The 246,662-nt window shown below is 41.4% G+C and overlaps 2 protein-coding genes and 1 pseudogene across 6 annotated transcripts; 2 read left to right on the forward strand and 1 right to left on the reverse strand.

The window, feature by feature from the left end:
- The first annotated feature begins 5,328 nt into the window (after positions 1–5,328).
- On the forward strand, positions 5,329–63,862 carry GPR137B (G protein-coupled receptor 137B). The gene is given in 8 exon segments (XM_027530485.1): positions 5,329–5,473; positions 5,476–5,870; positions 30,970–31,019; positions 36,036–36,258; positions 39,393–39,542; positions 42,973–43,101; positions 58,535–58,659; positions 60,156–63,862. Coding segments are annotated over 8 exon segments (1,203 nt in total). The 5' UTR covers positions 5,329–5,457; the 3' UTR covers positions 60,271–63,862.
- Positions 63,863–69,172: 5,310 nt separating this feature from the next.
- On the reverse strand, positions 69,173–141,269 carry ERO1B (endoplasmic reticulum oxidoreductase 1 beta). 5 transcript variants are annotated; one of them, XM_027531147.1, is made up of 18 exons: positions 141,046–141,269; positions 125,532–125,651; positions 114,103–114,186; positions 108,740–108,781; positions 107,288–107,370; positions 95,772–95,845; positions 90,414–90,534; positions 90,230–90,276; positions 87,466–87,477; positions 85,764–85,790; positions 82,372–82,464; positions 82,017–82,263; positions 81,194–81,263; positions 78,447–78,533; positions 77,226–77,359; positions 72,112–72,168; positions 70,521–70,559; positions 69,173–69,511 (listed from the first exon to the last, which is right to left on the reverse strand). In XM_027531147.1, the coding sequence occupies exons 1-18, from the start codon at positions 141,145–141,147 to the stop codon at positions 69,496–69,498; spliced, it is 1,455 nt and encodes a 484-aa protein (XP_027386948.1). In that variant the 5' UTR covers positions 141,148–141,269; the 3' UTR covers positions 69,173–69,495. The 5 variants fall into 5 exon arrangements, with proteins under 5 accessions (XP_027386948.1, XP_027386949.1, XP_027386951.1 ...); XM_027531148.1 differs by lacking the exon at positions 70,521–70,559; XM_027531150.1 differs by lacking the exons at positions 77,226–77,359; positions 78,447–78,533.
- Positions 141,270–148,382: 7,113 nt separating this feature from the next.
- LOC113885607 lies at positions 148,383–149,590 on the forward strand (annotated as a pseudogene).
- The last annotated feature ends 97,072 nt before the right edge of the window (positions 149,591–246,662 follow it).

Here is a 246,662-nt window from a genome sequence, read left to right on the forward strand (position 1 = left end):
ACTTTTAACTATGTGCATATACTCATCCAGCGCTTCGTAGGTGGTGCAGTAGAAAGAACCTGCCTGCCAGTGCAGGAGACACAAGAGATGTGGGTTCAATCTCTGGGTCAGGAAGATCCCCTGGAGTAGGAAATGGCAACCCAATGCAGTATTCTGGCCTAGAAAATCCCATGGACAGAGGAGCCTGGCAGGGTACAGTCCACAGGGTCACAAAGAGTTGGACACAACTGAGTGACGAGCATGCACACATATATAATCAACTGGGGAAATCTATAGCTGTATAGGAAATTATTTGCCACCAGTTTGTACCCCCAGCATCTGAACTCCCTTGCTACACTGGGGAGTTTCCTACTCTCAGAAGTAGAAGCACCCACTGTGGAAGCAGAAGATGCTACATTCTCATGTTCCTAGCCACTATTGCTGCTGGGATGTGGGCACGTGGTCTAGGCTCAGTCAATCAAATGGATCTGCCCCAGACTTCGAATTGGAAGCTCTTGATTCAAAGCAGCATGAACTATATACTCTATTCTAGAGAGGGATTCACTCCCCCAACATCCTTTACCAACCTTTTTCTGAGCCTCATCCAGGCTGGGCATGCACTCCTAACTTCTTTTCTTCTCTCTCTGGATGGCTGTATGGCACACTTCTGGCTGGGGAGATATAGATGGAGCTTTGTCTTGAGATTTCTGGAAAACTTTTACCTTCTTGATACAGGAATCACCCTTTCTGTCTTCTCTCAATTTCTACCTTGACTGTATATGCAATATCTGGGCCTGCAGCAGCCATCTTGCAACCAGGAGGGAACAACTCTGAAGATTAAAGCTAATAAGCTAAGGGTAGTAAAGCAGACTGAAAGAACCAGTCTTCCTGGCCGATTTTTTAGAGTTGATTCCACGTTTGCAGCTGCTAACTTCTAGATAGATGAGAAAAATAAGCATTTATGTTTAACCCATTACTAGCCAGGTTTTCTGTCCTTTGCATTATCTTCATTCCTAGTTGATAGAGGCCATTTCCAATGGCCAGCACCGGGGGAGGTCTGTGGTGCAAGCTACCACGTAAGAGCCTGGCGTGGCAGCAAAAGTATTCCTACAGAACCAGTTCTGCAGCATTATCTTGGGTGTCATTCTTCTTTCTTAGCTTCCAAACTCCTCCAGAGCTCCTGAGGATTTTGTGAGCTACATAAAGTACCTTTTAATACATTCTTTTTCTGCTTAAATTTACCAAAGTTTAATAATCAAAGATGAGGTCAATAGAGTGGGTCCTAATCCAATATGACTGGAGTCAGTAGAAAAAGAGGAAATTTGGACACATGTAAAGAAGAAGGCAGAGACTGGGGTAAAAGAAATTAAACAAAATTTATTTCTCTTGCTTGTAATCAAGAATCCTGAGAAGTGCTGAAATTGACAGTGGGGTAAGTGACAGCCACATACCTTCAGGGGATGGGATTGAATTTGAGATTGATTGTCTGGTTGGATCTCAGGGCAGTTAAAATTCAAGTTGTATTAAGATAGGTACAATGTTACTTGTGGTTGCTTGTGTGAAGGTCACCCAACACAGTGGAGGTCCCATTGAAGTTAAGGCATTGAGAAACCAAGTGGTGGCTGCCAGAGAACAGCATGAAGGGCACGAAGGATTTGAAAGCTGTGGGGTGGAGTGGCTGATGCTAAGTCCAGAAGGCTTAAGAAGTGATTGTGGTTGTGTTAGTTACTCAGTCATGTCTGACTCTTTGCTCTTCTGTCCAAGGAATTCTCCAGGTAAGAATACTGGAGTAGGTAGCCATTCTCTTCACTAGGGGATCTTCCCCATCCAGGGATCAGACCCCGGTCTCCTGCTTTGCGGTCAGATTGTTTACCATCTGAGCCACCGGGGAAGCCCTTGGCAGGATCTTAAATTCTAGTTACAGGCAATCTGGAAACCAGAGACTTTCACTGACTATGCTAAAATCGTATCTTATCTTTTGCAACCACAACTAAACCAAAAGAGAGGTTATGTGGGTTCCTGACTTAAAATATCCAACTTTAATCACAAACTTCTCTTGTCTCTCATGGATGGTTAGGGGACCAATTGGAAAGAATAAGAATTGGGAGATTATGAGGGCCTGAGGACTCAATTCCTTGCTGTGTCATATGCATGCCATATTATATTTGTGTTAATAATATATTAAATAAATTTACCCAAGTTAATAATAACAACAATAATAATAAAAGATGAGATCATTCAGTTCAGTCAGTCACTCAGTCGTGTCTGACTCTTTGCGACCCCATGAATCGCAGCACGCCAGGCCTCCCTGTCCATCACCAACTCCCGGAGTTCACTGAAACTCATGTCCATTGAGTGGGTGATGCCATCCAGCTATCCCATCCTCTGTCGTCCCCTTCTCCTCCTGCCCCTAATCCCTCCTAGCATCAGAGTCTTTTCCAATGAGTCAACTCTTCGCATGAGGTGGCCAAAGTACTGAAGTTTCAGCTTTAGCATCATTCCTTCCAAAGAAATCTCAGGGCTCATCTCCTTCAGGATGGACTGGTTGGATCTCCTTGCAGTCCAAGGAACTGTCAAGAATCTTCTCCAACACCACAGTTCAAAAGCATCAATTCTTCGGCGCTCAGCTTTCTTCACAGTCCAACTCTCACATCCATACATGACCACAGGAAAAACCATAGCCTTGACTAGATGAACCTTTGTTGGCAAAGTAATGTCTCTGCTTTTGAATATGCTATCTAGGTTGGTCATAACTTTCCTTCCAAGGAGTAAGCGTCTTTTAATTTCATGGCTGCAGTCACCATCTGTAGTGATTTTGGAGCCCCCCAAAATAAAGTCTGACACTGTTTCCACTGTTTCCCCATCTATTTCCCATGAAGTGATGGGACCAGATGCCATGATCTTCATTTTCTGAATGTTGAGCTTTAAGCCAACTTTTTCACTCTTCTCTTTCACTTTCATGAAGAGGCTTTTGAGTTCCTCTTCACTTTCTGCCATAAGGGTGGTGTCATCTGCATATCTGAGGTTATTGATATTTCTCCCAGCAATCTTGATTCCAGCTTGTGCTTCTTCCAGCCCAGTGTTTCTCATGATGCATAGAAGTTAAATAAGCAGGGTGACAATATACAGCCTGGACATACTCCTTTTCCTATTTGGAACCAGGCTGTTGTTCCATGTCCAGTTGTAACTATTGCTTGATGAGATCATTAGAGTGGGTCCTAATCTAACATGACTGGTCAAAGTGAAAGTCGCTCATCTGTGTCCAACTGTTTGCAACCCCATGGACTATACAGTCCATGGAATTTTTCAAGCCAGAATACTAGAGTGGGTAGCCTTTCCCTTCTCCCGGGGATCTTCCCAACCTAGGGATCGAACCCAGGTCTCCCACATTGCAGGTGGATTCTTTACCAGTTGAGCCACAAGGGAAGCCCAAGAATACTGGAGTGGGTAGCCTATCCCTTCACCAGCGGATCTTCCCAACCCAGGAATCGAACCAGGGTCTACTGCATTGCAGGTGGATTGTTTACCAACTGAGCTATCAGGGAAGCCCTGGAGTTAGTATATAAAGAGGAAATTTGGATACAGAACACATATGAAGATGAAGGTATCTTTGCATAACTGTCACTCACTTCACTTGTTTCTTAATAGTGGTGGTTTACCCACTAAGTTGTGTCCAACTGTTGCGACCCAATGGACTATAACATGCCAGGCTCCTCTGTTCATGGGGATTCTCCAGGCAAGAATACTTAAGTGGGTTGCCATTTCCTTCTCCAGGGGACCTTCCCCACCCAGAGATAGAACCCAGGTCACCTGCCTTGCAGGTGGTCTCCTGCATTGTCGGCAGATTCTTTACCAACAGAGCCACCAGGAAAACCTTGTTTCTTCAACCCACCCTATACTGAGTCCATGGTGATGTGGTTAGAAAAGGCTCTCTGGAGGAAGTAACCAACCCCCTTACAGAAGAATAGGATTTGGCCAACTGTTGGAGTCAGGGGTGGAAAGCTTTCCTTGGCAACAGTAGTTAAGAGGTGTTAACATTCATTTAACACCTCTTAAGGGACAAGTCAATGAGGTGAGCTAGGGTAGGAGTTTGAACTTTATCCTCAGAACAATGACGGCAAGAGAGAAAGGGAAAGGAGCGAGTAACTAGAAAAGGAGCTTGACACCAAAGGCACCTGATGAAGCACCGGAAACTTAAGAGCAGGGTGCAAGAACTAAATAATTGGTTGGAAACGCACGGCTGGTCTATGTTCCACCGGTGCGGGGCCGGGAGGGGGAGGACGCTGTTTGAAAGAGAACACACGATTAGGAACAAAGTCGACTATTAACTTGAGATGAGAAAATAAATCACAAGATATTACTGGAGTCTTGGAGATACCGGTCTGTTTCTTCTGTTTACCGAAACCGCTTGCCTAGAACGGCTTCCAGAGGGCAGCTTGGCGAGCCCGCTCCTCCACGGCACTCTACAACTCCAGCACCCCTAAGGTGATGGTAGAGAGGCCCCCTGGGGATGTAGACTGAGTCATGACCTCCGAGGAGCGACTCCTCTGCCACGGCCAAACGAGAGGGCTTGTCTGTCTGATGCGCAGACCGCCCTGCTGCACGGGTGGCAGGGGTTGCATCGGAATCAGAGGCGGTCACCCCCACTCTGAAGTCGGGGGGCTCCCTCCGAGGCTGCCCTAGCTGCTTTCCCGGGAGGTGAGGGGTGAACATCCCCACCCCGCCGCGGGAGCACCGTGTGGGGCGCTCCCTGTGGCTCTCCGGGAGGAAAGAGCCGTGCTTACCACCGAGACCAGGCGGCAGTCATAGGGACCATTCTTTTCCTCACTCGGCGTATACAAACCTGACCTCAAAAACACAAACCCTGTCTTTGGCATTTCTGGATTTAGAAATAAACATCACTCCAGTATGAAAAAGGAAAAACGGCAGTGACTTCATTGCCACAGAGTCGTAAAGTTTTATTTTGAAAGTAAAAAAAAAATGTTTTTTGTAACGTTTGTCGCTGTTGAAATAACTTCTTGTTGCAAAACAACAAGTAACCATCAGCGGAGAGCGCGAAGCGCGGGCATCTGTCCGGTGGGCGACGCTGCAGCGGGTGGTTCTGCGGGGGCTACAGGCGGGCGGCGCGGGGGCGCGCGGGGCGGGGGGTGGGGCCGAGCAGGAGGGGTGCGGAGCGCGCGGGGCAGGGGGCGGGGCTCCGGGGGCCTGGAGGCCGGGCAGGGGGCGGGCCGGGGGGCGCGGCGCTGGGGGCGGTGTTCGGGGTGGGGGGCGCGCAGGGCAGAGCCGGGGCGCGCGGGGCTGGCGGGCGCGCGGGGGCGGCGGGCGCGGCGCTGCCAATCGCAGACAAAGGCCGCCCCAGTGAATCATGTGGTGCCGGGGGAGGAAGTGCGGCTTGTTTTCTTTCCTCCAGTCGCCCGGCTCCGGGTTGAGCGCGATGCGCGGAGACCCCCGCGGGGGTGGCGGCGGCCGCGAGCCCAGATGAAGCCGGAGCGTCCGGGCCGCGCCGCAGCGCCCCTGGCCCGATGGAGGCCCAGCCGTGGGACCCCCTCCGCAACGACTCGCTGCCGCCCACACTGACCCCGGCCGTGCCCCCCTACGTGAAGCTCGGCCTCACTATCGTCTACACCGTGTTCTACTCGCTGCTCTTCGTGTTCATCTACGTGCAGCTCTGGCTGGTGCTGCGCTATCGCCACAAGCGGCTCAGCTACCAGAGCGTCTTCCTCTTCCTCTGCCTCTTCTGGGCCTCCCTGCGGACCGTCCTCTTCTCCTTCTACTTCAAAGACTTCGTGGCGGCCAACGCGCTCAGCCCCTTCGTCTTCTGGCTGCTCTACTGCTTCCCCGTGTGCCTCCAGTTCTTCACCCTTACGCTGATGAACTTGTATTTCACGCAGGTGAGTCGCGGGAGGCCGCCCCCGCCGGCGGGAGACACCTGGAGGGTGCTCACCTGGCGGGGGCGATGGCAGCCGCGGGAGCAGGTCACAGAGCCCTGGGGCTAAGTGTGTGTGTGCGGGGTGTGTGGAAAGCATTGATTCTGGGGTGGTCCGAGCCCTGTCCTACTGCAGGCCTTTGTCCCAGGTAACGCCGTCTCATTCCCGAAGGAGGAGAAGGGGAAGGGAAAGGAGAGTGAGGGCTGGCGGCCGCCCGTCATCCTCTGCCCGCAAGTCGGCATCACTCAGCGCGCAGGGCGCGGCAGCATCTCCGTGCACACATCAGACTCGGTACTGATGGGAGATGTGCCCACCAAGGAGACTGGCACTCCAGTTTCCCCTCTGTCCCCTCGTCCCAAAGCATCTGACCACCAGCCTGGAAAACCCGCTGCCACCTTGGCCTCCAGATTGGGGCCAGACGCTGGCTTTTTTGAGGACAGAGTGGGACGGCCCTGGTTTGGATGAAATGTTTGGAGCCTCCAGTATGGGAGCCCTGCTGAAGGGCAGCCTGCTCACTCATTACACAGGATTGCTACACAGCCGTCGCGGTTGCACCTAGCTCCCGAGCTGATGCCTCGAGAGCTCAGGGTTTCCCTGAGCTCATCTGAGAGGCCCCGAGAAAAAGCCATAAGTTTCCTGGCGCCCTTTTACAGGCACTGCGGAGTCGATTTATGAGCAGATTGTTAATAAGCTAATGGGAGAACGTGCGAATTGACTTGGCTGCTGTGACGCTTGACTTAAGTACAGTAATTGGAAAGTGTCTTGCAAAGAGCGTGTAAAGTATTGTATAAACGTGTAATAGCACAATACTGTCATCAGCAGCAGCATCTCTGCTTCCCATTAGCTTTCCAAGCACTAAAATGTCCATTTTCACTAGGACCCTGTCCAGGGGGAAGGCCAACGATGATCTGGTAAGGGGAGTTTAAGAACTGTCGCTTGGCTAGACGCTTTGTGCCAGCAAGCATTACATTCCTTTTAATAGTGTCCTTATTTATTAAAAGAAAATGCTGTTGGGAGTTCACCTTCCAATGCAGGGGGTGCAAGTTCAATCCCTAGTTGGGGAGCTAAGATTCCACATGCCTTGCAGCCAAAAATCCAAAACATAAAACAGAAGCAGTATTGTAACAAATTCAGTAAAAACTTTAAAAGTGGCCCACATCCAAAAAAATCTTAAAAAGAAAAAAAATGCTGTTGTTGGAAAAAAAAAAAGGAAGAAAGGGTAGAATAAGAATTACTTTGGTGTAAAGGGAGCCTCTGATCAACAATTTGGAGGAAACACTTTTGGCTAAAAGCTAGCATAAGTAGCAATTGTAATTTTATCAAAAGGTATCTATAGATAAAGCAGTCTCCTCCGTCCAGTGTATTAGCATATTTTCCAGTCCATGAGTCGTGTATGTCATCTGTCCAAATACAGCTTTTAAATCCAAAAACCAGTTCAGGCAGTCAGCTACAGTGCAGACACTCTGACTGCTTTTTTTTTTTTTTTTATTGGATCCAAAGTGGGTGATTCCAGTAAGATTCAGAAGTCAGGTATGTTGATGTTCCTTCAAGAACTGTGACAATGGTCTGATGGCATGTTGTGGTCAGGTCCCTTTTTGAGAAGGAAAAAGGACAACTTAGAGCACGGCCATGGCTGTCTGGTAGTCACATGCAAAATTTGCCCTCAGAGCTGGATTAGGCGCAGAGCCACACATTTTCTGCACCATCTGCTGGTTGGCGAGTAAATGCTGAGTGAGGGAAAGAGTGACCAGGCCGACAGCCTCGCAAGCCGAGAGGCCACAAGCCACCACCCTGGTTTCTTGATGACTCCCAGGTCTTGTTTTCTTTATATCTCCAGGGTGGCTGGCAGGAGTAGGTGGTACTAACTGCTGGCATCACAGACACCCTGGCAGATGAGCTGTTCCCTGGCTTCCTGCAAATAGTCTGATACTTCCAGGGTGTTTTAAAGGGGTCGCCCTTTGACTCCCAGCTCCAACATCCCTCTCCCCCCACCCCTCTCATGTGCCTTCTGTTAGGCCAGGTTCTTCAACCACTGGAATGGCCGGGGGAGCATTAAGGATTACTGCGGCTTAAGCCCCCTCTTAGAGCATGTAAATCAGATTTTGGAGGCTGGTGGGTAGTGGCTTACAATGAAGAACCCTGTGCTGTATGCTAGGCACGGTTCTGAGAGGTCTTATTTATTCTTCCCAACTACCCTCTGAAGGAAGGATGGATGGTGTCCCCGTTTTTCAGAGGAAGGCCAGGGAGGTTATATATGACTCCCTCAGGGTCACACAGCCAGTGAGCCCTAGAGCCAGGAATCACACCCATGTCTGTAACATCAGAGTGCCAGGCTTGTCCTTCATGGTACAGTATTTGAAACCTCTTACAGTGGGAAAGCATACCCTCCTCTGAATGTCATATCGTGTCCTCTGGGAGCTTGGCATCCAATTGAGGAGATGCCAAGTATACATCTAACACAGGTGAGTAATAAGTCAAGGGATTTCAGGGAGAGTATATTTCAGTTTCGAAGACTGCAGGAGATTCCTCTCTCCAGCTCCTGGTGGGACTGGTTCAGTCGTTAGCAGGCTCTGTGTGTATATGTCTGGCTCCGAGTGTCTGGGCTCTCCTTGAAGCCCCAGGCATTGAGTTGTTTCCAGCTCCAGGCCCTGCTGGGTCCAGCAGACTCCTGCTCAGCTCCTGCTGCTCTAGGAGTTTGCAGGGCCGAGGTTGGAGTGGAGACATATACTCCAGAATCTGTTCTTCTAGCTCAGTGCTCATTTGCTTTTTAAAGGTGTCTTAGAGGAGGCAGGACCCTGAGACCTGAGGTGCACAGGGGTCTCTGTGCATGAGGTGTGGTAAGCCCTCCGCCCACCAGGCTGTATGGTAGAGGCACCAGGGCCAGGGCTGCCAGCTTCTGGGCCAGTGAAGTCCCCTGTGAGGCAGGTCTGTCTGCAGAACTGGGTCAGAGGGTCCTGGCAGCTCAGTCACACCTGGGTGGGTATGTCCCCCAGCTGTCCCCCCCTAGAATTTTGGGCCTGGACCTCAGACTCCTGGGGTTCCTGGGTGTGAATGAGTGTGGCGGGCTCAGCTTCCCCCTGGTGCAGCCTCGTCTTAAGCCCTGAGGCAGACTCCTACCATTACAGGCTGGTTTGAGGAAGGAAAAGAAGTGAACCCTCCCATGGGAAGGAGGTGGTTTGATTAACAGACAGTGACGTAGGAGCCAGCACCTACTATGCCTTAAGAGTGTGGGTGGGAGGATGCAGGGGCTTTCCTGTGGGCGCCTGAGGCTCTTGTTGGGGGCCAGGGAGTCATGGTGGGGGTTGGATCTCATGGTGGGGGTCTGGGGGTAACGGTGGGGGTTGGAATTCATAGTGGGGGTCTGGGGGTCATGTTGGATGTTGGAGCTCACGGTGGGGGATCTGGGGGTCAGGTTGGGTGTTGGAGCTAATGGTTAGGGTCTGGGGGTCATGGTGGATTTTGGAGCTAATGGTGGGGGTCTGGGGGTCATGATGGTGTTAGATCTCATGGTGGGAGTCTGGGGGTCAAGGTGGGGGTTGGAACTCATGGTGTAGGCCTAGTTGTCATGATGGGTGTTGCATCTCATGGTGGGATCCTAGGGGTCATGGTGGGGGTTAGAGTTCACAGTGAGAGCTTGGGACTCATGGTGGCCAGGGAGTCGTGGTGAGCTTGCAAAGACCTGTGACTCAGGGGACGGAGCCTAAGGAGCCAGCCCTCCTTGGGCTCTCTGGGCAGAGCTGGGTTACTGACCTGCTGTAGGACAAGGGTGCTCCTAGTACCCTCCCTCCGGGTTGGAGCAGGTTAAAGGAGGTGCCGTTGGCACTGCATCCCTCATCCCCTCCTCTCCCTCAGTTGAGATGCTCTGTCTGCATCTTTTAATAGCCAGAGCCCAGACTCTGGCCAAACCGCAGTCCTGAAGGTCAGGCCCCAGCACTGGCTCGGCCCTTCATTACCCACTGTGTCACTGAAATGACTTTTCCCTCCAACCTGCAACCTTCATGTTTGTCGAATGGCAGTGGCACCTGGCCTCGCCTTGGGAAGAGGTTGGAAGTCACTGGTTCCTCACGGCTGCGGCTCCTGACCCCAAGAGCTGATGGGCCTGGGTGGTCCAGAAGCTCCACCTTCATTCTGCACACAGCCAACCGAGGCCTCGAGGATCCTGGTGACTTGTCCAGGGTCCCTAGCTAGGCACGCAGAGCCAGGAAGAGTGCTAGCTGCACACAACAACCCCCCGCCTCCCCTGGCCCCTTGAAATGCATCCTGGTCCTTATCTCTGCTGACAGGAAACAAGGAGGCATCTGAAAATCTAATCCGGGGACCCTGTCTTCACCTGCATCGGGAAAAGGGAGGAGGAGGTGGTGACCTCAGGCGTGAGTGGATCTCGCTGTGGTTCTTGGCAGTCCATTTCATCACGAACGTTTACTGAATCTGTTGTGTGCCAGGCCCTCATCTAGGAGTTGTGAAGAGGGAAGCTTCTAGGCGTCTTGGTGATTATGAAGGAGTAAGAAGCTTAGGAACACACAGGGCAAGAGTTTGTTGGTCCCCAGGGATTTTATTTCAGAACTGGGGCCACGCAGTCACACAGGGGCGGGGAATCCTCACGTCTGCACCACGTGTGGCCTCCTGACCCGTGCACCGGCTCCTTGTGGTCGCTGAGTGGGCTCGCAGCTGCCAGAGCTGTGTGTGTGGTATGTGTGTGTACACACCTGTAGTGTGTCCATGCACACACGCACAGGTTCACAGGTTCCTTACTAGCGTTCAGTCTACCATTTACCACCAGCAGCCCCCAGGAAGTCAACTCCTAATTTTACTGCTAAAAATCCCCCACACCCTAAAAGCAGCTTTCTAATTTTACAGCCCAGTCTCCTCAGATCTTTCCTCAAAGCCCTCACTCTTTGTTTTCTCTTCCCTGACTCTTGGCTGCTTCTGTGTAGTAGGGCAGCAGCATCAGGGGAACGAAATTTCACGCCTTCGGCCCTTGTGGGAAAAGTTAGCCTCCTCTCAGCGTATCTGAGGGGCTTTCCCAGTGGCTCAGCGGGTAAAGAATCTGCCTGCAGTGCAGGAGACACAGGAGAGGCAGGTTCGATCCCTGGGTCAGGAAGATCCCTTGGAGAAGGAAATAGTAACCCTCTCCAGTATTCTTGCCTGAAAAATCTCAGGGACTGAGGAGCCTGGCGGGCTCTGATCCAAAGGGTCGCAGAGAGTCGGACACGCCTGAGAGACTAAACACGCACACAGAGGCGGACGGGACTGAGAGCCTGAGTTTGGGTCCCCACACTCTAAAGCCTGTAGGGTTTTGCTGCATCCTTCTGCTTTCCTGACTCTCCCGCAGACAAGCAGGAACTAGCAGGGAGGCAGAAAGAGAGCACTGTGCTAAGGCTCTTGGTTGCTCAGGTGGGTTGTGCTGGCATGTCCAGCGGCAGTGCCCTCCCCACCAGAGGGCTGTGCTGGGCCCCATTTTCCGGTCCCCAGAGCCATCAGCTCGGGGGCGCGGGGTGAAGCACCGAGGGGCGGGACGATCGGAGAGCAGCATCGATGAAATTGACAGCCCCTCATCCGAATGACATCCCTGTCTTAGGTTTTTGAGAACAACATCGTATGTGATCCAAAATCTGCTGTCGTCCCCCGATTTCTGATTGCCTTGCAGCTCCAGGGCGAGGAGAGAAGCCTCTTGGTTGTGGGTCTGACGGGTCGATTTTCTCCAGACGGATGGGGTCAGCACACAGTGCTGACCATCCCTGGCACGTATGCGCCCCTGGAGGTCTACGGAGGCTTGTAAATATTTTACTTTTGATTTATCCCATGGCTGAAGCTTAGAGTCTGTTAACCTCTGAGGACAGATGACCCCGTGGTTGTAGTGTCTCGTTTCCTTAAACTTGGGTGTGGAAAGCACAGGAAAGGAAGTCGTGATGGTATCCATGTCAATATTTTAGGCCTTGTAGCTACACATGATCTCTGTTGCGTAATTTTTTTTTTTTTAAGACATCTCTTTAAAAAGATTTTTTAAAAAAAGCTGTTCTAAGCTCGTAGGCCATAGGATAACAGATTGCAGGCTGGGCTCAGTTCATGGGACAAACTTTGGACAAGTCCAGTGTGTGTCACCTTGCTGTTTCGGGGGCAGGTCCTTCGGGCACTTTGGAAACAAGCCATGCCATGCCGTGGCTTCTTGTCTCCAGGTTACAGAGTGTAATTTACTCAGTGAACACATCAGTCACCTGTGCGCAGGTGTCCGGGGTCAGAGACAGCTGGATTTGTGCCCCCAGGGGCCACAGACTGTAGGGGAAGACAGAAACAAACAGAGCTGCATGCCACCCACGGGGTCCTCTCCCCGCCTGCAGAGCCTGGGGAAACACAGGTGAGGGGCCTTGGGCTGGACGTCTTATGATGTCCTCCGCTCCCCGCCTTTTAATGACACACCCACCAGCGAGGCTACATAGTGTGTAAAACACAGGGTAAATGTCTACATGGGCTGAAATCAGCTCCCTGGCCTGCACCCTGCCTCATATACCCTCCCCCGGCTACCCAGACCTAAGAGATGCCAGAGGTCGCACTGCCCGTCAGGAGATGTGACGGTCCGTGGGTGGTGTGTGACCAGGAGTGGAGGCACGTGGGCTGAACGGGAGCCTGGCTGGCCCCTGAACCCCGATCCTGAGTCACACAGTCTGCGGACATGAATTTGGAGATTCATTTCATTCACTCGACAAGTATGTTCTTAAAATTGGGGTGACATTCACATGCTGTAAAATTAACCATTTTAATATGTACGACTTAGTGTGGCCTTTAGTGCATTGACATTTTTATGCAATGGTCACTGCTGATCAGTTCCAGAACATTTTTGTCACTCCAGAAACACCCTCCACACTCATTCAGCAGTCAGTCCACTTTCCCCGCTCACCCCAGCCCCTGGCAAACACCCGTCTGCTCTGGATGTACATGCCTGCGTGCATGCTAAGTCGCTTCAGTTGTGTTCGACTCTTTGTGACCCTGTGGACTGTAGTCTACCAGGCTCCTTCGTCCATGGAAGTCTCTGGGGAAGAATACTGGAGTGCGTTGCCATGCCCTCCACCAGGGGATCTTCCTGAATCAGGGGTCAAACCCGAATCTCTTATGTCTCCTGCATTGGCAGGCAGGTTCTTTACCACTAGTGCTACCTGGGAGGCCCCCTGTTCTGGATACTTCATATCAGAGGGTCATACACTAAGTGGCCTTTTGTGTCTGGCTTCTCTCACTTAGCATGATGTCTCCAGGGTTCATCTGTGTCATAGCTCCTTCTTTTTTAAGGCTGGATGGTATGCCACCGTAAGCATCTTCCACAGTTCACTTATGTGCTGATCCTTGGAGGGACACTTGACACATTCTTCTGAGGCCTGTTATTCCCTGCAGGCTGTGCAGACTGGGTAATGGTCACATGTAGTTCCTGCCTTCAGGGAACTTGACCTTGAGTGGGGAGAACAGACCACGTAAGTTCTGTCTCTGTGGTGCCAGCGGCCCCTGTGACTTAGTGACAGTCCTTACGGTGGTGACACCATAAGTAAGATGTTTCCGATGGAAGGTTGGGGCCTTAATTCACTCCATCATCTCTGTAATTCTGCCTGCAGGACACACACTTGACAAAGAACAGGTGGCTTTGCTACTTGTTGTCATTGTTTAGTCGCTAAGTCGTGTCTGACTCTTCTGCAACCCCATGGACTGTAGCCTGCCAGGCTCCTCTCTCCATGGGGTTTCCCAGACAGGAATATTGGAGTGGGTTGCCATGTCCTTCTCCATGGGATCTTCCCAACCTGGGGATCAAACCTGCAGGATTTCCGGCACTGGCACTGGGGAAGCCCCTTGCTACTGTTAGTGTAAGTCACATCCTTTTACCCTCCTTTGTTCGCAGCTTCCTGGGATCCAGGCCACCACCAGGGATGCAGAGGCGGGAGGGCTGGCCCCAACCCTTGGGGCCCCTGTGAGTGGTGTCCCCCTCCCACGACACACTGCTCTTCACAGGGTTGGTGGCACTCGTTGCTTCCTCTTGAGTCGTCCCTACTTGGGTTGGGATGTTCTCAGTTCCCATCCTTGCTTCTTTTTTTAATTTTTATTTTCAAATTTTTTGGCCATGCCACACGGCATGTGGGATCTTAGTTCCCCAACCAGGGTTTGAACCCACACCGCCCTGCATTGGAAGCACAGAGTCTTAACCACTGGACCACCAGAGAAGTTCCCCTTCATTGCCTCTGATGGGATGTGAGTTTGTCCCCCTCTGCCCTGGTCGCTGTCGAATGTGTCTCTGTCTGGTATCCCGCAGTGAGTTGGGGGCAGCCTAGCTGCAGACCTGTGTCTGCTCCCATGAGCAATTTCTGTCACCACATTCCTTCTCTTGGAGGGGGTCCCACTGGCAGTTCTCTGGGCAGGATACTGGAGCGTCCTCTGACCCTGTCTAAGTCTGTTGGCTCCTACAACGGAACACTGCAGACTGGGGCAGCTTCAACACCAGATATTTCTTTTCTTTTTCTTTCTTTCTTTTTTTTTTTATAATCAATCCATTGCTTTCTTTTTTAATTTTTATTTCATATTTGAGGATAGCTGATTTACAATGTCATGTCAGTTTCAGGTCTACAGCAAAGTGTTTCAGTTATACATATATGTGTATCTATTCATTTTTCAAGTTCTTTTCCCATTTAAGTTATTACAGAATATTGAATAGCATTCCCTGTGCTATACAGTAGGCCCTAGTTAATTATCTGTTTTATATATAGTGGTATGTATATGTTAAGCCCAAACTCCTCTAATTTATCTCTCTCCTCCCAGCCTTTCCCCTTTGGTAACCATACGTTTGTTTTCTAAATCAGTGAGTCTGTTTTCATTTTGTAAATAAGTTCTTTTGTATCTCTTTTTTATTTAGATTCCACATACAAGTGATGTCAGATATTTGTCTCCCTGTCTGACTCAGTATGATAATCTCTAGATCCATCTATGTTGCTGTAAATGTCATTTTCCATTCTTTTTTATGATTGAGTAGTACTCCATTGTGTATACATACCACATCTTCTTTATCCATTCATTTGTCTGTGGACATTTAGGTTACTTCCATGTCTTGATGATGGGGTGCGTGTATCTTTTTGAATTCTTTTTTTTTTTCCAGATATATGCCCAGGAGTGGGATTGCCGGGTCATATGATAGCTCTGTTCTTAGTTTTTTAAGGAACCTCCATACTGTTTACCGTAGAGGCTGCACCAATTTACATTCCCACCAGCAGTGTAGGGGCATTCCCTTTTCTCCACCCTCTCTCCAGCATTTATTGTTTGTAGACTTTTTGATAGTCATCTAAGGACGGGGTGTAGCAGGGTCAGGTTCTAGCAAGGGCCTCTCCCTGCCTGCGGACGGCTGACCTCTCATCGTGTCCTCACGTGGTAGAGAGCCGAGAGAGGGCTCCTTGAGTTCCTTTGGTAAGAGCACAGCTCAGAGCCCTGATCTTCTAACACCATCACCCTGGGGGTTAGGATTTCAACTTGTGAATTTCCAGGGGATGCAAAGTTCAAAATAAATACCACCCTGCTCCCAGCAAGGACAAGAGAATTCTCAGAATTCTCCTTCCTTCCGAGGCAGAAAGTTATTTTCTGCAGGAAAAAAATAAACCTGAGGCTTCTTCGCTGTTAACCTATTTTGTAGTTATACATCATTTGCTTCGAGGATCAGGGTCCAGTGCTGAGACAGCATGATGCTGCTGTAGCCACACCAAAACCATCTTCCTAGAGCCTTGGGGTCTGGCTGGCTGGTAACCCATCTAGGCTTCCCGGGTGGAGAAATGTATCCCGCCATGCAATGTCATCTTATTTAAGCACATGTAGAACAATTACGGGCAGGGCCCTGGCTGGTAAACTGTGAACTGGGATGATGGCAGGAGCAATTCAGAAACACATAACCATGATGGTACCTTGCGTGGCCACAGCCCTTCCCATTCATGAGCCCCGGGAGGGAGATGTATACCAGGAAGGCTCATGGGCCTTGTTCCGTCTCCATCCGCACCAGTGAGGGGACCCGGGGAAGCCCTAGGGGTGGCTGGCCCCACATCCCTTCCCTCCTTTGCAACAGTGTGGGCCCATCCCCAATTGAAGCAAGACTGCCAGTCCCTGTGGGGCTGCCCTCTTGAGAATTTTGCGTCACAGTTTGAAAAGCAGAAGTCACTGTGAGGAACTCTAGTTCTGACCCTCTTATCTTACGAGAATCACTGAGGCCCAGGAGGGTAAAGAGAGTTTATCAGGGACGAGAAGAAAAGCAGGTTCAGGGAATTCCTGAAAGTCCAGCGGTTAGGACTCAGCGCTTTCACTGCCAAGAGTCCAGGTTCAGTCCTTGGGGAACTAAGATGCAGTAAGCCGAGTGCAGCCAACAACAAAAATGGCAAGTTCACGGCAGTCTGGCCAGCCCCACACCTGGACGCAGGTGTTTGTGTGGCGAGAGAGGCCACTGGAAAAAGCAGGGCAACTGAAGGCAGGTTTGGTGCTGTGTTAGGTGACTCTGAGCGTGTTTGGACGAGTGTACCCTCCAAGGCCTTAATATGGTCACCAGCCCTCATGGGTGGTGCCTGAGGGCCCGACTTGGCCACTGTGGAGCCAAGAGCTTGCAGGGCAGCCTGGAGGGTGTTGCACGGGTAGATGGAGCCGCAGTTCAGTTGATGGGGACAGGGAGGCTCTGGTGAGCCGCTGGGGCAGGGCTGGAGGAGAGGGGAGCTTGGCTGAACCACTGGGAACTAGAGGAGGAGAGGCGCTTTCAGGAAGGAAGGGGGCAGGTGGAGACACCCTTCTCCACTGAGACCTCGTCCCTTCATTTATGAGGGGGCCCTGAGAGGGGTCGGGGGTAGGTATGAGGCTGGGCTCCTGCCTGCTTGGGGCTCCCAGGCTGACTGTGGGGGTGGGATGCAAATATGCATGAACCTAAGGAGGGCTGTCAGCTGCTGGCTCAGCAGCGCAGGACAGGACTGGCGGGAAAGCTCTCAGGAGGGCGGGTGAAGGCTGAGGATGCTTCCAGGGAGTTCTGGGCTTTACTGAAGCTCAGAGAAGAGGCAGCGCCATTGTTGATCCCGAGATCACATGTGAAACATCATTCTCAGTCATGTCCGACTGTCTGTGACCCCATGGACTGTAGCCCTCCAGGCTCCTCTGTCCACAGGATTCTTCAGGAAGAATACTGGAGTGGGTTGCCATTTCCTCCTCCAGGAGATCTTCCTAACCCAGAGATCAAACCCCTGTCTCCTGCATTGGCAGGTGAGTTTTTACCACTGAGTCACCTGAGAAGCCCCTCGCTTATGAAAGCAGATCACCTAAGGGGGGTTCTGTGTCCCAAGGGTCAGTGTGAGACTGGGCAGTGAGCAGGACTCACTCCTTGAACCCTGCACTTGCCAAGTTCAAAGGCAGGAGGTGACAGGGTGAAGACCTGACCTTGGGAGCCAGTCACCTCCCTAGGGGCCTGTCACACCCAGCCAGGTGGGGACACAGAGCATGCCTTGGCTCCTGTGCCCAGAATGACATGATGTGGACAGCCATACTCCTTTTTCTGTCATGGGGTTCCATGGTTTTAAAATTAAAAAAAAAATTTTTATTGATTTACAATGTTGTTTTAGCTATTGGTAGGAATGCAAACTGGGACAGCCACTATGAAGAACAGAGTGGAGATTTCTTAAAAAACTGGGACTAGAACGGCCATGTGACCCAGCAATCCCAACGCTGGGCATACACCCCGAGGAAATTAGAATTGAAAGAGACACATGTACCCCAATGTTCATTGTAACACTATTTACAATAGCTAAGACATGGAAGCAACCTAGATATCCATTGGCAGATGAATGGATAAGGAAGTTGTGGTACATATATGCAATGGAATATTACTTAGCTATAAAAAGGAATGCATTTGAGTCAGTTCTAATGAGGTGGATGAACCTGATGCCATTATACAGAGTGAAGTAAGTCAGAAAAAGAAAGACAAATACTGTATATTAACATACATATATAGAATTTAGAAAGACGGTACCGATGATCCAACATGAAGAGCAGCAAAGGAGACACGGACATAAAGAACAGACTTTTGGACTCAGTGCGAGAAGGCGAGGGTGGGATGATTTGAGAGAATAGCATTGAAACATGTACATTACTATATGTAAAATAGATGACCAGTGCAAGTTCAATGCATGAAGCGCTCAAAACCTGTGCTCTGGAAAAACCCAGAGGGATAGGGTAGGGAGGAAGGTGGGAGTGGATTCAGAAATGGGGAGGGGGCACATGTGTACCTGTGGCTGGTTCATGTTGATGTATGGCAAAAACCGTCACATTATTGCAAAGTAATTCTTCTCCAATTAAAATTAATTAATTAAAAAAATGTGTTTCAAGTGTAGAGCAAACTGATTCCATTTTATGTAGATCTATTCTTTTTCAAATTCTTTTCCCATTTAGGTTATTACAGAGTACTGAGTAGAGTTCCCCGTGCTATGTCATAGGTGTTTGGTGGTTGTCTGTTTCATATATCCTGTGGCTTTAAACACATGGCCAGTGTCCGCTGACGTAGAGACGTCACCCCTGCCCTTGAGGTCTCAGAGAGGAGACCTGAAATGCTGGACCCGTCTTGCTCTTCTTAAGGGATTGCTACAGAAAGGGAGACATCTGCATTTGGATTTAGCAGACTCCAGAAATGAACAAAATGCAGGTCGAGCCACCCTGCTCTGGTGAATGAGGATGCTCAGCATGTGGAAACACAGACTAATGACTGTCAGCCAGGGAGCCTGGGGCCTCAGGCTTTGCATAATTTCCCCAATATATCAGGAAGTGGGCAGCGCAGAGGGATCACGAGCACACATGGTGAATGTGTCAGTGGTTCCTAGCCTTTTTGAGTATGAAAGTGCCTTTTATGGTCAAGAGAGCATTTATGATCACAGTTTGGTAGTTGTGCGCTTAGAGTCGTGGTTTGAGAGCAAATGCCGGGACTAATAATAATCAGATCAGCAGAGGCCACACACGTAAACACTGAGAAGGTGTCTGATAGGTGAGCGCTCTGTGTGAATTCACCTCGTCCTCAGAGAAACCTATGAGATGGGCACGATTATTAGTTTCATTTTACAGATGAGGTTCTTGAAGCACAGAGAGGTTAGGTAACTTTTCTAAAGTCACACAGCTGATCACTGGTAGAGTTAGGATTCAAGCCCAGGGAAACCAGCTCCAGAGTCCACACTTCTTTAAAGTTTTTTTTTTTTTTTTGGTGTGTGTGTGTGTGTGCTTAGTCACTCAGTCATATCTGACTCTTTGTCATGGTGACCCTGTGGACTATAGTCTGTCAAGCCGTTCTGTCCATGGAATTTTCCAGGCAAGGATATTGGAGTGGGCTGCCATTTCCTTCTCCAGGGTATCTTCCTGACCCCAGGCTCGAACCTGGGTCTCCCACTTCGAAGGTGGATTCTTTACCATCTGAATCCTGAGGGAAGCCACTTTTAAGTTTTATGTATATCTAAATATATCCTGCATGGGTTGCAGGATCTTAGTTCCCTGACCAGGGATCAAACCTGGGCCCTGTCTCTGAGCTGAGTCCTAACCACTGGAGTTACCAGGGAATTCCCACACTCTTAACAATCCTTAAATGTCTCTCTGCTGGAATGGACACACATCTGTGACCTACAGACAGTGGGATACTGCCCTTAGTGAGAACACGTGAACGAGAGCCACGTGTTTCAGCATCGATACATTGCAAACTCCTCATGACAGGTGAACAGACAAGTTGCAGAAGGGGATGGAAAGCATTGATTCAAACTGAGATGCCATACAAGACCGGACTACGTATTATTTATCCTCTTAAAAGTAGAAGCCTTCTGGCTCTCAGAATACCAGAGTGAGGTGGACATTCTCTCTGTTCTGAGGGATCAGAACCAAGGAGAAAGATGCTGGGGGCTTCAATGGTGTTTTTTCAATTAGAGATAAAATTCAGGACTTCTCTGGAAAACCAGTGGTTAAGACTTCACCTTCCAATGTAGGGGGTGTGGGTTCAATCCCTGGTTGGGGAGCCAAGATCCCACATGCCTGTGGCCAAAAATCCCAAAAAACATAAAACAGAAGCCATATTGTAACAAAATCAATAAAGACTTAAAAAATGGTCTACTTCAAAATAAAATCTTAAAAAAAAAAGAGAAAAGGCCCTGGAGCAAGCAGAGCAGTGTCAAAAGAACTGAACTTCATGGTGGGTTCAAGAGTTTTGGTTAGATTATTTCTTTGTGTAGGTGACATGGTTTATGGCAAAGTTTAAACCTACCATAAATGTGTACCATTTTCAAATGAATTTTCATACATACACTTAAAAATAGTATGGGGGTGGCAGAGATTGGTTTAGACATGGGTCTGTTTGGTGCACACAGAGTTGCAGACCCTCTCAGTTGCTCTGAGAGTCTCCAGGGGCCTTCGCCCCCCGCCCCCCGGCAGGATCACAGATGCAGGACCAAGTGTCCAGCCTGGGCCTGCGGTCTGGAGCCTGTTCAGGGTGGGAAGGTTGCAAAGTGTCCACCTACCTGTTTGCTTCAGGAAGTGGTGGTACCGCAATGGAAACTCTGTTGACATGGGTCATGCCTTGGGGAGGGGAGCGGGGGCTGGAATTTGTAAAGCAAAATGGCCACCTAGAGAAATTGTGAATCAAGTACAGGTCTGGAGGCATAGTGTTTCATTGAGCCGTCACGGCTGCTGCCTCTGGGGACAGAAGAGGTTACTTTTGTTTAGTTTCGCATAATGCACAAGGGACGCTGTCATCCCCACAGGAAAGAGCCGCAGACCTTCCTGCCAGAAAACAGCCGGTATGACCGGAGGAGAAATCACTGTGGAGCAGCAAAGGCCAGCTGGGGTTGGTAGGAGGAAAAGGCAGGCAGGCAGGACTTCAAAGGCTGGGAATAGAATCAGTGAGGCGGACAGGGGCTGTAATTTATGAGGGGAGGGAGGCCCAGGGCAGCGGCTGCTTCTGGAACCTTTGTGCTTCTGTCAAGAGAGTACGTCATAGGCTGCAGCTCTCTGGGCTGTCCTGCGTCATCTGAGAGGTGATGGGAAGGGCCTAAGGTTGCCAGGAGGGCACAGAGCCTGCATCTGGGTGAGGGGCTGGTGGGGGAGTGAGGAGAGTGGGGGTGGGCTGGGAACAGAGGTGAGCTCTCCCCCACCTCCCCAGCCTCCTTCAGGCCAACTTGGGGGTGATATTTCTGCTTCCCCAAACCTGAATTAAATCTTCAGAATGTCACTTGACTTTCCTGTCATGGACATCTGTTCTAGTAGGACTTTTAAAGGCCATGGAGATGATACTGAGACCAACAGGCATCTGTGAGAGGAAGATGCATTATTCCCACGACAGGATGGGAGTTTCCATGGAAACTGCTGCTCAGCTCCTCTCTGTCTTCTGCATCCCAGCCTCCCGCCTCTCCCTCCCTCTGCTCTGTAATCCCGGGGCCCATGCTGCTGATCTTAAACCTGGTCCTAGTGCCCTTGAATAATCTCTCTTTCATTTCACAAAGACATTTTTAAAGAGTGGCTGGCGCTCTAGAATAGACTCCCCACTCCCACTTCCTCCTGCCTCCTTCCGTCCAGCGTTCCCCACTTCCTCCTCCAGGCGCATTCCCATCTGCCAGAGCCAGGCCCAGCTCTCTGTAGTTATCCGGTCCCTCTTCTGGGCTGCACCCAGCACCCTGATGGTCCTGCACCCGGGTTTCCTTCTCCCCATTTGCCCACCCACGTGCTGTTCCCCCGCCCCTCCCCCGCCTGCTCCTTTCCTGCCTTTCTGCTACTTTATGTTGATTGAGACAAATTCACTATACAGTTCCCCATTTAAAGTTCAATGTTCACAGATTTGTACAGCCATCACCACCATCGGTTTCAGAACATTTTTAAAAAGTTGAAGTATTGTTGATTTACAAAGTTGTGTTGATTTCTGCTGTACAACAAAGTGACTCAGTTATACATACACACACACTCATTTACATACACACACACACTCTTTTGCATTCATTTCCATTATGGTTTATTCTGGGATGTTGAATGTAGCTCCCCGTCTGTGCAGTAGAACCTCGTTTATCCATTCTAAATGTAATAGTCTGTACCTGCTAACCCCAAACTCCCAGTCCATCCCTCCCACCCCCTCCCCCTTGGCAACCACAAGTCTATTCTCTATGTCTTTGAGTCTGTTTTGTTTCATAAAAGTTCGGAACATTTTTTGTCACCCTCAGAAGAAATCCTGGAACCCTTAGCAGTCACCCCATATCTCCCCAAGCCCCCAGACCCAGGCATCCCCTAGACTACATTTTGTCTTCGATTTCCACATAAACACCCACCTCTGTTTTCACAAACTTCTCTCTGAACCGCTAGCCAGCCCTTTGACTCTGGTCCCCTCGCACCCCCACCCCTGACCTTGAAGCACAGCTCCGATTTGTGATGGTGTCAATTCTACTGAAAAGCTTCTGTGATCTCTTACCAGGGATATGCACCTGCCTTAACTGACTTCAGGTTGCTGCCTCCTTCCTCACCTGGACTTGCATCCCAGCCTAGCCTGCTGCCCCCCTGACCTTTCCCAGGGAGTCCAGGTTCCCCTCAGATAGCCTCATCTCCCCATAATCTCACTTCCTCATATTTCACACCTCCTCACATCTCCTCATGTCTCCTCACACCACCTCATATCACCTCACACCTCCACACATGTCCTCATGTCTCCTCACACCACCTCACACTTCCACACATCTCCTCATTATACCTCTTCATGTCTCCTCACACCACCTCACATCTCCTCATACTTTCTCACATCTCCTCATACCTCTTCATGTCTCCTCACACTACCTCACATCATCTCACACCCCACATTTCCACACATCTCCTCACACCTCCTCATGTCTCCTCACACCACCTCACATCTCCTCATACCACCTCACATAATCTCACATCCCACATTTCCACACATCTCCTCATACCTCCTCCTGTCTCCTTACACCTCCTCATGTCTCCTCATACCACCTCACATCATCTCACACCCCACACCTCCATATATCTCCATATACCTCTTCACGTCTCCTCACACCGCTTCATGTCTCCTCACACCACGTCACACCCCACACCTCCACACATCTCCTCACACCTCTTAATGTCTCTCACACCACCTCACATCATCTCACACCCCACAACTCCATATATCTCCATCTACCTCTTCACATCTCCTCACACCTCCTCATGTTTCCTCACACTACCTCATACCACGTCATACCCCACACCTCCACACACCTCTTCATGTCTCTCACACCACCTCACATCATCTCACACCCCACACCTCCACGTATCTCTTCATATCTCCTCACACCTCCTCATGTCTCCTCACACCACCTCACATCACCTCACACCCCACGCCTCCATATATCTCCATATACCTCTTCACGTCTCCTCACATCTCTTCACATCTCCTCACACCTCCTCATGTCTCCTCACACCACCTCATACCCCACTCCTCCACACATCTCCTCACACCTCTTCATGTCTCCTCACAGCACCTTGCACCACCTCACACCTTTCACCTCCACACATCTCCTCCTACCGCTTCCCATGTCCTCACACCTCACCACCTCACACCTTTCACCTCCACACATCTCCTCCTACCGCTTCCCATGTCCTCACACCTCCTTATACCTCTTCAGGTCTCCTTACACCTCTTCATGTCTCCTCTCACTCCTTAAATCTCCTTACAGCTTCTCATGTCTCCTCTCACCTCCTCACATTTCCTCAGGTTTCCTCACATCACCTCACACTTCCTCACATCTTCTCACATCTCCTCATACCTCCTCACACCATGTCTATCTCTGGTTGTGAGTTTGTTGAGGTCAGGGACCAGTCTTTCCATCTTTTCTTAATTGTTAATCTCAGATTTGGTGCTCAGTGTCAGTTGATCTACCACAAATACCATCAATCTGAGTGTGGGGAGAATTGGAATTTTTATCTGGTCTCCCTTGTCCCCAGCCCTTCTGATGGTCCCTGTCATCCTACCCTCCCATTTGGTGGGTCTGGTTTTACAGGGAGGAGCCTGAGCTCACCTTGTCAGTAGCAGTAGCTATAAAATATGGAGGAATAGTTCATCCTTGTCTGCCCCCTCCCTCAGGAACCCTGTCCCCTTCCTAGCCAGCTCTTGCTGAGGTCAGCAGGAGCCAGCACAGACTCTAAGAGATGGACAGCCTGATAAGAGAGCTGGAGTCAGCCCAGGAGGGTTAGCTCTACTTCTGGGCACTAATCAATCTTTAATGAAGTTCTCTGGAGCATAGACAGGAAAGGGGGAGGGATAAGTAGGAGAGTTTGGATTTAAAAAAAAAAAAAAAAAAAACTTGGTCCAGACATTTATGTACTTTATTTAGTGAGGGCAAAAGTTAAATATATACTATGTGAGTTTGAAATGCCAGGAATTTAAATACAGCTTTAAGGGAACTTAGGTTAAGGGTTAACTTGAAGGACAGGACAGAGTTTTTAAATTTTTAAGTACAGCTTGAAAAGGCCCAGTTGAATTCAAGACATAAACATTTTTTAATTAAAGTTTTTAATAATTAATTTTTTGGCTGTGCTGCACAGCCTGAGAGATCTTAGTTCCCTGATCAGGGATCAAACCCATGCCCCTTGCAATGGAAATGCACAGTCTTAATCACAGGACCACCAGGCAAGTCCCAAGACATAAACATTTGCTTCTTAAACAGCACGGGTCCACTTCAATGTGGATTTTTGTCTGCAGTAGGTACTACAGAACTACACCATTGAATCCATAGATATATAGAAGCTGTCTTTACACTGAGGGCCCATGATGAATTCTACTCAGATTTTCACCTGTGTGGATGGTGAAGTGAAGTGAAGTCGCTCAGTCGTGTCTGACTCTTTGCGACCCCATGGATTGTAGCTTACCAGGATCCTCCCTCCATGGGATTCTCCAGGCAAGAGTACTGGAGTGGGTTGCCATTTCCTTCTCCAGGGGATCTTCCTGATCCAGGGATTGAACCCGAGTCTCCCTCATTCCAGGCAGACGCTTTAACCTCTGAGCCACCAGTGTGGACGGTGGGTGTTCCTAATTCCTTTGTTGTTCCGGGGTCGACAGTAATTGCCACAAATTACAAAGAGTGGACGGAGCTTTTACAAATCATGGTGGAGGCTTTTCTTTTGAGGTCATTATCTGTCACCCTTGCTTTTAGCTTCAAGAGGGTCAAACAGTTTATTAATATTGTGTATCAGATTGTGTCCTTACCTGGTAATGACTTTCCTCCTTCAGCCAGGGATGTGGATTTTAAGAGGGTATGCGTTTTGTGGGGTTCCCCCATCTTTTTACAAGGTGGGGCTCTGGGTCCCTTGTGGGGTAGAATGCTTGGCCTGGGGGGCCCCTTGGGCTCGGTGCCTTGATTGATTGGTGCCTGTGTTCATGCAGTTGAAGGCTGAGTGTGATTTAAAGTTACCATTGTTTCCTGTTTGTTGTGGCGATAGTGATGATGATGATGAAGGCTGCGGTGAACATTCCACCCATGTTTAGTGCCTTAAAGGCAGTGTTTCCCAAACTCTGTTTCCTGGAACACTCATTAGGAACACCTTCAGTGGCCAGATACCTTTGGAAAACTGCTGCATACTGTGCATTTCCCTTGAAGATTTACAATGTAGAGCAAAGCCTTTTAAAGGCTCTGGGGATTCCTGCAGGGAAAAGCTGGGTGGCCTAGCAGGTTCTAAATTTGTTTCCTAATATGACCTGTTTGCTTAGTCACCCTTGTGATTTCCCAGTTCTGTGGGTGCACCTTGAGAAGCCCAGCCTCAGAGTCATTTCTTAAAAGGAAAACTGTGGGGGCAAAGCATGTGGTGGTTTATAAAGTTCAAGTCCTGGCCCAGATATCTGATGGTCATGGCTGGGAACCCTGACCTTTACCGTGTTCCAGGAAGGAGCCTCTGGGGGTCCAGGCTGTCCTCCCATGCCTGACTCTCTTTTAGTTCATGCCCCATCCAGCTGTGGGAAGTAGACAAATGGCTTTTGTTTTGTTTATAGAGGAGGATGGTGTGCAGGTGGGCTATGCTTTCAGTTGGGAGGACTTAGCTGCTTTTGCCCCCAAGACCCAGTTCTGGCCAAGTGGTGGCAGTGAGCTGGGCACCCGATGAGCCGTGAGTTGACTGATCCACACATGTGCTCTTGTGCCATCCTGGTGGCACCAGGAGCCGTCTCTGTGAGATGAGCAGAATGAGCCGATACGCCCAGCCCAAGGCTGAGCCTCTGACCTGCAGATCAGCCTCCTGTGCTCTGACCACCCGAGACCACAGCCTTTCTGTGGACATCTCCTCTTGTCCTTCGCCCTGTCCAGGTCTTACCTTGCCAGTAGGACCATAACCCTGTTGAAGGCGGAAGGGGTCAAATTTTTCTTTGATCCACGACTGCACTTTGCACAGAGCTGAGTCCATAGCATAGACCTGTGGGTGGTTTTCAGGAGCCCAGCGATGGCCCTGGTATGAGAGTCAACTGAGTTACCTGCCACCGAGTAAGCCCCCCAAAGTGTTAAAATATTATTTGTGTGTTTCCTTGGTAAGTTCAAACACTAAAAAAATACTGTACTTTCAATATCATATGACATCACTTATGTGTGGAATCTAAAAAAAAAAAAAAATGACGCAATTTCACTTATTTACAAAACAGAATAGACTCACAGGCATAGAAAGCAAATGTATGGTTACTGAGGAGATGGGGATAAATTAGGCATTAACAGGGATTAACAGATACAACTGCTATGTATAAAATAGGTAAACAATAAGGACCTACTGTATAGCACAGGGAACTGTGTTCACAATCTTGTGATACCTGTAATGGAAAAGAATCTGAAAAAGAATATATATATATGTGTGTGTGTGTGTGTGTATGGTGACTGCAGCCATGAAATTAAAAGATGCTTGCTCCTTGGAAGAAAAGCTATGACAAACCTCAACAGTGACATGTGTGTGTGTATAACTGAATCACTTTGCCGTACACCTGAAACTAACAGGAAATTTGTAAATTAGATATACTTCAATTTTTAAAGTGGTTTAAAAATGCTGTAGTTTCACATCCTCACTCTGATATCTGTGAAGAATTATCTTGTATTTAAAAGCAAGATCCTCAAGTACTATGTACTATGAACAAGTACTAGTAGCATTTTTCTGAGAACACTGTTATGGGTTGCACGGGTCAGGATTTTATTTTGTAACAGAACTTTGGAGTCACTGACTAATCTATGCCTTATTCCTAAGAGAGGTTGTTTTTATAACATTTCTCTTTATGGACTGAAGAGAAATACCAGAGGTGATGTGACTTGCCTAAAATCCCATGGGAGCAGAGAAAGCTGAGCTAGGGGCCTGTTTGACGTAAGGGCGGTGTACTCACGTCATCTTTTTGTGTTATCACCAGGCACTTTATTTACGATGTGAACTCCTACTTCCTACCTCCTTCCAAAAAGGATCTAGGACAGAGACAGAACTCATGTCAGAAACAAAATGATTCTTCTGTAAGTCTGGAATGCTCTCCTGTGACAATCTGAAATGTGTTTCAAAAAGTGAGGTGTGGATTTGCTTATTGGAAGGTCTATAGGAATATCCGCAGTCCCTTCTCCCCCAGATGTGGATTCTGCGGATTAGAGTTCTTGATTGGTGGCGCATTAGTGTAAGTTTAAGACTTGGGGAGGGGGTCCTGCCCATGGACTCGGAGCGTCTCCCGATCTCTGTGCTTGGCACCCCTACCTGGACTCTTGCTGTCACCTAATTACTGTGATCACCTATTTCAGTGTGTTTGAAATGAATGATCGCAAAGCTGTTTAAGAATATTGGGTCAAGGACTTACCTGGTGGGCCAGTGGTTAAGACTCTGTGCTTCCACTGCAGGGGGCTCGGGTTCAATCTCTGGTTGGGGAGCTAAGATCCCACATATCGTGCAGCAAAAAAATAAAGATGCATAGGATTTCTGCTGGCCAGATGGGGAGAGGGCATTCTAAGCAATAAACCATAGGTGGTTCACCAATTAAAAAACACAAAAAACCTTTTTGATGTTTGGCTACCTTTAAAAGTAAGAAAAGAATATTAGGTCAGGCAATTTAATCTCTTTAATAGTTCCTAAGAGGTAGTCCTTGGGCACTGTGGTAAAGAATCTACCTGCCAGTGCAGGCAGGAGACTCGGTTTCCATCCCTGGGTTGGGAAGATCTCCTGGAGAAGGAAATGGCAACCCACTCCAGTATTCTTACCTGGAAAATTCCGTGGTCAGAGGACCCTGGTAGGCTATAGTCCATGGGGTCGAAAAGAGTAGGACACGACTGAGCGAATGAACGCACACACACAGTCCTTGGGCTAGGCAAATCTGAATTCCTCGAGGTGGGCACTGGGCCCCAGTCCAGGCCCACTGGCTTGGCATCTCTGAAGGTGGGGCACCAGGATGTGCATCTTTAGCAAGTTTCCTGGGCAGTTCCTATAAGTTGGAGAATTACTACTGATGGTCCTCAGAAGAGTATCTCTAAAAAGATTCCAAGGGGATTGGCTGCTTCTTTGGCACATGGGTTGTGGGAGTTGGCCCCTAGAGTCACCTGGAGGCTCGCTGCCCCTTGTGGCATCTGTCTGCACCCCCAGACACACTACCAGGCATTTGGATCCACTGAAGGCTTCCCCTAGATTACGTTCACATACCCCTCTAGCAAACTGATTCTCACTGCTTGCTCCTCAGACAGGATGACCGTATCAAAGCCCTGTGACCGCCCCCCCCCCGCCCCCACCACCCCACCACTGCACCCTAGAGCTGCCTGTCCCCTCCTCCCCTGTTGCCAGGACCATGCCCTCACTCCCCATCCTTGTCCTTCGCTCCTTACCACTCAGGCATAATTTCTCCCCTTTAGACAGGTGTTTAGAAGTGGAGGCACTTAGCAACTCTCTAGGGAAGTACCGGGGCCCCACGGACTGAGGATCGGGGACTGAGGATCCAGAAGGCACATAGTTCCAGCAGATTAGTGAGGCGGGGCGGGGCCAGAGGGCGGGGCCAGTGAGTTCCCAGAGGGTCACGGCAGCCCTCAGGGCCAGCATGAGGCAAGGTGGGGACCAGGGCCTGTGTTAGGAGCTCCGTGGAGAGGGAGTGCCTGGAAGCAGGCCATCTGGTCCCCTCCGTCCACAGCACGAGCATCTCTGAATGAATACCCTCACTTTCCCATGCCCTTCCTTTCCTTCTCTCTGTTCTGCTCCCATCCCCGCAAACACCAGGGGTCAGGAAAGCAAATATATGAGCAGGTGTACTGCTGCCCCTCCTCACCCCCAGCCGGACCCCGACTGGTGACCCCCTCAGGCTCCCTCGCACACACCGTGGGAAGAGCCTTGTGTCTGGTGGGGCTGGAGCCTGGGCTGACACCTGCATTCTGTCTTCCCTTTACTCTCTCGCCTGGCACGGGCTTTACCAGGCCAGCTTCTGCCCCCTGGGTGGAGCACATTAACAATTGTGCAGTGAAAATCTGGAGAAATTCCCACAATGTTTCATCCATAGACAACGATTGAGTTTGACACTCCTATAGTCCAGTGGGCTGCCAAGTTTAAGGCCTGAGTTGATGGACACATATATTCAAACCACATTCTTTTGGTACCAATGAAAATCCTGATAAAATGTGAGAGTGAGTTATTTATCTCTGGGGGAAGTATGAGCTCAAATGCAAATCTTAAAATAAGAGATGGTTCTAGGCAGTGGTAGACCAGTAATACTTTTTTTAAAAAGCCATTTAACCATTTTTAAATATTTTTGCTTTTAAAATTTAAATTAAAATTTAGGCACAGCTTAAGGACTTCCCTGGGGAATCTTAGTCCCTTTGCCACATCCTCAGGTTGGGAAATCTGTTGTGGGGCCTAGAACTTTCTTAACAGTACAAGATTAAAAAAACTAAGACCTTGGCATTCAGTCCCATCACTTCATGGCAAATAGATGGGGAAACAATGGAAACAGTGACAGACTTTATTTTGCGGGGCTCCAAAATCACTGCAGATGGTGATGGCAGTCATGAAATTTAAAAAATGCTTGCTCCTTGGAAGAAAAGCTATGACCAACCTAGACAGCATATTAAAAAGCAGAGACATTACTTTGCTGACAAAGGTCTGTCTAGTCAAAGCTGTGGTTTTTCCAGTAGTAATGTATGGATGTGAGAGTTGGATTATAAAGAAAGCTGAGCACCAAAGAATTGATGCTTTTGAACTGTGGTGCTGGAGAAGACTCTTGAGAGTCCCTTGGACAGCAAGGAGGTCAAACCAGTCAATCCTAAAGGAAGTCAGCCCTGAATATTCATTGGAGGGACAGATGCTGAAGCTGAAACTCCAATACTTGGGCCACCTGATGCGAAGAACTGACTCATTGGAAAAGACCCTGATGCTGGGAAAGATTGAAGGCAGGAGGAGAAGGGGACAACAGAGGATGAGATGGTTGGATGGCATCACCGACTTGATGGACATGAGTTTGAGCAAGCTCCAGGAATTGGTGATGGACAGGGAAGCCTAATGTGCTGCAGTCCATGGGGTCACAAAGAGTTGGACATGACTGAGTGACTGAACTGACTGACTGAGGACTTCTCCGGTGGTCCAGTGGTTAAGACTCCATGCTTCCACTGCAGAGGGTACAGATTCCCCTGGTAGGGGAACTAGGATCCCACATGCATCACAATGTGAGCGACAAAATGCTGTATGACTCAGGGAACTCAAATCTGGGCTCTGTAACAACCTAGAGGGGTGGGATGGGGAGGGCAGGGGGAGGGAGGTTCAAGCTGCGGGGACATAAGTATACCTATGGGCGATTGTTGGTGATGTTTGGCAGAGACCAACACAGTATTGTAGAGCAATTGTCCTTCAATAAAAATAAATTACAATTTTAAAAACAATTTAGGCACAACCTAGAAAATGTTTAGCTTCACGAACTTTATTACAAAGTAGACATTTCAGTTTTAGAGACAGTGACCTGGCATGAAGGGAAAGAGAAGTTCTAAGCAATGATATTAGTTTGTCAGTACAAGTATATTGTGGCCCCAACTTGCCTTATTTTTTTGTTTTTGTTTTTTTGTCATTTCAGGTGATTTTTAAAGCCAAGTCAAAATATTCTCCAGAATTACTCAAATACCGGTAAGTACCCGCTGAGGCAGTTCTCTCTGTGGCTGGAGGTAACGGCTTTTCCAGCCAGGATTTTCACACATCACTCCTCTGTGACCTGCCTGCTTGTCAGGGGTCAAGTTCACTGCTCACTGGGTCACCACTTACCAGGCCTTGCAGCATACTGGCCTTGATTAGAAACAAAGTCTAGTAGGGACTTCCCCGGTGGTCCAGTGATTAAGGCTCGGTGCTTCCTGTGCAAGGGACTCGGGTTCAATCCCTGTTGGGGGACTAAGATCCAACATGCCATGTGGAACTGCCAAAAATGAAAAAAGAAATGAGAGTCTGGTGTGTTTCCTACAAGAGAACAGAAAGGGAAGTTAGCTGTGCACATGGCATTTAAACATTTTGGAGGCACTTGGGATGGGACGGGCCTCAGCAGAAGGAAGAGGGGCTCCCTGAAGATGCCTGTGTGGCCAGGCGGCCCCCTCCCTCCCCCCGCCCGCGTGCAGGTGCAGCTGAGATCTGGGTGGGGCTGAGTAAAAGAGGCTCATAATCTGGACCAGAGGAGGCCTGAAATCATAGGCTGAATTTATTGCAGGAGGTGGACTTGCATATTTTTCCTGTGGGCAGAATCTGTTACTTGCCCCAGGTTTTTAAAGAGGCCTGCTAACTCCCCTGTGGCTTGAATGATCAGCCTCGGCCAGAATGGGAAGGGAGACAAGGTGTCAAGAAGCCATGAGATAGTCGCCACACGAGTCAAGGTGTCTCAAGTCCTTGCCCGGGAGAGCTCGACTATCCAGGCACACATTTCTGGGAAGGAGACTTTGGCCTCTTACCTTCTTGAGTCAAAGTGAAATTTTAATTATTTTATTACTTTACAAATATATAAAACTATATTCCTATTATATTTAAACACATTGAAAGGGAAAGTGTTAGTCGCTCAGTCGTGTCCGACTCTTTGCAACCCCATAGACTGTAGCCCACCAGGCTCCTCGGTCCATGGAATTCTCCAGGCAAGAATACTGGAGTGGGTTGCCATTCCCTTCTCTAGGGGATCTTCCCAACCCAGGAATCGAACCCAGGTCTCCTGCATTACAGGCAGATTCTTTACTGCCTGAGCCGCCATTTAAACAGGTATCATCTTAAATTCACAAAGACTGTTTATATAAAGTTCTGAAAGTGTATACTCTGATCCCCCTTTGTATCCCAGGAGGCTGGAGTTCAGGAAGTTGGGTGACAGCGTACTCAGGCCGAGATACAAGTGATGAGACGTGTGTGCTGTTTTTGTTTTTCATCTGATCCTGCTGTCTCCCTTTACTACTTAAAAAAAAAATTGTCGAAGTGTAGTGGATTTTTAATGTTGTGTTAATTTCTGCTGTACAGCAGAATGACTTCTTTTTCATGTCCTTTTCTGTGCTTTATCACAAGATATTGAATAGAATTCCCTGTGCTGTACAGGAGGACCTTGGTGTTTCTCCATCCTGTATATACTAGGTTGGGTCTGCTAATCCCAGACTCCCAATGCTTCCCTTCCTCTTAGCAACCACAGATCTGTCCTCTTTGTCTGTCCCTTCACTGCTTTCTGAGAAGTTCAGTTCATGTTTCTGCCAGACTTGATTCTAAGAAGGTCAGTTTAAAGTAACAGTGCTTTACAGTCAGCCCTCCGTTGTGGGATCCAAGGATTCCACACCTGTGGCTCCAGAGGATCATATCGGGAGGCACGATATGCCTCAGATGACATGTACTGCAGCACTCTCAGTCCGGGACTTGAGTATCTTTGGGTTTCGGTGTTGGCTGTGGGGGCCTGAAAGGTGTCCCTTGCAGATACTGAGCTATGATTGTGTTAGGAAAACCTGGGAGGGGTAGGAGGGGGAACATTAAGAATTGAGCTTGGATGTGGGCCTCAAAGGAGGCTGTTTGGAGTGTGAGTTGATTTGGGCAGAGGCAGTGGTTCGAGACAAGAGCTTCGGAACTTGGTTGAACAAGAGCTGTAACAGAGGCTGGAGGAGGGAATGTTATTTCCCGAGGAAGAGGATGCAGGGCAGAGAGACACGGACACTGTCACTCTAGGGGATGAACAGGAGGAAGACAGACCAGGGGCCTCCAGAGACAGGCTCAGATGGGAGAAGGATGGAGCTGGGGTCACACCTTTGAGGTCAGGGAGAAGATGGTAGGAGGAGGCGGGGCCATCAGGGGGTACCTGCAGAGGAGGTGATGAGGCAGGAGGGGACACCTTTTTCTAGAAGTTGCTCTTGAGGGTGAGGATGAGGCCTCACTCTCCCCTGGGTGACATCGGAGGAGAAGCACAGGGTCCCTTGAGTTCTCACGGCAGCTCTTGGAGGCTGGAGAGGAGGAGTGAGCTCTGTGTTACAAATGTGAGGGCACAGCAGCCCTGAGTGGCTGAGGACTTGCCTGGTGTCGCATCTGTGACCTTGCTCTCTGGGTCACACCCAGCAGATGCAAGCAGAGCAGCTGAGGCGAGGAAGGGGAGCAGAAACTGAGTGGGTGGCCAGGGCCACACTCCAGCAGTGTGGGAGCTGCACCGTCTGGGTGTGAGCGGGGCCTGCTTGTCTTCTGCTTTCTCCGTTCCCAGTGCCCTCTCACTGTCCCATAGAATTTTCACAGTGAAGAAAGAGGAGTAAGAATTTATATCCACCATAGTGGTTAAGACTTTACCTTCCGATTCAGGCGGTGCGGGTTCGATCCCGGGTCAGGGAGCTGAGATCCACAAGCCTTGTGATCAAAAAACCAAACATAATGCGGAAGCAATATTGTAACAAATTCAATAAAGGCTTTTGGGCTTCCCGGTGGCGCTAGTGGTAAAGAACCCACCTGCCAGTGCGGGAGACGTCTCATAAGAGACACGGGTTCAGTTCCTGGGTCCAGAAGATCCCCTGCAGGAGGGCATGGCAACCCACTCCAGTATTCTTGCCTGGCGAATCCCATGGTCAGAGGAGCCTGGCAAGCTACAGTCCATGGGGTCACAAAGAGTTGGACAGGACTGAGCATAGTATTTAAAACAATGCCCAAGACGAGTCCTTTGGAAAAGCTGAATGTCCATATTATGCTTTTTTCCGGAGCTTCATTGCCATCACATGGATAGAATGTATGCATAACACCAGCAAGGGGTCAAAAACAGTAGGGCTGATTCCAGAGGTTCTAGATGTTTCCAAATTGTGTTCTTCACAAAAGCACAGCAGATAATAATAGAACAATAAGAAACAGGGCTTTTGAGGAAGCAGATTGAAGATTTTTAGTGACTCCCAGTTGGCCCTGCCTCTGTCTCTCTCTAAGCCCCTGATTCCCTCCATCACTATGGGAACGTGTAGAGAGCTAATGAAAACCTTCATAATTTAAGGTTTTTGACTAATTTACCATGAGTTGCATGTTGTGCTAATGCCCTATGTCCATTCTCTCCCCTTGTCTCAGCAGCCCTTTGGGCAGATGCAGACATGTTCGACTTAAATGGTCTGTTTTGTTAAGTTTAAAAAAATAGTGTCGGATATGACTTAAAAAAATTTTTTTTTAATTTTTAAATGATGATTGCTTTACAGTGTTGTGTTGGTTTCTGCCATACAACATGTGAATCAGCCACAAGTATACATATGTCCCTTCCGTCTTGAACCTCCTTCCCATCTCCCCATCCCATCCCACACCCCTAGGTTATCACAGAGCACTGGGTTGAGCTCCCTGTGCTACGTAGCAACTTCCCACTAGCTATCTGTTTTACATATGTTAATATATACATTTTAATGCTATTCTCTCAATTCCTCCCACCCTCTCCCATCCCTTGCTGTGTCCACAAATCTGTGCTTTATGTCTGCATCTCTATTCCTGCCCTGCAAATAGCTTCATCAGTACCTGAATGGTCTATTCTTGAGCCAAGAATAGACTCGAGTGATTCTTACCTGAAGTAAACACAATATGGACAGTCCTAGAGAGAAACTTGAACTGATTTCCATATTGGTAAATGTGAGAAGTGTCTCTCTAGACCTTGCACAGGTCACGTAGGCAGCATGCAGCTCTGAGAAACTGCAAGTTAAAAATGGCCGCCACCACTACCCCGAGGCTAGTGCAGGGGTTCCCAGCCTCCAGGATCTAATAGTGCCTGATGATATGAGGTGGAACTGATGTATTAATAATAGAAATAAAGTGCATCATAAATAAAATGCGCTTGAATCATCCCGAAACCATCTCCCACCCTGGTCCATGGAAAAATTGTCTTCCACAAAATTGGTCCCTGGTACCCAAAAGCCTGGGGATAGCTGTGCTGCTAGTGAGTGTTCCATGCGAAGGGGCTGCTGCCCAGACTTGATGACTTCTGAGGGGTAAAACCCTTTTAAAACATTATCTCACTAATCCTCAGGAAGAGGCTGCAAGGTCGGTGTTATTGAGGCTGTTTTCTGGTGACACTAGGGCTCACCCAGGGCCACCTTGCCCAGGCTCTCAGTGTGCAGAGTGGCTGGTGCTTTCCCCGAATCCCAGCCCAGCCTCGGAGCCCGGCTCTGCTCTACCATCCTCGTGAGCAGCGCGTGCATCAGCCCACATCCACACAGCCCCTCTGACCCTCGTAGCCTCCCGGGGACGGGGACGCGCGGCTCAGGTAAAGGACCCCCCCGAGGGTACTCTTTGTGGTTGATTTGTCATTTAAATCTGGCGGCCCTCCAAAGTCCGAACCTTTTTCATTGCAGTATACATGTTGATTTACAGTGTGTGCCAGTCTCCAGTCTCCAGCCGAGTGGCTCAGTTATACACATGTATACTTTCTTTTTTTCTATTCTTTTCCATTATGATTTTTCATATGATATTCGGTAGAGTCCCCTGTGCTATGCAGTAGGACCTTGTTTATCCATTCTCAATATAATAGTTTGCATCTACCAACCCCAGACTCCGAGCTCTTAAGTGTTAACTTTGGCATGTTCTGCTTCTAGTATTTAACCAACAAACAAAAATCCCTCAAAAATCCACAGTTTCCTCGGGGATTGATCAGAATGTACAGGAAGCCTGTGGGGAAGGCTGCCTTCAGCCTCTCTCTCTCCTTCCCAGGTTGCCCCTCTACCTGGCCTCGCTCTTCATCAGCCTTGTTTTCCTGTTGGTGAATTTAACTTGTGCGGTGCTGGTGAAGACGGGCACCTGGGAGAGGAAAGCGATCGTGTCCGTGCGCGTGGCCATCAACGACACGCTCTTCGTGCTCTGTGCCGTCTCCCTGTCCATCTGCCTCTACAAAATCTCCAAGATGTCCTTGGCCAACATTTACTTGGAGTCTAAGGTAAGGCGGACACATGGTCGAGATCCTGCCATTAGCCTTATTCTCGAAAGAGTTTTCTGGGATTTCCCTGGGAGTCCATTGGTTATGATTCGGCACTCCTGATGCAGGGGCCACAGGTTTTTATCCCGTGTTGGGGAACTAAGATCCCACATACTGTGCAGTGAGGCTCACCTCCACCAAAAAAAGTTCCCTGGTTTGCAACAGAAAACAGAAATCAACCAATGCCTCTCCCACCTGACCTCTTGCAAATGATTAGCTGTGGTGGTGTTGCCAAGACACAGAGCCGTGTAGTTCATTGAACTTTGTGAGAAGAATTGACTCCGGGTGGCTCGAGGTTTACTGGGGTGTGCAGAGTTCCTGACAGAGAGGTAAATCTCTGGTTTCTGGATACAGAGGTTTAAGTGAGAGTTTAGAGGACCCGTGGCATTAACTGTGCCACTAATATTGTTAGAAACACACAGCTGGTATTCCCTTTGTTCCTAGCCCTTTTATAAGCACTCTGCATGTAGGTAGGACTGTAACCGTCAAAATTCAGGGGGAATAGGTGTCACCTACCTAGGGAAATGGAGGCACGGGATGTCAGAGGCTCAGCCCGGGTCACACAAGCCAGGAGACGCAGAGCCGCGGTGTGGCCGCAGCAGCCTGGCTCCGGGCTCGGGGGTCCGTCCTCTTTACCACCGGGTCGTGGCGCAGAGACACTCAGATCCCGGCGCACCGCTGCCTTGACTGTGCCCCTGTGAGGGACCCTTAACAGGGGAGCTGCTCCTGGGGTTTGGGACAGCAGGCCTCTCACGGTGACAGTTTGGAGATGGAGTCAGACCATGTGTTGGGCCGCACCCCGTAGGCCTACAAGGCCAGGGCATGCCCAGGTTCAGTACTGAAGAAAGCCTGGAGTCAGCGATGGCTTAAGGGATCGGGGATCTTACACGTCTGAATCACGGTCATGGAGCAGCATTCCACATGTGCAGCGGACGGCAGCAGGATGGTAGCGGGCTTCGCTCCAGTGTCGGGGGTCAGGAAGGAAGACGACCAGTTGCAGAGGGAATTGATATCAGGTGTGATCAGTGGCTCAACGGTAAAGAATCTGTCTGCAATGCAGGAGATGCTTGGGACGCTGGTTTGATCCCTGGATTGGGAAGATCCCCTGGAGGTGGGCATGGCAACCCACTCCAGTATTCTTGTCTGGAGTATCCTATGGACAGAGGAGCCTGGTGGGCTACAGTTCACGGGGTCACGAAGAGTCAGACATGACTGACGCGACTGAGCACGCATGGGCTCGTTAGTTACCAGGGAAACCAGCAGAGGGGCATGACACGTACCACCGCTTTGATAAGAAGAGTCACCAGCTGGGCCTGGGGGCAAGTCCATAGGAAGGTCAGTTGTGTGAATGGGTGTAGGAGAAGCAGGCACTGGTCGGGCAGGGCACGTGCAGAGACCAATGCCCCCAGCCCTGGAGTCCCTGTTTTCTCCTTTCCTTCCCCCAGAGTTACAGAGAGGGGCAGAAGTGCTGCCTGGTATGGTGGTTCTGCAGTGTCCCTTACCAGCCTGGTCCCCAGTTCCCCCTCATTAAGGAGCCTGGTGATGTGCGGAGGTCAGAGTGGATGCTCTGGGCTCCCACTGGCCATGGGACCCTGGCCCCACCAGCATGTTGCCCACTGAGACTTGGTTTTCTCACATGTAAGGTAGGGTGATTCACAGCTCCTCTGCTTTTGAATTTCTGTGGCACCCTAACCCTTGCCAGGGAACCCATGTGGTTGTAATGTCACTGGTCTGAAGACCTGAGCACTCTGCTTCTTAAGATACTTGGTCTTCAGCAGCCATCAGTAGATTAAAATCTGTACCTCCAACTTCAAAATTACAAAGCCTTCTTCATCAAGGTATCCTGTGATACCTTTGCCTGAGCTCTTGCAAAATCTGAAAAGTTAGTGTAGCAGGGTCCTTTTTTCATTGATAAATGTTGACAAATTTTATACTTGACTTTGCCTTAGCTTTATTATTTACACTGTCTCCCGTATAAGGTCTATTCAAGGCTTTTTGAAAACAGAATTATGGGGACTTCCCTGGTGGTCCAGTGGTTAAGACTCCACGCTTCCAGTGCAGAGGGCTCGAGTTCAATTCCTGGTCAGGGAGCTAAGATGCCACAGACCTTGTAGTGCGGCCAAAACAAAACAGAATTGTGGTTTTAATAGGAGGGGTCACACTTTGTCAGATTGTCAGATTTAGGTCACCTCTGTGCCAACAATCTGATGGACTACCATTGGCAAAATAAAATAATAGCTTAGATTTAGTTAGTGACTTCCAAACTCAAAAATGAATTTCAGTTTTTTGGTTAACTGTTTTTAACACCAGGGCTTCCCTGGTGGCTCAGTGGTAAAGAATCCACCTGCCGGTGTGGGAGACACAGGTTTGATCCCTGGGTCAGGAAGATCCTCTGGAGAAGGAAACAGCAACCCACTCCAGTATTTGTGCCTGAGAAATCCCATGGACAAAGGAGCCTGGTGGACTACAATCCACGGGGTTGCAAAAGAGTGGGACACGACTTAGCGACTAAATGACAACGGCAGCTGTTTTCAGTTAGCGGTCCTTTAGCTAACTTTGGACACTGATAGCTTCATTAGTGGGGGCACAGATGACCAATTTTCACACAATCCCAAGCTCTGAATCACATTGGGACTCCAGCCTTCCCAGCCTAGGACAGTTGGGTCTTGAAGACATGCTCCCCACCCAGAGCCACTGTCCCCAGCTCCACTGTCCCCAAGCTGCCATCCCTCTGAGGTGGTTTTGTTGTCTCCAAGCCAGGGGGCAGGCCCTGGGCTCATAAGCTCAGAGCATCCTTGGAGCTGAGCAGCGGCACTTAGAGATTTAACCAAATAAGTCATCTGACTGTCTTGCTCTTCCAAGCCTAGGTCTTAGGCAAATAGTTCATGTTTTCAGGTTTTGAAGCATCTCTCTGAAGAGAATTGGAAGTTTTAGGGTGGGTGTGGAGTGAGGGGAGGCTTGCAGTTGGGTTGAAGGTCTGAGAGTGGAAGAGAAGCTGGGAGGGTTTAGGAGTTCTGAACAGAGGCCATGCTTGGGAGGGGACTGTGGTCTTGGGCCTGGATTGGGGACCCCGCTCACGGTTCCTGCTTTTCCAGGGCTCCTCCGTGTGTCAGGTGACCGCCATCGGCGTGACCGTCATCCTGCTGTACACCTCTCGGGCCTGCTACAACCTGTTCATCTTGTCGTTCTCTCAGAGCAAGAATGTCCATTCCTTTGATTACGACTGGTACAATGTGTCAGACCAGGTCAGTGGGCGCTGGAGCCTTGCTTTGACAGCATGCCGTGTGGCAGAGAGGTGTCAGCTCCTTGCTTTTGCTGCTGAAGAGCTGGGTGACCTTGGGAGTCACTTAACTGGGTGGTGTCTACATCCTCATGTCAAATGCAATCACTGTACCTGCCTTGTTCCAGCTCACACGTCTTGTGAGAAAATTAGAAAACAGACACACTTCTCCTTGCTACTTTCTGGGGCTTTTGTCAAGCAGTACTTAAAACTTTTAAGTGTTTTTATATAAATGTAATACGATTTTATTAAAGGGTGAAATTTGCAAAGATAAAAATGAATTGTATTCAATTCATTTAGGTTAGAAAACACATAAAATGATGAAGTGGTTTTTGTTTTTTTTTAATGGAGCAGTAAGCGAAAGAAATGTAGACAAAAGTGACCAAGGATATTAAGGGGTTAGAAAGAGCCCATTTTACATCTCAGTATGAAACTCTTTCTTTTTTATAATGTTTCTAGAAATTCGTAAACAAATGAACAAAGGTAATGAAATATAATATGGCATCCATGTTCACAAAAGCTCAAAATATAAACGACTGAGAGGGGAATTCCCGGGCTGTCCGGTGGTTAAGACTCTGTGCTTGCACTGCAGGGGACATGGGTTCAGTCCCTGGTTGGGGAATTAAGATTCCACATGCTGCATGGTATGGCCAAACAAAGAGAAGGAAAAAAAAAATGAGAATTAATCAGCATTCCCTAATTTGAAAAGTATCATTTCTTTGTCTCCAGCCCTGAACAAAGTGCCAGAAACACAAAAATGAACAGACCCATCCTTCCATGTAGAAGTTTATGTCCACTGAAGAAAAGAGCCACACAGAGAAGCCATTACAGCAAAGAAATAGAAGCTTCTAAAGTAGGAGTTTACTGGGTTGAATTGCAAATTCTCTTGAGATTTTCCTGGGTAAACACTGAATATCCAACTATAGACAAATCCACCTCTAAAATCCCAACAGTGCTCAAACCTTGAATTAACACTCTGGAGGAAAGAAGAAAACAACCGTGCTAAGTTAAAACCGATGGGGGGTACTTCCTGGTGGTTCAGTGGTTAAGCCTTCACCCTCCCAGTGCAGGGGACTCGGGTTCCATCCCTGATCGGGGAACTAAAATCCCACAGGGTGCAGCTCAAATAGATAGATTCTACCAAAAACAACAACAACTGAGGGCAAGATGAAATCCATAAGAGGCTCGTGCCAGGCATTAGACTGGATTTAAACCACAACAATCATAATCACCAATCAAACCAACAGCACAAATGGGGGGTGGGAGGAAGGTGGGCAGGGCGCTGGTGAAGAATTTCCTGTTGTGAGAAATCAAATACATACAAATCTAAACGTGCAACAGTGATAAATTAGAGACTTATTCATGATACCCAGAGGACTTTTATCGTGGTAACATGTAGGTACAACTGACTAATCATTTCTAAGTGCACAGTACATTCACAGTGTCATGCAACCATCACCACCATCCATCTCCAGAACGTCTTCATCTTCCCAAACTGAGACTCTCTCCTCATTAAGCCACAAGCATTTGGTTTTAACAAAATACTTATTTCAATGCTTCTTTCAAGTAAGAGCTTATAAATACAATGAATTCAAAATATCACAAATTTTTATCACAAACAACACAATTCTGTTGTTTTGGGTGGCTGTTTGTTTATAGATGTCAGGATCTATGTGTCGCAGCCAAAATAATCTAGGAGCCAGCAGATGGCCCCAAGATGCAGGTCATGTGTGTAGAATGGTGGAGCACACAGCACACTTCTGAGACATGTGGGTGGAGTTTCAGTGCAGCGTTTGAGTCATCTTTCTGAAGAGGCGCGAGATTGGTTTTGGGTACTGTACTTTAAGGCTTCCCCGGCAGTGCTAGCGGTAAAGAACCCTCCTGCCAATGCCGGAGACCTGGGTTCCATCTCTGGGTCAGGAAGATCCCCCGGAAAAGGGCACGGCGAACCCACTCCAGTATTCTTGCCTGGAGAATCCCATGGACAGAGGAGCCTGGCAGGGTACAAGTCCATGAGGCCACAAAGAGTCGGACCCGACTGAAACGGCTTAGCGTGCACGCGTATACTTTGAACACAATGTGGTGGAGAAGGTGAGAGGGTTCCGTGTAGGGACCGGCCCTTTATGGTTTGATGGCGTTTCTGTCTTCCTTTGAAATGCCGGGCTTTCTGACAGACTTGCCCAGAAATAGCCTCACACACCCTGCCTCTGGCCTTCAGAAAGGAGCGCGCTGCTACACCCCATCTGCTCAGCTGTCTCACTGGTCCAGGAGGCCAGCATCCTGGACTGGGAGGCTTTTTTTTTCTAGACAGTCTAGCCTGCTGTAGGCTTTAAAATGTAAATATAGGATGTGGTTAATGTGAAGAGAAATAAAAAAAACTGACACATTTATTCCAAGGATTAGACTAAGGCTACGATTGTGATATGCTGCTCTTGAGAACTGGGAAGTGGGGGACTTCCCTCATGGTCCGGTGGCTAAGACTGCATTCCCAATGCAGGGTACCTGGGTTCGATCCCTGGTGAGGGAACTAGATAGATCTCACATGCTGCAACTAAGAACTGGTGCAGCCAAATAAATATTAAAAAAAAAAGAATTGGGAGAGGGACTTCCCTGGTGGTCTAGTAGTTAGAATTCCATGTTTCTAATGCAGGCGGCACGGGTTTGATTCCTGGCTGGGGAACTAGGATCCTGCATGACACACAGTGTAGCCAAAAAATGATTTTAAAAAAGAATTGGGAGAAGGCAGCAGAACAATATCATTATTCGGTTGTCGAAGAAAAGTTAGCTTAGAGACTTCATTTGGATGTAAGGAAGATTCCTGGAGGGTGAAGGAATGAAGCATCAGAGACTGGCAGTTACTGTCTTTGAATATTTCGAAGACGATAATTGTCTCTCCTGGGACTTCCCTGGTGGTCCAGTGGTTAAGAATCTGCCTGCTAACGCAGGGGACATGGATTCAATCCCTGGTCCCAGAAGACCCACCATGCCAAGGGGCAGCTAAGTGGGTGTGCCACAACTACTGAGCCCACAAGCCCCCGAGCCTACGCTCTACAAGAGAAGCCACTGCAATGAGAAACCCGAGCACCACAGCTAGAGAGTAGCCCCCACTCACCGTGACTAGAGAAAAGCCCATGCATTAATGAAGACCCAGCACAGTCAAAAACTAACTAAATAAAATGTTTTTAAAATTATCTATCCTATATGGTTTAAATAACTACCCCCCCAACCACCAAGGTCTGGCACAGTAGCATTAATAGTATCTGATTTCAACGTGCATGTTTTAGGGGGAAGAAATTACACTGTATTAGATTTAGTCTCTGTCATATTAGAACTGAATCAAACTTGTTCTGTCCTCAGTCTGGTGACTCTCCATTTTCTCCCTCTCTCCTCCCCAGGCGGATTTGAAGAATCAGCTGGGAGATGCCGGATACATAGTGTTTGGAGTGGTCCTCTTTGTGTGGGAACTCTTACCTACCACCTTAGTGGTCTACTTCTTCCGAGTCAGAAATTCTACGAAAGACCTTGTAAGTAATCCACTTTGTATTTGCAGAAAGTGAGTGTGAAAGTCGCTCAGTCGTGTCCGACTCTTTGCGACCCTATGGACTGCACAGTCCATGGAATTTTCTAGGCCAGAATACTGGAGTGGGTAGCCTTTCCCTTCTCCCAGGGATCTTCCCAACCCAGGGACCAAACGCAGGTCTCCTGCATTGCAGGAGGATTCTTCACTTGCTGAGCCACAAGGGAAGCTCAAGAATATTGGAGTGGGTAGCCTATCCCTGCACCAGCAGATCTTCCCGATCCAGGAATCGAACTGGGATCTCCTGCATTGCAGGTGGATTCTTTTGCAGAAAACATCTCCTAATTCTAATCACAAAGCCTACAGTTGGAATTTTTTCTTAGATTTTTGATAGATTCTTCCATCTTATTCTAATATGAAAAGTTCCTTTGTTTCATTGAGACTTTCTTTTCCATTCATTATCTTTTGAGGGAAACTTGTTTTTCAGTTTAATTTTACCAAAAAAAGAAAAAAACACCCAAAAACATTGCATCTCGAATCCTGGAGATAGTGATTAACTTTTTTCCTAATGAAACAGCTGCCTCACTAGTCTTTGAGCCTTGACTTGCTATGAACCAAATATAGAAGCTTTTATTTTAGCCAAGGAAAATGGAGAATGGTAACTCAGCTCTTCACCCCTGTGTTGTGCTGGATGGTGATTAGGGGAGGGGGTGGTAGGGAAGACAACTTTATTGTGAAGAATGCTTAAATCACTCCCCCAACTCAGTCGCATTTCTGGTCAACCAGCTTCATATAAATGTCCTTATGGGAGGGGGCAGAAAATGCAAAACCTGGTACTGTGAGGGAGCTCATGGAAGCTTTGTTCCACGAATTATTCCACCCAGAGGAACTAGTGGTAGAATCACTGATCTGTGAAGCCCACAGAAAAGTACATGTGTGTGTGACTTTCTCGGTCATGTCTGACTCTTTGTGACCCCAAGGACTGTAGCCCTCTGTCCATCCAATTCTCTAGGCAAGAATACTTGACTGGGTTGTCATTCCCTTCTCCAGGGGATCTTCCCGACCCAGGGATAGAACCCAGGTCTCATGCATTGCAGGAAGATTCTTTACTGTCTGAGCCACCAGAGAAGCCCACAGAAAAGTAGAGTAATGGTTTTTGGTCAACATAAGCACAGCGTGGGTGGCAAGGAAAGCACTGGTTTTCATGACCAACTTGTGTTTTATCTTGTCTCTTTCTTAGTCATCTCTGGATAGTCACTGGTGAGCCAGGAATAGGAAAAAATAAAAAAATAAAAGTAAGACTGGAAGGGGGTGGTTGGTGGAGAACTGCAGCCTGACCCATAAGCCCCTGAAGATAGAGTGGCAGTGGGCACCATTTTCCGGATCTGAGGGTCAGTTTCCTCTCCTTTTGCCATTTTTACCTTCAGAACAGCAATTCGATGCCCCCGTTGACTATTCCTGGCATTGGAAACTCCTGGAGGCTTCTATAAAGTCAGACTCAAATTCTTCGGTGTTGGTAGCAGAGAAACATGAGGAGAGTGGGCACTGGACTCTAGGCTAGAGTCCAGTGCCTTATTTTTCTTCCTTTTCTGAAGAAGTTGAAGTTTTCTGGAAAGAGCCTCTTAACAAAAATCCCTCTGCTCTCTATGCTTTTCCTTGGCTTTCCACAGCCTTCTTACCACTTCTTAGTATGTCAGAGGCTTAGCTATACTCCCAAAATCCAAGGCAGTCTGAAGGAGAGACTGGACATCTGGGTCCTAAGGAGTGAAAGTCTGTCATTCAAAGTACTATTTTATTAACAAATTATTGACCAGAGGTGCATTAATATGTCTTTTGTTACCCAAACATTATGGACCAGAGACAACATGTTTTTAGAGAGTGATACAGTTGACATCACTGTGCCAAGTTGTTAGAGCTTAAAATTAATCAAAGGTTCCTTCTATAGCTTATGATTGTCATTATCATTCACGTTTTGCTTCATTAGATTTTTGTTCCAACCCTGTGTATATTATAAGGCTTCCCTGGTGGCTCAGACAGTAAAGTGTCTGCCTGCAGTGCTGGAGACCTGGGTTCGATCCCTGGGTTGGGAAGATCCCCCAGAGAAGGAAATGGCAACCCACTCCAGTACTCTTGCCTGGAAAATTCCATGGACTGAGAGGCTCCTCAGAGCCTGGTAGGCTGCAGTCCATGGGGGTGCAAAGAGTCGGACATGACTGAGCAACTTCACTTTATGTATATTATAAATACAAATTTATTACTGTAAAATTTTCAAAATGATGCATCTCGAAATTTTGAATGAATTTTTTGGTGAATTTTATGCAGATCCTTTCTCTGATTATCTGAGTGACCTGTATACTAGTGTCTTAAAAGATGATAGTTCTGCAAAATACAGTTCTGATTCAGACATTGTGAATATTAGCCCAAAAGAAGACAGAAAGCCTAAGTGATTGGTTCTGATAAGGAAAGAGAAAATGAAGCTCACGGTGCTGGAGGAGACTTTACAGGTGTGACAGGTGTAATTACTGAATATAACAACCCACAAAGTGCTAGTAAAATAGCAGAATTAATTTTTGGCTGGCCAAAATAAAAGTCACCAGCCACAGGCATTAGTTTCTACAAAATTCCTTAGTGAATAATGAGTTAAATAAAGACAGAATAAAATGGATAGTTCATCTGTCCTCTCAGGTCGCATTATCCAGGGAAACATGCAGCCTTAACACACCCTCTGTGTATATGGAGTTACTTGGCTCTTGTGTTTGAATATATCTACTGTTTAGGGTATTATCTAGAGCAGTGGTTCCCAAACTTTTTGGCCTCAGGATACTTTACACTGATACATTATTAGTTATTATTTGTTTATTGAGGTATAATTGATATAAATTAGTTTTAGGTATACAGTATAATGATTTGGTATTTATATATATCGCAAGATGATCACCACAATAGGTCCAACTAATGTGTCACTGCACATAGTCTACAAAATTTTTGTGTATGTGATAGGAACTTCGAAGATCTACTCTTTCAGCTACTTTCAAATATGCAGTACAGTATTAACTATAGTCACCATGCTGTATGTGAATCCTCATGACTCATTCATTTTTATAACTGGAAGTTTGTATCTTTTGACCCCTTCCACCTATTTCACCCACCTCCTTCCTATCTCAGGCAGCCACCAATCTGTTCTCTATATCTGTGAGCTTGGTGTTTGTCTGTTTTTAGATTCCCTATATAAGTGAAATGATATGCTATTTATCTCTTTTTACCTTTTTCTAGTTGACTTATTTCACTTAACATAGTGCTCTCAAGATTCAACCATATTTTTGCAAATAGCGAGATTTCATTCTTTAAAAAAAAAGTATTGTAGTATAGTTGATTTACAATGTTGTATTAATTTCTGCTGTACAGCAAAGTGACTCAGTTATGCATATATGTATTCTTTGTCATATTCTTTCCCATTGTGGTTTATCAGGAGGTTTCATTCTTTTTATGACTGAATAGTTTGTGTGTGTGCATATCATTTTCTTTATCCATTCATGCATCGGTGGACATTTGGGTTGTCTCCATATCTTGGCTATTGTAAATAATGCTTCAGTGAACACGGGGATGTGTATATCCTTTTGAATTAATATTTTCATTTTCTTCAGATAAGTATGCAAAAGAGGAACTGATGGATTATGAGGTAGTTCTGTTTTTAATTTTTTGAGGAACCTCTATAGTGATTGCATTAATTTATATTCTCACCAACAACACACAGTGATTCCCTTTTCTCTGCATCCTCGCTAACACTTTTCTTTTTGATAGTAGCTATTCTGACAGGTGTGCAGTGGTTCCATTTGTTTTTGCTATTGAGTTGTATGAGTTCTTTACGTATTTTGTATATTAACTCATTATCTTGTCTAGGAATTGCAGATATTTTCTCCCATTTGGTAGGCTGCCTTTTCATGTTGTTGATGGTTTTCCTTTGCTGTGCAGAACCTGTTTAGTTTGATGTAGTCCCACTTGTTTATTTTTTATTTTGTTTCCTTTGCTTTTGGAGTTAGACCCCAAAATCATCATCAAGATGAATATCAAGGAACTTACTGCCAATCCTTTTTTCTAGTTTTATGGCTTCAGGTCTTACCTGCAAGTCTTCCATCCATTTGGAGTTAATTTTTGTGTATGATGTAAGATTATAGTCCAGTTTTCCCAGCACCATTCATTGAAGAGGCTGTCCTTTCCTTCGTGCGTGTTCTTGACTGCTTTGTGATAATTTAGTTGACCATATATTCATAGGTTTCTTTCTGGGCTCTCTGTACCGTTCTGTTGATCTATGTGTCTGCTTCTATGCCAATACCATACTGTTTTGATTACTATAGCTTTGTAAAATAGTTTGAAATCAGGGGGCATGATGCCTACTCCAGCTTTGTTCTTTTTGTTCAAGATTGCTTTGGCTATTTGGGGTTACATTGATAAGTTATTGAGCACACCAACAAGCTAGTTTGGAGGTATGTATATGTGTAATTTTAAAAAATATTTGTTAATTAATTATAAATAAACCCATAATGTGTTACCATAATTTTTTTTATGAAGAAGAACTATATTCTCCAAAACAAATTAGTGAGAAGAGTTCAGTTCAGTTGCTCAGTTGTGTCTGACTCTGTGACCCCATGGACCACAGCATGCCAGGCCTCCCTGTCCATCACCAACTCCTAGTTTACTCAAACTCATGTCCATTGAGTCAGTGATGCCATCCAACCATTTCATCCTCTGTCATCCCCTTCACCTCCTGCCCTCAATCTTTCCCAGCATCAGGGTCTTTTCAAATGAGTCAGCTCTTCGCATCAGGTGGCCAAAGTATTGGAGTTTCAGCTTCAACATCAGTCCTTCCAATGAACACTCAGGACTGATCTCCTTTAGGATGGACTGGTTGGATCTCCTTGCAGTCCAAGGGACTCTCAAGAGTCTTCTCCAACACCACAGTTCAAGTATCAATTCTTCAGTGCTCAGCTTTCTTTATAGTCCAACTCTCACATCCATACATGACTACTGGAAAAACCACAGCCTTGACCAGACAGACCTTTGTCAGCAAAGTAATGTCTCTGCTTTTTAATATGCTGTCTAGGTTGGTCATAACTTTCCTTCCAAGGAGTAAGCGTCTTTTAATTTCATGGTTGCAGTCACCATCTACAGTGATTTTGAAGCCCAGAAAAATAAAGTCAGCCACTGTTTCTACTGTTTCCCCATCTATTTGCCATGAAGTGATGGGACCGGATGCCATGATCTTCGTTTTCTGAATGTTGAGCTTTAAGCCAACTTTTTCACTCTCCTCTTTCACTTTCATCAAGAGGTTCTTTAGTTCTTCATTGTTTAAATTTTGTGACTTTTTAATGTCTGGCTTAATGGAAGACAGCTACATTCTCCTATCTGCTTCTGTTGTGATATGTTGTTTTGAAGTACATGAAGAAAATCAAGCCTCACATTTTAATATAAATGTATTTTTTAATATACACCCAAACTCAATGAGATATGATTTCTTAAGATTTCTTAGCTGCAATTTGGAATCTAAAACTGTATCAGTGAACTTTTCATGTTGTTTTCTATGTTAACATCTGTTGGTTTACCTTGCACTTTGATATTTGCTCAGCGTTCAAATGATCTTTCGATGAATTTGTCAGGGAGAAAGTGCTCTCCCTGTCCTATTCCTCTGCAATCTTCTCTCCTCCCCATCTACCTTGCACTTTGAATGGATCTTTATATCCATGCATGGTTTTGTCGTGTCATGTATTGGTCATTTGGAAAATTTTGGTTTATTGAGTTATGCATATCTTTCAAAAGTTGTATTTCCATTATACAATACAAGAAAAATATCTCATTCATTAATCTCACCACTGATCATCAGAAAAAATCAAATATTCGGAACCTGTCAACCTCATGGTGGAGAATACAAGGTTTCCAAAGCTTTCATGTTTGCTTAAAAGGTGAAATTTGATCAGTGAAAACAGTCACATGTTTTCCTTGGATTTACAGCTCAGTTCATTCATTTTTGAGAGAGTGTCTGCCAAATGTCCACAGCTGAAAAGCCATGGTTGTCATGAAGCTGTTGCAGGAAGGAGGACCCCTTCCAGGGCCCGAAACTGGGCTCTTATCTAACACTGGGCTCTGGTCTAACACTCGGAAATGAATTGTCCGAGGAGACACATGTGCTGACAAAGCAAGAGATTTTATTGGGAAGGGCACCCGGGTGGAGAGCAGTAAGGTAAGGGAATCCAGGAGAACTGCTCTGCCACGTGGCTCGCAATGTCGGGTTTTATGGTGATAGTTTCCGGGTGGTCTTTGACCAATCATTCTAATTCAGAGTCTTTCCTGGTGGCGCACGCATTGCTCAGCCAAGATGGATGCTAGCGAGAGGGATTCTGGGAAGTGGACGGACACACGGTGTCTCCTTTTAACCTTTCCCGAACTCTTCCTGTTGGTGGTGGCTTATTAGTTCCGTATTCCTTATCAGGATCTCCTGTCATAAAACAACTCATGCAAAGGGTTACTATGGTGCCTGGCCAGGGTGGGTGGTTTCAATCAGAGTGCTTCCCCTAACAAAGCTGTCATGTTGCATGAAAAAAGTAACTATAACTCGGAGTTGTACAGGTTCTTTTTCTTGTAATAAAATTTCAGTAGTCAGTTTTTCCTGCTTTGTTAAGTGAATCTTTTTTGAACTGTGACTGTGTAGTGGTGAAGAGCACAGTAACTGCTAGTACAGTTGGTGTCATTGCTTTGAAATGTGCTCAGGCAGCACCAGTTTTGCTAACTACAGCTTTTGCATCACTGGTGCCAGTGTCAACACAATAGAAAAGGTAAATAGCTTCTTTATATGATAATTATGCAAATAGGTATGACCTTGCTGATCCTTGAAAGCATCCCGGGAATCTCCAGCAGTTATTGGGCCACACTGATAACTGCTCATCTACAGTAGTGTGTTAATGAGTGAAAATGATTCTTTACTCCCTAAAGGACATTATCTCCTGATTCATCCTGAGACAGTGAATTCAGCATGAACAATGTAAAATCATAAATAGGAAGCCCTTCCTATTTTTTATATTGTAGTCATGAAGTAATTCTCATTAGCAGGTAAATCTGAGTGTCAGGTTTGGCTTGGTGAAGCACCAGTGTTCATAAAATACCCCTGGGCAAGACTGCCAGGGTTAAAAGCATTATTACATACAGTATTTGGTAAAAATAGCTAACAACTGTATAGCACTTATATGTGCTAGGCCTTGTTCTAAGCATTTTAAATATACTTTAATTCTCACAATAACTCTGTAAAGTAGATGAATATAATACTCATTTTGAGATGAGGAAACTGAGGCTCAGAATCATGGCTGGTAGGGGACAGAGCTCCTATTCAAACTGAGGCATCCTGGCTCCCAGATCCATGATTTTAAAAAAAAAAAAAAATGTATTTTATTGAAGTATAGTTGATTTACAGTGTTTCAGGTGCCCAGCAAGGTGATGCGGTTATACAAGTACACATGTATTGTTTTTGAAATTATTTTCCATCATAGATTATTACAAGATATTAACTGTAGTTCCCTATGCTATACATTAAACCTTTGCTGCTTATCTATTTTTTAGTTAGAAATCTAGCATTCTATTTATACTAGGTCCAACAAGTGGAATCAAAATGTCATAATTTTTTTAGTTAGGCAAAAATTCATAAGTTTTCTAAAATAGATATATTATGCATATTTATATCTATGTATACAAAAGCTTTTCTACTATACCTGATAAAGGCTTGAGAAAGAACATCAAAAAAAGAAGAGATGGAGAAACTGGAGAACATAAACTAAATGAAATGGGAGCACTGAATATGAAATAGAAAAAGTGAAACTAACTAGATAAAAGTAAAAGATCATCATGTAGTCCAGATGTTTTTAAGCATGACTGCTCATTAGAAACATATCTGGAGCTCTGGAGAAAAAAAGCAATAACTGAGCATTTGTATTTTTCAAAAACATTCAAGATAATTCTTATATGCATCTGGATTTTAAAAAGTAATTATAGGTTTTTCTGTTAGATCCTAGTTTTGGTGACAGAGAGTTCTGTTATTTTTCTGTTGACCAATCATGATACAGTGGTATTAAGTGAGTAATAGTTACATAATCACAATAGTAAAAGATGTTTATCAGTTTTCACAATCAATAGCCAGACAAAAAATAAAAGATAATTATAATTGTAAGCCATAATGGGAACATGACTAACGTAAAAATGTAAAATAATTATGTACAATTTGGGAGCATCAAGCAGAGTGATGTGGTAAGTGCATACATACACGTTTTCATCCACCCAGCCAGTCTATGTCTTTTCGTTGGTGCGTTTAATCCATTTATATTTAAGGTAATTATCTATATGTATGATCCTGTTACCATTTTCTTAATTGTTTTGGGTTTATTTTCTGTAGGTCTTTTCCTTCTCTTGTGTTTCCTGCCTAGAGAAGTTCCTTTAGCATTTGTCGCAAAACTGGTTTGGTGGTGCTGAAGTCTCTTAACTTTTGCTTGTCTGGAAAGCTTTTGATTTCTCCATCAAATCTGAAGGAGAGTCTTGCTGGGTAGAGTATTCTTGGTTGTAGGTTCTTCCCCTTCATCACTTTAAATATGTCATGTCATTTCCTTCTGGCTTGTAGAGTTTCTGTTGAGAAATCAGCTGATAGCCTGATGGGAGATCCCTTGTATGTTATTTGTTGTTTTCCCCTTGTTGCTTTTAATATTTTATCTCTGACTTTAATTTTTGTCAGTTTGATTACTATGTGTCTTGGTGTGTCCCTCCTTGGGTTTATCCTGCCTGGACTTGGTTGACTATTTCTTTTCCCATGTTAGGAATTTTTCAGCTATCATTTCTTCCAATATTTTCTCATGTCCTTTCTCTCTTCTCCTTCTGGGACCCCTATAATGTCAATGTTGGTGTGTTTAATGTTGTCCCAGAGGTCTCTTAGACTGTCTTTTCATTCTTTTTTCTATATTCTGTTCTGTGGCAGTGATTTCCACCCTTCTGTTATGGATCCAGGTCATTTATCAGTTCTTCTGCCTCAATTATTCTGCTATTGATTCCTGCTGCTGTATCGCTTTAGTCGTGTCCAACTCTGTGCGACCCCGTAGACAGCAGCCCACCAGGCTTCCCATCCCTGGGATTCTCCAGGCAAGAACACTGGAGTGGGTTGCCATTTCCTTCTCCAGTGCATGAAAGTGAAAAGTGAAAGTGAAGTCGCTCAGTCGTGCCCGACTCTAGTGACCCCACATGGGATTTTCTAGGCAAAAGTACTGGAGTGGGGTGATTGATTCCTTCTAGTGTATTATTCCAGAGAAGGCAATGGCACCTCACTCCAGTACTCTTGCCTGGAAAATCTCATGGACAGAGGAGCCTCGTAGGCTGCAGACCATGGGGTCGCTAAGAGTCGGAGATGACTGAGCGACTTCACTTTCAAAACTTTTCACTTTCATGCATTGGAGAAGGAAATGGCAACCCACTCTAGTGTTCTTGCCTGGAGAATCCCAGGGACTGGGGGAGCCTGGTGGGCTGCCATCTATGGGGTCGCACAGAGTCGGACACGACTGAAGCGACTTAGCAGCAGCAGCAGCAGCAGTGTATTATTCATCTCTGTTTGTTAGTTCTTTAGTTCTTGTAGGTCTTAGGTAAACATTTCTTACATCTTCTCAATCTTTGCTTCTATTCTTTCCAGAGATCCTGGATCATCTTCACTATCATTATTCTGAATTTTTTTTTTTTTCTGGAAGGTTGCCTATCTGCACTTTATTTAGTTGTTTTTCTGGGGTTTTATCTTGTCCTTTCATCTGGGACATAACTTTCTGCTTTTTCATCATGATTAACTTTCTGTACTATGGTTTTTGTTTTAGCTTCTGTGGGACTGTTTCTTCTTGCTTCTGTGTGCCCTCTGATGGATGAGGCTAAGAGGCTTGTGTAAGCTTCTTGATGGGAGGAACTGGGGAAAACTAGGTCTTGCTCTGGTGGTCAGGGCCTTCCTCAGATCAGATCAGTCGCTCAGTTGTGTCCGACTCTTTGCGACCCCATGAATCGCAGCACGCCAGGCCTCCCTGTCCATCACCAACTTCCGGAGTTCACCCAGACTCACGTCCATCGAGTCAGTGATGCCATCCAGCCATCTCATCCTCTGTTGTCCCCTTCTCCTCCTGCCCCCAATCCCTCCCAGCATCAGAGTCTTTTCCAATGAGTCAACTCTTCACATGAGGTGGCCAAAGTACTAGAGTTTCAGCTTTAGCATCATTCCTTCCAAAGAAATCCCAGGGCTGATCTCCTTTAGAATGGACTGGTTGGATCTCCTTGCAGTCCAAGGGACTCTCAAGAGTCTTCTCTAACACCACAGTTCAAAAGCATCAATTCTTCGGCGCTCAGCCTTCTTCACAGTCCAACCCTCATATCCATACATGACCACAGGAAAAACCATAGCCTTGACTAGCCAGACCTTTGTTGGCAAAGTAATGTTTCTGCTTTTGAATATGCTATCTAGGTTGGTCATAACTTTCCTTCCAAGGAGTAAGCGTCTTTTAATTTCATGGCTGCAGTCACCATCTGTAGTGATTTTGGAGCCCCCCAAAATAAAGTCTGACACTGTTTCCACTGTTTCCCCATCTATTTCCCATGAAGTAGTGGGACCGGATGCCATAATCTTCGTTTTCTGAATGTTGAGCTTTAAGCCAACTTTTTCACTCTCCACTTTCACTTTCATCAAGAGGCTTTTGAGTTCCTCTTCACTTTCTGCCATAAGAGTGGTATCATCTGCATATCTGAGGTTATTGATATTTCTCCCGGCAGTCTTAATTCCAGCTTGTGTTTCTTCCAGTCCAGTGTTTCTCATGATGTACTCTGCATAGAAGTTAAATAAACAGGGTGACAATATACAGCCTTGACGAACTCCTTTTCCTATTTGGAACCAGTCTGTTGTTCCATGTCCAGTTCTAACTGTTGCTTCCTGACCTGCATACAGATTTCTTAAGAGGCAGATCAGGTGGTCTGGTATTCCCATCTCTTTCAGAATTTTCCACAGTTTGTTGTGATCCACACAAAGGCTTTGGCATAGTCAATAAAGCAGAAATAGATGTTTTTCTGGAACTCTTGCTTTTTCCATGATCCAGCGGATGTTGGCAATTTGATCTCTGGTTCCTCTGCCTTTTCTAAAACCAGCTTGAACATCAGGAAGTTCACGGTTCACATATTGCTGAAGCCTGGCTTGGAGAATTTTGAGCATTACTTTACTAGCGTGTGAGATGAGTGCAATTGTGCGGTAGTTTGAGCATTCTTTGGCATTACCTTTGGGATTGGAATGAAAACTGACCTTTTCTAGTCCTGTGGCCGCTGCTGAGTTTTCCAAATTTGCTGGCATATTGAGTGCAGCACTTTCACAGCATCATCTTTCAGGATTTGGAATAGCTCAACTGGAATTCCATCACCTCCACTAGCTTTGTTTATAGTGATGCTTCCTAAGGCCCACTTGACTTCACATCCAAGATGTCTGGCTCTAGGTCAGTGATCACACCATCGTGATTATCTGGGTCGTGAGGATCTTTTTTGTACAGTTCTTCTGTGTATTCTTGCCATCTCTTCTTAATATCTTCTGCTTCTGTTAGGTCCAAGCTTTAATCCAATTGTCTGATGATGGGTGGGGTTGCACTCCCTCCCTGGTAGTTGTTTGGCCTGAGGCGACCCAGACCTGGGGTCTAAGGGCTCTATGGTAAGGTTAATGGCAAACTCCAAGAGGGTTTATGCCAAGGGGGACCTTCCAGTGACCCCCGTCCCTATGGTATGCCCCTGCCAGCCCACGCCTTCACAGGAGGCCCTCTAATACTAGCAGGCAGTTTTGGTTCGGTCTCCTGTGGGGTCACTGCTCCTCTCCTCTGGGTCTTGGTGCATGTACAGTTTTGTTTGTGCCCTCCAAAACTGGAGTCTATTTTCCCCAGTCCTCTAGAAGTCCTATAATCAAATCCTGCTGACCCTCAAGGCCAGGTTCCCTGGGGATTCCCAGTCCCTATGTTGGATCCCCAGACTGGGAAGCCTGATGTGGGGTTTAGAATCTTCACAACAGTGGGAGAACTTCTTTGGTATTATTCTTCTCCAGTCTGTGGGTCACCCACCTGGAGGGTATGGGATTTGATTTCATTGTGATTGCACCCCCTCCTACCATCTTGCTGTGGCTTCGTTGTCTTTGGATGTGGGGTATCTTTTATTGGTGAATTCTGGCATCCTCCTATTGGTGGTTCTTTAACAGCTAGTTGCAACTTTGGTGCTTTCACAGGAGGAGATGAGCACACGTCCTTCTACGCCACCATCTTGAAATGGAAGTCAGGTCCATGATTTTAATTCTGTCCTACACTGTGGCTTTGCTCGGCATAATAAGGTTTGGAGAAGAAATTAAATTCCTAATGACTCAGTAATAGTCCTATTACTATCTGTAACTTTGACCCTGATGCTGGGAAAGATCGAGGGCAGGAGGAGAAGGAGGCGATAGAGGATAAGATGGTTGGATGGCATCACTCACTCAATGGACATGAGTTTGAGCAAACTCCAGGAGGTAGTGAAGGACAGGGAAGCCTGGAGTGCTGCAGTCCATGGGGTCACAACGAGTTGGATGTGACTTAGCAACTGAATAACAATCTGTAACTTCTGTAATTTGACAAAAAAGTCAGATATTCTTTTGGGGAGAAACTTGTAATTTAATTAATACTCACTGACTTTTAAAAGAGCACATCCTGCAGGTGGGGTGTTTTTAAAAAATGTTCTCTACCATTTGTATCCAGAACACAGTGGTATAAACAAGCCTCTATACTTGACATCACTGGAGCCAGTGTAACAGTGTACTAGAGGTGTGGCTCTTTGGATCCACATCAGAAACCCAAGGGGTGCTTGCTTGGTCTAAGTATTGATGCTTAGGCCATGTCCTGGACTCAGCTGAGAATCTCTCAGGGTAGGTTCTGGGAATCAACATTTTAAATAATTTAATAAGCACCCCAAGTGATTTGAATGCACTGTAAAGTTTGAGAATCTCCATTGTATATGTGTGTGTGTGTGTGTGTGTGTGTATATATATACACACATATATTAAAATACACATATATTTTAAACAGCTTTATTGAGATATAATTTCCATTTAACAAACTGTTTACCCATTTCATGTAATTAAATGGCTTTTGATATATTCAGGTATGTGCAATTATCACCACCACAGAACATTTTTTATCACCTCAGAAAGAAACGTCATACCCTTTATCTACCATGCCCCATACCCCTGTCCCTAAGCAACTACTGATCTACTTTCTGTGTCTACAGATTGCCCTATTCTGGACTTTGATAAGAATGAGATCATATAGCATGCCACTTTTTGTCACTGGCTCTTCCACCTGGCAGAATGTTTTCAAGGTTCATCCACATTGTAGTATGTATTAGTACCTCATTCCTTTTTATGGCCAGTATTTCACTGTGTAGATATGCCACAGCTTGTTTATCCATCCATCGATGGACATTTGGGTTGTTTCCGTCTCTAGACTGTTATGAATAATGCTGCTATATTCATTACAGGTTTCTGTTTGAACATAGGTCTTTGTGTGTCTTCAGTATGTATCTAGCAGTACAATTGCTTGGGTCATTTGGTGATTCTAGGTTAAACTTTTTTGAAAAAGTGCCAGAGAGTTTTTATTCCCAATAGTGAAGTTTCCTCCACATCCTCCCCAGTGCTTGGTTATCTGGCTTTTTGATTCTGGACACCATGATAGATATCTCATTTTGGCTTTTAATTTGCATTTCACTGATGACTACAGATGTCAAGCATTTTTTAAATGTATTTATTTGGCCATGTGTATATCTTCCTTGGAAAAATGGCTATTCAGATCCTTTGCCCACTTAAACATTTTTTTCAATTGGAGGATAATTGCTTTACAATATTGGGTTGGTTCCTACTATTCATCAGCATGAATCAGCCATAGGTATACATATGTCCCCTCCCTCTTGAACCTCCCTCCCATCTCCCACCCTTCTAGATTGTCACAGAGCACCTGATTTGAGCTTCTTGCATTGAGTTGACTTTTTACTATTGAGTTGTAAGAGTTCTTGTATATTTTAGATAAGTCTCTTGTAAGAGACATGCTTTGCAACTATTTTCTCTCTGTGTGGCTGTCTTTTCACATTTTTGATGGTATCTTATGAAGCAAAAATACTTAATTTTGATGAAATCCAGGTTATGTTTTTTGGTTTGTTGCTTATTTTTGGTGACATATCTAAAAATTCTTTGCCAGGTCATGAAGATTTGCCCCTATATTTTCTTCTTAGAGTTGTATAGTTTTTAACTCCTATGTTTAGGTCTTTGATCCATTTTGAGTTACTTTTTGTATGTGTGTGTGCGGTAAGCCGTTTCATTCTATGTATAGATATTCTTGAATTGCTACAAATAGTAAAGTTGAAGGTGTTCCACCTCGTATAAGTTCTGCTTTGCTTCCTATGTTTGGCTAGATTAGTCTTACAAAAGCAGAAATTCACATATAAATACCCATCCTATAATAACCTTTTTTCAAACTCTCTTGGTTAACTTTTAAATGGACCACCATTGATATGGACAAAGATGCCAAACAAAAGCCAAGTTGAATCCACAGATGTGGAACCCACGTAGACTGAGGGCTGACTGTACTATGTCATTTTATATAAGGGATCTGAGCATCCTTGGATTTGGGTATCCGTGTGGGGTCCTACAAGCAGTGCCCTGTGGGTAACTGTGATTTTCTTAAACGGTAAACTCAGCTTGGGGACAGAAACAGGAGAGGCAGATTGTATAAACTGGCTAAGAAACTCTTAAAATTTCATCATTTCATTATTTTAATTCATTGCTGTGAATGCCCACATGATTATACACGTTTAGATCTTATTTGGGACTGTCTAGTTTGGCTGACTGGGGTATTGTCTGGTTTTTCTGTGAGAGATTAAAATAGTGATAATTCATTGCTGTGGGGTTTCCCTGGTGGCTTAGGCTGTAAAGAATCTGCCTGTGATACAGGAGACCCAGGTTCAACCCTGGTTCTGGGTTGGGAATATCCCACAGAGAAGGAAATGGCAACCCACTCTAATATTCTTGCCTGGGAAATCCCATGGACAGAGTTGCCTGGTGGGCTACAGTCTATGGGGTCACAAAGAGTCAGACAGGACCGAGTGACTTAACACAACACAAATTAACTGCTTCGAGCAGAACTCTGCAAGATTTTGTCCATACTGATAAGAGAAAAAGTTAATACTCTTAAATATAAAAGCAACTGAAATGAACACTCCAGCTGAACAGGTGCCTGCACTCAGCTGAATACAGCATCTTTAGTCTCCTGCAAGAAAGGGATGTTATTTTTCTTTGCCTGTGCGAGGCACAGTGACTGAAAGTACACTGAACAATTAAACTGTCCCTCCAGACAAACCCTGGAATGGTCCCCAGCCATGGATTCGGTCCCAGATCTTACTTCTTTGACAACCCTCGAAGATATGACAGTGATGATGACCTTGCCTGGAACATTGCCCCTCAGGGACTTCAGGGAAGGTAAGACCCTACCTAGTTCCTGTTAAGGGGCATGGCTAGGGGGCTGAAGGCCAAGCCAATGAGATAGATTCAAACTAAATGGGGGCGGGGGGAGGGTGGTGCAGAATGTCTACTTAAAACCCTGGAGCTGGGAGGTGAGGCAGACAGAAAAAGGAGGGGGAAACACCTGTGTAGTGAGATTAATTGCAGCCAGAGTCTCCCTCCAGGGACCAAGCGCTTTACCATGACAGCCCAGGGACGTTTCAGCCACACTCCACTGCCCAGTGCTCCTGTCCCCTCTTTCACTCTGGGGCTAAAGCGCTGACCTCATGCTTGCCAAGCTCCTCTCTTCTCTCTGCTGGTCCTTCCAGAACCACTCCGCTGTTCCTATGAAAGGACAGCTTCAGGCCAAGTGGGGTTTTTTGCAGTGAAAGCCAGTCTTATGTAATCCTTTGTAAATTTAAAGACCTACCATTAACATTTTAAGGTAAATTCTTTTCTTCCTGGGGTAAAATGATAAAGAGAGGATATGCTTGGTTTTCTGCTCTTTATTACCAATAGTAAAATCCTTAGAAAACCTCCTAAGTCTGAAAGGAGCCATTATTATAGGCACAGGAGAATTCAGGAAAAGCTGGGAGAATACCTTGCTCTCTCAGTGGATCAGGGAGTGGAAACATCCGGTCAGATAGAGGAAAAGACGGTGATAGGGAAAAAGAGAGTAGAGCCATCCATCCAGTCAGAAGGTCTAAAGAACAGATAAGGAAGGGAGAACTAGAAGGTGTCAAAGTCCTAAGGTCAGGACTTTTTTCCTGAGGTCAAAGGTGTCCTAATTCTCTTCCCTAAAACTGTCCTCTTATCCAGTCACCCCCCTGCAGTGCCGGCTCCCTATTTATGTCCCCCTGTATCTGCTGGAGCAGCCCTAACCCCTCACCTGCCAGTCTTTCCATTATATAGAGGAAAATAGTAACAGAAACACCAATAATTCTATGTGCATGATTGAGTGGTGACTGTATATTAAGATACTGTATGTTCTAAAAGTTTTACAGGTATTAACTCACAAAAGCCCAACAAGTTAGTTCCTAATATTACTCCCATCCTAACAGATATTAACACTGAGGCACAGAAGTTATTTGTCCAAAAACACACTGGTAGTGAATCGCAAAGAGTCGGACACGACTGAGCGACTGAACTGACTGAACTGAGTGTATCAGACTCTCCATTAGGATTCAGATACAATTTGTGGCTAAAGCATTGTGATATACATAGTGATTGGTATTACTGTGTATCAGTAATACTACTCTTCCAGGCTCTGAAGAGTTGAGGTGACTTTTGTGGGAGGTCTTCTAGCCACTGTGCATAGCTAGCACGGTTGTGTGGGAAAACTAGCTTCAAGAAAAGCTTTGAAAAGCTTTAGGATTATCTATATAGAAGCCCACTTCTGTCAACCTAAAATAGGCATGTCATCAGCAGTCAGCATAATGTTTCAAGTCACTGAAATCTCTCTTTTCCTTTTCAAGTTTTGCTCCAGACTACTACGACTGGGGACAACAAACAGCGAACAGCTTCCTGGCACAAGTAGGAACTTTACAACCAGACTCAATTCTGGATCCTGACAAACCAAGCCATGGGTAGCGTCAGTTAACAGTTTTACGGAAGATATGCCTCAGTTGAAACATTTCAGAAAGACTAACTTAATGACAGCTGAATTTTTAGGGCATGTTTCCTTAAGAAATAGGACTTGAATTTGTTACAGGTTTCTGATAGCTCCATAGGACTAAGCAATAATTTAGATCGATAAAATCTTATTTTAGTACTAAAAAGTGAGCCTGGCTGCCTATTCCATGAGTATAATTTAAACTTTAAAAAATTCTGTACTTTTATAAAGATGTATTTTATATAACTTAATGCTAAAATATACTAGGATTTTTTGAGAATATTATTGCAATATACGTCATAGTTTGCACAGACTTTTATGCATAATTCACTTTAAAAGTATACAGTATATAGTCTGATGGTTTTTTTTTTTTTAAAAAGGCTTTTGGACTAAAGTATTCCTCAGACCCTTACCTCGTCAGGTCACTAAGATTCTGTTAGATTCTAAGTATAGTTGACGTCTAGGAAGCTAATTGCAACTCACGTGTTGAAATTTATAATGCAGCAGAATGTCAGGAGACTACACAGTAGGTAGTTGGTTCCTTACAGTGTTGAGAAGCACAGATGGTTGGTTCCTCAAAGAATCTCTTAAATTTTGCCAAAATGTAATCCTCCTTTCAACAGGGTGCTGATGTACACACTTCAATACGTTGATAACATTAAAAACATGGATAGAATTGACTTACACTATTAAACCTTCCCTTCTGTATTCAGAGATTTTTGCATAGTTTGTCAGCCCAGTGAATCTAATAGCCATTACCTCGAAACTTCAGTAAGACTGCACCTTTTCCAGCTTACTGAACATTTGTGACTGAACAAAGAAGTTCTTAAGAGGGGATGAATAACAGGTATCCCTGCATCTTTGAGCCAGAACATCTATGCGGAATTCTAACAGTTTTATTTTAGTTTCCAACCATATTAAAATTATACCCTTTGTTTTTAAATAGCTCTGAAAGCAGCCTACTGGAAGCTGCTTGTTTAAAAAGGTATTAATAGTAGCATTGCAATATCCTATAGCATGATGCCTGCCTTTTAAGTCATGGGAAAGGGCATGTTCCAGACAGCTCCTTGTAAGTTGTCTTTCATCTAAGTGAAGCACAGGTCATAAAAATAGTTCCCCAACCATAAGTGCCATTCTAAAGATCTCCAAGACTCTCTCTATATATGTGGCCTGCAGGTATAAAACTGCCTGTAATTAGACGCTGTACATGGTTGTGTCAGGGAGGTTAAGTACTGAGGAAGTATTATTACCAAAGAGAAAGCACCATATTTTGGGACAGAGGGAGGGGCAGGTGAAAAGGAACTTAGTAAGTTCTGTCCTCATGGAGAAACCCATTTCTGATATCTTACTTCCCAGTTTGGCCTTCAGAAATAACTCATCTCTGGGCATTGACTTCATAGGGATCAAGTCTGCTTTTCTTACCCTGATGGTATTTAAAATCAGAATTTCAAGTTTTCAGGGGGTCACAATAGGGTTTTTCTTGTGTATGGGATACCTTCACCCTGCATAATCACACAACAACTTCTTTGCTTTCCAATATGTGGAAGAATTTGGGTTACATATTTAAAATAGTTACTGCCAGAGAAAACTCTACAGTGAAGCAAAATTTGCACTGATAATTCAGGTTGCCTTAAAATATTATAAGCTGTTATTCTAAATAGCTTTAAGAACACCCTACTTCTCATACTATTTTCGTTACTGATACTTAGAATTTAAAGGCAGACTCAGAAAATGCTTAAAAATCCTCTAAGTCATGCTTTCAGGAAGTACTGCAGTTTTTCACTATGAGGTCATTGAAGGGTAGATATATATTTTAAAACATTACTAAAATCATACAAGTCCTATACTCATCCTATGACATACAAATATTTTATTATTCTGTTGTTATTGCCAGGAAGATTGAAATACTCAGCATTAACTGATAGTCTGTTTTTATGATTAAGCTGCTAGTATTATTTGAACTATTATTTTTATTGGAAAAGATAAAAATGTCCTAAGTGCCTGTTTTTCTCTTCCCTTTTAAAAGTAATGCTAAAGTACAATTGTAAACACATCTAGAATATAAAAAACTGTGATTGTAACAAACTCTCTCTCATAGTAAATGATCACTTTTACTCTGAAATGTTGCACGTATGGTATGGAAAGGAAAATTAAGTTTCCCTTAAATTTCTATTTACTTGTGCTGCCAAGTACACTAACAGCCCTACTCCTAGGTGAAATACTAAAGGTCACGAGAAGACAAGAAATGGAGATTATTGGTTCCAAAATACCCAAACATCCTCTTGTTTTAAGGCAACATGATGAAATTACCCCCTCCCCACCCATAATGTGAAAGTTTAAGAATGGGGTAGAGGCCATATCACCAAAAATTTTGTACCATCATTTAGCTAAGTCTGATTGAACACTAAAAGGCTGCATATTTCTTGTGCATCCACTGGAAATATACACAATAGGATTAATTATGGTGTTAACTGTCTAAAGAATGCCAACTGGTTTGTGTACAGGCAGACCTTGGAGATTGCAGGTATGGTTCCAAACCACTGCAGTAAAGCAAAATACTGCACAAATGTGAATCACAAATTTGGTTTCCCAGTGCATAAAACGGATTTTCCTTGTAGGTCCAGTGGCTAGGGCTTTGCCACTGCAGTGGGTGAGGGTTCATTCCCTAGTCGGGGAGCTAAGACTCCACATGCCGAGCAGCCAAAAAACCAAAACATAAAAAACTGAAGTGATATTGTAACAAATTCAATAAATAACAATGGTCTACACTTTTAAAAAAATTACGTTTATACTTTTAAGTGTACAGTAGCATTATATAAAAAACAATGCACATACCTTAATTAAAAAATATTTTACTGCTAAAAAATGTTAACCATGATCTGAATCTTCAGCAAGTCATAGTAGTAACAAAGATCACTGATCACATGTTATCATGACAATAATAATGAAAAACATTTGAAATATTGTGAGAATTACCAAAATGTGACACAGAGACACCAATGCGGTTGGGAAAATGGCATCGGAAGACTTGAGCCACATAGGCTTGCCTCAGACCTTCAGTTTATAGAAAATGCGGTATCTGCAGTGCAGTTAATGTGAAGCACAGTAAAATGAGGTCTGCCTGTAGATATCTTTCATTGGCTTTTTTCCCTTTCTACAGTGAACCCATTTGAGCTGATGATGAAAACATCCAGTGTGTTCACACACAACCGTGGACTCTAAGAAGTTTTGATTCTGACAATAAACACACATCAATCACATTTAGCTATGCCAGTTCTTTCTTGAATATGTCAGGCAGTGTTAATGACTATGCTGGCTATTGTGTTTAGCTGCTTACATCAGGCACACTTGCTAATGTATCCCCAAATTTTCTCTTTATCAAAATCCAAAAGAACTGCTCTTTGTTGGCCTTGAACAATTAACCCTATTTAAGAGGAAAGGAGGAAGAATTAGTAAATCCTAGAGTGTGAGAAGTACTCTGAGAAGAAGGTTCTCATTTGCATTTACATAGTTATTACAAGAATATTGCTTTTACTTTGACAATAAAGATGAACTTGTATTAGAACTAAATGGGTCTAAATATTTGAAGCTGTCAAGATTTCCAAGAAACTTTAAAAAAAACAAAAAACTTGCTTTGCTTTAGATTACTGCATGATAAAATATAGATTAGCATAAGGCTGATCAAAGACACATCTAATATGTATTTCTAATTTTTATCCCATATAGGTGAGAATTTTGTTAATTAAAAGCATTGTTAACTGTGCGTAATATTAAGACTTTTCATAGTGCAGATGGAGGAGCTTTTGGAAATGATCAAGCTAAATAGTGGAATTCTCAGACTACAAACTGATTAAAGTGAGGACACATTTAACATTTTTTTAAGGGACAGTGAGGGTAAGGAAGTGGAATTAAGTGTTTATTCAACACTTCAGTTCAGTTCAGTCACTCAGTCGTGTCTGACTCTTTGTGACCCCATGAATTGCAGCACGCCTGGCCTCCCTGTCCATCACTTACTATGTGCTAAACCCTGGGCTTGGTATTTGTGGGTCCAGTCAGCACAGTCCTTACATTAACCCTGCTCTTGGGCCTAAGCAGGCATGTATGAAGAGCCCTTGCATGAAAGGGTCAAAATACCTGAACATCAGCTAATGTCATCCATGTGCTCCCAACCTAGGTAACTGTGTACATTCCCCATTCCTGTCACCCAGGTCCTCTGGGCCTGGGCACTGATGTGTGCTCATTCTGAGTTGGGGTTCTGAGACTAAAACCCCTACTTGATGACCTGGCAGCCAGAGTCCTTAGGTGCAAGCCCATTGACTCAAGAGCTCCTAATGGTATCTGCCTAGTTTCTCCAAAGCTGGGTTCCTTCCCTCTGTCCCTTGACCTGGGGCTGGATCTCCTCTGTTTTCCTTGCCATTATTCCTTCTTTAGCCTCCAATTCTGATCTGTTCTTTTGACAGGTCAGAGGCTGCCCTGCCATGTAGAATATTAGACTCTTCCATCTGTAGAACAGATTCTCCCTCTGAACTTTAAAAGCCCACTCCAAACTTGAGATGAGTGGGCTGATCTCTTCAGCTAGATCTGTGACCTGTTTCTTTTTAGCCTGTATGACCTCCAAAATCTGTCTCTTTCTCCACTGATTCCTGTCACTCTGATCCTTCTTGACTCTGACCCTCTATTTCCCATGAACCTTGTTAAGCTACAACAGTCCGTCCTGTCTCTTTGCAGTCATAAGTACCCTTAAAGGATTAACTGAAGTATAAACGGGGTACATTTAGTATAAACAGATGCTGCTTTACCAGCACCTTTCAGTTGATGCCACTGTATATCCCTTGGTGCATTCACTAGCCCAGAGTCTGGGCTTCAGGCCTGCAGACTGAAAACCTGTCAAAAAGAACAAAAAGAACACTTACCCATTTGGAGATACGGTCTGTGAAGGAAATCAGCATGGGTAACTTAAATAATAGAATGATGTGTGGTGAATGCTGACTCTGCCCTGACCAAGGGGTGGTAGGTAGATTGTTTTAATTGATTTTAATCGATCTGTGACAAATTGATGGCACTTTCAAGCAGACGCTAAGATTCATTCACAGTTGTTCAGTCGCTCAGTCATGTCTGACTCTTTGTGACCCCATGGACTGCAGCACACCAGGCTTCCCTGTCCTTCACTATCTCCCGGAGTTTGCTCAGATTCATGTCCATTGAGTTGGTAATGCCATCCAACCATCTCATCCTCTGGTGCCCCCTTCTCCACCTGCCCTCAATCTTTCCCAGCATCAGGGTCTTTTCTCATGAGTCGGCTCTTCGCATCAGGTGGCCAAAGTATTGGAACTTCAGCTTCAGCATCAGTCCTTCCAGTGGTTTGATCTCCTTGCTGTCCAAGGGGTTCTCCAGAGTCTTCTCTAGCACAATTAGAAAGCATCGATTCTTCAGTACTCAGCCATATTTATGGTCCAACTCTCACATCCATATATGACTACTGGAAGAACCACAGCTTTGTCTATACAAACCTTTGTCAGCAAAGTGATGTCTCTGCTTTTTAATATGCTAAGTTTGTCATAGCTTTTCTTCCAAGGAGCCAGTGTCTTTTAATTTCATGGCTGCAGTCACTGTCTGCAGTGATTTTGGCATGGAGGGTACCTTCTCCACTAGACAAGTTTCTATGTTACCTATTCCTCTTCTATTAAAATACAGTTGATTACTGAACATTATGAAGGTTAGTGGGGGCTGAGGCCCAGGGAGTCAAATCCATGTATAACTTTATAATCAGCTCTCTCTAGCTGTAGTTCCAAATCTGTAGATTCAGCCAACCGCACATTAGGTAGTGCTGTAGCCCCTATGTATATAATGAAGAAAACCCACGTGTTTCCAAGTGGACTCATGCAGTTCCAACCCATGTTGTTCAGAGGTCAACTGTATTCTTTCTCTGGGTGTATTCTTATGATAAACTAGATATAACCCAGTGAGGTTACGGAATTCTTAAGTTACCTGAAGGCAGGGGTATTTGTTTTGTTCACTGCTATATGTCCAGCTCCTACAAGAGCGAGCAAATACTCAGATCCTGTTATTCTGACAAGTTATTGGGGTTTTTTAAGGTGACTTTTTACACTTGCATTTTTATCCACTGCATATAGATTTTATAAGTTTAATACTCATTTAAGGGCCCCTCCCTGTTTTTTCATGAATCTTTGACAGATATCTAACTTTTGTACAAAGAATCCATAATGGAATAAAAAAGAAAGTAAGGATTGTATAGCAAGATCATTCTGAAATCATTCTTAGAAGCTGAGTCTCAACTGCATGTTCTGTCTCTTTGTCCTGACCTGTTTGGGCACTGGCAAATAGAATACTGATGTGATTAACACAGCAGGTAGTAAAAAGTATATTTTTTATCAAGTGAAGTATAAAAAGGACAGTGACATATTGTGGTTAAAAGTGCAACCCTCCAAACACTTGAGGTGGTCAGAGTTTTAGCATCATTCATATGTTAAAGGATTTTTTTTTTCTTTGAAGCGTTAATGGAACAAATAAGAACAGCTTTAAAAAGTTATTTTAAAGGGGTGTGGGGAAAGACTGAGGGGACCACTGTAATAGCTATTAAAACCGAGGCCCTGAGTAATTAAAACAATGTGAAACAGGTACAGGAGTAACAGACCAATGGAATAGAGAACCTAGAATTTTAGATATGATTACACATAGCATCTCAAACTAGTGAGGAAAAGATGCATGGTGCTGGAATAACTGGGTAATCACTTGGGGGAAAAATAGGTTGGATACTTAATTTGCACTTTATACCAGGATACACTACAAGGAATCAAAATTTAGATCTAAAAAAATAAAACCATGAATGTTCTAGAAGAACATACAGATGAACTATTGCTGTGAACAAGGCATTCTTAACTATCAAAGTCCAGAAGTCACTAAAAAAATCAATAAATTAGACTGCATAAAATTTTTTTTAAAAATCCATGACAAAACCACCATAAGCAAAGTCAGAAGACAGACAACAAATTGGGGGGAAAAAGTGTACAGCTTCTTATAGACAGAGGATTAACAGGGGTGTGCATGCTCAGTAGTGTTCAACTCTCTGCGACCCCATGGACTGTAGTCCACCAGACTCCTCTGTCTATGAGATCTCCCAGGAAAGAAATGGGTTGCCATTTCCCTCCGGGGGATCTTCCTAACCCAGGGATTAAACTCACATCTCCTTGCATTGGCAAGTGGATTCTTTACCACTGAGCCACTTGGGAAGCCCCCAGAGGATTTATATCCCTGACAAATAAAACACTTTTAGAAATTGATAAGATCAATAGTGCAGTAGAAAAATGGGAAAAAGATACAAACACAAAAGGAAATTATACAGATAAACAATAAACCTTAAACAAATGAAAGGTAGTAAGCCTTACCTGTGATAAGGAAAAAACTAAAACACACTGATATATAATTTTGCAGCTTATCAGGATAGCAAAAATCCAACATTTTAATAATACTCATGTTGGTCAGGTTGTGGGCAAGCAGGCATTGTTTTAAATTGCACACAAGTGTCATCTGGTAACCATCTCCTGTGGAGGGCATATACTAATATTTTTCACAATTACAAATGCACATGGTCTTTGACCTAAAAATTCCATCTGCAAGAATTTAGACTATAAGTACATATTTACATATGTGTAAAATGACATATAGAATGTCTGGAAACAATCCAAATGCCCATTAATAGAAGACTGGCTAACTAAACAATTGTACATTCAAATGTTAAGTGTGAAGTGTGAATGTCGCTCAGTCGTGTCCAACTCCTTGCGACCCTATGGACCATATAGTCCATGGAGTTCTCCAGGCCAGAATGCTGGAGTGGGTAGCCTTTTCCTTCTCCAGGGGATCTTCCCAACCCAGGGATCAAACCCAGGTCTCCCGCATTGCAGACGGATTCTTTACCAGCTGAGCCACAAGGGAAGCCCAAGAATATTGGAGTGGGTAGCCCATCCCTTCTCCAGCAGATCTTCCTGACCCAGGAATCAAACCAGGGTCTCCTGCATTGCAGGCGGATTCTTTACCAACTGAACTATGAGGGAAGCCCTGTACATTCATATAATGGAATAATAAGCAGTTACCTTAAAAAAAGAAGAGTGATTAAGTTATCCATTGACATGGGAAGACGGCCAAGAAAAACTAAGTGAAAAAAAGCAAACAGTATGTATATACCACCGCTCTTTGGGTAAAAGTGAGGGATAAAATGAGACTTTCCATTTGTATTTGTTTGTATATGCCTTAAAAATGTATAGATGGAAATATAAGAAACCAAGAACAGAGGTTATTTGTGGTAAGGACGGGGGAAGGATGTGCAGTATGGAAAGTCAGGCCAAAGTCAGAAAGAAGACATTCCACTGTATAGCTTTTTATATTTTTTGGTTTTTGAACTATGTGAATGTATTAGTTATTTAAAAAATTAAATAAAATATATTTAAAAACCTTTATGAGATTCAGTACAAGTCAAAAGATACTAAAAGCTCCCCAAGTTTTAGTTGATTGGTAATAAGCCAGTTTCTAAAATAACACAAATATACCACATTCTGAGCAGTTTCAAGTTCTAGTCCCACAACCTAGAATATGAATGTGGACAAATTACTTAGCCTCTCTTCTCCTCAGTTTTCTGATTTAAAAATAGAAAAGTTAATTGTACCTACCTGCTAGGGCTCCTGAGAAGATAAATAACCCAATCAAAGCCCTTCAACAGTGGCTGCCAATGCTTGCAATTATGATTTTAAAAAGGAAACAACCACAGACTACTTATTTTCTCTCTTCTCTACCAATTATAACCAAATTTTCATCTCATAAAAGGAAACATTTAAAAGGGGTTTAAAAAAAAACAGGATAGGAAGATTGCAGAAACATTTACTTTAATTCACATTTTCTGTAATCTTGTGGGTACAACAGCAAATCATTTGGAATTCTGTTCAAAATCAAAGCTGCACCTGTAGATGTTACTTCAAATAGAATACACATAAACCTGGTATGTGTCTGTGTTGTTTTTGTTTTCCCAAATAATTTCCATGATACCATGCACCCAGTCTGTGTATTTTGGTGAATAGCTATGGTTTCTGCAGGTACTTCAGTTTGCAAAACTGCTGGGAGGCTTACTGTGAACTGTTCCCAAATTTCCAGGTGAAGGCAATGCTGATGGAGATCAAAATAGCTGTCCTTGTTTATATACAGTGGCACCTAGGTAAAGTTGGAGAATATGGCACAGTGTTTCACAGACATACAGAGATTACAAGTGTTGAACAACTCACAACGTTAAAGTGTCAAAATAAAACACTTGACTTATCAAATTTCAAAACTGTAAAAAACCATTCTAATAGTCTGTCTCATCCTCCTTGTAATCTAAGAATCAACACAAGAGAAACATTTAAGTTTATCAGTTTTAATACAGAGAATTTCTAATTTACACAGATGTCACTTAAGGGGGGGAAAAAAAAACTCACGCTACTAAAGGAAGGAATATGTTCCTTCTCTTCATTTTCATTACTTTGTCAGCTGGTACAATCATTTCTGTCAAGTTATATTATCAAGTGCTGGATTTTAAAATTAGGTGATGAGATAAAGACAAAATGCCAAGAGGTATTGCCATCCAAGCATTGTCACAATGCAGTCGGTACTGTAATATCACTTCACAATAAAAAGTAGGAGTTGGAAAAAAGTTTATATCACAGGGATCATAAAACATCACCAGGCTCACAAAACAGAGATTTCTATCACATTCATTTAAGAAATACACACATACACAAAAATGTAGGTTCCCCCCCACAATCTCGTTTATGGTAAAGTTAATCAAATAGATTTCAGCTTAAGACTACTTCATTTGTTTATTTTCTTGATAGTGAAAGATCTGTTAAAACCTTTAAAAGAATTTTTTACCCTAACTAGACTTTTTAAGTCCTAGAACTCACTCTAAGACACAATTTTAACTAAGCTTGAAACAAATCACAGTAAAGAAAACAAATGGAAATGACCAAAGATTTTTTCCAGGAAATAGAACTTAAACAACAGCTTTTATCTTTAACTGGGAGAATGGTGAAGTAACACTACCAAAAAGATTTTTAAACTTACAGTAATAATAGACAAAGTGCAAAACATTCACATTTTCTTAGACTTTGAAAAACACTAAGAATAATTCTTATTAATTTACTAGCAAGATTACCTAGATATTCAACTTTTTAGACAAATTTACCTTAAGGTCCCCCTTTCCCACCAGACAGTACTTGTATCCCTAAAAATGAAAAGAAAAAGTGGAGGAGGCTCCAACCAAATCAGTCTGTTTTATTCAACAAAAATATACCACCACCACCATCAACAACATGAAAACTCCAGGTCTACAAGGGTTAGAAATTGGGTAAGAAAGTAACTAGTGAGCTCTTACTCCCCCCCAACCATATCCCTCCAAGGGATAGCTACATATGTTTAAAGGGGGGATGAACCAACTAAGCACAAGTATGCCACTAAACCATCAATGAAGACATTTCAGACTTTGGCAGGATAAGATGTGGATTTAAGAGCACTTATTTACTTCATAAAAGACTGATACCCGCATTACTTCTACACAGTTGCAACCTTCCAAATTAATCACATTATATATACACTAACACCTTTAACAATAATCAATATTTTAAATATTAAAGATATTTAAATCCAAGGCTTAGAAAATGACAATTTAGGACTTATAAAGTCATCTGTTGGTACAAGTTGCAAGTTCATTTATATACAAAGAACTAAAAAAGAAAAGGTAGGGAAAAAGGAAGCTTACAGAAGTATGAACTAACTATTTAAATACCAAAGAAAATCAAGTTGAGAGAGGATTGCATAGACTATAGTCAAAAATAAAATCCTTTAAAAATGCTTACTTTAAAATAGTAAGTTTTGTGTATATAATGTCTCCAACTGGTGTTATAAATCCATATAATCCCATTCAAATTTTATCAATATGGAAACTGTTAAGTATTTATGCCATTTTTGTTTTCTTAACAAAAATTCCTAAAGTTGGAGTAGGGGCAAAGAGACACAAAACCAACAGAAACTGTTTTCTAGGTTCTCAGTAAAGAATCCCCTTGAGCCAGCCCACTGCAGGCACAGGAGATCTGGATGGGTAGCACAGGGGACAGTACTGATTCACCTTTGCTGAAGGTATTTATTCGCCTTTAGACCAAAACAGAACAGCAACAACAACAGCAAGTAAAAATCTTAAAACAAATTGAAGCCTTGGGGATTCTTAGGTAACTACTGTCATTATACATTGAAAGGGTCATTCGTCACGCAGACACTTCCCTATGATAGATGGTGACACACAGAGCTAGGCAAGGCTAAATACATTTAAAAATCATTGACAAATTTTTGTTACTGATACTGGCCCTAAGCATCATTTGCTCTCTAGCTCTCCTTTTCCATAACAGACTGTTAACAGTGTTACTCGGATGGAGACATAGACATTTTTAAGTTTGACTACTGGAAATAAAGAACAGAATAAACACAAAGCCAATTCTTTGTGAATTGCTGTTCAGAATATATTCAACAGATGGTAACACATGGAATTAAACACAGAATTAGTATAACTTACATGTTTTAAAAGTATATACTTCATTTATAAATATCTCTAGTTGATAATCTATTAAGAAGCATAAATATTCAAGTGAACATTTGAATTTTCTCTTTAAGAGCTCAGAATTCTTGAAGTCTGATTAGTCTCCTTTTGCTGAAATGTCCAAGACTAAAAAGGCTTCACACAGTCACTTTATGTCTCTAATTAGACATATAAAAGCCTCTATTACCTACTGTGTTGTAATAAAACTTTGAAATTCTGTAACTCTCTTATACTTGTAGAAAGCCTACAAGAGAAAAAAAAAGCATATTAGTACAGCTAATAGGATGTGTACACATTTCATATTATTGATGCTGTCATATGGACTATAATTTGAAAGCAAATTGAAAATAAAATAATGTTTCACTGAACAATGAAGCTTCCATTTTTTAAAGCATATGCTATAATTATTAAAGACTGGCAAAACAGAGCTGTAGTTTGTTACTTTTGATTTAGAAGGGGCAAAGTTACTTCCTGTTAGCAACAAATTCTAGATCAATGATGGGAACAGTGATATGATAATTCATTACAATAAAGAATCTCAAATCATTTACATTTGGCCTTAAAAATTCATTTTGCACTCTCCTCTGTAAATGTCCAATTCTTTCTTATTGCTCCCCAAACATGGATTTGTTTCAACACAAACACTGATCTGTTTTAACACAAAGGTGCAGATTCTATTTATCTGTCTACTGTTGAATCCCTGTGCCCTCCAGCCACCTGAATTTATTTGTTGCTGTTAGTCACTTATTCGTGTCCAACTTTTTGATCCTGTAGACTGTAGCCCACCAGGCTCCTCTGTCCATGGAATTTCCCAGGCAAAGAACACTGGAGTGGGTTGCCATTTCCTTCTCCAGGGACCCATGTTTATAGTGTTCAATAAATAATTACTGGCTGACTGAATGAATGAATAAAATACTTCTGAGCCCAAACTCAGAAGTAAAACTCTGAAATGGGAATCATTAAAAAAGAAATCCTATAAGCTCAATTATCCTTATGTACAATTCAGGTTTATACAATAAAAATCTAACATTTTTCTTTCTGTAACTTAAGATGATATAGAATACAGTACTGAGCCTTTATTTTTGTTTGTTTGTTTTTTTTCCTGTTATTCTCTTTATTCCATTAACAGATTAATTACAGATTTCTGTTTTTTTTTTTTGAGTGCCTTTAAGTACATAATAAGTAATAACTTTTCTTATATTGAGAGCTTAAGGTATGGTAGGCAATGTTCTGAGCCCATCACACATGTAATCTCATTAATTGTAAACAAAACAAAAAACTCTACAAAGTAGATAAAATTAATCCTGATTTTATATTTTAAGAACAGGGTGCATGCTAAGTTGCTTCCATTGTGTCGGATTCTTTGCGACCCTATGGACCACCAAGCTCTTCTGTCCAAGGCATTCTCCAGGCAAGAACACTGGAGTGAGTTGCCATGCCCTCCTTCAGGGGATCTGCCCGACCCAGGGCTCAAACCCGTATCTCTTAGGTCTCCTGCATTGGCAGGCAGGTTCTTTACCACTACTGCTACCTGGGACGCCCATTTAGGAATACTGAGGCTTAAATAAATCAAGTAATTTTCTCAGGGTCACTCAGGTAGTGGGTAGGATTCTAACCAGCTCATCAGATCCCAGGACCATACAGCCTCTCAAAAAAAATCTATGTTCTCTATGGTCTCAAAAATATTTTCTTTATACTCTTACAAGCTGTAGATGAACAGAAAATGAATTCTTACTCAAATCCTCAGAATATTAGAGAAGTGAAAATGTTTATTAGGAGAAAATATGATTATTAAGCAAAATAAATGTGTAAAATCATTTTCTGTACCTCAAAGTACCCATTAAAAAAAAAAAAAAAACTATCATGAAGATACGGTAGAGACCAAGGCCCTTAACTAAAGAAAAGAGAGCTCAGTAAAGAGCAGCAGTTGAAAAAAGTATGCTCAAAGTCTGATTTAGATACAAAACTGGGGAGTATCAGAAAACTCAAGGTTTTATACAAGCTAACATTTTACCAGGAGAGTACAGACTCAGCAGCACGGTGTGGGACCTGTCTCTGTGAAGATGCATCCAAGAGCTCACACGTTATGACACAGGAGGGAGTGCCCACACTCCCTGTTACTATTCTCAGACAGACACAGCATGGCTGCATCCATCTACTGCTTCACTGGTACTTCCAGAGAGACACTAAAATATGCTGTAAGACTCAACAGGTCACTAATCCCCTATCTATTTGTACCCAGGAAAATAAACCATTTGATAGAAATGCTGTAACTGTCAAAAATTGGCTGCTAGTGTAGGAAAGACATTTGCAGAGTATTCAAAATAAAGAAAGCACATTTCCCAGCATTCTGTGGCCAGAACCAAAAACAGCGCTCATTGTATGTCTCTGCCCACTAGCATTATGGACAAAGCAATGCTGCGCTGGGTGCCCTAGCTGAGGTAGAACTGTATTATATAGGTTGTTAGACCAAGAAAACTCCCAGTTCACGTAAGAACGAGTGCACAAACTCCCCAAAGTATAACGCAATAATTGTGTGGTTAGTGCAACCAAAATCATTTACTATATAAATGAACTGATAATCAGGTGGAAGATACAATGAACAGATCTGATTAACAATTATTAAGAGTAACTGTAATATTTTTAAAGGAAAAAAATAAGAAATGTATAGAATACATATGAAGGAAACAATAAAACTTGATGAAGAGAAAAAAGAATGGCTAAATTTTGGTATGTCCATGTAACAGAATATTGGCCTATATTAAAAACAGTGTTTATATATTTGAAAATTGCTAAAAGAGTAAATCTCAGAAGTTCTTATCATAAGAAAATATTCTGTAATTATGTATGGTGATGGATGTTAAGTAGGCTTATTGTGGTGATCATTTTGCAACATATACCAATACCGAATCATTATGTTACACACCTGAAACTAATATAATGCTGTATATATCAAGTACACACTAAGGAAAAAAAGAATGCTTATGAAAAAATAATATTGGGAAATGATTACAACATAATGCCAAGTAAAGAAGGATAAGAAAGGATACAAAATGTGTAAGTAGTGAGAAAATACACATTAAAAATACAACAAATGTTGAAATAGTTCTAAGTGGTAGGCATATGGATGATTTTTACATTTATTTACTAAATTATACTTTCACATGGTTTTCTAAATTTTCTATAATGACCACGAATTACTTTAATAATTAAGGGGAGAGAAAGATGAATATTTTAAAAGAGCTTTAAAAGCAGATGGCTGTTATTTGTTTTCCCTGGGAGGATAAGGGTGATTAAATTAGGCTGTTCCTTATTTGTGTAACCATCCCACCCTGAGTATCATAACCCTTAAGAAAAGAAAGGTTTCTCACATCTAGACTAGTCATAAAAAAATGAGACAGATTTGTAAGTGCTGAACATATTAGAGCACTAAACTCCCAGTGGTGTCTGTAAATTACCATCACTACCACCCCTATTGCCATGGACTTGAGAGAGCATCTTGTAATTTTAAAAGTGTCACATGGAACCTTATTTTATCTTCATGTTAACTTCTTGGGAAAGATTTTTACTTATCTTCATGGTACAGAGAAAGGAAACAAACTGGAAGAAAGGAATGATGTACCTGAGCTCAAGCTGCCAGTAAATGGCAGCGCCAGGATTCCAGAATGCTAATATCTGACTGAGTCCAGTACTCTCTAGAGAGCAATAAAAGGTAAAACAGCCTCTGTGGAAAATTCTGAAAGAGATGGGAATACCAGACCACCTGACCTGCCTCCTGAGAAACCTGTATGCAGGTCAAGAAGCAACAGTTAGAACTGGACATGGAACAACAGGCTGGTTCCAAATCGAGAAAGGAGTACGTCAAGGCTGTATATTGTCACCCTGCTTATTTAACTTATATGCAGAGTACATCATGAGAAATGCCAGGCTGGATGAAGCACAGGCTGGAATCAAGATTGCAGGGAGAAATATCAATAACCTCAGACACTCAGATGACACCACCCTTATGGCAGAAAGTGAAAAAGAACTAAAGAGCCTCTTGATGAAAGAGAAAGAGGAGAGTGAAAAAGCTGGCTTAAAACTCAACATTCAGAAAACGAAGATCATGGCATCCAGTCCCATCACTTCATGGTAAATAGATGGGGAAACAATGGAAACAGTGACAGACTTTATTTTGCGGGGCTCCAAAATCACTACAGATGGTGACTGCAGCCATGAAATAAAAGATGCTTGCTCCTTGGAAGAAAAGCTATGACCAACCTAGACAGCATATCAAAAAGCAAAGACATTACTTTCCCGACAAAGGTCCTTCTAGTCAAAGCTATGGCTTTTCCAGTAGTCATGTACGGATGTGAGAGTTGAACTATAAAGAAAGCTGAGTGCCAAAGAATTGATGCTTTTGAATTGTGGTGTTGGAGAAGAATCTTGAGAGTCCCTTGGACAGCAAGGAGATCAAACCAGTCAATTCTAAAGGAGATCAATCCTGAATATTCATTGGAAGGACTGATACCGAAGCTGAAGCTCCATTACACTGGCCACCTGATGTGAAGAACTGACTCACTGGAAAAGACCCTGATGCTGGGAAAGACTGAAGGCTAGAGGAGAAGGGGATGACAGAGGATGAGATGGTTGGCTGGCATCACCGACTCAATGAACATGAGTCTGAGTAAGCTCTGGGAGTTGGTGATGGACAGGTAAGCCTGGCTGCTGCAGTCCATGGAGTCCAAAGAGTCAGACACGACTGAGCAACTGAACTGAACTGAGCTAGAGAACTGAAGCTGGAAGGGCTGCATTTGTGAATATTCCTTATGAGACTGAGAGAAATTCTGAGGAAGTTGATATCTGGTTCTTTCTCAATTTAATTTTATTTAGATTTAAATATATTTAAAGAAGCAGATTCACAGCTACAGAGAACTAGTGGTGACCAGTGATAGAGAGGAAAGGGAAAGGGACAATATAGGGGTAACAAGTTAAAGGTACAAACTATTATATATAAAATAAACTACAAGGATACACTGTACAACACAGGAATACAGCCAACATTTTATAATAACTATAAACGGAGTTGTTGTTGTGTGTTGTTGTTTAGTCACTAAGTCATGTCTGTCTCTTGCAACCCGCGGACTGTAGCCCGCCAGGCTACTCTGTCCATGGAATTTTCCAAGCAAGAATACTGGAGTGGATTGCCATTTCCTTCTCCAGGGAATTCCCTGACCCAGGCATCCAATGCAGGTTTCCTGCATTGCAGGAGGATTCTTTACCCTTTGAGCCACCAGGGAAGCCCATGAGAAGAGTTCTCACCTTCCAAAAGCATTTAAAAGAGCAACTATTTCCTGTCGAGTGAGTTGGAAGCCTTTAGATGGGCTGTTCTCTGGAAGCTTTTGGATTTCTTTTTCAGAGAATAATATCTTCAGGGCAGTTCCTAAACCCTGAGTCTAAAGAAAATAGTGATAAACTTGCAGTTAAATTCACATAATAATTGCTATAAAGGTTTAAAGAAACATTCAGTCATTGTGATGAGAAGGCAGGAAATTCAAATGAACTGAACTTTTCACCAAAATATTCAACTATGCAAAATATAGTTTCTACTTCTCACAGATTATGCATATGATAAATTTATTGAAGCTGTTAAGGAAACCTGAAAAGTTTAACCCTTTTGGATACACATCATACTATTCAAAATTACTAAAATGCCATTTTTTTAACCAAGAAAATATCACATTAGGATTAAAAGTGTTCAATATGTAACCTTGAAAGCATTCTTTCTAGTCCCTAGCAATTCAAAACTTAGAAATCATTATAAGTTCTTAGTGATACCTACACTTAATAATTTCTCAATTATTAGCACTAGAGAAAAAGAAAAATCTGATTTCAGTGTAGTCACCATTAAAAAATATTCCATCTCCTGACTTTCTATGACTTACTATCATCTTTGTAAAAAGATGACAGAAAATATCACACAAGCCTTTTTACATTGAAATATATAGGGAAATGGGCCTGCTGTGCAGACTTTCCTATTTTGTGACTAGGGGACCTCCTTCTTCTGATCACTGATGCCAAGTCAGTGATTATAATTTGATAATTAAGTTTTTTATATGATTACATTTTATCTTCTAAATAGGTATGTAAAATACCAATACAATCTATTTATAATCATCCAACTTCAGAAATCTGATATTGTACCAACAGAAACAGATATAATAAAACCAAAATCATTAACCTAGAATAACAGAAAAAACAACCTAACACACATACATTAATACACACTAATTTTTTTCATAAATGAAATAGCAAAACCACACTTTGGATCTCTATTTTTTTTTAATTTTATTTTATTTTTAAACTTTACATAATTGTATTAGTTTTGCCAAATATCAAAATGAATCCATCACAGGTATACATGTGCTCCCCATGGATCTCTAATTCAATGAACAATGAGGACATTTTAACAAAAACTTTCAACTTCTCAGTGCAGAAATTTAAGGTTAGTAATAGTTTCAGAACAGAAAACAACACACAAACCTGTAACTTCCCCCATAATCTGCATTTGTCACATCCCACGCAGTCCATTATACGGGAGATATTCTTGAAATGTAACCGGAATTCCTCCTAATGTGCAGAAAATATTTTCATTCTAACTAGACATTAAAAATTAAACTGCATTTATCTGAATTCTAAAAACATTTTTAAGCTTATTAATGAATGAATTGTGTTTTTCAACAATGATGAAAATCATCTGGATTTGTACAGCATAGCATGCATATGAAATAGCTAACATTAATAGCATTTTATAAAATTCACTCCACATATTAATTCAACCAATTTTTTAATGAGAGGCTACTCCATGCAAAGCACCAACATGTTCACTGTGGGGGACACAAGAGTAAATCATGCATGGTTTTTACTTTGAAGGAGCTTAACTGCTGCTTCTATTTGATATCTGCATACAACCAGTGGCAAATACATCTACATTATGTTTTATTTATTTTGGATGCACTGCTTTGTGTAAGTGTAAATCAGACAGCTAGTCCTGGAGCAATGATCAATTCCCATGTCTCTCCTTAGGACTACCCCATATCTGTACACGTGCTCTGTCAGCATGGATGACCACAGTGTGTGGTCTCGCAGTCCCCCACGTTTGCTAAGGCTGCTTCTTCAGGGACACTCACTCACTGGATCCTTGAATGGTGCTGTATTAGCTCCCCACACAATTTGGTAACTCTTCTGCCTGTGATCTGTGCACAGGTTTCTGTAACACTAAGGTCAGCCTCAGCTTCTCTGAGAACAACACTAACTAAGAGAAAGTTTCCTCATCCTTTTCATTGGGCAAATGCAGAAAATAAACATCATTTTATTGTACTGAGGTAAATGTTTCATTGCAAAGAGCTGGAGTGAGTCACCTGAAAACTCTGGCCCATCAAAAGCCCAGCCCTGCTGCCCAAAGTGTTTGGAGGAATCTGTAGCTTGGCCAAAAGAAAGACAACAGAAACATTCCAAAAACTCCTTTGTGCTCCATTCTCAGAATTCACATGCTTTGGAGCAGATGGAAAAATGGATTTAAATTCTCCTTTATATACCTTTGAAAAGTAGCAAACCAAATTTCCAGCATTTTACACTTTAAAGCTAGTTGTGAAACTTTAGTCTGGTCTCAATCTTACCTTCCTCATCTATAAAAAAAGATACATAATTATAGTTGTCTTGATCAAAAGTATAAAATTTATATAAACATTTATAAAGTAGGAAGCATTAAAAAAATGAATTAACATTATGTTAAATACCATAATACTAATATACCTCTAAAACAACCATAAATCAAAACAACCTTCCAAAACTAAAATACAGTGTGGCTAAACTACTTCATTTCAGAAATACTAAGCAACTCTGACTAATTTATTCATTCTTGTAGCATGTCTATATCTAAAATATGCTGGGGCCAAATAGGTTTCAGAATTCATAATTTGTCAGATTTTATTTTATTTTATTTTTTATTTGTCAGATTTTAGAAATAAATTACATAACACTGTTTATTATGAAACACCCCACTGGAGTATATGCCAACACCTTATAATCAAATATATGATTGTTTTTGTAGCAAAATGTAATAATAGTCATACAAAGCAGAATTTTTTAAAAAACACTGTAACTATCTTTACATCAGTTCAGGTTAGACTTCCTTGGTGGCTCAGATGGTAAAGCGTCTGCCTACAATGAGGGAGACCTAGGTTCAATCCCTAGGTCGGGAAGGTCTCCTGCAGAAGGAAATGGCAACCCACTCCAGTATTCTTGCCTGGAAAACCCCATGGATGGAGGAACTTGGTAGGCTACAGTCCATAGGGTGGCAAAGAGTTGGACACGACTGAGCGACTTCACTTTCACTTTCTATAACTATCTTTACATCAGTTCATGTTAGGTTTTGCTAATAAATTAATTTGCACCAAACATAAGAAAAATGTTTCAGTGGCTGGAGCTTTTGGATTTCAGAATTGCATATAAAAAATTATAGAGCTGTTGTAGAAGACTATTTGCCAGTCAATTTCAAATACTTTTATCAAACTGTAAAGGTATAATGTATTCCTTAATTACTATAAGCCAGCGGTCCCCAACCTTTTAGGCACTAGGGACCGGTTTAATGGAAGATAATTTTTCCATGAACAGGGAGGGGGGATGGCTTCAGGATGATTCAAACATTGTGCACTTTATTTCATCAGTTCCACCTCAGATCATCAAGCATTAGATCCAGGAGACTGGGGCCCTCTGCTGGAAGCAAATGAAAATGAAGTGCTCCTAATGTGAAGTTTCATAATGTTCCTAAAATATAGTCTCTTTCTGATATCCCAAGTCAACAGATAATTTTTGCCTTATATGTTAGTCCGTAAGTACAAAAACATAATCGTTTGAAAAACTGTAATAGTTCATAAAATACACTTTTGAAAATATGCTATTACTATCTTCTAAGTGGCTAACAGTGCATGATTGCTTTTAAGATGCATCAAAACAACAAAAAGAAAAGAAAGAAAACTTCCTCTCAAAATAACGTCTTTTAAAAGGACAATTACAAAGGTGTCATTAGAGCTACAACTGAAGATTCACTAAGCAGGGGGGCAAACTAGAGAGAAAAAAGGAATTGAGAGGAGTTTTTTGTATCATTTACAGTAAAATCCAATCAGACCACCCAGATTGAGAACTGGGAAAGGAAGTTTAGAGGAAAAAAATTAAAACACAACCAGTCAGCTGCTCTCCACTCTTCCCACCAATCAAGAACTCTTTACCTTTAATGACTTGGCCCCCTTTTTGTCACCTGCAAACATGGATTTCTCATCAAAGTGCATGGGAAAGGACCTGATGAAATGAAAATATTATAAGTTACAGATGACAAATTCAAGTTCTGGTAGAATTTTCTATCCCTACAAATATTTAAAATTCATAATTTACTCGTGTGTAAGGTTTGGTAACATGAGAAGGTGGCAACAGTTTGCATATAACTATTTGGTAAAAGAGAGCTTTATAATTTGTAAGACTGTAAGGTTTTGAAGAAATTATATGACAGAAATAACCTAAAAAATTAATAACAATTTATGTGAAAAATGTAAAACATTCTGTTAGCATTTCAAAAAATGTAATGCACAATTTACCTTAAGCATTTCTTAACCCAACTTTCCTCCATGCTCATTTTAGCATAGACCCAGGATATTTTTTTTAAGGTTAAACTGTAGAATGTAAAGCTAATGTTCTCTTAGGTAATCTATCCTTATGCTAACACATATTACCATGAATTTAAATAGCAACTGGAAGAAAACAAAATTGGTAGAAAGAATACTAAAATAACATTAAATTTTGGCACTACATAAAATTTAAAGTTATATTTAAAAATACAGCCTATTCTCGAGTGTGAAAGTTTATGCAATAAAACTTTTCGGTCAACATTTTTAGAAAAAAATTTTAAAACACTGCCATCCAATGAACTGTCCTTCTCAGTTCTAATTCTCCCTTTTCCTAACCAGCTTTCAGGAGTCAGTTTTTGTTGTATTTCAAGAACTACGTCATCCAATTACAGAGTGGAAAATTTCAGATCACTGATAATTCAAGTCTTACTTTGTATCTTGAAAGATATTCAGTAGAAGGGTTTTTGTGTCAGCATCTTCTTGCACATTTCCAGTGTAAAGGTCGACAATTGAGCGCTCAAAGTATGGGGCCACTTTTGATAAAGCTCGAAGCTCAATTAAATATAGGAAGTACAGATTCTTTAGCCTTCTTGGGCCTTCTCCCTTGGTCTCCACAGGGTCGAATCGGCGTTTAAATTCTTTCATGTTAGGTCCCCAGCTAGGTTTACCCCAGGTTTCTATAAAAGAAATATATTATGTACTTTTAATAAATAGGATTTTTTTTCTCTAGAGAATATATTCTTTTCCCCAACAATTTTTATACTAATAGAAAAAAATGTGATTACCTTCCAAGAGATAATTTGCACACAGATGTAAATTAATACTAGCATGAAGTCCTGATATAAGCTTATAGAAGACTCGTTTCTCCAGACACAAACCTAGTCAGAAAAATATTGAAAAAGAAATTACGTTCATTTAGATAACAGAAATACTGAATCAAGAGGATTAGGTATGCAGGCTTATTTTTAAAGTTAAGATTCAAGGACATTAAAAATAAATCAAGGAACAATATAAAATAATTAGTTTGAGATCCTCTCACTAGCAGATAAAATAAGATTTTGACTTCAGCATGGAGGTAACTGAATATGATAACTTAATGCAGAATAAGATACAAATGTCTGGACTTCTGAAGGTCCAAACACTCGAGCAGATGCACTTAGTTAAGTCCACATGTTACCCAGAAGGCAATAGCACAGATACTTTGTGGTTTAGGCTAAACTAAAGCAGACTTAGAGGCACTGCTTTTGCTTAACAATAGCTGTTTCTCCTTTTCCCTTCCCTACAGATGTCCTATTTGAACCTACTTGATGGTGGAGGAAGAAGAGACTGAAACTGAATTCTCTTCTTCTTCTAGATTATTATTATTTATTTTTGAAGCCAGGCCCTCAGCAGTGAAAGCGGGGAATCCTAACCAATGGACCACCAGGGAATTCCCCTTCTTCTAGATTCTTTACTGTGTCTTATTAATCCTTTGTCCTGAATTTCTCTACTTAACTACATGTTCTGCTTCTCAGGAGCCCAGACCTAGAAGACAGACATCCAGCCAATAGAAAAATGTGTGCTATTTACATGTGAGTAAAACCACATCAAGATGGAGTTTAGGACTGTGATGGAAGTTTATCTTATGTAGCCTTCTTAAGTCCCATAGGCTTTCGCTCAAAACAGAGTCAAGATAATTTCATCATCCTATCCTACCCCTGCCTCCATTTAAAAATATTTTCTCTTATTACAAGAGTAATACATATTGTGAATGTACTTAATGCTATTAAGTAAAATTTGAAATGCCCAAGAAACTAAATTTTATACTGTATTTTCCATAATAAAAAAGGAACAGTATTTTTAGAAAATATTCTTTATAGAAAATTTAAAAAATAAAACTGCAAAACTTAAGTCTTTAAGAATACACCAGATCCAGAACAATGAGCTTTTTCCCTTTTCTACCACTCAACAGAGTTATGTCTTTTTTTGCCTTTTTTTTTTTTTTTTCCCACTTTCCCCATGGGGAAAAATGGGCTCCAACAGTGGAAACTAAGAAATAATCTCATTTATATGCTGAAGGCTTTTTAAGACATTAAGAGTATGTATGTGGCTTACTTTGCATCTTCTTAGGACCTTTTAGATCTTCAACTTACTTTCCCTTTGTGTTCTACAACAGATGGCTCTGAAGCAAGTAGCTTCTAATAGGAAAAAATAATTATTTTGAGATCTCATTCCCTAATTCAGAATTCTTCCTAGAATATTCTCATCTCATCTCATGGATAGAGTGTGTGTGCATGCTAAGTCGCTTCAGTTGTGTCCAACTCTTTGCAACCCTATGGACTGTAACCCATGAGGCTCCTCTGTCCATGGGATTCTCCAGCTAAGAATACTGGAGTGGGTTGCCATGCCCTCCTCCAGGGGATCTTCCTGACCTAGGGATTGAACCCACGTCTCTTACGTCTCCTGCGATAGCATGCAATTCTTTACCACTAGCACCACCTGGGAAGCCCCATGGATAAAGGTAGAAATTAAATTCTATTTTGTGGTTTCCTCATAATAAATAAAAATTAAATGCAGCATTTACCTCTTAAAAAAAAAAGCATGTGGCCAAGTTTATGGTAACAAGGGATATAAACAATATGAATAACTTTGATAAAACATTAGGTACTAAATTCTCCTGTAGTAAAACTTCTAATCAAATCTGTTATCAAGTAGCAAAATGATCAGATTTGAGGTTCACTTTTTCTTCCTTTAAACCTAAGCAGTAAAATATCTAAAGATAAGAGAATGGAAAATAAGCTAAGCAAAGCTCATGAAAATTCATATGCCTAAAAATGAGAGAGGCAATTCAAATTTGCAAAGTCCACAAAGCTCCTTACCTAAAACGGGGATGGGTGGTAAGTGGGAAGGAAGGAAGAAAAATCTATACTTCCATAAACTGAAAATTAGGCAACTTCAAGAAAAATCTTAACAATAAAAGATGTGCCAAGTGAATGCACCAAGAAGACATACAATACTCTTAGCAGGAAAGTGCTGGAGAGCTGACCCCTGCCTGCAGTCTGCTGCCAGGCCAATGCCTAGCAAATCCAACTGCTGACTTTAGAAAATGGTTCTCCTCTTTCTCTTCTGGATTTAATTTCATTCAAATTCATTTTCACCAACCAAACTACAGGACAACAATATATAATTTTTTTCTCACAAAAGGGCTAGATTTACTGCAATACTATTATTTGGCATTTGTACATTGTTTAGTGATTCTCAAAGCAATTTTCACAGGCATCATCTACGCTCACAGCGTAGGTAAGTTGGATGGCTACTGCCACTCTCGTGCCCCAGATCAGCAACCTGAATCTCAGAGAAACTGAGTCAGTTGCCTATAAAAGGGAGTGCTCACTGAACCATGTATCAGTGGACTCCCATCAACAGGATACTAGGAGATTCTGGGGTATACAGTATATATCCTAGAATTTGACATTGCCCATAAATTTCATTCTTATCCTCCATTATCAATATGCAGAGTCTTTCCCCACCTCTTTTAAACTAAATACTATTTTTGTAACTTGCATTTTTAGAATAAAGCTAATTAAACAAAGCTAAGCATCTTTTCCCACGTTGGCCATTTGTCAGTGTAATTCCTAGCAGTATTTGCACATCGAAAATAATCAATTAAAAAAACAGAGAAATCCCATTCATAATATAACATTACTAACAAACCTAAGAATCTAGTATATTGGGATCTATATTACTTTATTCTTTAGTTAGTTTAGACTGTATGTTTAAACATGTTTAAAATCTTCTGAATTCAAATTCATCTTCCCTTAATTTCATATACAAAAAAACCCACTTTCTTTCAAAAAGAATGTCTCTACTTAACAAACCAGACTTGCATAATGCTTCCTAGAAAAGTAGTTTGGGTGAGTATTACATACAAAATGGAAATAAGACTGGGAACCAGTTATGAAAATGTGATGACCATATCTGCCCTGTGTATTTCTGTAACACTGGTTTTTAGCTGACCAATATCCTCAACATTTTCAAATAATTTTATCCTAAACTACAATAACATAAAACCTGTTATTTTCTTTCATACACTGTCAAGATTAGTTGTCTAGGTAATGAATCCTAAAACTTACAAATATATATTAAACAAATCTTTTTGTAAGATGCCAATACATTTAAAATGCAGACATTAGGTTACCTTCTAGCCATGTGTAGAATGATTCTCCTAAAAAACAAAGCAAAAACAATAAAAATTATATAAACATATTTACTTAAAGCCTTAAATATCCATAAGGTTGAAGAGAAACAATCTTAAGTTTGCCTTTGATGATAACAACCAAAGCACTGTTCAAAACTTCCAGAAAAAAACTGAATTATAATTAATACAAAAATCAAATTACTAATTATCCTATTTTTCCTGAACCAGTAAAGCTACATATACTTCCTTAATTATCTAAAAATACTAAGTTTCAAGGGATAATTAAAAAAAGTTCTCTAGTTTTCAAGATAATTCTTCAGAAAAGTTAATGACCAGAATATGAAGGGGCCTTACTATGTGTACCATGCTAAAAGAACAAATCCTAGCCCACTATTGTTCTGAGTGAAAAGGAAAATGGCAGTCAGTAAGGGTGAAAATAGTTAATATACTTCCTAAGTTACCCATCCTTATTTTAATTGTGAAAAGCAAAGCATGAGGATGAAAACTCAACACACAAATGGCTGAGCAAGGAGTACAGGGGATAAATTAAGATGGTGGGGAATTTGTCTCCTGAGTCTTCACCCTTTGCAACAACACAAATACCTTCCTAGAGATTCATTCATTCAACATGCTCTTACTTAGATGATACTTTTACAAAGGATCATTCATTATCTCACTCATTTATTCAGAAAGCCCCAACAGTTAATAGCAAAAGTCTAGCTTCCAAGGTCCTCAACAATCTGTCCTCTACTCATCTTTCTAATTTAAACTACCCCATGTGAAGTCTTTCTAACTGCTAACAGGGTCTCCCAAAACATGCCTTGTTTTTTCCTTTTTCAACTCCTTGGTCCATGCTGTCATTCAAGTAGCACATACTATCCAATTCTACTGGCTTAAGTCGGTCCATTATTTGTGCATCTCAAATGCCACCTTTCCCAGTAATATTCCAAGTGAGACAGGATCTATTCCACCTCTGAACAAACTCCTACACCACTCACTGTCTGTGCTGTGTATGTAATAATTCTTTATTGTCTCTTATGAACAGTGCTTATCATTCCTACTGTACATATTTTTAGCTCCTAGAGGAAAGATAGTTCCTCTATCTTTATAAAAAGATATGTTTTATACATCTTTCCATCCTGTACAATGTGTACAATGCTCATCATGGTGCCCCTCTACACAGCTAAGTAAATATTCATTTGAAATAATTATTTTGGCTGTTTGGGGGCATGTTATAACTGACATTCATTTAGAAATCTGGAATAACCTACTGTTGACAAATTATCATTCATCAGATTAAGTGTAATAATGATGACTGAGGTTATAAATTACAAAATCAATAAGAAAATAAAGAAATCACAAGACAAATATCTGATAAAACTATTTTAATTTCCTTCCATTTCTTTAGAACATACTCAAGTAGATCACAATAACCAAAAAATAGGGGAACTTGGAATGTGATCCTGTTTCTATACTAAACATGTAAGTAGAATGGTTGTTACACTGTTTTTAACATAGGGTAACTTTGAATTATATACATTAAAAAAACCTCTCATTTTTTGGGTTGCTATTGATTGCTAGTTATTTTCTGAAAAAAATAGGATAAATACTTTTGAATTAAAAACAGGAAAAAATCAAATTTTGATCATTAAAGACATTTCTTCTACAGTTGAAGCAACATAAAATGAGAGTTTTAACTCACCATCATCTTCTCCTGAAAGATAAAATAAATAGATAGGATATCAGAAAATGTCTTTTACAGTTCAGATTCCAATCCTATTTATTTTAATATGCGATTAAAACTTACTGTGTGTTAAACTATTAATCATACCATTAACATTGGTTGGCTTGTAGTTATCCTACAAATAAGACTTCTTAATAAGAATAAAAGCCAAACAGCACAAGATTTTCATATATGTTTTATGCAATAAATAGTATCAGAGAGCAAGTAATCATAAAAACCACTAGTTTCAATAATTAACAAATACACAAAGTTACTCCTTTAATTGTTATGCACACAACTCTTTCTGAACATGTGTTTTCAGACTGGAGCACTTTTCTTTCTTAAATTACTGCTCCTCAGCACACACTCACCTGAATAAAAACCCTTCCCAAACTGTCGTCAATGAAAGCATCCTTGCAGGTGCTGCGGGACTGCCCAGACACGGGAAAGAGGCCGCAAGGCTGGACTGTCAGGCTCCACAGCAGCCCTGCCTTTATTGGCTTTACATGTGGAATTCTACATAAGCTTTCATTTTTGAAAAAAAAGTTCTGTTGCACAAAAACTGTTCAAAAACTAGTTGTAGAAGCCCAGCTGTTATAGCTCAGGAATAGCGTGGAAGACACATAGTTAAGAATATTAAACAGCTGTTCATCAACAATTCACAGTTTGAGTGAAGAAAGCTCATCAACAGCATTAGCAAGAGCTATTCCATTACTTCCTAGGGTACCACCATCACCTGGGACCCATTCTCTCCCTTACCCAGTCTTTTGTCTCCCTCTTCTACACTTGTTTTCTCTTTTCTACTCCTCTTTCCTCCCTCTATCTTTTTCTCTGAGCACTTTCCTTCCTCTCCTCATCTCTCCTACAGTTTCAAGTCTTAGTTTATCATAATATGGAAGCGAAGTGTTTCTTAGGACTTGATGCTTTTATTAAATGAACAACTGTACTTTCTGCTTTACAAGTGATCATATGGTCTTCCTTGGTGGCTCAGTGGTAAAAAATCTGCCTGCCAGTGCAGGAGACATGGGTTTGATCCCTGATCTGGGAAGATTCCACATACCATGGAGCAACTAAGCCTGTGCGCCACAACTGCTGAGCCTGTGCTCTAAAGGCCGGGAGCCAAAGCTACTAAGCCCTCAAAACACAACTAATGAAGCCTGAGCACTCTAGAGCCTGTGCTCTGCAACAAGAGAAACCCAAGCACCACAGCTAGAGAGTAGCCCCTCCTTGCTGCAACTACAGAAAAGCCTGCACAGCAATGAAAACAATGCACAGACAAAAATAAAATAATTTTTTTTTTTTAAAGAGTAAGTTATCATAGAAAAGGTCTGGAAGGATACCTTCCAAACTGTACTATGGAAGAGAAAAAGTATGGAGGAAGGTAGGAATGGGGGGGAGGGAGGGAGTGTCCTCTTTATTTTTGTATTGTTTAAATTTTCATAAAATCTTATATAATAAAACATTTAAGTTGAAAATAGAAAAGCTATGACGTAAAAGTAGTAAAAAGAGAGAAAAAGGGTAGGAAGCCATCCACATCGTCTTCATACTCCAATTACCTTGTCAGGCAGTTTCAGAATGAATCTGGGAAGACTATATGCCACACTGTTACAGAGCGCACATCTGAGAGCAGTCCATTCATTCCACCTTCCCAAATCTCTCTGGTTTTGAGAAATGCCTAAAAAGATGAATCTAGACCAGGAAATTCAAGTTCCTAAATAAATCCTGGTCTAAAGAAAGCATTAGGATGTCAATCACAGGGCTTCTCCCAGGGTTTGGGTCCTCGTTGAGAACAGATTGAAGATATGCCTAATAATTTTATACTGAATAACCTCCAACTGTGTACAATAATGCTGTCACATAGAACTATAATACCAGCCATGTATGTGATTCAAATTTTTTTCTAATAAACATGTAATGTTTTCTCATATCCACACTTTGAAAAGTATGGTATACATGCATTACAGTACATCAACAATTTGCTTTGTGATGCAAGAGTTAAAGTGGTTCTACCAAAACAATAAGATTCTGTTTAAGGGCAAAAATATTTTATACTGCTTTAGTTTTTTAATTTAAATGAACTAAAATTACATAAAATGGGAACTTTATGTGTTTCTTTCACACAAGCCACATTTTCTGTGCTCAACAGCTTGATGTGGCAAGTAGCAACCTAACTTTCTGGTATTTCTCTGCATCCTTCTGACTCAGAGTGTTGTGCACAGATCAGCACTTGGGCATCACCTGGGAGCCTCACCCAAGACCTACAGAATCAGAACCTGGTATTTAACAAGGCTCCCAGGTGATCTGTATGCACACTGAAGTCTGAAAAGCACAGGAGGAGCCACTGGTTCTCAAACTTGGCTGCATACTAGAATCATCTAGAAAGCTTTAAAATCACCAATACCTAGATCCTAATTCCAAAGATTCTGACAACTGGTATGGGATAAGGCCTGGACATCCAGATTTTCGGGAGTTCCCCAGAACCTCTAATATATATGGATTACTCATATTTCTAATTTATTTTATATAAAGCTCCTAGTTTAGGACCTGGCACATATCAAGCAGTCAATAAAGGACAGTAATTATAAAAACATGTGGAAATCTTGATCCAACTAAGAACTAAGCTTATTCTTTTAATCATTCAAATTAGCAAATATACAAAATAGCTGAAAAATTTCTCAATACATAGTTACAAAAGTATCTTGTAAATAATATCCAAAAGCATGAAAATGTATGAGACACCCACCTCGGCTGGGTGCCAGAGGATTTAAAGGACGATAAACAGATCGAGGCCTGAGAAAGAAAAGTACAAAATTCAGACATAAATGGTTTGACATTTTGACGTAATTTTTTCCAAAGGAAACAAATATTCCCTTCCTTCCACCTTCCCGCTAGTCAATCCTCCTCCTTCCCCTACCCCCTCCAGTTACTTGAAACAGTTCTCTTCATAGATGCTGTTCCACACTCTCCACGCAGAGGACCCTTTATAGCCGGTGTAACGCTCGGGATTCAACAGCAGGTCTACATACTGAGCAGCTGGAGATCTCTCATCTGAAGAAGAAACAATTCATAAAACCATCTACATGTCACCATCTATGCAAAATTTACCATCACAAAGCAAACAGGGCTACACAAAAGTTAGAGAAATACTGCACTTTCAAGCCATCTCCAAGTTAAAAGGTAGAGCGGTTAGCATACTTGTGACTGTCCTTGACCCAGGATTTATAACAACTTGAACTTAAGAAAGGAAAAATAACTTCTCCCTTTCTTTTGGATGCTCAGTGCTCTTTTAAGTAACATAACATCCCTTACCTTAATTAGAGGCATTAATTACTTCTCAAGTTTAAACCACCAAGACTGAAAAGACCTAACCAAATCATAACCTGTTTTAATATTTCATGTGTTTGCCCCCTCCATGTATATAGCTACCTAAACACATACTTGAGACATGTTAGTACATATTATATGAAAAAAGCTCTCTCTGTTACTCTCTGCTTGGACTTAGGAAGTAAATGGTACAATAACTTTGAGATTCAAAATTGATCATTCAGAGTTACACCATGTTCTAGTAAAAAAAAAGTTATAAATTTATTTTTACCAATGTTAATATATTATTTAACATATTAACTGGTTAACATATTGGTTAGTAGGCACAACTTCAAGAACTTATTAGCACATTTGAAATTAAATAATGACTTTCCATGTTGAAACCCAAATAAGTATTTCCTAGATCTCTACTATTTGGACAATATTTTGAGAGAGATCTCTGGGGGATACAAAAGATAAAAGGAAAAATCATCTTAATTACTGAGGTTCATATTTTGGGTAGAAAAGGGAAGTACAGGTTTTCTTACCTACACAAAAATTATAATGACTATGCTTCACAAATCTAATAATACTCATAGGTTGAAGTGCTATGTATGTTGGCACAGATGTACTCTTTTATTTATATGCTTCCTACTTTTTGGTGTCATGGTATTAATCAATGGTATTAATATATAGTCACCTGACTTGAAACAAGACCAAATATGGTCATTAAAATATAGTCCCTCTTAGTTTCATTACCTGTCAGTCAAAAATATTCACTGGCCATTCAATGACCATAGATTAAGATTATCCACAATCCTAAAAGGAAAAAAGAGCATCCTGACACATGTTTTCTGAGAACTACCTGGTACTTCAGTGATGCAGGAAGAGTACAAAGCTAATTTCAACTTCCCATTAGTAAACAAGTGGTATCTCACAGATGATGGAAACATGATTTTAAAGAATACTGGCTCTATTTTTAGCACTAACATTATACAGATACTCCACTATGTAAATTAAGGCATAGAAACAGTTTATTTGTAAATGGAAGAACAGAAACTGTCTAAAGACATTTCTTAATCAAGACTTAAGACTAATTAATTTAAAAAATTTTAATTAACAAATTAAAATTTAAATAAGTTAATGAATTTTATTTTTACAGTAAAATTTTAAAAGCTTTATAATGACTAATTTCTGTTTATTATTTTAAATTTCTTTGAGCCATTCTTAGTTCACTTTACAAAACTGAGTTATCTATATGAACTTAAATACTAAATTAATATCATAAATATATACTCATATACATAATGTCCATATGTATAAAGTACATGTGTGTACACACATAAGCCCACACTTAAATAGAGTCATCTATGAATGTGCAGATTGAATTAGTATCACCCTCTTCACCCAATTAAACCAACTAAACAGTAAAGAAAAAAATCCTTGGATTCAGATATTAAAGTACATGGATTTAAAGTATACTTCAAGGGAGTAGAAAGTCACATGAGCAAAATCAATTATACAGGTTTTAAAATTAAGTAAAACTTACATTCTTCACGTTCTTAATATGTATTCCTTTAATTCAACCAAAAATTGTCTTACAAAATGTAATATTTTTTCAAATCATGAAAAAGGTGGGTTTTGTTAACCTACAGAAAGTGTTAGCAAACTATGGCCCACGAGACAAGCCTGGTCTGCTATGTGTTTTGTAAAGAAAGTGTCATGGGAACTCAAGGCTTGTTCATTTGCCTGTGTGCTGCTTTCACTCTATTATGGCAGACTTGAGCAGTTACAACTGAGACCATGTCAACTACGGTCTATCTAATATATATAATAGTTGTGGCCTATCTAAAATATTTACTATCTGCCCATTTACAAAAGAAAAAGTTTGTCAACTCCTGACTTATGCTGACAAGAATTTCATGACATCCAGAATGAAGAACATATGAGGGAAAAAGCATACACAGGTTGAGGTCCCCTACAAAACACACCCATTCTTACTCCTGGGGTCACCTGTGACATGATGTTAACTAATTTGTTCCTAAACTATAATTTCTTTTCATTTGTACACCTGTATCATTCATTCAGATAGTTCTCTTGGATCCCTAATAAATCCTCCCCTCAAAAAGTTTTCTCTTCTTCCTCCCTCTACAAACCTACTCCAAAGATATTCCTTCTGACTATTCTAACAATTACCTAAGGATTCAAAGAATTTCTATTGAGTCTAAATACCTAAATCTGTAAATTTGTCAACTTGAACTAATATTTCTTCTTCCTCCTCAAGTACCCCTTTTATCCGATTGAATTTTCCTTTCACTGCTCTAATTTAGTATTAGTGTTTTGAGGCCACATTGCATTCTCTAGCCCTCCTGACCCATGTATCTCTTAAAATGTAATGGTTGCACAGGCCAACTTAATATGCAGGCTTTTTGCTTATGGACACAGATCAGAAATATTAGGTTATAGACTCAGGACTAAGCCCACAATCTTCTATCTCTGAAGCTACCCCAAACTGCAATTTACTATTAAAACATAATTTCCTCAGTCAAGGAGAAACTATAGTTTATAAAGCACCCAAGTAATTTTGATACACAGCCATATTTAGAAACTCCTATTTCAAGCAGTATTTTTAACATATCAATGAACCTGTTGAAAGGGGAAAAATAAAAAAGTAAAAATCTATCACATTATTTATGAAACAACTAGCACTTCCCTGTGGCTCAAAAGGTAAGGAATCTGCCTGCAATGCAGGAGATCTGGGTTTGATCCCTGGGTTGGGAAGATCCTCTAGAGAAGGGAATGGCAATCCACTCCAGTATTCTTGCCTGGAGAATCCCATGGACAGAGGAGCCTGGTGAGCTACAGCGTGTGGGTTCACAAAGAGTCGGACGTGACTGAGCAACTAATACTACCACATGAACCAACTACTTCAATCAACAGATATTTATTGGGAATGAACCATGGCCAGGCAGTGTTCTAGGCACTAGGGACATAGTTATGAACAAAAAGACAAAGTCCTTGCCCTCAAGTAGCTCATAGTCTAGCTGAAGACAGACAATAAAGTTAAATAATGTCTCACACATAGTTCTTAGTGCTCTGAGAGCAGGCAGCGGTGCACAGAGACAGAGGGAAAGTGGTTGCTATTTTATGACAGCAGGTTCTCTAATGAGGTGACATTTGAGCAGAAACCTGAGGCAAAGGAAGCAGCAAGCCATGCATAAAAAACAATAACAAAAAAATAAATAAATAGAGAGGGGTAAGGAGAGCAGCCTACCTCAAACCACTAAATTATTTAAAAACCTATTATTTGATCTATAAGGATTGTCTTCCTTTCAAATAAGAACAAAGCCAAAAACAAATCAGCAGATAACAGGGTGTTTGGCTATATTCCAATACACTGGGGTGAACATTCTTTAGATTTTTTGCTTTAATCTAATGATTTAGATTATTGAAATAACAATGACACCAAAGCTACTCTGATGGTATTTTTTTTAACTGTAGGTGAAAAAATCTTTGGGACACACATGAACATTACTACCCAGAAGAAGTAGTAATCCAACTAGTAGCATGGTTTCACATGTTTAAGACCTACACAAACTATAAAAACTACCAGTTATTTAAATTATGTAATCCTAAAATGATTTTATGTAGGTAGCCATGTGAGTGCTTACCCAGGAATAATGACTTGCTTTGATGAAACCTTTGCCAATTCTAAATATCATAACAGGGATATTTTACGAATTTGCCTATCACTATATTCAAAAAAAGCTTTGTTCAGATTTCTTAACAATTTCCTTGCTGAAACCATATAAACCATGGTAATAACACTCCCTCTCCCAGTGTCTCCTCAATTTACCATAATATTGGAGAAGTGCCCTGTAAGTATCCCATTACAGACTGTATTAACAGCACAATTCTACATATGAATCTTTAAAAAATTTTTAGAAAGCAGACCACTTTAGATGCTTTAAAAATTCAGAAGAACTTCTGCTGCCTGTTAATTATGTGTGCTTGAACCTCAAATCCTTTTCCACCTCAAAAAATATAATAATACCAAGGTAAAAGGTAAAGAGAGGCTGAATGAATTGTCCTAAGCCTACGCAGCACAATTATTGGGAGTATTCTGAGACAAAAGATCTGGAGACACGTCAATTATCTTCTGCTGAAAGAAATGGTAGTTACTATTGAACCCTGGCCTGGCTTTATTCTATTCCAAACAGGGCTGTGGGGATCAAGTTAGAGTCCTTGGAATATTGGAAGGTGTCTTTATGTTAGTTTGTTGAGACCTCCAACTAATTTCGTTGTGAACATTTCTATAATATGGTCACAGACCTATAACTAAGTGGCTTGAATTAGAGGTCCATAGGAGATGGGGGTGTCACAATGGAAAGAAGACGTGTGTGGGAATAAGATCTAGGATTGAATCCTGTCTCAGCCTCTTGCTACTCTGTGATCTTGGGCAAGCTTTTAGTCTTTTTGAGACTCAGTTTCCTCAGATATAAAATAATACACACCTCAACCCACTCTAGTACTTTTGCCTGGAAAATCCCACGGCAGAGGAGCCTGGTAGGCTGCAGTCCGTGGGGTCGCTAAGAGTCCGACACGACTGAGCGACTTCACTTTCACTTTTCACTTTCATGCACTGGAGAAGGAAATGGCAACCCACTCCAGTGTTCCTGCCTGGAGAATCCCAGGGACGGGGGAGCCTGGTGGGCTGCCGTCTGTGGGGTCGCACAGAGTCGGACACGGACACGACTGAAGCGACTTAGCAGTAGCATCAGTGTAGTTGTAAAGCTAAGAAATGATGAACTTCAGGCACTTAGTACAAGGCCTGGAACACCAGTTCTTAAATACTATTATGAATAATAAGATCCACATACAACATCCTGTGTATTAAAGCTGTAACTTTGACTGTATTTTCGCTGATTTAAGTATCTTAAAAGGGTTAAAGTTAAAATAATGTAATTACAATAGTTTATTACCATCAAGTTCACAAAAGTGATCCTGTGAATCATCATATCTTGCCCAGTCAATGAAAGCTTCTTTGCTTTGATTACTAGGGGAAGGAGGAATAAAAGAGAAAAAGGATTAAATTTGGAGTTGAAAAGTTTGACACTGTATTCTAGTGTATTAAAAATAGATAATCTGAGATCACATCTTCATTAATTAGATGGCATTATAAATTCAGTTAGTGGTCACATGAAACAATGACTAAAACAAGTGATACGAAAGAGATATTAATTTCCACGAGTGATTTTCATTTAACTACATTAAAACTACTTTAGGCCTAGTTCAATGATAATTACTTAGACCAGAAAACTAATTTACAAATACGTATAAGATGCAATTAAACACAAAACTCAAGCTGGTCTTTTCAGATGACTTAGGCCTGGTGGGCTGCCGTCTATGGGGTCGCACAGAGTTGGACATGACTGAAGTGACTTAGCAGTAGCAGCAGAAACAAAGTAAATATGTATTATTTTTTCCTAAGTAGGAATTAAATTTACTTTCAAGATTCTTTTAATTTAAATTGCTTCTGTATTTATATTACACTCGAAAATACTAAAAAAAAAAAAAAAAATGCATTTCTAGGATCTTCCATCCAACATCCCTTAGTAACATCAATGTCACTTTTATCACACTGTATTATTCATTTTGCACATAACCTCACATTTAACAAAATCTATGACAAGATTTCTGGCTGGGAGAACTGATAAAGGAACAACTACACTCAAACTAAACCCTGACCTATATTTCCTTTAACCTATACTCAGACCTTCTCTATCTTAAACACACAGCGGCAGTGTATATGAGAGAAGTATTATCACCCTTCTTTACTCACTACACAAAAAGAAAAAAACAAGGCAAAAAATTATGTACTAAGTATAAATCAGGTATTCCTAAACGTGGTACTGTCATAGCCAATAATTTATTTTGCATTAGAGAAGCTGCTGCATAGCATAACCACTGCATGAAGTATATAAGGCTGTCTGCACTACAACCACCTTACCAATAAAAATCTCCAATTTACCACAGAATTTTCTATGAGAATATATAATTAAAGTTAATAAAAAATTTATACCATAAGTGACTCAGTTGACATATATGATGCAATAAAACAAGAATGCCTAAGTTCTAGTTACAACTAAAATGATAACTATAGTCATGTTTAATCAGATAAGTCTTCTCCTGAAAATAGTAAGGAACAAAGCAATTTTGATATAAACACCTATTTTCTTATTAGCAATATGACTAACTTAGAGGAACGTTTAGTACATTTATTTGATGAGGTTTTCTAATTGTTTCATCTGCTGCTGCTGTTGCTGCTAAGTTGTGTCAGTCGTGTCCGACTCTGTGCGACCCCACAGACGGCAGCCCACCAGACTCCCCCGTCCCTGGGATTCTCCAGGCAAGAACACTGGAGTGGGTTGCCATTTCCTTCTCCAATGCATGAAAGTGAAAAGTGAAAGTGAAGTCGCTCAGTCGTGTCCGACCCTCAGCGACCCTATGGACTGCAGCCTACCAGGCTCCTCCGTCCATGGGATTTTCCAGGCAAGAGTACTGGAGTGGGTTGCCATTGCCTTCTTTGATAGAATGCTAATCTAATGCTAATAGAGCTGGCCCAGTTTGGTTTAAAAATGAGTTGGAAGGAAACTTAGAGATCATCTAGCCCAGCTTTTCTAAAAAGTCAGTTTGAAGATTGATGCCGCAGTACTTAGAGAAGAATTTCTTGGGCTTAACCTAGGGCTTCCTATCAAGATGCTGCTGTGAGTTAAAGTAGTCATCTTTAAAGTGGGAAATGGGCAGGAAGGGATGGGATGGAGGGATTACACAGGGGCATGAGAAAACTTTGGGGAGTGTATATATAATTATCTTGATTGTGCTGAGTTTTGTGAGTGTACACTTGTCAAAACATCACACTGTACATTTTGAATAGGTATAGTGTATTGAATGTCAAGTACACTTCTATAAAGCACTACTGGTTGTCAGAGAAGTTGTGGGATGAGGAATTCCTGTACAGTACTACTAGCAGCAATGTATTTTGGTACAGTCATTTTGGAAAACCATTTGGCAGTTCTTAATTCCCTGGTGGCTCAGTGGTTTAAAAAAAAAAGAAAAAAATCTGCCTGCCAATGCAGGCAGTGTGGGTTCAAAGATGCCTCTGTGGAAGGAAATGGCAACCTACTCCAGTATTCTTGCCTGGGAAATGCCATGGACAGAGGACCCTGACAGGCTGTAGTCCGTGGGGTCACAAAAGGATTGGACACAACTTGGTGACTAAACAATTCCCCCTGTAGGTATACTTCTCCACAGAAACGCATACAAACGTACCACCAAATAGCCACCTAAATGTTCTGTGAAATGGCCAAAACCCATTGGCCCATATGGCCAATCCACCATATTATTCAACATAATGCTGCATAAAATAAGCCAGATACAAAAGAAGACACACTGTATTATTCCACTTATAAAAGCTGGCAAAACTAATCTTTCTAATATAACTCAAAATCATGGTTAACTCTGCAAAGTGATAATGGTTAGGGAAGCACCTAAGGTGATCTCCTGGGTGCAAGTACCTTATTCTGGATGGTGGCTAATGGAGTTGGTTCACTCTGTAAAATTAAATTGACTTTTATACTTAGACTTGTATACTTTATTATATGTGTGTTAAACTTAAAAGTTAAAAAAATTAATAACTATGGCTCAACAACAGAAATTTATAAGTGAAATCAAAAGACAAGCCCTAACATCCCATATAACCAACAAAGAAATATTATCAGATTATATGAAGAGTGCCTGCAAATTAATTTAGAAATGTACCCTTTCCCCAAAGGAGAGAATAGCAAAGAATATGAACAGGCCATTTACCTCAAAAATGTTATGATTACTTAAGGCCCAGTCCCTGGATCACGTCTCTATTTATATTTTCTCCTTGGTAATCTCACTCAGGTTTATGGTTTTTAAATATCACATATTCATTGAATGACTCCCACATTTTCTTTCCAGTCTGGACCTCTCCCCTGAAACTGAGACTTGTATATCTGCCTGTTTGACATCTCCATAGGCAGTTCAAACTTAACAAGTACAAGGTTGAACTAAAATTTCCCATCAAATCTGCTCCTCTTGTGGATGTCCCCAGTGTAGCAAGTGGCAGCTTCATTTTCTTAGTTCCAAATCTTGTACTTATTCACAGCTCCTATCTGTTTTCATACACAATCCTTCATATTCAATCCTTCAGCAAAAACTATCAGCTCTACCTTCATGGATTGGAGAAGGAAATGGCAAGACACTCCAGTGTTCTTGCCTAGAGAATCCCAGGGATGGGGGAGCCTGGTGGGCTGCCATCTCTGGGGTTGCACAGAGTCGGACACGACTGAAGCAACTTAGCAGCAGCAGCTACCTTCAAAATCTATTCTGAATATGACCACTTCTCAATGTTTCCACTGCTATCAGTTCAGTTCAGTTGCTCAGTCGTGTCCGACTATTTGCACCCCATGGATTGCAGCATGCCAGCCTTCCTGTCTGTCACCAAATCCCAGAGCTTCTCAAACTCATGACCACAGAGTCAGTCATGCCATCCAACCGTCTCATCCTCTGTCGTCCCCTTCTCCTCCCACCTTCAATCTTTCCCAGCATCAGGGTCTTTTCCAAGGAGTCAGTTCTTCGCATTACGTGGCTAGAGTATTGGAGCTTCAGCTTCACCATCAGTCCTTCCAATGAATATTAATGACTGATTTCCTTTAGGATGGACTGGTTGGAACTCTTTGCAGTCCAAGGGACTCAAGAGTCTTCTCCAACATCACAGTTTCAAAGCATCAATTCTTCGGTGCTCAGCTTTCTTTATAGTCCAACTCTCACATCCATACATTGACTATTGGAAAAGCCATCACTTTGACTATAAAGACTTTCATTGGCCTTTCTTAATGACTTTCATAATGCCCCTACTTTTAAATATGCTGTCTAGGTTTGTCATAGCATTTCCTCCAAGGAGCAAGTGTCTTTTAATTTCATGGACTATCCATAGGCCAACTCTCACATCTATACACAACTACTGGAAAAACCATAGCTTTGACTAGATGGACCTTTGTTGGCAAAATAATGTCTCTGCTTTTTAATATGCTGCCTAGGTTGGTCATAACTTTCTTCCCAAGGAGCAAGCGTCTTTTAATTTCATGGCTGCTGTCACCATCTACAGTGATTTTGGAGCCAGGAAAAATAAAGTCTGTCACTGTTTCCACTGTTTCCCCATCTATTTGCCATGAAGTGATGGGACCAGATGCCATGATCTTTTCTGAATGTTGAACTTTAAGCCAACTTTTTCACTTTCCTCTTTCACTTTCCTCAAGAGGCTCTTCTTTGCTTTCTGCCGTTAAGGGTGGTATCATCTGCTTATCTGAAGTTATTGATATTTCTCATGGCAATCAGATTCCAGGTGTGCTTCATCCAGCCTGGCATGATATACTCTGCATATAAGTTAAATAAGCAGGGTGACAATATACAACCTTGACGTACTCCTTTCCCTACTTGAAATCACTCTACTGTTCCATGTCCAGTTCTAACTGTTGCTTCCTGACCTGCATACAGATTTCTCAGGAGGAAGGTAAGGTGGTCTGGTATTCCCATCTCTTTCAGAATTCTCCAGAGTTTGTTGTGATCCACACAGTCAAAGGCTTTGGTGTAGTCAATAAAGCATAAATATGTTCTGGAACTCTCTTGCTTTTTCGATGATCCAACGGATGTTGGCAGGTTGATCTCTGGTTCCTCTGCCTTTTCTAAACCCAGCTTGAACATAAGGAAGTTCTCAGTTCATGTATTGCTGAAGCTTCGCTTGGAGAATCTTGAGTATTACTTTGCTAGTGTGTGAGATGAGTGCAATTTGTTGCAGTTTGAGCATTCTTTGGCATTGCCTTTCCTTTGGAATTAGAATGAAAACTGACCTTTTCCAGTCCTGTGGCCACTGTCGAGTTTTCCAAATTTGCTGGCATATTGAGTGCAGCACTTTCACAGCATCATCTTTTAGGATTTGAAACAGCTCAACTGGAATTCCATCACTTCCACTAGCTTTGTTCGTAATGATGCTTCCTGAGGCCCACTTGACTTCACATTTCAGGATGTCTGGCTCCAGGTGAGTGATCACACCACTGTGGTTATCTGGGTCGTGAAGATCTTTTTTGAATAGTTCTTCTGTGTATTCTTGCCACCTCTTCTTAATATCTTCTGCTTCTGTTAGGTCCATATCATTTCTGTCCTTTATTGTGCCCATCTTTGCATGAAATGTTCCCTTGGTATCACTAATTTTCTTGAAGAGATCTCTAGTCTTTCCCATTCTATTGTTTTCCTCTATCTCTTTGCATTGATCATTGAGGAAGGCTTTCTTATCTCTCCATGCTATTCTTTGGAATTCTGCTTTCACATGGGTATCTTTTCTTTCCTCCTTTGCGTTTCGCTTCTCTTCTTTTCTCAGCCATTTGTAAGGCCTCCTCAGACAACCATTTTGCCTTTTTGCATTTCCTTTTCTTGGGGATGGTCTTGATCCCTACTTCCGATACAGTGTCATGAACCTCCGTCCATAGTTCTTCAGGCACTCTTTCTATCAGATCTAATCCCTTGAATCTATTTGTCACTTCCACTGTATATTGGAAGGGATCTGATTTAGGTCATATCTGAATGGTCTAGTAGTTTTCCCCACTTTCTTCAACTTAAGTCTGAATTTGGCAATAAGGAGTTCATGATCTGAGCCACAGTCAACTCCTGGTCTCGTTTTTGCTGACTATATAGAGCTTCTCCATCTTTGGCTGCGAAGAATATAATCAATCTGATTTCGGTGTTGACCATCTGGTGATGTCCATGTGTAGTCTTCTCTTGTGCTGTTGGAAAAGGGTGTTTGCTATGACCAGTGCGTTTTCTTGGCAAAACTCTGTTAGCCTTTGCCCTGCTTCATTTTGTACTTCAAGGTCAAACTTGCCTGTTACTCCAGGTATTTCTTGTTTTCCTGCTTTTGTACTCCAGTCCCCTATAACTAAAAGGACATCTTTTTTGGGTGTTAGTTCTAGAAGGTCTTGTAAGTCTTTACAGAACCATTCAACTTCAGCTTCTTCGGCATTAGTGGTTGGGGCAGAGACTTGGATTACTGTAATATTGAATGGCTTGCCTTGGAAACAAACAGAGATCATTCTGTAATTTTTGAGACTGGACACAAGTACTGCACTTTGGACTCTTCTGTTGACTATGATGGCTACTCCATTTCTTCTAAGGGACTCTTGCCCACAGTAGTAGGTATAATGGTCATCTGAGTTAAATTCACCCATTCCAGTCCATTTTACTTCACTGATTCCTAAAATGTTGATGTTCACTCTTGCCATCTCCTGTTTGACCACTTCCAATTTACCTTGATTCGTGTACCTAACATTCCAGGTTCCTGTGCAGTACTGTTCTTTACAGCATCGGACTTTACTTCCATCACCTGTCACATCCACAACTGGGCGTTGTTTTCGCTTTGGCTCCATCTCTTCATTCTTTCTGGTATTATTTCTCCACTCTTCTCCAGTAGTATATTGGGCACCTACCAACCTGGGTAGTTCATCTTTCAGTGTCATATGTTTTTGCCTTTTCATACTGTTCATGGGGTTCTCAAGGCAAGAATACTGAAGTGGTTTGCCACTGCCTTCTCCAGTGGACCATGTTTTGTCAGAACTCTCCATGATGACCCATCTGTTGGGTGGCCCACACAGCATGGCTCATAGTTTCACTGAGTTAGACAGGTTGTGGTCCATGTGATCAGTTTGATTAGTTTTCTGTGATTGTGGTTTTCCTTCTGTTTGCCCTCTGATGGATAAAGAGAAGAGGCTTATGGAAGCTTCCTGATGGGAGAGACTGACTGTGGGGTAAACTGGGGCTTTTCCTGCTGATGGGTCATGCTCAGTAAATCTTTAATCCAATTTTCTGTTGATGGGTGGGGCTGTGTTCCCTCCCTGTTGTTTGACCTGAGAGCAAACTATGGTGGAGGTAATGAAGATAATGGCGACCTCCTTTAAAAGGTCCCGTGCATGTGGTCCCAGGCATGCAGTGCCACACTCAGTGCCCCTGACCCTGTAGCAGGCTACTGCCAACCCACACCTCCACCAGAGACTCCTGGACACTCATAGGCAAGTCTGGGTCAGTCTCTTGTGGGGCCACTGCTCTGTTCTCCTGGGTCAGGTGCACATAAGGTTTTGTCTGTGACCTCCAAGAGTCTGTTTCCCCAGTCCTGTATAAAGTTCTGTAATCAAATCCCTTTGCTACACTCAATATGCCAGCAAATTTGGAAAACTCAGCAGGAGCCACAGGACTGGAAAAGGTCAGTTTTCATTCCAATCCCTAAGAAAGGCAATGCCAAAGAATGCTCAAACTACTGCACAGTTGTACGCATCTCACATGCTAGTAAAGTAATACTCAAAATTCTCAAGCCAGGCTTCAACAGTTCGTGAACCGTGAACTTCCAGATGTTCAAGCAGAAGAACCAGAGATCAACTTGCCAACATCTGCTGGATGATCAAAAAAGCAACAGAGTTCCAGGAAAGCATCTATTTCTGCTTTATTGACGATGCCAAAGCCTTTGACTGTGTGGATCACAACAAACTGTGGAAAATTCTGAAAGAGATGGGAATACCAGACCACCTTACCTTCCTCCTGAGAAATCTGTATGCAGGTCAGGAAGCAACAGTTAGAATTGGACACGGAACAACAGACTGGTTTCAAATAGGAAAAGGAGTACACCAAGGCTGTATACTGTCACCCTGCTTATTTAACTTATATGCAGAGTACATCATGAGAAACGCTGGGCTGGATGAAGCACAAGCTGGAATTAAGATTGCTGGGAGAAATATCAATAACCTCAAATATGTAGATGACACCACCCTTATGGCAGAAAGCGAAGAAGAAATAAAGAGCCTCTTGATGAAAGTGAAAGAGGAGAGTGAAAAAGTTGGCTTAAAGCTCAACATTCAGAAGACTAAGATCATGGCATCTGGTCCCATCACTTCATGGCAAATAGATGGGGAAACAATGGAAAAAGTGGCAGACTTTATTTTTCTGAGCTCCAAAATCACTGCAGATGGTGACTGTAGCCATGAAATTAAAAGACACTTAGTCCTTGGAAGAAAAGTTATGACAAACCTAGACAGCATATTGAAAAGCAGAGACATTACTTTGCCAACAAAGGTCCGTCTAGTTAAGGCTATGGTTTTTCCAGTAGTCATGTATGGACATGAGAGTTGGACTATAAAGAAAGCTGAGTGCTGAAGAATTAATGTTTTTGAACTGTGGTGTTGGAGAAGACTCTTGAGAGTTCCTTGGACAGCAGGGAGATCCAACCAGTCCATCCTAAAGGAAATCAGTCCTGAATATTCATTGGAAGGACTGAATTTGAAGCTGAAACTCCAATACTTTGGCCACCTGATGTGAAGAACTGACTCATTTGAAAAGATCCTGATTCTGGGAAAGATTGAAGGTGGGAGAAGGGGATGACAGAAGATGAGATGGTTGGATAGCATGACCAGCTCAATGGACATGAGTTTGACTAAACTCTGGGAGTTGGTGATGGATAGGGAGGCTTGGCGTGCTGCAGTCTATGGGGTCGCAAAGAGTCAGACACGACTGAGCGACTGAACTGACTGAACTGAATCAAATCCCACTGCTCTCCAAAGTCAAATTTCCTGGGGGTTCTACTGCTATCACTCCAGTCTAAACTGAACCACCATCATGTCTTAGAAGGATACTACTATAACCATACAACCAGGCTTCCACAGACCTGGCTCCGCCAAACCCACTCTCTCAAAATCCTCCAGTAATTTTTCATTCCACTCAGTTTGAAATCAATATTCATAGTTAAGTGTCTTCAAGACTCTATGAGATCTCCACCCTACACTTCCCTTGGCCACTCCTCCCCCAGCACCTTTTGATCTTATCTCCTACTATTTTGTTCTTGTTCACTGTACTCTAGCCACACTGGCCATGTGATTCCTCAAGAAGTCAAGGCACACTCCAACCTCAGGGCCTTTTACTAACCATTATGCATGCCTGGAGTACTCATCCCCACCACCCACCAACCCCAACACCACCACTCCCTCCCCTGCAGCCATAGTATCATGACTCCTGCCTTCAAGAGCACTTTGCCTGTTATCACTCTAGTCTTCTTGGACTATTTATTTATTTATCTATTGCTGCACCTCCAGGCATGTGGGATCTTAGTTCCCTGCTGCTGCTGCTGCTAAGTTGCTTCAGTAGTATCCGACTCTGTGCGACCCCATAGACGGCAGCCCACCAGGCTCTGACCAGGGATCAAAAGTGGGCTCCCTGTATTGGAAGGCAGAGTCTTAACCACTGGACCACCAATTTAAAGCAGTGCAAGCACCTTTACTCCAAGGCCTCTCTCACAGTCTTCCCTGCATTATTTTTTTCCCTGGCACTCATCATCATTTGACTTACTTCTCATTGACTTTACTTGTTTTAAGCTGCACATGGGGAGGAATCTGTTTCTCATGAACACTGCTATCTCCCTAGGATAGTGCCTGGCAGTCATTTATTGAATGAATAAGAAACCCGAATGCCCAATAAACAGAAGGAAAAAATGCCCAAACTCACTGGTAATCAATAAAATATAAACAAAAATGAGATACTATTTCACAGTTAAACATTATCAATTTTTGTCAAAGATGTGGACAACAAAACAAGTTCTTGGTGTTGGAGGCAACACACAGCCACACAAGTATTTTAGAAAGCCATTAGGCAATATGAAGAACAGCTAAGCAACTATATGCAAATAAACATTAAAAAAAAAAAAAAAAAAAAGAGCAGCTGTAAGACAGCAGTCCTCAGATTCAACAATTTCACTTCTGGTGTATATAAAAAAAATTATCAAGGATGCTCAAACTGGCATAATTTGTAAAAGTAAAAAATTTGTAAGAGCAACAATTTGTAAAAGTAAAAACTGTTCATCAGTAGGGGAATACCATATTTTACTTGTCTATTTCCCATTGATGAACACTGGGCTTCCCTGACAGTTCAGTTGGTAAAGAATCCACCTGCAATGCAGGGGACCCCAGTTCGATTCCTGGGTCAGGAAGATCCCCTGGAGAAGGGATAGGCTATCCACTCCAGTACCCTGGCCTAGAGAATTCTATGGACTGTAGATAGTCCCTGTGGTCCCAAAGAGTTGGACATGACTAAGCGACTTTCACTTTCACTTCATATGATGAAAACCATTCATCAGCTAAAAGAACGAGGCAAATCTCTGAGTTTTAACATGGATATATCTAGAAAGCAAAATGTGCAGTGTTTCAGAATGTTATTTAACATATATAATTTACATAAAGGAAAAATAAAATCTTCTACACAAACTACATCTATGTATGTATATATAGTTTATATTATAAACTAAAAATAAAAATATGGACTAGATATACACCAAATTTACTTCTAAGAAAAAAGGGAAGAAAACAGGGACTGAGAAAGAAACATGTGGAATTTCAAATTTGTCTTTGACATTTTTCTCAAAAACATGGTAGATAATGTTAACACTTATTCATTTGGAGTAGTGGATATATGGGTGTTTATTATACCATTATTTCTAATTTTCTACATTAGAATTTTCATGAGTAAATCAGATACATAAAACTGCTAACTTTATTAAGTCTTTAACATTTATAGTACACAACTACATATCTAAACAAGAAAAATAAAAAGAACTTCTATTATATTGCCTTCTGCTCACTCATTTTATACTGCATTATCTGAGACCATTTACAAATTATTTATGTTGGCCTTCAAAAGCAGGTTTGTACTTAGAGCAAATAAAGAAAAGTCAACAGAAAAAAAAAAATGTATGCATTGTAACAGTTATGTTAATAGAAACCTTTAATAGTCAAAATGCAACATATAGATTGAATTACCATTTTTATTTTTAATTGGAGGATAATTATAATATTGTGATGATTTCTGCCATACATCAACATGAATCAGTCACAGTCACAGGTATACGTATATCCCCTCCCTCTTAGACCTCCCTCCCCATCCCACCACTCCAGGTTGTCACAGAGCACTGGCTTTAGGAATATAGCAAATTCCCACTGTCTATTTTACATATGCTAATATATATGTTTCAGTGCTACTCTCTTAAATCATCTCACCCTCTCCTTCCCGCAATGAATTACTATTTAAAAAAAAACTTAGAGATTCAAATTTCTTTTTCTGTAATAATCAGAAAGAATGACCCATAAACCCTGTTAGCTGAGAAACTGCCTGAATTTTTCCTTTTTAATAGTCATTACTGATGACAGAAATTTAAGAACAAATTAGACAAGAAGGAAAGCTATCATGGAATTTAGGATAAAGAACTTCTTCCTTTCAAAAATTAGTTGAAACTACTGTTTAATCAAAATCACAAGAAAAATCGAAGATTTCTAATGCAAATAAATTAAACAAGAGAATATTTTCTTAACACTACTAACATAAAATTTACCTTAATGTGCTGTTAATTGCTCCCAGTTTACTAGCTTGCTCACAGTCTTCTAATTCTTTGGTATTATTTGCCACTTTCGAGTACTGAAAGGAAGTTCATAAGTAAGTTTAGTGATAATTATTACCTTTATTTCATTTTCCATTGGCAGAAGAGTCAATTTGTCAATGATAATATATACTAAATATAGATACATCCTATCATCAAAATCCCTAACACAGAGAAGAAAATACAAATGAAAATATGTCACAAATTTCCACCTAATAAGTAAGCAAAGACATTAAAAATGTAGCAATTTGCATTGGTATGTTGGTGATGATGTGAACTGAGAAGACTCTCTTGTAAAAGTAACTGAATATTTACATAGAGCTGCAAATATGAATAAATCCTTGAGCCAGCAGTCCTACTGCTGAATCTATATCCAGAGCAACGTTTAAAAACAAGAATCACTCTAGAAAGTTATTTGGTACTCTCTCATAATGTTGAGATAGGCATACCCTTTGGCCCAGCAATCTTACTTCTAAATATAGACCTAAAGAAACTCTTACATATGTGCACAATTCGACGAAAGACAAAGATGCCAGTGCGTCATTGTTTGTAATAGCAAAAACCTGAAAACAATTGAAATGTCTATCAACAGAGGAATGGCTAGTCACACAATTATACAAATATCTATACAACTGAGTATTTTACAGCTATTAAAATTAACAAAATCTACATATATCAGCAGAGACAAATGTTAAAAGCCAATACTGAGTAAAACTATTAAGCAAAAAATGTTTTTAACTTGAAGAAACACAAAATATAAATTTATTTTAAAGTTTTAAAAATTTCAAGTAAAAGTTCTATATATTACTTGTAGATACATGTATAATACAACATAAAAAGTATCACAGAAGGATACACGACAACTTCAGCAAAGTGGCTAGCTCTAAGGAGGCAGGAAATATTATTATATAATGGGACTGGGACAGAGTTCAGAAGGAATTTCAATTATCTTTATACTATTTATTTTAGCTCTGAAACAAAAATACATAAAAAAGGGTGAGTACAAAAGACTGCAAACAGTAGAGAGTATAAGAACAAAATGGAGAGCAAATGCATTAGGAAGCAGAGAGACAGGGTATGATTATCTTGTTGAAAAAGAAGAGTAAAATCACATGCCTGATAAAACACCTGCTGATTAGGGAAACTGACACTGTAGTTATGTTTCATAGTTCTTCTAGAAGTTCTAAAAACAGAACTAAAGTATTTCAAAAGAAGCTATATAATTTAATTGTAAGAATATATTATACCTCATGACTTGCTACAAAATTAGGGATTTGGGATTTTCAGGCAAAAACGTGTCCATTCTCAGCTAACCATATTATGGTTCTCTTTTGCAACCACATCAAACAGTAAGGGGCAAGTTTCACTACGTAAAGCAGAAATATTTAATGAAGAAAAGTGACTTACCTTATTAGAATTCCCAGCTTTAATTCCAACTGGAATTTTACTCTTAAAAGAACAACAATAAAAATTTAGAAAATGATCTTTATATTTCTTGAGATTTTTTTCACAAATTATTAATGACATTATCCTAATTCAAAGACTGTTTTAGTCCACGAGGAGAAAATATACATTCATTCAAATATTATTTTCACACTACCTCTTGAGATGAAAGGTAAAGAACTACCCCAATGTACAGGCTTGTAAATCACAGTACAGAAAACTGAAAGACAAAGGTTGTCATAGTCAGCTCTAATAACTCTCAATGCAGTAAATAATAGTTTATATAATTTTTAGGTTCAAAAAGACCCTAGCAAAATCACTTTTTCCATAAACTTTCTTTCCACAGAAACAACTTTTTAAAAATTCAAAATTATTTGAAATTTATTATGTTCAATTAAAAGTTTTGCTCAAAGTTGACATTTAAAATTTAGATAATTTTGAATTAATACTAAAAAGCAAGTTCTTTGACAGAACTGTGGTTGGCAAGGGGGAGGGTGTGGGAGAGGGAAGGACTGGGAGTTTGGGGTTAGGAGATACAAACTACTGTATGTAGGATGCGTAAACAACAAGGCCCTACTGTACAGCACAGGGAACTAAATTCACCATCCTGTGAAAAAAAAAAATGGGAAAAAATATAAAAAAGTATTATAACTGAGTAACTTTGCTATACAGCAGAAATTATCAACATTGTGGACATGACGTAATGTCTAAACAACAAAATCAACCACACTTCAATAATTTTTTTTAAAGAGTAAGCTCTTTGGTTCATGATTAACCTAAGGTTTACCAATGTAAGAACTGCATCAGTTCTTACTATATACAGTAAGAAGTGTATATAGGTCTATCTTTTCTGTAAAACCAATAATTTATCTCAAGCATAAATAAATCTATGAATTATTACAACTGGTTTATCAAACACAATCTTAAATAAAAATCATATCTGAAAGCAGTCTCGGGTTGATCCTCGGATCATACCAGGGGACTGATTTCCAACATCTGAATCTATGGATTATCAAATTAATAGCAAATTACCTATTAAAACTTTTTCATGTTTCATAGATAAAACTTAATGAAATTTTCAGAATAAATATTTTTCTGTCAGGCTGAAGAATGTAAGTAACAATAATGATAAGAAATTTTTCCCCAATGAACAAAGAGATCATGTAGTTAAAACATTACTTGCTGCCAATATTTTATAATTTCAATGTTTTCTAGCACCACAAACAGAGGGCAGAAGAGAGAAAACTATAAAACTTAAGCCAAATGTAACAGTTACAGTTATAAGACCCTGAATTTAAAGTACGGAATACTTATCAAAAGTGCCCTCTCACTGTTGTCTTCTAACTCACATAATACGGTAAAATAAAAGTGTACTTGCAGCTTTTTAAAAGGTTTGATGCTAGATGCAGTAACTTGTGACTTAAGCGAATCTTAATACAGGCTACTGAGATATATTGGGATAGGCACCACAGATGATACTCATGTATAACATAAAAATCACAAAAGAGAATTATTAAAAGCAATGACAAATGTAAAGCTAATAACTAAAATCAAACATGAAATAAACCTGGCCATTGCCACTAACAATATGAAGCAGTCTGCAAATTACAAAATTAAGTGAGCCTCACGATTAAATTAGACTTCAAATTATAGAATGCAAATTGTAACTCCGTATCATGACAAGTTTGGGTTCAATATGAAATGCCTACTAAATTCTCCCCCAAAGAGAGAGAAATACAAATATCCTCACGTTAATTAAAAGAACCAATATAATGGGATAGTTTTTATCTCCAGAAAGAAATGAAAGAAGATGGCATTGGGAAGGGAAGAGACAAATTTTTAAATACCTGTATTAGATTTCTTACGTTGGGGATTTACATGCAAATGAACACTTTCACTTATTTTGTTAGAAATTTAAGACTACAAGACAGAGAAGGAGAAATACTGTATGACATCCCTTATATGTGGAACCTAAAAAGAAATGATACAAATGAACTTACAAAACAGAAAGACTCACAGACTTAAGAGAACGAACTTATGGGGGATAGGGCGGAGGGAAGAGATAGTCAGGGAGTTTGGGCTGGACATGTACACACTGCTATATTTAAAATGGATAACCAATGAGGACCTACTGTACAGCACATGGAACTCTGTTCAATGTTATGTGGCAGCCTGGATGGGAGGGGTGTTTGGAAGAGAATAGATACATGTATATGTATGGCTGAGTCTCTTCACTGTTCACCTGCAACTATCACACCATTGTTAATTGGGTTTACCCCAGTAAAAAATAAAAGGTTAAAAAAAAAATTTAAGACTACAGAGGATAATCCACTGTAGACAATAAGAAACTGATATTTTAACATAAAAACATATACTGTGCAAAGTAACTCTTACAGCTCAGCAGTAAAACGGCAACTCAATTTAAAAATGGGCCAAGTATTTGAACAGACATGCTTTTGATGAATACATACAAATGGCTAATAAGCACCTGAAAAGATACCTGATATCAGGGAAATGCAAATCAAAAGCAAAATGAGATGCCATTTGTAAGGACGGCTAAAATAAAACATAATACAGAGGACTTCCCTGGTGGCACAGTGGATAGCAATCTGCCTGCCAATGAGGCAGACATGGGTTCAATTCCTGGTCCAGGAAGATTCCACATGCTTCCACATGCTGCAGAGCAACTAAGCCCATAGGCCACAACTACTGAGCCTGTGTGCTGCAACCACTGAAGCCCGCACACCTAGAGCCTGTGCTCCACAACAAGAGAAGTCATGGCTTCTAAGCCCGTGCACCACAATGAAGAATAGCCCCCACCTGCCGCAACTAGAGAAAGCCCACACCAAAACAAAACAAAACAAGGATAAGACAGCAACAAGTTTTCACAAGTATGTAGAGAAACTGGAACCATCATGCATTGCTAGAGTCCATGTAAAATGATGCAGCCACAATGGTTAACAGTTTGGCAATTCCTCAAGAGTTAAAGTTACTATATGATCTAGCAATTTCACTCCAAAGCATACTTAAGAGAATTGAAAAACATTTGTACACACAAATATCTGTGCCTGGATATTTATTCATTATTCATAGTAGCCAAAAAGTGGAAACACTCCAAATGTCCATCAACTGATAAATAAACAAGATGAGGTATACCCATACAATGGAATATTACTCGGCAATGAGATGAAGTACTGATACACACTATAGCATGGATGGACCTTCAAAACATTATGCTAAGCGAAAGAAACCAGTCACAGATGATCACATACTGTATGATTTTATTTACATGAAGTGTCCATAATAGGCAAATTCATAGAGACAGAATGGATTAGTGGTTTCCAGCAGGAGAGAGTAGGAAACAGGGAAACGCATAGGTAGGGGTTTCTTTCTGGGGCAGTGAAATGTATCACACCTAGATAGTGATGACTGTTGTGCAATTCTGTAATATACTATAATTCACTGAATTGTGACTTTAGAATGAGTTAATTTTATGGTAGGGCAATTATGTCTGAATAAAGCTGTTATTAAAAATCATAATGATAGTAATGATATTAAATTAAAATAATAATTCAAGTCCATATTGACATAAACATACAATAAATAAAGGAAAAGCTCTTTATGCAGTAGAATGTCAACTAATGTAGAAGAAATGGAATCAGAAAAATCACAATTGGACAATCATCATATAAATAATTCAGGCAAGAATCATGAGTGGATGCTAAAACCACAATGGTAAAAATACGATAAAAAACTGGATGTTTTCATAGTTTCAAAAAATGTTTCCCAGTTTATTTCTTCTTATTCCAAGAAGAAATATGGCCCATACAAGCCTAATCATGTAATCATGATGACGTAATTTGCCTCCCAACAGGACACTGAGAAGGACACAACATACCTTCTATGGTGTACTGTCCAAAGTGCATGACCTGAATGCAATCATTAGAAACGGCCAGAAAAACCCAAAATAAGAGGTAGTCTCAAAATAACTGGTGTATTTTAAGGAAAGGAGGAAGAGAAAAAGGAAAGGAGGAAGGGAAGGGGTTTGTTAAAGAGACAACAAAAGAGAAAAGAACACTGAAGGACTATTCCAGATTAAAGAAGACTAAAGAGATACGACATCCAAATGCAAGGTATGATTCTGGGTCAGAAACTTAGTTGTTGTTGTTGCTATTTCTGTAAAAGCACATTATTAAGTCAGCTGGTGATCTGTGATTAAAGTCTATAGACATTCATATTATATAAATATTAATTTCCTGATTTTGTTAATTACACTATGGTTAATAATCTTGTTTTTAAAGAAATATACACTGAAGTATTTAAGGATAAAAGATCATGTCAGTAACATATCTAAATGGTTCAAAAAATAATAATATTAATATATACATATAGATGGAAGAAGAAAGCAAACTTGATCAACATTTAACATTTGGGGAAATATGGATAAAAAGTATATGGGAATTGTTTGTACTATTCTTGCAACTTTTCTGTAGGTCTGAAATTATTTCAAACTGAAAAGTTAAAACATTTTATTCTTAAAGGAAAACGTAAATAATTTTTTTTAATTTTCCCTTTAGAAAGGACATTGGTTCAGATGTTTTTTCTGTTTGTAAGGCAAAAACTAGACTGATTTTACGTAATAGAACAAAAAAAGTAAAATGAAAATACAGCTTATAACTAATTACTGTCAAAAGTGAAAGAGAAGTCGCTCAGTCGTGTCCGACTCTTTGCGACCCATATGGACTGTAGCCTGCCAGGCTCCTCCATTCATGGGATTTTCCCGGCAAGAAAATGTCAAAGAGGAATATAATTAATAATGCTAGATGTCAAAAAATAAAGTCTGAAATGTAGCATTCCCCTACTAATAAGTACAGCCCTTTCCCTTCCCAATGTAACGAGACCAAGTGAAGATCTAATTCCAAGCTTTGAATTTCCCAACTTTTTTCACTCTAATTCCCACTCTAAATTTGAGATTTAAGGTCTAGTAGCATTTTCTTTGCCCACGAAACAAGATGCAGATTCAATAAAGCATGAAATAACAGCTAACTGTAGATCCTGTCCTAGAATAGGGCTCCATTTTAGAATCAGACTCTAGTTCTACATCCAGTCACCAACATCACTGGATACATGAGTGTCTTCAAACACATTTTGGTGGCAAGTACAGACTAAATCTTCTATAACCTGGTTAAAAAGAAGAAAGTTGAGGGCATATGAATCTGATGCCAAGTCCAAATGCTCTGACATAAGCCTAAAATGTAGAGTTCATGCTTATCTAAAAGCCCAAGAGAAAGCATTTCTTTTCTTGATTTTTAAAAAATTTATTTTACCTCTGGACAAGGCTCCACATGACAGTCTTTTATTGAACAATGGCCATCTTCTGCCCAGAAAGGACACGGTCGCTTCAGGTTAACCTTGAGAGAAAGAATGAATGAGCATTAGTCAACATGTGTCACAGTCTTACAGGGCTAAGTATCACTGTGCTGGGCACCAGCGACCTGGTGGTGAAAGAAAAGCATCCTACCCTGTGGCATTTGTACAGCTCAGAAGTTAAAACCACTCAAGTTTTTCAGACATCCAAGGTCTAATATAAATTTTTAAAAATAAACGCTATTAGTCCTCTGACACTTCAAAAAGGAATAAAGTCCAAGCACACTGCTCATCTGAAGAACCTGGAAAGCATTACAGGACCACTGTATAATGTCTCCCATCTCCTTACCATCACCCACTGACCAGGTTCTCCCAGGCACCCACTCCCTTAACAGAAGTGCACTGAGCACCCATTCTGCACCAGGCACTGTGTAGGCTCCAGAGACAGAAAAAGCACACCCTCCCTGCAGCGTATAGTCTCCTGGGGGAACCAGGAATCATCTATTTGAGTGCTTACTTAATTACAAATTCTGGTAGGTGCTACAAAGGAAAATCCAGAGTTCTGTGATGGAAAATATCAGAGCTGTGGCTGGAAGCATCTGAGGAGGAGGTGGTGTTTTAGTTGGTAGAAATGTGTGTATGGAAAGGTAACAGGACTGGGATGGTTCTGGGAATTGAGAAGCTGACTTAGTTTCACTGACTTTTAGAGGGGAAGGCAGGGAGTCGCTGGAGAAGGAAATGGCAACCCACTCCAGTGTTCTTGCCTGGAGAATGCCAGGGACGGGGGAGCCTGGTGGGCTGCCGTCTCTGGGGTCGCACAGAGTCGGACACGACTGAAGCGACTTAGCAGCAGCAGCAGCAGCAGGGAGTGGCAGGGAATGAGGGAGAGATAGGCAAGACCATGCAGGACATTTCAGCAGGGACAAACTCTGGTTTTCATATTCTAAACCTAACAGGAAGGCATTAATTCAATAGTACCTCCACATGGATTGCCCAAGCCCAAAATCAAAGCTTTATTTTTACTTCCTCCCTTTCCTTTATCCCCTGCAAACAATTCATCGTTCACTTCTCACCATCTCTTCTGTCACCACCTACTCCTGCCCCGACTACTGCAAGTCTTCCGGCATCTACTGCTATCTAGTCTCTAACACAGTAGCTACAATCATCTCTTTAAAACACAATTCAGAGCATACCAAGCCCTGCTCAAAACCGTCCCACAGCTTCCCATCACCTTAAATCCACAGGCCCTCCATCGCCTGGCTTCCTACCACCTCTCTGACCTGTCTCCTCCCACAGACCTCCAGGCACAATGGCCTTCTGGCTGGGAACACACCAAGTTCTTTCCTGTCTCAGGGCCTTTTCAGTGGCTCCTCCAGATCTTTTATGGCTCAATCCCCTCAGGTCTTTCAGTTTAGTTCAGTCACTCAGTCATGTCTGACTCTGGTTCTCTCAAAGATCACCTCAGCAGAGACCTTTCTGACCAGACTCTCTAAAGTAATGCCCAGTAAGCACCCTACACGCTGTATCATTATAGCATTTATCACTACCTGAATATTATCTACTTATTGTCTGACCCCTCACTGTAAGGATGGGGATTTTGCCTGGTTCATTATTTTACCCCAGTATCTACAATACATAATAGACACCTCAATAAAATAAACGTGAGGTGAGGTAAGCCATACCCAAATTTACAGAGGAAGAGGCAAAAACAGGTAGAAACTGGCAACACGAAGAGAAAGTGGTCAACTCTGCCTATGGGATGTCAGGAGGGCCTCCAAGGTAACAGGTAAAATGGCTATGACTAGAAGTTTCCTAGAGAAAGAGATTTCTAGACAGAGGCATCAGGATGTCTGAAGGTAAAGAAGCTTAAAATCACCTGGCACCCTTGGAAACTGCAAGTGCCCCTGAGCTCCTGGCTTGCAAATCTAGCTCCTCCCTGACACCTCCACAGGACAGGCACAGACATCTCAAATGTACTAAGACACCCTAAACTGTGCTCTTCCCTGTAGTAATTCTTGCCATCTCAGTAAATACCAACTCCCTTATTCTAGTTCTTCAGGCCAAAAGCCTGGATCACCCTAACTCTCTCTCACCCCACAAAGATATCTCTGAAAATCAGGTCAGTTCAAAATACAAGTCCAATTCAATGGCTGAGAGCCCCTCCCACGGGCTGATTCCCTAGTTTCCTGACCCTTGTTCACGGGCCTCCTCCTGCTGTTCCTCAAATACATGAAGCACACCATGGTCCCTGAGCCTTGACCCTTGTTATTTAGCTAGTCACAAGGCTTGCTTTCTCATTCCCTTGAGGGTTCCTCCAATGGCACCTTCTCAGTTTGCTGTTTTAAGTTGCTACGTTTTAGGCTAATCTGTTACACAGTGATAGATAATTAATACAAAATGCAAGGAGTAGGCTGTGCACACACTGCAACAGGCTGCTCAAGTTACTCTTCAGGAAGAAAGGGCCTCTACCCCAGCCCTGGAAACGCTGCAGGCAGCCAACCTTGGCTAATGAGAGCCACTTTGCTCAGTGTTACTACATCCAATGACTGGTGTAAGGAAATAAAGGGCTAGACATCCCCCTGAAGTGGGGACAGCTCTGGTTGTACTATCTTAAGAACTCCCCACTAGGGGTTTCCCTGGTGACTCAGTGGTAAAGGACGCACCTGATAATACAGGAGACACAGGTTCAATCCCTGGTCTAGGAAGATCCCACATGCCTCAGAGCAGCTAAGCCGGTGCGCCACAACTATTAAGCTTGAGTGCTAGAGCTCGGGAGCTGAAACTGCTGAGTCCACAGCCACAACTACTGAAGCCCAAGCTCCAGAGAAGAGCACCAAGAGAAGCCACCACAAGGAGAAACCTGAGCACTGCAACTGGAGAGCAGCCCCCATTCACTGCAACTAGAGAAAAGCCCTCACAGCAATGAAGACCCAACACAGCCAAAATGAAATAAATAAATTCAAAAAATTAAGAACTCCCCCAAAAGTGTCACCTGAGGTCACAGCTTTATTTCCCCCTTTGCCCAGTCCTGATGTCTCCCTTCCTTTTCCTTCTCAAGAGCTGCCCCTAATTAACCTCTTGGACACTAAACACAGTCTCAGAGTCAGCTACCCAGGAACTTAACCTGTGACAACTTGTCCAGCTCCAGAAAAATAAATTACTGCTATTTTGGGGGATCACATTAAATTTATATATTAACTCTGGGGCTTCCCAGGTGGCTCAGTGGTAGGAAATCTGCCTACCAATGCAAGAGACACAGGGTTGATCCCTGGGTCAGGAAGATCCCCTGGAGAAGGAAATGGCAATCCACCCCAGTATTGTTATCTGGAGAATTTCAGAGACAGAGAAGCCTGGTGGGTTACAGTTCATGGGGTTGCAAAAAGTCAGACACAATTTAAGGACTGAACCACAACTTGGGAGAGAGGTAACATCATTATGCTACAAAAGACATCTGCCCATTTGTTTGAGCCTACTTTTGTGTCTTGAAGAAGTGTTTTGAAGCTTTCTTCTTTTAGAAATAATAACTATTTTTTGATAGATTTATTCCTGTATATTTTATCTTTTTTGCTAATGTAAATGGGGATCTCTTCTCCATTATATCTTATAACATTGTTCGTATTTATGAACATATTGATTTTTCAATATTAAATTTATAACCTGCTATCTTAATGCATTTTTTATTATTTGTGTGCAATTTATTATTTAGAGTTTTCTAGGTCTACTTTTGTCATTTATACATGGAGATAGCTTTATTTATTCTTTTAAGAATTTTATGCCTCTAGTTGCTTTTTCTTGTTCAAGTCTATTGGCCAAAATGATCCAATATTAAATGACACAGTAGGTGCTATTTCAACATCTACTGGATTAGGGCATGGCAACCTGCTCCAGTATTCTTGCCTGGAGAATCCCATGGACAGAGGAGCCTGGCAGGCTACAGTCCATGGGGTCACAAACAGTTGGACATGCCTGAGTGACTAAGCACAACACACACACACACACACACACACACACACTATTTCATCTAAGGGTCCAGTATTAAAGGAAACAAGAGGTTTCCTCTCAGCATGGTTCCTGATTTAAGGGAGAATTCTTCTAGTGTTTCCCCACAAGTAAGATGCTGGCAATGCTGCTTGAAATTATCATGGTAAAGAATTATGAAAAGTGAAAGTGAAAGTCAGTCACACAGTCGTGTCCAACTCTTTGCAATTCCATGGACTGTAGCCCTCCAGGCTCCTCTGTCCATGGAATCCTCCAGGCAAGAGTACTGGAGTGGGTTGCCATTTCCTTCTCCAGGAAGAATTATGGATACTTCCTTATCACCATTTTAAAAAATCAGTATGTGTACTGAATCTTGTTGAAGACCTAAAAGTCTCATCTTTACATTCCTGGAATAAAATCTACTTGGTCATGATATATTTTTTTGGTAACACACTCAAAACTTAGGCATGAAATCAATATTTGATTTCACTGTTACTGTCACACCTTACATTCAATCCATCAAAAAAGTCTGCTGTGTTACCTTTTACATATGACACCAAGTGGATCATTTTTCACCTCTTCCAACTCTATCATCTTATTCTACATCCACATCACCTTTCATTTGAACTACTGCAACAGCCTCAGAAATCGTTTCTCCATTTCCTGTCTCCCACCCTTATTGTCTCTTTTGCACAAATTCCTCTAATAGCTTCTTATCACACTTTATGTGACAATATGGCCCTCCAGTTTTTTTTTAAGTAATTGTTTAATTCTCAAATTTTGATTTAAATGCTTAGATGAAAGCACAGTTTTATTTTTATTTTTTGGCCACACTGTGCAGCATGCAGGATCTTAGTTCCTGACGAGGGATTAAACCCATGCCCTTGGCAGTGAGAGCAGGGAATCCCAACTACTGCACCACCAAGGGAATTTCCTAACTTTTTTTCTTTTTAAATCAGGCCCCTGACTTTAGGGGAAATGCTTTCAATTTTTCACCACTGAGGATAATGTTTGCTGTGGGTTTGTCATATGTAGCTTTTATTTTGTTTAGGTTTGTTCCTTCTATTCCTGCTTTCTGGAGGGTTTTTATCATAAATGGATGTTGAATTTTGTCAAAGGCTTTCTCTGCATCTATTGAGATAATCATATGGTTTTTATTTTTCAATTTGTTAATGTGGTGTATTACATTGATTGATTTGCAGATATTGAAGAATCCTAGCATCCCTGGGATAAAGCCCACTTGGTCATGATGTATGATCTTTTTAATATGTTGTTGGATTCTGTTTGCTAGAATTTTGTTAAAGATTTTTGCATCTATGTTCATCAGTGATATTGGCCTGTAGTTTTCTCTTTTTTGTGGGATCTTTGTCAGGTTTTGGTATTAGGGTGATGGTGGCCTCATAGAATGAGTTTGGAAGTTTACCTTCCTCTGCAATTTTCTGGAAGGTTTTGAGTAGGATAGGTGTTAGTTCTTCCCTAAATTTTTGGTGGAATTCAGCTGTGAAGCCATCTGATCCTGGGCTTTTGTTTGTTGGAAGATTTCTGATTACAGTTTCAATTTCTGTGCTTGTGAGGGGTCTGTTAAAATTTTCTGTTTCTTCCTGATTCAATTTTGGAAAGTTGTACTTTTTTAAGAATTTGTCCATTTCTTCCAAGTTGTCTATTTTATTTGCATATAGTTGCTGATAATAGTCTCTTATGATCCTTTGTATTTCTGTGTTGTCTGTTGTGATCTCTCCATTTTCATTTCTAATTTTGTTGATTTGATTTTTCTCCCTTTGTTTCTTGATGAGTCTGGCTAATGGTTTGTCAATTTTATTTATCTTCTCAAAGAACCAACTTTTGGTTTTGTTTATTTTTGCTATGGTCTCTTTTGTTTCTTTTGCATTTATTTCTGCACTAATTTTTAAGATTTCTTTCCTTCTACTAACCCTAGGGTTCATAATTTCTTCCTTTTCAAGTTGCTTTAGGTGTAGAGTTAGGTTATTTATTTGACTTTTTTCTTGTTTCTTGAGGTAAGCCTGTATGGCTATGAACCTTCCCCTTAGTACTGCTTTTACAGTGTCCCACTAGAGCTAATCAATGAATAAAGTTGCAGGATATAAAATTAACACATAGAAATCCCTTGCATTCCTATACACTAACAATGAGAAAACAAAAAGAGAAATTAAGGAAACAATTCCATTCACCATTGCAACAAAAAGAATAAAATACTTAGGAAAAGACCTATATATAGAAAACTATAAAACACTGGTGAAAGAAATCAAAGAGGACACAAATAGATGGAGAAATATACCATGTTCATGAATCAGAAGAATCAATATAGTGAAAATGAGTATACTACCCAAAGCAATCTATAGATTCAATGCAATCCCTATCAAGCTACCAATGGTATTTTTCACGGAGCTAGAACAAATAATTTCACAATTTGTATGGAAATACAAAAAACCTCGAATAGCCAAAGCAATCTTGAGAAAGAAGAATGGAACTGGAGGAATCAACCTGCCTGACTTCAGGCCCTACTACAAAGCCACAGTCATCAAGACAGTATGGTACTGGCACAAAGACAGAAATATAGATCAATGGAACAAAATAGAAAGCCCAGAGATAAATCACACACCTATGGACACCTTTTCTTTGACAAAGGAGGCAAGAATATACAATGGAGAAAAGACAATCTCTTTAACAAGTGGTGCTGGGAAAACTGGTCAACCACTTGTAAAAGAATGAAACTAGAACACTTTCTAACACCATACACAAAAATAAACTCACAATGGATTAAAGATCTAAACATAAGACTAGAAACTATAAAACTCCTAGAGGAAAACATAGGCAAAACACTCTCCGACATAAACCACAGCAGGATCCTCTATGACCCACCTCCCAGAATATTGGAAATAAAAGCAAAAATAAACAAATGGGACCTAATTAAAATTAAAAGCTTCTGCACAACAAAGGAAACTATAAGAAAGGTGAAAAGACAGCCTTCAGAATGGGAGAAAATAATAGCAAATGAAGCAATGGACAAAGAATTAATCTCAAAAATATACAAGCAACTCCTGTAGCTTAATTCCAGAAAAATAAAAGACCCACTCAAAAAGTGGGCCAAAGAATTAAACAGACATTTCTCCAAAGAAGACATACAGATGGCTAACAAACACATGAAAAGATGCTCAACATCACTCATTATCAGAGAAATGCAAATCAAAACCACAATGAGGTATCATTTCACTCCAGTCAGAATGGCTGTGATCCAAAGGTCTACAAGCAATAAATGCTGGAGAGGGTGTGGAGAAAAGGCAACCCTCTTACACTGTTGGTGGGAATGCAAACTAGTACAGCCACTATGGAGAACAGTGTGGAGATTCCTTAAAAAACTGGAAGTAGAACTGCCATATGATCCAGCAATCCCACTGCTGGGCATACACACTGAGGAAACCAGAATTGAAAGAGACACATGTGCCCCAATGTTCATCGCAGCACTGTTTATAACAGCCAGGACATGGAAGCAACCTAGATGTCCATCAGCAGATGGATAGATAAGAAAGCTGTGGTACATATACACAATGGAATATTACTCAGCCGTTAAAAAGAAAACATTTGAATCCGTTCTAATGAGGTGGATGAAACTGCAGCCTATTATACAGAGTGAAGTAATCCAGAAAGAAAAACACCAATAGAGTATACTAACGCATATATATGGAATTTAGAAAGAAGGTAACAATAACCCTGTATGTGAGACAGCAAAAGAGACACAGATATATTGAATAGTCTTTTGGACTCTGTGAGAGAGGGCGAGGGCAGGATGATATGGGAGAAACATGTAAAATAACATATGCATGTAAATAACATATGCATGTAAATAACATATGTGAAACGAATTGCCAGTCCAGGTTTGATGCATGATACAGGGTGCTTGGGGCTGGTGCACAGGATGACCCAGAGGAATGGGATGGGGAGGGAGGTGGGAGCAGGGTTCGGGATGGGGAACACATGTACACTCGTGGCAGATTCAAGTCAATGTATGGCAAAACCAGTACAATATTGTAAAGTAAAATTAATTAATTAAAATAAATAAATAAATCAGGCCCCTAACTACCTCTCCTATTTTCCCTCTCATTCACTTTTGTCCAGCTATACTGGTTTTCAAACACCCTGTGCCTCTATACCTGTAGTTCTACTCCCCTTCCCCAAAATGTTCTTTCTCCAGATCTTGTCATGGTTTACTCTTTCACCTTAGGTAGGTCTTTGCTCAAATGGTGCAGCCAAAAATGTCTTCCTTTCCTGACCACCTTCTGTAAAACAGGGCTATCTACCTTCCCCACCTCTATTACTTCTCTTACTTTGCTTTATTTTTCTCCATAACATTTACATTTTCACAGGAAATTATATTTTATTTTTTACTTGTTCAAGGTTTGTCTTTCTAATCACAATAAAAAGTTACATAAGTTTGGAGGTTTTGTTTTATTCACTATTGTATCCACAGCACCTAGAATACACTCTGCTACAAATTAATTTGATAAATATTTGGTAAATAAAAGAATGGAATGGATAGTAGAAGACAGAAAATATAAATACCAGCTACAGCAGCCAACTGATCAGCTCTCAGAGGTTAGGCTCTTTTTTCTACTTGTATTTCCTTGCTAGATGAATCAAAACTATATATGTGTGTTTAAAATTAACCTCTTCTCTTAGCTTTCCTGTTTTTGTTTTTTGTTTTTAATTCATACGTTGACAGAATTCGAAGAGTCAGTTCAGTTACTCAGTCATGTCCGACTCTTTGCAACTCCATGAATCACAGCACGCCAGGCCTCCCTGTCCATCACCAACTCCCGAAGTTCACTCAGACTCACGTCCATCGAGTCAGTGATGCTATTCAGCCATCTCATCCTCTGTCGTCCCCTTCTCCTCCTGCCCCCAATCCCTCTCAACATCAGAGTCTTTTCCAAGAGTCAACGCTTCGCATGAGGTGGCCAAAGTACTGGAGTTTCAGCTTCAGCATCATTCCCTCCAAAGAAATCCCAGGGCTGATCTCCTTCAGAATGGACTGGTTGGATCTCCTTGCAGTCCAAGGGACTCTCAAGAGTCTTCTCCAACACCACAGTTCAAAAGCATCAATTCTTCAGCACTCAGCCTTTTTCACAGTCCAACTCTCACATCCATACATGACCACTGGAAAAACCATAGCCTTGACTAGATGGACCTTTCTTGGCAAAGTAATGCTCTGCTTTTGAATATGCTATCTAGGTTGGTCATAACTTTCCTTCCAAGGAGTAAGCGTCTTTTAATTTCATGGCTGCAGTCACCATCTGCAGTGATTTTGAAGCCCAAAAAAATAAAGTCTGACACTGTTTCCACTGTTTCCCCACCTATTTCCCATGAAGTGATGGGACCAGATGGCATGATCTTCGAAGAGTAGATAGCACCCAAACATCTTAGACTTGAAACTAACTGATTAACTAGATCATTACATTACTCTCCTCTGGGAGAGGGTATGAATACATTGTGGTTACATTTAGAGTAATTTCAATATGTTGGTTGGAACATTTTTTAAATCACATGCATAAGGATGAACTGTATGTTGGCTAGCAAGCACACTGTTATTTCTGCCTATTTGAGTTTCATTTTTCTTCCTTCTGTAACATCCCCTAATTTTCCTTTGAGAAACAATTTGCAAATATGCAAATACAAATAGAACTACTAACCAAATTGTCTTTTGGTCAAGGGGTAGGGCTACATAACCCTACCAAGACCAATTTAGACCTTTCCTCCCAGAAATCTGACTCTTGTATAATATAAAAATATGGGGAAATGGTTAATTTAATTCAAAATTTTGGTATCACAAAGAGAATGGCCATTAATCCCTGCTATAATCTCTGTCTCACCTGAAATATGCTTCTTTAGCTTATCTTTCAATTTTGTGAGCTGCCTCACATTTCTCAATAAAACTTCTGTTTTGTTTGTAAGCCAACAAAAGTACCCTACCTTAGGATACGTAAACCATTGTTTCTTTTTTGGAAAATGTGGATGATGTTGACCTAATAGGATTTCAGTGTAACAAACGATTAAATGAGATATTCATCCATGTATTCGAATATTTGAGTGCTTATTATTGACCAGATGGGTGAGGATACAGAAACAGAAAAAACAATTTCAAAAAGGGAGGAGTGGAAGAATGAGGCCACGACACTGTGAATGGAGGTGTGATCTGGCCATTCTGTGAAGGGATGATCTTTGATAGAAGGAACACTTCCTTCACTGTATTAGACTGAACCATACAAAATAGGCAATAGTCAAACTTTCCAACTTCTAAAAGCAACAATTTCATATGGGTAAGCCTAGTAACAGAAAGGAAGCAAGAGAAAGCAGTTATAAATGCAGACAGACATAAATTTAGGACTAGGAATTAGAAGAAGGTATTTTAACCTGTGTGATTTGTATGAAAAATGTCTAAAATATTAGAATAGTTTGCTTAGGCATACATTTCTTTTTGAAATAAGTTTATGGGATCTGCATCTCTAAAGGGTTTTGTATTGAGGAAATATATCCACTTTTTTGTATATTCTTGGTGCTGATGGGAAAAGGGGATGGGTTCCCAAATCTTTAGGTCTCTACTTTGGTATCCTTCTATACAACTTAAAACTTCACAGATAGTATATTCTTTAACCCTCAAAGCTATTTAAAAGACTAAGATAACCTATACAGAAAAAGGATTAAAAAAATCATGCTCAATTTTAAAAATAAACTAAAAATGAAAATCAAAGAAATTATAAACCAATTGAATACTGAGAGCAAGAGTAGAGGCAAAAATGTATAACAGCGGCTTTTAAACCATTGTTCTTTGAATCTGTGTTATTGCCACTGCCTTTAAACTACCACTGGCTATTCTGTGAAGGTCTAGAGTGGGCTATCAGACTTAAGAACCAGTGCTGCAGTCTTACTGCAGTGCTGTTCTGCTTATGTCCTCAGGCTGCTCTATCACTCCTCCAGTGAGCTACCCAACAAATACATTTGTTGGGACTTTGTACCTCACACTGATAGCACACAGCACTGCCAACCGCACAACTTAAAGCCTGGGTAAGTGTGTCTAGATGACAAAACCTAACTCACAAGGGAGGCTGACAAAATAGGTCCCAGGTATTTTCAACGTCTATAGAGGAATGAGTCTTGCGTATGAAACCCAAACTGACCAATGAGAAATTCCCCAAACATAGGAAGGGAGTTCAGATTCGTAATGTTCAAAAAGACTAGCAGGCTTTCACTACAAGAGTTAATACAGTCCAGTGATAAAGGATATACACAGAGTGCTGAGAAGAACAGAAAAGGATTTTCCAAAGAGTTATAAAAGTCACATCTATAGACAGCTATAGAAAAATCTTCAGTACCGATGGAATCAAAAGTTATACCATACCTTGTAATAACGAAAATAGTCTCGTTCTTGCAGCTTTTTTATTTTGGGGAAGATTTTGAAGGTGTTGAAGTTATCGATGCTATCTATGTCACACAAGCAGTCATCCAAGACTCCGGTGACCTAGGGGAAAAAAATACATATATAATAGAAAAGATGTAAATTAATGTTCCAACCTTAGCAAATCTGTACTATTATGTAATAAGATAAATTATGCCCTCAACTTAGCCAGTATTTGCTGATTAAGATACATAACATTTAAAGCTGTCAATTTTTACAATGGTCAGTTAAATAAAAAGCAACAGAAGGATTATATATACCCATTCTAAAGAAATAAACATTCTTGTTCAGTGGTCAAAAAGAAAGGTATTGAATACTCTCACCCTTGTCTAAACATACACAGAATCCAAACAGTCACTGGAATACGAAGGCAACTACTTCCAAGATTAACCTAGAAATCACAGGCTGTAATAATATTGCTGCAGCAACTCTACCTTTCTTTTAGACTCTCATTTATGGAACCCTTTCACGACAGACATGATGCTAAGAGCACTACATATATTAACACATTTGCCCTTTAAATACCTTATGAAATGGCACTATTCTTCTCACTTTACATAAAAGGAAATTAAGGCTTAGCAAGGTTAAAATAATTTTTTCCAAAGTAGACATAAAACTTAGTCCCAACTCTACTGTATTTTAAATTAAATTATCTTATCAACTACTCAAGGTAATCAAAAAGGAGAAATTGATATTTACAAAGTGAATTCACAGTCGAAAAATTCCACAAAACATTCTGCGGCTAAATTTAAAAATGGTACTCATTAACATGCACAACTAGGATGAATCTTTATGGAATTATGCTAAGTAAAAAAAAAGTCAAACCCAAAAGATGAGATACTACAAGATTTCATTTATATAACATTTTTGAAATAACAAAGTTTAGAAATGGAAAACAGACTACTGGTTGCCAGTGCTTAGGGACTGGAGTAGGGGATGGGAGTTGGAGTGGGGAAGCAAGGAGGTAGGTGTGGCTATAAAGGGACAGAAAGGATTCTTTCAGTGATGACATTTTTCAGTATCCTGACTGCAGTGGTGGACATACAAACTCATACCATGTGATATAAATGTATAGAACTAATCCACAGATACACAAATGAAACAAGTGAAATGAACATACATGATTACATCAATTGTCAGTGCTCTATTTATAATATTACACTATATGCTTACAAAATGTGTGTATGTGCTCAGTCATGTCTGACTTTTTGTGACCCCATGGATTATAGCCCACCAGGCTCCTCTGGTGATTTCATCTTGGGATTTCCTAGGCAAGAATACTAGAGTAGGGTGCCATTTTCTACTCCAGGGGATCTTCCTGACGCAGGGATCAAACCCACATATCTTGCATCTCTTGCATCAGCAGGCAGATTCTTTACCACTGTGCCACCTGGGAAGCTCTTACAAAATGTTACCACCAGGGAAAAACTGGATAAAAGGTAAATGACATTTTTATGTATTATTTCATTCAGAAAACTAAGATCATGGCATCCGGTCCCATCACTTCATGGCAAATAGATGGGGAAACAGTGGAAACAGTGTCAGACTTTATTTTTGGGGGCTCCAAAATCACTGCAGATGGTGATTGCAGCCATGAAATTAAAAGACACTTACTCCTTGGAAGGAAAGTTATGACCAACCTAGATAGCATATTCAAAAGCAGAGACATTACTTTGTCAAGAAAGGTCCATCTAGTCAAGGCTATGGTTTTTCCAGTGGTCATGTATGGATGTGAGAGTTGGACTGTGAAGAAAGCTGAGCGCCAAAGAATTGATGCTTTTGAATTGTGGTGTTGGAGAAGACTCTTGAGAGTCCCTTGGACTGCAAGGAGATCCAACCAGTCCATTCTGAAGGAGATCAGCCTTGGGTGTTCTTTGGAAGGAATGATGCTAAAGCTGAAACTCCAGTACTTTGGCCACCTCGTGCAAAGAGTTGACTCATTGGAAAAGACTCTGATGCTGGGAGGGATTGAGGGCAAGAGGAGAAGGGGACGACAGAGGATGAGATGGCTGAATGGCATCACTGACTCGATGGACGTGAGTCTGAGTGAACTCCGGGAGTTGGTGATGGACAGGGAGGCCTGGCGTGCTGTGATTCATGGGGTTGCAAAGAGTCGGACACAACTGAGTGACTGAACTGAACTCTCACGATTTCATGGAACAAACAATTATTGCAATTAAAACTAAAATTTAAAAACAAAAATGGAATTCAGCCTGTTAAAAGTTATTCATGTGATCCACAGGCATAATATATGCAAACAATGATTTTAAAAATGGAAATTTTCTAGTTGTTTCTGTCTTATGCTTTTTCCCTGGGAGTTTGTAAATGTGTCCCATTCACACTCTAGGCCCCTAAATAATAATAGGGGAAAAAAGGAAACAAAATACACACCAAAAAGCTTTTTAGGCTTTAAAAATACTTTACCCAGTAAGAATGAGTGAGTGCTCATTCTTACAAATTTTTCTTAAATTGTTGACTTTTAGTTAGTAAACTGCAGCATTTACAAACATATTATTTGTGGTAGGGGTTGGAGTAAGGTATACAAAATTACCATGTACTTATTTCTAACTCTTAAGGACTACTACGGAGAAGGCAATGGCACCCCACTCCAGTACTCTTGCCTGGAAAATCCCATGGATGGAAGAGCCTGGTAGGCTGCAGTCCATGGGGTCTTGAAGAGTCGGACATGACTGAGCAACCTCACTTTCACTTTTCACTTTCATGCATTGGAGAAGGAAATGGCAACCCACTCCATTGTTCTTGCCTGGAGAATCCCAGGGACGGGGGAGCCTGGTGGGCTGCCGTCTATGGGGTCACACAGAGTCGGACACGACTGGAGTGACTTAGCAGCAGCAGCAAGGACTACTAAACTACTAAACAAAAACTTTGTGTATAACCAAGTTTTTAAAAGTAGAAATTAGATACGAAAAAGGAAAAAAAGGCATCCAGAGTAGAAAGGAAGAAGAAAATTCTATTTGCAGATGATATATACAGAAAATCCTAAAGACTTCATTCACTGAAACAGAACTAATAAATTCAGCAAGTTCTAGGACACAAAATCAATATTTGAAAATAGTGTACAGTGTTTCCATACACTAATAACAAACTATCAAAGAAATTAAGAAATAATTCATTTACAATCAATTACATCAAAAAGAATAAGATAATACCTAGGGAAAAAATAAACCAAGTGGTGAAATGCATATAAACCATAATATATTGATGGAAAATATTGAATAAATGGAAGGCTATTCCATTCTCATGGATTAGAAAAATATTGTTAAAATGTCCTTAGTACTCTAAGCAGGATAAAGACTCAATACATCCCTGTCAAAATTCCAACATCATTTTTACAGAATAGAACAGTCCTAAAGATTTGTATGGAACCATAAAAGACCTAGAATAATCAAAGCAATCATGAAAAAGAACAAAGATGGAGGCATCATGTGCCCCAATTTCAAACTAGATTATAAACCTATAGTCATCAAAACAGTATGATACTGGCAGAAAAACATACACAGAAGAACAAAACAGAATAAAAAGCCCAGAAAGAAGCCCATGACTATATGGTCAATTAATATATGACAACAGAGCCAAGAATATATAATGGGGAGAGGACAGTCTTTTCAACAAACAATGTTGAGGAAACCAAACAGACAGCCACATGCAAAAGAATGAAATTGTACCACTACCTTACAGCATACACATTTGAAATGAACTCAAATGGATCAAAGACTTGAACATAATAAGACCTGATACCATAAAACTACTGGAAGAAAATACAGATTTTAAGCTCCTTGACATCAGTCTTGGTGATGACTTTTTGGATTTGATATCATAATTAAAAGGTAACAAAAGTAAAAATAAACAAGTAGGACTATGTCAAACTAAAAAGCTTCTGTAAAGCAAAGCAAAACCACTAACAAAATGAAGACAACCTATGGAATTGAAGAAAATATTTGCAAATCATATCTAATAAGGGGTTAATATCCAAAATATATAAAGAACTCACACAACTCAATAGCAAAAAAACAATCTGATTAAAAAATGAGCAGAGGAGGCTTCCCTGGTGACTCAGTGGTAAAGAATCCACCTGCCAACGCAGGAGGCACTGGTTCAACCCCACTCCGGGAAGATCCCACATGCCAAGGAGCAACGAGGCCCGTGTACCACAACTACGGAATGAAACCGAAAACCCTAGGGCCCATGCCCTTCAACAAGAAAAGTCACTGTGATGAGAAGCCCAGGCACTGCAACTAGAGAAAAGCCTGAGCAGCAATGAAGACCCAGCAAAGCCAAAAATAAATGAATAAATAAAAGTATTTTTAAACAGGAAAATATTTTTATTTAAAGATCTAAATATTTTTCCAAAGAAGACATATGAATGGCCACCAAGTACACAAAAAGGTGCTCAATATCACCAACATCAAGGAAATGAAAATCAAAACTATAATGAGATATCATGTCACACCTGTTAGAATGGTTATTATCAAAAAGACCAGAGTAACAGGTGTTGGTGAGGATGTAGAGAAAAGAAAACCTTTGTGCACTGTTGCTGGACTGTAAACTGGTGCATCCACTATGGAGAAGAGTATGGAGGTTACAGAAAAACTTTAAAATAGAACTACCACAAAATCCAGCAATTTCACTTTTTGGTATTCACCTGAAGAAAACAAATACACTAACTTAAAGATACATGTAGCCCCATGTTCACTGCAGTATTATTTACAATAACCAACTATGGAAGTGACCTAAGAATCAACTGAAGGATGAACAAAGAAGATGTGGGATATATACACAATACACCTAGTAATGGAAAAAAAAACAAAAAACTGGCCATTTGCCACATGGATGGAACTTGAGGACACTGTGCTAAGTGAAATAACTCAGAGAAAGATAAAAACCGTATGATCTCACTTTCATGTATAGTCTGAACAGAAAACGACAACAAATCCAAGTTCATGAATACAGAGAACAAACTGTAAAGGATATTTGATTTTTTTTTTTTTTTTTTGCACTGCTGCTGCTGCTGCTGCTAAGTCGCTTCAGTCGTGTCCAACTCTGTGCGACCCCATAGACGGCAGCCCACTAGGCTCCTCTGTCCCTGGGATTCTCCAGGCAAGAACACCGGAGTGGGTTGCCATTTCCTTTTCCAATGCATGAAAGTGAAAAGTGAAAGTGAAGTCACTCAGTCATGCCCGACTCTTAGCGACCCCATGGACTGGAGCCTACCAGGCTCCTTCGTCCATGGGATTTTCCAGGCAGGAGTACTGGAGTGGGGTGCCATTAGGTACAAAGTTCTAATGTTTTATAAAACACTTGTCTTTCTGCTTGTGTAAAATTTCTGTTCATATCTTTTGTTCATTTTTCTACTGGGTTGTCTTTTTCAATGTAGTTATCAATATTGCTTTTTCCCTATTCTATTTTAACCTCTGGAATGCACCATACTAGACCGTCTTATTTTATTCTTCATGTATCTTAAGCTCTCTATAACATTTACTATTCTGTTACCTTTCTGAGCTTCATTCTGAATAATTTATTTGCACTTTTTTCCATTCATTTATTCATTTATCCAACATATTTATTGAGGGCCTAACATAAGCCCTGCAATGTCCTTAGAAGAAAGAAAAGAAAAAAAAGACAAAAATCTCTTCCCTTCAGGTGTTAACATTTTCATAGGAGAGAAAAAAAATGCATGAGCAAAGTATAGAGTCTGTTAGATGATAATAAAGCAATATGAAGGAAAACTAGAAAATTGAGACAGGTGTTACAAAACTGGGACTGCTCATTTTTAAAGAGAGATAGGTACGAAAGGTCTCACTGAAGTTTCAGCCAAAGTTAAAGTGGGGAAGGAGCAAATCAAGCTTTTTTTTTTGAAGGGGGAGGGTGAAAAGAATTCCAGGCACTGAGAATACTAAATGCAAAGGCCCTGATGCAGTAAGGCCCAATGCCGCCCCAGAACAACAGGAAACAACAAGGAAGATTATCTAGCAGGGAAAAGGAGAACTGGGTCTTCCCAGGTGGCTCGTTGGTAAAGAATTCACCTTCCCAGCAGGAGACACAGGTTCAATATCTGTGTTGGGAAGTCCATGGAGTTGCAAAGAGTCGGACACAACTTAGCAACTAAACAATAACAAAAGGAGAATTAGGGGCCTATTATTAAAATATTGGCTTTTCTGAGTCAAATGTTTTCTCACACCAGCCAACTCTCCAACTCTCCAGCATCAACTGGGTGCCCAATTCAATTCTAATATTATCTGGAATTGGAGCAGAACCCACAGATTAAGGGTTCAGTCACACAGGACTGCTCCCACTTCAGACACCGGTCCAAGCCCTGGATCACCTGTACTGACTGGCTATAAACAGGGGTTCCCACAACTTCCTTCTCAGGTTTGATAATTTGCTAGAATGACTTACAGAACTCAGGAAAACACTTTACTTATGTTTACTGCAAAGGGTCCAACTCAAAAACAGACAAAAAGAGGAAATGCACAGGACAGGTGTTGGGGGTGCACGTGCAGAACTTCCATGCCTCTGAGCTACCCTCCCAGAAAGTCTATGTGTTCACCAATCTAGGAGCTCATCAAAACCCATCAAAAACTCTCTTAAGAGTTTTTACAGAGCTGAAGCTACTTTACCCCTCTCCCAAACCTAGAGGTCAGTGGGAAGGGACAGAAGTTCTAATCCTCTAAGCACTTGGCCTTTTTGGACCAGGATCATCATCCTTAAGCTCTCTAGAGGTTCCCACCTAAGTCACCTCAACAGCATAAACTCAGGTATGACTGAAAGGAGCATTCCTATTTCTCAGTAAATTCCAAGGTTTTAGGAACGCTGTGCCAACAACAGGGGACAAACAGCAAGCATGTTTTTGTATTATACCACATTGAGTTACACAGGAAACCACTGAAAAATTTTAAAGCAGAGGCTTGAGAAACCTATATGCAGGTCAGGAAGCAACAGTTAGAACTGGACATGGAACAACAGACTGGTTCCAAATAGGAAAAGGAGTATGTCAAGGCTGTATACTGTCACCCTGCTTATTTAACTTCTACGCAGAGTACATAATGAGAAATGCTGGGCTGGAAGAAGCACAAGCTGGAATCAAGATTGCTGGGAGAAATATCAATAACCTCAGATATGCAGATGACACCACCCTTATGGCAGAAAGTGGAGAGGAACTGAAAAGCCTCTTGATGAAAGTGAAAGTGGAGAGTGAAAAAGTTGGCTTAAAGCTCAACATCAGAAAACTAAGATCATGGCATCTGGTTCCATGACTTCATGGGAAACAGATGGGGAAACAATGGAAACAGTGTCAGACTTTATTTTTGGGGGGCTCCAAAATCACTGCAGATGGTGACTGCAGCCATGAAATTAAAAGACGCTTACTCCTTGGAAGGAAAGTTATGAACAACCTAGATAGCATATTCAAAAGCAGAGACATTACTTTGCCAACAAAGGTCCATCTAGTCAAGGCTATGGTTTTTCCTGTGGTCATGTATGGATGCGAGAGTTGGACTGTGAAGAAAGCTGAGCGCCGAAGAATTGATGCTTTTGAACTGTGGTGTTGGAGAAGACTCTTGAGAGTTCCTTGGACCGCAAGGAGATCCAACTAGTCCATTCTGAAGGAGATCAGCCCTGGGATTTCTTTGGAAGGAATACTAAAGCTGAAACCCTAGTACTTTGGTCACCTCATGCGAAGAGTTGACCCAATGGAAAAGACTCTGATGCTGGGAGGGATTGGGGGTGGGAGGAGAAGGGGACGACAGAGGATGAGATGGCTGAATGGCATCACTGACTCGATGGACGTGAGTCTGAGTGAACTCCGGGAATTGGTAATGGACAGGGAAGCCTGGCGTGCTGCGATTCATGGGGTCGCAAAGAGTCGGACACGACTGAGTGACTGAACTGAACTGAACTGAAAGGAATATGGAGTAGTACAAGGTGAGGATGAAGGGTTTCTCTTTTATATTGTATGATCATGGAAGGTGACAATTTAGGTAAGTGAACACGGCAGGTAACATGACACTTAAGCAGAAACCTAAGAAAGTGAGCGAGCGAACCATATGAATACATGAGAAGTGTGTTAGCTATGTAGAGGAAACTGCAGGTCCAAGGGACTCAAAGCAAGAGGATATTTGCCATCTTTGAGGGATAGCAAGGAGGTCAGTGTGGCTATAGCATATGCTTAAGGGGGAGGAGACAGTGAGAAGAACAGATTTGAGGGGGATAAAGTCAGGAATTTAGTTCTTAATACATCAAATTTGTGATACCTATTAATATCTAAGTGGAAACACTGAAAAAGTAGTTAGATATATGGATCTAGAGCTGAGAATCCTAGACTAGAGATTCTGAGATATAGATACTAAATACCATAAGAAAGTGAAAGTGAAAGTGAAGTCCTGTCCGACTCTTTGCAACCCCATGGACTGTAGCCCACCAACCTCCATGGGACTCTCCAGGCAAGAGTACTGGAGTGGGTTGCCATTTCCTTCTCCAGGGGTCTTCCCAACCCAGGGATTGAACCCGGGTCTCCTGAATTCCAGGTATTTAAAGCCAAGAGACTAAAAGATGGCCAAGGTGGAGAGAAGAGAGAGTGTAAGATTTGAACCTTGAGGTTCAAACAATTAGGAACAAGCAAGGGATTCTAATAAAGACTGGCCTGCAGAAAGGAAAGAAATCAGAAAAATATACTATCTTGGAAGTAAAAAAAAAAAAAAGAAAAAACAAAAGTATGTCAAAGACAGTGAGTGATGAGCTATGAAAAAAGTCTGCAAAATAGTTTTTAAATCTTAGGTTTAGCAAAAAAATCACTTTAGCAGCAAGAAAGACATTAGTGATTTTGACAAGAGCCATTTTGGAGAAGTAGTAGAGGCAAAAGTCAGACTGAAATGGGCTAAATGATCAGAATAGGAAAGATAAAGATAACTCTTTTGAGGGGTTTCTCTATAGAAAAGAGAAAAACTAAGCAGAGTCATAAGAGATGAGTGGGTCAAGAGAGAACTTTAAAATCGTAGAATTAACAGCATGTTTTATGATGACAGTAACAGGCTCAGTGGTAAAGAATCCGCCTGCCAATACAGGAGACTCAGGTTTGATAACTGAATTGGGAAGATCCCCTGGAAAAGGAAATGTCAATCCACTCCAGTATTCTTGCCTGAGAAATCCCATGAACAGAGGAGCCTGGTGGGCTATATAGCCCATGGGATCACAAAAAGAGTCAAGACATGACTTAGCAACAACAACAGTCCATTAGAGAAGGGGAAAAAAAAAAAATCAATGAACCAGAAAAGAAAGGGAAAATTTGCTGGAGCCATGTCCTTGAACTGGAAAGAAGGAATGGGACCAAAATGCAAGTGGAGGGATTGGTCTCTGATAAGAGTACTAACAGTTTATGATAATCTACAGAAGTCAAAATATGTGGGTCAGAGACTAGTAGGTGGACAGATGTGGATTATTCTGATTATTCCAATTTAGTAAAATATAAAGCTAAGAGTTAGGATCAAAAGAAGGTATTGGGAGATTAAAGGAAAAAAAGGACATAAAATGGTTTTTCAATTCAATAATCATTTTTTTCTGCTGGATATAATCAACCACTTCATCCATCAAGTTGTTAATTTGATTTCTAAAACTTCTATTTCATTATGTTTTGAACTTTGGGGCCATTCTTTAAAATTTCTTGTTCTTTTTCATACTTTTAAGTCTTCATATTTAAACATGTGAAAGTGTTAGTTGCTCACTCCTGAGTTAGATAGTTAGTTAGTCTGACTCTTTGTGACCCCATGGAATGCTGGGCTGGATGAAGCACAAGCTGGAATTATGACTGCCAGGAGAAATATCAATAACTTCAGATATGCAGATGACACCACCATAAATGACAGAAAGTGAAGAAGAACTAAAGAACCTCTTGTTGAAAGTGAAAGAGAAGAGTGAAAAAGTTGGCTTAAAACTCAACATTCAGAAAACTAAGATCATGGCATCCGGTCCCATCACTTCATGGCAAATAGATGGAGAACCAATGCAAACAGGGACAGACTTTATTTTTCTGAGCTCCAAAATCACTGCAGATGGTGACTGCAGCCATGAAATTAAAAGACACTTACTCCTTCAAAGAAAAGCTATGACCAAAGTAGATAGCATATTAAAAAGAGACACATTACTTTGCTGACAAAAGTAAATCTAGTCAAAGCTATGGTTTTTTCCAGTAGTCATGTACGGATGTGACAGTTGGACCATAAAAGAAAGCTGAGTGCTGAAGAATTGATGCTATTCAACTGTGGTGTTGGAGAAGATCCTTGAGAGTTCCTTGGGCTGCAAGGAGATCCAACCAGTCAATCTTAAAGGAAATCAGTCCTGAATGTTCATTGGAAGGACTGATGCTGAAGCTGAAACTCCAATACTTTGGCCACCTGATGCGAAGAACTGACTCATTGGAAAAGACCCTGATGCTGGGAAACATTGAAGGCAATAGGAGAAGGGGACGACAGAAGATGAGAAGGTTGGATGGCATCACCAATTCGAAGGACGTGAGTGTGAGCACACTCTGGAAGTTGGTGATGGACAGGGAAGCCTGGTGTGCTGCAGTCCATGGGGTCGCAAAGAGTCAGACACAACTGAGTGACTGAACTGAACTAGACTTAAGCCCACCAGACTCCTCTGTCCATGGAATTCTCTAGGAAAAAATACTTGAGTGGATAGCTGTTCCCTTCTCCAGGGGATCTTCCTGACCTAGGGATTGAACCCAGGTCTCCCTCATTGCAGGCAGATTCTTTACTGTCTGACACACCAGGGAAGCCCCATTTAAACATGGTGATTTTAAATAATACCTGATTATTTGAAAAAAATCTACACTTATTACAGACCTACTTCTATAATCTATATTTCTAAATATCGCATTCACGTTGCCTTTGTGTGTTCTGTGGTTTTTGACTATTAGCTTATTTTTCTTGACACTTCATCTTCAAAAATTCTTTAGGGCCTGTGTAGACAATGAATTCCTCCAGAGGGGATGGTAATGGTGGTAGTTTAATCACTAAGTCATGTCTGACTCTTTTGCAACCCCATGGACTGTAGACCGCCAGGTTCCTGGGTCATGGAATTTCCCAAGTCAGACTATTGGAGTGTGGCCATTTCCTTCTCCAGGGGATCTTCCTGTCCCAGGGACGAACCCATGTCTCCTACATCTCCTGTATCGGCAGGCAGATTCTTTACCACTGAGCCACCAGAGAAGCCCTCCAGAGGGGATGGATATTTGTTTTTACCTGTAAACTCAGAGCACACCAACCTGAGATTGCTACAAATTAAATTTTCCACTTGAAGATTTTCCCTTCACAGGTAGCATGAATTTGCCCTGTATAAGGACAGCTCATAGAAATTCTCAAGGCAGTTTTCCCCCTGCCTTCCCCTAGCATGTTTGTTCATTCTCCCCTTACTTGTGGTGGATTTCATTTCTCCTTATATTTAAGATGTAGCTCTTTGGAGCCCAAGCTTATGGTGAGGGCCCCTTTTACTTCCCTCTATTTGGGCAGACATGGGTTTTATTTCTTGTTTATGCCACTCCATGCAGTTGTCAGAGCAGAAGCTCAAGGTCTTCAGAGTTCAGAGGAAGTGGTCAGGGTAATGGCACTGAAGCAGCACTGAGTCTCAAAGTTCTGGCTTTCCATTTTGGAGGGTGGAGGAGGCTTTATATATTCCTTGATTTCTTGCCAGCTCAGAAATGCACTTAGAAAAAATTTAAAATCTGAAGTTACTTCTTTATAGGAAGATTAACTTGTTACCTCATTTGTATCCGCTACAATTTAAGTTTCTAGTGTTTTATCATACTCAAGGTTGGCCAAAAAGTTCATTCAAATAAACTTTTTGGCCAACCCAATACAAAGCACACTTGCATTTCATTTACAAGAACATGGGGTATGTGTTGCACAAATGCGTACTTGTGAACAGAAATATCCTTCAAAAAATTAATTCTTCCCTTTATTCTTTACTGATTTTCTTCCAAGTTAGTGAATTAAAGAGAAGAGAAAGAACTGGCTTAGTTCCACCTTTTTATTTTCCTGGGTCTCCCTCTACTTTATTTCTATACCATAAAGAAGCAAGCATACTGAGATGCAACTGTATAGACCAGAAAGATACTCTCCTTCACTTACTTAACTGTGGTATTAATCATGTAAGCTCTTTAAATGTCAGTTACCTCACTGTGTGAAAGATGTGTCAAATGAAATGAGACAATGTATTTTTAAACATGTTACAGATTAAAGTATGATTGAACACTATATGAGAAAGTATCACTGGAAACAAAAACCATATGTATTCAATTTTGAGGACTCTTTGGCACACGCTACCTTGAATATGCACAAATCCTTAACTGTTGAACTACATATATTCATTTGGACATAATGAAATTTAAATCATATATATTGATTTGGATATAATAACATTTAGAGTACATATGCAATTATAAAACATTAATACACATTAATTTGTGACAGAAACCTAAAATGAAGCTTCTAAATTGGTGAGAAAGTATACAATTAAAATATACTATCTAAAAAGAAAGAGAAAATGAGAAAAAAAAAACTTTAGAAAAATATCTAAATGTAAACTCTACTCAAAAAGAAACAGCCCACTAATAACTAGAAAATAACTTTATCAAAGACAATTTAGAAAATATACTTTTTATAAGTCTGGTAGATTGCCACTATCTATTTCAAGTGTTTCCAAGTGGTGTTGTAAGACAGCTAAAACGATAACTACATTAGTTACTTGCAAACCTGGTTTAAAATACTGATTCCTGGATCACATCCAGATCCATTAAATCAGAACAGTTGGTAATGGGTCCAGAGAATGTGCATTTTTAACATCCCACCCTCCCAAACTAAAAGTCCTCCCCTTTTATTATTCATTTAGAAAATATTCACACAGGGAGAGAAACTGAGTATTCAGGCATTCTGGAGTTCAGAACACCTTAGGGTCATGAAAAAAAGTGTCTGAATAAAGTCAGAAAAACATGTTTGCACTGTTACCGTCATCAGTTCAGTTCAGTTCAGTCGCTCAGTCGTGTCCAACTCTTTGCGACCCCATGAATCGCAGCATGCTAGGCCTCCCTGTCCATCACCAACTCCCGGAGTTCACTCAAACTCACGTCCATCGAGTCAGTGATGCCATCTAGCCATCTCATCCTCTGTCATCCCCTTCTCCTCCTGCCCCCAATGCCTCCCAGCATCAGGGTCTTTTCCAATGAATCAACTCTTCGCATCAGGTGGCCAAAGTATTGGAGTTTCAGCTTTAGCATCAGTCCTTCCAATGAACACCCAGGACTGAGCTCCTTTAGAATGGACTGGTTGGATCTCCCTCCAACACCACAGTTCAAAAGCATCAATTCTTCGGCACTCAGCTTTCTTCACAGTCCAACTCTCACATCCATACATGACCACTGGAAAAACCATAGCCTTGACTAGACGGACCTTTGTTGGCAAAATAATATCTCTGCTTTTGAATATGCTATCTAGGTTGGTCATAACTTTTATTCCAAGGAGTAAGCATCTTTTAATTTCATGGTTGCAGTCACCATCTGCAGTGATTTTGGAGCCCCCAAAAATAAAGTCTGACACTGTTTCCACTGTTTCCCATCTAGTTCCCATGAAGTTATGGGACCAGATGCCATGATCTTAGTTTTCTGAATGTTGAGCTTTAAGCCAATTTTTTTCACTCTCCTCTTTTACTTTCACGAAGAGGCTTTTTAGTTCCTCTTCACTTTCTGCCATAAGGGTAGTGTCATCTGCATATCTGAAGTTATTGCTATTTCTCCCGGCAGTCTTGATTCCAGCTTGTGCTTCTTCCAGCCCAGCGTTTCCTCATGATGTACTCTGTATATAAGTTAAATAAGCAGGGTGACAATATACAGCCTTGACGAACTCCTTTTCCTATCTGGAACCAGTCCATTGTTCTGTGTCTGGTTCTAACTGTTGCTTCCCGACCTGCATACAGGTTTCTCAAGAGGCAGGTCAGGTGGTCTGGTATCCCCATCTCTTTCAGAATTTTCCACAGTTTATTGTGATCCACGCAGTCAAAGGCTTTGGCATAGTCAATGAAGCAGAAATAGTGTTTTTCTGGAACTCTCTTGCTTTTTTGATGATCCAACGGATGTTGGCAATTTGATCTCTGGTTCCTCTGCCTTTTCTAAAACCAGCTCGAACATCTGGAAGTTCACGGTTCATGTATTGCTGAAGCCTGGCTTGGAGAATTTTGAGCATTACTTTACTAGCATGTGCTGCTGCTGCTGCTGCTGCTAAGTCGCTTCAGTCATGTCCGACTCTGTGCGACCCCGTAGACGGCAGCCTACCAGGCTCCCCCGTCCCTGGGATTCTCCAGGTAAGAACACTGGAGTGGGTTGTCGTTTCCTTCTCCAATGCATGAAAGTGAAAAGTGAAAAGGGAAGTCGCTCAGTCGTGTCCGACTCTTAGCGACCCCATGGACTGCAAACTAGCAGGCTGCTCTGCCCATGGGATTTTCCAGGCAAGAGTTACCTTCAATTTGACTTAACCATCAGCACTAATTGCTTCAAACCATGTCTCCCCTCATCATCTGGCCACATGAGACACCTTTTCTTGTTTTTTTGGGGTTTTTTTTAGCTCTTAGTAGTTTTGCCACTCTGCAGCAGGTGCAGACTAGACAGCACCTGGCAGAAGCCTATTCAAATTCTACTGTATATAAAAAAAGAAGCCTTTATTAAGGCAAAAGACCCTGGGAAGCTATTGAGAACCAGCGTATTGAGAACCCTTCTGTAAGCTACGCCTCACAAAGAACCCCCAAACTCTAATTTATCGGCCATCACTCACTGCTGAGGGAGCCACAAGGTCAGACACGGGCCCCCCTCTGGTACTTGAGCTCACCTGGCGACGCCACTCAGCAGACGGAGTACAAGCTGGGTAAAAATACAACGGTCCTGAGAGAGGCGAGGGACTCTCTAGTCCAAAAGTCAAGGAAGTTCAGACTTGTCCCCCTCGCGATCGACTTGGCTTCTGCAGGGCCGCTGGGTCTGTCACCTACTCCCCACCTGCCCCCCACCCATCCCCTGAGTTCCCCGCGAGGAGGGCTTCCCCTTTTCTCTGCGTGCTCTCATCCCAGAACAGCCGCAGAGGTTTTCATCCCCGTCCCATCTCCCGCCACACTCGGAACCGCTTAAACATCGGAAAGATAAAAACGAAAACACCTCAGGGGACCGTCACCATCTTCCTCTTTTTCCTGCCATCACCCCGTATCGCCACCCCTCACACCGCAAGCGGCTCGCAGGCGTTTCCTGGACTTGATGATCGGGGCTTCAGCCCCCCGGCTTTTCCGCTCGTCAGAAACCTCCCGGGGTTCCCTCCCCTGCCCGCCCGCGCCTCAGTCGCGGCCCGGTCGCCGCCTCCACCGCCGGCGTTCGGCCGGGGGTCCCCGCACCGCCATCACTCCGGCTTACCTGGGCCTCGACGACGCTCGGGAGGAAGCTCAGGGTGACGAGAAGCTGCACCGCGGCCGCCGCCCCCTGCCCTGCGCCGGCCCGCCGGACCCCCGGGCTCATGCTGACCTCTCCCCCCGCCGCGGCCGGCCGGGCCCCTCGGGGCCGGGAAACGGCGGGCAGCCCGGGCGACGACCCAAGAGGACGGTTCCCGGCGGCCGAGAGACTCCAGGGTCAGAGGTCTGCACGCCAGTCCAGTGGCGGAGGACGCTCTCCCAGCCGCCCGGCAGCTGTGAGTGAGGTTGACGAGTCGAGCGCCCCCCCTTCATCCCCTAGGCGGCCCCGCCCCCGGCTTCCCCTGCGCCCGGCCACGCCCCCCCCCTCCGAGCGCGAGGCCTTGTGGGAGTTGTGGTCCAGTTGGCCCGGTGGGCGCCGGCGGCCGGAAGGCGGGGCCGGCGGAGGGGGTAACTGGAGAGCTACAGCCGCGGAGACCGCCCCGCCTCCCCGGAGCTCCACGGCGGCCAATGACGCGAGACCACGCGGGCCTTCAAAACAAGAGGCGGTGCTGGCGGGTGGAGAGGAACGCCCGCCCTTCCCGCGGACCGCCGGCCGCGCCCCCTCGCCTGGCAGTTGCTCATGGAAACCCGGCGGGGGCCCCTCCCTCTGTCGTTGTCCCCTGACACCCGCACCGCCACGAGGCTTCAGGATTCGCCCACGATCTAGGCAAACGAAAAACAAGGGCTCTTCGACTTTCAATGTCTGGCGCTTTCTTTGGCTCATCCACTTTTCTGTAGCCTCCCATCTATCGCCTGTGCCTAGATGAGCCATCTGAGACTTGTGGAGTTGGCTTGGGCTCCTCCATCTTACACGCCCCAGATGTGGATGTCGTCCTCTGGCTGGTCAGGCTCTGACTCCCTGGTCAAGCTTTGACTCCTGTGTTGACCCATACAAACATAATGAACGTTAAAGGATGGGAACAAACCCAGGTTTATATAAAGTCTGGCAATGGGGTTGAACTGGGAGTGATAACTGGGTTCAGCTCCCACCTCTAAAACATTCTATTTGCTTATGTGACTTTAGACAAGTTGCTTAACCTCTCTGAACCTCCGTTTGTCTGTCTCTAAAGTAAATACAAGCATACCCACTTCAAACATTGTTCTAGGATTGCATAAGATTTCATACATAAAGGGCTTAGTATGGTCCTAGAACAAAAGAAATGTTCAATAAATAGCTGCTATTAGTTTTATTAATAGTCTTGATTTCTGGTAAACTAGTAAGGCATCCCAGGGACGGGGGAGCCTGGTGGGCTGCCGCCTCTGGGGTTGCACAGAGTCGGACACCGGACACGACTGAAGCGTTGCAGCAACAGCAGTAAGGCATCACCTTAAGGTGACCTTATAGTAACCTTGTAATGTGTAGGTTTCCTGTCACTTTTATAACAAATTACCACAGATTTAGTGACTTACAACAAATTTATCATCTTACAGTAATGGAGATGAGTTCAATTAAGATAAGCAGGGCTACATTCTTTCTAGAGGCTTTCTCTAGGGGAAAAATATGTTTCCTTGCCTTTTCATTGGAAGGACTGATGCTGAAGCTGAAGTTCCAATCTTTGGCCACCTTTTTCGAAGAGCCAGCTCATTGGAAAAGACTCTGATACTGGAAAAGATTAAGGGCAGGAGGAGAAGGGGGAGACAGGATGAGATGGTTGGATGGTATTGACTCAATGGACATGAGTGAGCAAACTCTGAGAAACAGTGAAGGACAGGGAAGCCTGGCGTGCTGAAGCCCACAGGTCTCAAGGAGTCGGACACGACTGAGTGACTGAGCAACAACAAAGAGGCCACCTACATTCCTTCGCTCATAACCACGCATCACGCAGTCAGATTTCACTCCCTCTGCTTCTGTTGTCACATGCTTTCTCTTTCTAACTCTAATTCTGTGCCTCTGTCTTGTAAAGGACCCTTGCAATTACTTTGGGCCCACCAGATAGTCCAAATAATCTTCCCAACTCAAAATCCTTAACATAATCACATTTGCAAAGTCCTTTTTGCCACATAGGGTAACATACTTAACAGGACCTGGGAACTAGGGTGTGAGCATCTTTGAGGGGGGGCATTAATCAGCCTTCATATAGTGCTTTATATCATATGAAGCACTTTCATAATTGGCTGGGCCTAGTGCAAAATGAAAATGCAAGGTCCTGGCTCAAAAAAATAGTAAGAATTTCAAGACAACAGCAGCAGAACATTAACACACAGGTCACATGCCCAGAAGTCAGCCCTGCTGTCCTTTTCTTCTTCAACACCTTTTTCTCCTGCCTCCAAACATGTCTAGTTCATCCCTGGCTTAAAAGCAAAAATAATTTTTACTTGATATGCTTGGAAGTTGTAACAGAGGTAAACTGAATGCACTAATTCCCTTTGGTTGTAAGCCACAAAAATCAGCTCTAGCTTAAAAAAAAAAACATTAAAGTTCAGCAAATTTTAAAAGTGTGGAATAGTTTTTAGTACGCAGGAAGATTTTGCTGCTCATACCTCAGGAAAGGAAAGTCCATCAGGATAGCATTCAGGGACTCCAAGTAGAGTCTTTTCTAGGACACTGACATTGGATTGAGCAACTCCAGTCATTTTAGTCTTTGTCCTACCTATCAAAATTCAAATTTTTTCTGGAATTTACCTTGGGGAGAGGGAGCAAGCTATTTGATTGATAACTGCACAGTACTAAGTGGGATGTGCACAAGGTGATAACACAGATGAAGATTGACTGTTACTGCCTTCAGTCATTAATGGACGGGAAAAAAGATGCTGGTCAGACAAAACTGACAGCTGTCCCTTTCAGGAAGTCATGGATTTATTCAGGTACTCCCTTTGCACATACTTTTTTTTTTTTAACCTCAGCATGTATTCAAACATTCATTAAATTATTCCAGACATCCTGAGCTTAGAACACCAAAAAAACCACCTCAGGACACTGGTAGCCCTGAAATAGCAACAATACGCCTTCTGTCACAAAGAGTCAGACAGGACTTAGTGACTGAACACCAACAATAACAACAAATGCCTTCTGTCCTTTCTGTAATATTTTATCTATTAACACCATCTGGATTAGATGACCTTAATTACCTGGAGCGAAAGTGAAGAAGAACTGAAGAGCCTCTTGATGAAAGTGAAAGAGGAGAGTGAAAAAATTGGCTTAAAGCTCAACGTTTAGAAATCTAAGATCATCACATCTGGTCCCATCACTTCATGGCAAATAGATGGAGAGACAGTGGAAACAGTGGCTGACTGTTTTCTGGGGGCTCCAAGGTCACTACAGATGGTGATTGCAGCCATGAAATTAAAACACGCTTACTCCTTAGAAGGAAAGTTATGAACAACCTAGACAGCATATTCAAAAGCAGAGACATTACTTTGTCAACGAAGGTCCGTCTAGTCAAGGCTATGGTTTTTCCAGTAGTCATGTATGAATGTGCTGCTGCTGCTGCTGCTGCTAAGTCGCTTCAGTCGTGTCCGACTCTGTGCGACCCCATAGACGGCAGCCCACCAGGCTCCCCCGTCCCTGGGATTCTCCAGGCAAGAATACTGGAGTGGGTTGCCATCTCCTTCTCCATGTATGGATGTGAGAGTTGGACTATAAAGAGGGCTGAGCACCGAAGAATTGATGCTTTTGAATTGTGGTGTTGGAGAAGACCCTTGAGAGTCCCTTGGATTGCAGGGAGATCCAACCAGTCCATCATCCTGGGTGTTCATTGGAAGGACTGATGTTGAAGCTGAAACTTCAATACTTTGGCCACCTGATGTGAAGAACTGACTCATTTGAAAAGACCTTGATGCTGGGAAAGATTGAGGGCAGGAAGAGAAGGGAATGACAGAGGATGAGATGGCTGGATGGCATCACCGACTCAATGGACATGGGTTTGAGTAGACTCCGAGATTTGGTGATGGACAAGGAGGCCTGGTGTGCTGTGGTTCATGGGGTCGCAAAGAGTCTGACACGACTGAGCGACTGAACTCAACTGAACTGAAGGTGTAGAAAAATTGACCACATTTCTCAAATGAAAATATTTCCAGACCTCCCAGATCTATTAATCTGAGAAGTGTCAGTCAGTACTACTCTCTCATTGCAAATAATGGCAATTTACAGTTGATTTGGCTGGGACAGATTATTGCAGGCAGTTACAGGAGAAGGCAATGGCAACCCACTCCAGTACCCTTGCCTGGGAAATCCCGTGGACAGAGGATCCTGGTAGGCTGCAGTCCATGTGGTCGCACAGTCAGACACGACTGAAGCGACTTAGCAGCAGCAGCAACAACCTGGAGGTACAATCTTCGTGTAGACTGTGATCCTACAAGGGTCGTCATGACTATGTTTCCCATGGTTCTTCATGGAACCAAACAATCAGCCATGGATGACCTGAGTGTGCTTCAGCTTTTTGAATGAATACTGTCAAAACGTGAGAAGTCAAGATAAATATTTATACTTGAAATGTTGTCACATTTACACCATATACAAAAATATGTTTATATTGGGTTGACCAAACTATTAGTTCAAGTTTTTCCATAACATCTTATGGGAAAACCCAAATGAAATTTTGGGCCAACCCAGTATTTATTGCAGATTTTGCTTTGCTTTGCTTTCAAATACATCTCTCTGGACCCTTTTTTTCCCCCTCCCCCTACTTTTCACAGCATATCTCACTTCTGCTCTGAGAGGATGACCGAATTTTCTCATCTCTGTAGTCAGGAGTAAGACATTCAAACATTCATTCTGATAGTTCCTACCTAGCACATTAATTTTAGCGCCAACAATCTGCTGCTCTGTATTAGCTGCTCCTTTGAATACATATATTATAGACATCTAGAGGGTAAAGCTGTAGAGGACTTGATCTTCTTATACTCTGTTCTCTTTAATGGCTATCTCAGTTCCTATGAACAGTAATTGATAAACATTTGTTGATTGGTTAATATCAGTTAGGATCTTAATTTATCTTGGAGGACATCTATCTGAGAACCAGTTCTGGGTATGGTACCCAGAACTTTTCCTGTGGACAGATGGGAAGTGGCTTCCTTAGAGCAGAACATTTCTGGTGAAGGCACTAAGATGAAACCTGCAGCTTTTCTTTAAGGCAATGAATTACACTTCTTTTAACAGAGGGTATTGGGGGACTAACAAAAAAACAAAGACAACTGAAGGAGTAATTGTCAGAGGACTGGTTGAGACAATTACCAGAAATCTACTGTCAAGTTCTGTTTTTTTCTCAAGCACTTTGAAATGTCCATAGCTAACCATTGAAGCAAAGGCTTGAGAATTGTCTGGAGTAGATTACTGTAATGCTTAAGAGACTTTGTGAATTAACCAAATTGCACTAAGTATTTGCATTTCCAAGATATCATCAAATTGTGCTTCTTTGATGACTTTGTTTTTTTGGCTTGGTTAACTTGTGACTTCTAATGAAGGAGGAGATTGTTGATGAATGTTTCTAAATAAAAGTCAAGGTAATGGGGTGGAAATTTAATAACACCAGTAATTTTCACTCCTGATAGCAAGCTGAATTGTGATTAATGAACCTGCTGAGTAATGACAATCTGTTGCGTTTAAAGAACTGTATTTGTAAATGGTAATGCTGTGTTAACAACTGGCCATAGTATTTTTTAAAGTGAATTTCTACCTGTAATTTAGCTATAAAGAGAATTTTTGCTTGATGATAGGATTTCTAAATTTTACTGAGGGCATTTCCTCCCCTTTTCAATTCACAATAGAGATGAAAAGTACTAAAATAAAAGAACTTGGCTGCCCATGGCTTACCTAAAGCATTCATTGTTTTTCTTGAATATTTATTCAGCTGTGACACTTAAGTATTTTCACTTAACAGCTTGAACGCTGATAAACTTGAGTCAGAATTATTTCCATTTCTAAAGGAGTTTACATAGTGATATATGTAGTTTGGATAAAACTTTCTTTTATATAACGAACATTATGGTATTATGCTAGAAGTTCATATATTATGCGATCAGGGATTAAATGTAAATAACTGGGAAAACTAGAGTCATAATTCTGCTGATTTCACCCCCCCCACTCTAATTTCTAGAATGCAAAAGACTGTATAATCACAAAGTCCTTTGTCACTTCCTGCACACTGTGTCTTCTATCCACTCTCCTATTCCAGTCCACTTCGCAAAGGGTCCAGGGCACACGACCGTGAAAGAATGTTTGCATAACGTAAAAATGAACACCCCAGGGAATAGAATGGGATACCAAGGTCAGAGACGGTGACTGCAGACAGGGAATGGCAGAGACGGTTCCAGGTGGTCATTCAGTGCCAGCTGGAGGTGTTTCTACGTCGGCAGTGACTGAGTTCTTTCCTCCTGTCGATCTGTGCCACCAGTCATTGGGAACCTCAAGAAGTTTAGTTTCTTCAAATTCAGTGCTTTTACCTGAGTCCAATCAAGCATATATTATATATGGAGTTCAGTCAGCTGCTTCATCTTTGTGCTGCTGCTTCTCCAGTGGTCACATTCCCACTTCCTCTCGCCATCCCTCCTGCCCTACTGTCTCCCTTCCACAACCCCTTCCCCCAGTAGAGTCTGGTTTTGATTGTCCAGTCTCAGTTGGGCAGGAATCTGAACTCCATCATTCTCACCTATTGGCCAACACCTTGACTCAGATTTAGATCCCATTTGGCCTTAACAGAATCACATACTTGCTGGTTTCTTGTGTATTATTTCCTTTGTTCTATGTAGGAACGTTTCTGTTTATTTGTTTGCTTTCTTTGTCATGCCATGCATCGCATATGGGCTCTTAGTTCCTCAACCAGGGATTGAGCCTATGCCCTTGCAGTGTGAACTCGGAGCCCTAACCACTGAACTGCCAGGGAACTCTTTAGTTTTTGTTTGTTAATGATGTATAGTTGATTTACAATATTTTATTGGTTTTGGGTGTAAAATATAGTGATTCCATTTTTAAAATAAATTATACTCCATTTTAAACTCCGGGAGTTGGTGATGGACAGGCAGGCCTGGCGTGCTGCGATTCATGGGGTCACAAAGAGTCGGACATGACTGAGTGACTGAACTGAACTGAACTGATACTCCATTTAAAGTTATTATAAGACATTGGCTATATCCCCTGTGCTGTACAATATATCCTTGTAGCTTGTTTATTTTTTATATTCTCTCATATATACACATTCAGTATTCCCTTCCACTTGAGCAAGACGACCAACATTTAGAATGTTACCTAAAATATTCTGTTCTCACCCTGCACCGTGCTGCCCTGCCAGCTCCTGTTCCCAGCCTGAGGCCCAGTCCCCTTTGCCCGCATTCACCACTCCTTGCAGAAACAGAAACGCTACCAGCATGTCCAACAAGCTGCTTTACAAAGCCACTGACTTCAGCCTGGCTGCCTGGGGACGCAAAGCCCTGGACCTCGCAGAGAATGAGATGCCAGGCCTGATGCGCATGCAGGAGATGTACTCTGCCTCCAAGTCACTGAAGGGCGCCATGTTGCTATCTGCCTGCACATTACCATGGAGACAGCTGTCCTTGGTGAGACCCACATCGGCCTGGGTGGTGAGGTGCAGTGGTCCAGCTGCGATATCTTCTCTGCCCAGGACCACACAACAGCTGCCATTGCCAAGGCTGGCATTCCATGCCCAGAAGAGTGACATGGATGAGGAGTAACTGTGGTGCATCCAGCAGACACTGTGCTTCAGGGATGTGCCCTTCAACATGATGCTGGGCAATGGTGCTAACCTCACCAACAGCATCCGCACCGAGTACCCGCAGCCCCAGTCTGACATCTGAGGCATCTCTGAAGAGACCACAGTGTGGGTCCACAACCTGTATAAAAGGATGATCAATGGATCCTGAAGGTGCCTGCTGTCAGTGTCAACGACTCCTGACATGATGAATGCGGGCAAGATGGCGGTGGTAGTGGGCTGTGGCAACAAGGGCAATGGCTATGCCCAGGCCCTAAGGGATTTCAGGGCCCGATTCATCATAGGAGAGATGAACTCCACCAATGTGCTTTAGGCTGCCATGGAGGGGTGTGAGGTGACCATCATGGATGAGACCCCTCAGGAGGGCAGCATTTTGTCACCACCATTGGCTGTACCAAGCTCATCCGTCAACCCACGCTTTGAACAGATGAAAGATGATGTCACTGTGTGTAAATCAGATGCTTTAACGTGGAGATTGATATCAAGTGCCTGAATGAGAGTACTGTGGAGAAGGCAAACATCAAGCCCCAGGTGGACTGTACTTGTTGAATAATGGGCACTGATCATAGGGCTGGCCAAGGGCCAGCTGGTCCACTGGGACTGCACCATGGGCCATCCCAGCTTCATGATGAGCGACTCCTTCACCAACCAGGTGCTGGCGAAGACTGAGCTGTAGACCCACCCAGATAAACACCCTGTGGAGGTCTACTTCCTGCCCAAGAACCTGGACAAAGCAGTGGCTGAAGCCCCCCTGGGCAAGCTGAATGTGAAGCTGACCAAGCTGACTGAGAAGCAGGCCCATACCTGGGCGTGTCCCATGATGGCCCCTTCCAGCCTGACCACTAAGAACCAAACCTGCCCTTTGCCTGCCAGTTGCTGTCCTTACCTGGGTCCCACCGCTCCTGCAAGCATGCTCAGTCTCTCAGTCCCATCTGACTCTTGGCGACCCCATGGACTGTAGCCTTCCAGACTCTTCTCTCCATAGGATTTTCCAGGCAAGAATACTGGAGTGGGTGGCCATTTCCTCTTCCAAGGGATCTTCCCGACCCAGGGATGGAACCCACATCTCTGGCATCTCCTGCATTGGCAGGTGGAGTCTTTACCACTGAGCCACCTGGGAAGCCCCCCACCTCTCTTCCCCAAGAGCAAAAACACCACCACCTTTGAAATTGGTTTGATAATGTCCCCCGTCGACTCCCTGGGGCTAGTCACTCAGTCTTTGGCCTCTGCTTCATTCCTCATGCTGTCCCAAGTGTAGGGGTGGGAATTGAAAAGTCCTCCCTCAAGCCCTGGTCATGATGGAGGTACATAGGAGTTACCCACAGGGAAAGAGCCTTGAGCTCAGGGGTTTTTGAACTGCTCACTCAATCAGTCCTTCCTGAGGCTGGAAGTTGGCAGTGGTAGGCACAAAGCCCATGCACTTTACCATCCAGGCCCTCACTTGGCCTGTGGACTTTATACCCATGTTCTTGATGACAAGTTCATTGGTTCCTCAGCCCATGATAAGGAAGAAGGGGATTTGTCAAAGGGTGGGGAGGAACTGTTGGAGTTTGAGGCTCCTGAGAGCCTAGCTTAGTGCTTGGCATTCTCTTCAACCTCAGAGCAAAGAGACTGGTACTTTTAGTCCCTATTTTACAGGGGTTGGAATATACTGTTAAGTGAGAGAGGACAAGAAAAGTGACAGCCAGAGGTTCAGAGGAGCCAGAGACACTTAAAAGCACATTGTAACTTGATAATTCCCTTCACAACTCTGGGTCAAAAAGAGATTCATGTGGTTTATAATGATAAAATTGAGCAAGAAAGTGGGTTAATAAAAATTTGGTGCCTAAAAAAAAAAAAGACTTCCTGGTGGTTCAGTAGTTGAAGTCCACTTGCCAATGCTGGGGATGAGTTCCATCCCTGCTTCTGGAAGATTCCACATGCTGTGGGGCAGCTGGGCAACTAAGCACGTGCTCCGCAACAAGAGAAGCCACCATAACGAGAAGCCCAAGCACTGCAACCAGAGAGTGGTTCCTGCTTGCTGCAACTAGAGAAAGCCCAGGCACAGCAACAAAGACCCAAGGCAGCCAAAAAGGTAAAAAAAATTTTTTTTTCTTTTTTAATTAAACAAAAGCTCCATACACTTTTCTGGGAAAAAGATGAGAATAACACGTACTCTACAAGGCACTCTAAGTACCCCTCACCCAATACCTGTTAGGATTGGAATCCCAGTGGGATTCTTATAATTTGTGACAATTGTCTTAGACACCCACAGAGGCAGGATGAGCCATCATACTAAACTGCATTCCAGGGGTTCTCCCAGCCCCCAAGAATGAAACAGGTCATTTATGCCTCTCCTTTCTTCCATGACTTTCCATCATGCTGTATAATAAAATCAACTGGCTATTTCTTAGAAAATACTACCTATTTTCACTAGTCTGAAGTTGCCACCAGGTTATAAAACCATCAGAAGACCCAGAGAAAATATCCAGTTATCCCAGAGATTACTTTGCAATTACTTGAGAGAATCTTTCTGCCCAGTTTTCAGGTTCTGCCTTAAAAAAAAAGTCTGAAAATCTAATACTCCTCATCTATGGGGCTTTTCTCAGACATCCCTAAGTTTGTCATACAACTAAATTTGAGTGATTCTTCACTGTACAAAATAATTTAACAAAGAAGTAAATGCCTTCACTATAGTTTTTAATTGCCATTGGTAACAGTTTTTTTAAAATGACTCCAACATTTTTTGATAGACTTTATTTTTAGAGTTGTTTTAAGTTTACAGCAAAACTGAGCAGAAAATACCCCTTAACTTACACCCCTGCCCTGTACAAGGACAGGCTCCCTTTCTATCAACATCCCCCAACACAGAGGTACCTGTGTTACAATCAATGAATCAATACAGACACATTATTATTGCCCCAAATCCATAGTTTATATTAGGGTTTATTCTTTGTGTTCTACATATAGAATGTAGTTTTGATAAGCGTATATTGACATCCTTAGGGTATCATACAGAAGTGTTCCGGGGCTTCCCTGGTGGCTCAGTGGTAAAGAATCTGCCTGCGATGCAGGCGACTCAGGTTCAATACCTGGGTCAGGAGGATCCCCTGGAGGAGGGCATGGCAATCCACCCCAGTATTCTTGCCTGGAGAATCCCATGGATAGAGGAGCCTGGTGAGCTACAGTCCATAGGGCCTCAGAGAGTTGGACACAGCTGAAGTAACTGAGCACACACACACAGAAGAGTCCCATTGCTCTTAAAATTCCCTGTGCTCCACCTATTCATCCCTCTCTCCCAAGTGAAATAATTTTTTAGTAAACTTACTATCCTGAGGTTTATATAAAAAATGGAAAACATTATTTCAGCTGGAATTAATGCTAACCACATCGATTAAAGCAAAAATAGAACATCAACTTCATTAACCTGAAATGATTTCACCCTGTCTGTATTATGTGTATTTAAGAGGAAAAAGGATGCATAGTTTTGTCCAGTTATCTTATCAAACATTAATTGATTATGAACTAAATCTTCTGACCAAAATGATGACCCAGGAAGGGGGGATTTTAAATCTTGCAGCAAACCAGGTACCTTGAGCTAAATCAAAGACAAGAAAGCTGTCAGCCATGCTGTCAAGTTTAGGGAAGAAAATTCAGACACAGGATAGCTTTGGGAGAGCAGCCTACGGCTCAGACTTCCCACATCATCCTCTGGCCTCAACTGTGAAGTGACTAGTGCTTCAGACCTGAATTAGCTTGGGACTCTCAGCATCTCAGCCTGCTGTACAAGGTACTTACGCCTGCATTTCCACCTGCATGTCCCCATTTGCATCTCTGTAAAACCAGAATTCTGATTTATAATCCTTTGTGTAGCAACTGAAAAATCTCTTGACTGTCTGAAAACTTTCATACAATTCATCATTATTTTAAATAGAAACCTCCAGATGTGTCCTTGTATGTTAATTTCTATGATGTAGAGGAGTAAAGTAGTCACCTTCCTGGCATTAGAGCTAAGGAAAGTGTGGACATACTTAGCAGAGATGTTACAGAGGAGCTGAAGCATCAAATGAATGATTGGGCCAGGTGATCCTTTAGAGGTTTGCAATCCTGACTTTAGTGATTTCACCGAAAAAACAGAGAGCTATGCCAAGCCTTTTATCAACCAACAAAAAGTCTTCTTCTAACATATTTTAAGCATTCTAGAATGATCCCTTCCCATTTTCAGTATGACCATCTGTATCAACAACTCAGTAAATGACCCATTATCTCATGTTCCTACCTTTAATCACTTGAACTGGAAAGTAGCTAGAAATTGAAAATTAACTGAATGGGGCAGTCAGCAGCTGTATTTGACCAATTTTTGAAATGGATTAGACTACCTATAATCAAGCTCAGGAAACAAGAATGTGGCTACTCTGAGAAAAAAAAAAAAATAGAAAAACTTTGTGACTCAAAGATCCAAACTAAAAAATACCTGGTGTTTAGATGAAGGGAGCTAATTATTGTGGGGTTATTTTAGTAGAGTTGATTATTAAGGAAACACTTTAAAACAACCAGAGAGGCATATCCAGGAAGAACAATTTGGGAGGAAGGTCACCAGACTGTCTTGGAATGTTACTGTAACATTCCTCCCAGTGTTGACGGCAACAGCATTAGCAACATGTATACTTTTCAAATTTTAAAGATAATCTTCTTGGGGCTTCCCTGGTGGTCCAGTGGTTAAGACTTCACTTTCCAAGAGCAAGGGGGTGCCATGTATGTTCAATCCCTAGTCGGGAAGCTAAGATCACACATGCTTCTCCAGCAAAAAAACTAAAACATAAAACAGAAGCAATGCTGTAACAAATTCAATAAAGACTTTAAAAATGGCCTACATCAAAAAAAAAAATCTTAAAAAAAAAACAAAGATAATCTGGTCATCCCAAAGTGAGTATGTCAGCCATCACTATCATTATGTATAAGTACATTAACCAAAAGTTTTACTTCTTTTGTAAAAAGTGTATAGAAGCCAAAGGATAGTCATGTCTCCAGACACATCTACCCAACCTGCATCTGCCGTTCTTCCTTGCCCACCCCTCCCCTTACACACTAGCCCTATTCCTTTTGTCAGTGTAAAAGCATTGCTCTAACAGTTCTCTCTTCTCTTTCCTGTGTATCAACCTGCCACTCTATAGACTTATTCATCAATGTATAAAGACATGTTGTCAGGGACTACCTTGGTCGTCCAGCAGTTAAGATTCCATGCTTCCACTGCAGAGGGCAAGGGTTTGATCCCTGGTCAGGCAACTAAGACCCCACATGCTGAGAGGTACAGTTAAAAAAAAAAAAATCCAAAACAAAGTATCATAATTGCACCATCCTTTTTTTTTTTTTAACACCCATCCTTTAAGAACCGTTTCTTTACCCTGTTTCTGCCAGGCCTTTCTTTTTACAGAACACTCCATGAACTAATTCTCTATATTCGCCTGTGTCCAATTCTGCTCATCCTGTTCCCTCATCGACCCACACCCATTGAGTTCTTGTCCTCGCTCTTCCACCAACTGCTCTTATCAGAGCTCGCCACAGGCCTCTAGATTGCTGTATCCAGAAGTCACGTCTCAGTTCTCATTTCCGTGACCTAAAGCAGCATTTGGCTCAGTTGATCACTCTCCCCTAGAAACACGTTCTTCACTTCCAGAATACCACACTGCTGGTTTTTGTCCCCTGTCTCCTTTGCTGGTTCTTCCTCATCTCTGTGACCTCTGAGTACGCTCTTTTATTTATTTTCACTTCCTTGGAGGTTTCCTCCAGTCACTTTATTTTTTAATAAATTTACTTTAAAAATTTTTTAAAAATATGTATTTATTTATTTGGCTGTTCTGGGTCTTAATCACAGCATGCAGGATCATTCATCTTCTGTGCAGCACAGAATCTTGAACCTTCAGAACCTTGCGGAAACTTGACTGGCTTCTCAGTCGTGTCTGACTCTTTAGTCATATATAGAACACCAACTCCCAGCTCCCTGGTTAGACTTTTTAAAATTAATTAAGTAACTTTATTTATTGATTTAGCTGCACCGGGTCTTAATAGCAGCACGTCAGATCTTTATTAGCGGCATGCAGGAGCTAGTTCCCTGATCAGGAATTGGACCTGGACCTTTACATTGGGAGCAAGGAATCTTAGCCACCACCAGGGGAGTCTCTCCTCTAGTCACTTTAAATGCCATCATATGACAGTGACTCCCAAATTTCAATCTCCAGCCCAGACCTCTGCATTCAGCTCCAGACTCACATTCCCCTGCCTACTCGGCACATTTGCTTTGATGCCTGACAAGCATCCCTGCTCTAGGATGCTCCTCTTGCCATCGTCCTTATCTCAGTAAATGGCGACTCCTTTCTTCCTGTTACTCAGGCCAAAATCCTCGGTGCTATATTGTCTTCCCTTACTCTCTCACCCCAATCTGATCCAACAAGTAAATCTTACTGGCTCTCTCTTCAAAATACATCCAGAATTCAATCACTTGGTACCATTTCCACTACTACCACTCAAGTTCAAGTCACCATCATTTCTCATATGGAATACTGCAATATCTTCCTCAGCTCTTCCTACTTCTTTCCTTGCTCCTCTTTAAAAAAAAAAAAATTATTTATTTGACTCTTCTGGATCTTAGCTGCAGCACATGGGTTCTTTTTTTTTTTTTTTTTTTGCATTTGGGATCATTAGTTGGCAATCAAACTCTTAGTTGAGGCATGTGGAATCTAGGTCGCTGACCAGGGATTGAACTCATGCCCCCTGCATTCAGAGTGTGCAGTCTTAGCCACTGGACCACCAGGGAAGTCCCTCCTTGCCCCTCTTTAATTTTTAGTTCAACAAAACAACAGTAGCACTCATGATAAAGCATACATCAATCATGTCATTCCTCCTTATAACCGTTAGTGGCTCCGTTTTCACTTCTCATAAAAGCCCAAGTTTTCACAGTGACTTATGAGGCCCCCAGTGTAATCTCCCCCATTTTTCTCTAACTTTACCTCTATTTACTTTCTCCTTAGCTCATTCATCTTCAGCCAGATTTGCCTCCTTGCTATTCTTAAGACATAGTGAACAAGCTTCCACCAAGGGCCTTTGCACCTACTCTTCTCTGCCTGGCATATTCCCCTCCAAATAGTTACATAGCTCACTCCTTCACCTTCTCCAGGTCTACATTCAAAATACAACTCCTTGGTGAACTTTTTATATCAAGAATTGTAATCCCCCTTTTCCTGGTGTTTCTCTCCTTCCTCTGTTTTATTTTCTCCTTAACATTACTTTAAAATAGTATTTTACTTATCTTGCTTCTTTCCTTTCTTTTCAGATACAATATAAGTTCCATAGGAGTAGGAATATTTGTTTAATTTGTCCTCTGTTATATCTTCTACAGCCAGATTAGTCACTCAATAACCATTTGTTGAATGAATGAATAACAGTTTAAACTTGTGGTCAAATACTTTCTAATCCAGGATGCAGTTAGAAATCCTACAATTCTCAGTTAACAAAAGTAACCTTGTGAGCAGTTAGGGTAATATTGATACAATTGCCCTGGCTAAGGATAAGATCATGTTTTCTGTTTTGTTGTTGTTCAGTCACTAGCCAAGTAGTGTCTCTGCGACCACAGGGACCCCATGGACTGCAGCACTCCTGGCTTCCCTGTCCTTCACAACTCCTGGAGTTTGCTCAGATTCATGTTCATTGACATCCTCTGTCATCCCTTTCTTCTCCTACACTCAATCTTCCCCAACATCAGGGTCTTTTCCAATGAGTCAGTTCTTTGGTGGCCAACGTATTGGAACTTCAGTTTCAGCATCAGTCCTTCCATTGAATATTCAGGGTTGATTTCCTTTAGGATTGACTGGTTTGATCTCCCTGCTGTCTAAGGGACTCTCAAGAGTCTTCTCCAGCAACACTATTTGAAAGTTACCAATTCTTCAGCGCTCAGCCTTCTTTATGGTCCAACTCTCACATCCATACATGACTACTGGAAAAGCTATAGCTTTGACTATATGGCACTTAAGTCACAGAGACATGACTTTGTTGGCAAATGCTTTTTCATACGCTGTTTTAGGCTTGTCATAGCTAGTTTGTCTAGGTTTCTCTTTAGTGTAACTAAATCAGTGTACCAAGACAAATAGTGAAAGTAACCCATGAATGATTTTTCTGGTTCTCTAGGTACCAGAAGATATTGAGGGAAAGTTCTCTATACTATTGCTGGTTCAGACTCAAGAGGCAAAATGTAGAATCACAGTATCAGTAACCCAAAGTTGTATAATTTGTTATCCAACAAATGATTAGTGACTCCCTACTGTACTTCTTTGGGTTTTCTCAGAGTAGGGATTCATCTGGTGGACATACAGATACGTGAAGGCAGAAAAATAACAGTTGCAAAGGAAGCAAAGGGAGTTTTGCCACTCCTTAGTTAAAGTTCAGTCTGATTTCTCAAAGGCAATGAGTGTTTTATGGTAAAATTGGGGCAATCATTTTTACTTTGAGCACCACAAAAGAGGTTAAATAAGAAAGAGAGTGGGATTTTCAAAAAAGAAGAGACAACTTTAAGATCAATGAAAATAAGGAAGGATCATGCTTGGCTTGATCATTGCTGAATCCCCATTCATCCTATTAAGCCTGGGAAAGGACTGTGTTAATGTCTGCTGTTACTGTTATAAACAGGATTCAACAAAACTCTCCAACACTGTTGACATGGATGGGGGGAAAGAGTTATAAGAGAGAAAGGATAACCAAGTTCCTCAATAAAAACATTAAGTGGCACAGATATTTTAGTTTTTCTGACTTTATAGAACTAAAACATGTTGTGTTGGTAGCAACTGACAACACCTAGGAGGATTTGACATTAGTAGGAATCATTGCAACAGAATAAATAAATAGCTGAAGAGTAACTGTATTATATAAGCCCCAGTATATTTCAACAGTCCTTAAATAGGCTTGTCAAATATCTGTCTCTTATGTCCATTGAGTCTATCTCCAGAGATGGCTAGGGTGTCAATCCCTCTGAATTCTTTCAAGCTGTGTTTGTAGTCTGGGATAGAATTTTCATTTGATTCTTATATGCATGCTTTTCACAATAAACAAACATCTGAAACAAAAGATCAAATATCATTAGTGATTCTCCTTGGCTTAATTTTCCTCTCATGTTTGGCACATCAACAGAAATATCAACACAGAAATTCCCTGGTGGTCCAGTGGTTAAGACTCAGTGCTTCCACTACTGTGGCCTGGGTGGCGTGCGTTCAATCCCTGGTAGGGGAACTAAGATACTGCAAGTCATATGGCATGGCAAAAAACAAAACAAACAAACAAAAAACAGTAACCAAAAACAACCTACTGTGGTTTTACTTTATGGAGGACAGGAGCTCCTCCCAGGAATGGGCAATGTAAATGCTTCTCCACTACATCTTTCTCTCAAACCTTCTTTTTTGGCTTATAAAGAGGTTTACCAGAAATTCAGTCATAATCAGTGGAGTAATTATACCAGTACTTGGGACAGCAAGATCAAACTAGTTAATCCGAAAGGAAATCAACCCTGAATACTCTCTGGAAGAACTGATGCTGAAAGTCCAGTACTCTGGCCAACTGATGTGAAGAGCAGACTCATTGGGAAAAGACCCTGATGCTGGGAAAGATTGAAGGCAGGAGAAGGGAGTGACAGAGGATGAGATGGTTGGATGGCATCACTGATTCAATAGATATGAGTTTGAGCAAACTCTGGGAGATAGTGAGGGACATGGAAGCCTGGGGTGCTGCAGTCCATGGGGTTGCAAAAAGTCAGACGTGACTTAGTGACTGAACAACAATGACAAATTGTACCAGTGTTCCACTTTGAGGTTTTGAAGCAGGCTGGGACCTGGGGTCCTTTGCTGCAGTGCTTGTACCTGGCCAAACATCTCCTCAAGCAACAAAACATAAAAGAAACTATAAGGGACTAAAAACTGTGCCTGTACAGTGGGGCAAATTATGGATAAGAAGATACAAAGATACCCAAAACCCCACTGCCACGTCTAAGGAGCTGGAAGAAAAAGGGTACTGCACATGCTCTCCTGCACACACAACACCACCAAAGGGGTGAGCAAACCACCTAAACCACCCGTCCAGCCCAACCCCTGAACACACCCTTTCCCTCACTGCGTAAAAGGAACCAGCGCACTCCCATGGGGGAAAGAGTAAGGGAAGCTGTTACTTGTTTTTATTCCCCACTACTGCAGCAAGAGCCTCAGTAAAGCCTTGCCTGAATTTCTTGTCTGGTCTCTTATCAATTTCTATTGATTAAGGAGGCTGAGAACCCCGATTGGTATCAATTTCTCTTTGATACTGTGTACCTTATTTTTCTATCCATGTACCTTATTCCATGCATCTACTTTCAGGGCCTAGATTAATCTTTCCTTGGTGCTCCATTACCTTGTGAGTCCTCCTCCCTTCTCCAGAGGAAACAATAAGTAGCCTCTCTTAATCCAAGGTTGGAGAGCTTGGATATGATCAAAACAAAACAAGGTCCTATCCCGTGAGGAAGGGGAAGCAGTTCTATGCTTTATACTGTAAAGAAGTTATTTCAACAAATAGTCTAGGAACCAAGGAATATGAATATATTAAAAGGACTAGTGAGTTGAAAGCTGATTGATGAACAGAAAACAAAGGAAACTTGTTCTTTCTGCAAGGCAACTGCAGACAGTGTTAGTATGATTATTAGATTAAGCCTATAACCCTTGGCATGATGAAATAGTCCAGTTTAAGGCTCCCCATGTAGCCAAGACCCTCAAGTCAGGCTAAAGTGATCTCATGCTGATACTATTGATTGTCTGCTCCTTGTAGAAACAAAGCCAAAATCCTCTATTGGAGGGGAGAAACTCCAGTTTAGGCATTATGAATTCCCACAGGTTAACTACAGTCAAATGTAAACTCACAATTTTGAAAAACAAAACAAAACAAAACAAAACACCAGGCACACAGGAATCACCAGTTCAGTAAAATTCAGCAGAAACAGTAAATAACAGATTTAGACCTCTGAGGAGTCAAACTGTAGGCATACCCCAGAGATATTATATATTTCCAGAAGATCACAATAAAATGAATATTGCAATAAAGGAAGTCACACAAATTTTTGGTTTCCCAGTGCAGAAAAGAGTATGTTTACACTATACTGTAGCCTCCTAAGTGTTCAATAGCTTTATATCTAAAAGACAACAATGTATAAACCTTAATTTTAAAATATCATATTGCTAAAAAATGCTAGCCATCTGAGCAAGTCCTAGCAGTGACATCAAAGACTATTGATCAGAGATCAGCATAACAAGTTTGAAGTGTTGCAAGAATTACCAGAATTTGACATAGAAACATAAAGTGAGCAATTAATGTTGGGAAAAATGGCACTGACAGACTCGCTGGATGCGGGGTTGCTACAAACCTTCACATGGACAGATCTGAGAGTTGGACCATAAAGAAAGCTGAGCACTGAAGAATTGATGCTTTTGAATTGCAGTGCTGGAGAAGACTCTTTAGAGTCCTTTGGACTGCAAGGAGATCAAACCAGTCAATCCTAAAGGAAATCAACCCTGAGTATTCATTGGAAGGACTGAGGCTGAAGCTGAAGCTCCAATACTCTGGCCACCTGATGCGAAGAGACGGCTCATTGGAAAAGACCCTGATGCTGAGAAAGGTTGAAGGCAGGAGAAGAAGAGGGTGACAGAGGATGAAATGGTTGGATGGCATCACAGACTCAGTGGACATGAATTTGAGCAAACTCTGGGAGATAGTGGAGGACTGAGAAGTCTGGTGTGCTGCAGTCCATAGGGTCATAAAGAGTCAGACACAACTTAGCAACTGAACAATAACAACAATGACAAATCTTCAATTTGTCAAAAATACAATATCTGCAAAGCACAATAAAATTAGGTATAACTGTATAGGAATGATCAGATTCTGAATATAGAATAACTGTGTAAAACATAGTTAAAGTAGGATCACACACATATGTATATACATATATATTTTCATATATATATATATATATTTTTTTTTTTTTAGAAAAAAAAAGTCTGTATCTGGCCAGTTTAAAAGCAAATTCTACCAAATTTGAAAGGAATAGACTGTTTCAAACTTAAAAAACCTCCTTTGGAAAATAAAGACAAAGGGAAGTGAAGCGAAATGAAGTGAAATTGCTCAGTCATGTCCAACTCCTTGTGACCTCGTGGACTGTAGCATATGACGCTCCTCCGTCCATGGGGTTTTCCAGGCAAGAGTACTGGAGTGGGGTGCCATTTCCTTCTCCAGAGGATCTTCCTGACCCAGGGATCGAACCTGGGTCTCCTGCATTGTAGGCAGACGCTTTACCATCTGAGCCACTAGTGAAGTCTCCAAAGGGGATAGTCTCCAATTCATTCTGTTAGACTAGTGTAAACTTAAAAGTGAAATTAAACAAAGACAGTTTGGGAAAGGAAAATGACAGGAAGTGTCATTCATGAATAAGATGTCAAAAATCTCAAATCAAATATTAGCAAGCTGAATCTAGCAGCATATGAAGAAGATGACAAAGTTGAGTATGTGCCAGGAATGTTAGAGTGCAATAACATTAAAAACAATCAATTAACACAATCCAGTGTATCAAAGACCAGAAGAAGAAAATCTATATAATCATCAAAGGATGCAGAAAGTATTAAACTCAATAGCTATGATTAAGGGGGAAAACTCTTAGCAAATTAATAATAGAAGAGAACATCCTTTATTCAGTAAGGTTTATATTCCAAAAATACTACAACCATTGTACTTAATGGAAAATCTTTAAGATAGCTTCAAGACAAGTGATACACAATATCACTGGGTGTGTGTTAGTCACTCAGTCGTGTCCAACTCTTTGTGATCACATGGACTGTAGCCCACCAGGCTCCTCTGTCCATGGAACTCTCCAGGCCAGAACACTAGAGTGGGTTGCCGTTTCCTTCTCCAGGGGATATTCCCGTCTCAGGGATCAAACCTGGGTCTCCTGCTTTGCAGGCAGATTCTTTACCGTCTGAGCTACTAGGGAAGTTTTAAGCTTTACCTAATAGAGGTCCATAAATAATTAAGTCAATCTTTAAAAAGAAAGAGGGAAAACTTTCCCTTTCAGGTATTAAGACATACCTCAAAGATATAGCTTAAAATAAATTTTTAAATGGTGACAGTGGTCAAAGAACAGATAAATATCCCCTGGGAATAGAAGAGAGAGCTTTGAGTTAGATTTGTGTACAGATGAGAACCAAGTATACCATAAAAATAGTACCACAAATCAAAGGGAAAGGGACAGATTATTTACTATAGGCCATTGGTATAACCAGTTTACTGTATGAAGAAAATTAAATTATTTCTACATGATACCATACAAAAGGGCTCTGGGAAGATTAAATATCTAAATTTGAGAGGCAAAATTATGAAGTGAATAGAAAGTGATACAGGAGAACCCCTTTGGAACATCCTTGGAGAAGGAATTACTGTAAATAGTGCTGCAGTGGACATGGGGGTGCACGTGTCCTTTTGAATTTTGGTTTTCTCAGGGTATATGTCCAGTACCAGCTTGCTGGGTCATATGATGGTCCTATTTTTCAGTTTTTTAAGGAACTTCCATCCTGTTTTCCATCATGGCTGTATCAATTTACATTCTCCCCAACAGTGCAAGAGCGCTCCCATGAGTGCACTACCATGTATAAAGTAGACAGAAAGCGGGAACCTTCTGTACAGTGTAGGGAGCTCAGTTCAGTGCTCCGTAGTAACCTAGAGGGGTGAGACAGGGGGAGTGTCAGGGAGGTCCAGAAGAGGCAGGGATATATGTAAGTATATATAGCCAATTCACTTTGTTGTGTGATACTGTAAAGCAACTATACCCCGATTAAGAAAAAAAAAAAAGGAATTATTAAACACAACTTCAAAACACAAACCTAACTGATACATTTATTACAACAAAAGTAATGATTTCTGTTCAATGAAGTATACCACCAACAAAGTCGCAGTACATCACAATACACATGTTATCCACAGAGTCCTTATAGAGTATGAAAAGTAAGAGTAACCTCCAGTCTCCCAAGATTTGCTACATCTAAATGTAAACACTACCGAGTCAGTTTGTTTCTACTTTTCCTGACGACATGTGCTAAGGGCAACGGTTCAGTACTACATAGCTAGGCCATCGTGGGTCCACAGCTAGGCCATTGTGGGTCCACAGCTAGGCCATCGTGGGTCCCTAGCTAGGCCATTGTGGGTCCCTAGCTAGGCCATCGTGGGTCCATAGCTAGGCCATCATGAGTCCATAGCTAGGCCATCGTGGGTCCATAGCTAGGCCATCATGGGTCCACAGCTAGGCCATTGTGGGTCCACAGCTAGGCCATCGTGGGTCCAGTTTATTAGCAACAGCCCAGAAGCCCTGGGATCCTGTTCACTGGAAATTCTACAAAGACACTTCATGATACCAAGGAACAGTGTGTACTGTTCTAGCTTGGCCACTCAGTGGAAGAAAGATCAAAACCAAAACGTAACACTTGATCTAGGAATGATACGTGTGATGTAATTCACTTGTTAGTGCCACTGTAAGGCTCACAGTAGGTACTCAGGCAGTTATTAATGGCATTATCTGATCACCTAAAAAGTATCTTCAAAGGCTGTGGTTCTTGGCCGCATTCAAGAGAAGCAGGAATAATATCCCCAGGCCAACGTAGTGGGGGAAAATGGGACTGATCTCAGTTTGTGAACCTTCTCCGTTTAGGTAACTGTTAAATGAAATGGCTTTATGCAAACTGAATGTGAGGTAGGGGGATACTAAAATTAAAACTGTAGGGAAAGGAGTCTCGTGTGTGCAGTTTTTCAACTTCCACTCTGCCCTGGTAAGCCTGGAACACTTTCTTCTGAAGAGATAAAGAGTCCTTACAGGCTGTGCTGGACTTCCCATCCTGTGCAGAAACACTTTTCCCTAGCTCAGACTCAACCTGTACTCCTTCGTTCTGCTTCAGCATGTGGGTCATATGGCGCCTGGCCAACACCACTGCTCTACTGTCCCTTACGGTGAGGGTGTGGGGTCCTTCTGGTACAGATCAAGAGGGGTGCGTGCGAGACAGCTGCCCTGAATGGGCAGCCAGGAGGCACCTGGTGGCCAATACTCACCGCTGAAGCCCCCCTCGCTCTGTCTCCATGCGAGTAAATTGTTGTTCCAGCCAGTGCTTTCACTGTGTTTTGTTTTTTTTTGGCAACTCCCACATCAAGACACAGTGGGCAGAAGTGTTCAGACTTCTACTCTTGGGAATAAGCCATCCGTGTCACTTGCTCAACCAAAACTGAAAACAAACCACCAGGCAAATATACAAATTAGAGAAAAATTTGAAATTGTGAATAGTCGTCTCCAGCCTGTTGGACTAATAGTACTGTTACTTAGAAATTCTGAGTTTATTATTATATTAGGAGCTATTATTCTGTAATTTGTTGTCAAGTCAGGTTAACATTAGCCCCCTATTTTTAATGTGCTATAAATACAGACCAATATGAGATTGTGTCATGATTAAAAACTATATATGGCATTTGTTTGCATATAAATCAGATCTGAACAGAAAATAGAGACAAACAAAAGCAATTTGATATGCTTGTAAGAATATAGGTAAATTTTGTAGTTAAATGCATGTTAACATGGATTAGCATTTACCTTATATATGAAATAAATAAGTAAAGGTATCAAAGTTAGTGATAACACTAAAGATCTACTGGTGAAAGAGGGAGATCAGATGGGGGCAGGCAGGTAGGTCTGAACAAATCTTTTTCTGAAGAAAATGATCTTTCAAACCTAGGGAAACTTCTAGATAGATATCTATATGACCTTTTCTGTTGCTGAAGGTTTACTACCAGTTCTAGGAATAGCCCTAAATTCAGAGTGTCAGAACTTGTAATGTCTCTGGAAAGGATGTCTTAAAGTGGGAATTTGATGAGACAACTGACTCATCAAGGGTCCTTGAAAGTGAAGGTGGTAGTCACTCAGTTGTGTCCGACTCTTTGGGACCCCATAGACTGTAGCCTACCAGGCTCCTCTGTCTGTGGAATTCTCTAGGCGAGAATACTGGAGTGAGTAGCCATTCCCTTCTCCAGAGGATCTTCCCCACCCAGGGATCAAACGTGGGTCTCTCTCATTGCAGGCAAATTCATTACTGTCTCAGCCACCAGGAAAGCCCAAGGAACACTAATTTTGATCACACTTAATTTTCACTGGGATGTGACGCACTTGAATTTTTTTTTTTTTTTTTTTTTTCAGGCAAAGCTGGACACTTTGGAGGAAGTACAAAGTCAATTTTACACAAAAGGGACAAAGAACAACAATGTCACTCACTGGCAGGCTGTTTGGCAGGAAACCAAAGTTGAGGTCCCTTTTTCTACCCACTGGTAGCTTTTATGACCATGAGCAAGTTGTCTACAACCTCCCTTTATAAAAGCTCATTTGTAAAGTGAGGGCAATAATACCTGCCTACTTTAAGTCTGATAAGGCTGCTGCAAGAGTAAAATGAAATAACACATAAGAGTTGTTGGTACTAACTCCTTGCTATATCTTCAGCTACTTTTCCTTTCATTTCAATGAAGATTCATTGGAGGTTCCAACTTCTTAAGACAAGGACTAGAACTAAAACCATATTTTAGATTATAAGACTTGCAAAGTAAGAATGCCAAAACTTTCCAAATGACACCAAACTTTAACCTTCATGAAGGCAGGAACAGGGATCTGTGTTGATCTTAATTGAGTGCTCAGCCCCAGGCCAAGAAGCACTTAAAAGCCAGGTACTCAATGGCCTTGAAGAATAGCCCTGATTATGTGATTATGTGTTGGAGAAGCCGACTGAGAAAGTTGCCCATATGTAGGATCTGAGTGCAGTGCTCAATGTTCTACCTATACGCAAGGCAACCAAAGAGGGAGGAATTTGCAAAATGTATACTAATGGCATTCTACTTGTTTGCTTAAGCGGTGTTTTGTGTTTGACTTTGAACCCTACACATTGTATAACTGCAGATATGAGGAATGCGGTTAGAAATGAGACAGAATAGCAATGTATTACTTGATATGTCCTACAGAGTTAAGGGAATCACTGGCTCTTCAAACCCTATTAGGAAGGTAGTAGACAGTAGTTTGGTGCAAGCTAGAGTGTTTTCTGAATTGATTGTTATTCATGGTTCATTCAGTTTTGGTTCTAGTAACTCTTCTTTTTACCAGGTTACGTAGTTGTATCATAAATGATGGGTTGAATGTGCCTCCTTACGTGGGCTTTCCAGGTAGTACTAGTAGTAAAACCCCGCCTGCCAATGCAGGAGACATAATAGACGCAGATTCGATCTCTGGGTCAGGAAGATCCCTGGGGGTAGGAAATGGCAACCCACTCTAGTATTCTTGCCTGGAGAGTCCCCTGGACAGAGGAGTCTGGCGGCTACAGTCCATATGGTCGTGAAGAGTTGGCTATGACTCAAGCTACTGAGCACATAATGACATAAGTTTTTTTTTTCCCCCTCAGGTCATTTTGTTAAAAATCCTGTCTCAGGACCTCTCTGGTGGTCCAGGGGGCCTGGGTTCCATCCCTGCTCAGGGAACTAGATCCTGCATGCCACAACTAAGAGTGTCCAGGTCCCAACTAAGACGCAGTGCAGCCAAATAAATAAATAATATCTCAAAAGCCCTGTCTCTATCTTAGGAGCCAGACAAATACACTTAGGATCCTTGGACCAAATGTTTCTTTCACCTGAAAAGAAAGAGGGAAAATAGGAAAGAGGAAAAAGAAAGATTACTTTTTATAATTTGAGCAAAACCTGATCCTGGCATTGGTTGTACTGAGCTGAGCCTGGCCAGAAAGCCTGGGAACTGAGGAATGTCTCCTTTCTTGAGGGCAGGTTTATAAACTACTGGCACTTTGTAATGGCTTGCATCATTTTATTCATCCCCAAATTATGATAACTTAAAATAGGAATACTGAATTAAAAACTTGTTACTTTGAAGCATTCTACTTCATCATCATTTACTCTTATTTTTCATAAGACCATATATGAGGTTTAGAAATTTTGTATTTGTCTTTTCTGCCTGTCTTTTCTTGCGTAGAATTAAATCTTTATACACACACACACACACACACACACTAATTCTCTACTAAAGACATTGGTTCCATGTTTAAATTATAGTTATTGTACCAGATAAGAACTAATTTGATAATTATATTGAATCAATGTTCTCTATATATTTTTAAGTATCAGATGTTAACTTCTTTATACAGCTTGAAGAAAATTATTTTTACCTAAGAAGAATAGATCATCATTTTATTGTTAGTTTAATTTACAGTATGACTCCCCCAGTTCCTAGCACTAAGGAAATATTTTAATGCCTCCTCTTGAAACATTTGCTTCCACTGTTTTCACTTTGAAAACATAACTTAAAAATAGCAGTTCCGATGTATGGCAGAAACCAACACAATATTGTAAAGCAATTATCCTCCAATTAAGAATAAATAAATTTTAAAAATCACAGCTCCTTTTTACATGGCATTACTTAAAGTCACACACACAGAATCACACACCCATAGGTACAACGTACAATACTTTTTAAAAAAGAGTTAAGTATTCATCCTTGATATTGCCAGAAAAAAATTCTCTCTAATGGAAATACTGCAGAAAAGAAGAAAAAAAAATAATGTTAACTAGAATCATTCTATTTTATGCCCATTTTATAGATGTGGAAATGGAGGTGGGAGAAACAATCACAGAAGGAGAACTTGGGACAACTGCTAAGCTGATTAATTGGGAAACTGAAGCAAAGGTTGCCAGTGCCCAGGGCCCTCCCATCTCTCTTATGGCCTGGGGCATTAAGAGGGGAGGGCATCTGTCTCTTGGTTGGAGTTGTGAGTGTGGGTATCACATCCTGTGTCTCCCTCGTTCCCACCAGGAATTGGCCAAGATATAATTCAGTGATGCTCCCTTGGATTCTCACTCCCCCTCTCCCAAGAGGATGTACAAATGAAGGCAACAGACATTCTACAGAGAGTCTCTTCTGGGAAGATAAGTCCATGATCTAGAATGACCACTTACCTGGGGCAAGCTGACACTATGGGAGAGAGAAAAGAAAGGGATTTATTGACTTGGGAGAACACAAAGATAGCAGAGACAACAGGGCAGGAATATATTAATGTTTTCAAACATTAAAATGAGGTCTCATACATGAAAGGTTATTATATACATTTTAAATATTAGAGATCTTGGAAATGAAATGTCTAGTTGTTTCAAAATCCCTTGGGGCTATCAACAGATGAATGGATTAACTAAATGTGGTAACTATACTCAATGGAATTTTTTTCAGTCTTAAAAAGGAATGAAATTCTGACACAGGCTACAATTTGGTTGAACTTGAGAACACTATGCTAAAGTGAAGTAAGCCAGACATGAAAAGATAAACGCTTTATGACCCCTCTTGTATGAGGCACCTAGAATATGCAATTACATAGAGACTTTAGAAAGTATAGCAGAAATTTCCAGGGGCTGGGGCAGGCGAAGATGGGGAGTTACTGTTTAATGGGTGTGGTTTCTGTTTGGGATGATGAAAAAAGTGATAATGGTTATACAAATTAGGAATGTACTTAATGCCACTGAATTGTTCACTTAAAAATGGTTCAGTTTAGTTACTCAGTCGTGTCCGACTCTTTATGACCCCATGAATCACAGCACGCCAAGCCTCCCTGTCCATCACCAACTCCCAGAGTTCACTCAAACTCATGTCCATTGAGTCGGTGATGACATCCAGCCATCTCATCCTCTGTCGTCCCCTTCTCCTCCTGACCCCAATGCCTCCCAGCATCAGAGTCTTTTCTAATGAGTCAACTCTTCCCATGAGGTGGCCAAAGTACTGGAGTTTCAGCTTTAGCATCATTCCTTCCAGAGAAATCCCAGGGCTGATCTCCTTCAGAATGGACTGGTTGGATCTCGTTGCAGTCCAAGGGACTCTCAAGAGTCTTCTCCAACACCACGGTTCAAAAGCATCAATTCTTCAGCACTCAGCTTGCTTCACAGTCCAACTCTCACATCCATACATGACCACTGGAAAAACCATAGCCTTGACTAGACGAACCTTTGTTGGCAAAGTAATGTCTCTGCTTTTGAATATGCTATCTAGGTTGGTCATAACTTTCATTCCAAGGAGTAAGTGCCTTTTAATTTCATGGCTGAAATCACCATTTGCAGTGATTTTGGAGCCCCCAAATTAAAGTCTGACACTGTTTCCACTGTTTCCCCATCTATTTCCCATGAAGTGATGGGACCACATGCCATGATCTTAGTTTTCTGAATGTTGAGCTTTAAGCCAACTTTTTCACTCTCCACTTTCACTTTCATCAAGAGGCTTTTTAGTTCCTCTTCACTTTCTGCCATAAGGGTGGTGTCATCTGCATATGTGAGGTTATTGATATTTCTCCTGGAAATCTTGATTCCAGCTTGTGCTTCTTCCAGCCCAGTGTTTCTCATGATGTACTCTGCATATAAGTTAAATAAGCAGGGTGACAATATACAGCCTTGACGAACTCCTTTTCCTATTTGGAACCAGTCTGTTGTTCCATGTCCAGTTCTAACTGTTGCTTCCTGACCTGCATACAGATTTCTCAAGAGGCAGGTCAGGTGGTCTGGTATTCCCATCTCTTTCAGAATTTTCCACAGTTTGTTGTGATCCACACAGTCAAAGGCTTTGGCATAGTCAATAAAGCAGAAATAGATGTTTTTCTGGAACTCTCTTGCTTTTTTGATGATCCAGCAGATGTTGGCAATTTGATCTTTGGTTCCTCTGCCTTTTATATACCCAGCTTGAACATCTGGAAGTTCACGGTTCACGAACTGTTGAAGCCTGGCTTGAGAATTTTGAGCATTACTTTAGCAGCATGTGAGATGAGTGCAATTGTGCAGTAGTTTGAGCATTCTTTGGCATTGCCTTTCTTTGGGATTGGAATGAAAACTGACCTTTTCCAGTCCTGTGGCCACTGCTGAGTTTTCCAAATTTGCTGGCATATTGAGTGCAGCACTTTCACAGCATCATCTTTCAGGATTTGAAATAGCTCAACTGGAATTCCATCACCTCCACTAGCTTTGTTCATAGTGATGCTTTCTAAGGCCCACTTGACTTCACATTCCAGGATGTCTGGCTCTAGGTGATGGATCACATCATCGTGATTATCTTGGTCGTGAAGTTCTTTTTTGTACAGTTCTTCTGTGTATTCTTGCCACCTCTTCTTAATATATTCTGCTTCTGTTAGGTCCATACCATTTCTGTCCTTTATCAAGCCTATCTTTGCATGAAATGGTCCCTTGGTATCTCTAATTTTCTTGAAAAGATCTCTAGTCTTTCCCATTCTGTTGTTTTCCTCTATTTCTTTGCATTGATCACTGAGGAAGGCTTTCTTATCTCTTCTTGCTATTCTTTGGAACTCTGCATTCAGATGCTTATAACTTTCCTTTTCTCCTTTGCTTTTCGCTTCTCTTCTTTTCACAGCTATTTGTAAGGCCTCCTCAGATAGACATTTTGCTTTTTCGCATTTCTTTTCCATGGGGATGGTCTTGATCCCTGTCTCCTGTACAATGTCACGAACCTCAGTCCATAGTTCATCAGGCACTCTTTCTATCAGATCTAGTCCCTTAAATCTATTTCTCACTTCTACTGTATTATCATAAGGGATTTGATTTAGGTCATACCTGAATGGTCTAGTGGTTTTCCCTACTTTCTTCAATTTAAGTCTGAATTTGGCAATAAGGAGTTCATGATCTGAGCCACAGTCAGCTCCTGGTCTTGTTTTTGTTGACTGTATAGAGCTTCTCCATCTTTGGCTTCAAAGAATATAATCAATCTGATTTCGGTGTTGACCATCTGGTGTTGTCCATGTGTAGAGTCTTCCCTTGTGTTGTTGGAAGAGGTTGTTTTAAATGGTTGTTTTAACCATTTAAAAACGGTTAAAAGTGGTTAAAAGGGTAAAAATGGTTAAAAGGTGATGTTGTATAAATTTTACCACAATTAAAAAGAGAGGCACTTTGGGTAACATATGTGAATGAGACTAGCAGCTGATGAAGAATTTCACCCAAAGTTAAGAGGCATGGGAGATACATTTAAAAGTTCCAATACTGGCCCACATATATTTTATATGATGTCATCATTCCTCATCAACGTCTCTAGCAGAGAAATCACACAAAGGGCCCATCCCATCCCCACCCACCTCATCGGCCTCAGCCTGGCCGCAATGGTTGTTCTGGGCACCTGGCTTTGCGCCCTGGCCAACACCTGTGCCCACGTGTGCTTCCTGGTGGGTGTCTCAGAGGAGTGCCCCAAGGAGCCCACCACCACCAGGAACCTCTTGGCCACCATGGCCCAGACTATTCTGCTTCCAGAGCATAAGTCTCAGAAGATGAGAGACTGCAGAATCAGTGATTTGATCATTTAAAAAGGGCATAAAAGTCTCCTTGCAGCTTCTAGAAGCCCTAGGTAACACTGGACTTTTATCCTATTATCCTCCACAGGGCCCTGGCCTCCCTCTTCCTTCTCAGCCAGTTGCACTGGGACAGTGGAGTCTTCTCTTAGGGTCTCCAGGTTCCCAGCAGAATAGGAGATTTGCAGTGAGAGAAGTAGAAGAGGGGCCCATGACCTGGGGGCAAAAAAGGGAGGAAGTCAAGGGGCGTGTAAAGCAAGGGGAAGATACAGGCTGAACACTAGTCCTCCAGGCTGGGTTTCCTCCCTTCAGCTCCAAAAGGAGTTGCAGCATGTCAGCCCAAACACGAAGGTAACAGAGCCAACAGTGTGGGGATATTTTGAAACTATAATTAATATCTTCAAACATTTTAGAACAAAGAACTCAAGATGGCAGAGGAATAGGACTGGGAGATCACTTTTTCCCCCACAAATTCATCAAAAGAACATTTAAATGCTGAGTAAATTCCACAAAACAACTTATGAATGCCTGCAGAGGACATCAGGCACCCAGAAAAGCAGCCCATTGTCTTCAAAAGGAGGTAGGAAAAAATATAAAAGACAAAAAGAGAGACAAAAGAGGTAGGGACAGAGCTCTGTCTCAGGAAGGGAGTCTTAAACAGGGAGAAATTTCCAAACACCAGGAAACACTCTCACTGCCGAGTCTGTGGCGAACCTTGGAAGCACAGAGGGCAACATAACTGGGAGGAAAAATAAATAAACAATTAAAACCCACAGATTACGTGCCCAATGGTAACTCCCCCAGCTGAGAAGCAGCACAGATGCCAGCATCCGCACTAGCAAGCGGGGGCTGGGCAGGGAGGCGCGGGCTGCATTGTTTAAATGAGGACCGGGCCTCAATGCCCCAAGGGCAATCTGAGGGAACTAACTTGGGCTAGCAAACCAGACTGGGATAGCTACCACGCGAAAAGCCCTAACCTAAGACACCACCAGGCCCACTCACAGAACAAAGGACTGAACAGAGCTAGCCGGCTGCAGACCATCCCCCTCCAGTGACAAGCAGCCAGAGCCAGAAGCAGGCAATTGTGCTCCAGAGAGGCATTATCTACCAAACTGCAAGCAGGCTTCTTTGCTAACTAAGACTTCTTGGGATTATGGATGGTCAACATCCACCTGATAAGGGGAGCCGTTGTACACCCAGAAAACCGAGTGGCAGGGATGGGGGAGGCAATAAGTCACAGCTATCACGCTTGCCAAACACCTGATCACCTGAGCTGCTCGGACCTGGGAAGGGTACAAAACGCAGGCCCAACCAAGTCTGCACCTCTGAGGACTACCCAAGTGCCTGAACTTGAGCGGCTTAGACCTGGGAGGTGCATGCAGCCCAGGGCCAGCCTTGGACGGTTGGGGAACCGCCTTGGAAGTGACAGGTGCAATAGATTAAAACCCTGTAGTTAGTACCGACTACATAGGAAGGGGCCTATAGATCTTGAGAAATATAAGCCAGACCCAGGAACCATCCAAAAATGAACTGACCCCACACTGCCCACAACATCACCAGAGAAAGTCCTAGATATATTTTTACTATCATTCTTTATTTTTTTAATTTTAAGTCCTCTATTACTCCTTTAATTTTCATTTTTATAACCTAATATTACTTTGCAAAAAAAAAAAGACCCGATATTTTAAAGCAAACTTCAAATATATATATTTTTTATAATTTTTGTGACTTTGTTTTTTTCTTTTCTTTAATATTGTATTTTTGAAAATCCAACCTCTACTCTAGATTTTTAATCTTTGCTTTTTGGTACTTGTTATCAATTTTGTACCTTTAAGAACCCAATCTTCAGTACCCATTTTTACTTGGGAGTGAGATTACTGGCTTGACTGCTCTCTCCCCCTTTGGACTCTCCTTTTTCTCCACCAGGTCGCCTCTATCTCCTCCCTCCCCCTTCTCTTCTTTTGCCAACTCTGTGAATCTCTTTGTGTGTTCCAGACGGTGGAGAACACTTAGGCAACTGATTACTGGCTGGATCTGTCTCTCTCCGTTCGATTTCCCCCTTTATCCTCCTGGCCACCTCTGTGTCCCTCATCTCTCTTCTCTTCTCTGTATAACTCTGTGAACATCTCTGAGCGGTCCAGACTGTGGAGCGCACATAGGGGAGGGATTACTGGCTAGCTTGCTCTCTCCTCTTTTGATTCCACCTCATCTCATTCGGGTCACCTCTAACTCCCTCCTCCCTCTTCTTTTTTCCATGTAACTCTGTGAACCTCTCTGGGTATCCCTCACTGTGGAGAAACTTTTCATCTTTAACCTAGATGTTTTATCAATGGTGCTGTATAGATGGAGAAGTCTTGAGGCTTCTGTAAAAATAAGACTGAAAACCAGAAGCAGGAGGCTTAAGTCCAAATCCTGAGAACACCAGAGAACTCCTGACTCCAGGGAACATTAACTGACAGGAGCTCATCAAACACCTCCATACCTACACTGAAACCAAGAACCACCCAAGGGCCAACAAGTTCCAGAGCAAGACATACCATTCAAATTCTCCACAACACAGGAACACAGCCCTGAGCTTCAATATACAGGCTGCCCAAAGTCATTCCAAACCCACTGACATCTCATAACTCATTACTGGACACTTCACTGCACTCCAGAGAGAAGAAATCCAGCTCCACCCACAAGAACACTGACACAAGCTTCCCTAACCAGGAAACCTTGACAAGCCACCTGAACAATCCCACCCACAGTGAGGAAACTCCACAATAAAGAGAACTCCACAAACTGCCAGAATACAGAAAGGCCACCCCAAACTCAGCAATATAAACAAGATGAAGAGACAGAGGAATACCCAGCAGATAAAAGAACAGGATAAATGCCCACCAAACCAAACCAAAGAGGAAGAGATAGGGAATCTACCTGATAAAGAATTCCAAATAATGATAGTGAAAATGATCCAAAATCTTGAAAACAAAATGAATCACGGATAAATAGCCTGGAGACAAGGATTGAGAAGATGCAAGAAAGGTTTAACAAGGACCTAGAAGAAATAAAAAAGAGTCAATATATAATGAATAATGCAATAAATGAACTCAAAAACACTCTGGAGGGAACAAATAGTAGAATAACAGAGGCAGAAGATAGGATTAGTGAAGTAGAAGATAGAATGGTAGAAATAAATGAATCAGAGAGGAAAAAAGAAAAACGAATTAAAAGAAATGAGGACAATCTCAGAGACCTCTGGGACAATGTTAAGTGCGCCAACATTCGAATCATAGGAGTCCCAGAAGAAGAAGACAAAAAGAAAGACCATTAGAAAATACTTGAGGAGATAATAGTTGAAAACTTCCCTAAAATGGGGAAGGAAATAATCACCCAAGTCCAAGAAACCCAGAGAGTCCCAAACAGGATAAACCGATGGTGAAACACCCCAAGACACATATTAATCAAATTAACAAAGATCAAACACAAAGAACAAATATTAAAAGCAGCAAGGGAAAAACAACAAATAACACACAAGGGGATTCCCATAAGGATAACAGCTGATCTTTCAATAGAAACTCTTCAGGCCAGGAGGGAATGGCAAGACATACTTAAAGTGATGAAAGAAAATAACCTACAGCCCAGATTACTGTACCCAGCAAGGATCTCATTCAAATATGAAGGAGAAATCAAAAGCTTTACAGACAAGCAAAAGCTGAGAGAATTCAGCACCACCAAACCAGTTCTCCAACAAATGCTAAAGGATCTTCTCTAGACAGGAAACATAAAAAGAGTATATAAACTCGAACCCAAAACAATAAAGTAAATGGCAACGGGATCATACTTATGAATAATTACCTTAAACATAAATGGGTTGAATGCCCCAACCAAAAGACAAAGACTGGCTGAATGGATACAAAAACAAGACCCCTATATATGTTGTCTACAAGAGACCCACCTCAAAACAGGGGACACATACAGACTAAAAGTGAAGGGCTAGAAAATGATATTCCATGCAAACAGAGACCAAAAGAAAGCAGGAGTAGCAATACTCATATCAGATAAAATAGACTTTAAAACAAAGCCTATGAAAAGAGACAAAGAAGGACACTACATAATGATCAAAGGATCAATCCAAGAAGAAGATATAACAATTTTAAATATATATGCACCCAACATAGGAGCACCGCAATATGTAAGACAAATGCTAACAAGTATGAAAGGGGAAATTAACAATAACACAATAATAGTGGGAGACTTTAATACCCCACTCACACCTATGGATAGATCAACTAAACAAAATTAATAAGGAAACACAAACTTTAAATGATACAATAGACCAATTAGACCTAATTGATATCTATATGACATTTCACCCCAACACAATGAATTTCACCTTTTTCTCAAATGCACATGGAAACTTCTCCAGGATAAATCACATCCTGGGCCATAAATCTAGCCTTGGTAAATTCAAAAAAATTGAAATCATTCCAAGCATCTTTTCTGACCACAATGCAGTAAGATTAGATCTCAATTACAGGAGAAAAACTATTAAAAATTCCAACATATGGAGGCTGAACACACAGTGCTGAATAACCAACAAATCACAGAAGAAATCAAAAAAGAAATCAAAATATGCATAGAAACGAATGAAAATGAAAACACAACAACCCAAAACCTGTGGGACACTGTAAAAGCAGTGCTAAGGGGAAGGTTCATAGCAATACAGGCATACCTCAAGAAACAAGAAAAAAGTCAAATAAATAACCTAACTCTACACCTAAAGCAGCTTGAAAAGGAAGAAATAAAGAACCCGAGGGTTAGTAGAAGGAAAGAAATCTTAAAAATCAGGGCAGAAATAAATGCAAAAGAAACAAAAGAGACCATAGCAAAAATCAACAAAGCCAAAAGCTGGTTCTTTGAGAGGATAAATAAAATTGACAAACCATTATTAGCCAGACTCATCAAGAAACAAAGGGAGAAAAATCAAATCAACAAAATTAGAAATGAAAATGGAGAGATCACAACAGACAACACCAAAATACAAAGGATCATAAGAGACTACTATCAACAATTATATGCCAATAAAATGGACAACTTGGAAAAAATGGACAAATTCTTAGAAAAGTACAACTTTCCAAAACTGGACCAGGAAGAAATAGAAAATCTTAACAGACCCATCACAAGCATGGAAATTGAAACTGTAATCAGAAATCTTCTAGCAAACAAAAGCCCAGGATCAGACGGCTTCACAGCTGAATTCTACCAAAAATTTAGAGAAGAGCTAACACCTATCCTACTCAAACTCTTCCAGAAAATTGCAGAGGAAGGTAAACTTCCAAACTCATTCTATGAGGCCACCATCACCCTAATACCAAAACCTGACAAAGATGCCAAAAAAAAAAAAGAAAACTACAGGCCAATATCAATGATGAACACGGATGCAAAAATCCTTAACAAAATTCTAGCAATCCGAATCCAGCAACACATTAAAAAGATCATACACCATGACCAAGTGGGCTTTATCCCAGGGATGCAAGGATTCTTCAATATCCACAAATCAATCAATGTAATACACCACATTAACAAATTGAAAAATAAAAACCATATGATTATCTCAATAGATGCAGAGAAAGCCTTTGACAAAATTCAACATCCATTTATGATAAAAACTCTCCAGAAAGCATGAATAGAAGGAACATACCTCAACATAATAAAAGCTACATATGACAAACCCACAGCAAACATTATCCTCAATGGTGAAATATTGAAAGCATTTCCTCTAAAATCAGGAACAAGACAAGGGTGCTCACTTTCACCATTACTATTCAACATAGTTTTGGAAGTTTTGGCCACAGTAATCAGAGCAGAAAAAGAAATAAAAGAAATCCAGATTGCAAAAGAAGAAGTAAAACTCTCACTGTTTGCAGATGACACGATCCTCTACATAGAAAACCCTAAAGACTCCACCAGAAAATTACTAGAGCTAATCAGTGAATATAGTAAAGTGGCAGGATATAAAATCAACACACAGAAATCCCTTGCATTCCTATACACTAATAATGAGAAAACAGAAAGAGAAATTAAGGAAACAATTCCATTCACCATTGCAACAAAAAGAATAAAATACTTAGGAATATATCTACCTAAAGAAACTAAAGACCTATATATAGAAAACTATAAACCACTGGTGAAAGAAATCAAAGAGGACACTAACAGATGGAGAAATATACCATGTTCATGAATCAGAAGAATCAATATAGTGAAAATGAGTATACTACCCAAAGCAATCTATAGATTCAATGCAATCCCTATCAAACTACCAATGGTATTTTTCACAGAGCTAGAACAAATAATTTCACAATTTGTATGGAAATACAAAAAACCTCGAATAGCCAAAGCAATCTTGAGAAAGAGGAACTGGAGGAATCAACCTGCCACAGTCTACACCTACTACCTGCCACCTACTACAAAGCCACAGTCATTAAGACAGTATGGTACTGGCACAAAGACAGAAATATAGATCAATGGAAGAAAATAGAAAGCCCAGAGATAAATCCACACACCTGTGGACACCTTATCTTTGACAAAGGAGGCAAGAATATACAATGGATTAAAGACAATCTCTTTAACAAGTGGTGCTGGGAAAACCGGTCGACCACTTGTAAAAGAATGAAACTAGAACACTTTCTAACACCATACACAAAAATAAACTCAAAATGGATTAAAGATCTAAACATAAGACCAGAAACTATAAAACTCCTAGAGGAGAACATAGGCAAAACACTCTCCGACATAAACCACAGCAGGATCCTCTATGACCCACCTCCCAGAATACTGGAAATAAAAGCAAAAATAAACAAATGGGACCTAATTAAAATTAAAAGCTTCTGCACAACAAAGGAAACTCTAAGCAAGGTGCAAAGACAGCCTTCAGAATGGGAGAAAATAATAGCAAATGAAGCAACTGACAAAGAATTAATCTCAAAAATATACAAGCAACTCCTGCAGCTCAATTCCAGAAAAACAAACGACCCAATCAAAAAGTGGGCCAAAGAATTAAACAGACATTTCTCCAAAGAAGACATACAGATGGCTAACAAACACATGAAAAGATGCTCAATATCACTCATTATCAGAGAAATGCAAATCAAAACTACTATGAGGTACCATTTCACGCCAGTCAGAATGGCTGCGATCCAAAAGTCTACAAGCAATAAATGCTGGAGAGGGTGTGCAGAAAAGGGAACCCTCTTACACAGTTGGTGGGAATGCAAACTAGTACAGCCACTATGGAGAACAGTGTGGAGATTCCTTAAAATACTGGAAACAGAACTGCTTTATGATCCAGCAATCCCACTGCTGGGCATACACACTGAGGAAACCAGAACTGAAAGAGACACGTGTACCCCAATGTTCATCACAGCACTGTTTATAATAGCCAGGACATGGAAGCAACCTAGATGTCCATCAGCAGATGAATGGATAAGAAAGCTGTGGTACATATACACAATGGAGTATTATTCAGCCATTAAAAAGAATACATTTGAATCAGTTCTAATGAGACAGATGAAACTGGAGCCTATTATATAGAGTGAAGTAAGCCAGAAAGAAAAACACCAATACAGTATACTAATGCATATATATGGGATTTAGAAAGATGGTAATGATAACCCTGTATGTGAGACAGCAAAAGAGACACAGATGTATAGAACAGTCTTTTGGACTCGGTGGAAGAGGGAGAGGGTGGGATGTTTGGGAGAATGGCATTGAACCATGTATAATATCATATATGAAACGAATCACCAGTCCAGGTTTGATGCATGATACAGGATGCTTGGGGCTGGTGCACTGGGATGACCCAGAGGGATGGTATGGGGAGGGAGGTGGGAGAGGGGTTCAGGATGGGGAATGTGTGTACACCCATGGTGGATTCATGTTGATGTACGGCAAAACCAATACAATAATGTAAAGTAATTAGCTTCCAATTAAAATAAATAAATTTATATTAAAAAAACAAACATTAAAAAAAAGAGACTATATATATGAAAGGTTATTGTCTATTTTTCAAACATTTAAAGATCTTGGAAATGAAATATCTAGTTGTTTCAAAACCCTGCTGCTGCTAAGTCGCTTCAGTTGTGTCCGACTCTGTGCGACCCCACAGACGGCCGCTCACGAGGCTCCCCTGTCCCTGGGATTCTCCAGGCAAGAACACTGGAGTGGGTTGCCATTTCCTTCTCCAATGCATGAAAGTGAAAAGTGAAAGTGAAAGTGAAGTTGCTCAGTCATGTCCGACTCTGTGCGACCCCATAGACGGCAGCCCACCAGGGGTTTTTCCAGGCAAGGGGCCATCAATAGATGAATGGATTAACTAAATGTGGTACATATATTCAATGGAATTTTTTTCAGTCTCAAAAAGAAATGTAATGCACCTGTCCACAGAGTCTGACTACCCCGTGGAAACCCTCTTCACCATCCCTTTTTGATGGATTCAGGATTCCTAAGTGAGCCTGGTTTCTAAGAAGCCTCAATGTAGGCCTGATAAAACCTAGCAGGTATAAACTGCCCAGGACTTTTGCTGCTGTGAGCTGAGATAGTGATGAAAATGCCTGGAGGTACCTTTCTATCTCAGCTCAGTAAAATACTCCAGGGACTTCCCTGGTGGACCAGTGGTTAAGATTCTGCACTCCCAGTGCAGAGGGCCTGGGTTCAATCCCTGATTGGGGAATTAAATCCTACATGCCACAACTAAAGCTCTCACATGCCACAACTAAGACCCAATGGAGCCTAGTTCATTATTTAATTTTAAAAATACTTAAAATAAAATAAAGCGGTCCGTGTGTGATCTGAGTCCGGGGTCATAGCCCCAACCACTGATGTACATATTCCCGGTGTCTAGTTTTCCTTCTGCCGCAGATTCCCATGTGACCTTGTGTAAGTCATTCATAAGTCTGGCCTTGTTTTCCTTCCCTGCCAGTGATCAAGCTGCCTATGAGCTGAAGTGTTAAGACTGTTATTTGAGCACTTGATATTTAGAAGTTTTTAGTGGATAGATGTTTAATGAATAACAATGTTTTGAAACGTACTTTTTCATGTCCATGAATTTTGCAAAGCCACTTAGTTCAGGAGGCCTCTTTTGATCACTTGGTTTTACTGCCTAGGTTTCTACTCAACCTTGAATTTACCAACTCCATCCCCAAACAAGCACCAAAAGATAAACATTGGTTTTCTCTTCTTTTGGACAAATCTTTTAATCTGGAGTCCACTATATCTGGGCTTCTCTGCTGGATCAGTAGTAAAGAATCTTCCTGAAATGCAGGAGACTTGGGTTGGGAAGATCCCCTGGAGGAGGAAATGGCAACCTACTCCAGTATTCTTGCCTGGGAAATCCCATGGACAGAGGAGTCTGGCATGTTAAAGTCCATGGGTTGCAAAGAGTCAGACATGACGGAGTACACACATACCTCTATTTCCAGAGAGGTTTCTTTTCTACCCTGCCCTCTGGTTGTGGGACCAGCTTTGCCTTGTGAATCTTCCCTTGTTGCTGTTACCTTTTTCCTCTTTGAGGAACTCAAACTTAATCATTTAGATGGCGATTTGCTTAGAAATACCACCAATGATTTCTGTAATATACTACATACCAATGCAACCAGGATTTGCAGCAAAACCTGGTTTTGTACAAATCACTTCTATTAAGCACTCAGATAAACCTGACATAATTCTGAGAAAATCTGGGGTGCACTAAGTAGACCAGAATACCGTACTTGGAACTCAAGAGTGTGTGTGTTCAGTCACTGAGTCGTGTCTGACTCTTTTCGACCCCATGGACTATAGTCCACCAGGCTCCTCTACTCATGGGATTTCCCAGGCAAAAATACTGGGTTTTTGCCAAATAGGTTGCCATTTCCTTCTGGAGTTCAAATTCTGACATCTGCTTTCTTTTTTTTTTTTTCAAGTAGTGCGACTTGGACAAGTCAATTAGCTTTTTGGAGCCTTGGTTTTCTCAAATTTCCAAAATAATTTTTTTCCCTATAAGATCAAACTAACTGTTAGAGCACTGGATATCAATATATTTCATCCTCACAACAGCCTCATATATAGGTATTCTGTTTTCCCCATTTTACAGATGGTTTAAGCGCAGTTACCAAGTTAGTGGTGGAGTCAGAATTTGACCAGGCAATTGGCTCCAAATTCATACTCTTTTTAAAAAATTTATTTTTCATTTAAGGATAATTGCTTTATAGCATTGTATTGGTTTCTGCCAAACATTATCATGAATCAGATTCATGCTGCTAACCATAGCAGAAACTTGATTGGCTTCAGTTCAGTTCACTCAGTCGTGTCCTACCCTTTAGACATATACAGAACACCAACTCCCAGCTCCCTGGTTAGACTTTTTAAAATTAATTAATTGACTTTATTTATGTATTTGGCTGCACCAGATCTTAACTGTGACGCATAGGATCTTTTAGTTGTTGTATGTAGGATCTAGTTCCCTGACCAGGGATTGAATCCGGGCCCCCTGCATTGGGAGCTTGGAGTCTTAGCCACTGGACCACCAGGGGAGTCCCTGGTTAGACTTTCATACTCCCAGCTCCCACTGATTTGCCACTGAAGAAACCAAGTACTAACCAGTATGTGGGAGGAATGAAGAGCAAGGTAAATATCTAAGAACTTTTATGCTCTTAAATCCCTGATAGAAGTAATAGCAGTATCCCCCATAATTCTATTCAACTCAGAAGACTGACTTGTGACTTCTGGGACAGGACAGGGCCTCTGCTTGTTCTAAACATGTTGAGAGTGGAAAACTGTCTTTGAACTCCATCTTTAGGGAGGGAGTTGGCCTAGCTCATAGAGACACTTGCAAAAAGCAGAGGTGAGCTTCCCTATGGTGCCAGCTATAGGTTCAACAGAGAATAGGCCAACGTTCGTCCCCATTATTTTTCAGCTTCCTTTGGAAAATGTTCTACTGTGAGAATTTCAAACTGGTGGCCTGTGGCTTCACACAGCCCACAGAACTAACCTGTTTGGCTCAGAAATTGTTGATCTACAGATTTTATTTTTAATGTTATTAGTTGTCCACATTTGGCAATAAGAAGAATTCGGGGACTTCCCTGGCGGTCCAGTGGTTAACATTTTAACATTTGATGCTTCCAATGCAGGCTGCATGGATGCGTTCACAGTTATATCCAAGTTGTTGGTCTACTGAAAAATCTGAAGGTCTGATGACAGTGCCACAATCAGCCATCAACTGGAGCCTAACAGATGCTGCGGTCATCGGAACAGACGTGAACACAATCTCCACCCCCAGCAGCTCGTTTCACTAATGTTCAGACCTCCTGGACTCCTAATAGCAGCTGAAGTGACCATGCCTATTCTAGCCTCTTACCCCTTTTCCCTGACATCAGCCCCTTTCACCAGATGTCTAATACTTTTTCTGGGTGGTCTGTTTACTTCATTTACTCAATTAGGGGCTATATCCAGGTTTGGAAAAAAAAAAACCCCTTAGTCTTGCTAAAATACAAACATCTCCTTCAAAGCCATTAAGGGAATGGTGTTAATAATGAGGATTTCAGGTATGCAGAAAATCCATTTTATCAAATGGCCTTTTGGCAGGACTTACTTGATGATAAATAGTCTTCAGAGCATAAAATATATACATTAAGACTTCAGGGAATTGCGTTTCATTTCACAGATGAAGTGCCAGAATTATACAGATAATATGCTCCAAAGGTCTTGCCTGCAGAAAGCTGTAATGAGGATCAGGTATAGCCAACTTATGAAGGGACTATTGAAAATCCCTGAAATAGAAGATACATAACTGAATAAGACAATCCTTCATAGAGAGAATTTTCTTCACGATAATTCTTTATGAGAAGTTTTTCAGTCCTCCAAATTGGAATATGTGGCCTGAATTTGTTGTTGTTGTTTTACAGATTTGATACTTTCTAAAAGAATGTCCTACTCTGGATTATTTTTAGATCTACTTCACAACTCATTCTTGACAATACTTATACCGTGCTAAAGCAAAGTCTCTGGAAAATCTAAAACTAGAGTTCCATGTATAATGAAAGTCCATTTAGCTATTAGTATATATGAACAAAGATAGTATCATCAAAGCCAAAATTGAGACTGATCGGTAATTACAGATTTTTGTTATGTTTAATATCACTTTGGGCATGTACTGTATCATATAAGGAGTATTTATCATTTTTCCACCGGGAACAAGAAAGTTTTGCTGACAAGCAATTGTGTTATCCAGAAAGAACAAGAAGTACGCACGGTATTTTGAAGTCTTATGTGTGCAATCCTAGTCCTTGCTGTACCATATTGACACAATTAAAATTACTTTCTGTCCTTTTAAATATTTATAAAACAACCTGTGGTCTTTGTTAACTTTAATTTCCACATAATACTCTAATCACAGCACATCAGAAAGAAAAGCAGCACACGAAGCTCTCTGCCATGCAACATCACTAGGCTTTGACAGACGCTGATATCACAGCCTTTGAAGACACATGGTGCTATCTCTGCTTTCTCTATGTTGGTGTGATCTCAGTTCATAACACGTCTGCACATCTACCTGGGTTGCAATCTGTCACCCCTAATCTTACTCTATCTCCAATAACCAATCAAAAATTGTGGCTTGAATGGATACATGTATATGTATGGTTGAGTCCCTTCACTGTTCACCTGAAACTGTTGCAACACAAATAAAAAGTTTAAAAAATAAAACAATAAAAAAGTCTGGACTTCCACTTACGTGCACCAATAAAGGCCTAATTGTTTGAAAAAAATTGTGGCTTTCTTTTTCCATGTTTCTCCATCAGCCGCTTTGTTAACTATATTGCTATAGTTAAATCTCTGCTTTCCAGGTGATGCAGAGGTAAAGAACCCCCTGCCAATGCAGGAAGCGTGGGTTCTATCCCTGGCTCAGGAAGATCCTCTGGAGTAGGAAATGGCAACCCAATCCAGAATTCTTGCCTGGAAAATGTCATGGACAGAGGAGCATGGCGGACTACAGTCCATGGGGTTGCAAAGAGTCGGACACAACTAAGCACACAACACATAGTTAACAATATCCAGTTTAGACCAGCATCCTCCAAACACGTTTTTTTTGGTAACAGTTTTATTGATGCATAATTTACATATCATCTAATTCACCCATCTAAAAGTGTATAATTCAATGGCTTTAGCATATTAGCGAAACTGTGGGGCTTCCCTGGTGGCTCATTGGTAAAGAATCCACGTGCCAATGGAGGAGACACGGATTCGATTCCTGATCTGGGAGGGTCCCACATGCCGCAGAGCAAATAAGCTCGAGCGTCACAACTACTGAGCCTGTGCTCAGGAGACCAGGAATTGCAAGTACTGAGCCTATGTGCTGCACCTATGGTAGCCTATGGTAGCCCCTGGGCCCAAGGGCTGGCACTCGGCAACAGGAGAAGCCACCACAGCTCAACTAGAGAGTAGCCCTCACTCGCCACGACTAGAGAACACCTGTGCAGCAACAAAGACCCAGCACAACCAAAAAATCAATCAATAAATAAAATTATGAAACTGTGAAGCCATCACCACAATAAATTTTACAGTATTTCTGTTGCTCTCCAAAGTAACTCTTTGCATGTTTCCCTTCACTCAGCCCCTGGCAATCACTAGTATGTTTTCTGTCCTGTAGCTTTGCTTCTTCTTCATTTTATATAAATGAAATTATACAAAATGTGTGGTCCTTGGGGACTCATTTCTTTCCCTTAGCGTAATATTTTGAAGGTTCATCCATGTAAGTATCAATACTTCATTTTTTACTGCCAGATAAGATTTCAATTTTTGAATACCCAACATTTAAGAATCTAAAGATACTAAGTATTTCAGTGATGTGAAGCAATGGGAGATTTCTGTATTCCTGACTGGGGAGTAAATTGTTACAACCACTATGAAGAGCAATTGGCAATATGATCACAGTTAAAAAGTGTTTACCTCAGGACACAGCAATCGCTCTCTTAGGTATGTATGCATGTGCATGCTAAGTCACTTCAGCCATGTCCAACTCTTTGAGACACTATGAACTGTAGCCCGCCAGGCTCCTCTGCCCATGGGATTCTCCAGGCCAGAATACTGGAGTGGGTTGCCATGCCCTCCTCCAGGGGATCTTCTAGACCCAAGGATTGAACCTTCATCTCTTACATCTCCTGAATTGGCAAGTGGGTTCATTACCACTAGAGACACCTGGGAAGTCCAAGAAATGCTTGCACAGTTGCACAGTTGACACATAAACATACATTCACCTTTGTAATTACAAAATATTGTAATCTTTCAATGAAATATACATATCCATTTAATAGAAAATCTCATTCTGAACTATAGCCATGAATGAAACTTTAAACATAATTCTAAACAAAAAAGCAACTTTCCAGAGCACGTGCAATATGAAATCATGTGTGTAATTAAAAAAAATTTAAACAGTACTAATACCTGCTTTTATTTCTCTAAAAGCATTTATTTAATTTAAAAACTAACCCTTCTCCTACCTCAGCCAAAGGTCTCTGATGTTTATAAGCAATAGAAAATAACTCTGAAGTCCTTCAAAACAAAGAGATGTATTGCACTTATATTGAAATATCCACATAAGTAAAGAAAATGTTGAACCATAAAATCTTGAAACGCAATCAAGCCAGTACCAAAGTCCTCAGCAGAAGTGGGTCCTGCTACTGTGTCACTCTGCTTCTGACACCTTAAGTTCTGTATGGGTTTTCTTTTTGGAAATGAAAATTCCTGAAAGGGTATATCATTGACCCAACCCAGTCTCACTGCCCTGGTGGTGGGCATGCATAGTCTAGCAAGTTCCCTTCTATTACTGATGGTGCAGCCAAAGGGAAGGCGCCTCTCAGATCTCCAACCACAGGGCCCTGATGCTGTGCTCTGAGGGCCATCACTAGGTTAGCACAAAGCCCATGCTCCTCCACCTCCTTCCTATCTTCTGTCTCTTCTTTAATCAGACCTGTATCCAAGTCTCACTACCCTCCCACCATCTCCATCCTCCTCCCTCATTTTCTCTGATAAGCATTTCCCCAATAAATTTCTTGCACATTTAATTCCATCTTCCCATTTGATCTTAAAGAAACTGGATTAAGATATTACGTGCCATGTGGAGTAGGAGAAGACTGGTCTCTAAATGATGGGAATAAAAAACACACTTCTATTTCAACATCACCATATTCCACAGTCCTTCTGCCAGTGCGGGGGAGACCAGTCTTCATGTACATTTGCCATCAGAAATAGTAATTAAGGAAGAGCCCAGAGTGAACCTCAGATTCTCACAACTCTCTTCATGGCCTCCCCTGTATCAGTATATTTATTTGGATCTTTGGGGAGGAAAATAAATAACAGAAATTTCATTTAAAACTGAATCAAAACCACTCAATATTGCTAATTATTAGAAAATGCAAGTCAAAACCATAGAGAGGTACCACCTCACACCTGTCAGAATGGTCATCATTAAAAAGTCTACAATTAACAAATGCTGGAGAGGGTATGGAGAAAAGGTAAGGCTCTAACACTGTTGGTGAGAATGTAAACTGGTGCAGCCACTATGGAGAATAGTATGGCGGTTCCTTAAAAAACTAAAAATAGAGTTGTCATATGATCCAGCAGTCCCACTCCTTGGCATGTATCTGAACAAAACTCTAATTCCAAAAGATAAATGCACTCCTATGTTCATAGCACAATAGGTAAGACATGGAAACAACCAAATATCCATTGACAGATGAATGCATAAAGAAGATGCAGTACACATACACAATGAAATATTACTTAGCCATAAAAGAGAACAAAATAATGCCATTTGCAGCAAAATGGATAGACCTAGAGATTAACACACTAACTGAAGTAAGTCATCATATGATATCACTTATATGTGGAATCTAAAATAGAACATAAATGAACCTATCCATGAAAGAGAAACAGAGTCACAGACATAGAGAACAGACTGGTAGCTGAGAAGGAAAGGCTTAGGGGAGGGATGGAGAGGGAGGTTGGGGTTAGCATATGTAAACTTTGATTCATTGGATTAGCACGAAGAAACAAGTTTGTACTGTATAGCACAGAGAACTATATTCAATATCCTATGTTAAATCTATATCCTATAAACCTAGGATATATTCCATATCCTAAATAATGGAAAAGAATATTTTAAAAAAGAAAGTGAATGTACATATATATATATGTACAACTGAATCACTTTTATTGTACAGCAGAAATTAACACAGCATTGTAAATCAACTATACTTCAACAAAATATAAAATTTTAGAAAACTGAATCAAAACCAATGAACTCTATATTCTCAAGAACATGAAGTCAGAAGGTAGAATGGGTTTCAGGCACATTTTGATCAAAGGTCCTGCTTAATTTCTCATGTCTTCTCTTTGCTCTGCCCTTCTCTGTGGTTAGCTTTATCTGTGCTATCAAAAGCGACACAATGGGGGATTGTCTGCCACCTTTCAGATGCAACATATGCTTTGAATTATTGGCATATATTATATTTCTCATGGCAAAATGCACAGATATAGGAACCCAAGAGTAGAATTGAGAGATGGACAAGAGGATTCTTTATGCCATTACAGCTAATGAACTGCCTTTCTTTCCCCGGTGTCTTGATTCTATTGATCTGAGATTTTACCGACATGTTCTCTGTCCCTCCCACTCCATCCTCAAGACATAGTAAGTCTGTCGCTGAAACAGAAGTTGACACCACCACTTGGCTGTGTTTGGCTTTTTTGCACAATCAGTAAAACAGATGAGAGGAAGGTGTAAGTGTTGGAGGGACTGTGACCCTGACTCTCTCTACAAGAGAAAGAGAGTTCTACTCCTATGGACACCCTTCCCTTAGCATCTATTTCTCTCTTCCTCCTTTGCGTCAGAACCCCAATGTCCATCAATCATCCATTTATTCCCCTTATGACTCATGGGACTTCAGAGATAAAAATCCCATTCCCAGCCACAGAGAGGGGTCCTGACTAGTCTATTCAAATACAGTGATTCCATTTGCCTCACAATAAGAGAATCAGAAACCCAAGTTGGAAGCAGCCAACACGTGACAACATCAGGCAGTGATTATTGGCTTAGGGATAGGGATCTGACCAAAGCTGGTCTAGTCAGGTGTATGGGAAGAGCTTTCATTCTACAACTGGGATTTAGAAAGTGAAGAAATATCTTGTCCTACAAGCTACTAGCAGCTATCTTGTGATCTTGAGGGAAGGTAGTCTGCAATCTTTACTATGATGTTGTTTAAATATTTAACAAAGGTTATTAGATTTACATCCCTGTGTTCCTGCCACTCACTTCTAATTTATTTTAAAAGCATACTGCTTAAAGCAGAACTCTGTTTTTTCCAAATTATCCAAAGGAAAGATAGAACATTTTTTGTTACTTAACATTTCAATGACTAATTGAACACTTGGCCTTAATATTATTTCTTTTTCCTAAGAAATCAAGTTTGAGCCATCATAAAATGATTTATAGCAGATTAAGGATCTTAAAAAAATCTTCTGGTTATTCTTTCTAATGCGTTCCCACTGTGTATATAGTTCAAACTGCCTTGTCCTCCCATTTCTTCATTCTTGATCATTTCCTGTTGCAAAAGTGAATTCACAGAAAATGACGTTGGGAGAGGACAGGTAGAAACATAAGTCTGGATTCTGTCCCAGTCGAGGAAAAGTTGCTGTCCTTTCTGAGAAGAAAGAGTCCAAAGTTATTGGCCTACCACTAGGCAGCTGGCTGGTCATCTCAGATCAGGGTGCCAGATAGAGGGTTCATTGTGAATGGTGGTGGCCCACAAATTAGGTACTGCACAGTGGCAGCTTTGGTGACTGAAAGTCTATCTTACTGAGCTTTCACATAACTTGAAGTCCAGCCACTAGGGATGATAGATTCATGATTACACTGGGCTGGCAAGGGAAACAGGTTGTCTTGTTTCCTAATTAAAAATTTCATCTGCAATGGGATAGAAGTATATTTTCTGGCCCTTTGGAGCCATAGTGAGGGCATAAATGAGAGGAACACTCATGTGGCTCAAAACCAGCATCCCCATCACTCTAAGTCTTGGTATTTCTTCCTCTACATCAGGTTTCTCAGTTTTGGCAAGTTAGTCATTTTGGGCCAGATAATTCTTTTTGCAGAGGTGGGGGGGGGGGTGGTGTCTTGCTCATTGTAGGATGTTTAGCAGCATCTCTGGTCTACCCACTAGAAGCTCGGAGGACCCTCCCAGTTGTGACAGTCAAAAATGTCGGCCAAATTGCCTAAGAACCACTGCTCCAACATGGCATAGTTTTCTTACCTATGTATACAATTTAACACATGCACCATTAGGTCCAATCTTGCAGTAGCAAACCCAGGAAACTGTTGAAATGTGATCAGTTAATAGGGTGAACATACTGAATGAAGACTGTGGTGATTATACCAATAGGAATACATTCATCTGGGTTCAAAATGATGGATCCTATTGGGACTTCCCTGGTGGTCCAGTGGCTGAGACTCTGTGCTCCCAATGCAGGGGGGCTGGGTTTAATCACCAGTCGGGGAACTAGATCCCACATGCTGCCACTAAGACCTGGCACAGCCAAATAAATAAAATAAATAACTATTAAAAAAAAAAAAAAACCACCCTGTTAATCTAAAAGAATTATCATCCTCCTCATCAACCATCTTCAAAAGTCAAGCTCCACAGATATTCCACCAATTTTTGAGAAATGAAGCAGTGAATTCTCATGGTTTCTTTGTCCCGTCTTCCTATTCTGTACCATTCCTATCCATCATGTGTGTGCATGCTGAGTCACTTCAGTCATGTCCCACTCTTGGTGAACCCATGAACTGTAGCCCACCAGCCTCTTCTGCCCATGGGATTCTCCAGGCAAGAATACCAGAGTGGGTTTCCATCCCTTCCTCCAGTGGATTTTCCTGACCCAGGGATCAAACCCAAGTCTCCTGCATCTCCTGCATTGGCAGGCGGGTTCTTTACCACTGGTGCCACCTGGCAAGCCCCCTATCTATCATACCAAGGCTATATTGAGGTTGAAACCGGATTATACGGTGAGCAGCTGCTTCTACTGGTTAGTGCTGCTGCCACTCACTAGTGCTCTTTTCACTTTAGAAGTTATTATTCAATTCTCTCAACAACCCATGAGGTTAATACTAAGATACCAGCAAGTTAAAGAAGTTTGCATCACAAATTACTGGCAACAGTCAGTTGGGGATCACTGCTTTCCCTAGTGAGGAAGGCAAATGTCTGGCTTACAAAGTGGGGGGCGGGGGGTGGTGAGAGGGGACTTATGATCTTTCTCTTGAGCCCCCTATAATGGACCTCCAGGGTGGGGTGTCTGTGTACAGGCAGACATTAGTGGAATTTTCCCCTGAATTCTTTGATTATTTCATTTCTGGAGCCCCACTCACTCTTTGTTCTGACCCTGACTAATAAAATCATGGCTCAAGTTTGAAACTCAAATCTTTAATGAGAAGCTGTTAATGAAATTTTTTGAAGTGAAAATGACCATTGATCCAGGTCCTGTTAGGAGATGGAATTCTGAACAGTGCCACAATTTAAAAGATTGTTACATAGACAAAGGCTGGGAATTTTCTGTGAGACCTGATGATGGTAAGATTATAAATCCTAATACACATTGAAGCAAAGTATTGGATATGGAAGAGGGGCTTGGCTTGAACGTCTAGGACATGAAAGAGATTAAGAGTGGGGGAAGGCTCAATTTCATCATAGGGTGATTTCATCATGGCCTTGGCAGAGTCCTCTGTGTGGGGCCAACAGAGGCAGAGATAAATGTTCCACCTTTCCAAAGGGACAGTGTGAAAATATGCACAGATCAATATATTAGAAACATATTAATTTCCAACCTACTAAAGCACACTTCAATTCATAACAGATCCTTTCAGTTTGCTCTGGAAGAATCTCCCCTTCTCCCAATTCAGTATTAGCTGTTCCCTTCTCTCCATCCTATACTCATCCTTTAACTCCTCTAGTTGCTCCAAAGCCATCTTTAGCCTGAGGTGCAGCCAACCTCACAACTGCAGGTCAAAATAATCCTCTCTCCTTTGATCCAACAGCTTCCCCAGTGGCTCAGCCAGTAAAGAATCCACCTTCAAAGCAGGAAGACAAGGGAGACCCAGATTCCATCCCTGGGTTGGGAAGATTCGCTGGAGCAGGAAATGGCAAACCACTCTGGTATTCTTGCCTGAAAAATCCCTCTGGCAGAGGAGTTTGGTGGGCTTCCTAGCTTACTCACACTGTAACACTGTTTGTTTGATGTTTTTGTCACACTACCAGGTGTGGACAGTATGAAAAGGCAAAAAGATATGACATTGAAAGATGAACTTGCCAGGTCAGTAGGTGCCCCATATGCTACTGGAGAAGAGTAGAAAAATAACTCCAGAAAGAATGAGGAGACAGAGCCAAAGCGAAAACCACATCCAGTTGTGGATGTGACTGATGATGGAAGTGAAGTTTGATGCTGTTAAGAACAATATTGCATAGGAACCTGGAATGTTAAGTCCATGAATCAAGGCAAATTGGAAGTGGTCAAACAGGAGATGGCAAGAGTGAATGTCGACATTCTAGAAATCAGTGAACTAAAATGGACTGGAATGGGTGAATTTAACTCAGATGACCATTATATCTACTACTGTGGGCAAGACTCCCTTAGAAGAAAAGGAGTAGCCCTCAGAGTCAAAAAAAGAGTCCAAAATGCAGTACTTGGGTGCAGTCTCAAAAAAGAACAGAATGATCTCTGCTTGTTTCCAAGGCAAACCATTCAATATCACAGTAATCCAAGTATATGCCCTGACCAGTAATGCAGAAGAAGCTGAAGTTGCAAGGTTCTATGATGACCTACAAGAGCTTCTAGAACTAACACCAAAAAAAAAAGGTATCCTTTTCATCATAGGGGATTGGAATGCAAAAGTAGGAAATCAAGAGATACCTGGAGTAACAGGCAAGTTTGGCCTTGGAGTACAGAATGAAGCAGGGCAAAGACTAATAGAGTTTTGCCAAGGGAATGCACTGGTCATAGCAAACACCCTCTTCCAACAGCACAAGAGAAGACTCTACACATGGACATCACCAGATGGTCAATACCAAAATCAGATTGATGATATTCTTCACAGCCAAAGATGGAGAAGCTCTATATAGTCAGCAAAAACAAGATCGGGGGTTGACTGTGGCTCAGGTAGTGAACTCCTTATTGCCAAATTCAGACTTAAATTGAAGAAAGTGTGGAAAACCACTAGACCATTCAAAGTGAAAGTGAAGTCACTCAGTCGTGTCCAACTCTTTGCCACCCCATGGACTGTAGCCTTCCAGGCTCCTCCATCCGTGGGATTCTCCAGGCAAGAGTACTGGAGTGGGTTGCCATTTCCTTCTCCAGGAGATCTTCCCAATCCAGGGATCAAACCCGGGTCTCCTGCATTGCAGGCAGACACTTTACCATCTGAGCCACCAGGGAAGACCATTCAGGTATGACCTAAATCAAATCCCTTACGATTATACAGTGGAAGTGACAAATAGATTCAAGGGATTAGATTTGATAGACAGAGTGCCTGATGAACTATGGACAGAGGTTTGTGACACTTTACAGGAGCCAGTGATCAAGACCATCTCCGAGAAAAACGAATGCAAAAAGGCAAAATGGTTGTCTGAGTAGGCCTTACAAATAGCTGAGAAAAGAAGAGAAGTGAAAGGCAAAGGAGAAAAGAAAAGATATACCCATGTGAAAGCAGAATTCCAAAGAATAGCACAGAGAGATAAGAAAGCCTTCCTCAATGATCAGTGCAAAGAGAGGAAAACAATAGACTGGGAAAGACTAGAGATCTCTTCAAGAAAATTAGAGATACCAAGGGAACATTTCATGCAAAGATGGGCACAGTAAAGGACAGAAATGGTAGGGACCTAACAGAAGCAGAAAACTTTAAGAAAAGATGGCAAGACTACACAGAAATATACAAAAAAGATCTTAATGATCAAGATAACCACAATGGTGTGATCACTCACCTAGAGCCAGACATCCTGGAAGCATTACTATGAACAAAGCTAGTGGAGGTGATGGAATTGCAGCTGAGCTATTTCAAATCCTAAAAGATGATGCTGTGAAAGTGCTTCACTCAATATGCCAGCAAATTTGGAAAACTCAGCAGTGGCCACAGGACTGGTAAAAGTCACTTTTCATTCCAGTCCCAAAGAAAGGCAGCAATTCCAAAGACTGTTCAAACTACCACACAACTGCAGCTCATCTCACATACTAGCAAAGTAATGCTCAAAATTCTCCAAGCCAGGCTTCAAATGTACATGAACTAACTTCTAGATGTTCAAGATGGATTAAGAAAAGGCAGAGGAACCAGAGATCAAATTGCCAACACATGTTGGATCATAGAAAAAGCAAGTGAGTTCCAGAAAAACATCCACTTCTGCTTTATTGATTATGCCAATGCCTTTGACTGTGTGGATCACAACAAACCGGAAAATTCTTCAAGAGATGGAAATACCAGACCACCTTACTTGCCTCCTGGGAAATCTGTATGCAGGTCTAGAAGAAGTAGTTAGAACCGGACATGGAACAATGGACTGCTTTCAAATTGGGAAAGGAGTACGTCAAGGTTATATATTGTCTATATTGTCACACTGCTTATTTAACTTCTATGCAGAGTACATCATGCAAAATGCTGGTCTGGATGAAGCAGAAGCTGGAATCAAAATTGCTGGGAGAAATATCAATAACCTCAGATGCGCAGTTGACACCACCCTTATGGCAGAAAGTGAAGAGGAACTGAAGAGCCTCTTGATTAAAGTGAAAGAGGAGAGTGAAAAAGTTGGCTTAAAACTCAACATTCAGAAAACTAAGATCATGGCATCCGGTCCCATCACTTCATGGCAAATAGATGGGGAAACAATGGAAACAGTGACAGACTTTATTTTGGGGGGCTCCAAAATCACTGTAGATGGTGACTGCAGCCATAAAATTAAACGATGTTTGCTCCTTGGAAGAAAACTATGACCAACCTAGACAGCATATTAAAAAGCAGAGACATTACTTTGCTGACAAAGGTCCATCTCATCAGAGTTATGATTTTTCCAGTAGCCATGGATAGCTGTGAGAGTTGGACCATAAAGAAAACTGAGTGCTGAAGAATTGATGCTTTTGAACTGTGCTGTTGGAGAAGATTCTTGAGAGTCCCTTGGACTGCAAGGAGATCCAACCAGTCCATCCTAAAGGAAATCAGTCCTGAATATTCATTGACTATTGAAAGACTGATGGTGAAGCTGAAGCTCCAATACTTTGGCTACCTGATGCAAAGAGCTGACTCATTTGAAAAGATCCTGATGCTGGGAAAGATTGAAGGCAGGAGAAGGGGACGACAGAGGATGAGATGGTATGATGGCATCACTGACTCAATGGATATTAGTTTGAGCAAGGTCCAGGGAAACCTGGAGTGCCTCAGTCCATGGGGTCACAGAGTCAGACACAAGTAACTGAACTGAGCTGAAGTGAACTAGGCATGTGGGATCTTAGTTCCCCTACCAGGGATTGAACCCACAGCTGCTGCCTTGAACGTTCAGAGACTTAACCAGTGCATCACCAGGGAATTCCCAGATTGTAATGTCCTTGGAGAATTCCTTACTTATGTAATAGCTCTCTGATTATTAATCACAGTACCCATACACAGTTGCCCATAAACATTTGTTGACTGAATCACTGCATTGTTTGAATTTTCTTTTGTCTTTTTCTTGACTGTGCCAAGCAGCATGTGTGTGGGTAGTTTCCCGACCATGGACCAAATCCATGACCTCTGCATTGGGAGTGCAGAGTCTTAATCTCTGGACCGCCAGAAAAGTCCCTGAATTTTCCTTTTGATCTCAAAGGATATCCCAAATGACCATCCTAGAGTTGGTGCCCCTTGTGGAAAGAGAAAATTATAAACCCTAAATATTTTGATTTAGCTCTTACTAAATTTGATGCCATCAGCAAAAAAGAAAAAAAAATCAGAATAACATTTCCTTGAAAGGATAAAATCAATGATGCAAGCGCTGTTGAGAAAGCAACACTGAACTTGTCATTACTCTTGGACAGAGAAAAAGGAGAAGGCTGAAAAATATTATCAGTCACCATAATGACACAAGAGGCTAATGGACTGAACATGTTCTGACTCTTTTAATTTTAGCATTACGAAGTTGGGCTTCTAACAGTTTTTTTTTTTTTTTTTTTTTTATGAAAAGTAAAACATCCTCCTGTAATAATCTATTTTTAAGTGTAAAATTTTGGTCTCTTATGGAATTTAATCTTTGAATCTAGACTTACATATTTGTTGTAAGATACTGTGTTTATTTTGGGCTTACCTAGTGGCTCAGATGGAGAAGGCAATGGCACCCCACTCCAGTACTCTTACCTGGAAAAACCCCATGGACGGAGGAGCCTGGTGGGCTGCAGTCCATGGGGTCGCTAAGAGTTGGACATGACTGAGCGCCTTCACTTTCACTTTTCACTTTCATGCATTGGAGGAGGAAATGGCAACCCACTCCAGTGTTCTTGCCTGGAGAATCCCAGGGACGGGGGAGCCTGGTGGGCTGCCGTCTATGGGGTCGCACAGAGTCGGACACGACTGAAGCGACTTAGCAGCAGTGGCTCAGATGGTAAAGAATCTGCATGCAATGCAGGAGACCTGGTTGGGAAGATCTCCTGGAGAAGGGAAAGGCTGCCCATTCCAGTATTCTTGCCTGGAGAATTCCACAGACAGAGGAGCCTGGCAGGCTACAGTCCATGGGGTCATAAAGACTCGGACACGACTGAGTGACTAACATTTTCACTTTCACTATATTTATTATGTGATTACTATTGGGAAATATAACTTTTAGATTTCTTTGTTGTAGAAGTTTAATTTACTCACCCAATCTTTAACCTATACACCATCAGTGGGGTGATTAGTTTTCCATTTGACCTTATACCTTTGTTCTACAATTTCACCAGTATATATTTAGCATAAATTTACTTTTTAGGTAGGAAACACTAAGACATTCTTCCTAACATTCTTTCTCAGGTCATTTGCAGAAAAATACATTTTATGACTTTTAACAGTAAAATGTGAATCTTGGTTTTCCAATATCTTGAATATTTCTTTTAGGTGGCTTAATATGACATTTCTTGAAAAGGCAGTAAGATGGAAAGTGATCTTTCATTAACAAAAGAGTTACAGCTTCCTTTAAATAAAGGACCCCAGAGAGACATTGATTGATTATCCTACATGTTGGTACCAATGCACAGAATCCTGTCAGCTCAAAGTTTTCTCTGAAGCACTACTTCAAATGGCTAAGGATTTTTTTTAACAACAAAGTCCTCAGAGCTCCTTGTTAGATTACTGTAATGATTGGGTGAATTAAGTTGCACTTAATATTTGCATTTCCATGACACCAGCAAATATATTGTCATTCTACCATGCCTGCCTTTTGGTTGACTTGTCAAATGAGGACAGAGTTGATGATTGGTTCTATACACATAGCAACCAGAAGAGAACAGAGGTGGCTATACCAATATAAAAAGTAGGATTTAGACAAAAAAGCATCACAAGAGACAAAGGACATTATATAGTGATAGAAAGGTCAATTCACCAAAAAGACATAACAATTATAACATATATGTACCAATTATAAAGTAAAATATATATAAAATAAAGTACCAATTAGAGCTCCTCAATATAGAAAACAAACACTGATAAAATTGAAGGGAGAAATAGACAGCTATACAATAATAGTAAGGCACTTCAATACTCCCCTTTCAATAATGTATAGAACAACTAGACATGAGGTCCATAAGAAATTAGAACACTTGAACAGAAATATAGAGAACATCCACCCAACAGAAGCAGAATACACATTCTTCTCAAGTGGCATGGAATATTCTCCAGGACAAACCATCTATTAAGCTACAAGTCTTAAAAAAAGTTATTGAAATCATACAAAGCACCTTTTTTGATTAAAATAGAATGAAACTAGAAGTCAATAGCAGAAGGACATAGGAAAATTCAAATATGTGGAAATTAAACAACGCTTAACCAACAGTCCAAAGGAGAAATCACAAAGAAAATTGGAAAATATCTTGAGACAAATGAAAATTAAAAACATTAATGACAAAACTTATGTGATGCACTGAGAGCAGTGCTAAGAGAAAAATTTAGAGCTATAGGCCCTTATATTAAAAAAGAAGAGCGATCTCAAATCGACAATCTAACTTTACATCTTAAAAAACTAGGGGGGGTGGGAAACTCACCCAATACTAGCAGAGGGAAGGAAACAATGGAAACTATAGCTGAGGTAGAGAATAGAAAAAAAATAAGGAAAATTAACAAAACTAAGAGTTGTTTTTTTAATTTTTTTTAAAGAACCAACATAATTAACAAATCACTGGGGATACCCAGTTGCTAAACCACCCTGTTCTCATGGCAGTACTTGTTAGAGACTGAATGGTTATGCTCCCCCAAATTCATGTGTTGAAACCCTAACCCCCAAAGTGATGCGAGTAGGAGGCATGGTCTTTGGGGTGGTTAAGTCATGGGGATGGAGCCCTCATGAATGGAATAATTGTCCTTGTAAGAAAAGACGTGCAAGCTTGTTCTCTCTGCTGTGCACACTGTGAGGACAGCATGAGAAGATGGGTGTCTGCAAACCAGGATTCGGGTCCTCACCAGACATCAGATCTGATCTGCCATCACTTTGATCTTGAACTTCGTAGTCTCCAGAACCACGAGTAATAAAGGTTTGTTGTTTAAAGCCGCCCAGTGTAAGGTTACTTGTTATAGTAGTGTCGACTGAAAAAAGAAAAAGTGCACAATGTGAGAGTTGCAAATTAAGTGTTTGGGGCAATGTGAGGACTGCAGCCCAGAAGACAGCCCCACAGATAGCTCTGCGAAACTGCTCCAAAGAGGTTTGGTGGCGGGTGTGTGTAGGATAGTATATATGTGATTTTGGTAAAGGGGTCGGGGGGGGGGGGTACATGCAATCAATCACATATTTTTTGTAGAAAATTTCTGATCTCATGAAGCTTCTGCTAGTCACGAGAAACAATCGGCACCATGAAGGATTGTAGTGCTTTTCAAGATATGAGGAGATACAAGAATTGGGCTCATAAAATCTGCTCCTGAGAATATCTGACTCTCTGAAGACCTGTCCTGCCAGTTTCCCACAGCACAGAGTGCCTTGTTTCTGCTCTCCACCCTCAATTCTTTCAGGGGGTTGTTGGAGGTCAGCAGCTTCAGCAGCACATGATTTGTTTTGATCCTTGTACAAGTAGATGACAAGTGCTCATGACAAGTGCCAATCTGTGGTCGACGGAAGCCTGAATTAGGACAGTACCCAAGTCCTGACTAATCCCTCTCCTACTAATTCCACCCCAGAAAGAGCAACCAGTACAGAACCACTTCCTTAGATGTGCTGCAGACTCCTTCAGAGGGAGCTCAGACCTTCCAAAAGATGCTTTCCTCTATCCTCTTGGCCAGCAGCATCCTGAGAAATGTCTTCTTTTGGTCTTTGTCGCTGCATGAGCTTTTTTGCCCTATAGTTTCAGTGAGCAGGGGGTTATTCTCTAGTTGCAGTGCACGGATGTATCATTGAGGTGGTTTCTCCTGTTGCAGAACACGGGCTCTTGGGTACATGGGCTTAAGTTGTTGTGGCTCCTGGGCTCTAAGAGCACAGACTGAGTAGTTGTGCCACATGGGATTAGTTACTATGAGGCATGTGGGACCTTCCTGGACCAGGGATCAATCCCGTGTATCCTGCATTGGAAGGCAAATTCTTTACCACTGAGCCACCAGGGAAGCAAAATTCAGACTTAAGTTGATGAAAGTAGGGAAAACCACTAGGCCATTCAGGTATGACCTAAATCAAATCCCTACGATTATACAGTGGAAGTGACAAATAGATTCAATGGATTAGATCTAATAGACAAAGTGCCTGAAGAACTATATGGACGGAGATTTGTAACATTGTACAGTAGTTGGTGACCAAAACCACCCCCAAGAAAAATAAATGCTACAAGGCAAAATGGTTGTCTAAGGAAGGCCATAAAATAGCTGAGAAAAGAAGAGAAGCGAAAGGCAAAGGAGAAAGGGAAAGATAGACCCATGTGAATGCAGAGTTCCAAAGAACAGCAAGGAGAGATAAGAAAGCCTTCTTAAGTGAACAGTGAAAAGCAATAGAGGAAAACAATAGAACGGGAAAGACTAGAGATTTCTTCAGGAAAATTAGAGATACCAAGGGAACATTCCATGCAAAGATGGGCTCAATAAAGGACAGAAATGGTAATGATCTAACAGAAACAGAAGAGATTAAGAAGTGGCAAGAATACACAGAACTGTACAAAAAAGGTCTTAATGATCCAGATAACCACAATGATATGATCACTCACCTAGAGCCAGATATCCTGGAGTCCAAAGTCAAGTGGGCCTTAAGAATTATTACTATGAACAAAGCTAGTGGAGGTGATGGAATTCCAAGCTGAGCTATTTCAAATCCTAAAAGATGATGCTGTTAAAGTGCTGCACTCAATACGCCAGCAAATTTGGAAACCTCAGCAGTGGCCACGAGACTGGTAAAAGTCAGTTTTCATTCCAATCCCAAAGTAAGGCAATGCCAAAGAATGTTCAAACTACTGCACAATTGCACTCATTTCACATGCTAGCAAGATAATGCTCAAAATCCTTCAAGCTATGCTTCAACAGTGTGTAAATGGAGACCTTTAAGATGTAAAACCTGGATTTAGAAAAGGCAGAGGAACCAGAGTTCAAATTGCCAACATCCTTGGATCACAGAAAAAGGAAGAGAATTTTTTAAAAAATCTATTTCTGCTTCATTGACTATGCTAAAGCCTTTGACTATGCGGATCACAACAAACTGGAAAATTCTGAAAGAATTGGGAAATGGGAGTACCAGATCACTTTACTTGCCTGCTGAGAGACTTGTGTTCAGGTCAAGAAGCAAGTTAGAACCAGACATGGAAAAACAGACTGGATCAAAATTGGGAAAAGAGTACGTCTTTGCCTCAATGCACAAGTTTGAGCAAACTCTGGGAGATAGTGAATGAGACAACCTGGTGTGCTGCAGTCCATGGGTTCACAAAGAGGTGGACATGACTGAGCAACTGGACAACAACAACATCACCAGGGAAGCCCCCTCACTGTATTTTTTTTAATTAATTTGTTTGACTGCACTAGATCTTAGTTCAGCATGAGAACTCTTAGCTGTGGCATGTGGGATCCAGTTTCCTGGCCAGGGATCCAATCCAGAACCCCTCATTTGTAGCATGGAGTCTTAGCCACCGGACCACCAGGGAAGTCCCTCCTCTCACTGTATTAAGTCAATACATCTGATTTTAACAGACAACAGCCTTGTTGCTGGTGGTCTTTGCAACTTGAGGCTTTCACAGTCTTAGAAAGTCCCTGACTGACTGGCTCCTGAAGGGGTGATCTGTGTTTCTGGGGCCTGTTCTGCCACCTTCTAACCATGGGTACACGGCCAACACAAAACCTCCCAGATGCCGTGTTCTCACAGCCTTCACTGTTTGGCTTAGAAGTTTCTCACATGACAATTCTGCTTAATCAGTTCTTGGCAGAAAAGCCAATTGGCAGTGGGTACAAAGTGCACTGATAAGTAGTCTCAATATTGGAAAACAGTTTTTTGAGGGCCAAGCACTTTGCACACGTGTGCTAAGCCCTGCAGTAAATGTCTGACAAGGACTGAAACATAAAAAACTAGAATAACTCTTTAGGGACCTCCTTGCTGGTTCAGTGGTTAAGATTCTGTCCTTCCAGTGCAGGGGGCCTGGGTTCCATCCCTGGTCAGGGAACTAAGATCCCACATGCTGGGCAGCACAACCAAAGAAGGAAAAAAAAGAGAGAGAGAATAACCCTTTAAGGCAAGTACTGTTATTACCCTTATTTCCTAAGTTACAAAACAGGGTCAGAGAATAAGAAGTGGCAAAAGAACCAAGATTGGAGACAGCTGGACTTTACAGTCAGGTTTAACTGCACATAGACACGACTCTAGTTTCAGCTCTGCTGTAATCTTGCCATAACTAAGGATAAGCTATCCATCTCTACGGTCAGGCTCTTCGTCCACAAATTAGAGATGTTCCAGGACTTACACCTTCCTCACTATTCCTGTGAACTCCACGCTTGCACATTCAACTGCCTCCTTGACTTTTTACCAAGAACTGCAAGCATCTGAAATTTTACCCTACCTGGAAACTAGTCGGCCAGTTTCATGGATGTTGTCAGAACACACAATATATTGATAGCTTACAGTGAAAGATGTCAGATCCATGATCTCTGAAGAAGATTTAGCTTCAGGACCAGCCAAGGGACCAGGCTTGATCACTCAGAGCTTCTGTATGGCAGAAGTTTTATTACAGTGAAAAAGAGCAGAGAAAGCTTCTGACATAGACATTAGAAGGGAGATGGAGAGTGCCCCACTCACTAGTCTTATCAAGGCCTTGTAGACTTTTACCAGACCCACTCCCACAAAATACATCTTAAATTAACAAGGTTAGCCAGAAGGTTGTTAAGAAGGAGAAACATGTCCTTGAGCAATATACATTGTTGCTATCTAATAATTAGTACAGAGCTTAAGAAAAAACATACCCTTGAGCAAGATGAGTTGTTTTGTTGTGTAATCATTGGCTCTGGACTTAAAGAAAGTCAGTCTTCTGTGACTAAGACAAAGCAGTGTAGAAAAAAATGTTTGTCCCTTTCTCCTCCTCAAGGGCCCTGGATCCCTTCCTCCCTGAGGGCCCTGGACTCCTTATCAACCTAGCAAAGAATTAGCTTTCTCAATATTTAGGTCAAAATAACAAAGGATTTGATTACTCAGGCACAGCAAGGGGCATGAGATTCATGTTCATGTTGGTTCCAACCTTCAATCCTCAGGTGCCTCGGGGGTAACATGGAGCAGCCAGGCAGATGCTGGGCACTCAGTAGGTTTGCATTACAGTTGAGGAGCCCTGAACATAGGGACCCCAAATCTTTTATAATGGATTTTAAATCTGGCTGACCTTTCCCTAGACGGAGACATTAACTTTGTCTTACTGGACAGTAAGCAAACCTGCCTTCTGCTCTTCAAAGAGACATTCCTTCTATATCTCAAGGATGTTCACTACAAAAACAACTTTGAAAAGAAGTCTGGAACAAGGGCTTTCAGTGCCTCTGCCCACAAGATGTGCAGAAATAGAGAGATCCATGGAAAATTGTCTCCCAACAATATCCACTCCTTATTTCTACATTCTCTTGGCTTCTGAGGAATTTTCTGATGAATGAGACATTGTGATGACTCTGACCAGTAGAGACAGGGATCAAATCCATTCATTTTGTCTCATAGAGCATTTAAAGTTATGATCAACAGGACCCAAGCAGAAGGATGAGACCAACCCATAATATTGACCTTAACCATGCTCCCTCAGGTTCCTGGATCCAACCAGCTGAACAAATCTCATAAGGCATCATTGTCATTAAGGGTCTGTATTGACCTTTCTACGTGGTGCAAGGCATTCCCCCTGAGTGCAGCATATTAATAGTGATTCCACAGTCTCTGCCTTGGCCCACAAGGAAAAAGTCTAGGGAAATCCTGACACCCACTGTCACCCTGGCCAGTGAGTAGAGGCTGACCTGATGACCTCCTTGGGCCAAACTAGTGATCACTTCATCAAAGTCAGGACAAATCTTTTCTAAACAACTTTTCTAACTGGCTGATACTCACTGTAGGGAAAACCATCTGCAATGTGAGTATAATTAATGAGTCAGTTAATCCTCTGGAAGGTTTCCCTGAGCTTCATTTGGGGGAGATCTCTGCAGTCACCTTAGGACTACATGACCTCCTAATGGTGTTTCCTTAAATCCTTGAGGGTCTCTTAGGCTGTATGGTTTTGGAAAGGAGGTAAATTAATGCTTGGCTTCTACACAAGAAGTGTGGCCCAGGAAGGCCCACATGGTGGCAACAGAATGAGTGTTGTCAACAATTGTTGGAAACCCCCAGTGTGACTCGTATCAGTGGAAGAGCACAGGTTAAGTGCCTCCCATGGGATTTCCTGGCAGGCTGGTGAGCCCTAGAGTTCCTAGTTCAGCTTCAGTAATGAGTCTCGTCCTTGCTTTGGTGCAAGCCCAGCTTGCCCAGTTCATCCACCCCACCAGTCAGAGCATTTGTGCACCTCATAGAATGAGCAATGTCCATAGGAATGGGGGTGGGGCGGGCAACATGTCCACAGGTGTTGACAGCTGGGTTGCATGGGAGATGCAGAAGCTGAGGGCATTCCCTGCTGTTTATGGTGGTCTCCTCCATGGGGTTAAAAGGATGGCATTCTTCCATATATAATAGTTTGCATCTGCTAATCCCAAACTCCCAATCCAGCCTTCTCTCAGCCTCCTTCCCTGATGGCAGCCAGATGTCTATCTCTAGGTCTAGATTCACTCTTTCCTAATTGGGTTATCAAACTGCTTCCCCAATGGTTCAAGCAGTAAAGAATCAGCCTGCGATGCAGAAGACATACTAGACACGGGTCTGATTCTTGGGTCGGGAAGATGCCCTAAAGGAGGAAATGGCAACCTACTCCACTATTCTTGCCTGGTAAATCCCATGGACAGAGGAGCCTGGTGGGATACAGTGCATAGAGTCACAAAGAGTCAGACATGACTGTGCATGCAGGAAACAGTTCAAAAACTATTCATTACATGTATTCAAAATTTATCCCTATAATGAATTATTGCTTTGGGTATGACCTTAAACAAATTTTTTTTGGTAACAGTTCACTTCTTAATGTTACAATTATTTATATGGAATTCATCATTAACTTTGTATGTCTTTTGTTTCATATTTTCAGGTAATACTTGATGTATTTAGTAATACTTGTATTTAGTAATATAGTAATACTTGATGAGGAGAAGGCAATGGCACCCCACTCCAGTACTCTTGCCTGAAAAATCCCATGGATGGAGGAGCCTGGTGGGCTGCAGTCCATGGGGTTGCTAAGAGTCAGATATGACTGAGCAACTTCCCTTTCACTTTTCACTTTCTTGCACTGGAGAAGGAAATGGCAACCCACTCCAGTGTTCTTGCCTGGAGAATCCCAGGGACAGTGGAGCCTGGTGGGCTGCCGTCTATGGGGTCGCACAGAGCTGGACACGACTGAAGCGACTTAGCAGCAGCAATACTTGATGAATCTTTTCAGATGTCTGCTGAATTGAATTCAGTCTAAGCCATTGTGATAAAATGCATCTAATAGCTATAGTAAATCATCATGAAGATGACCACTTGCATTTTAAAATGAGAGTGGGATACTTCACATACTATATTTTCTCACTTGTTTTACAGGACCATCCCAAAATGTCTCTGCAAATAGAAATTAAAGCAGTGAGGCATAATTTAAAAAAAAAAGAGGATGGTAATCAAATCATGGTCTGGGCTATCTGGCCAGGGATGGCAGACCCAGTAGTCAGTTCAATTCAAGGCATCTGCCAGAATTTATAAGAACCTCACTGCAGCATTTTCCATTGTGAGGAAGATCTCAGGGGCTGTTCTGAAAGACAAAGATGATTTATGTCTCTCCCTTCCCATACCTCACTGCACCTCTACACCCCAGCCCTGTAGCTGGGTATAGTTCTGTCCCTCCATCAACCACAAAATCAGTGAGCAGTTGTAACTTCACCTTTTCTAATCATCCTCTACTCTACCTGAAACTTCTGTCTTGAATAGCCCTTTACAACAGGGACAAAGGCACCTTTTAAAAACTTCCAGAGATCCATTATGCTCCCTGCCCTTGACCTACATGGGCCACTGAAGAGGGACTCTGTGAACATCATTCTCAGTCAAGTGGTCCTTGTCTTCAGAAAGTGAGGAACTATGGTAGACCCCAAAACCAAGAAAGCAAAAATGAATGGGCCATCGGAATAAGAGAGCATCAATCCTTTTTCATCTTTGATTTGAATCCTCAAGATCCAATTTCCCAGAAAGACATGGGGAGAGATATGTATAATCCTGGAGTGTGTGGGTTGAGGCCAGTCAGAACGACTTGTTTTGTGATTCTGTATATGAACAAAGAGAATTCAATGTGGACAACATCTGTGTGCCTCACATTTTCAAAGGATAGTGATCAAGACTTCCCTGGCAGCCCAGTGGTTAAGATTTCACCTTCTAACGTACCATCTCTGGTCGGGGAGCTAAGAACCCACATGGCTTGCAGCCAAAAAACCAAAACATAAAGACAGAAACAATATTGTAACAAATGTTAGAAGACTTTAAAAATGACCCACATCAAAAAAGAAAATCTTAAAAGAAAGAAAATAATCAACATGTGAACAGACCATAATCATTATGACTCACGTTTGAAATGTACTCTGACCCACCCCAAATCCCACCCCTTGGGGGGATACGAACAATCTCACTATCAAAGGCCAAAGAGAATTATTCAAAACAATCTAAGTTTCAGTGGCTACTGTGTCAGGCACTGTTCTAGGTGCTGGTGACACAGTAGTGTAAAAAAATTAGGCAAAAATCCTGCTCTCATGGAGTTCATATATCAGTGTGTCACTCCTCTGAATTTTTGTGTTTATTCTTTCTTCCATTAATCAAGCTGCTCTGTTTTTTTTAAAATCTTTCCATATATACACATATGTAGTATTATGGTATTAAGGGGAAAATCCTTTCCTTAGCGATATTAATAAAGTTATAGATGTTTAGAATTTCAGCTTTATCTTAGAGATATTCCAGGGGATCACTTTGGAGGTAGTTCTCCTGAAAATTCCCTTGGAGACCTGGTCCAACCTTCTGAGGCAAGAACTTTGCTGATGAGGATAGTAACATGAAAGGTGAAAAAAAACTGGCATTTTTGTATTAAGAAAACGGATCAGAATGCTTTAAACACAGATATGCTGTTCAGTTGTCAAAAAGTCCACACGACTGTCAAACGTGTGTGCCAATTAATGGCATAATTCAGAGGCTGTCACCCTAAAAAACAAGGGGATATTTCTCAAATTAATGACCCTTCTTGATGGAAGTTTGACAATGGCTTTGGCTGTAATTTTAATGTAATTTTATGAATTAAGGAAATTACACTGGGCACTTACATCTCCATGATACCATCAAGGATATTGCTGTTCTATTAAAATTTTGTGGTTCCTGATTTTAGGACTCAGCTAATGAACAATTCCACAACAGTGGCAAAGTGATGGGATAAAAACATAATGAACAGTTTATTTGTACTTCTGGGAGAAAGCTGAGTTGTGGTTAATGACAGCTGGATACTGGTAACTGCTTTTATTTATATGGCATAATAGAGATACTAGAAGGTGGGTCAAAGCCTTCGAAAAAGGCAGAATATTTATTTACTGATGACATCTTGACAAGTATAAATTGCAATTTGTGCTTTGTAATAAGACTTTTGATACTTACTATCTCCTTTCTTTGGCATATCAACAGGATTAAAAAGTAACTAGAATGAATCTATTGTTTTTCTTAAATGTTTATGGAGTTATAAAACTCTCAAGTTTTCTTTACTAGACAGTATTAGGTATTTGGAGATAAAGCTAGAATGATTCACACTGCTCAAAGAGGTTACAAATGATAAATACCAGTTAGAAGAAAGCTTATTTTTATAACCAACAGATTGACTGGACTAGAGATTAATGAGCGCTGAGCCCAGGATGGAAAGATGCAATAAATTCAATGACTGGTAAAACTTCCTTTCTAAAGCTGCCCCTCTGTCCCACACATTGTCTTCTGCTAGCACAAGGCGCTTCCCATAAATGCACTCAGAAAAACAGGTCATAGAACCGGGCTGTTAGTGCTGTCTCTTATCTCCCACCCACTCCACATAGCACACCTGCCATCCTCAGGTCACTGATCAAGTTCCTGGAATCTACTTCTCTCCCGTGAGTGCAAGGGACCCCTCATGGACTGCTCTTCTTCCACAATATCTATCTTCCAACACTCTTATCTTGCACTTAAAAACGTGACCACACCAGATAATGTCCCCATCTTGCAGCAACCAGAAACCACCACCAGATGATAAAATCACTAACAAACATGAGGAAGAAATGCCCTGCATCTTCTCCCATGGTTCAAAGGCAGAGCCATCCTGGGACTTCCCTGGTAGTCCAGTGGTTATGATTCCATACTTCCAATACAGGGGGGCACAGGTTCAATCCCTGATTGGCGAACTATGATCCTGCATGCCTCAGGGTGCAGTCGGAAAAAAAAAAAAAAGAACCAAGGCAGAGCCATCCTTGTGAACACACTCGGGACAGTGAAATCCTTTTGCAGAATCAGGCACTTCACCCCTGTAAGTGCTTAGTGGGGCTACACAGTGCCCACAGAAGACCAGGAGAGAATGGACAGTAAAAAATAAAAATAAAAAAACAGATGGGTTTCAGCTTCATTGGTAGCAGAGCTCACATCTATTTTTATTTCTGCTTTTATTTCACCTCTATAAACCCAGGTCATAGCACAGTGCCTGGAAAAGAGGACTTGTTGTCGTTGTTCAGTCACTCAGTCGTGTCTGACTCCTTGCGAACCATGTGCTGCAGCATGCCGGGCTTCCCTGTCCTTTACCATTTCCTGGAGCTTGCTCAAACTCATGTCCATTGAGTCCATGATGCCATCCAACCATCTCATCCTCTGTCATCCCCTTCTCCTCCTGCCTTCAATCTTTCCCAGCATCAGGGTCTTTTCTAATGAGTCAGTCTCTTCAGATCAGGTGGCCAAAGTATTGGAGCTTCAGCTTCATCATCAGTTCTTCCAATGAATATTCAGGGTTGATTTCCTTTAGGTCATAGAAAACATCCTCTTCCAACAACACAAGAGACGACTCTACACATGGACATCACCAGACGGTCAATACCGAAATCAGATTGATTATATTCTTTGCAGCTGAAGATAGAGAAGCTCTATACAGTCAGCAAAAACAAGATCAGGAGCTGACTGGGGCTCATATCATGAACTCCTTATTATAAAATTCAGACTTAAGTTGAAGAAAGTAGGGAAAACCACTAGACCATTCAGGTATGACTTAAATCAAATCCCTTATGATTATACAGTGCCGTGCTTAGTTGCTCAGTGTGTCCGACACTTTGAGACCCCATGGACTATTGCCCACCAGGCTCCCCTGTCTATGGGGATTATCCAGGCAAGAATACTGGAATGCGTTGCCACACCCTTCTTCAGGGGATCTTCCCAACCCAGGTTTAAAACCCAGGTCTCCACCATTGCAGGCAGAGTCTTTACTTTGAGCCACCAGGGATTATACAATGGAAGTTACAAATAGATTCAAGGGATTAGATCTGATAGAGTGCCTAAAGAACTATAAACAGCGGTGATGATCAAAATCATCCCCAAGAAGAAGAAATGCACCAAGGCAAAATGGTTGTCTGAGTAGCCCTTTCAGATAGCTAAGAAAAGAAGAGAAGTGAAAGGCAAAGGAGAAGGAAAAATATATCCACCTGAATGTACAGTTCCAAAGAATAGAAAGGAGCGATGAGAAAGCCTTCCTCAGTGATCAATGCAAAGAAACAGAGGAAAACAATAGAATGGGAAAGACTAGAGATCTCTTCAAGAAAATTAGAGATACCAAGGGAACATTTCATGCAAAGATGGGCACAATAAAGGACAGAAATGGTTATGGACCTAACAGAAGCAGAAGATATTAAGAAGAGGTGGCAAGAATACACAAAAGAACTATACAAAAAAGATCTCAAAAGCCCAGAAACCACGATGGTGTGATCACTTACCTAGAGTCAGACATCTTGGAGTGTGAAGTCAAGTGGGCCTCAGGAAGTATCACAACAAACAAAGCTACTGGAGGTGATGGAATTCCAGCTGAGCTATTTCAAATCCTGAAAGATGATGCTGTGAAAGTGCTGCACTCAATATGCCAGCAAATTTGGAAAACTCAGCAATGGCCATAGGACTGAAAAGTTCACTTTTCATTCCAATCCCAAAGAAAGGCAGTGCAAAAGGAAAAGAGGAGAGTACCTCCAAAACTGATAATGCTGCTGTTTGTATTATAAAGTATTTTCCACAAAGGTCTCTGTGGCACAGCTGCCCCTGGTTCCCTCACTCCACTGCAGCAAGGTCCGTTATACTTAACACAATGAAGAATGATATGCTTAGATTAGAAACAGCCAGACCTGTGTAACAAGGTCCAGATGACATCAGTCATGTAGGACCTCTGATCTTACTGTGACTAGCGTTTACCTCTCTTATTAAGAGAACGGCTCTCTAGATATATATATAAATTAGGTAAACAACAGGGACCTACTGTAAAGCATGGGGAACTCCAATATTTTGTAATAACCTATGAGGGAAAAGCAAAGAAGGCAATGGCCCCCCACTCCAGAGCTCTTGCCTGGAAAATCCCATGGATGGAGGAGCCTGGTAGGCTGCAGTCCATGGGATCGAAAAGAGTCGGACACGACTGAACGACTTCACTTTCACTTTTCACTTTCATGCATTGGAGAAGGAAATGGCAACCCACTCCAGTGTTCTTGCCTGGAGAATCCCAGGGATGGGGGAGTCTGGTGGGCTGCCGTCTATGGGGTCGCACAGAGTCGGACACGACTGACACGACTTGGCAGCAGCAGCAGTGGCAGCAGGGAACTATGATCCCACATGCTGTATTAAAAATAAAAATCAAAATAAAACAAAACTAAAATTTTTAAAGAAGAGAATGACTCCCCAGATGTCCCTCTTCCAACTCTGAAACTGTGAATGAGGTCCAGCACCAGCACTCCACTTACAGTCATATGAATTTCTTATTATCACAGAAAAGATCTTACCAGAAACAAAAGTAAATATCACCTATCTCTCTTGTTTAAAACGTAACACATTCTCCTCTCGCTCACACACACATATTCATACTCATAAAATAAAACATGGTAACAAGACATTTCCCTTCTAATTACTCAGCTAAGTCATTCTGCATGCCTGATGCTGTTCCATCACCTCACTCCTCCCCGTTCTGCCCCCAACCCCCGTTCTGTGACTGCAGTGGAACCAGTCGTGTTCCTTCCTGCCCTCCTTCCTGTGTTTATTGTCAGCACACCCTTCCCTGTGCCCCCAGGAGCTGGCTGGATTTCCCCTTGTGGTCTTTGAGCTTGTCCACTCTCCTCAAAGGGAAGCGAACCATTTCTTCTCACCCGCACCTTCTGCACAGAGATGGTCAGTCCAGTTAACAGATTAGGGACCAAAGGACTGCACTGGGTTACAGATAAAATGGACCCTGGGGCTTGGGACACAGGACCTTATCATATTGTGATAGAATCAGGGGTCGAGGAATCGCCTGAGGTCTCACGTTTGGTTGAGAGCAGAACAAAGTCCAGACATGAGGAAGATTGGAAGTGGAATCTTGTAACCATCCAACACAGCACCCTCAGCTATGAAGAGTTAACACATAGACACACCCTGCAAATGGGATTCTTTGGCTAAATTACTTTGATGTTTTCTTTTCTCTTTTTTCTCTTTAATTTTTTAGGCCTTTCCTCACAGCCAGTGGGACTTCAGTTCCCTCACAAGGATCGAATCTGCACCCCCTGCATTGGAAACTCAAAGTGTTAACCACTGGGCAGCCCAGGGAAGTTTCTTTTGTTTCTTTTTACTTTTCTTCTTTGATTGTTTCTTGATACCAAACCCAAATGGTGATTCCCCTGTGTAGTTACTTCACCATCTCCCCATGGTCGACTCACTTTAATGCAGCCCCAGGACACTCTTATACCTCAACTCCTGCCAAGACAACAGCAAAAGTTCATGATTCCAAGCCTACCTCTCGTGTTTTATTCATTACCTCCTAAATCTGGTAATCCTACTCTCATCTTCTTTCCCCCTAAACCATTACTTCCTGAGAACCTTCCAGATGTTTCTCACCCCTACAATCTAGTGGACAACAACTTACTGAAACCACTGAGCGAATTCTAATGTCATTTTTTCACATAATGTATGCTACATAATACCCTGTTCTATGTTCTTAACAGCCAGGACTGTACCTGGTTTCAAAGGTCTCTGAAGGTCCAGTGCCTGTAATAATTTGTAAATAGCTGGTGGCGGATTTTAACTAGAGTCTATCGTGCAAAGGTAAGTCTCATTCACTACTGAATGAGATAGGCACACCTCCAAAGTCTTGGATCTCCTTGAGGGAAAGGATGGCCATCCAGAATCAGAATGTGACCTCAGAAGGTTGCTGCTACACTCTGCAGGCAGTATTAAGGAACCTGTTTCCTCGCCCTCACTCAATGCCAAAAACCATCCTATTCTATACACTAGCTTCCTTTCAAAATTCCAACCAATGGCAAATGGATAATTTTCTATATGATAACAAAAGTTCAAGGGTATTCATTTGGGAACAAATAAATCTGTACTCTATTGGTTTTGCTATTTTAATATAATTATTTATAAGAGGCATTTAGAAAGGGCTTTTGATTTTCCAACATAAGTTTGAACTTATTCTAAGTTGGTCATTTATTCTCTCTCCTCTCTCTCTCACATCAGAATAATCTACCTCAAAGAAATTCCTTCTGAATGGGAAATTTGATGGCATTTTCTCTTCTCTCATTGTTCATTGAAAGAAAGTGAAAGTGAAGTCGCTTAGTCCTGTCCGACTCTTTGTGACCCCATGGACTACAGTCCACCAGGTTCCTCTGTCCATGGGATTCTCCAGGCAAGAATACTGGAGTGGGTTGCCATTTCCTTCTCCAGGGAATCTTCCCAAGCCAGGGATCGAACCCAGGTCTCCCTCATTGCAGGCAGACGCTTTAACCTCTGAGCCACCAGGGAGGCCCCATTAATTTTACATTAATGAACAACTTCTCAGTAATTAGTTTAAATAGAATAATTTCAAGAGAAGTTTCACCTGCAAAGCAATACACTTTTGATTTTCTACTCTTAGATTGACAACAAAAATTTTAGAAAGAGAGCATAAGTTAGTGGACAGTTCTCAAATTCAACTACAAGTAAAACTACATAAATCATACAATATGAATGTGGAATCTAGAAAGAAAACGCCAATTACCTCAAACAAGAGTTTAATTTGTTTGCAGAATGTTAGGGCAACTTTTACCTTTTTAAGACTTCTGTTAATGTGGCCATATAATCTGTAAAATAAAAATGCAATAAAATCTAAAATCAGGGTTTCTGCTTGATATCTGTGAGCTAGAGAGATGAGGAAGCTTGTAGGTGAGGGAGTGTGTGGTGGGCTATATTACCAAACTCTGCTCCTTAGAACATGATCTGTTCTGGAATGAGGCGTTCTTATCACCATTTGTGCTTTCTTTCATCCCCACTCTAGGAAGTGCGCTAACAAATTGCTAGGATGAAATCCTAAATTTAGGCTTTTCTAAAATAATATTCAGAAAAGAGCACATCATGCAAAATGCTCGACTGGATGAAGCACAAGCTGGAATCAAGATTGCCCAGAGAAATATCAGTGACCTCAGATTTGCAAATGACACCACCCTAATGACAGAAAGGGAAGAGGAATTAAAGAGCCCCTCGATGAAGGTGAAAGAGGAGAGTGATCTGGTTTAAAGCTCAACATTTAAAAAACTAAGATCATGTTTTTAACATTTAAAAAACATTTAAAAACTAAGATCATGGCATCTGGTCCCATCACTTCATGGCAAAAAGATGAGGAAACAATGGAAACAGTGACAGACTTTATTTTCTTGGACTCCAAAATCACTAAGGACAGTGACTACATCCATGAAATTAAAAGATGCTTGCTCCTTGGAAGAAAAGCTATGACAAACCTAGACAGCATATTAAAAAGCAGAGACATCACTTTGCCAACAAAGGTCCCTCTAGTCAAAGCTATGATTTTTCCAGGAGTCATGTACAGATGTGAGATCTGGACAATAAAAAAGGCTGAGTGCTGAAGAATTGATGCCTTCAAACTGTGGTTTTGATGCCTTCAAACAGTCCCTTGGACAGCAAGGAGATCAAACCATCCAAACCTAAAGGAAATCAACCCTGAATATTCATTGGAAGGACTGATGCTGAAGCTGAGGCTCCAATGTTTTGGCCACCTGATGTGAAGAACTGACTCATTGGAAAAGACCCTGATGCTGGGCAAGACTGAAGGCAGGACGAGAAAGGTATGACAGAGGATGAGATGGTTGGATGGCATCACCAACTCAATGGACATGAGTTTGAGCAAGCTCCAGGAGATACTAATGATACTATGCCTAAAATAGATAGGTCTTTCCTCATGGCTCAGACGGTAAATGCAATGCAATGCAGGTGACCTGGGTTCAATCCCTGGTTTGGGAAGATCCTCTGGAGAAGGGTGTGCCAATCCACTCCAGTATTCTTGCCTGGAAAATTCCATGGACAGAGGAGCCTGGAGCGATACAGTCCAGGGGTTGCAAAGAGTTGGACATGACTGAGTGACTAACATGAACAGGATAAAACAGATAACTAATGAGAACCTACTGTTTAGCTTGGGCTTCCCTTGTGGTTCAGATGGTAAAGCGTCTGCCTACAATGTGGGAGACCCAGGTTCAATCCCTGGGTTGGGATCCTCTGGAGAAGGAAACGGCAACCCACTCCAGTACTCTTGCCTGGAAAATCCTATGGGCAGAAGAGCCCAGTAGGCTACAGTCCATGGGGTCGCAAAGACTCGGACCCAAAAGAGCGACTTTACTTCACTTCACTTCACTTCACTTCACTGTATAGCTCAGGGAACTCTACTCAGTGCTCTGTGGTGACCTAAATAAGAATGAAATCCAAAGAAGGGGGATATATGTATATTTATAACTGCATTAGTTCAGTTCAGTTCAGTTGCTTAGTCGTGTCTGACTCTTTGTGACCCATGGACTGCAGCACGCCAGGCCTCACTGTCCATCGCCAGCTCCCAGAGCTTACTCAAACTCATGTCCATTGAGTTGGTGATGCCATCCAACCATCTAATCCTGCCTTCAATCTTTCCCAGCATCAGGGTCTTTTCCAGTGAGTCAGTTCTTCACATCAGGTGGCCAATGTATTGGAGCTTCAGCTTCAGCATCAGTCCTTCCAGTGAATATTCAGGACTGATTTCCTTTAGGATGGACTGGCTGGATCTCCTTGCAGTCCAAGGGACTCTCAAGAGTCTTCTCCAACAGTACAGTTCAAAAGCATAAATTCTTCAGCACTCAGCTTTCTTTATGGTCCAACTCTCACATGCAAAGATGGGCTCGATAAAGGACAGAAATGGTATGGACCTAACAGAAGCAGAAGATATTAAGAAGAGGTGGCAAAAATACACAGAAGAACTGTACAAAAAAGATCTTCATGACCCAGATAATCACGATGGTGTGATCACCCACCTAGAGCCAGACATCCTGGAATGTGAAGTCAAGTGGGCCTTAGAAAGCATCACTACGAACAAAGCTAGTGGAGGTGATGGAATTCCAGTTGAGCTATTCCAAATCCTGAAAGATGATGCTGTGAAAGTGCTGCACTCAATACGCCAGCAAATTTGGAAAACTCAGCAGTGGCCACAGGACTGGAAAAGGGCAGTTTTCATTCCGATCCCAAAGAAAGGCAATGCCAAAGAATGCTCAAACTAATGCACAATTGCACTCATCTCACACGCTAGTAAAGTAACGCTCAAAATTCTCCAAGCCAGGCTTCAGCAATACATGAACCATGAACTTCCAGATGTTCAAGCGGGTTTTAGATAAGGCAGAGGAACCAGAGATCAAATTGCCAACATCTGCTGGATCATCGAAAAAGCAAGAGAGTTCCAGAAAAACATCTATTTCTGCTTTATTGACTATGCCAAAACCTTTGACTGTGTGGATCACAATAAACTGTGGAAAATTCTGAAAGAGGTGGGAATACCAGACCACCTGACCTGCCTCTTGAGAAATTTATATGCAGGTCAGGAAGCAACAGTTAGAACTGGACATGGAACAACAGACTGGTTCCAAATAGGAAAAGGAGTACGTCAAGGCTGTATATTGTCACCCTGCTTATTTAACTTATATGCAGGGTACATCATGAGAAACGCTGGGCTGGAGGAAGCACAAGCTGGAATCAAGACTGCCGGGAGAAATAGCAATAACCTCAGATATGCAGATGACACCACTGTTACGGCAGAAAGTGAAGAGGAACTAAAAAGCCTCTTGATGAAGGTGAAAGAGGAGAGTGAAAAAGTTGGCTTAAAGCTCAACATTCAGAAAACGAAGATCATGACATCTGGTCCCATCACTTCATGGGAAATAGATGGGGAAACAGTGTTAGACTTTATTTTTTGGGGCTCCAAGATCACTGCAGATGGTGACTGCAGCCATGAAATTAAAAGATGTTTACTCCTTGGAAGAAAAGTTATGACCAACCTAGATAGCATATTCAAAAGCAGAGACATTACTTTGCCAACAAAGATCTGTCTAGTCAAGGCTATGGTTTTTCCAGTGGTCATGTATGGATGTGATAATTGGACTGTGAAGAAAGCTGAGTGATGAAGAATTGATGCTTTTGAACTGTGGTGTTGGAGAAGACTCTTGAGAGTCCCTTGGACTGCAAGGAGATCCAACCAGTCCATCCTGAAGGAGATCAGCCCTGGGATTTCTTTGAAAGGAATGATGCTGAAGCTGAAACTCCAGTACTTTGGCCACCTCATGTGAAAAGTTGACTCATTGGAAAAGACTCTGATGCTGGGAGGGATTGGGGGCAGGAGGAGAAGGGGACGACAGAGGATGAGATGGCTGGATGGCATCACTCGACTCGATGGACGTGAGTCTGAGTGAACTCCAGGAGTTGGTGATGGACAGGGAGGCCTGGCGTGCTGCGATTCAGGGGGTCGCAAAGATTCGGACACGACTGAGCGACTGAACTGAACTGAACTGAAAGGAGTGAAGAGGAACTAAACAGCCTCTTGTTGAAAGTGAAAGAGGAGAGTGAAAAAGTTGGCTTAAAGCTCAACATTCAGAAAACTAAGATCACGGCATCCTGTCCCATCAGTTCAGTTCAGTTCAGTCGCTCAGTCATGTCCAACTCTTTGTGACCCCATGAATCGCAGCACGCCAGCCCTCCCTGTCCATCACCAACTCCTGGAGTTCACTCAGACTCACGTCCATCGAGTCAGTGATGCCATCTAGCCATCTCATCCTCTGTCGTCCCCTTCTCCTCCTGCCCCCAATCCCTCCCAGCATCAGAGTCTTTTCCAATGAGTCAACTCTTCGCATGAGGTGGCCAAAGTACTGGATTTTCAGCTTCAGCATCATTCCTTCCAAAGAAATCCCAGGGCTGATCTCCTTCAGAATGGACTGGTTGGATTCTCCTTGCAGTCCAAGGGACTCTCAAGAGTCCCTTTAGAAGCTCTAAATACTGTACTTCTGCCCTGAACTTGCACAGCCCTGAGGGCCCAGGATTTGGCCTGATCTTTTGGAAAATAGGATTGTCCTCCGGTCCTTCGTCTTATGTAAACAGAGGCTGCTTTCAGAAACCGGGCACCTGCGTAGTCCATATTTGCAAGCACAAGGACCAAGACCTACTTAACAAGTTGCCTGGCTCACACGACTGTCGGATCAAACTGCCACACGTGAACCTCCTGTAAGGAAGCTGTCTGCCCCGTTCTTCAGTCTTTCACTTGATAACATCCCTGAATGAACCGAGTTCAAGTTTAGGTTGTGACAAAGTATTCCAATTTCAAGTTCTGGTTGCTGACAACTTTCTACTGATTTTGTTAAGGCGCCAAACTTGGGTCCCCTAGCCTGCAGGAGCTTAGCAGTAAAGTCAATCTACTGACACCTAGTGGTGATGAAGGAAAAGTGCAGTGTTTATATAAGGTGCTTATTAGGAAGGATGTGAAAGTTGGACTGTGAAGAAGGCTGAGCGCCGAAGAATTGATGCTTTTGAACTGTGGTGTTGGAGAAGACTCTTGAGAGTCCCTTGGACTGCAAGGAGATCCAACCAGTCCATTCTGAAGGAGATCAGCTCTGGGATTTCTTTGAAAGGAATGATGCTAAAGCTGAAACTCCAGTACTTTGGCCACCTCATGTGAAGAGTTGACTCATTCAAAGACTCTGATGCTGGGAGGGGTTGGGGGCAGGAGGAGAAGGGGACGACAGAGGATGAGATGGCTGGATGGCATCACTGACTCGATGGACGTGAGTCTCAGTGAACTCCGGGAGTTGGTGATGGACAGGGAGGCCTGGCGTGCTGCGATTCATGGGGTCGCAAAGAGTCGGACACGACTGAGCGACTGATCTGATCTGATCTGATCTGATTAGGAAGGAGTACGGGACCTCTAGTGCTTAAAAGACCCAAACTCCCTGCAGGCTTTTGGCCAAAGGTTTTTAAAGACTGGGTGAGGGAGAGGGGTTGTGGGGTTTGTGATTGGCTCCTGTACATTCTTCTGATTGGTTGACAGTGAGGAAACTGAGTTACCGTCATCAGCCTTCTGGTTCCAACCAGTCTGGGGTCTATGTGCTTGTTGGCAGCATATGGTTAACTTCTACCTGGTAAGGATTTCAGTATCCGCAAAATAACTTAAAGTGTATGGCTCAGAATAGTATCTGTAGCCCTTGAGAAGAAACTAAAGGAATCTTTAGTTCCTTGACTTTATTTAATGACTAAACTATTATTATTTTGTCTTGTTTGACTGTTTTCCTTTTTCTGTATTTTCTCACTTCTCTGATTAAATTCACTCTTTGAAACTTAGGGAAGGCCTAGGAGGCTAAAGTTTCTCTGCAGATAAGAAGTAGACAGAGGACATGGAGGAGTGGGTGGTCCTCTTCCAGGAGGGTCCCATAAGGTCCTGCTAGGTTACAAGTTTGGCAGGAGTATTTAAAAAGAACCCAGAATTTTCTCCTTAATAGGTGAGCCCAACAAATACTTTATTTCAAGCAGACTGTACAGGAGGCAAAAACCTTTTTCTTCCACCCAGCTAGGTTCTCCAGCTGTGTGTGTGTGTTCAGTTGCTCAGTCATGTCCACCTCTTTGTGACCCTATATAGGACTATAGCCTGCCAGGCTCCTTTGTCCACAGGATTCTCCAGGCAAGAATACTGGAGTGGGTTGCCATTTCCTACTCCAGGGTATTTTCCCAGCCCAGGGATCAAACCTATGACTTTTGGGTCTCCTGCATTGGCAGGTGGATTCTTTACCACTGTGTCACCTGAGAAGGACCTTGGGAATTAAACTGACAAAAGACTTGTAGGAATTAAGATGTGTTTGAGTTTCACAAGGAAAATATACTCGAGATTGTGGCCAAGTGTTGTTGCTGCTGCTGCTAAGTCGCTTCAGCCATGGCCAAGTGATTGAGGCTTAAATACTGTTTTAGACTAAACTTAGGAAAAAAGTTCAGCACTTCTGGGAGAGTAAAGCAAACTAGGAGAAGTTGAAGGGAGAAAATATATTGTGCAGTTAAAGGTCTCAGATGATCAGAGTTGTGTCTGGGGGTGGTTGTCTTCCTGACACTGAAGCAACTTTACAAATGGAAATTTCCTCTTTTATTTTTTAATTAATTTATTTATTTTAATTGTAGGCTAATTACTTTACATTATTGTGGTGGGTTTTCCATACATTGACGTGAATCAGCCATGGGTGAACATGGGTCCCCCATCCTGAACCCCTCTCCCACCTTCCTCCCCATCCCATCCCTCTGGATTGTCCCAGTGTACTGGATTTGAGCGTCCTGTCTCATGCATTGAACTTGGACTGGTCATCTATTTCACATATGGTAATATACACGTTTCAGTGCTATTCTCTCAAAGCATCCCACCATCACCTTCTCCCACAGAGTCCAAAAGTCTATTATTTATATCTGTATCTCTTTTGCTGTCTTGCATATAGAGTCGTCATTACCATCTTTCTAAATTCCATATATATGCATTTTTCTCTTTTCTTTTTATTTTTTTGCCTCACCACGTGGCATGTAGGATCTTAGTTCCCTAACCAGGGATGGAACACTTTTGCCCTGCATTTGAATTGTAGAGTCTTAAGCACTGGACTGAAAAGAAGTCCCAGAAATTTCCTTTATGAGGAAATGTATACTCTATTATAGTCAGTTAAGGGGAGGTAAGGAACTTTTCCTACATCTGTTGGCTCTTAATTCCATGTGAAAGTTTCTCGTGTCCGACACTTTGTGACCCGATGGACTATACAGTTCATGGAATTCTTCAGGCCAGAGTACTGGAGTGGGTAGCCGTTCCCTTCTCCAGGGGATCTTCCCAACCCAGGGATTGAACCCAGGTCTCCCGCATTGCAGGTGGATTCTTTACAAGCTGAGCCACAAGGGCAGCCCAAGAATACTAGAGTGGGTAGCCTATCCCTTCTTCAGTGGATCTTCCTGACCCAGGAATTGAACCAGGGTCTCCTGCATTGCAGGCGGATTCTTTACCACCTGAGCTGTGAGGGAAGCCCCCTGTAGTTCAAAATAATCCATGTGCCAAATAGTCATACTTTGGAGTGGCTAGTCTGGTAGCCTTCAAGACATTATTGAAAGAGCTGTCATGGGACTTCCCCGGTGGTCCGGTGGTAAAGGCCTCACCTTTCAATGCAAGGGGTGCAGGTTCAATCCTGAGTCAGGGAGCTAAGATCCCACACGCCTTGAAGCTAAAAAACCAGAGCGTAAAAAAAAAAAAAAAAAAAAACAGAAGCAATATTGTAACAAATTCAGTAAAGACTTTAAAAATCATCCACATAAAACAAAAAAAAAAATCTGTAAAAAAAGAAAGAGCTGTCAAGCTGTGTGGAGCTGTCAAGCTGTGTGGCAGAGGGTGCTCAGAGAATCTGGTCAGTAATAATGGCATTAAGGGTAGTGAATTTACAGAGAGCTCATGTACCACGTGGCTAGTCTTTCCTTTGTATTATCACAGGACCCTTCACTATAACTCTATACGTCAGGCATGATCAAGTACACTGGCCTGGGTAACTATCACTAAATGTAAGAGCTGAACCCTCAACTCTTAAATTTGCCTCAATTGATTGAGGCAGTCTGACTTCGGAGTCCAGGGTTGTTACCTACCACAGACCTAGGCTGTTTCAGCTCTACTGAAAAGAACTGCGTAACCTCGGGCCAGTTGTTCATCTCTTGGCCTTGCTTTCTCATCTGTATTTGTACACAGCTATGTTAGGTGGTGATAAAAATTATTCTGAGACTGTGGGTCTGTTGAGCACCCAGCATGCCTGAGACACTTGATGTTCAACTAAGATTAGTGTTTAAAATGGAGACTATCTTAGGTAAAGTAGCATGTGTGATTAAGCTTTAAGTGCCTGTTAAATGAGGTGGTATCTTTTCATCACTTGGTTTTTCTGCCTTTTGCCCAGAGAGAAAGCACTAAATAATCAGCTTTTGGTGTTGCTAAGCAAAAGGACAGGCTCTTTCCTTTGGAGCTCATTAGTTAGAAACATTTTTTCTCTTCTGCTCTCTGTGTTCTGAGGCTTAAAGATTCTAAGACACTAAGCTCTGCACTGATAATCCTGTTTTACAAGGCTGTTATTTTTCCCCTTTGAAGACAAACTCTCAGTCATTTAGATACTTAAAAGCCTAGACACAAGCACAATTTATTCCTACAATGTACTGACCTCAAATGCCAAGTAGGTTTTGCATTTCCTACCCAGGAAACACATCCTGGATTGTGCACAAATGACTCACACACATTAAAGTGTCATGAGAAACCCAGGGATTTTTAGTTGAAAATGTCAGAGTAAGAGAGAAGGCTAGAATGTTGGAAGCCATACTTAGGGCCAAACCCCAGCATTATCACTTGTTGGGTGTGTGACCTTGGACAAATTAATTAACCCCTTTAAGCCCAAGTTCCCCCATCTATGAAATTATAATAATAAATTATACAGTTTTTTTTAAGGACCAAGTGAAGAACAATGCAATATACATTTAGTGTAATACATTGCCAATTGGAGACTGTCACTCACCATTCAGCTCTATAAGGACCAGGTCATTAGTCACTGACCTTCAACACCCCTGGATCGGGAATGAGGCACTCTTGTGCACTGGGAAAAGTATCAGAAAAGGCTACAGATAGTCAGATATTTTCAAGAGAAAATGTTACGAACCCAATTTTTTTTTTTTATATTCCCATACTTAGAAAGCACTAAAATCATTAACTGAGATCTTTGTGCCCCATGACTAGCAGTAGCGTTCTACTGAGACATGTGTTTAACTGCATATACCCCTTCTCCAAAATCACGAATATACTGACCTCTCCCCTTACCTCTTCGGAGCAGTGCCTGAAACCTATCTGAGAGGCTGTATCCTGGGCTATATCCCTCAGTAAGTTCCTCAATGAAACTGAAACTCACAGCTTCATGTTGTGCATTTTTATTTCAGTTGACAAGTTTCGGCAACTGTGAAGGGACCTAGAGCAGATTTCTCTCCTTTGCCTGAACTCTACAAGGTACCAGTAGGCTCTTTCGCCCATCTGACTCCTTGGCAAGTCCAGATGAACTTGGATGAGTCTTCCCTGGTTCTCTGATCTCCCAACTATTGTTCATGATCTTATTTGGTGATGTAACACAAGTACTTGACTCCCCAGTTGAAAGATACTGGGAGAACCCAGTTGAAAGACACTAGGGAAAAATGCCTCCCAGTTGAAAAAAATACTGAGGGAACCTGGTTGGAATACTCTGGGATTTGCTCAACTGAAACACAATGAGAGGTCTGGACTGGGGTGATTAGGTGGGAGGCTGGCCTAATATCTTTCATAAACAGTTCAGTTCAGTTCAGTCTCTCAGTTGTGTCTGACTCTTTGTGACTCCATGAACCACAGCACGCCAGGCCTCCCTGTCCATCACCAACTCCCGGAGTCTACCCAAACCCATGTCCATTGAGTCGGTAATGCCATCCAACCATCTCATCCTCTGTCGTCCCCTTCTCCTCATACCCTCAATCTTTCCCAGCATCAGGGTCTTTTCAATGAGTCGGCTCTTCACATCAGGTGGCCAAAGTATTGGAGTTTCAGCTTCAACATCAGTCCTTCCAATGAACACCCAGGACTGATCTCCTTTAGGATGGACTGGTTGGATCTCCTTGTAGTCCAAGGGACTCTCAAGAGTCTTCTCCAACACCACAGTTCAAAAGCATCAATTCTTCAGTGCTCAGCTTTCTTTATAGTCCAACTCTCACATCCATACATGACCACTGGAAAAACCATAGCCTTGACTAGATGGACCTTTGTTGGCAAAGTAATGTTTCTGCTTTTTAATATGCTGTCTAGGTTGGGAAGCGTCTTTTAATTTCATGGCTGCAATCACCATCTGCAGTGATTTTGGAGCCCCCAAAAATAAAGTCAGCCACTGTTTCCCCATCTATTTGCCATGAAGTGATGGGACCAGATGCCACGATCTTAGTTTTCTGAATGTTGAGCTTTGGGACATCAGAAAGCCAGTCTCCAACTAACACCCCTGCCAGGTTCATGTACAAGGGAAACTTATACTTAGAAGTACTTAATTAGGAGTTAAAGAAAATCTTGCTCTGAAAGTGGCTAAAATTGGGATCTTTTGACATTCCAATACCAGTTTTTTGTATATGCAGTTAGAATTAGAAAGCCAGCATTTTTTCAGAACTCTGACCCTAAGAGAACAAGTCCTTTTAGTGGAGCTTGCATTTTTCTTTCTATGCCTTGAGATGTAAATGTTCTACTAGGGTTCTCAGGAATTTTTATCCTGTCTAGACCATCTCTAATTCCTGAGACTGGGGAAAAAAAAAAAAAAAAGGAAAAAGAATTCCTTTTGGAACTCAAATGAGTAAACTGAACTTATTCCAACTGTTATAAACTAGTGAGTTTTATATTGTAATACCTGATTCATGACAGTTTTAGAAATGAAGCTAATGAGATCTCTGATTGTGTCTGTCTATATGTCTATGTGTACATTATAGGCCTGATATATATTTACCTATGAATGGTATTACCAAAATTTATTTATAAATGAACATGATTTAATTAATGTAAAGGAATATATAAATTCTCAGAAATATAAAAGAAATTAACCCCAATACATTTCAGGTTCACATAAACTGGGAAATATTCAACATTAAATTAATATTTGATATTAAAGTTCAGTTCAGTTCAGTCGCTCAGTCGTGTCTGACTCTTTGCAGCTCCATGGACTGCAGCATGCCAGGCTTCCCTGTCCATCACCAACTCTCAGAGTTTACCCAAACTCATGTCCACTGAGTTGGTAATGCCATCCAACCATCTCATCCTCTGTCATTCCCTTCTCCTCCTGACTTCAATCTTTCCCAGCATCAGTACCTTTTCCAATGAGTCAGTTCTTCACACCAGGTGGCCAAAGTATCAGCTTCAGCATCAGTCCTTCCAATGAATATTCAGGACTGATCTCCTTTAGGATGGACTGGTTTGATCTCCTTGCAGTCTTCTTCAACACCACAGTTCAAAAGCATCAATTCGTTGGTGCAATTGGTGCTCACCTTTCTTTATAGTCCAACTCTCACATCCATACATGACTATTGGAAAAACCATAGCTTTGACTAGATGGAACTTTGGTAGTAAAGTTATGTCTCTGCTTTTTAATATGCTGTCTAGGTTGGTCATAGTTTTTCTTCCAAGGAGCACGTGTCTTTTAATTTCATGGCTGCAGTCATTGTCATCAATGATTTTGGAGCCCTCCAAAATAAAGTCTCTCACTGTTTCCATTGTTTCCACATCAGTTTGTCATGAAGTGATGGGACTGGATGCCATGATCTTAGTTTTCTGAATGTTCAGTTTTAAGCCAACTTTTTCACTCTCCTCTTTCACTTTCAACAAGAGGCTCTTCAGTTCTTCTTCCCTTTCTGCCATAAGGGTGGTGTCATAAGGGTGCGTATCTGAGGTTATTGATATTTCTCCCAGCAATCTTTATTCTGGATTATGCTTCATCCAGCCTGGCATTTTGCATGATGTACTCTGCGTAGAAGTTAAATAAGCAGGGTGATAATATACAGCCTTGACGTACTCCTTTCCTGACTTGGAACCAGTCTGTTGTTCCATGTCCAATTCAAACTGTTGCTTCTTGACCGGCATATAGTTTTCTCAGGAGGCAGGTAAGGTGGTCTGGTATTCCCATTTCTTTCAGAATTTTCCATAGTTTGTTGTGATCCACACAGTTAAAGGCATTGGCATAGTCAATAAAACAGAAGTAGATGTTTTTCTGGAACTCTCTTGCTTTTTCTATGATCCAGCTGATGTTGGCAATTTAATCCCTGGTCCCTCTGCCTTTTCCAAATCCAGGTTGAACATCTGGAGCTTCATGATTCATGTACTGTTGAAGTCTGGCTTGGAGAATTTTGAGCATTACTTTGCTAGTGTGTGAGATGAATGCAATTGTGCAGTAATTTGAGCATTCTTTGGTATTGCCTTTCTTTCAGATTGGATGGAAAACTATCTTTTCCAGTCTTGTGGACACTGCTGAGTTTTCCAGATTTGCTGGCATATTGATGGATGATTTCTGGATGATTCACAGCATCATCGTTTAGGATTTAAAATAGCTCAGCTGCAATTCCATCACCTCCACCAGCTTTGTTCGTAGTGATGCTTCCTAAGGCACACTTGACTTCTCATTCCAGGATGTCTGGCTCTAGGTGAGTGATCACACCACTGTGATTATCTGGATCATGAAGATCTTTTTTGTATAGTTCTGTGTATTCTTGCCCCCTTTTCTTAATATCTTCTGCTTCTGTTAGGTCTGTACCATTTCTGTCCTTTATTGTTCCTATCTTTGCATGAAATTTTCCCTTGGTATCTCTAATTTTCTTGAAGCAATCTCTGGTCTTTCCCATTATATTGTTTTCCTCTATTTGTTTGCATTGATCACTGAGGAAGTCTTCCTTATTTCTCCGTGCTATTCTTTGGAACTCTGATTCAAAAGGGTATTCCTTTCCTTTCCTCCTTTGCCTTTCACTTCTCTTCTTTTCTCAGCTATTTGTGAGGCCTCCTCAGACAACCATTTTGCCTTTTTGCATTTCTTTTTCTTGGGGATGGTCTTGATCACTGCCTCCTGAACAATGTCACCAACCTCCATTCATAGTTCTTCAGGCACTCTATCAGATCTAATCCCTTGAATCTATTTGTCACTTCCACTGCATAATCATAAGGGATTTGATTTAGGTCATACCTGAATGGTCTAGTGCTTTTCCCTACTTTCTTCAGTTTAAGTCTGAATTTGGCAATAAGGAGTTGATGACCTGAGCCACAGTCAACTCCCAGTCTCATTTTTGCTGACTAATAGAGCTTCTCCCTCTTTGGCTGCAAAGAATACAATCAATCTGATTTCGGTATTGATCGTTTGGTGTGTCCTTGTGTAGAGTCTTCTCTTGTGTTGTTGGAAGAGGGTGTTTGCTATGACCAGTGCCTTCTCTTGGCAAAACTCTGTTTTAGCCTTTGTCTGCTTCATTTTGTACACCAAGGTCAAATTTTCCTGTTACTCCAGGCATCTCTTGACTTCCTACTTTTGCATTCCTGTCCCCTATGATGAGGAAGACATCTTTTTTGGTTGTTATTTCCAGAAGGTCTTGCAGGTCTTCATAGAACTGTTCAACTTCAGCTTCTTCAGCATTACTGATCAGGGCATAGATTTGGATTACCGTGATATTGAATGGTTTGCCTTGGAAACAAACAGAGATCATACTGCCGTTTTTGAGATTGCGCCCAAGTACTGCATTTCAGACTCTTTTCTTGACTCTGAAGGCTACTCCATTTCTTCTAAGGAATTCTTGCCCACAGTAGTAGATAAAATGGTCATCTGAGTTAAATTCACCCATTCCAGTCCATTTTAGTTCACTGATTCCTAAAATGTTGATGCTTACTCTTGCCATCTCCTGTTTGACCACTTCCAATTTACATTGATTCATCGACCTAACATTTGAGGTTCCTTTGCAATATTGCTCTTTACAGCATCAGACTTTACTTCCATCACCAGTCACATCCACAACTGGGTGTTGTTTTTGCTTCAGCTCTGTCTCTTCATTTTTTCTGTAGTTATTTCTCTACTCTTCTCCAGTAGCATATTGGGCACCTACCGATCTGGGGAGTTCATCTTTCAGTGTCTTTTCTTTTTGCCTTTCATACTGTTCATGGGGTTCTCAAGGCAATAATACTGTAGCGGTTTGCCATTCCCTTCTCCAGTGGACCACATTTTGTCAGAACCTTCTGCCATGACCTGTCCATCTTGGGCGGCCCTATATGGCATGGCTCATAGTTTTGTTGAGCTAGACAAGGCTGTGGTCCACGTGATCAGTTTGGTTAGTTTTCTGTGATTGTAGTTTTCATTCTGTCTGCCCTCTGATGGAGAAGGATAAGAGTCTTATGGAAGCTTTCTGATGGGAGAGACTGACTGAGGGGGAAACTGGGTCTTGTTCCGATGGGGGGGCCATGTTTAGTATTAAAGTTAGTTTAAGTTTGTTGCTTTAATTATTACAGACATTAAGCATAATACTTTTAGGTTCTAGAAGCCAAATAAGATCTTATTATATCTGTTGCAAAATTTGTCAGCAAGAAAAATAACTTATATAGGTGAACGGAAGCACAAAATGTGTGTATACATACAATGGAATATTATTCACCCCTTAAAAGGAATGAAATTATGACATATATTACAACTTGGGTAAACCTTGAGGACTTTATACTAAGTGAAATAAGCTAGTTACAAAAAAGACACTTGTATGATTCTACTTATGTGAGAAACTTATAGAGTCACTTACAGTCAAGATCACGAGGCATAAAGTATCAATATGGTGGTTGCCAGGGGCTGGAGGGAGGACAGAATAAACAGTTATTGTTTAATGAGCATAGAATTTCAATTTTGCAAGATGAAAAGGCTTCTGTAAATGAATGGTAGTGGTGACTACCCATCAATATGAATGTACCATTGAACTGTACACTTATAAATGGTTATAATGGTAAAATTTAATGTTACGTGTAGTTTATTACAATAAAAAAAAGATTGGTCTTAAAGAAAAAAATTGGTATAATGAAATTTTTATAAGTAAATTAATATAAATGACATAAAAGCTTTTAGGTAAACTGGTTGGGAATAATTATGTTTTAGGAATATCTACTTAAAAATAGTCTCTCCAGGGAATTCTGTGGGGTCCAGAGATTAGGACTCAGTGCTCTCATTGCCAGGGCCTGGTGTTCAATTCCTAGTCAGAGAACTATAATCCCACAAGCCACATGGCCAAAAATAAAAATTAAAAAATCATCTCTCCAGATTTTGATAGCTTGAAACTTTAGAGTTCACTAAATTCTAAAGGAGATCAGTCCTGGGTGTTCTTTGGAAGGAATGATGCTAAAGCTGAAACTCCAGTACTTTGGCCACCTCATGTGAAGAGTTGACTCATTGGAAAAGACTCTGATGCTGGGAGGGATTGGGGGCAGGAGAAGGGGATGACAGAGGATGAGATGGCTGGATGGCATCACTGACTCGATGGACGTGAGTTTGAGTGAAATCCGGGAGTTGGTGATGGACAGGGAGGCCTGGCGTGCTGCAGTTCATGGGGTCGCAGAGTCGGACACGACCGAGCAACTGAACTGAACTGAACTGAAATTAAGCTAAATGGTAGAAGTTTATTGAATAGCTAGGTCATTCCCAACTAAAATAAGATACTGTAACATTAATTACTGAACATAGGCTTCTTTTTACAAGTTCTGATCTGGTATCAAAAAAGAGTATTCAAAACTGTTTTAGAATACAATTAAAATAACCCTTCATTTTGCTACCATACATCTATGTGAGGCTGGGTTTTCCTCATAAATTTACATTGAAACATATCACAAGAGATTAAATACACGGGCAAATATAAGAATCCTGCTGTCTTAAGCCAGGCACAAGGAGATTTGTAAACATTTAAAACATTGCTACACTTCTATGACTTCTTTTGTTTTAGAAAAAAGTAGTTGTTTTTTGCAAAATGTATATTATTTATGTTAACACTCAGGAATTTATTTTTCATTTTTAAAAATGAGTTAATAAATGGCTCTGAGCCATTTAAACTGTTGAACTTATTGGCATAAAATTATTCACATTTTCCTTTTACTATATGTGGAATCTGTAATGATGTCACTTCTGTCATTCCTGATACTGGCAATTTATATCTTCAGAGAGAAGATAATTTTTCCTAGTTATTCAGCCTACAGGTTTGTCAATTTTATTGATCTTCTCAAAGAACCAGCTTTTGGTTTCACTGATTTTCTCTGCTGTTTTTTTTTTTTTTTTCTATTTCATTAATTTCATTAATTTCCATTCCAATCTTTATTATTTCCTTTTTCTGCTTATTTATTTTATTTGCTCCTTTTTTCTGGTTTTTAAAGTCATAGATTTGAGACATTTTTCTTTTCTGATTTAGGTGTTAGTAATATAAAACTCTCCCTAACAACTGCTTTAATGGCATCCCATAAATTTTGATACGTTACATTTTCAATTTAACTTAGTTCAAAATGTTTTAGTTTTCCCCTTTTGATGTCTGTTTTGTACCTTAGGTTATTTAGGAGTATGTTCTTTAATGTCTAAGTATTTGGCGGCTTTCCAGTGATGTCTTTGTTGTTTTTTAGTCATGTCTGACTCTTTTGTGACCCTATGGATTGTAGCCTGCCAGGCTCCTTTGTCCATGGGATTTTCCAGGCAAGAATACTGGAGTGGGTTGCCATTTCCTTCTCCAGGGAATCTTCCTGACCCAGGGATTACACCTGAGTCTCCCTGCTGCATAGGCAGGCAGATTCTTTACTACTGAGCCACCAGGTAAGCCTGATGTTTTTCGTTTTGATTTGTAACTTAATCTAATTGTTGTCAAAGCATCTGCTTCATATGACTTGAATCTTTTAAAATTTATTTTATGGGACACAATGTGATCCACTTGGGAAAATATTCTGTGTGGATTTGAGAGGAATGTGTGTTCTGCTGTCAGGAAGTGGAGTGTTCTATAAATGTCAGTTACGTCAAGATGGTGAGTAGTGCTGTTCCAGTCTACAGGATTGTTGCTGATATTCTGCTTGCTTTAACTTACCACAGTCTTCCTTCAAGTGATACACCATTTTATGCACAGTATATTTTACAGTAATATATTTCCACTTTCCTCCTGGCCTACATGACAAGAGACATCGTTGTCATTTATTTTACTTATCCATATTTGTACATTGTATTATCATAATGTGCTCGGTTACGTCTGACTCTTTTGCAGCCCCGTGGACTGTAGCTGCCAGGCTCCTTTGTCCACAGGATTTCCCGGGCAAGAGTGGGTTGCCATTTCCTTCTCCAGGGGAACTCCCCAATCTGAGGACCGAACCCACACCTCCTGTGTCTCCTGCATTGTCAAGTGGGTTCTTTACTGCTGTGCCACCATTATCATAATACTTTGTTGTAAGTTTTATTTAACAGCCAATTATATTTTTTAAGGATTTAAATCATAAGGAAAAGGTTTTATATATTTACCCATGTAGTTGTCATTTCCACTGATTTTCATTCTTTGTATAGATCTAAATTTCCAACCATAGTTGCTTTCCTTCTATGTAAAGGATTTCTTTTAACATTCCTTAGAGTATGGGTCTCTTGCTACTGATTTCTTTCAACTTTTTGTACGACTGAAAATGTCTTTATTTCATTTTCATTTTTGAAAGATATTTTCCCGGACATAGAATTTTAATTATAAAGCATTCATAATCCAAACAAAATTAATTTCTGTCACATTAAAACTTTATCATATAACCCATAATATTTACCATCTTCAAAAAGACAAACAAGTCTCCAGCTGACATTTAAAGTCTTCTCGGACTCTTCCACTCCTTTCCAACCTTACCTCCTATAAAAATCTTTACTTGTTATTAATTTTTACAAGCATTTATTTGCTTGTCTCTGCTAGGTTCTAGTTGCAGCAGGCAGGATCTTTGATCTTTATGGTGGCATGTGGGACCTCTTAAGTACGGCATGGAAACTCTTTGGTTGTGATGTGTGGAATCTAGTTCCTTGACCAGGCATCAAACCCCGGCCCCCCACATTGGGAGTGCAGAATCTTAGCCACTGAACCAGCAGGGAAGTCCCGAGAACCTTTACTTTAATAGGCATCTGCCCTCATTGTTTGATTTCTCACTATATGATGATCCACACTGTATTCTCGTCTGTATATTTGCTCCCACCTCTCCTCACCCCAGCTCCCATTCATTTAAGGGCTAACAATACTTTTGTTAGTTTTGTGAACTTTACAACTCAAAAGGATCTCTTCCTGTCATATTTCTATTTTCTCTAAACTTTTTATAGCACTTACTGTCTGTATCAATTATTTGACAATCCATTATCCAGCTTTATATATTTTTCATTTCACCATCTGTACATATCTTCCCAAGAATATGTAAGTTTTTTGAGGTAAGGGATATGCCTCTTTAATGAAATGACATTTAAATTTAAAATTATCACTCATTTTATAAACAAAAAGATTTGCTAATTAATTTCTTAGGCATTGTCATCATCATCATGCTTAGTTCATATGGCCTTCCATCATTAAGATTTTGATAGCAAGAAGCAGCTCTGGTGGATTTTGTTGATAGTTTGGAGTTGGGTATTTCCTTTCCCTCATGTGGAAGGTTAGAGGCAGCCTGACTTGGGCATTTCTTCTCCCAGGCTGGTGAGGCTCTCATAAAACCCCAGTAGTTTAGGCTTTCTAAATAGTTTCTCTGGAGGGCAGGTCTTGCTAAAAACAGAATGTTCAGGGCTTCCCTGGTGGCTCAGCTGGTAAAGAATCTGCCTGCAATTCAGGAGACCTACGTTTGATCCCTGGGTTGGAAAGATCCTCTGGAGAAGGGAACGGCTACCCACTCCAGTATTCTGGCCTGGAGAATTCCATGGATTGTATAGTCCACGAGGTCACAAAGAGTCAGACACAACCGAGTGACTTTTACTCACTCACTCTGGGTATCTCAAATCATTCCTTTTCCTGCTTCCCCTGCTTATATTCATTGTAAGAACCTGGCCAAAATCCTGAAGGTAAGGTAATTCCCTGGTGGTCCGGTGGTTAGGACTCGGTACCCTCACTGCCGAGGATCTGGTTTCAACCCCTGAATGGGGAACTAAGTTCTTGCAATCTGTAAAGTGCAGCAAAAAGAAAAAAAAATCTTGGAGGTAAAACTCATAAATGTGCCCCCTGACCACCTCCCCAGAGTTTTTATCTCTCAGACTGGTCTACACTGAGACCTTCAGGATTTTTGTCAGTTGCGGTTCAGGTTTTCCTGTCCTGGTACTGGCTTATGGAGGTGTCTGCTTATGTGCTTCTGTTCTGGTAAATTGTGATTCTCTGTATTGACCCATTGGTCTCTCCAGTTTCTCCGTGACATCACTCCTTTGATCAATTAAAGGATAATTGTTGATGTTTCAGTTTGTGGAACTCTCTGTTAGGAAAGAGTGGTGACTTCCAAGTTCTTTACATGCTCGCCATTTTAAAGTTTTACATAACTGAAAGCAAAATAACTATTTTATTGTTGTATTGACCTACTTTTGTGGTCATCATTGATGGATCATAATTCAACCACTCTCTTATTATTGAACATTTAGGTGCTATGCCTGGAGAATCCCAGGGACGGGGTAGAGGGGGTGGGGTGGGGTGGGGGTGGGGCCTCGGGCGGGGGTAGGGGGGTAGGGGGGGTGTGGGGGGTGTGGGGGGGCCTCGTGGGTTGCCGTCTCTGGGGTCGCACAGAGTCGGACACAACTGAAGCGACTTAGCAGCAGCAGCATTTTCCTTTATCTCTTTTTTATACTTCAGCTGAAGTGATTATCTTCCTGCACTGAAAATTACTTTTTTGTATAGTTTTCTTCTTAGATTCAAAATTCACATCCATAATCCTCAATCCCAAACTCTATTTTTAAAAAATGACTAAAGTATTCATAATCGATTGGATCCGGGGTGGGGGTGGGGGGCGGCGTGGAGAGAGATGGGTACTGGTCTCTTTCGGCAGTTGCACGAATTAAGATGAAAAATCTCTGAACATCACAAGAAGTTGCCTGTTGAAACAACTAATGGTAAAATCCCCTCTCTCTACAAAAAAAAAAAAAAAAAAATGAGAAGGTGTGAAACTGAGAGAGCTTTTATTAAATTACTGGTGATGGGCATCTCCAAGATGCAAGCAAGGTCCATCCATTTCTATTAACCTATGAGAAATTCTATTCTGTAGTGTTCAACCTAAACTTCCCCTTCTGTTTTAACCGATTTAAACCTCTCTTCATGCTGATGGTGCCCAGTGTCATTTACTGATGAGGAAGTACTGGTTTTTTCCACTGAGACTGCTATGTCCCGGCGTTGGTTCTGGTAATTTACACAGAGGTCCTCTGCACTTGTGTTTGCCTCTGGCGCCCCCTGCCTTCCCTCTCTATGAACTTCCATCTCCTGACTCCTCTTCAGTCTTTGCTCCTTTCACAATGTTCCCATTATCCCCAGAGAAAAACCTGGTTGGATAAAACTAATCGGTAACAGCATAAAACTGTTTGCCTTTGAAAAGGGATAAAAATAATATAACACAAAGGAACAAAATGCCAATGGTGTAACTGAAGGAAGGAAGAATCTAAAGTCGAATATGCTGCTGCTGCTGCTGCTAAGTCGCTTCAGTCGTGTCCGACTCTGTGCGACCCCATAGATGGCAGCCCACCAGGCTCCCCTGTCCCTGGGATTCTCCAGGCAAGAACACTGGAGTGGGTTGCCATTTCCTTCTCCATCAAATATGCTAACCACCACTTATTCTGTAAAATGGATTAAAAAAATCAACTACTACTTATTTATTTGAACATTTCATAGTCTGGAAAATGAGAAAAATGAGAACCTTTCAGGTGACTGAAGCTTAGCAAATAGATCAGCCTGTGGAACAGTGTGTGGAGGGGCAAGAGTATCAGGGGGCTTTCCAGGTGGTGCTAGTAGTAAGCAACCTGCCTGCCAATGCAGGAGAAGTAAGAGATGTGCGTTTGAGGAAGCCCAGGTTTCCCTGGGTTGGGAAGATCCCCTAGAGGAGGGCATGGCAGCCCACTCCAGTATCCTTGCCTGGAGAATCCCATGGACAGAGGAGCCTGGGGGGCTACAGCCCATAAGATCGCAAAGAGTCAGAAACGACTGAAGTAACTGAACATTCCCTTGGATCAAAATTGATTTTGTTAAGCAGGTACCTTTATGAAAATCATTTCCAAATTTTCTATTTAAAATTTTTAATTAAATGAGGTATATATAAATTAATATTTATACTATAAAATTAGAACATTACAGGCAAAGCTAAAATCTCCTTTTAATTATTACTTTTTCTCATGCCTGGTCATTTTCCTGTTGCCCAGATATAGTCATTATCAGCCATTGTTATGAGTTTGACACATATCCATTCTTTAAATAAAAACCAGCTTTACTGAGGAATAATTGCCTGATAATCAAGTGTACAAATTTAAAATATACAATTTTATAAGTTTTGACATATGCATATACCTATGAAACCATCACCACAAATACCATGATGCAAGCATATCCATCATGCCCAAAGTCAACTCATTTTCCTTTATAATCTATTCTTCCTTCCCATCCTTAGGTCCAGTAATCCATTGGTCAGCTTTCTGTCACTATAGATAGATTGAATTTCAATAGGTTTATATAAATGGAGTCATATAGCATATACTCTTTTCTTTTTTTTTCCTGGCCTCTCTCACTGAGCATGACCATTTGAAGGTGCATCCATGTTGTTATGTGTATCAAGAGTCCATTCCTTTTATTGCTGAATAGTATTTCATTATGGTGGCACCTGGAGAATCCCAGGGACAGGGGAGCCTGGTGGGCTGCCGTCTATGAGGTCACACAGAGTCGGACACAACTGAAGTGACTTAGCAGCAGCAACAGTGGTAAAGAATCCCCCTGCCAATGCAGGAGACGCCAGAGATTTGGGTTCAGTCCTGGGTCGGGAAGATCCCCCGGGGTATGAAATGGCAACCCACTCCAGTATTCTTGCCTGGAAAATTCAATGGACAGAGGAGCCAAGTGGGCTACAGTCCATGGGATCACAAAGAATTGAGCATGCACATACATATTTCATTATAAAGATAAGCCTCAATATTTTTACCCATTCACTTGTTAATGAACCTTTGAGTTGTTTCCAGTTTAGAGCTATTACAAATAAAGCTGCAGTAAACATTTGTATTCAAGTTGTTGTCTAGACATGTGCTTCTTAAAAACTTGGGTAAATATCATACATGGAACAGCAAGATCATGTGGTAGGTGTATATGTAAAATTTTAAGAAACTGCCAGATGGTTTTCTGAAGAGATCGTACCCCTTAACATGGCAACCATTAGGGAAGGATGGTTCCAGTTTCTCCCCATCCTTGCCACCACATGATATCGTCAGTCTTTTAAATTTTAGCCATTCTAGCAAGGGTTAAGTCGTATCTCATTATGCATTTAATTAGAATTTCTCAAAAGACTAGTGATGTGACCATCTATTCATGTACTTACTTGCCATCTTCTTTGGTGAAGTATTTCTTTGTATGTCTTGTCCAGTCTCTTTTTTGTTTTGGGGTTGTATGTTTCCTTATGTGTTGAGGGTTCTTTTTATTTTTGAATAAAAGCCCTTTGTCAAATACGTTCTTGAAAATATTTTCTCCCAGAAGTTGCTGGTCTTTGTATTATTCTAACTTTCTATAGAAGAGCAAAAGTTCTGAAATTGGATGAAGCTCAATAATTCAGTTTTTTAATCTATGTTGTATTTTTGGTATTGTACTTAAGAAATCTTTGCTTAACCCAAAGCCACAAAAATTTCTTCTGCTTTCTTCTAGACATTTTACAGTTAGCTTTTATATTTATGAACACCTCTTTTAAATATGCTTTAATTAGGTGAATAACTAAAGGTGGAATAATTGGATCATATAGTAGTGGATCATATGGTAGATGTACATTTAATTTTTAGGAAACTGCGAAACTATATTATATCTGAACTTCATTTTACCTCCTTTATTGGCTTTATTAGCCATAAATCTTATCTGTGTTATTTTGGTGGTTGCTTTAGAGTTTATTGTACACATCTTTAACATGTCACAGTATATCTTTAAATGACATAACAATTCTAAGAACCTTAGAAGAATATACTTCTACTTATTTCTTCCAGGTTTTTGAGCCATTGTTGATATTAATTTTACCTCTACACATGGTATAAATTCCACATACATTGTTACTTTTTTGCTTTAAAAATCTATAAACCTTTAAATACTCTTAATAAGATGAAAATTCCTTTTCTTATTAACCATATATTCATCACGTCTGGTGCTCGTCACTCTTTGCATAGATCCAAATTCCCATCTAGTGCCATTCTGTCTGCCTGAGGGATTTTCTTTAACAATTTCTGTAATGCAGGTCTGCCAGAGATAAACTAACTTAACTTTTGTATGTCTGAAAAAGTTTATTTTGTCTTCATTTTTGAAAAGCATTTCTACTGGGTATAAACTTCTATTGGCAATTTTTTCTTTCAATTATTTAAAGATGTTCCACTGTCTCCTGGGTTGCATGGATGAGAAATATGTTGTTATCCTTATTTTTATCTCTCTGTAATGCATACTGTTTTCCTGTGTCTGCTTTAAGATTTTTATCTTTGTCAGGGGCTTTGAGTAAGTTGATTATGCTGTGCCTTGGTGAAGTCATGTTTATATTTCTGGGGCTTGGGATTCCCTGAGATTTAGTTTAAGATTTTCATCAGATTTGGGAAACATTCAGCCATTATTTCTTAAACATTTTTGGTCCCCCTTCTTCTTTCCATTTCAGGTATTTCAGTTACATATTTACTAGGTGACTTGAAGCTGTCCCATAGTTAATTTTCACTTTTTAAAAGAATTATTTTTTCTCTCTGAGTTTCATTTTCAGTATTTTCAGTTGCTATGTTTTCAAGTCACCAAGGGCTTCCCAGGTAGCTCAGTGGTAAAGAACCCGCTTGTCAATGCAGGAGACACAGATTTGACATCTGGGTCAGGAATATACCTTGGAGGAGGAAATGGCAACCTACTCTGGTATTGTTGCCTGAAAAATCCCATGGACAGAGGAGCCTGGCAGGCTACAGTCCATGAGATTGCAAGGAGTCAGACACAAATCATTGACTGAGCACATACATAAGTCACTAATCTTTCTTTTGCAATGTCTTATCTGCTGTTAATCCCAGTCAGTGTATACTTCATTTTAGGTATTACAGCTTTAATCTCTGAAAGTTCTATTTTGGGTTTTTAATATTTTCTGTGCACCACCACATCTGATTAGCTTGTTGAACCTGTAGAATACAGTTATGATAAAAGTACTAATGTCCTTCTCTGTGAATTCTAACATCTGTGTCAATTTTGGTTCTGTTGCAATTGACTAATTTTTCTTCGGGTATGAGCCTGTATTTTCCTTCTTCTTGCAAACCTGGCCATCTGTGTATTCCAGATATCATGCACATACCTGTCTGGGTATAAAACCCTTCATGGCTATAAAACCACCACATAACCCAGCAATCCCACTCCTAGGCATATACCCTGAGGAAATCAAAACTGAAAAAGACACATGTACCTCAATGTTCACTGAGCACTATTTACAATAGCTAGAACATGGAAGCAACCTAGATGTCCATTGACAGATGAATGGATAAGAAGCTGTGGTACATATACAGAATGGAATACTACTCAGCCATAAAAAGGAACACATTTGAATCTGTTCTAATGAGGTAGATGAAACTAGAGCCTATTTTACAGAGTGAAGTAAGTCTAAAAGAGAAAAATGAATGTTGTATGCTGACACATATAATACGGAATCTGAAGAGAGGGCACTGATGAATTTATTTTCAGGGCAGCAATGGAGAAACAGACATAGAGAACACACCTATGGACACGGTGGCAGGAGAGGAGGCAGAAGGGGAGATGTATGGAGAGAGTAACACAGAAATTTACAATACCATATGTAAAAGACATAGCCAATGGGAATTTGCTGTGTGACTCAGGGAACTCAAACAGGGGCTCTGTGACAGGCTGAAGGGTGGGATGTGGGGGAGATGGGAGGGAGGTTTTGGAGGGAGGGGACATGGGTGTACCTATGGCTGATTCTTATTGATGTATGACAGAAAGCCACAAAATTCTGTAAAGAAATTATCCTTCAATTAAATTTTTTTTTAAAGTTTTATCCTTTTGGGTCTTACTTTTAAGCTCTGTTAGCTGAACTGAGACCGTGTTTGCTTAGTCTAGGGACTAGGTTTTGCCCTGCTACTGAAGCAAAACATCTGTGCACTCTACCAAACGCCCATGAAATGTAAGGTTTTTTCTCAGTCTCACTGGTACGAACAGCACTATTACTGGCCCTGGGTGAGCACCAGGTACTGCTCCCTCTAATCCTCTCACATATTCCCTCTAACGGTCCTTTCCTGAGTTTGGGGTCACTTCCAACACGATTGTACCTACCATCAGTCAATGTTAAGGAGTCAAGGGGGACATGCCATGATCTCCCAGCATCTTTCTGTGCAGTCTCTATAGAACTCTGTTCTGTGAGTTAGACAGGACAGCCTTGGTCTCCTCAGACTTCTAGCTGCATCTCTTCAAATCAGGGAGTCCACTGGGCTCTGCCTGGGTTCCCTTTCTCTGCACTGCAACCTGGAAATCCTCTCAAGGCGGTAAGCTGTGGCAGTCTTAGGAATCACCATGTTTATATGCCAGCTCCTGTGGATCACTTTCCTTCTTTGTCTGATGTGCAGTACCTTAAAAACCTGTCATTTCATATATTTTGTCTGTTTTGTTGCTGCTGTTGTTGCTTCAGACAAGAAGGTAAATCAGCATCCTCTTACTCTATCTTGGCTGTAAGGCAAAGGTGGTGTGTATCCGTTTAAAAATTTTTATCTGTTGTTATAGAAAACGAGATTGCTTTGTGTCTACCCCTCATCATTCTGCGAGTTGTTGTTTTCATTTTTTAAAAAAATTAAGCTTATTTTTGGTAACTTCTGTAAAATATTCATTGCACGATTATATCGTATTTATCCATTCTCCTGTTGATGGACATTTAGGTTGTTTCTGATCTTTGCTATTACAAACAATGCTGCAACCAGCAATCTCATGCATGTCTCCTTGCATCATGTGTAAGAGTGCCTTTAGGGAATGTACAGAGGTCAAATTGCTCTCCAGTGTGATCATATGAATTTACATTCCTACAGTGTATGAAGACTTGTTTCTCTACAGTCTTACCAATAATTTATATCAGCAGCCTTTTAAGTTTAAGCCAACCTGCTAGTTCATTATTGTTTTCTTTTGTATTTCTCTTATTTTTAGAAAGTTGAGTCCCTTTTCATAGTTTTACTGACCATTTTTGTTTCTTCTAGGAATTTTCTATTTAGTCTTTGCTTAACCTTACATTGTATTTTATTTTATTGTATTGTATTGTAACTTGTTTGAATAAATTCTTAAAATTTTAGATAATAATCTTATTTTATATGTGACATTATATATTATATAATATTCTATTTTATAATTACAAATAAAATATTTTATAATTACATTTTATTTTGTATCTTATAATTTTAAAATAGAACATTATTTATAGAATTAGCTTCTCTGAGTTTATACCCTGTTTTATGATTTTCTATTGTCTTAATGGCACAGAATTTGAATTTTATGTGTTCAGGTTTATCAGAATTTTATGTCTTATGATTTTTCTCCTTAAAGAAAGCTTTTTCTGTTACAAAAGTTATTCAGAGATTCTCACATATTCTGTCTTAATAATTTTAAAAATGTTTTAAAGTGAGATATTTAATCTATTTGAATTTTACTTTTGTATATACAGTGAGGCAGGAATACAAATTGTATTGTCCCTATAAATAGCAAAATATCCTCCTAATACTGTTTCTTGAACTGTCCATCTTTTCACCATTTAACTGTCTCTATCATATAGCAGGTTTCATTAATCCACTGTTACTATTGATGTATAAGATCTTGCCATCTTTGAAGGACATTCCCTGTCTTTGCTATTCTTTTTCAATGTGATCTTGACTTTACCTTTCCATATGAATTTGCAATCAGGGTCATGTTCCAGGAAAAGGTCTTGTTAGTGTGATTCAGTTTATATAGAACCTTTAGATTCCTTGCAGGCATGCTAAATCCCTTCAGTCATGAATTTGTTCCTAGTTATTCTATAGCTTTCTTTTCTGCTGTAAATGAGATCATTCCTGCCTGGCTGGTTATCATTGGTGTACAAGAAAGCTGTTGTGGAACTTTCTCTCTCCTCTGACCTAGATTGACTTATTAGTTCTGAAAGTTCTCAACTGACTCACTTGGATCCACCTTTGTGCTTTAGCTTAGAATAAATTCTAAAGTACAAGTTGTTAAATTAATTTTTAAAATGATTGGTGATTTTGTAGATTCCAGAGTCACCAATTTGAGCCTGTGTTCTATATTCTCAGGGCACAAAACACAGGAAATTATGCACTCAGGTGCTGACTGTGCAATTTTTAGTTGATCTCTGATAATGCTCATTTGCCCTTCTCACAGCAAAAACAAAACAAAATCTCCTCTAGCTGATTTTTGTTAGTTGGGTTTGAGGTTTTAACATATCTGTTCATCTCTTTGTATAGACTTTCTCTCAAAATCTGGAGCATGAAATACATTGTTATATATAAAGATAAGAAACCAGCTGGAAATCATACCATGTCAAGGCACCATGACACATGTGTGTGGTGAGTAAGGATTTCTAGAACAAATTTTAGTGCTCGCTGCCCAGTCTCAGCTTTTCTCCTTGTCCCTCTTTTTCTCTTCCCATCTCTCATACCCCACCCATGGCATTCTAAATGTTTTAGCTAAATACCATACTAAGAATCACCCACACTGTGTTGTTCCCTTTTGGGGAAACCAAACACAGCACAAAAACTGTGGTTTTCTAGCTCAAGCATCTTGATGTATAGATAATTCAAAGTAAGCTTATAGGTGTAGATAAGAGAGATTTAATCTTGTGTATGTAGAAGGGCAGGCATTGCATAAGGGAAAAGTAGAAGAACCTTTAAAAATGATTCATGCATAAATCAAAGCTACAGTGAGGTAGCACCTCACATTGGTCAGAATGGTCATCATTAAAAAGTCTACAGACAAGAAATGCTGGAGAGGGTGTGGAGAAAATGGAACCCCCTTATACTGTTGGTGGGGATGTAAGCTGGTACAGTCACTATGGAGAACAGTAGATAGGTTCCTTAAAAAATTAAAAATAGAAATATAGGATCCAGCAATCCCACTCCTGGGCATATATCTGGACAAAACTATAATTCAAAGGGAATTCCAGCAAAACATCTACTTCTGCTTCACTGACTACACTAAAGCCTTTGATTACGTGGATCACAACAAACTGTGGAAAATTCTTAGAGATGGGAATACCAGACCACCTCACCTGTCTGCTGAGGAACCTGTCTGCAGGTCAAGAAGCAACAGTTAGAACCTGACATAGAACAACAGACTGTTTCAAAATTGGGAAAGGACTACAACAAACTGGTATATTTTCACCCTGATTATTTAACTTCTATGGAGAGTACATCGTATGAGATGCTGGGCTGGATGACGCACAAGCTGGAATTAAGATTTCTGGGAAAAATATTAACAACCTCAGATACGCAGATGATATTATGATTGGCAGGAAGCTAAGAGGGGCTAAAGAGCCTCTTGATGAAGGTAAAAGAGGAGAGTGAAAAAGCTGGCTTAAAACTCAACATTCAAAAGATGAAGATCATGGCATCTGGTCCCATCACTTCATGGAAAATAAAAGGGGAAAAAGTAGAAGCAATGACAGACTTTATTTCCTTGGGCTCCAAAATCATTGCTGACAGTGACTGCAGCCATGAAATTAAAAGACGCTTTCTCCTTGGAAGGAAAACTATGACTAACCTAGACAGCGTATTAAAAAGCAGAGACATCACTTTGCCAACAAAGGTCCACATAGTCAAACCTATGGTTTTTCCATTAGTCATGTATGGATGTGAGAGTTGGACCATAAAGAATGTTGAACTCCAAAGAATTGATGCTTTTGAATTGTGGTGCTGGAGAAGACTCTTGAGAGTCCCTTGGGACTGCAAGGAGATCAAATCATTCAATCCTAAAGGAAATCAACCCTGGATATTCATTGGAAGGACTGATGCTGAAGCTTCAATACTTTGACGCATCTGATGCGAAGAGCCAACTCCTTGGAAAAGACCTTGAGGCTGGGAGAGATTGAAGGCAAAAGAAGAGGGTGGCAGAGGATGAGATGGTTAGATAGCATTACTAACTCAATGGACAGACAGGAATTTGAGCAAACTCAAGGAGATGGTGAAGGACAGGGGAGCCTGGTGTGCTGCAGTCCATAGAGTCAAAATGAGTTGGACACAACTTAGTGACTGAACAACAACAACATAATTCAAAAAGATACACGCAGCTGTATGTTAATAGCAGCATTATTCACAATAGCCAAGATATGGAAACAACCTAAATGTCCATTGACAGAGGAATGGATAAACCAGAGGTGGCACATATATACAATGGCATACTAACTACTCAGCCATAAAAAGAAGAAAATGCCATTTGCAGCAACATGGATGCACCAGAGATTATTATACTAAGTGAAATAAGTCAGAAAAAGAAAGGTAAATACCACATGGTATCACTTATATGTAGAATCTAAAATATGACACAAATGAATCTAACTATGAAACAGAAACTGACTCATAGACAATAGAACAGACCTGTGGTCGCCAAGAGGGAGGGTTTAGGGGAGGGACGGACTAGGAGCTTGGCGTTGGTAGATACAAACTATTACATACAGAATGGATAAACAGAGTCCTGCTGAATAGCATGGGCTTCCCTGATGGTTCAGACAGCAAAGAAGCTGCCTGCAATGTAGGAGACCTGGGTTCGATCCCTGGATTGGGAAGATTGCCTGGAGAAGGGAATGGCTACCAACTACAGCGTTCTTGCCTGGAGAATTCCATGGACAGAGGAGCCTGGCAGGCTATGGTTCATAGGGTTGCAAAGAGTCAGATACAACTGAGGGACTAACACACACCTACACTGTATAGCACAGGGAACTATATTTAGTATCCTGAGATAAACCATAATGGAAAAGAATATAAAAAAGAGTATATATGTGTATAACTGAATCACTTTGCTGTACAGCAGAAGTTAACACAACATTGTACATAACTGTATTCCAATAAAAAAGAACTATTTCTGCTTTAACATATGCAGCAGGACATTGCGTCCCTGTCAAACAGTATTCACATCAGCAAAAATGATAATATTGTCCTTATTTAAGTTTTTCAGTCCCTCTGTTAACATTTTGGAATACATCATTTTTATGCATATATGCAAACCTACAAGGGAATCAAATGGTGTGAGACAATGAATGTTTAAAAAGGTCACCAAAAATAAAGGGCCATTTTAAAATTTCAAATGTAAATTTCACTCACATTTGGACAAGGATGTAAATTCACCTCTGTAGTAAATTACAGTGTATTGTAAAGATGAAATGGTTCTTGGCCTGCATTCTCTCCTCACCCCATCCTATCCTCCACACAGCTGCCAGACTAATCCTCTAAAAACACCAATTTTCACATGCAACTTTTCAAAAACTAGCTTCCTGGCTTCCTGTTGCTGAAAAATAGTTTCAGGTGCTTTTGTCTGGCATTCAAGGCTCTCTCCCTCCCAAACATTTCACTCCTGCTTATTTCTTCCACTGCATACAGGCTCTGTGATCTTGGGGTATGTAAAGACCCATCTTGAGAATTCCATGGAGGTCCAGTGGTGAAGACTCTGTACTTCCAGTGAACGGGGCTGGGGTTTGATTCCTCGTCTGAGAACTAAGGTTCCACATGCTGTGTGGCCAACAAAAAACAAAACCCATCTCCCAGCTGTCCCACTGAGGGCCCCATGCATCTTCCAGGCTTGTTGGCTCATTCAGCAATGCTTAGAAAGGCTATTCCTGGGTCATGTGCCAACCCTTAGAGTCAGGAGGCAGGGCTGATGGTGCCATTGCCTGATCACATGGATTGACTGTGGAATGATGGTTCTCCAGGAGAAAACTGACATTCCTATGAGAAGTTTTATAGCAAAAACAACAGAGACCCATTACCACTGCCTTAACATACTCTAGTCAAACACCAGCAAATACCTGTTCAAATGAACTTCCTAACACTCATTTGGGCCTCTTCCACCACACATACAAATATCAAATCGATTCAACTGAGGGATTGTCCCATTCTGGAATGTAAGGAGTCTCCTATGGTCCTAAATCCACATGCTGTCATTGCAGGTCTAACCAGTTTACTGGGTTCATTTGTTCACAATATGCATACCTTTTGAAATAAGGAAGTATAACTTTTTATCTCAGGTTGCATAAATTTAATAACATCCAAAATAATGTAAAATGAGAAAAAGCAACGTATTTCAGTGATGAATCAAATAAGCTATATTTTGAATTGCTGTTTTCCCCTTTTGAAGATAACATTTCTGATCACTGTCATTGTCTGTGCAAAGACACAAGACCAGCAGTTTTCCCTCCACTCAAAGCTTTATAAATGAAAGTCTCAAAATTTGCCTGAAAGCTTCCATGGCAAACTGTCAGTCTGAGGGTGGTAACCACCAAGCCACTTGGGCTTACATATGTCTTCAGTCCCTTTTTTTATACACATGTCATTTCCTGTTTTAAACTTTCATCATCTCAGTTCTAATATGGATGAGTATTTGCAAATCTGACTCCTAAAATTTCAGGGCTTTCTTACTTTGGTTTCCCAGGGCTTGGCATTTTCTTTGGTGCATACAGAGCTATCAATCAATCCACTGATCCATGTTATGTGTGAACACTATAACAAATATTGGTTCATTTCTTGTAACAAAGGGAATAGGAGCTTCTCACAGTAAAGTTAAATTCCAAGGAAAGAATGAAGGCGGGAAGGTAGCTGGTTTATTTGTACCTACTATAAGCAAGGCACTTTTAGGTATTTTTATGTATTTGTTTGTTATTCTTGTTCAGTTGCTAAGTTGTGTCTGACTCTTGGCAACTCCATGAACTGCAGCACGCCAGGCTCCTCTGTCCTCCACCATCTCCTGGAGTTTGCTCAAATTCTGTCCATTGAGTTGGTGATGCTGTCTAATTATCTTATACTCTGCCACCCCCTTCTCCTTTTCCCTTCAGGGTCTTTTCCAATGAGTTGGCTCTTCGAATCAAGTGGCCAAAGTATTGGAGCTTCAGCAACAGTCCTTCCAATGAATATCCAAGGTTGATTTCCTTTAGAATTGACTGGTTTGATCTCCTTGCACTCTAAGGGACTCCCAAGAGTCTTCTCCAGCACCACAGTTTGAAGGCATCAATTCTTTGGTACTCAGCCTTCTTCATAGTCCATCTTGGGTGGATTTATAACTTCACTGAGTTACAAATTATAATTACAAGCCATGAAATTAAAAGACGATTACTCCTTGGAAGGAAAGTTATGACCAACCTAGATAGCATATTCAAAAGCAGAGGCATTACTTTGCCAACAAAGGTTCGTCTAGTCAAGGCTATGGTTTTTACTGTGGTCATGTATGGATGTGAGAGTTGGACTGTGAAGAAGGCTGAGCACCGAAGAATTAATGCTTTTGAACTGCGGTGTTGGAGAAGACTCTTGAGAGTCCCTTGGACTGCAAGGAGATCCAACCAGTCCATTCTGAAGGAGATCAGCCCTGGGATTTCTTTGGAAGGAATGATGCTAAAGCTGAAACTCCAGTACTTTGGCCACCTCATGTGAAGAGTTGACTCATTGGAAAAGACTCTGATGCTGGGAGGGATTGGGGGCAGAAGGAGAAGGGGACAACAGAGGATGAGATGGCTGGATGGCATCACTGACTCGATGGACGTGAGTCGGAGTGAACTCCGGGAGTTGGTGATGGACGGGGAGGGCTGGCATGCTATGATTCATGGGGTCGCAAAGAGTAGGACATGACTGAGCGACTGATCTGATCTGATCTGATCTGAGTTACAAAAGCCCTTTCACCATGACAAGGCTGTGATCCATGGCGGGGATTTTTATATATACATGATTTCATTTCACTTTCACAAGCCTACACATTCTTACAGATTTGGAGTTTCGATTACTTGCTAAAGTAACACAAACTCTTGGTGAGAGACCCATGAGTCAAACCCAGCATGTCTGACTCTTCGTGATTTATTGTGATTCTGAGATTCATGAGTTAATTTAGGTGCTATTAAGAAAAGTAAAAAATGTCTATTTTAAAGAATGTTTTAAAACACTCTGCAGGCATCAGTAGAAGCCAAAGCAGGACAGTGTGACAACAAATAGATTGTATGGGAGCACTTTGGGAACTCTGGTGGATGATAGTTATTCTTTAGTTAGTTTTTTGTAAATTAAAAAAAATAGTTCCATTTGCATTAGCCTTTAGAGTTCACAAAACACATGGGAAAAATAAGGTAATGAGGGGTTATGGTTGCAATTCATAAGATCAGGTACAAGGAAATAGAATGAAAAGGAATAATAACCTTTATTACATATAGTGCATTTTCTTTTAAAAAATTAACCTTAAAGTGTGTTTCTGCGACCCGTCTTCTATTTGATATAATAAGACTGGGAGTAATAAAACAATGAATTCAGAGTTTTGAAAAGCAAACCAGCTTTAGAGCAACGCTTGAGGTTGTGTTCCTGACTTGATATGTGGTTGTTGACAACCAACCTCAGAAATAATTCCACCTTCATGAGAAGTAAAGAACCACAAACCAAACCTCAGAATGGATGCTAAAACACCCTTTAAAAAAATTTCCCTTCCTATCAGAAGGCAGACCAAAAGGAAGTTCATCCTCCCACCCACAAATTCCCCAGCAAGCTCTCCATCAGAAGGTCCACATTCAGCTTGACCCTCTTCTCTGAGCCTCTAGTTCCGCCCATGGCATATTCTAGAGAATAAGGCAACGATCTGGAGAGTGCCATGGGCCTCAGGACCACTAAACAGATGGGGAGAGGCACTAAGCAGGCCTCTGGTCGCCAAGAGGGTATGTATGATAGATACTTTCTGCTTTCCCACATTTTTAGAGCTGGGTTTTAGCTAGATGCTACTCCTTTCTGATAAATTGACTAAAAGCTATTAGTTATCTCTTTCCAGTTAATTTCTACCTTTCAATTCTTACCTGTGAAGAAAGACAGAGATTATTTTAAACCCTTAAGAGATTCCTTTTAAATTACCTGTAACCACTGTATAATAAAAGATTTATGATTGATGCTAAATTTAGTTAAAATATAACCATCATATATATTCTGAGTAAGCGATTCCAGTCGTGCGCACGTAACTGGAATAAAATGAAATGAAAATTAAAATTTTAAAAGACCTTTTTTTTTTTGCTTTTAAATATTTTTTAATACAAAAATACCCATACACAATCTTCCAAACACAAAGGCCACTCTCGGCCTTTGGGGTACCATGTGCTACCGCCAGTTTTGAGACAAAAACGTGAAATTCACTTCTGGGGGGATATACTGAAATGTAGATTTAAGAGCTGCCGGTCGGGGGCGAGGGGGG

Source organism: Bos indicus x Bos taurus, chromosome 28 (genome assembly GCF_003369695.1).
Source record: "Bos indicus x Bos taurus breed Angus x Brahman F1 hybrid chromosome 28, Bos_hybrid_MaternalHap_v2.0, whole genome shotgun sequence".
NCBI lineage: Eukaryota > Metazoa > Chordata > Mammalia > Artiodactyla > Bovidae > Bos > Bos indicus x Bos taurus.

Excerpts from the sequence above, each read along its gene's own strand:
- ERO1B (XM_027531147.1), bottom strand. The coding sequence starts at position 141,147 with ATGAGCCCGGGGGTCCGGCGGGCCGGCGCAGGGCAGGGGGCGGCGGCC. Across the intron at positions 107,371-108,739 it reads AAGCTGGGAATTCTAATAAG|TACTCGAAAGTGGCAAATAA; the intron begins GTAAGTCACTTT and ends ACTTCCTTTCAG. Across the intron at positions 77,360-78,446 it reads GATTATGGGGGAAGTTACAG|ACTCAGGGTTTAGGAACTGC; the intron begins GTTTGTGTGTTG and ends TATTTTCTTTAG.